This window comes from Sylvia atricapilla, chromosome Z (genome assembly GCF_009819655.1).
Source record: "Sylvia atricapilla isolate bSylAtr1 chromosome Z, bSylAtr1.pri, whole genome shotgun sequence".
Classification (NCBI taxonomy): Eukaryota; Metazoa; Chordata; class Aves; order Passeriformes; family Sylviidae; genus Sylvia; species Sylvia atricapilla.
The window spans coordinates 20,815,166-21,103,523 of NC_089174.1; the positions used below are offsets into that span (position 1 = coordinate 20,815,166).

The 288,358-nt window shown below is 39.7% G+C and overlaps 1 long non-coding RNA gene across 1 annotated transcript; it reads right to left on the reverse strand.

The window, feature by feature from the left end:
• Positions 1-236,522: 236,522 nt before the first annotated feature.
• Positions 236,523-237,855, reverse strand: LOC136374122 (uncharacterized). Its single transcript, XR_010745833.1, has 3 exons — positions 237,588-237,855; positions 236,754-236,841; positions 236,523-236,650 (listed from the first exon to the last, which is right to left on the reverse strand). It is a non-coding gene; the product is annotated as an uncharacterized lncRNA (long non-coding RNA).
• Between the last annotated feature and the right edge of the window lie 50,503 nt (positions 237,856-288,358).

Consider the following 288,358-nt stretch of genomic DNA (forward strand, 5'->3'; position numbering starts at 1 on the left):
ACATGTCAGACTTGATTTGTTAGTTCTTCCTTCCCAATTGTCTCTATTTTTCTAGGGAAATATTTTCCAAAATATTTTTTTTTCAGTCACAAGGACAAAAGCTTATGTTTGAAACATTACTGGTTTCACAGTATGAAGAAATTTATTTCATGTGACAACTACACCATAAGAGATAAATAGTAATTTTACTCTGTTTCTGATTAGAGGTGGAAGCACACAGATCAAGGATTGTAATTTCTTTAAAAATGCTAGGTCAACAGGCTGTGATTCCCCAAGCATACTTCTAATTAAATTTTAAATAGAAGGAACTATCAGAGTTTTTCTATTTGAATGAGAATTCTCTTTGCCAGCCAAAGTATTTGCAGCAAGTTAGGTATGATTTTACTGAACTTGTTGTTTTTTATGCAGTATTTTATTTTTATCTTTCCCTAGTTCATGGCTACAAAAAGATACTTGTGCCAAAAAGAGGAAAAAAAATCCAGAGGTCCATGCCATGACAGGTTTTTGGAGTTTCTGTGTGTGAAGAAACAGTTCTGCATAGACTGTTTTACATTTTTATTTAAGTTCTTGATTTCCAATTAGTAGAAAGTTGTTACAACTTGTCAGGTGAGAAAGTAATGAATAAATATTGAGTGTTAATTAAATAAATATTATGGTTTTGTAATGTGTCCTTTCCATCTGTTCTTGATTGTTCTTCATTGTACAAATAGATTTTCTCTTTCCTATTGGACATTACTTTTAGTCCTCCCAGTTTCTGTTTTCAGTCCTCCTAATTCACATGAGATTTACTGTTTCACCTGAAAGAATATTCTGTCCTGCCCGAATTTCCAAAGACCTCTTTCATTTTTTGGCTTTAGAGGGTGGAATCACATCTCATCTGCTATTTAAAAGTTTCCTTTTCACAGCCTTCCTTACTATGTTTCCTTGCAGACTCTCCTCTTGAAATTACCCTTTTGCATCTTCACTGCCCCTTCTCATAATTTTGTTAATGAAATTAAAATGCAGCTTATTTCCCTTCCTTCATGTATTGTTTGACCAAGTTTCTCCTGACTAGAATGCGTTGCTTGTGGAAGAAGTTTAGCAGACAAACTATTTTCTGGCAGTTTTTTTTTCCTCTTTGTCTTCTTAGGTGGAGGCTGCTCATGTTTTTAAAATAATTTTTATGAGGTATACAACTCCCAGTATTTATGGCTTCTTCTGCTATAAGCATTCATCAGTACAACACTTGTGAGCATCCCAGTGCTGAATCTACCTGCAACTTGCAACAGCAAAGTGAAGATAAAACGAGTTTAGAGATGTCAGGCTACTTATTCTGTAGAATACATGTGGTGTGAAAAGGTGAAAAGCCTAGGGTCTCCTAAAATCACTAGAGGTAACTGAAGAGGGAAAGGTGATCATTTTTTGAGAGGGAGGAAGGAGAACAACCTGACAGCAGTGAAGTGGGGGAGCAACCTTCCAGAACAGGTTGGAGCTGGTTGTTTTGCACCCAACGACAGCTGATTGTGCTGTGCCAACTGGCTGCAACCCTGACATCAGGTGAAGCTCATTTCTGTCAGACTTTCTGACTCTGAGTGGTTCCAGCAATGTAGCTACTGGTGATGGACCAAAGAGACAGAGAGAGATGGCATCTGCTCCATTATTCTGCTCTGAGCAGCTTAGGCCAAATTTTTTAATTAACGAAGCATTAAGTACAATCTGGGTACCCCTGGCTGTTTGCTGTGCAGGGAGATTATTCAAATTGCCAGGCACACTCACACAGAGTGAAACCACTGGAATTGTTGCCTCATGTCCATGCAAATGAAGAAGGGACACTACCAACAAAAGAACTTAGATCAGGAAGTGATTTCTGTGGAGGAAGAGGAGGGAAACAGCATATAGGGAATGGAAATCCTCCTGAAGTCAGCTTAGAAACACCACATTACTTTCAAGAGAGCAGTGGGTTAAACATCAAAAATACAAAAAATTATTTAGACATAAATATTTCCTACGATCCAGCTAGATTTGATCTCATCTGAGAACACGAAGAGAATACATTAAATTGACAGCTTGCCTTTCATCCAGGGGCAAATTGGCTTTTGGAAGATAGTGAGATATCAACAGCTTTTCACAATGTTGTCCCAGACAGCAGACTGAGTGAAAACCCTCTCCAATGAAAGGATTCTGGTCTCAATCCAAGTCCCACCCATTATCCTCTGCAGAGTGAGTCAGAGCTTCCCAAACATGCATGATGTTATGTCAACACTTTCTTGAAAGGAAAAGTGTCCTCTACCCTGGAGATAGATAAAAATGGATTAAAATATTTATTTAAATAAATAGATTTATCTCTTGTTGTAGATAAATATAATTTCAAATACATATTGAGCTTGATTTTCTAAAACACGAGAGTCCAAATAAAACCTCAAGTTTAGGAAGCAGGTTCCTGGCATGATGAAGGAGAAAGGAGAGGAGCAGAGCTGCTAAGAAGTCCTTACTGGGAGCAAGTTCCTGGCTTTCTCAGCTCTAGAAGCTTCCTCATCCCTTCTTCCTCATCCCTCCAGCATCACTGAGCAACCTGTTCCAATATTATTTCAGTATACAACTAATGTAAGTAACTTGAAGTTTCATTCCTTTCTCGCAATAAAGCTGAAAGTAAACTGTAATTCCACTGTAAGTAAATGAAGGATGGCATGTGAGGCCTCCCTTGAAAAATGCTGGTGAGAAAAAAGTGCAGAATTTTGTAGCAAAAGCAATAGCAAAAGCAGTAACAATTGTTCAGCTTAATGCATTTCTTCTACTCACCTTCATTTCCAACAGGAATATTCAATTCCAATGGAGAGATGTGCTTTGGGAAGGCCGGCAGATCCTCAGGTCTTCCCTGTACACCTCCTGAGAAATGTGCCAGAAAAAGTGACTATCTTAGTGGCAGACAGACAATCAGAATTTTCAAAGGCAGAAAGCACCAGCTTCTCCTGAAAACTGAAGCATATAATGATCTATTTTTCTTAGAAAATGTTACCGTCAAAGCCTATGCATGAGTGTATAAGTATCCATATAATATGCCTCACACACGCACAGGTGTCTGTATATGTATAAATGCAATACCTAAATAGGTTTTAAATACTATCCTTCATTTGTTTGTGCCTTCTTTCTTACCCCTGTCGAAGTGCCGTTAAATGACACAGAAAATAATGTAATGAAGCTTTTAAAATCTTTCTATTTAGCACTCTAGGAAATTCAGAAAGACTGAAAAAGCCAATGTAATTTACAAATGTTTCTTCTGCTAATGTCGTTATTCACATTCAGGCATCTGCTTGATATAATATCTATTAAGCTTGGGAAACATACAGAAAATACTTTTAATGTAGTTGACTGGCTGACCACAGAGCACTACCGCTATTTTGTAATAAACATCAAGACAATGAGTACTAAAGACTAAATGAGTATTAAAGACATATGCTGTCTGAAAAATATACACAGAATCATAGAACCATAGAAGCACAGTTTGGGTTAGAAGAGACCTTTAAAGATCAGCTAACCCAAACACCATGCTGTGGGCAGGGATGCCTTTCACTAGATTGTGTTGCTCAAGGCCCATCCAAACTAGCCTTGAATATTTCCAACAGTGGTGAAACCATGACTTCTCTGGACAACATGTTCGAGTGCCCTCACCATTCTCATTCCCAAAAATTTCTGCATTATATCCAGCTTAAATCTACACTCTTTCACTTTAAAATCACTGCATCTTGTCCTGTCACTACATGCCCTGCAAAAAATCTTTCTCCATCTTTCTTTCTTTCCCTGTAATATATTGAAAGGCTGCAGCACATTCTTCCCGAACTCCTCTCGTGTCTAGGATGAGCAACACCAGTTCTCTCAGCCCATCTTCATCAGAGAAGGGCTGCAGCCTTCTGATGATTTTGGTGGCTGTTCTGTGGTCCTGCTGTAATAGATCCAGGTCTGCCTGTGCTGGAGTTCTTTAGGAACACCACTTGTCACTGGCCTCCACTCAGACATTGAGACATGAACTTCCACCCTCGGGATGTGGCCATCCAGCCAGCTTCTCATCCATTTATCCATCCATCCATCAGTCATATCCATGCCTCTCCAATGCAGAGGCAAGAATTTTGTGTCCTTTCTACCCTTTTTCAAAAATGGGTGTGATATTCCCTTTCCCCCAGCCACTGGGAACTTTTTTTGACTGACATAATTTCGCAAATTTGACAGAAAGTGGAATGGCAACTACAGGGTATCATGGACTCATGTATATTCATGTTCCCAGGTGGCCTCACAGCTGGTTTCCTGAGGATACTGTCTTCTCTGATGAGACTTATTTTCCAAGAAAGAATCATCTCAGTTAAGCCACTGTATTTCAAGTTTTCCTCAGGAGACTTTTTAAGCATCTTAAAGGTAATAAATATATTTTCTGATGCTGTGCTTCCTCACATCTTATATGATAAAGATAAAAAGAGAGTATCTAAGGAAATTCCTGGAATTATTTTTATGAAACACTGCCTCTCTATTTTTTTATCACAAATATTCTTATGTATTTCTTTGGACAATTTAGTTCTTGTAATGCTCTAAAGGTGGGTACAGTACAGTCATGCCTAATAATTTTATGGCAGTGAACTGATTAATTCATCATATCTATGTCAGTTTTTAAAGATTAGGCACTCTGTACCTAACTCTTATGGTATTTCATAATTTTACAATTGCTTCAGAGATGCTTTACAATTGTTTCAGAGATGCAGTCAGTAAAAAAAAAACCAACAAAACTTTATGTGTAACCATGGACCTGTGTGTAGATTCATGGAATCATAGAATTATTTAGGTTGGAAAATACTCTTGGGATCATCAAGTCCAACTATTAACCCAGCACTGGCAAGGCCAGGGCCTGTTCTATTGCTTCACCACTCTTTCAGTGGAGAATCTTTTCCTGATATTTAACCTAAACCCCCCCAGCCACAGATTGAGGTTATTTCCTCTTGTCCTATTACTTGCTGCTTGGAAAAGGAGTATATAAATTTGGGGGACTTACACTCGCCATATTTAAACAGTATACACTTACACATGATCTTTTATAAAATATGAAATTTGCAGCAGTAATTTTCTGGATATCTTCCCAAGTTTTAGAAGTGAATAAAACTTATGCATTTTTCTCCTTGTCGATGAGAGCATTTTACAGTCAGAATTTCCACATAACGGATACCAGTCTGTCTAATGGCACATAATCTATGTGTTTCCTTCCCATGACTCTTTTATCCAACTAAGTCAGCACTTTCTAGTCTGTCCTGAAAATATGATTTCACTCTTTTCCAGAAGGAACAAGTCAGTGCTTCTTCTACCACCTGCACCATGATCTGTCGCTGTGTAAAATTATCTGAAATCACACCCGTTCTCCTAAGGCAGCTCCACTGCCAGTAGCCACACTTGACAAGCTTTGGCTAAACTTACCCAGGAGGTTGTGCTCTCAGTGAGCTGAAGGCATGAAAAATGTAATTGATAAAACATGAGTCAAGGGTGCTTCACCCCAATGTGCGTAGAACCTGGTGAGATCACCTGGCACCTTCCTGCATAAATACATCAAACGCATGTGCTGAACAGGTTTGATTAGATAAATCCATTGCACAATGATGATATTTGCTGGAGCTGAAAGAGGAATGAAAGGCTGGATTGCAGAACGGATGGATTAAAAAACGTGACAAGTTGGGTTTCCATCCTTGCTTCAAGGATGTGGTGAAAACCTGGAATATTTAAATGATGCTCAAAATTACCTTCAGATGAAGCCACTAGCAGAATTCAGAGTGTGGTACCACCTTTCTAATAGCTTCAGGATTTTGCTGGATATTTCCAGCTTGTGATTACTCCCTGATATCCCAGCATATGGTTTGATGAATTATTTGAATTATCTTCAAAGCCCTTATAATTAGCTCAGTTTTTTCTGTCTCTGCAAATTTTTGGCAAGTTTTGTCTTGTAAATCAATCCCTTCTTCTCCTCCAGCAAAGTATAAGGCAAAAACTGTGGAACATATAAAAATCCGGTGAGAACAAAGCACTCCCTTTTCAACACATGACATAGAAAGTGACTGTAGATAATAAATTTATTCAAGCATGCAGTAGTGACTATAAATTTCATTCATCATAAATGCTAATAGCTGTTATTATCACTGGAATTAACCTTTATTTTTGCAACTCTAAGCAAAATTGCAATGATCAGTGTGTTTTTTCCTTATGACAATATTTTTTTCATTTTCCCCTCAAATTTTTTATCTCCTGCATTTGACCCATCAGGCTTGAATGGCAGGAAGGACCTTGCTGTGGTCTGTGACTCATTCCAGCTCTTCCCCAGACACTCCCTGGGTGTGTTTTTTGTTTTGTTTGTTTTTCATTAGGAGCAGCTCTTCTGCAATCTGAGGCTGTATAGCGCTGTAAAACGATGTGGCATCACCTGCGTGCCAGGGGAAGAGACCATTGTGATTAATAGCTTCAAGAGGAAAATGTGACAGTCTTTGACAGGAGTTCCACTCATGAGAGTTCCTGGTACAATTTTGACATGCTAAAATGCTTTTAAAGGAGTCCATCCAGAGGCTCTGAGAAGTGCTACTCCTACAAACTGAAGATGCCATGCTTCTGTGATTGGTAATTATTTGATGGAAAAAGCTGTCCTTTGAAGAATCTCGTGTGCATGAGAGTCACTCAGGCTGAAGTTTCTGCAGAATCAGCTCAATTTTGTCATGGTGAGGTAGCTTTCAGATACAGAATATCCCTCCACATTTCTGGAGTTTTGTTTCCCCAGCCTTTGCTTTCACAGGCAGACTTCTTGAGACAAAGGTTGACTCTTTCTGATAGCATTTTGGAGCTCAGCTTGTGTGGGCAGGCTAATTTGTTAGATGGTTAATTTCTTAGCATAAACCCCAAAGTTTACTCCTTGAGAAAAAACCTAAGAAATAATTACATGCTTCAGTATTTTTTCTGGTCCTCAGGGTCAGTATTTCTTATCTATTATAGCTGAGAGGTTAATTAAGTCCACAGACATTTCAAGTGGCTTCAGTGATCCAAAATGGAACTAAATAGTCTACACATACTTCTGGGAACTCACCTAGTTTCCTAAGAAGGAACAATGTGAAGTGAATAAAGTAATGAGAACAGGAAAACAAAGAAAAATGCCCAGCTCCAGAGTAGCTTGACATTTCAACATGAAATTACAGACTTGCTTTTTCTTCACTGCGTGTTCTCTGCTTCAGAGCCAGAGGAAAATGTGTACTTAATCTGCAAAATGTCAAGAGAAATATTACATTACGGTAAGAAAATGAGAAAAACCCTCCTCCTGGGACCACAGAAGACTCAGATGGCACTTGTTGTAAGATAATAAGTTCTTACATTTGACTTCCTACATGCAACAAAGTAAGTGTTCAGTACAGTGATGGCTATTTGGTACAGAAAGCAGCTTTTGCTACATGGAAGGCAGTGAATGGCCAGTCACTTGACCAATAAACAAAAAGAAAACTCAACCCTTCAGGTGAAAATACTGTTTCAAGTCTAGAGATCAGGCACTTATTTCTGTCATTGCATAGCTATTAAAATTCAAAGCTTTCTCAGCCAACTGAGAAGTGAAGCATGAGCCAGAAGGGTTCCTAAAAATCTCCATAAATTGCAAGAGTATTAGTTTTATATTGCCAATAATAATGATCATTAACATAAGTCATCTAAATTTTGTGTTCATAGGAATTCATAATAAAAAATCAGCTTTGGTGAAAGCATGGTAAATGTATTCCTAAATTTTTTCATGATGGTAAACAAAATTCAGCCCATATAAAATGGCCCAAACACCAGCACTACTTGAACATCCTTTGGGATCACCAGTCAGGTATGGGCACAAGTTTATTCACCATATCTGTTAACAGAAATCATGTCTCAACCTTAAATGATAGCTGTGCAGAAACACTCTGATGTCAACAACTTGCAGACCAGCCTGGGAGATGAAAAGGTTTTTCATGGATTATTTATGTATTATCCCAACAGCACCTTCATCATCTTAGGGCAATCAAGATACTCCAATCTCAAACTTACATCTTCCTTGATACATCAGTTGTATCTGGTTGGGTAATTTATTCTCCACCATAGAGCCTTGACTCAGGGCAAGAGACGTCAGCACATGTGTAATCTTGAGCAGGCTCTATGTCCCATTGATTTCAGCAGGTGATTCATAAACCTGTGGAATTACAGCTGTAGTCTGGCTCTGTTGGTGTTTGCAAGTGAATGATCCCACGCAGTTCAAATCCCATTACATCCCGCATCAGCTGGCTATGAGCATTCCATGCTTTTAAAATACTGAGTAGTGGAACCTTTGGGGACCATGCATTTACAGCTTGTGGGGCTTTGGGGAAGGAGGGGAATGCTAAACTGAAAGTCAACCAGGCTGTTCACAAAGCCCTTCAACAGTTTTTAAATTACTTTTGTGCTCCCTTCCTAGTCTAGTCACTCTTTGTCTTTTTATTTTTGCTTTTGTATTTTGTGTTTGGATTTTGTTTGTTTTTTTAAAGTGAAGATAGTAATTAATTGTTGATTTTTTTCTGTTTGAAAATACAGCTGGACTGTTGCCTTTGCTGGGTAAACTTCCTTTTGGAAGTTCCCTGAGTCCATGTGTTTGCAGGATCCTTTTCTGCCCTAGATCTTCTTCCCACAGGCTTTGGCAGACAACCTAAGCACAGCCTGCCCATGTACCCAGGTAGGCATTTGGCAGGATAACAGTTTAACAGCACACACTATTTCTGCTGGGTTTAGCAGGCTCTTCCCACCTGCTTTTTGCTGTCAAAGCAGAGCTGCAGGAGAAGAGACCACGAGATGGCAGTACTGCATTAGCAACTGGATGTAAACCCAGCATTTTTCAAAATCAATTTCTAGAGAAACAGGTTTTCCCACTGGCACTGTCAGAGCTCTTTGTAACTTCAGTCTGCCCTTAGCCTGCTTGGCAAATCTATATCCCCAAGATTATGGAGTGAGGTGGTTAATGGCTTAAATTCTTCGGCTAAGAAAATATTGTTGCTTGTTTTAGTACAGTATGTACCAGTGTGAAGGATGGCACGATGTTTTGAAGCACCACAGAAAGCCTGTAACTAGGAGATATGATTTCTCCTTGTCTTCTGTCTTGAGGGTGGAAGTGTTCAGAAGAAGAACAGTACAAAAATACCGAATTTCACTGCAGAGCAGCAGAGGAACAAGTTGTTTTCAAATATTTTTAGAGAACTGTTCTTCCTTGGCAAGTGGATGATCTTCAGTGTCAGCACAGCTGAACTAATTACTGAGGGGAAAATACCGTGTTAATGTAGCTAAATTGTTCTCAGTCTTTTAAGACTGAGGAACTTGGTAATTTCTGCATAATGTTCAGTCCTGCCTGGCAAAATGGGTGTAAGGCTGACCCAGAAGGCAGTAGGATATTGTCTGAGCAATAATGCTGAGCTTTAAATATCTGAGGGATTGGATCTTTCCTCTGCCCCTTCACTTGGTAGTGGCTCTAAGGAGAAATGCCTTTTGTGAATGAAGTAGCCATAGTGACTTGTGGAACATCAGTGTAGGAGCACCTTGTCTTCCCAAAAATTGTGCCTCTGAACTGTTCCCTTCCTTCCTCCAGGTGAGACAAAACAGCCTTCAGCTTGGTCATTTTGAATTATGACCATATTCCATGTTGATGTGGCACCTTCAGCCAACCTCTGTAATTTCTGGTGCTCAACAGCCTTCTGTCTGTGAAAGCAGAGAGAGAAATAGCTCATTCTTTCAGATATGAAGAAGCAAGTGTGCTGTGCAATGCAAGGAAAAAAAAGGTGAAATGGAAATAAATGAGGAATTATCAAAATGGGCAGAAGCTACCACCTACGCCGAAAGGAAACCCTGCCATTAAATCCTGGAGATTAATGCACAATGATACGATGTAATATGACCTAGCAAACAGAAGACTAAAGCACTCAATGAAGGTAGTTTTCCTTTCCTCAGTAAAAAGAGACAGGAGGAGGGAAAAAATAGTGGTTTTTGTCTGCTTGATATTTAACAAGTAACAGACACCTGTCCTCATCTTTTCTTCTCAGGAGGATGCAAAGCAACCATTTCACTGTTTGCTCTGGAGATATTCCACCAGCTGAGGAACAGTCAGCACTAAAACACACAAGAGATTCCTGTCAGATCCATCACTTCATCCTCAGCATGGTTAAAGGCTAATTGAGAGAAATACATTCCTACACAATGGCTAATATGAACGGATTCATACATGTGTGTGTTTGTTTACAGAAATACATGTACATTCATTTTGTTATTATATTTTGCCTGGAGAAATATGCTGAAGTAACCAAACTTGTGCTGGGAACAGTAACACCAGCTGTTGAAGGACACAGAATTTTACACTCTGTCACACAAATGTTTTGTTTACTGTAGTTTAAGAAATGCCGTGAGGGAGAAATCAAGCAAGACTGAGGGACAAGTTTTATCTTTGCAGGTTCCCCTCCACTTGCGCTTGGAAATCTCCAGCATCTGAAGATTTGTTTGAACCCATCTAGATAGTGGTTTTCTGTCTTGTACTGAACCTTTAATATTAATTTCCTCTGCAAGGTTATTGGTACACAAAGAAAGGAAAAAAAAATCCTAACATGCCTTTGAAATCCTTCCACCAGCCGGGCTCTGTCTAGTTTTCATCTGAAGGAATATGAACTGATTTAAATCTTGCAGCAATAGCCACAGAGCTGTGTTAGCCCTCCTAACACCACATGGAGGAGAGCGTCATGTGCTAGCATTCCCTAATTGCCCATTTTCTGTTGATTGCCAAATCCTCTAGCTGGTGCCTTCCCCTCTTTTCTGGCAATGATAAGTGGTTCCTGCTGTCTTTGCTCGCCCTGGTCACCACGTGTTGGTCTTGCACCTCAGGAGATGCGTCCTCCATCAAAGCCAAAGTCCATTTCCAAGTGCAATTCAATTGTGCCTCAGAAAATGACAATGTAAAATGCAAGGGAACAACATTACCTTGGAGGAAATTGTGTATTCAGCAAGTCCTCCTCACACAGCTTCTACAAAGCATTACTTCTCCAGGGCATCACAGCTGGACTTGGTAGCAGCTGTGACCTCCTTCCTCTGCAGGACATTACATTTTTAGAACTGGTTGCCTTTGCATTGTTTCCTGGTCCTACATTTTCAAATATTGAACTCTTTAAACTGAAAACACATGGCTATGTCTAATTATGATTTCTAATTCCTGCTGAGATAGCCTGAAGCTGATGTTTAAATGAACTTCCTCACTGTGGAGAAAAAGCAATTAGCAGGTAATGATAGGGCTGGACATTATAATGTCCTTCTTTTGCTGTTGTCTAAGTCACTTCCAAACTGCTACTACCACCACGAATAATAAAAAAACCCAACAGATGCCCCAAATAAAAGGACGATACTTGCATATTGATTAGTCAATAGAGAAAAAGAAGAACAATTTTCAAGCCATTAAAAAAATATATATATTTGTGATTGAAAATTGCTGTCTGCCAAATATCGTTCCATGATTCACCATGGAAGTTCTCAATATTTTCTCTTCCCTTCTACCAGTACCTATCCCCCAAGCAAAATTCCTTCATGGAGCTATGCCTTGGCTTTCTTCAGCCATGTCAAAAGATGATACAACTAATGTATAAATCTTTGCAGTGCATTTTGCTTCTAGGAAAAGCTTTCAGGAAAGCACACATGCTTGCTCCACACATACTCAAAACTCAGCACATGTATCATGATTGTTATGAATGAGAAGAAGACAATTAAAAATAACAGAATTTATTTAACAAATTGAAAAGACAATTTAAAAAGAACAATAAAAATCCAATTAAAAAGCCACAATAAAATTAGACAACATCGATCGAATGTTGGGTGGGCAGAGTGATGGTAACAATGGTACTGTCCAACCTCAACCACACGCCCTATGTCCTGGTGTAAGGGTTTTTATACGGTTTATTTGTCCTGAGGCTAAGTCCATTGAAAGTCCAAATATTGATGTATCTCTTTATTTCCAAGCGAGGTATCGTCAGAGGTTCCCGTAAGTGTGAGAAGACTTGATAGTCTTCCCGGATCTCATCTTTGGGGTGCTGATTTGGTCATCCTCCAGGATCCTCTATCAAGATTGGCATCAGATGTCGAGCAGCTGTGAAGTGGAGGCCCATCCTAGATGAGTGGGCCATCTCCAGTCCGGCCATGTCATTTCTGTTGCAAATTTTGTGGTTTCGCAGCTTGCACCACAGTTCTTGGAATCTCGGAGATGCCCTGGAGTAGCTTTTTAATAGACCAAATCTTTGATACATGAATTTATACATTACATTTACCACAATGATGAATTGCCTTGATTTGGCTCCAGAATTAAATTACAGCCATCAGCACACACCCTGCCAAGAACAGGGTATGAAAGAAACTCTGTTTAGCCTAATCATCCTGCTTTAGCTGTAGTCATGATTTTGTGTCCTTTGCAGAGATATTTTCTTCTAAAAGCGTTCTGCTAATGTTGTTAATGTAAATATTTTAAAAATACTTACAGTAGTTGTTTTGTTGACTTGCAGGGCTTTCATCTCTCTCTTTGTAGGTTATTACAGCTGATTGGAACCAAAGTGATGAAAAACATTTCACTGTGAAAGGCTGATTGATGAGCCCAAATGATGTCCCCAAATGTTTAGTCTTAAGCAGCCTCTACCAAATCTCAGAGCTGGCTCCAACATGACTGCGCAGGGATTCTTGATGAGCCTAATTGCAGAACTGGGAAACATGGTGGTTCATACATAGTCCAGGTGATCCTGATCTCAGCTTTAAAAAAAAAAGAATCTGAATAATTTATTGTCAGCCCAATTAGTGCTTAAATCAAAGTTTTCCTTAAGGTGCAGGATGAAAGAACCCTGATTAGCTGGAAATGTAGTGGTGGGTTTTGTTTTATGTGTGTGTGGTTGTGTTTTTTTGGTTTTGGGATTCTTTTTTTTTTTTTTTTTTTTTTTTTTTGTGAGTTCCAGTACTCTTCAATAGAGTTCAAATCAATTATTGCTAAGAAAGTTTCCTGCTAGGACCCTCTTGAGTAGAAAAGATTTTAAAAGACATCTTTGGATTGCATTCTTCCACTCTCTTCTATTGTTTTATTTATGGAATGCAGCAGCTAGGTCAGTATTGGAGAAATGTCATGTTGCAGGAATATGTTCTTTTCCTAGTGTGGCAAACTCTTCTGAAAGGCACTGGTTTCATAAAATTGTTCTCCATCTGAACTAAAATCTGAAAAAAATGTTTAAAGGGTAATTTAACAATGAAATATTGGCAGACTTTAGTGCACAACTGTGAATGGAAATAAAAAGACATTTTTCTGGTTTTGCTCCCTAGTTTTGCTGTCTCTATACAGACAAAGACTTTTAAACCTTTACTTTGGTACATGTGTCCAACACACATATTTTCAGTTTGGGATTTACCCATTCATATAACCAGAGTATAACCAGGGACAAATCAGCATGATTTCCCTGGGACGGATTTTGCTCTCTTTCAGCCCTTCTGCAGCTGAAACAAGGACTCAGCAGCATCATAATTATTCCAGCGCTCAGCACAGTTCAAGAAACTAATGAGGAAACTTGAGTAGTGGAAAGATGAAACATAAGACAATGCCACAGTTCAAAAACTGTCTGAGAGGCAGAAAATAGGGCAAGAAGCTCTAATTGGTGTCAAATCACAGACAAAAGCAGTGGCTGTCTGTAAAACTGCAGTCTTAGTCTCTTAGACCTGTAATAAAGCTTTTGTCAGTGTAACATTTTGCAACAAAGCAAGCCCCAGACAATACAGAAGATGGGAATCGCGGAACTGCTCCAGCCATGCTGCCTCCTGTCAGGCGCACCAACCTCAGCAGAGCTTCCAGATGCTGAAGGCCTTGGTGGCATCAAATGACAACTCTTGAACCTTGTTTTGTTTTTTTTTCGTATCAGATGCCCAGCATTCTGTGCTGCTGAGACCTCTGAAAGGCCCTTGCCAGGGCATCTGGAAGCACAGATTTAACTAATGCATGACCAAATGTGGCTCCAAAATTCTTGGCAAGGTCCTGGCTTCTGCTGAAATCATGTTTTTTTCAGATATCCGGCATTTTATGTGTCTTCTGTCTTTCTGACCCTTCAGACTGACTGATTTTCAATATATATGGTTACCAACTTTTTGTTTCACAGAGTTCCAGGTTGTAGGCAGGTACTGGTGTAATATTGTGGCAGATAAAAATAAACCAAAAAGACATTAAATGGCAGGTGACTTCTGTGAAAAAATATATTCCCTGAAAAGGATATTTTACACTTTTTCAACAGGCTTTTCAAAAGAAATTTTTACATATTAGCAAAGAAGATTTTGCCTAACTTTCACTGGAAAAAGGATGAGTGAGAGGCAGGAGAGCATTTCTGTATGGGCACCATCTGTTTTATTATTAAGCAAGACTACAGATCAGTTTCAGAATTTTGTGATTTATTTTTGACTCTTTATTTTCAGGTTGAAAAAGAGAGACAGCAGGAGAAGCAGGTGCCTATTTAAGGTGGAAATCAGGCTACCGCCACATATCTAATTAGAAACACAGTGCTATCTGTTTGCTGCAGCTACAATACATTTTTCCGTGAACTGTCTAGCCAACATCCCAGCAGTGAGCAAACGACAGCCAGTTTCATTTTGTGTGGCAATCGAAACCATTGAGTTTCAAAGAGCGATTGAAGTTTAATAAAGCGTTTCATTGCTAACCACCAAACGGTGTCAGATTTCCACTGGCAGGTTAAGGCAAAGAAACCTCCTGCCTTTTTTTTTTTTTTTTCCCCAGGACCAACTTAATCAGGGATGTGTCATCAAGAGCCAGCGTTTTTTTTTTTTTTTTTGTTTCAGCTTTGCTGTCACTCCAGAAGTAGCTGGGAATGGCAGGCTGAGTACTGGTGAAGTGAGTGTTTATTCAAATTCTGCATATCCTGGAAGCATCAGGTCAGGCTTCCCAAGACACTGCCATAAACTGAACCTCTTTTGTGAGGGAGTGTTGGAAATTAGTTGTGCACAATGCCAGGAAAGCCAAAGCTGTGGAGGTGACAAGTGCAAGGCCAAATGGTAGAGTTGATCCACTGTCAGGGGAGGCTCTCCATGGAAGCACTGCCCCATTCACAGCCTACCGGCTTTAGGATGGTTTCAGGCAGGGAAAGCAGGGCTAACTTGGAGCCTTATTCACACTTTAAACCCACTTTTTACTACACCATGTGCTCTTAGCACCCCACAGGTTTCTCTCATTAACTCTCTTCAGCACTGCAAATCAGGCTTCCAGGTCTGGGAGGACAGGTCCTCAAACCCGGGCTCACATTACACAGTGAGAGCTTTATTTCATGTAAGTTTACGTGCCCCAAGTCCTCAGCAAAGGGACAAAGCCGTGTTTGTGTATGGAGCTGTTTACAAACAATTCAAACAAAGCTTGAACAGCCGGGCTTGCAAAGCACAAAGGCTTCAGTTCTATACTGATGAAAAATGAAAAAAAAGCCTCAAATCATCCTTGTCTCCACCAAAATAAGTCATCCCCAGAAGCTAATTCAGAGGCTGGGAAAGCTAAGGTCCACTTCAAAGTTGATTCTGGCGTTGCCCAGTGCGTAAATCTTATGAAACATACTGGAAAAAGTCAAGATATGACTCATTCACACAAATCCATCAAGATATTGTGGGAATCTGCTGCTTTAACCCTTTGGGCTAAAAGACTTTCCAAAGAAATTCCATTGAAAGCAAGTCACAAGGGATTGCTTTGGTCCTCCATGTTTTGTTCTTCTTTTCTTTTCTTTATTTCCTTCTTTCTTTCTTGCATTTTCTTCATTGCTTCTGGTCTTGATTTTACTTGGTTTTTTCTTTCTTGACGTTTTGCTTTTCTGCTTGCTCTTTCTCACTTTTATTCATTTTTTCTCTCTCCTCCTCTATTTTGTTCTTCTTTCCTTCCTCCCTTCCTTGAGCCTCAGTGCAATATGAACAAAGAATGGAATCAAGGTTTGGATGCTGATCTGAGGGTGTGGTGTGACTTGGTGGGGGAGCTGAGGCAAATAAAATCAGTGCAGAAATGCACAATGAACAGCAGTGATGGACCAGGAAAATTTAAACATGCCTTGCACCAGACAAAGGATGGAAAAGAGTAGCAACGAAGTGACAATTTCAGCATTATTCTCCTACCTTCTTATATCTTACTCGAGCCAACTGACTGGGAGTTTGTTGTCACAAAATCAAGCTGTAAATGCAAATAATAATTTTTCCTGTCTCCTATCTCTACCACCAGTTCTATGTCACTTACTCTTATTTTTTACCCCTGCAATCCTTCTGTGTTTCTTCACCCCAAAGAAATGCATTTTAAGGACATCAAAGCAATGAAATCTGATAAAAGTGCACTATGAGGTGTCTTCAGCTTTTATGGGGACTGACAAAAAAATATTGATGGAAAGTGACTGAGAGGAAAATTTAACTTTCAAATCTCTTTTCTGGTCCCCAGACAATGTGCTTTCCACAGAAAACAGTATTTTTCCCTGAGAATTTAAGTTTTAGAAGAAAAGACAATTCTGATGACAGCTGAATAGGAGCCATTTTATATTACTTTCCCTCTACCAAAAAGCACGAAAACAGTGTTTTCTGGATATTGTGGCCTGGAACTGGAACTAGGATTCCATTGAAAATGTGAATGCCAAGGAAACCCAAATTCTTGTGAATATTTCTGTAGGCACATTTCAGAACAACATCTTTCATTTATTGGATTTTTGAGAAATTGAACAAGCAAGCATCAAGAAATAAATTCCAACTCCCAAATATTTTTATTAAGATTTTTTTTCAACGATTTTGATATGCTATTGGGAATTTTCTTTTGCGGAATGAAACATGGAGCATCAGACATCTCAATTTCTGTGGTAACCCTTACCTCTGAAATTATGAAAGTCATTGTTATGCCTGTGGGCATGACATCTCTAATATCTGATTTACAGAGAAGTGAAGGCTGGCATCTCACTGGTTCTGCTTTACACTCTGAACCCAATAGGATGAAAAGTCAATTAGTTTTCTGCTCCTGTAAACAAACAACTCTTGCATCACCAGCTTGGTGTACTAATTTGCATTTTTGCTGCATACAGCTGGAGATTGTAACACATTAGGGCTAAATTAATTACTAACTGTAATTAATTTGTCTGAGGGTTAAGGCCCTCCTTCCTGGCATTGGGAGTGACTCCCTCTTCAACTGGAATCTGTCCTCGAAGTCCCAGACCCCTTTCTCACATCAGCACCAAGCCAGCACTGCCTCTTCTCTAACCCCTCTTACCTCCTTGCATCACAAAGACTCAAAATCTCTTTAGGATGAGGTTGAATTCTACTAGAACACTTGGATAATGCCACCGAGAAATGCCTGGAGATTATTTTTTTTCCCCCTCAGCACAAATCAAGAACCTCTTTCACCTTCTTCTTTCTCACCCAGTTGACAAAGTTTTAGAGGGAGAATTTCCCAGAGGAGTTTCTGTGTAATCTGTGATGATGTTTCTTCCTCTCACTTTTGGAACAGAGACTATAGAAGGAGTTTTCTCAGTCTGCCTCTCTCCAAGTACTGCCCAAAGGCTCTGGTTTGAAGGGAGCCCCACTGCCAGCTTATGGTTGGTCTGCAAATACAATGACAGATTTTGCAGACATATTTCAGTCTCTTCCAAAATCTCTGCCTCTTCAAAGACAGTAGGAACCATCCTGCCAGGTTTACTGTGACTCAAACTACCAGACTTGCATTATGAATATGCATGCAAAGCACTGTTGTTGTTCAACTCACACCAATGCTAACAAAATGCTGTCAATGAAATGTTTTGTTGCTGGTGAAGGTAGTAGGAGAAGAGAAAAAGATCTTGGGTTGCTGAACAACTCTTTAATTTACTCAGTTCAAAAGAGTCATCTATGAAATGAACAGATTTTCCATTTTTTCAAGTGGAATTTTTCAGAAATTAAATTATGCATACCGGTAGATGGCTGGTTTAAAAACATAGACTGAAAGAGAACCACGACCCTCTGCAGAAATTAAATCACATGAAAGCTCAACTGCTGAACCATTTGCAAAAGAAAATTGTCATCCTAGGCTGAGAACTTGGACATGAACTTTCTGTGGTTGTAGAGCTCATTAGTGGCAGTCTGGTTCCCAAAATGTCATTATAGGCATAAGGCTATATGAATTGCATTTTGTCTTAACCAGACAATAAAAAATTAATAAAAATTACATCAACTAATAGTAGCAGAGGTTTTTGTCCCTTTTTATCATTGTTAGGAAAGTTTCTTCACCACTAGAAATCTGGTATCTTTTAATAATTTTCATTTTTGTCCATCTGCTGGAAAGACAATATGCCTAATGCCTTTCTGATGTTCCAACAGCTAAATGTACTCAAATTTAGGGGCATCTTTGCTAGCATTAATTTTCCTTTCTAACAATTGTCTAACATTATATATTAGGGCAAAGTCATGATGTAAAAGTACAATCTCCACCCCTCTCAGGCTCATATTTGCAACACATAACCAATGCTACTTCTGCCAGATTTGACTTTTCTTCAACCTCTTTGGGCTGAAAGATTGTTTCTGATAATCTGAAAAAGATAGGCATGATGATACAAAAATTTTCTATGCTGCTACCTCAAATGAGAGTTGCAGACAATATCTGCTCCATTGCTTCTCATTTTATATGACAGGTAGTTAAGAACTCATTATTTGCATGGTGTACTGTGGTCACTTAAAAGGGGGGTTCATAATTGGAATTTACCTTTACTATTACACCCTACTTTGTGACAGAAGACAGCTCTTCACTTAAGCTTCACCTGCAAATGAACACGAGTTTGTATTGTTAAGACAACAGTTTTGGTGGGTTTTTTTTGTTTGTTTGTTTGTTTTTTTGTTTTGTTTTTCTGTTTTTTAGCAATATTACCCAGATATTCCCAGCAGGCTGGAAATTTCTCTCTCTCTCTCTAAAGAGAGAAATTTCAGGGAATGACTGGAGAAACTCACAGAAGATGGCACATGGCTGGTTTCTAAATATGGTACCTGAGATTTGAAATTCAGCCTAGGCAGTTCCTAATCTGCTGACCCTGACACACTGGAAAAGCAGAGCATCCACAGAGTTTTGCAGTGGCTCTGATATTCTTTGTTCACACTGCTGACCAGTGAAGGAGGCAAAGTTTCATTTAGGGAAATTCTCCCTTCCAACTACTTCCATGCATAATTATTCTTCTGAAGCTGCTTTTCTTTGGGATCTGGTTTACACTTCTGATTCTGGAGAATTTAACAGTATAATATGGCCAGAAAAAAACCCCACTCCAATTATAGAATTTCTTCTTTCTTCTGCAGTTATGTGTCAGAAGTGAGATTTTTCCTTTTGAGTTATAGCCATTGAATCTATTTTGAGCTAAGAGCATTACTACACGAGGTTTTGAAAGTGAACAGAATGCATCACAGTGAGCCAGGTCCTGTCTGTTCCTACAGAAAGCACAAGGAAAACATTGACTGGATTGCATTATCTTAAAGCAACATAAGACTGTGGCTAATTGTTTTGAGATATCAGTTCCATGGTATCACACAGTAGAACTTAATGATTCCCATGAGCACAGTACCTTGTAACTATGGAAAGAGCTGGAGACATGACAGGTGACACGCTGTCCTTTGCTGCACTAGGTGTGGAAATAATTACTTTGCCACGCAGAGGACAAACCAGAAATTGTGCAAGAGCAATTAACTAAATGCTGCCTTCAGAAGAATCTGTAGACACACCCTGCCCTCTGTAATGAGATCAAAGAGCTCCAGAAATATGTTTGCCAGGCAGGGCCTCTCCAGAGCATTTTCCTCAGATCACCTGGAATGTGAGTGACATGGCAGAGATGTAGTCTTTGCTGGCATTTCCAAGCTCGCATCTGGGATGTCATGCAGGTCATATTCGTGTCTTTAGAGAAATTAATTAAGCAGCATAAGGAAGCAAGACGAGCAACCTGTTGTTACTCAGTGGATTCAGAACCAAGCAGAACAGCACTTTGTGTTATCTGAATAATCCCGCCTGTCACTTCATTTTTCCCTTTAGTGTCTTTCAAATTTAGTTTGCATTTATTGACCTGTCTTTGTCTGTTTGTTTTAAATTACAAAAGCATTTATAAAATCCTTGACTAATCAGACATTCTTTGTGTCTCAAGACACAGCTGAATCCTTTTCAAAGATTCCCAGCTATTTGCAAATATACAGGTCTGTATCGTGTAAATTTTTATAGGTGCTTCAAATGTAAAGGAATCAGCTTCTCATGTGCAACAGTCACAAAACACACAAAAACCCCACTTCTAGTAGGACAATGTGAATAAAATCCTCCTAAGATTTTACAAGATTTTAGTTAAATATATACTTTATTCCTCTGCAGATTTTATCATTACATGGTGAAAACACTAAGCGCATTATTAAAAGACAATGAGGGTAGTAGTAGGCTTTTCTAATAATTCTAAGGAAAAACAATTGTAATCATCGTTTTAGGCTCTAGGTGTCTATAATCAACCTCACATGATACCCTGGACAGTGATGGTTCTGTTGTGTTGTATCCTTTGGTTACAATTAACAGAGAACTCATAGAGACATAGATGGGTAGGCAAAAATATCATCTTGTGCTACAAGTTCAGGGTTTAATTTTGAGGATATACTATACGAGATTGAAATAACATTAAAAAAAACCATAAACCAACATTATTTTAAAAATGAACCTAATGTTATTAGCACTGGATAAGTTTGACTAAGGGTCCTTTAAACTCAGTTACAGATTCCACTCCTTTACAGTGTCAGCCACAACTCTCTAAATACCTCGGGCCACCCAGGGCTCTCAATTTCCAGTGCATGGGTTAGAATTTTCCTTTCTCATCAGGCACATGCAGCTCTGTTTTCCCTTTGGCTGACACAAATTTAAGTGTTTACAGAAAATCTCCTTCCTGCTTAAAAAAAAAAAAAAAAAAAAGAGAGAGAGAGAGAAAGAGGGGAACTTTTTAACAAAACAAAAATTAATTCCAATCTACACTCCCAAGCTCATTTCCATAGCAGGTCATGTTCATCTGCTGCAAACTGCCTTCTTTTGCCATCAGGAGTGGTCAATAGCATCCTTTTCTTACCTGTCACTCTTATTTTCTTAATTTTCCTTTCACATGTCCACAGATGCATCCAGACTGTTCCAGTCTTAGCCTTTTCCCTCCTCCACAGGTGTGGAATAGTCTCACATTGCAAGCTTCTGGTTCCCTTTCCTAGTGGGAATAGGTGGTGCTGTTGAAGTGCCCATGGACCGAAAATAAATTGAGTGGCAAAATTCTCTAAATTCTCTGTAATTCTCTCTTGCTTTGACAAAACCATAAATGGAAAATGCTATCAGATTTTCTCCTCTGTCTCTGTCTCTAGGAGGGAGATTCTTACCTTCTTAAAATATTCTTGCACAAATGTCAGCAAATTGAGATTTATTTACAATCAATCAGCAACTTCCCATTTAGTACAAAGTGGCTCAACTGCCCATGACATTCAAAGAACTAATTATTTCAGGAGTGAATCATAAGTATTAACCTAACTAACTGCCTTATCAAAGTGTAAATTGGCCAAAGTCACTTTAAAATAATAATGATTACCAAAGCAGATCATCACACTGACATTAGAAAGGGAAAGTGACACTGACAGAAATCGTGTACCCTCCAAAAAAATCGAGTGACTTTTGATGGTGTGCTGATATGAAATGGGACTCAAGATTCTTTAGGACAGACTCATAGAAACAACACAGTTATTAGTATATAATAATGTGACCATGACTCTGGCCTCATCTCCTGTTAGCAAAGTGACACGACTCTCTTGCCAATAAAAAATTATTCGTGTTTTAATTTTAACATTTTTCAACAATCATAGAAGAAAAAGGAAGGCGTGAAATCTTATTTTTGTGCATTCTGTATGAGTGGATCTTAGGTCCTCATAATAAACTGAATTTCTTGTACAGATTTGAAATGAAGATGTTTGTGTTTCCGCGGGCTTTGTTACTTGTTCATAATAAGGTTATCTTATTTTTATTAGAGATACCAAATCCCTGCAAATTTTGACAGAACAAGAGCTTTTGAATACTCCTTATGATTTCACCATGTTTTTATAATAGTGTATCAAAATTCTGCACTCTTCTAAATTAAAACCTTAGTGCCTGCTGATGTCTCATTCAGTGAAGCCTTTACTATGAGGAATGAAAGTGTTCATGACTTACACTCACTGACAGTGTCCTGAATTAGGGAGGATTTTTGTTGTTTTAAGATGTGTGAGATACGGAACTAAGGGCAACAATACACAGATGTTAAACATAGCCTGCAAAAATGTCTATTAACTGAGCTTTGAGTAAAATTAGGAAGACAGCTGTGATCAAAAGTTACTCTGCAACTCATCTTTCCCATTCATATTCCTGCCTTCATTATATTCCATCCTTTGATGTGTGTGGAAACATTTTCCAGCAGATTAAGCAAGATTTGGCTTAAAATCAATGCAATTTAACATGGGGAGCAAAGTGAATTGAGGTGAACCAATATGAGAAGGCTTTGATGAAATTTAAATATGAAGTAAGTAGCTTGAACATTGATCAATCCCTTCTGTTTTGGAGAAAAATAATGAATAAATAAGAATTTTATAAAAGAGAGACAACTAAAACCAAACAAAAACCCCACAACCAAATGAAACTAAAACAGACTTCCCATGAAAAACAACCCAAGCACAGTGGAAAAGATCAAAAACCATCCCTGAGACCAGAGCTAATTTGGGTAATGAGATCAAATTTTAGCCCTTTAACATAGAAGAAAATGACCTTTACTTGTGTAAAGCACTACCTACAGGTGCTACTTGCCCTACATTTACTTTAATCTTCACCTTAATTAGTGCAGATCACTAGAAGAAGGTAAAATTTGTTCTTTGATTTTCAAAAACATCTAACAAAATTGTTAAAGGATCATGCCTTTTTGCAAGCAAATAAGGCTCCCTCGTTTCCTTGCTCTGATTTTCAATTCTTCCAGGGTCAAGAAAGCCACACAGAGTGGTCAGATGCTTAGAGTGGAGTAAAGAGAACAGCTGTGTTAATGAAAAACAAATGGGATACCTTCAATCTGTCAGAGAATTTGATATATATATGTAAGATACGGGCAGGGAAGTTGCTCAAAACTCAGTAATTGCCTTAGGTTTTCTGCTGCCACTAAGAGCAGCATTTCCAAGCATTCTTATGACTGACATGGCCTTTGCAAGGGCTCAGGACAACAATTACAACTCTGACAGTTTCCTGCCAGGTTTTTAATTCAGGTCAAATGAGATTGTAATTTTTTTTTTAATCTGTATTTCCTCCAAAGACAGATAACATTTTTACCAAAGAAACAAGAGATAGAAAGGAGAGAAACTGCAAAAATATACCACACAAGAAATTTCATGTTAGGTTATTTATTAAAAGATACTGGCCATAGCAGTTTAAAAAGAATTTGTTGTTTTTAGCAATTCCAAGTGCTAAGGAATGTGCAGAAAAAGACAGGGTAGTATGGAAATAAAATCTGAAACTTTTCTGACAGCTTAGTCCCTAAGTACCCAAGGAATTTCTGCCTCAAATATCTGCAATCTTGGTCAATCTTCAAGTTTTTACCAGATTTCATGATATATCATCAGACTCACAGAACTTCCTCAGGAAAGTTCTACCTTTCTTTACTTTTTTCTTTAATATGTTTATATTTAGCTACAGCTAAAATTTGAAACATAAAGTTCCTTGGAGATTTTTCCACCTTTCAAGAGTCATCCACATTCCAGAACATATCCAGTAATATTACCAGGTTACATTGCTAAAAATCTTAATTTCTGAAAGTCAAATTTATCTGAAACTCAAGGGCATAAACCCATGCATGTTAATTTAGACAGGGAAAAATTGTGTCTATGTTAAGTTTTATAATCAAAGAATTATGAAAATATCAGTTCACCTGAGTTCTAATACTTTTCTAGCAACAAATAGAAATACAATACAAAGATTTGGGTTATTTTTCAGCTGTATGGAAATGCATGAATGTGTCTTCCACCATACTCACTGCATCAAATAGTTTAATCCTTTTGTTCCCATCTCAAATATAAAAATTTTCAGTTGAACTTTACCCTGTGTTTTGGAAAGTGATCTGTCCTCAGGTGGAAATTCCAGGTGATGGAGATTACAGCTGGTTGGGAAAAAAAGGATCCCTTAGAAGAAATCTCAAATGAAATATCTGAGTCCAGATTTCTTCAGCTGAGATTGAGAACTGCAAGTCTGAAATTACTGTATAGGAGAAAGTTTCAACCAATCTTAAAAACAACAGCATGGAGATTGGGTGTTAAGCACCTAATTTTTAACTGATTTTTTTCCAAAGGAAGACTAATATTAGACATACCTTTAAAGAAAGTTCAGATGTGGGGAAAGGAATGAACATTTTCCAAATGTCTTTCCACAAAATTATCAATCACTGCAAAAAGGAAAACTCTCACTGAAGAAAACCTTGTTTTCTGTAAAAAAAAAATAACCCAAACAACAACTCCCCCCCTGCTTTGACAGGTTGTTTTAGTAGGTAATTATTCTCACTTATAATTTACATTTAAATTTAATTTTTCTATCACCAGCTACCAGACAATCATTCCTCTATTTGCTTCAGAGTCAGGCAACTTCTTCTATCAGGCTCTGTAGGTGCTGTTTCACATTGTAATCAAGTCATATTTAAGGTTCTTTTGTTTTAGCAACTGCAGTTCTAAGTCCAGTCATTTACTAGAGAAAAATAATGAAAAAAAACCAATTCTTCTCTTTAAAGGAGATAAATGTGGTTTTGAGAATTTTAGTCAAGGAATCAGTGAACAATTCACTGAGGTTCTATTGGCACCAATTCCCTACCATTTATGTAGATAATTATCTTCACTTTTAAACCAAGTACCTCTCTGTGTAGAGAATGTAATAATGTAATTCTTAATCTGCACTTAAAATATCTGTTTACACAGTCACCAGAATGATGGTACCATGCTTAGAAGATGAACTAAACCTTTAATTATCCTTAATAAAACAAGAATCTGTTTAAAGAAGACCTCTTGTGGTGTCTCACTGTGCTTTGGAATGAAACAAAAGAGAAAAAGATAATTTTTTTTAAGTAAGTTTGACAGGAAAAACATGTTCAGCAAAGAAGTGCCTCTTATTCACAATGAAAGAGTTTAAATTGTGAACAGACTGTTACTAGTATTTACAGGTTTCATTTTCTGATGTTTCTCATTCTTCTATAAATATTAAAGGTGTCTCCTTTAAATACTATTTCAAACTGGTTGTAAGAAAAGCTTTGTCTCTTGCAACTCATGAGTTAAGGAAAAAACATTTAATTAAACTGTTTCTGGTCTGTTTTTCTTTTTAACTCCTGCTGGGATTACAGAGGAGATAAAAAGTAGAATTCCTTCCTGCAGCATCATTTGTATGCTTTATAGAAATAAAGAACTATACTTGCATAGAACAGGGATACCAAAATTTTTTTGCTTGGCTTGTGTATGCAGCTTTGCCTTCCTGGTTAAATTGTATTTATTTTGATCCATTTTTCTTGATTTTGCTCTTCTGATTTGCTTCTCCTTCCATCCCACTGTGGGTGGGTGGGGTTAGGAGTAAGAAGAGGGCTGGTGAGTTGTTGGTTACTCATGTACGTGATGAGAGAGCTCATGGATATTGCTTTGCCATCCTCTGACTCTGCAATTGGCCTTGTCATTCTTTGTGAGCCCACATAAGAAGCAAACTCCATTAATAACTCAGATTTAACAGCCTAAGTCCTCTCCCTGTGGGATGCTGAGACACCTGACCATGTCAAATTCCTGCTACTCACTCTGACCTGGGCAGGCAGAGGAAACAGCCCTGAGCTGTTTATCTCCTGCACCATGCCATTTGCACAGAGCTGGTCAGAACTGCATCACCAAACAAACGTGGACTGGTTTGTTTCATGGCAGGGTAATCACAAATCTAATTTACCTGGAATCAGAATGTGGAGGGAACTGTGGTGGGCAAGAAAGTTTGCCCTGAAACAATGAAGAAGAAAATGTGTATTGCCTAAGGTTCACAGGAAAACTGAGGTGCAAGTAAGAGAAATAGTTCAGTGCAGGGTGTAAAAGTGTCCAATGGCAGTGCTAGAAGAACAGCTGTGCACACCAAGGACATTGCTTTTCTAAGACATTTTCTGCTCTCTCATATTACCTCACTGTCTTGTTGAAATTCAGCTTGCCCCTTGGGACTCAGAGAGAGCTTGCCTAGGGTAAAGCACTCCAAATGCTAAGAGCATGATCTCTCACTGCGACAGTACCCAGGGAAGCACTAAGGATCAAAATCCCATTTCTTCCCCTTGTGCAACGTCTGTTACATGCCTTTCCCCCTCATCTCTTGTCTGGCTGCTGAAAGTGATGATATCCCACAAACCTAGTATTGCTTTGCTGAATTTGCAGATTCCTGGGTTTGCCTGGGGTGGTGTGTTTTTTTTTTTTTTTTTTTTTTTTTTTTTGTTTTTTTTTTTTTTTTGGTTTGGTTTGGTTTGGTTTTGGTTTTGTGTTTTGTGGTTTTTTTGGGTTTTTTTGTTGTCTCATTTGACTTCTAGCTTTGGAACACTACTAGAAGCCTCACAGCCTGTTTTCTGGAGGACTCTGTTTGAACACATCTCTGGTGTCCCTCCCTCAATTCTTTTAAAGGGCAGCTCATGATAAGGCTGCAATGCCTTCTGCCTCTGGTAGTCTCACCAGTTCTGGAAATGCACTTGTCCTTTCTCATGAGATGATTCAGTATGGGTAATAGATCAGACTCTGTCCTTTCTTACCTTATGCCTAAAAGAATTCCTTGCTCAGCTGCTGAGTGCTGTATTCCTCTATATTTCTCTATATTTTTTTTCCCGGGAGCTAAACCATTCTGATACCATTCCAATTACCTGTGCCCTGGAAGAATTAATGTGTAGAATAGCAAATAATCATTGGTCAATGGAAACTCCTAACAGGGAAGGTAAAAGCTAATTTCTTGTGAATTCATGGCAAGGCAAAGAACAAAAATGACCTGGAAGTCTGGCCAAGTGGCTGCAAATAGATGAAGTCTTGCAGGTTTTGAAGTCACTTTAGATTTTGTTTATCTCTTCTTTCTAGCCTTTTGATTTGGTTTTAATTTTTTTTGCTATTGATTTTTAAAAACTTATTATTTTTATTAATTATACACGAATTCACGCATTATACTTACCTATTCACTTTTCTGAATCAAGAAAAATCTTTAAGAAAAGAAAGATTCTTCCCTTCCCTTCCCTTCCCTTCCCTTCCCTTCCCTTCCCTTCCCTTCCCTTCCCTTCCCTTCCCTTCCCTTCCCTTCCCTTCCCTTCCCTTCCCTTCCCTTCCCTTCCCTTCCCTTCCCTTCCCTTCCCTTCCCTTCCCTTCCCTTCCCATTTCTCAACTGCAGCAAAAAACTTTGGGTTTTTTTCTTATTATTTTTTTTACTTTTCATTCACTTTCTTCCCTCTTCACTTTTCCCTTTTCTGTATTTTGTGTGTAATAGATCCCCAGAAAGCCCAGCATATTTTACAATAACTGCTAATAAGTACATATTTTTGTAAAGACAGAACAAAAGGGATTAGTATTGATTGTAAACTTCAAAACACTGGTGATGATTTTTCCTGTATTTACTTACTCTGATACTTGCCTCCAAAGAGAAATTAGTAGATGGAGTAGGAATGAGCAAGAAGTAAGACAATTTTCTCCCAACTGCAAAAAGACTTGTTGTCAACACATTTAAATTCTGTCCATGCTTGTATACCTTAGAGCAGACATGAATTACTTTATTTTTTTGCTTCGTAAGCAAAAAATATGTACCAAGGTAAATCATGAATGACAGTGGCTAAACGGGTTTAAATCAAGTGAAAAAAACATAATGGATATGAATAAACAAAGCTTTTATATGCTAGGGGAAGCTGGGGAATGGAAGAGCCATCCAAAATAAAAGCAGCTATGCTATGGTTTGAGCCATAATGAACTGCATGGCATTTTTCAGCATCATGTCAGTTCTTCCTCTGAAATTCCTCTCCTGCTTCCAGGCCATTACAGCTGTGGCATACTGTAAACCTTCTAAAAAGAAGAAAATACAGGAAAAAGTGGAAAATTAGAACATGCTGCACAGCATGTTTTAAGACTGGCACAGCCCTAATCCACTTGCTGGGCTCAAACTGGTGTCAGAGAAAGTTGATCCAAGTGAAGTTTTTGCAGAGCTGATGTAGGCACACAGAACCAGGTGATGTGGAATCCTGGGGGAGCCCCACCCACAAATAACAGAATAGAGACGCTGCAGAAAATCTTAGCTGCTGGTCAGAATATGACACAGCTCCTATTGTTGCTCAGGATTTTGTAGCCCACAGCTTAAAACCCACACAAACACACTGTAAATTTCATAGGTGGTGTGATGATATCCAAGAGCTGAGCATCCTTGTGAGACCCTAACACAACTCACCCCCAAACACTGGGCTAAAAATGTTGGCTTGCAGCCTACAGAAATGAAATGCTAACAACTTGACTTGAAATTGCATGCTGTGTCAGTAACATGGTTGAGAAGAAAACACAGTTTATCAAATTCCAGATGCCAAGAAAAAGAAATGCCTCCGAAAGAGACATAATAGATAGGGCAAGCATGCGCCCAAGCAAATTCTGTGATAATGATGCCTGAAAAATCTCCAGCTGTTTATGTGAAGCATGCTGAGGGCTGAAAAACCTTCATGAAAGGCCAGATAAAGTGCTTCACAGAGCACTTGATATTCCCTAAACCAGGCTGTTAGCAAGACCTTGCTTGAAATTATGAGGGTTCCTAAACTACTCTAGATCTGTTCACCTCAGGGAGGTTTCATTTTAGGTAAAAAGCAATACAAATATTCTCAACAATCCTCAGTAATCTTTTTGGACTTTCCAAGCCTTCTGCATAAAGTGTTGTGGTGGTGGGTTTTTTTTTGTGTGTGTGTGTGGTTTTTTTTTTTTTTTTTAACCTGTGTGGGGAAAAAAATATAGAAAGAAGAGCTCATGCAAAAAATGGCCGAAAGATACAGCTCAGTTGATGGACATTAAGCTCTTACAAGGAGCAGCACTGGCAGAATTCCTACAGCTGCAAGGGACCACTGTGTGTGATTTAATCTGGATCATGATAAACTGGTTTTACTTTGGAGTGATGGAGAAGTTTCATGTGCCAGGGTAGCCTAAGGGCTGTGGTGCTTGAAAGAGGGGAAAAAAGAAAAAAAATATCAACTGCATAGAGAGGCCCATGACAGGTTTGGAGCTTGCAAAGTTTTTTGTTCAAGAGTTTGTGTTCTGCACAGACCTAGAGACAAAAACTGAGTCTGTCTTAAAGACACCTTTCCATCTTCAGAAGTCTGGGTGCATCCAGCTTGAAAGTCATGCAGGAGTACACATTAACCTGGGTGCATTAGACTACACTGTGAACAAAAGGCATGCTGTAAATCCTGTGCTCTGTTTTAACACAGCTAATTTAGTCTTAGCGCTGGTTTGGCTGAGGCTATGGAGAAGTTTATAAATAGGCATAACCATTCCCCCAAGAGTTAATAAAAAAAATTAATAAAAAAATTAAAAAAAGAAGAAAAATAGTGTGCATTTATGTACATATATTTGTATTTCTATTTAGTAATACATATATCTACAGTTACATTCCTGAGCCTTCCTGTTCTTGACCCATTGTTTGTTCTTCAAACCATCTTCTGGGAAGATGAAAAAATAAACTTCCCCTGAAAAATTATAGACAGCTTAAGAAATATATTTGTATCCTGAAAAAAATTCTCATGCTTTCCAAAGTTTCATTGATGAACACAGAAAATTTACACTTTGTGCTTTGAGGTTACAGCTGCCTTGACTGATTTTTTCACACTACATACACAGAAAGCATATATATTTTTGTTCAATAAATTATTTGGTCTTAAAAGTATTCCAAAAGATATCCTTTGTTGCTTTTAGGGACATGAAAGAACCACATTTAGTCAGATTGAGAGGTAAGCAAAGAAAAAGAAGGATAGTTTATTATGATTTGGGGTTTAAATAGGATTTGGGATTTGATCAAGGATTGGGAGATGAGAGGAACAACTCTCTGACCCCAGTGGTCAATTTAGCAGTCCATCACAGAGAAAAATATGAAAATAATCTACTTTGTTTATGTTAAATGTGTGAGAAACTCCAGTCCAAAATTTGTAAAGATCAGAAGGCTAAAGAATCAGGGTGATATCTCACCCTTTTTGCATCAGGAAAAAAGAAAAAGGAAAAAAGCAAAATGAACAATGTTCGGTCTTGTGGAGGGACCATTGGAGTGAACATTCGTGTTTGTCTGCATCTGAATCATCACTCCATAGTTTGTCCATTTGCTGCCTTTTATTTGGTCACAGTCTCCAGCTTTCAAAATGACAGGGTTATCAGAATTCTGCAGCACCCTACGGTGCTTGATGGCGTACAAAGCTTTTGCGAATTGACTGTGCGGGGTTTCACCCTGCATTCCCTGTTTTTCTTTTGAAGAACTCAGGGTTTTTTTGTGGTTTTGTTGGTTTTTTGGTTTTTTTTGAAGAACCCAGGCCTCAGTGGCACAACACAGGGTCTTCAGTAAATGAAACCAAGCAGCATAGCTGACTTCCTTTAAAACTGAACGACCAAACCGCTGTGCCATGCCGGCCACAGAAGGAGAATCCATGACTAAATTGAAAGGTTCCTGGGAGAACTTCGGAAATGCCATGACGGCAGCCCTCAGTTCAACCAATTGGGCTGACCCTCATGACCTTCCAAAACTTGCCACTCAGATCCATCCCTCCAAGTAACAATGGCCTGTCTTCTCCTTCCTGAAATGTCAGTAAAGATGGTGGGTCCTTGCATTGGCTTCTGACTATTTTTGGGCTGTAAAAATTTTTTAAAGAATTTTGCCACTTGCAATAGCTCATGGCTGGGCAGATGACAAGCTACCTGCCCTGAAAAATTTTCCAGAGCCATTTGGCAGAGAAACACTACTTGTAAAGCTCCAGTCAAATTTCTCTCGTAGTACCGAGAGTATGAATTTTATGAATCTGCACCCACCAGTTGCAAGCACTGTTGCCTGCATTTAATTATCAATCAAGCCACGAGCTCAAACAAAGTGATCGTCTTTTGCAGTTAAAATGGAGCAATTAGCTCAAACAACAATTGCTGTCTTTTGCAGCTGATGGGGCAGGAAGACCCAGTCCAAGATGTGTAAGGGATTGGACCATTCATCATTCCATCAGCCAATGATACCTGTAGAATGCAAATGAATCACAAAAAACAATCTTTCAGATTCACAATGAGGATCAGCCAATCTGTGGGAAGCATGGTGGTTGACGGCACACCAGCCAGCAACATCCCCATGCTGTCCACCACGGCATTAACTTTTTGGAGGCCTTGTAACAACCTCCATTTCCCAGACTTCTTTTCAATGCAGGAAACAGGAGTGTTCCAGGGACTGGTAGAAGGCTTCATATGATCCTGGTCCAGCAGCTCCTGAACCAAGTCGTGAAGGGTGACTCATTTGTCTTGAGAGATAGTCATTTCGAGAGGCCAAGCAGCAACGGAGAGAATCGAATGTCCACTCCAGAGACAGACAGGGTTCAGATCGTCTCAGAACAGCCTTTGGTCAGGACAGCAGTCCACTGAACTTGAGGCAGCCCGGTAGTTTCAGAGCAGCCGCCTCCTCGCCACTGGCTCTCTGTCCTGTGAACAGGAGACTCAAGAACTACAAATTGATCAATTGATGCCTCTAGGGAGGCGCCGGCGTCCCCGTGGCCATGTCCCCGCCGGCGCCAAAGGCGCACGCCGCGGGGCCGGCAACCACCGCAGCCCCGCGTTCCCTGGGAAGCGGCGGGGTCGGACTCGCCGGCTCCGGGGCGCTCCAGCCACAGCCAAACCCGTGCTCGCCGGCAGCGCAGGAGCGCTAGCCAAAGCACCCGGCTACCACCTCGCCTCCAGCCGCCACACGCGGAGGCGGCGGCACACAGAGCGGGCTCGGCCCGGGCCCTCCTCCCTCCGGCGCGGGGCGGGAACGGGAACGGAGCGCCGGGAGGGGCGCGGCTTGCGGGGCCGGCAGCGCCCCTCGCCACCGCCAGGGGCTCGGCAGGCAGCGGGAGGGTGAGAAGCCGCGGGTAGGGCAGCCGGGGACGTGGGGCCGCCCTAGTCCCCCCCGCCGCCAGCCGTGTCACAGACCGCACGGGGCGGCACCGGCGCAGCGGAGGAAGGGCCCGGCACCGCGGCCGGCAGCGCCCCGCGCGGGGCGGAACGCACTGCCCGTCCCTCGGGTCCCCCGCCAGCCGCGCAGGCACGGAGGCACCGAGGAAGGCCTGGCCGCGCCGGCGGGAACTCGGTGGCAGCCCCCCCATCGGGAAGACTCAGCTCCGCAGCCTCCCCCAGCGCCGGGAGAGCGCACAGGGGCGGAGAGCCGCCCCCGCTCCTCCGCCTCCTGGGCGCAGGCACGGCCGGGATGGGTGGGCCCGGCCCGGCCGCCGCGGCCGGCTCCCCGGAAGCCCGCGGGGGCAGCAGCGTGCTGGGCGCGGGTGCAGCCGGCGTTGCCGCCGCCGCTGGCTCTGCGGGACCCCCAGGCCCCCGGCCACCCGCCCATCGGCTGGGACCGGCTGGCCGGGGACCCCTTCCTCCCCCCCGGGGAACCGAGGTCGCTGCCAGGGACAGAAATAGCCTCCAGGGCAGCGTCCCGCGGAAAGAGGGAAGGCTCCGCCTCACAGTACGACTCGGAGCCCGTTTCAGCCGCTGAGAGGGGCGCTTCTTCTCCCCCCCCCAGCCTCCGAGTTGGAAGACCAGGAGAGACCCGGGCTCCCACGGGAGCTACCGAGCTCTCATAACTACTTAAAATATCACAGCATTGTTTCCTGAGCTCCTCTAACTCCACCAGGTCTGCGTGGTAACCTGCAACAAAAGCCCGGATGAGGAAGGCGCCAAACTGGCCCCAGGCATTCCGTGAACTGGCTTTCGAGACGTCAGGGGAAAAACCGTAGTGCTTCCCACAAAACAAACGCCTAATCATCCTCAGAAACAAACCTTCTGCTCCAGCCAGACTTGCCAAAGGTTCAGGACCAAAGCATCAGCCTCAGAAAATTTAAGAGGCATCATTTTTTTGCAAAATGCTACCTACAAATCCCTGTTCCCTCAAAACAGGCTCATCGACTCCACACACTGCAATCCCCACAGTCAGAGGTCACCAGATGTCGCTGTTAGAGACACGAAAGAACCACACTCACTCAGGTTGAGGGGTGAGCAAAGAAAAAGGACAGTTTATTATGATTTGGGATTTGATCAAAGATTGGGAGATGAGAGGAACACCTCTCTGATCCCAGTGGTGAATTCAGCAGTCCATCAGAGAGAAAAATACGAAAATAATCTACTTTGTTTATGTTAAATGTGTGAGAAACTCCAGTCCAAGAATTGTAAAGATCAGAAGGCTAAAGAATCAGGGTGACAATCCTTATCATCCCACAATATACTTTAGAATACCAAAGTGCCCTACTGTGACTGCTGTTAGGTGCACAAAAGAACGAAGGAGGCAGCAGGAGGTCAAGCAGGAAAACTCTCTATTTTTCTGACTCCATGTATATACAATTTTACAAACAGGCCAAGATTGGCTGTACAGGTAGGTACCTTTTAGACCTCGTTGGTAAATGTCACCAATGTGAAAAATGATATTCACTTTTTAAGTTAATGTTAAGAAATATTACATAAAAGATCTGACAATTAGGAGATTAAAAAAAGCAAAATACGGCTGCCCGGGTAACTTGGCATTCAGCCAAATCCACACCCTGCTATTTCAGAGACTTTCTTTAAATACCCTTTCTATTGTATCAGTCTGTTGAATATTCATATTTTTCCATAAACTAGTTTCCATATTCCCGGGACTGTTTTGCTTGGCCCCTCCTTGGGTCCGCCTTTTTAGAGCTGCGTGTTTCTTGGCTGTGTCTTCATTATCACCTCCAGATTGAGCCTTGGTCTGTGCTTTCTTCAAATGGCAGATGCTGATAGTTGGTGTATCAATAGCAGATTCTTCTTTACATGTTCACTGGATGTTATCGCAGCCAAACAGACAGTTTAAGCACTCTATATCACCACTACCACTATGCCTAATTTTCTTTACTGACAGCAGAAATAAAAACTTATATCCTTACTACGAAGTTATTAATCATATAGCACACATCTTGTGAAAAGCCAACTTGATAACAGGCATTTATAAAAACCAACAATCATCCTCCTCCCAGAGGAGAGGAATGTAAACATGAGATTATTTTCTAAAAACATACATAGTTTACTTGAAGCTGCGTGAGAACAAAATACAAACAGTGAAAAGCAGGCGAACTTGAGGCAACACCCTACCAGATTTTTTTTTAAATTATCATGGTCTAACATAAACACAAAAGTTGTGTATTATAGTATTTCTATGCACAGAGGAACAAGTGGGTAATATTTAGCTACGCAAATAAGTGATTTCAATTAAATAGGCTACCATGTCTCTTCTCTTTATATTTATGTATGTATATATACATATTTATATACATAAATACAACCACACACGTATAAATATACATACATATATATGCATATATATGTACACACATACACACAGATACACACACATATATGCAGGCACACATACATACATACATACATACATACATATATATATATATATACACATTTAAAAAAAACCCCAACCCTCCCAGTGGAATAAAATAAAATAAGTAGGTATTTTTTGTAACTATTTAGGTTCTCCACAGTGTGGTGGTGAAGGATTCACCTTCATGCTCTAGTTCTTGCTAGCAAAGAAAATGATTTACCGCAGCTGTACTATTGAAGAGCTCCCATGTCTGCAGAAACGAATCTGAAATTTCACAGGAAAAGCCTTCTTTTGCAATGCTGCACCACTTTTATTTTGGTTATAGCTGAAAAATCCAAGAACTGTGGCCCTAGCAAGAAAATAGCTGCCCATATCCCTGTAGGAGCCTCTCAGATCAAAGCTCACTATCACTTGAAAGGCAAAATTAAGTTGACTTTTTCTTCCTTCAGATGGACTCTGCCTTGCCTGTTCTTGCCAGGGGCATGGCGAGGCTTCACTCAGCTTGGCTCATGTTCTTCACGGTTGCACTCACTCAACAAAAAAAGCCATCACAAACCATTATACTGGCTGAATCACTCCTTGGCTGAATGTTGGCATGTCTCCTTGAGCAGGTGCTGACAGACCTGAACTCATTCTGCCTTCCTTCCTCCTCATTCCTGCCTCGGTGAAAGCCATGTCCAGTCTAGGCACTATTTTATACCATTGTTTTTTTATTTTTATTTTTTTTTAATTTTTCTATAGATAATAGGCACTGCGTGCAGGTTTTGGCAGGGAAATCTTATAAGGTTGAAATGTACTCCAGGCAGTGGACAAAGCCAGTTGTCACACAGTTGGGACATCATCTGAGCTTAAACTAAGACCTCTGTCCTGGTGCTTCTAATGATGGGAATTCCTCATAACCACTCTGGAGCTTCACAGCTCCTGCAGTTTCTCTCAACTTTGTGTATCACACAAACCATAGTGAAAATCTCATTAGGTCAGGCTTTCTTCAAAGCTGTGTGGCATCCAAAAGTGCCCTGAAAGCTGCTACGGCTATGTGGTTTTGAATTCTCAGGAAACAGTGTCTCCTTGTCAGCTCCCACTGTTACATTTTTTAGCTCTGCCTGCTGGAGACACTTTTGACAAGGGTATTTTGTTTTGCAGGTGGCACACAGGCTGTCATAAAAGCAAACCCAAATGCTTGCAGCCTGTAGGTGTAAAGAGGAACCATTAAATTGGTGTGGTAATACCTCATAAGAGAGTCCTTGGCTGTCCCCTGAGCATGCTGGTGTGTGGTGAGGGGAGGCAAAGGCACCTATGTATTAAACAGAGTGACAGTCCTCCCTTTTGTGTTATTTAGTTGATGTCTCTCATAATTTATTTCTTTGTTTTCTCCCTGTCCTACTGAAAAATAGTAGAAAATACAAACCAGAAGGAAAAGAAGCTTGTTCCCTTATTTGACCATCCACAGCATGCGTTCAGTTTTGAATTAAAGGAATACTTTTTATATCCAAGAGCAAGTGGGAAAACCATTGGTTTTCAAACAGCTTGAAGGTGGCAGTTTATCTCTGACTCCAGGAACTAGACTTCTTGAAAACACTTTAAAATATTCTCCGTTTAAACTGCAGTATCTGTCAGGTGATTTGGTTATGGCCCTTCTACAACTTGAACATTGAGCAGTTTCATACATGACAGCTACACAGTGGAAATTACTCATCTCCAAATACATTTAAAGCCACTAGTCTGTTGCTGTCACACAATGCTTCCTCATGCTGCAGAGGAAAAACCCCTAAAACTTGTATTTTTTGCAAAATTCAAGAATTTATGTAAGGGAATATGCGTTAATACACAGGTGCATGGGATGAAATTCAGATCCCTTTTGTCAATACTTCTTTGCGGGAGGTAAAGCATGAGTGTTAGAGGCAACAAGCTTTTTCTCATCCCAGAACAAGGCAGGTGTTTCACTGGACGCCACTGGAAAAGGTTTTCCTCTCTGCCTTGACTCAGTTTTTGGTCCAGCAGCAGATTCTGCAGCACGTATTTCCCAGAGGGGAGACATGGCCCCAAGTGTGGAGATGGGCTCATGCAAACACTCTCAAGAGTGTCACAGGAAATTCACAGGGGCAAGGACTCCATGTTGAGCCAGTTCAGGTTTGTGCTGGAGCTCATAAGCTCAGATTGACCCAAGCTGTGCAGTTAGCTGAGAAATCTGCAGAAAATGGGAAAAAACTGCTGCCTTTTTTCCCAGCAATATCACTGTAAATCGTTGCTGGAAGTTCACTTATAGTACGTGTCTGGCTGTTCCTGTGAAAGAAAAGGTCTTTTCTAAATATAGGTGAAAATAGAGGACAGATGCTCCTCCTGCTTTCCTCAGTGCGCCCTACAGTCCTGGCACTAAAGCACGTTGTGTGGGTCTACCCTGTGTGGGAGGCAGAGGATGTTGGCTAGTGCTGTTTTCAAAGCAGACTCCATTTGCACTCCACAGACCCCTGCCTTGATGTACTCCAGAATTTGACCCTGGCTGGCTTCTCTTTGTATTCTGCACTCTGCAGATGCTCGTGTTGCATTTATAGAAATAGGAAAAGTATCAAGAGGAGAAGCAGCAGAAATTAGGGTCTCAGAGAAACACATTATGTTGATAAGCATGATTTTTTGCCTTTTTTAAAATTAATGTATTCAAACATACTTATACATAAATTCCCTCAGACACACAATATGTAGTTATTTATCTCTGTGGGTCACTGTGACTAGGGAAGTGACTTTCATATATCTCCCTTGATTAAACACAGACAATTTTGCCTCTAATATGCTGAAAAAAACAGGAAAACACAATGAAATACTGTACTTTTTAGAAAAAAAAGTACCATTTCTAAATGACAAATTTTTCGTCTTTGCATATATATACTAGAAAAAAGAGTGAGGATTGTCAAAGTTTTTAATCCAAAGTTTTGAAAGGACTATCAGAAATGCTCCACATGAGATACTGGACAGTTTTTCCTGCACAAAATTTCTCCAGCCTTCCATAAAAAAACCCTGTGGATTTTCACGAGCTTCACTTCTCTGAAAGATATTCCAGTATTTGTTTAAAAAGTGTTTATTTTTTTTTGTTATGTTTTTTCCCCCTAAATTGTGTTTTCACTGCCTATTTATTCATCACTTCCATGTTTTTAAAATCTCATATTAAGATAAATTCTCACAAATATATGATTGTCAGAGATTTAAGAGGCTGTTTTTAATGCTGAAGACACAGGAGAAATCATCCAGGATGATTTTAGGATGTCAGTCAGGCACATCATCCTGTTTTGACTGTAGCAGCCTATTTTTGTGAAAGGGCTCATGGGGAGCTCTCTCATGCCAGACATGCTGTTTGATGTGCATGATGCCCAGAACATGGTTTGTACATTTTGAATATTTTGATTATGAGTCCCTAGGCATGGTACCAATGGCACAAGTGATGCTTGGATGTGTCTGGGCCATTCCAAGTGCTCCTACATTCACCAGGGTCCACGCAGTGTCACAAAAATAAAATCTCAATAAACTGACAATTCCAAGATAAAGAACATGCTCGCCAAATGAGTAAATTTTTCTTTTTCTTTTATTGTGTGAACATCCTTCTGCAATATTCTTTAGGTTTTGAAACTGTTGCGACTCACTGAGTTGGTTTTCTTATGGGATGACTTTTTCAAAGCCCTGTGTGAGGCACTGCCAGTACTCTAGGAGGCAGGAGGAGACTCTGTCCCCTATTTTCACTTCTGTTTAGGAAAGATCTTGTCTTCCACAGGAGCAGCCAGTCAAGCTATAAGTGAACTTCCAGCAATGATTATAGTGATACAATTGAATACTTCATATTATAATAAAATAGTCTGTGTAAACATGATTAAATGATCTCATATCATGTTGTTACTGATCAGCATATTTGGTTGCTGTAATTTTTTTACTATTATCACTGATTATTTTAAAAGATGCTAACGCATGAAGATAACTACAGAGCCGTGCTTCCTTCACAGCTATTCCAAGATCCTACCTCAGTACCTCATTCAGTAAAAGTCTTGTGTTCATGTTTCACCAATAATTGCATGTTATTTATTGTGTCTTAGGATCACCTCTGAAGACATATCCCTAGAAATAATCTATACTTGATGACTAGAGTGTACCTTAAATCAAAATAAAACAGGGCGTTTATAAAAAAACCCAAACCCTTTTTTAAAAAACAGTACATGGGATGGTTCTGTGCTTTGTGTGGAGGGAGCCCCACTCTGCTCTGACACAAGGAGCCATGGCCTCTGTTTGCACAGGTGGTTCCTCTTCTCATCATGAATGTGTCTGAATGATTTGACTTTCCCACCAGTGGATGAAGCTCTTAGTCACCAACCCAAACAAAATGGGAAGCAGCAGTCTGACATTTTTGAAGAGAAAACAGAGGGGTTAATCTGCAGATTGGAGATAAATCCTTCTGCCAAGGTTTTCATTTTGCTTAGGTTCTGCTCTTTGGTTTGCTGTCAGTGCCTCATCTTCTCTCTTGCCCACTCTTAAGAAGAGATAATATGTACTATTATGCTCATATAAATTAAACCAGCATGAGGATGAGCACTCCACAGGATTAGCCTTGGGAAAGTATGACTAAAGCCTGGCTTTACTCCGAAAGCTTGAAGTGATCTCACTACCTCAGAGATACCGGCTTGTACCTGTTACATGCCTGCAGCACAGGCTGCGTAGCTGTCTGTTTCTGAGCTGTAATATGCCACACTGGGTTAAATGGGCATTTAACCCATTGTGGATTAAATAAAGGCTGTGCAGGATCTGTCAGAAATGGTAGTTTTTATATAATACAGATAAATATGTTCACATGCACAGAAAAGGGAGAGACTAGAGTGTTGAGAATGTTTCTAGCATCTCAGCCTGTATGGAGGGACCAAGGATCTTCAACAGGCAGGGCTTGGGGGATGTCTGAGTGGTCTGGATGGCATTTTGTGACTAACGTCGCTAATCAGCTCTGTGGCCTCTCTGAAATGATCAGATACCATGTGTGCACTTACTGTGACAACACCAACATGCCTGATAAGAAATCAGGCCATCAAAAGATACTGAGTAGCAGAATTTAAGTGAAATCCCTGATGTTTTAAGGATTCTTATAAATGCAGTTGCATCTGTCCCTTCTTCTCCAAGAGGATTCTTGGTCAAAGAGCCACATTCATGAACACTCTTTCCTTTCTTTCTCCTCTGAAAGTCCCCTTCCGCACAGACTGCTGCCCTTGGAGCATGCTTGTGTTCCTTTCCATACAGAGTTTAATCCGCTTTTCGACTGTGATCAAGAGCTGTCATCAAAATGATGTTTCCTTCTTTCATGCTGGATTCAGGGTCATGTTTACTGCTCTGAATTTGGGCTCAGTAATGTACCAGAGTGCGGTGGTGCCTGTGTCGCCAGTCCGGCCAGCCCTGGCACCACAGCAACACAGTGGTCTTGGCTTGCCAGGAGCGAAAGGTGGCTGTAGCAGGAGAAATGAAAGGAGGGACTCTCCAGGGGTAAATCCAAGCGAGTTTATTGGTGCTCCGGACGTGGAGTCCTCACCTCGGGACACCAGCCTCAGAGAGACCCCGAGGGTCTCTGTGCAGCAATTTTTAACAGGGGGTGTTACACAGGGGAGGGTTCAACCAGGGACCAGTGGGGTACAGCAAGGGGGTGGCTCTTAACACAAAAGACAGGTGAGACAACCATACAGGGAACAATGGAAGGGGGAAGCCTGGATCCTGTCCAATCACTCGACGCCTTCCCTGGAAATTTCTGGATGCAGGGAGAGGCCCCAGAGTGACAGACAGGACCAGGAGGTTATATAACCAATGACTGACATATAACTGAGACCGGGATAAAACCATATAGGGAGGAACATGGGGGGGGTTACAGAACGAACCAATACAGGAAATCATATGCAACAAATCATGAAGAGAAAACATGAATAAAACACACCACCACACCAGAGAAAGCTTTGCTAAGTGAGAAATTCAGTTCATGCGGTCACGTGGTTGGCTCTGCCAACTCAAGAGCGCAGCAGCAGCCTTCATTTAGACTGTGCAAAAACTGCCCTTCCAGTTTTTTTCTCCATAGCAGAAAAAAGAAAAGACCTTAAGCCAAAGACTGGATAAATCAGGTGTTCACAGCAGGGCTTCAAAGCTGTCTGAGGTTCTTTGGAGAGAGAACGCAGGTAGGCTTAAGAGGAATGAAAAAATTAGCACAAATGGCAGCAGAGAAAAACCTATGTTCTATGCCCATGCCGAGGTTGTGACTGTGGAACCTGATCTGAAGAGCTGACAGTATTTTGGAGGACGCCAGCAAGAACAGATACCATTCATTCAGAGGGGACTGTAGCAATCCCAGAGCTGTAAAGGCCTGAATGCAGGGTCCAGTGGCAGAAGTGGGGCTAGGAGTTTTCTCACTGAGAAGGAATGCATGATACCTCATCACAGTGCCATGCAAGACTTTGCTCCCTCTCTCTGCATCACTCTAATCTTCTGCTCAAAGAAAAGAAGGGTGGTGCTTTTTAAGCACCTCCCTTCTCCACTGTCTTGTACATCCTACCTTATATTGCTATTACTTGCCTGTTCTTTCCATGGAAATCTTACCATTTACTCTGGGACTGGCTTTTACCAGCTGAAAAAATGCCCAAGCTACCACATTCTTGCTTTTAGAACGCACAACTGAAGAACAGATTTAATCCATGTGAAAAATAAGACACATTTAAATATGGACTTTGCAAGGCAGCTCTGTTCAAGTCCAGGAATTTTTCACATGGCTTCTTGTTCAGCATGCAAAGAATAGGATCTTCCCATGCCTGTCTCTCACGGGTATTGGGGAAGTACAAGACAAGCTGTTGGTCAATCTTTGCACCCTTCACTGTCCAGAGAAGGGAATTCCATGGAACCTTGAGCCTCATAGAGGCTGAAAGGTGTGTTTGATGAGCTGCCACAGTTCTTGGTATCTGTGGCCTTTTAAGCTTACTCTAAACTCGTAACTCTTTACCTCCCAGTACACAGTTTCTTCCAGTCCGGAAAAAATGTAGAAGTCAATTAATCACTTTCATGATAAGCTGTGAAAAACAAGTTTTAGCTGGAACTCATTGTCCATCCTCAAGCCCTTTACTTTTCATAACTTCCTGAATTTCTTAAAAGCATGCATTCTTTAAACAGAGCACACACCAGCTAAATAAGTGGAAGAATTCTTCCATTTAATTTCCTCATGATGTTCTGGGGTGACAAACTCACCCTTCTGACGCTTAAGGCCACTGCAAGCCAGGACTGTGCCAAGAAAAAAGGATAAAAGAAAGGCTGGTAGAAGGCAAAGTCATGTCTCAGGAAGGAGAATGTCCTCATGCATTTATAGTTCCCATGAATTAGCATGTTTCCACTCTCCCTTCCCTCCCTGACTGAACTCAGGTGCCTTAGACTCCGAAATGTTTTTTTTGTCACAGGTTATGAAAACTCATTAAATTTGAAATTTGGGTTGAAATCCTGACCTCATCAGATTATTATTTCTTTTTCCCTTTTTTTTTTTTTTTTTTTTTTTTTTTTTTTTTTTTTTTTTACTGTTATGATCCTGGGCATGTCCTGTAATTTTCACAATTTTCACTTCTTATATCATGGCCATGAGATTTTCAGGATGCATTAATACAGAAGTTTTGCATTGCTTCTTTGTCTCTGATTTTAGTGTGTACATTAAAATACACTGCCACAAAAGTGACAACTGTACTCTACTTTCTTTCCTGACTTGCTAATTTTCCAGCTTTCTTTCATCTGAGACAGCATGAGGTTTTGGCAGAAAACAACCATCTGTCAAACAGAAATAGCTTAGTCCAGCAATCTGATCTCCTTCACAAAATCTCCAACAAAAAGCTTTGCAGTAAAACTGAAGTTTTGTTTAGAAAAAACTCTCATCTTAAACACTTAATTTTAAACTTTAAGAAAATAGGTTCCTGGCCAGAAGAGGGCATTTGACTTCAAGACTTGGGCTTGTGGCTGTGGGTTCATCATCTTGAAATTAATAAAACCAAAGAAAGCAACAAACCAACCAAGAAACAAACAAACTCATTCTACATTACTAAAAATTCATACCATTAATTGTTTCCTACTATACTGTAACAAATGTTTAAACCTTTCAGTCAAATCTCACCCCAAAGCTAGCAGAGGCTGAGAACATGACAATGAAATGAAGAGTTATTGATTCATCTTTCCCTGAATTACTCACTTTCTACTTCCTAGCACCAAGATAAGCAGGAGCTTTACTCAGACAACATTCAAGGAAAAGAACCACCTACAAATGGTCTGTTTTTTCCCAAGGTCCAGGGAGTTACTTGATGGTCTGAGCTGGTGCAGTTACTTCTTTTTATTTCCTTTGTTGTCTGTTAAAACCTTTGAAGTAGTGAGCACACAGGGGTTTCATGTAATATTAAGGCATACTTTGGGGGGTATTCACACCCTTGTAGTAGTGTCTTATCCTTCTAAATCATTACAGCAATTAATAACAAGTACAAGACCCCAGCTGTGTAAATGTGGCATTCCACAGTGTTCACAGTGAGCAGAGGAAGAACACACTCACTGAAACTTGTGGACTTTTAAGGTCTTAATTTAAAGCAATGGAAGCTACCAAACAAGGGAAATACTCCATTGTGGCAGACGGGTCAAGAGTGTGGGTAAATTGCAGATTTAGGTGAAATAACAAACCCATGATTTGGGTGAAACAACAAATCCTGGTGCTCCCAAAACTTTATGTTTCATGATGTCCCATCAGCTTTCCTGTTCTGCTTCTTCCTTGAAGACACTGAAATTCTCAGCTTTGTTACCTTTTTAAGGAAAAAAAAAAAAATCACTTCCCTGGTTTTCAATGCCAGTAAGTATACCAGCATGACAAGAAATTTGAAACTTGGTTCTGATTTGGGTCCTATTGATGCAAACAAAACATAAAAATATTTGTAATCTCCTCCAAAATTTAACATACTCTTTGCTCAACTTCGATGAACTGTTACTGTCCCAGATAAAATTTGTAACAGTAAAAACAAATAAATCTGCTCTCACTTCCTTCAGATGCATATTTTTAATTTGAAGTTTTTATGAATACTTAGGACTTAATTGTCCTTGACCACAGCAAAGCCTCCAGTTTTATGCCATTCCCAGAAGAAATTCCAGCTTTGAATATGCTAGGATGTCCTGCATGGCTTAAAAAGAGTCAGGTTGGCTGCAACTCAGTCAGTGACAGCAAAAAGTAGATCAAGCCTAAATCAGACCCAGGAGAGCAAAAGGGGGAATATGAAGGTATCGGTAACATAAGAGTTTAGGGTCAGGTTTCTTGCAAAAATTTGTTTTCCAAATGGGTTTCAGACAAGCTGGGTTACCTTTCCAGGTGATATCTGAAGCAGAGAAAAGAAGTTGTAATTTTAGCATTTTGTAACAGATACATATTTTTCTCTTGGGTTTTCTATAGATACACACATGTGACTGTGAATAATTGGAATTAAATGTTAGACATATTTTAGCATTGGAAAAAACAGAACAGTAATGAATGCACCAGCCCATTGAGGAAATCAACACTTTGGTTTCTGCATGCCACAGAGAATTCCCTGACACCATGGACCGACTTTGCCAAGTGCAGCTGAGTATGTGGAACTGGCAACTGAAACAACTTGACCTAAAGCATGACAGACAATTCTGCAAATAAGGAAACCCAGTCACAGGAGATGATGAGGATGATGATGAGGATGATGGCAGGGCACTTTAAGCACTCCATCAATGTGGTATTTTCAGCTGGAGCTGGCATGCCTTCCCCAGAAAAAAAGCACTTGTTCAGTCACCAACGACCGGAGAATGAGGTGGAGTCATCTGGAGAAATCTCTGTGGTTTGCCTCCTGCAAGGAGCCAAAGTTCATGCAAAAAATAGTCTTTGCTCTGGCCTAGGTTCTACTATCTCAGCGCTTTCTTTAGTAAAATGAACAGTACAAGCATCTGGAAACTTGTGGTGCCCCTTGGAAAAACAGGGAAGTCAGCTCTTTAGCAGATAAAGCAATATGCTGGTTACTCAGGACAAACAGTATTTGGGGAATGCCTTTTTAATAATTGTGGGGAAACAGATTCCCCTTGCACACCACAGTACTGCTTCAGCCCTTGGCCATCATTTTCCTTATCAAGTATTTCACACGTAATTATGGGTGTGGTGTGGAAGCTCCACCACAGAGTATTACCAGAGGTATCAGCTATGCCTTCACATCCGTCACTGATTTTGATATCACAGCAGTGCTGCACTGCCATGCACCTTACAGTAATTACATAAAAGCCTGAAGACACCACATAAAATAATAATATAAAGCAGCCTATGTCCTAAAATGGTCATCAATTACTGTATCATGGAAGAACTAGGAAGAAAACAAGAAACAGAGAAGAGGCTAGTAAAAAAATAAAGTAAAAAAGCTTTTATAAAAGCGGTGATATATGACTCTTTGAAACTTTGAAAAAAGTGGTAAAGCACAATGGATATGATAGGCATGTCCAAAATCATAAGGGGTAAGGAAAAAGATATCATCATACAGAGGTAGTATTTTTCCTGTGCATTTCATAAAGGTGCCTGGATGTTCAACAAATCTACTGAGAAATAAGAAATTTTTGTTGATTTAATTTCTAACCTTTTGGGCTTTATATACACTAGTAGTACTTTGTGTCAAAAACTTCTGATAACTGTACTTGATAAACTGAAGGAGACTGACCATGCAGTATAAATAAGCAGGGACATACCTAATTTTCCTTTCTTTAGTTACCTACACTTTGATAAAGATGAAGGAGAAAGAAAGCTCTCTCTTCCTGAGAAAGAGTAGCCCAGGAATGCTGAAATAAGTGAAAATGGGCTAGGAGGTAGTAGAGAAAGTGTTTTACCATTGACTTTCTATTTAATCTTCCCAAAAATTTCCCTTTTTAATGAATTGCAGAAGCGTAGGAAAAAACCTGTACTTTCTGCAAAGACTTGATATGTTTCTGTACTCTCACACCCTCCAAAGAAGCTCCTCATGGGCTACGTAACTGGTCTGAGGGGTTCTCTGCTCTCAGGTCCATAGGAGAAAATGTCCACCGGCATGGTTGAACACTGAGGACGTGAAATTGTACTCCCTGACAACCACAACCACTCGAACTCCAACACTGAGAGACCCACTGCATCCTCAGAGGGAGTTGAGGGGCTGAAAAAATGGATGGATACACTAGAAAGGCCATATTCAGTTTTGTGATGTCTGTTCTCTCAGCTGCTTTCTAGGTGGTGTCCTGGTATCTTCCAGATACCACCATTCTCTTCTCACTGACTTGGTGGGTCCCTTTCATTTTGCATGCAGCAGGCTGGGTGTTTATAGAACACGGCATGCCAAGTCCATTTCTTTGTGTTTATAAGAGGTATAAACAGCCATTAAAGGCCTCTCAAAAACCACAAGTGATTCAGAGTAACCTCTTCAGTCAAGAAGGTTTCTGCCTCTCACTCTATGAATTACCTATTTTGAAGCAATGTCTTTCAGCTGAAGGTGTCTGTCAACCTGCCAGCAAGGCTGGACTGAAGTGTCTAGATGGAGCTACAGTCAAAGTACAAGTTTCAGTGAGGTTCCAGGTGATTTGGGGCATGTCTTTTCTCCTAAGAAAACTCTTGGGTACATTACTGGGACCAAACAGCTGAAAGGAAATGCAGTGTGTTACACATAAAGAATGGATGGAAAAGTTACACTCTTTATTTCCACTGAGGCATTCAGTATCCCCCCTCAGCAGACATCAGGTGTGAAATGTGAGATTCTGGTGCACAGATGCAATCTTGACTGAACCTCAAAGAAGAAAGGAGCAAGAGAAACAATTATATTAAAATTCCACAAATGTATTGAGTGGCAGACATACCCAGCTCAAAATATCTCCACTTACAGTCATTCAATTCAGAAGGGAAAAAAAAACCCAAACCAAAACCAAACAAAAACAACAAAACCCTTAAAAAAACCAAAAAACCAAAACAACAACAACAACAACAACAACAACAAAAAAACCCCAAAAAACCCCAACAAGAACAACAAGAATAGCAACAAACTTATCTAGGTTTAATTTACATGTTTTGAGTCATGGTGCTTTTAGAGCTTGGCCATGTCTGTATGTGATTGAGCTAAACAAGCATTTACGTACTTTTGCAAATAATTAAATGGAACTCTGTAAATGTAAATGGTCAAGGAGTGTTTTCAAACTGTAGATACATATTTCCAAAACACATGGCCATTTTCAGCTTTCCTCAATGTATTTAAGTTCATTAACAGCTCCTTTTTATTTCTTCCTTTGCCATCTGGGCTTTACATAGACAGAATATTTGCATGTGTATGAAAGTGTTATTAATTCTTAATATTTAACACAAATTCTGATGAGTTACTGCTCAGTGTAGGTGGTGTACTTTCTAGTATAATCCATTTAACACAGAGTGGTTGCATTGACCTTACCAAAACTGGATACACAATTGTTTTAAATAGATGCATAAATTATTAAGTTTGTGTTCTCCACTTTTCCGCTGCTAAACCAAGACTTCTAAAACACAGGTATTCATGACTGAAAATTTTCTCTGGACAGTAAACTGCAAATCTAATGGGTAAAAGCACTTGCTGTTGTCAAGTCAGATTGCAGAGTCATGAGGATAACAAATAAGATAAGTACCAAATATAATATGTGGCCTATTATTTTTTGCCCAAAATTATTTTAGGGACTCATGAGGGAAAACATGCCAGTAGTTTTTTCAAAATCCTTCATGAGTTGGAGAGACAGGGTAGGAACATCCAACACCCTGCAAACAAAAGCTATTATTGTTTATGCATGGTCTATACAATTCTGGGAGCTGACACAAGATTCAGTTCCTGTGTCTACAAACATATTTGCACAAATTAGTGAAAACTGAATGGGTTGACAAGAGTCCTGAAAAGATTTTTTTTTCCTTCCTCTTACTGCAGCTGCAAAATTTGGTGTCAATTTATAAGTAGTAAAGAAATTATATGCTGAATTTTGTAAATCACATACCCCTGCCTTCCTCCCTAGTCACTAACTGTCCACAAAAAAAAAAAAAAAAAAAAAAAAAAACCAACAAAAAAAACCCACAAAAAAACCCAACCCAACCATATAAAAAAATAAAGTCTCCCATTATCAGATTGTTTGTGATTTTCTAGTATACACTTCTGTAGATTTTTCAATTTAGAAAAAATCTGAGAGCTTTCAGATGCCTGTCAGTATTTATTCTCATTAAAAACAACGGAAGTTCCCACCCAATAATATGTAGCTTATTTACCTATCATTTTGGCATTAGATCTCTAAGATCTAACCCATAGAAATTTAAGACAATGATGATTTACCCCAGCTGAAGTTCTGGCTCACTTCATCTTTTTTTGATTCCAAGCCATTTGTTGACTTTGCACACACTCACAAGAAAAGTTCAAGCTGCACATCCAGCATTAATGGAAAACGCAAAGATTCTTTTTTTTTTGACAATGCTGGAATTTCAGGAAAACCTGCTAACCACTTCTTCTTTACAGTCTCTCGAGGAGAAAACATGTGGAGGGCCCTTACAAATGATAAAGCATTTTTAGATAATCCTGTTGTACAGTTTGACAAAATATCAGAAATATTTTTGATCTCACACAATCTCCTTTGGGCATTTGGAGTCGAAGAAATACAAGGTGGCTTCTTTGGATTTCTTTCTTTCTTTTTTTCTTCCTTCCTTCCTTCCTTCCTTCCTTCCTTCCTTCCTTCATTCCTTTTTTCCTTCCTTCCTTCCTTCCTTCCTTCCTTCCTTCCTTCCTTCCTTCCTTCCTTCCTTCCTTCCTTCCTTCCTTCCTTCCTTCCTTTCTCTTCAGTTGAGCTTTTGCCCTTGTCCTTTTTGAAGGCACAGACAACTAATTTAGGATGAATTTAAGTTCCCACCCAAAAAATTAATTTAAATTCAGATCCCAGTTTTAACAGGGCTGTTTAGACGCGTGGTGGAAGATGTTAAAAATGGGCCAGGAGACCTGCTCCTTTTTGAAAGGCCTTTATTAAATTCAGCTCTTTCAAGGAGTTGTCCCGCCACCGCTGCTCCCGCTCGGGTTGCAGCTGAGGAGGAGGTTCAAGACGCATCTGCTGCTCACTAGTGCTGCTGCAGTCGGGATTCCTGCCTCACAGGAGTCCCCAGGAACTCACTTGGCTTGTGTGGTCTGAGGGTGTCACCTTTGCTCAGTGTTTTTCATGGTCATGGCAAGGAGGCAGAATCTGTCCACAGGTAGCTGGATGTTCTGTTTATGCTGTAGTGTCTTTCTTTGGTCTGGATTTTATGTTGGGTCGTTGTTTTAGGAGCGTTTTGACAGTGATTGCACTTCCACTTGGAGCTGAGCATCATGAGAGTCCTTGGATTTCCCTGTTAGGCAGTATCAGCAGTTTGATGAGCAGGCGGGGAGCAGTGGAGGCCTAGCCCGATGGAAGGTAAAAGGAATCTGGGGTTTTGGGGAATGTTAACTTGGAATATGGCTTGAGGGTACAAATCTTGGCACAAACAGTTTGAACTAACAGCATAACCTTTCTAACATACAACAGACAGTGCACAACTGGGAATTCTTTAAATTCTATTCATTTCAGTCCCCCCTCTATTTCTTTGATCGGGCTTTTGCCCGTATCAATTTGCTGTTTCTGGTTCATGAGAGTATATCTTTCTTAATTTCTGGTACTGGTTATAAATTCTTTTTGCCTCGCTTAGTTCTTCAGTTCATGGTTCTAATCTCATTATATTTGGGGGCCTTTGGATGTTTATTTCAGGAGTTTGGAGACTTGCTTGAACAGTGGCAGTTATAATTCGAATTAGACAAGGGAGTATGCAGGGGAGGAGTAGGAGGCTGGCAAAGGCACTTATTACAATAAACACTGTTTTCTTCCACCAGGCCCCTTTAAGAGGCCAGAAGTTGTCCCACCAGTCTACAGAAATCAAGGGCTTCCATTCTTGGGTACCTACATATGTGATTTTTCATATTTCTTTTGAAATATTTTTGATTACCTCACTCTTATCATCAATCTCTAGACAACATTCAGACAAATTGAATTTTCCACAAATGCCACCTTAGTTGGCCAATAAGTAATCAACTGCTAATCTGATTTGGTAAACTACGGCTCTTGTTTGCGCCAATTGGTCACTGATATGTTCAAGACCGAGGGCTGTTCTATTTGATATTATTTCTATTACTGCCTGCAGTCTGATAATTCTGTTTAACATATAGATAGGAGTTTGGTACCCCAATGACCCATCTTGTGCCCAAGTTGCTGGTCCATATGTTTTTATTATTTCTTCAGGGGTCCATATTTTACCTTTCCAGGTTTGAGCACTACCCATATCAATTACGATTTTTCTTTTTCGGTCATTTCTCTTTAGGTTGTCATGTAGAGGTATACCTGGATGATTTTCTGACTCTCGTGGGAGTAAAAAGAAAGCTGGTTTAATGATTCCTATAGTGCAACTGCCTGCCCAATCCCCTGGGAGATGGGTGTAAGCTTTGTCTCCACAAATCCAAAAAAGGTGTTTAGGGGCCTTTCATGATGTGTCTTGTGTGTTAAAGGGGTGTTCCCAACATTTGGATATTTCCCTGATTCCCCAAAAAGGGTTGATCCCTTGGTCAGCACATTCATGTAAACCATAACCTTCATTATAAGTGCACCCTGATTCCTTTTTTCAATGGACCACAATATATCAGGTACCCTGGGGATCCATTCTTGTTGTAACTCTTTTATTACTAAGTATCTTTTGCAAGCCATGTTTCCTATGAATGTTTGGTATCTTTTGCTTGCTCTTTTTCTACACTCCTCCCCGATTAGTTTGGATTTTAACTCCCATTGTTCTCTTCTTCTCTCCTCCTTACTAGGGGGTTCCTGTTTCATTAATTTCCATCTTAAGATGTCTAAGGGGGCTAAGCTTGTCCCTTCCCAAGGCCACACATCTGACATTTGTGTGTTTCCACATATCCAGCAATTTGTTATATTCAATTCATGACTGATTTTCTCTATTAAGTCAATAAATAAGTTTTTACCAAGGAGTTCATCTATTTCATTCTTTTTTATTATTAGTGGTTTTTCTTTTATTAAATCTGCGACTCCATCTAGGTTGTCTAACTTTTCAAAGCAAAACCATTCTCTTATAGGGCACACTCCAATTAGGTGCTGCTTAAATGTTGCAGCATTTCTTGCAATCCAGTATTGTTTTCCATCCTCTTGACAAGTGGATACCTGGGTTATATCAAAACACGTGGGATTCACATGAGTGTGAACTCTTATAAGAGATTGCAGATTTTCCCCGTCATAGATGGGATAGCATTTAGAGCATGCCCCTTCAGTGGATTTGCTCATCAATGGGACTGTTATTAGTCCTCCCAAGAGTCCAGTATGAACCATTTTCTTGATCTCACCTGGTCTTCCCTCTTGGGTTGGGGAGTTATCTGGCTGGACTTATGGAGTTCTTTTCAGTGTATTCCCACTTCTTTTTGGTTTTTGATTAGTCCATTTGGGGTATGCCCTATGAGAGATCTGTAATGGTATTTTAACTTTTAATGGTAGTACTCTAGTATTATCACTTTATAACAACTTTTTATAACAACTTAACACTTTATGATAACTTATTATAACAACTTCTAAGGAATACTTTTATATTAATACTTTGTGACAGCTTGTGATAGCAATTTAGAAGGATTTTTAACATCGGTATTTTCTTGTTCTTAATTGGTTTTCCGTTGTCTCTTAAAGGTTATTTTGTGTCCGGATTTCAAATAGTGGTCCCCTTGGAGGGAGTCCTTGCTGGTGTAACAAAGTTTGAGTTTAGCAAGTCACTGGGAGGTGGCAATGGTCCTTTTACTCGAGATATGTGTGTCCAGCCCTTTTCTTGGGTCCTCACTGCAGTGTGGGTTGTAAGCAGGACCTGGAATGGACCTTCGAATTTGGGGGTTAGTGGGGCAGTGTTCCAAGATTTAATTAGAACCCAGTCTCCTGGCTTTATTTGATGTACATCTGTGTCTAAGGGGGAGGTTTGAGGAAGATACCCTCTTCTTTTAAGATCAGCCAAAGTTTTTCCAATTGTTTTTATATATTCTTGAGTAGCCGCCTCTCCTTCTAGATAATCTCTGGTTCTATAAGGAGTTAGTAAGAAAGGGAGTCCGAACATCATCTCATATGGAGAAGCCCCTACGTTGGACCCTGGTCAGATTCGGATTCTTAAAAGGGCTAGGGGCAGACATTTCAGCCAGTTCATTCCAGTTTCTGTTATTAACTTAGTTAATATATTTTTTAGGGTTTTATTCATCCTCTCAACTCTCCCTGAGCTTTGAGGATGCCAGGGTGGATGTAACCACCATCTAATTACCAAGGCTTTAACAACATCATGCAGAACTTGAGCTACAAAATGGGAGCCCCCATTGTCCCTATTAGGCGGTGTCAGCAGTTTGATGAGCAGGCGGGGAGCAGTGGAGGCCTAGCCCGATGGAAGGTAAAAGGAATCTGGGGTTTTGGGGAATGTACAGCTTGGAATATGGCTTGAGGGTACAAATCTTGGCACAAACAGTTTGAATTAACAGCATAACCTTTCTAACATACAACAGACAGTGCACAACTGGCACAAATAGTTTGAACTAACAGCATAACCTTTCTAACATACAACAGACAGTGCACAACTGGAAATTCTTTAAATTATGTTCATTTCAGAAGAAACATGCCTTGACCCATAGAACATTCTTTAGGGATTACACAGGACTGCAGGAAAAATTGGTGGGATCAATCTCTAGGCATGGAAATACAAAAACACTAACCTAAAGTCAGCAATAAATCCCAGCCCACTGTTTGCCCAAGCAGTGTCACAGAGAAGAACCATACTGTTTTATCGGCGATTGATGGAGAGACGGGAAGACTGATTCATGATCAGAATTCGATTTTACTGAGGTTTTCCAAGTCTTATATACCATTTCAGTGAGGTTAATAATTTCTACTACAATAATTAAGTTAGAAGATCATACAAGCAACTCATGCATTATACAACATCTTTATCGTAGGGGGTTGATTGAACCTTTTCCTTTAAACAGGTTTTAATCCTATCTTCTCATAAGCTCAAAGTTCTGTTTGTCCTTGCCACAACATCCTAGTCACCAGACTAGTTATGCTAATTAAGTCTGTCTTACTCTCAGACTTGTGTATTCTCACACTGTTTGGCACAGCTGATGCCAACTTTAGAACCCTCATGTGCTGTAAGCTCCCTTTTAGGCTTTAAGAGCTCCTGTTAGCTGTGGGGTGGGAGCTCTACAATGAACATGGGGAACCGCAGGGACACAGTCAGTGTCTGCTGCAGAACCTCTGGGGTGTGCAGCCCCAAGCCGGGCAAAGGAGGTGACAACAAGGACCCGGGCAAAGGAGTAGAGAGAGGCTCTCAATATGAGGTTCCAACAGGAGGCTCACCCCACTTGAAGGGGTCAGCAACAGAGAGCACTGGGCACAGAGGTATGTCGGTTTTTAAGTGGGGTGGAACAAGGGGTGGTACAGTACAGCACCAATGGCAACACAGTGCGTGGGGAACACAAGGGGTGGTACAAAGGGTCACTGCCAATAGGAAGATACGAAGGGGAGGGTACAAAGTTAAGGAGCCAACTGGGTACTGAGGAACACTGAATCTGCCAGAACAGGGGGAAAGAACTAACTTGAACTGGCAAGTGAGGGTTTGGGACAACTTGGGATTGACGTCAAGGAACCTGGAAGAATGGGCAGGGTTAACTTGATGGACACGAGGAAGGGTGGGAACAATCTCAAGGGCTGAACCAATTACATGGAATAAGAGGGGAAATCAGGGATGCACTGCAACGCCCATGGATACTGAAACTGCATAATCTGAAAACTTCCCAGTCTTTTGTCTCTGTCTTCAAAGGTAGGAAAGTTCTGTTGCCCTTTTATTTAACTGGGGTAGAACTGCAAAAAAAATTGTCTAGGGGACAGAAATTGTTTCTACCAGCTGACTTTCCTTGAGTGTTTTCAGTACTTTTTTTTATGTTAAAGAAAAGGTATTCACCTCTTTTACTCACCATTTAAATCTGAAGGGTCATATTTATTCTTAATGTTTTTCAATTCTAAACTGGTCTAGCTTTCAGAAAGAGCAGCACCACTACTTGCTAGTAGTGCTAAATATTTGGATGCCAGCACCATGTATTTCTCACATTATGATCTTAGACAGTGAGCATAGGGGTTAATGAAGGTACAGTCAATGAAGAATTCAGGTGAAAATGGGGAAATAAGCACAGTGAGAATTAATGTAGCAAAGCAGAATATAGAAGCATTGCCCCGCCAATGTACACATCTCCTGATGGTTGGGTAAGCTGTATATGAGTATGCAGCTTTCTACCACTAATAATTTTGTGGCAGAAATAATAAATAGTTTTGAATGAAATGTCTTATACTCTGTGTCAAACCAACAAGACCTGAATCCCCAGTCAAGCAACACTAAGCAGCAGATTTTGGCGTTATTGTTCCTCCTATGCTTTGAATGTGTCCTCGAGACTACTGAGTGTGAAGTGACATGAAAAACTTCAGAATAGTAAGGCCTCATTTCTGCCAAAATTATTTAACCTGTATTACACGTTGACTGCTCCAGAGGTTTGTCCTACCTTTTATCAATGAGTAAAAAACTTGATGCTTTGGTCCCCATATAAATCTCAGTTTTATTTGATTTATTTCTTTTATTTAGTTGTCTCCCAGTTCCCTGAAGAGAAAACTGATGCCTAATTCCTGAAAATGGCAGGAGGGAATACATTGCTTCTACATTTTTTTATTACTCTAGCATATGAGTGTGGAATAGAAGTTTAGATGGACAAGAAAACTGCAATCCTACATAAGTATTCTGTTCTGTTATGTTCACGGCAGATACAGAATGTGCAGGGTGTGTTCTGGTGCTCTGACATCTATTTTTTAATTAAAGCAAGATATAAATTATGGAGCCAGCAAGGTGGGTGTGAAACAAAAGTGCATCTAATTATAAATTTGTTCTTCTCTTAACCTGTTATTTAGATAAATCTGACGAGACCACACTGAGTGTTTTCCTTACTTTATCCCTTCCTAATTTAGTCTTTGAACAGGAAGGCATGTTGGTAACTCACTTAATTGAGTTGGACACTATGTTTACTTGTTCAGTTTAAAGCACGAGAGCTTAAATTGTGCTCTTCTATTCAAAAAAGTAAGAAGATCAGTGGAGGAATTAAAGTTGACAGACAAATGCCAGGGTGAATAAGAAAGAGCCACAGAGGTTATTTAGGGTCCAGAACTTCAGTAGAAATTCTGATTTTTTTCTTTTATTTATTTATTTATTTTAAATTAGAAATTTGAAAAATAAGTACTAAAAATTCTGGACATGTCTGTATTTCCAGGTTTCCAAACCTCCTGTTGCAGGGAAAGACAAGTGTCTGTCTTTACCCTGAGGGTGCCTGAGGAATTTCTGAGCAGTTACTTCTTAATCCTGCTTTGCAACAGGAGCCTGTGATACAAGAACTGATCAAAAGGTTTTCATGTAGTAAAGAAATTACAGGGTTGGTAACAGGTTTGGGAGCTTATGGTGACTTGATACCAGTTAGAATAGGCAGCATTTTCCCTAAGTAAGTTGCAGTTCAGACTGCCAAAACACACTGGGAGGTAAATAACTTACCTTCTTTCAGGAGCTGCAAACATACATACTGAAAGAAACTACATAATTATATGAAAACTCCCCAGCAAGGCAGTCCCACAGGAATGGAGCATCACAAAACCTTTCTTAAGGTACACAATTGTTTTTACAAAAGCAGTTTGTTGTTTCATGGAAGGGATCAGAACCAGAGCCAATCAATCAAACAAACAAACCACCCCTAAATTAAGTAAAATTTTACATCTATTACTTTGGGCAAAAGAACCAGGAACAAAGTGCCTACATGCATTAAATGTAAAATTTTTCCTTGGGAAAAAAATATTACATCGAAAACTGAATGTTTACTATGAAATACTTGTTTTTTGGCAAAACCTTCTATCTGATTTAGCCAGTAAACCAAAAAGACTGTAAAGCCAGGAGATTTGAACCAATGACTTCCAAACATTTTGCCATTAAAATGCTAGAAGAATGGAAAGAGAAAAACAAGAAAGTTCAGGCTTAGTATCAACTTCTACACTATTTTGGGCCTCAGTTTTTTCTCTGAGTCTGAAAAAAGTTGACTAAGTTTGCTGTGCATAAGGTGCATTTTTTTTTTCTTTTTTTCTTTTCTCAGTTTGTCTTCTAGTTGTCTTAACTTTCCATGTAGCTTAGCATTTTCTACATTTTTGGTAGCTGTGCATTTTTAAGTTTCTGGAAATTTGTCTCAAAACAAAAAAAACCCCTCTCTGTCACTCTCAAGAAAGAACTGAAAAATAATAGAGATAACTTTCTACAGGCCAAATGTAGAAATTAGTGTCTTTGGCTAATAAATTTCTTGAAATAAAGATAGTGATCAAAAATTTATTTCTCATTTTCAATGATCTGGTTCACTTAGGAGGCCTACACTGGTTGCAGAGAGAATTTTGTCACGGGAAATTTAATGGGGGCTTCCCAAGTGATTTTCATAAGAAATACGATGCTTGGATTCTCAATGAATTTGAGTTTTCTATTTGTTTCATCCAAATCTTTTGTCTCTCCTCTGTCCCAGATGCTAAACCATGGCCAAGAGTGTGAGGGATTCTGTTGCAAACCATGAAGGTGACACAGGCTGAAGTGCAAAATCAGCCCTGGGAAGGGAAGGAAACTAAGAAGGTGGTAAGAACTAGCAAAAAACCCTGTGTTTCAGGTGTCAATCTTATTTATTTTGTAAAAACACACTTTTTGTCCTGAGTATCAGGTGAATCTTTCAACACTATAAGTCTCCCACCTGGGCAAGCACCTACTTAAAATGGTGAATACAGTTTGGATGACCTGTAGCACTAAATATACTAATATTCTGGGCTGGGTCTATGTTAGTATTTAAAGAAAATAATAAAAAAAAAAAACCCTTCAAACAACATAAGGTTAGAAAGAGCAATCACCCCAAAAGAACTATGACAAATCAGATGATCCAGATGATCAGATGATTTAGCTTAACAGACACTGGCTCTACAAGCCTAGCTCAAAGCAAACAAGTCCCTGAACGTGGTAAGGATAGGTGAGAATCAAACCCAGAGAGAGGACCTCAGCCAAGTCCTTTGAAGCACAGAAATGCTCTATGCCCAGTGAGATAGGCAGAGTTGAGACTCTTCACCAAACATGTTTGTAAGTACAGGAAATTTGAAAGCCCTATAAAAGGAGCTGTTGGACAATAAACTGGGGTTGTTGCTGCATGAACTCCATGCATTAATGTTACATCCCTGTCTCTAACACCACAGCAACAATGCTGTTCTGGGGTTGAATAAATATTTTATATTCATTTTATAATATATTTTATTTCTGTCCCTGAATATATAGGGTGAAGTGACTGCACAGCTTTTCCAAAGGTTTCATTGCAATCTCAAATAAATAAACAAAACAAACTTAAACAAACAAACAAACAAACCCCCCAAACCTTAGCGCCTCTACAAGCATATTGATTTTTTTGTGCAGTTGTTTCTCATAGAGCTGCACTCTGGCTAATATTAAATACTGAACCTGAAATTAGCATGTCTTAATTTCCAGGGGTTTGAAGCCCTTACTATTTTCATGCTGCTTCACAACACTTTGCAGTGGCAGGGAAATGCCCTTATTTTATAGGCTGAGCCCAGAGACATCAAAACCTCAGGATCACTGTAGTACAGAACAATTGAAGTTGCAAAGGACCTCAGGAAGCTCTACTCTCTGCTCAACTAGCTCAGGTTGTTCCAAGACCACATAAGCTTTGAGCATCCAGCCCAAGGATGAATGATCCATAGCTTCTCCTGTCTCCTGCTCCAGAGTGCGAACATATCATGGTGCAAAAGCTGTTCTTTTCATCAGCTCAGAATTTCTGGTTTTGAAACTTGTGCCTTTTCCCCGCTCCCTGCTTTTGCTTTAAAGCTCTCAGAAGAAGCATGCTCCATGTGTTGGTTTTCTCCTGGACAGAGTTAATTTCCTTCACAGTGTCTGGAGTGTGGCTGTGTCTTGTGTCTGTGCTGTAAGCAGTGTTGACAACACAAGGATATGTCGGTCATGGAAGCTCAGTGTTTGCACAACAAGGCTTTGCTGCTCCTCACAAGGACCTGGGAGGGGACACAGCCAGGACAGCTGACCCAGATGACCCAGGGAATGTTCCAGACCATACAGGATTTGGCTCCAGCACACAGAGCTGGGGCAGAAGGAAGAGGGTGATATTTGGAGTGATGGCCTTTGTCTCACCAAGCCTCCTGTGATGGAGCCTGGCTTTCCTGGGCATGGCTGAACACCTGCCTGCCCACAGAGAACAGGGAATGAATTCCACGTCTTGCTCTGCTTGGTGTGCAGCTTTTGCTTTTCCTATTAAACCGTCTTTGTTTTGACCAGGAAGATTTTTTACTTTTACCCTTCCAATTCTCTCTCCCATCCCACTGTCAAAGAGTGAGTGGCTGCATGGTGCTGGTTTCCTGGATGGGTTTAATCCACAACACTCCATATTCTCCATACCCACTCACCTCACGGCTGAAGAATTTCTTAAGACCCTCTCAAGATCCTCTCACTTTAGGCTGAATAAAGGCCATATAGATAATTTGTGCAATACAGAGAATTTATGGAATAACAGGAAATTTGATCTGCACTTATTCTATCACAAGAACTGTGATAGAACACACATTTTCTCAATTCTTCTTCAGAGTAAGAGAAAAAAGTAGGGGTGTAACAGGGAGTTTCAGAGCAAATAAAGGGTGGCATGAGGGGCCACCATATTTGATTATCCCGTACAGCTCCACATCAGTGGATGCTGAAGATGCTAAAAGATAATGCCATGGGTTGAGGGAGAGGTAGGACAGGTTTGCAGAAGGCAAATTTGTTAAGTATTACAAAAGATAAGTAATGCACTTTCAGTCTAGGACTATCCTCAAGTGGAAACTGTTGGAGACCAGAAAAAGATTATAGGACAATACCATTCCTCTAGTAAGACCTTTTGGGCCTTTGCCAGGAGCAAATTACTGGGCTCGATCGACCTTGGTTCTGTACAGCTAGACCTTGTGGTTCTGTACAGCTAGATCTTCAGCACTTTATGGGAAGAAGAAATATCCATGATTGAAAAATAACAATGTAGGCGTTGTGACAAGTATGTGGGGACAAAGAGATATAGTTCCTTACAGTGATATGACTTCATCAATATTCAGAACTTAGGGTCTGGAAAAGCCCATGGTCTGAGGTTCATTTGCATTATAATTTTATTCCTTTTTTCTACATGCTGTTGCTATGTATTTGCATGATAAAGTTTCCTATCTTGGAGCCACAGTAGTGACACATCTCCAGGTAAAGCAAAATTTCCATCATGCTTAATTCAAAGACAGGTCTTAACGCAGCAGGTTTTGCAGTTTTGTAGCCCTGTCAGTTCCTCTAATGTCAAATGTTAAAAAAAAGTTGTTCAACTCACTGGTATGAAAAACATCCAAGAGCACCATATGTTCAAAGAGAAACAACCCTAACCCATTCATTTTGACAAATTGCCAATACAGAAAGTCTACAAAAAGCAGCAAATAACACATCCTGACACAAGCCCAGTTTAATATCTGATACTCCAGTTTCTTCTGAATGGGTGGTAAAAAAATCTTCATGTTTTATGCATTCAAAAATATTTCAGAAAAGTCACTCCTTGTTAGTAAAGATGTAAAAAGTGTGAAGCTGACACAACCCATACCTTCTATCATGATATTAGAGAATATGATATAAAAGAGGCCATCATATCTTAAACTGATCATTATTGCTATCATACAATTAATGGTGATTCAATTCAAAAGGATTGACTAAAAAGCACTTAAAAATTATTTTTATAGTGCCTCAAATAAGACTTTACCCATCCGTGGGACTTTTTCAATTTCTTTTAAAAGTTTAAAACTTTTAAATTCAATACAAATATTGTACTAGCAGAACTTTGGTTTAATTGCTTGCAAGTATGACTACAGTTCTTAGTAAAAATATTTGGATGTATCTTCAGAAGATCTAGACCCATATTTTTTCCCAAGTGTAACCAATTGGAATCTGTTTCCTATAGATCGGTGCATCCTGGTAAGAAAATCATAACCTCCCATTTCCAATCTGATGTATCTGAATCTTGTGCCATTATTCTTGTTAAGCTGGTGCAACTTTTTTACCCCTCCAGTTCTAGTCATCCTCAATTCTGAAAAGGAGAGAAATGTAAGTTGGAAGAGTCCAGATAAATTAAAGCCAAAGCAAAATTGAATCTGGTAATTTGGAGGCCATTTTAAGCTGCAGCAAAGCTATTCAGCAGGTTCATGCTGGATTATTCCTGCTGAAACAGGATGAGATACTGCTTCAAGGGAAGTAAAAGGAAAGACCAGTAGATGTTTTGATGCAATATTATTTAGCATAAGTTGGTCAGCATAGCATTTTTCTCAGTCACCAGAATTTGGGCAGCAACATTCCCTACAATAAAAGAGAACTGTAAAACAGAGCCCCTACAGGATGGGAACACAAATGTGTTTTCTAGAACAAAAAGCTCAGTGTTATTTCTGCCCAAAATGAAACACAAAGAATATATGTGGAACTTGCTTCAAAACTCAATTCTATGCTCAAAATGAAAGCCAGGTTCTTCTTCACCAAAAATATTTATGTATGGAAAAAATCTTCATCACAGCACCTGAAAGACACATTTATGGATCAGAATAAGTTACATAATTTACTATGGAACTCTATGGGAAACATCTGCCTTACCTTTTTTTTTTCCCACTTCCTTTGTCAACCAGATTAGTTCCAGAAAATGAAGGGAACTCCTCCTCTTCATCGAGTGATATATCCCATTCTTCACCCAAGAGGATGGCTCAGCCGGCTTTAACACCTATCTCTTGCAGCCCTCACCTGGGCTGAATCACAGCACAGGTACATCAGTAAAGCAGAGAGTTGTCCCAGGGACCAGCTGCTGAGGTTAGCTGTTCACCTTCCAGCATAATTTTTCTGATAGAACTGAAAACAGAATTTCCTGGAGAGCAAGGCTTGAAGTGGGATATGAAATGAGAAAGGAGTTCATTTAACCTGGAACTTTGGCACTGCTTTCCCTTCCCCCATTCATCTCAATATATGTATTCTCTTGTGCTCCAAAACGAACCAACTAAATAGTATTGGGCAGTGCCTGACCATGCATAAATTTGTTTTGTTTCATGATTTTGCTATGCAGGCTACTCACCCATTTACACCTTTTCTGCCGCATCTGTATTTCTCTTGCTTTCTGTTTCACTGCTATCCATTTGAAAGTGATTAGAATATTAGCTAGCAATATTTAAACATAAAAGGTACAGGGAGCCACTAGGGACATATCAGCTGGTGAAAAATCAGCTTAATCACACCAATTTAATAGAAGTGCTGCCAAATTCACCTCTGTGGAGCATCTGGCCACATGAATTTGGGCTAACAACATTCATCTATTGACTGACCCTGACACTGATTATGTAAAACTGACAAGCCGCACTGAACAGCTTTGCTATGAGTTGTCACAAATCACCCTATCTGGGTCCCACTGTTCTTGACACTAACAATTCACCTGGCTTTTTACCAAATCAATGTTTATTTGCAGCAATCTAATATAAGGTTAATTGCATACTCTTGGAAACAGGGCTGGCGTTTTCCTCTCTGCTGGGATTTGGCAAGGAAGGTTCCATCCTCAGTTGCCTGTGTACCCCTTGCCAGCTGCTTTCCTATAAGCAAATTCCCACCCATGCTACATTCCTGCTTTTCTTTGCTCTCCCCCTCTCTCTCCTTTTTAAATTTAGGCATAATAGTGTGGTTGAGGAAGCTCAGAGGGCTATAATGTTGCCACATCCAAGGATGAGGGTAGATTTTCACTTATTGCCTGCTCCAGGAGTGGCATGAAGCAGCACACTGCACAAAATAGCCTGCTGTGGGGGAGGAAAGGGAGAGTTTTGGGATAAAATCGTCACCATTTCAAATTCGAGATCTTGCCAAAAATCCTAGTGCAACTGACTATGTGGGCACCCACAGCTGGAGGGGTGATGAAGGATCCTGATTTATCAAAAGCTGCCTTAATTACAGCAGAACAAATCTTGCAGGAGGTGAGCCAGCAAGTATTGCAAAGCTTTAATTCAATTTTGGATACTTTGATTTCTTTGGATGAAAGGCAGTGCATAGGGATCCTGGTATTAAGCAGTTTGCTGATATCTGTCAGAAACGTGGAGCCCAGAACTGGGAGAAAGCCCAGTATTGGCAAAACTTGGTGAACAGCTACACATTCCTAAAGATGTCAATGAGCAGTGGAATGATCCCTTGTCCCTAGCACACATGACAGTGGGTGGCCAATGGCAACCAAGCAAATAATCTGACTTGTTCCAGGTGCTCTGTCAAGGCAGTCAAAGTATGAGCAGGAGTCTTTGTCCTAAATAGTCTTGAGCATCCCTGTAACCCCATAGCAACTGGAGGCCAGACAGAAAGGTTTGTTGCTCTGCCCTTGGGATTTTTTAACCTCCTGAAAATTAGTAACTTTAGATTTGATTAAGAGAAGACAATCTAAAAATACAGTATACCAACCCCCAAAGAATTAGCCCATCGTATTATGAAACTGAAAAAATAGAAGTGAGGTGAGATGAAAATTGCAGAAGGAAGATCCATGAAATTATAAGTACATGTTAGATTTAAAAAAATAATGTCAGTTTTGAGGCTTTAGACAAGGTAGACATTCCTTTCATAGAACCCAGCACTTGCTTGTTGAGAACCATGCCTTTATCCTGTCAAACATCGCTCCCTGCTTTGGAAGATGTCCTGTGTGATGAATTGTGATGTATTCAGGTGTTCCCAGGTGGTGTTTCTCACTTAGCTTTGACTGAGGCAGTGTTTCCTGCATGTGTGACTCTATATCAGGCCTACAAGAGGAGATTCTGAACAAAAGGCAATGAAAACCAGAAGAGAAACACCTTGTGCACATTCCCTTTCAGTGTGAACACTGAAAGTCTGACACTTTAAACATTGAGTTGGACTAGATAATCCTGATGTGTCCCTTCCAACTCAGAATATTTTGTGATTCTGCGATTCTGTATGAAATATGCTTCTAACTTTTGGGCATCACTGTTCTTAGAATGAACTAATTTTTCAGACAAAGTGACTTATAACTCATTAATGTCGAATTTTTCCATCACTTTGCCTTTTGGACTGCAGCTTAGCAATTAGTTTGCAGTAGTTATCTTTATTCTTAGAAAGACACAATTCTCTTCAAAGTGCTGTTCTTGCCTGTGGCACATGACAACAAGAAAACACTACACGTAATGACCCTCTGGTAACCATCTTTCTCATGATAATTCCGAGGTACTTTTTGAACAAAAGAGAAGAGAAATTGCCATTAGTGTTGCATCTTCAAACATCTGGACTAATTAAATTCACAATGCTTTTGATTTTAAGTATTGATTTTAATCAGAGAGAGGCTTGGAGAGCCAAGTGTTTTCCAGGCTTCTAAATTCCCACCATCACCCCATCACTTACAGTTTCATCATGTCAGAGCTCTCTTTCTCTGTTGGTGTGATATGGAAGGACAGTGCATAAAATGTCCCACAGCAGGCTAGCCTAGAGGAGAATCTAAGCCTATATTCTGCAATGGAAAGGGCTGGACTGTGGCTTCAAAGAGAAAATGCTTCCCCTGGAGGAATAAAGCAAAATTGGAATTGGGTGAGCCTCAAAGGAACTGCAAGCTCACAAGCCATTGCTTATGTTTGCATTTGGAATTGAAATTGAGTCTGGTGGCTCAGATCCTCACCACAGACTGTGAATGGTACCAGCTACAGAGAGGCTTGAGGGAAGAAGATACAAAATTTTTGCAGAAATTAATGTGCATGATAATATGACTGTAAACCTATTTGCATTTTATTTGCTGTTTGTTTTTCTAATGTAACAAAATCTCCTTCCTACCCTTTCATGTGTCCTCTTGAATTATTCCTTTTGGCGGTTGCTTTCCCCTTGTCATTCTTACACATCTCTTTCTCCTTTTTTATTTTTCTCTTAAATTTCACTTTAAACTAGTTCCTACTTGGGAGGTCCTGCATCCCTGAAGGAAGTGAGGCCTGTCCCAAGTCTTGAATATTCTTTTCCCACTTCCAGTGACAGGCTAGTGAGAACAAAAGCTGAAAAGCTTGTTTTCCATTGTGGTTACATATTCCCTCAAGGATGTTACCCAAGCAGTGCAAGGCAGAAACAACAAGGGTCAAATCGGCTGGCAAGAAAATCTGCCTCACTAGTTTGACCCAATCTGGAAAAATTTTGTGGGTAGTGGTGCTCAGTGGAAGCTCCAGGCACAAAAATCTGGTGATCTTTGGCTCTCTGCACCTGTCTGGACTACTTTTCTGAGGCAATTATTCATGACTACATTGCACACAAACATAAAGTCTCCTGCAATGCTCTTAGAAGAGTTCCCCCCACCAGTTTCTCCGAGTGTTTCCTAAATGGTTTGTTTAGTTTATGAATTTTGGAAAATCAGTTCTTTCTCAGCTGACTCAGCTGAGTGGTAGAATTTTCTCCTACAGATTGAGTTGCACCTCACAAAATCTCTAAGAAAACTGGTGGTACAGAAAGATCTCACTGAAAGAACATGTTTATCCCATGACCCTTGCAAGATCAGTTTGAATAAAATTGATTGGTTTTTTGTCTTTTTTTTTTTTTTCCCCTAAAATTCAATTAACCTTTGGATCAGACACTGAAGACACAACAATGCAAATGACAGCAGTGTCTTTGAAGGGATAAAACAGCATAAATGTGACCCAAGTTGTGAGCACATTCAGAGCAGGAGAGTGCCAGCAACAAGGAGACATTTGGACCGGACAGAAGCAAAAGATACGTAATACAAAGCAGCAAAAAAATTAGGTTATGGACTTAAATTATTAAATCATATGGAATAGGGAGACATGAACAGTGCAACCTCATTCCCATGAATCCAAGAAACAACCTGAGACCAAACATTGCCTCTGTTTGAGCAACTTATTTTCACATCAAAAATTCACAGATTTTGATAGCCAGCCTTGCTGGACATTTCACTTGAAGTACCCTCATGATAGCAAAAAATGCATAATGCCAAATGTAGGTAAATTGCAGAACCACAAATTTATCTCTGGAATGCCTGTGACATGTGCTGCAGCTCCAATGAGAGCCCTCAGTTCTGGTTACAGAGTTATTTTGGACAGGTGAAAATAGTGTGTAATCCCAAGGGAATCCACTGGGCAGGAGAGTTGTGGCCTCTAGATCTCAAGAGGTTGATTCTCACATCACTGCAAGCCCCTCCAAAGCCTGAAGGGTGGAGTGATTTCCATATTTGGGTCAGTCAGCAATTTCATTTTTCCTGTCTCACTGTGTTTTTACACAGTGTCTTGTGGTTTGTGAAGGCAGCACTGCCAGCAGAAAGTCTGATTCTTCTTTTCTGTGTGCATTTCCACTTGAAGAAAAGCTGCAAATTCTCCTGGACTCTCATGCATTTTCCTTTCTACACTAGGCAACATAATTATAGTTTTCTCTTACTTTTTGTAATGAACAGCTTTTTACTCTTGCTCCTCAACAAGTACATGAAGAATACTAGCTAAATTATCCTTTCTTGAGATTTACTTGCATTAGCTCTTGTCCTGTAACATACTTTGGGTTTTCACTTGTCCAAGTGGATCCCAGGTTTTCCACCACCATGTCTTTCCAGCTGCCCCTGTCACTCACATGACATAGCCAGTATTATTTTGGGCTAAAAGGACTTTGTTAATGCTATGAAGAGCAAATAGAATAGACAAACCCCTGATAAGCAACATGTTCCAGATCATATGCATGTGATCAGGGTTGTAGGGTTGAAAACCGTTTGCAGGATGAACAACCATCATAGCACTGCATGATTTCTGTGTGCCATTTGCAGCAGCTGTGGGACAGTGAGCTGGAGATGTGTCTTTTAGCAACCTTTGTAAAGTCAGGAAAAGTGAGGAAGAGCTTAATACATCCTCTAAGAGAGTTGTTAAATTATTTTTGTTGGGTTGAAACAAGAACCTGCTTGGTGCAGTACCACTGTCAGGTGGAACAGCCAAGAATAGAATCTGAGGAAAGAAGAGGGTACAAGAGCAGGGCATAAGACTGGAATATTTCCTGTGCTGGGGACACTGCCTGTTCTTAAGATGTGCATCTGTCACATACACAGCTATCTGAACATTTTGTAGCATGTCTCGGTCATGGCAATTAATTTTGAGTTTTTTACAGGAAAAGAAAACTGATAAACAAAATGAGGCATCTGGTGGATGTGTCATTATTCACACCTTATTACAGAGGCCCGTTCTGGTCCCCTCTAAATTTATTCAGATTACAAAAAACCCACCCAAACAAACAAACAAACAAAACCTCCAAAGTTTCATTTTCCTTATAAAAAGAAAGCCACTAGGTCAAGACAGCCACACACTTTCAGAGATGAGGCTAATCTGCTCTCAGCTTGCAGGATTTTACATGGCAAGGGAATTGGGTCAAAATAGTGCAATGTGGAAAACTCCTTCCCCACATTCTTACTCTGTTGCCAGCATGATGAGACAGGAACCACACTTGTAAGCAAATCTGGGAGCAAATCTGTGTGCAAATCATATGGGCTTTTATTAACTTCAGGGGAGCACCTCTTTTCAGGTTTAAGCTCACTACTGAAGCTCATCTAGCATACCAGCTTTGGCTAATTAAGGAATTTAAGTTAATTTAGCTTGGGTAAAATTTAAGGTTTAAAGAATAAAGGGAATGCACAACAGAGACTGACCATAATTAAATGCTTCCATGGCTTCAGATGGGATTATTCTTTAATTTGAGGTAGGAATGCGGAATTAATAGGAGGCTTGTGAACATGCTCTAAACTCCAATGCTGTGCTCTCCCTGTTGAACCTCCTTCTGCTTTCAAATGCTTCTCCAAACCCGCTACATAAATTCAAACCTGTTCTACGTCAGGGGGTGAAAATCAGCCCAAGGCATGTGCTGTCTCCAGTAAAGTTTTAATGAATCAGAAGAGAAGATATTTTTGTTTGAAAATTGGTGTCACATCCAGTCTGCATGGTCGGTCTGTTCCAGCATGGTTGGAACATTCCAGCTCAGAGGGAACACCAAGGAAAATGGAATAAGAAACTTAAAAATTGGGCCCTGAGCAATCTGGGGAGGAACAGTTTCTTTGTGTGGTTTTGTCCTATGGGATTTTATTGTAAGGTGACTCCACTGGGATTTCACAAGCAGTGATTGCTGCCTGTATTCCTTGAATTTTTCCAATCTTCAAAATAGAATTACTCAAAGCATAGTTAATAGAAGTAATAATTCCAAAGCTGTAGTCATGTCAGAAGTAGTCTAGGTCTTCTATCTACAATACTTTGTTCTCTTCATGTGCTGCAAGTTTCAAGCCCTTTGTCTCCAGTATCTTTGAAGCCTTCATTTGCCTAACCTATTCATGAGGAAATGATAGGGAAAACCTTGACTTTGTTGTAATAAAACCAGATTCTGCCAAAAATTTTCAACCTGAGGCCTGATGTGATTCCCAGTCATGCCAAAAAATGATAAGTTGGCCCAAGCATCTTTTCATCAAGTTATTTTACACATATTTTAGAGCATATTTTGCAACATTTCTGTACTGTCTCTGTTTTCACATCGGTACAGCTGAATGAACTTCCAGCATTCTAACTTATCCTTTTTTGTCAGCCTAAAGGCAAGAACATGAAGTCAGCAATGGATAACTTGCCTGGTGTCTTGGGACAAATTACCTGGCTTCTAATTCTCTCTGTGCGGAGAATGGATTTCCAAAGCACTGCTGAGAACCAGGCTTCTAAAGCAGCAGTTTCCACTTTTATGTTTTTATCACATGTCTCTGTGGGTTTGTTTATTCTTGTTCAGGCCTCACCTGCCAGTTCTAAACAGGAAAATCTGCACTTCCATTCTGAGGCTGACATCATTAATGTCTGCTACTCTATTTTTTTGTTATTATGGGTTCCTATAAGTCTTCTGTATAGGACTTCCTAGGCTTATCAAGCAATGCTGAGAAGGAAATTTTGGATTCAGAAGTTTGAGAGCTATGACCTTCGGCTATATGATTTAACACTGCTATTAGTTTTTGAAAGTCAGAGACGTCTATTTCTTTATTTTTTCACAATGGATTATTCCTTCCGCTTTATCCATCAGTTTGCTAAGCTGGAAAGAAAGCACTGAAAACCCGAAGAAAGTAAAAATGTCACATCATCACAGCATTAAGTTCCATTAAGTTCTTAATTACGTCATTATTCTTAAGTTCTTAATTACATCAAATAATTAAAGTTCTTTTGCCATTCTCCTTTACTTCTCATCATTAATTTTCAAAACACTTTATAAAGGAGGTTAGATCTTTATATCTATATCTTTATATCATAGAACTGACATGTAGCAAAAATAAGTTCAAATTCCATTTTGTCCACTGCATTCTAACTAATCTTCTTGAAACATATTTTTCTATATTTTAAAATTATTTCCCTTGCTGGGAAATCGGACCTGAGCTAATCTTCAATTCTGAAAAAAAGTCGTGTAGATCCTCTCAAAAATGAATACTAGGATATGCATCTTGATGCTTGTTTCAGTTGAAAATTTATGATTTTGATCTATTTATGGCTATGAAGATTTGAGGAAAACAAAGCTGTAAATATTAAATAAACTTTAATGGGTCAACAAGTGGTTGCTATATCCTGCTTGTACTTTTGCTTTGCAAATCGTTTTTTCGGTAGATATGTCTGTATCCAGGATTACTTCTGGAGCTGAAATCACTGTATAAAAGTTCACATCTCCTATGACAAAACCATAATATATATATATTATTGAAAAAAATGGAAACCCTGAGGTAGAATGAGGGAGAGCATTCCAGTGGTGCCAGTTCCCAGCTGTTCAGGGGAAATGTCAATGTACATGTGGCTTTTCGTACATTTTTTATCCTGGTTGTACCCACTAGCAAGCAGCAGCAGGATTTGGTTGCTTTTGCTTTCTGTTCCTTAACCCTTCTCACATCGCCCCTGTAGATAGCCTTGAACCTGCTGTTCCTCCCAGCAGCAGATACTTCTCACAACAGGCAAAGGAAAAACCTTTTTTAATTCATAATTCATCCTTGCTTTTACCCAAGCACAGGGAAGTTCACAATGCCACTTCCTGACAGAGCTAAGAATATTCATTTTTCAGCTGTAAATGTAAATAAACACTGGATAATCACAAATTAGCTTTTCCCTTGCTGGAAAGTAAATGCACAAGTTTCTCCATAGATCTGTGGGAGCAGATGGCTCCTCTCTCAATCTCATGGAAACCTCCACACTCCACCAAAATAATGCAGAACCTGCAGAAGATCTAACTGAAGAATCCCAGAGAATAGCATTTTTATTTCCTCTTAGGTCCTTCACCAAAACTTTGTAATTAATATGGGAGTCACTTTTGCACACAAGGAAGGAAAAGGGAGTTCTGCTGGTTGTCTTGATCTCATGGAAATTGATTGCTGTGCCAGAAGATAGTACAAGGGTTCTGCTAGCCAGGTTTTAAAAATCAAATGCCTGTCTTGTGTTTCTTTCAGAGTAGTCAAGGCATTGTGAAGTAAAACCTAAATTACGGTACAACTTGCAAAGATGCAGCACAAAGGGTAACTGAAAGGTGCAGTTGTCTCAGAGAGAAAAAACTTTTGATACAGGAACATGTGAAACTGATAATAATTTTGACAAGCTGCTGCAATTCTGCAGCAAAGCTGCAAATTCTTCAGAACCAAATATTTCTTCAAATGTTTTTGATTATTTGAAAGATATGGACAATGTAAATTCTTTAGAGGATCACACAATCAAATATTGACTGGGGGTTTAGATTTGAAGCACAGAAAAGAAGAAAGATTTTTGAACTAACTGCTGTTTTGAAGCAATATTTCAATCAGATTTTAATTTCCATCTCAGGAAAAGTGAAAGCTGCAAGCAAATACACTATTATTTTTTAATTAAAAAAATAAGAGTGAATTATAAATAAAAAAATAGTAATAAAGAGCAGCCAAAAGTTAAGTCTTATAGATTTTCAGTAACACTTAATTTTATTATCTTCGCTTAATACATTTGCCTGGTTTGCTAAGATATTTTGTACAGAGGGAATAAAAAATGAATTAACTCTATCTCTGTTTCCTGCAATGTAATTATTGATATTAGCATTCATATTTGTCCTGTTGTTTTTCCTAATTGAATGTGATGCATATCCAGATTGTATCTTACGCAGTCAATCATGAATCATAAATCATAAATATAGACAGTATTTCATAATTCTCTTTAAATGACTCATTTTTAAATGCCATATAATGGATCATCCTTTTTTTTGAAGAAAGTCAGAAAGTCAGGCCTAGGAAATTGAGAACATGCCTTAAGAATATATGCTGGAACCCAGATCTTAAATTAAGAATGTATGTTAAAAATACATGTATAGGAATATGTGTAAAAAATACATACCTTAGGAATATATGCAAAATTTTAATACTTCTATCTGTGCATATAAACAGAATACTCTTTTTACTCTGATACATCTGCAGCTTGCATGAACACATGTATTTTCACCATTTTGTGAAAATATTGTAACAGCACCATTTTTTTCAAAAGAATTGATATCCCAAAGGGACATAATTTATCTCTGGGTTACATATCTCCTGTTCATGGCATTTTTCTGCATGCCAAAATGATTGGAAACGGGCTTTTCAGTTGACTTATTTTTTTACTTGTCATTACAGTTCAATGAAATCCTAAATGCAATGCAAAGAAAAGAGAAGAAAATATCTGGGTGGTGCAAAGGAGGTAACCATGGTCTGAAAATCTGCAGAAGTCTTCAGAAAGCATTTATGTTGACCAAACACAATCACAGAAGAAAAAGAACAATGCTTAAATATGTACATTAAAAGTTCATGACATTAATTTTGTGTGTCCATATGGATAATAATGATATGGCCATAGTGATGTCCATATTTTAGCTGCTCAGGATCACAAACAGAGCAAAATATTGCCACTGCCATGTGATGCTGATGGGAGACAAATACTCTGACATGTTTTAAAAATAAATTTACAGATATATCTTCTCTCGATTTTTAAAATTAAATTTTTTATTGTGTATATTGGATAGGAATGAGCAAAACATTGGCAGTTAAAAGAGTAAAGACTTAGAATGTGGCATAAGTGATGTATTTGTTCCTGCCATCCTGTAATTGAAAAGCATATTGAAATAATTTGAGGATTTAAACACAAAAAGTACACTCAAAATCAGTATGCAAAATGCATTCACAGACTATGTGGCATTACAGCTGGACATATATATATATATATATATATATATATATATATATATATATATATATATATATATGAGATACAGGTATAGATATAGATATAGATATAGATATAGATATAGATATAGATATAGATATAGATATAGATATAGATATAGATATAGATGTGTGTATGTGTATATGTGTATGTGTCTATGTGTATGTATATATATATGTGTGTGTGTATATATGTATATGTATGTGTGTATGTATTTCTAAAATGAACTTTACAGCATTTCTGGATATATGTGCAAAAAAAGGATCTTGCATGGTGAGCAGGATTTGGTATTAAAAAACCCAAAAAGCCCGACATGTTCGTAAAAAGCCTGAGAAGTCCAAGCTTTAATTCAAGATATGTGCTGTGATGTAAGGGAAACAACAAGGAAATCAGCCTTGGGGTCAGCTAATTGCTTACCTCAGTATTTTTATTACTGAGTGGATTTGAAAGTGTGTGTTACTTACAGATTTTTTGAAAAAGAAGAAATCACACCGCCCCCCCCCCCACAAAAGCCCCCAACCCCAAACCTCAAAAAACCTCAAAATTACATTCTAAAAGAAATTTCTACATTCAAATATTTAGGACCACATATTTGATTAAAAAGAGCCCACAAAAAGCCAACAAAAACCACCAACAAAAAGAAGCAAACTTCAACAACCCAGAAAATGCTGGTGTATCCTATTTTATTCTCTGCTGTTCTAGCACAAAAAGCAATCAAGGGTAATGGGACTGACGTATGTCAAATTTTATGTCTGCAAAAATGTTTCCGCAAATATTTTTTTCTTATTTTTCCACCCACAATGCCCTTATATGATGATACCAGAGAAGGCTAACTTCTAATGGTTACTTAATCAATTTTTACTCCCTTTTATGTTTTTGTGTATGAATACCGTCATCTTTGGTTTCAATGCAAAATAGTTTTCTACTGATTTTACAGTCATAACTATTTAAGATTGCATTAGTTCTCTAAATGCTTTAGATGGAATTAAGAAGGCGCAGAGATTATTTAAGAGATAGAATCTTGTCTCATTCTTCAGTAACATTTTAAACATGAGTGCAGTTAAAATGAAGTTGTGAACGTCTGAAAGTAGCCAATTTTCATTACTATTTTTATACAGCACACTGTAATATTCTGCAATGGAATATGTTTCTCCCAACTCCAAGAGGACTGAAAAAAGAAAGGGATTTTAGCAAGTAGCCATCCAGCTGGGGACTGTGCCATTTCATCTGGGCAGGCAATATTTTCCTACTTGTTATGCATACCCTGACAACCATTATTGTACAAGATTTATTTTGCTACTTTAAAAATCAAGAGAAGGTGATATTTCATTGCAAGCATGCAAAGATAATACGAAACTGCAAATATTCAGAAAAGAAATACATAAGCCAAGGGTGCATAAGGAAAAACAAATAAATAAATCAACATCTATTCAGGCCAAAAACCTCAAAGTCCTTTTTTTGCTTCTATCTTTCTCCTTATCTATCCTCACAGCAGGTGGACATAACCTAAAATTTTAAATCATGACAATCAAAGCAGGATAATAATTATTAATATTTCTTTACTAATAATCACTATTAGTTATTAGTGTTATTATTTTGAAAGCTTTTAAACAACTCCAAGATGTTGATAATTCTGGGAAGTGTGGGCATTACATTGTTGCTAAACACTCACAGATTATGTGCTATTATTCTAAAAGCTCTGAAGGGATTAAAGAATTCACAACTGCAATTTAATATATATTTGATTTTGTTTTTTGGTTGGGGGTGTTTTGTTTGTTTTTAATATGAAAAAATGAAGTATAAACTCCTGAAAACTGACCTGCTAATATTCAGTTTATGGCTAGGAACTGACTAGTTAGAGGGATGTAAATATGCTGAAGAATAAAGTCATGGTGAACATTTGCTTCATCATTTGGATCTCAGGTAACTCCCTCAACTTGTTAATTAATACATTTCCTGCTGGGTCTGAAGCCAACCTGCATTTGATACAGATGCACATTTTTCTGTGCTTTGGCTGTGCTCAACAAAATCTTTTTTCACCCTGGCTTTGCATCAGAGTTGCAGGAGCCCATCTGGCACTGCCTGAAAGCTTCGAGCTGGTTCTGAATGTCATGAAAGGGTCTGGTTGTTCATACAATGCTCTTAATTAATTTTGAAAAATGAAATATATGACAGCAGTCATTCAATAATGGCAGCTTGACATTAACTAGCAAAATATCTATTCAATTTCAGACTATGAGTGGTCACAAAAGACCTCAACTCCTGGACTTCATCTTGCAGTTTTCAGACAAATGTTACACATGTGAACACAACACAAGAGAACTGCTTGAGCACTGTTGTGGTTTTGGTTTTTTTTCTTCTGAAAGAGAATTCAGTTTCTCTCAATGTTTCCTTTTTAAGTTAAATGAAGTTAAATGAAGTCTCCAAATTTTTTTCTAATTAATTCACTCAGTCTAGGGTGAAGACCAGTCGAAGGTTGGACTTCATGACCTTAGAGGACTTTTTCAAACTAAATGTTTCTGTGATATAATGATAATAATAATAATAATAATAATAATAATAATAATACAACAATAATAATAATAATAATAACAATAATACCAACAACAACAACCATAATGTAATAACATAGTGAAGATATTTACTGTTGAACTTGGGAATAGAACATCATCTCTCTGCAGGAATCATGCCTACAATACATAGCAGTAAGAAAACCTCTCTTTTGCTTGCCTTTTCTGTGCTACCACCTAGCCAGGTCTTCAGAAGGTGTGCTGGCTGCCACTCTCACAGGCAGGGTTTTTTCTGCAACATCTCTGCTTTCTCTGATAGCTGACATCACCAGAAGGTGTGACATTTCAGGCCACCAGCAAGAAAATTCTCAGCAAATCTCAAAAAATTGAGATTTATCATAAACGATTGCATAAACAGCCTCTTAGAAATTTCTGTTCATTATCCCAGAAATCGTGTCAGGATGCAAAGAACAGCAGCAGCTAAACCATGAGATTTGACATTCATGCCTGGGTCCCTGCATCAGCCCCAGTGTAGTCTGTGATGCTCTGGGAAAGGGGAATGGGAGGCAGCAAAGGAAACTGAAGGGCAGGTTTCTCTTGGCAAGGCTGCCCAGTGGAGATTTGGCCTGAAGATGCCTCAGCAGATGCAGGAGAACGTTCTGGGACCTCCAGTGGAGGTTTTGGTGACTCACCCACATCTCAGCACCTTCAGCAGTGCCCCGGTGCTGACTCAGCCCTGACTCAGAGGGCAGAGACGCCTCTCTGAGTCACCACCACCACCACATGTTTTCCTTTGAGTTCCCCAAACAGGATATGCCCCGTGTGTGCCTATTTCTCCCCTGGAAAATCTGGTATCAGACCTCAGCTGGAGTGGCATACCTATTTAGAGAGGGCTTTTTCCTCAAGTAACCTTGCTCAGTAAAGAATTCTCTCTGGAGAAGAAGCTAGGTTGAGATCTTTCTATTACACAGAGGAAATGCATGTGCAACTCTGTTATAGGACTAGTTTATTCTCAACTAAAAGTTTAGAATGAAAATTTGCTTTTCTACAGGAAAGAAAAAAAAATCTGTACAGAACTCCAGAGGAATGATGGTAAGAATATGGTTCTTTTGATGCCACCATCCATCTGGAGTAATATTTGTGAGGTCCCGTTTATCAGACTGTTTCTACAACTCAAAATACATGATAGAGGTGACCATGATTTTTCTGTCTCTGCTTACAAACAATTGTATTTCATCACACTTGAGAGACAATTATTACTTATCTGAAATCACAGCCTTGCAGATTGTCCATAAATTTAATCTGTCAGTTTTCAAAGGATTGTGTGTGCAGACAACTTGAGTTGTGCACACATCCACACATACATTCACAGTCCAAAATTAGACTCATACACACACATATTTATATATATAATATGAAAAAAGCAGTGAACATAGAAGCAAATTTACTGTTACTTTAAATGAGAACCTATAGAATTAAAAGAGGCTAAATACATAAATGTAAAATGAGTATAAAGGTGAGAGAGAGTGTTTATAGTTACACATATTTATGTATGTATGAAGTTCAAAGGAAGAGCAAAGAGCCAAATAACATCACTGACCTGTAATCCAAAATACTCAAACTCGTTCATTTAGTTATTCCAAAGCAAGAGTTAGTAGTATTCAGAGTTGTAATTGGAAAGGCCTAATCCGTGGAAGGTAATAACAGTTTATAAATAACTTGAAGTAGACTTATAAACATTATGTGAAATAACTTCAGGTTGTACAGGTCAGGAGGAAAAAAACAACTTCCTAATCTGAAGACCAAAAGAATGTGAAAGAAATTATTTGTAAGAATGAAATAAAGAAGCCTCATGCCTGTATGAAAGACAAAAGCAAGGATTCAGTCCTTCTGCAGGTCTTCAGAATGTTAGACAAAGTCAATATATATGAAGAAACCCTTGGAGCTACACAAGGCTGACTCAGTTTTCACACTGACAGTTGCAAGCTCTTGGCCCAGGGCTGCTCTGATTCATCCCCAGACATTTATTTTTATCCTCATAAATAACCCAGCTGAACAACAACAAGTAAAACCTGGAGAGTAGAAGCTGTAAGTGGTGTTGCCATTCACACAACAGAGCAGAAAACACCCCCAAAATTTGCACCTCCAGTTTTCTCTGTGTAGCAGAGCACCACTCTGAGCTGCTGGATGGGTTTTTGGCTCCATTTTAGCCACAGAGCAGTGACCCTGCCTGCCTCCTCCTCCGTGCCTTCACTGCCCTGTGGATCCTGCCTGGAAGATTGGAGAGTTCCAGCTATTCCCAGGATTGAGCCTGAGTGCCAGTGGACCTGGAGAGAGACTGCAAATGAAGCCCTTTCCAGTGCAGAAGTGGGAAAACCCAGGGCAGGAAATCTTGAGACTAGGAAGGGAAGGGCACAACTCTTGTGCATGGAGAAACCTTGTGGGAAAGCAGAGGGGAGTGAAGATCAGTGCTTGACACCGTGCTGGCTGCTCCTAGGCACCACCAGCAATCAGTTCCTGAAGCCCTCATGGGCCGAAACTGTTTTACTGAGCCATTTCCAAAGAAAATTGGATGGCATAGGAAGTGACTCTGCAGCTCTCTTCCCTCTGAATCAGTGCTGGAGCTGTTAGGTACCTCACAGTGGGACCTGCCACAGAAGATGTTAAATCATTTGTGGTCAATTAGCAACCATGTGCCTTTTCCAGCCTGCGGCTCTGGCTTGGCTGCAGGAGCTGTCATTCTTACACTTAGTGCTTCCCCTAAAGACTTGATGCATTTTCTGTCTCATTTCTCTGTCCTGAAGCCTTCGCTGCCCCAGGACTCCAGCCCTAGATGTAAATGAAAGGGGTGTAGTAATGATTTATGCTAGAAACACATACCCTGCTGCAAGCACAGCTACACTCAAGAGAAATTTAGAGTTGCTTCGCAATACAAGCATTTCTCTTTGCTATTCCACAGCTATTGAAGTAGGATAGGAGATAGGCATGGATTTTCTTTCCCACATATCACTGAATGAATGAGACAGTTTTGAAGTTAGTGCAGCTCCAACGCCTTGTGGATGGAGAGCAGAGAAGGAATCCCACATAAATCACTGGCCCTGAGCTCGGGTTTGGAGCCCATCCCAGGTCTGATTCAGAACATGTGAGAGTCTTCTGCAGGTTGCCTAATCCCTGAACATTTCAGAGCCCTGAATAGGTAAAACATAGCAGGTAGAGGAGTAGAAAAGCTGTGATGAGGTCTTTTAAAGGAATATCAGGGTTGTATAATGAAAATAATAGTCAGTAGATGTTGCAGTAATTATTCACTATTGCAACACCATGGTTTCCTTGGACTAGAACAAATTGACATATTTTTAACACTCACCTCTAAGTTTTATTTACAGCATAGCATATGCAAGAGGCAAGAGCTGCAGTTTAAGTCCTCCAAACAAGGGACTGAAGCCTTTAAATCTATCAGGCATGTCTGATGCACAGCCGTGGCTTGAGCAAGGTGCTCTTTCTTTCTAATTAATCATATGAATTATATATTCTTTATATCTTAAATGCTGTGGCAAATTTGGATTGACAATAAAGCCTTTGGGACTGTAATGACTTGGATTCAGTAAATATTCTTGTGCTCAGAATGATAGGCAGGGAAAAACAGAAAAAAACAAAAGTGGCTATGCACCCAAGTAATAGTTTAAAGAGAGACTACCATCTGGAGCTGAAGTATAGCATCACTGTGTCTTAAAGAAAGAGTGAGACAAAAGTGAGGTCATTTTTTTTCTTGTTCATTGCCTTCACTAATACAAATATGGCATGAATTTAAAATCAGCAGGTGATTTTATCACTAGACTCAGGATGTTGCCTTCAGCTTGCCTTAAAATAGCTATGTCTAAATGAAAAAAATGACAAGAGTGTAATATAAATGATGAAAATAATGATAAGAATGATAAAGAGAATGAGAATAACAATACTATTGTTATTATTATTAATAATAATAATATTCTATCTGTAAAATAGCAATTCTATTCCAACTATATAAAATCACTGAACATTCATTCATTCAATTAATTAATGCTGAATATCAAAAAATATACTTCTTTCAGGTTGGAGTCTGCTACACCCTGAACTGTCACATTCTGTTCTAATGAAATTTTGCATCTGTAGTAGTATTTTGCATTTTGTGGCTTAAAAACCATCACAACAAACACATCACAGTTTACCATACTACACAGGATAAATGAGCCACCATTTTTATCATCTCATAATCAAGAGGATTCTTTTTAAAGAAAAAAGTCCCCACTGTAAATTTCCAAAAAAAAAAAAAAAAAAAGAGAAAGTCTCTCCTGGTATTTGCAGCTACAATTGTTTATAATTAAAGAGTGACACAGTTTCCCTTTATATTGCTTTAGAAACTCAAGTCTTCACCCCACAAATTCAAATCCCCCTTCCAAGGATTCTGCTTATCAAGCAGCATCTTACAAATACTTTTATTCCTTGCCCTGTTCTGAAGACCTTTCCAGATCTCCATTATTTGTATGGTTAGAAAATTTCTCTTAAAATTCCTGTCTAAACTCATACACGACCAATTTACTACTATCTGATGTGCTGCCAGTATTAGTTTAAGCTTGTTTTCCCCCTCTCTTGATGTCTAGCCAGCTTCAACATATTTACAAAAAGCTACTGCATTGCCTTTTTTTAGCACACTGAACCAAGACACACTTTCTAATTTGTTCTCTAATGCAGAGACTGTGCTTTTATCATCATCTGAGTAACCCTACCCCACATTCACTGCAGTTCAAGATCACAATCTTTTTCAAAGGGAACAACAACAGAAGATAAGCAGTTCAGAGCAGTAAAGTTATTGACACATAGCACAGATTGCTCTCTCAATTTTATATCAAATGATAAGGCTCCATTTATAAATAATTAGTTGAATGGCTTTGCTCTCTTTACACTACTCAAGGTAGCCTTTAGGAAGAGGTTTTACCTAATTTTTTAATTTATATTTTTCTTTTATTATTATCTAGGCTTGAATGGGAATACCTATCAACTCCTTACTTTGACAATTGATACAAATAAAAATGTTTGTAATCCAATCCCTTTCATTACTTTCATTTGACAGGAACAGCTCTTCCCTGTCTCTGAAAGTAAAAGATCCTTTGTCTTTGGTCAGAAAATCCACCAGCATTTCTGCTAGCTTAGATCTCTCCCACAATGACAAGGAAAAATTTTAAAAAGGAAGCAAAAATCCAAAACCAAAACATCACAAAAAAACCCAAAAATCTTTACAGCAATTTGATGATAAAAGACAGCTTGTGATGGCCTGAAGATTTTGCAGAGCACATAAGACGCTGCTAAGGTTTCCAGAATTCAAATCACAGGCTTATTTTCAGAAATGTCTGTCTCTCACCTCTTCTTTCCTCTGTCTTTCCTCTGCTGTTTTTAGAGCACGGGTGAAGTCCAAAGTCCAAAGTTTCAACATCAGCAGGTGTTCCAGGTGTGAATTTTCTCCTGCCTGGGTCCGATTCCTGTTATCTCTGCAAGGTTTGATGGACATCAAAAAGGCAAGGTCTGTGAAATATGAAATGTGCAGCAGTAAGGAGCAGGAAAAAGGAATTACCTTGGAAATTTTCATAATTTGTTTGAGATGGACTTCTCTGAAGATGCCACTATCTTCATCTCCATTTTCCTCAAATCAGCCATGGACTAGCTCTCCCTGCCTTTAAAAATCAACTCTGCCTCAGGCTCAGATTAGAGCTCAGTTGTTTGCCTTTTAAAATTATTTTTAATTAAAAAAATAAATATTTTAGCAAATTACCAATACTCAATACCATTCCATAAAATCGATTATCAGAAAATTTCACAAATACTCAGAGAAAATTGAACAGGAACCATGGTCCACTGGATTTAGCAAGGAAGGCCTGGTAGGTGAGGAAAAGTTGTTTTCAGAAAGAACAATTGCGCCAATGAATCCTAATCTTTTGTTTCAAAATAAATCTTATTTCTCTCTCTTCTTAAAAGGAAGCAGTTATTTAGTTTAATTTTTGTCTTCCAGTAGAAATTATTACAAAAAACCCCTTTTTTTTTGCCTTTGTGTTACTTATAAATTGCCTCCAAGGGTCAATCTGTTCTTTAAACTATGTTTTGCACAAGGGAAGTATTGGAATGAAGACCCATGAACCTGATAGGCAAATACTTAAATAAAAAATCTGCAGAGATTTTCCCCTTTGGGCATCACTTCAACTCTCTGACAGTTTTGTGGGGACATCTTTGCTGGTAGGTGTCTGAATAAATAATACTCGTTTCAATTGATATTTCCAGAAAAGGTGCAGAAATACTGCTTGGCTCATACACTGAAACATAAAACAAAGGGAATTTATTGAATTAATTTATGCCTTTTCCCTCTAGGAAATAAATTGGTTTTACCTGGTGAATATAGCAAGAGCCTGGAACAAGATTAGGTGGGAGTAGAGTTAGAGCAGTATTTTGTTCTTAAGAACTGGCTGAAAAAAGAATGTAGGTGAACAGAAGCCACAAGAAGGAGACAGTGGACAGGGTTAAAATCAAATATTTGTGTTTCTATTGAAATGGAGACATTGTGAAATAAACCTGATGGCCACTTCCTTGAAGATGCCTTGTTTTTTGAGCAGTAGGTTGGGAAATGCTGGCTAGGGGAGTGTAGCACAGCCACAAACCCCAGCACTTGAGTCCTCAACAAGACAAATTTATAAACTGACAAGTCATGGATTTTCTGATGAGTCAGCCCCAAGAACCTGTGAGTGCCAGACACCCTCCTCAGTGGATGAGGCTGGCAAGAGCTGTCCTTTGGTCTGTTCTACCCTTACTTTTTTCCAATATTAACTGCAAAATAGCTTTAGAACAGCTGAACTCTGTGGGTTATGCAGCTCACAGTCAAGAAAATTATATCTTTTTATCACACAGAAGAAAAATTGATGGCACACAATATACAGCTTTCACAGGCTGATGCTGTGAAATTCATGGCACCTCTTGCTGCACATCATCCATCATACTGCAGCACTTTTAATAGAGAGAGAAGAAAATACAAAGGGACTAAGCAATTACTTGGAGTTAAATACAAATTCAGAACCAAAGACTTCTTCTTTTCACTCCCTCTTCACAATGTTCTTATCCAGTCGACAATACCTTCAAAACACCACCATACCTAGGAAAGTAAACGAAACATTCACTCGGCTGTGAACAAGAAGCCAACACCCACAAGGACTGGGAACTCAAGACAACTGGCTTGAAACCCAAACTGCATAATTTGCTTGGAGCTAAAAACTTACGTCCCTTACCAGCTGTGGCCCTTTCCGCTCCTGCCTGTTTTTATCACCTTTTTTGGTGTTCTTTTTGGACAACTGGAGAAGACAATCAGCTTCCTGGAGGCTCCAGGCCAAAACACTGGGCCAGAGACAGGGTGCTCTGTGTGGAGATTTTGAGGGCTTCTGGTGTCAAGTGCCTGATTCTGGTTTTAGAGCAATGAGTCTCTTTACTGAGCATCAAGCGAGATATTTTCTGTCTCTGCAGAACCAGATAATTTCTCCCTCAGGTTCTTACATCAGCTGAATATCAGAGTGTCCTGACAAAGTTTATTCCTACCTTCATAACAGGTGGAGGAATACAGGAGTACATCAGGGCTGTACAATTAGTGGAAATCTCTACCCACACATAATATATTAATCCATTCACTTTGGTACTGAATCCTTAATTCTGTTGACATAAGTGGTTTAGTCAGGTGGAACACTCTTCATGCAACTGTGTTAACACAAGGAGTATAAGACTCTTTTCAGAGAGGAATTTCATACATTTTTATTTAGTCAGGGGTTCTGAATTTTGTCTTTTCTCTTTCTTGGGAAAAAGTAATAATGCATGAACATTAATGCCATACAGGACTTCACAGGTAATTTTTGTGGGTACACGAACCCCTAAATACTCTGTTACCTTTTGAACAGAGAGGATAAGTTGTTCATGATTTTTATCCTCTCTCCCTGTTTTTATGCATTTTAAAATATATTTTTTATCCTTCTAATCTGACTGTTGCACTCAAGATCACTGTGCTCTGTGGGGCAGAGATTCTATTTATACTGTCGGTGCCTAAATCTAAGTTTTGCTTTTTCTGTTGCACAATGCTTCCATCAATGTACCTGACACAGCTGTGCTTTTGTTGAAGAATGTGTTGCAATCCCTTTTCAGCCCCACTTTAACAGCAGCAGGACACTCCTGAGCTGCTTGTGCACAGCTGGCTCTCTGCCCAAGGCATGTCCTAGGGTTTTTGTTCCAGAATGTTTTGCTTTGCTCTCTTTTCTGCTCAAGGTGCCTTTGAGTGATTGTGTTCACCTATTTCCTTTCTCAAATCTTTGTGTCCTTCAGTCTGAGAGCAGCCTGATGGATCTTCTTGGATAGTCCCTCTTCCCTTCTACCAGATTTTGTCAAGGCTGTATGAGATAAATAAGCCAAAAAGTCCTTTTTTCCTTTAGGAATTAAGGGAGAAAAGACTAAACACCATGGAATTCCTTTTGGACAGTCTGCCCCAGCATCTTATCTCACATGGTCACTGGCACAATGCTACTCTGAGAAGAGAGAAAAAGTCTGAAGAGAGCAATGATGGGTAGTCAGATCACAAAAACAAAGATCTTATTCATCTCCATTAGTCAAGCAATCATTGCGGAACTTCCCCTAAAGATGGAACCTTTTATTCACTGTTCTATTTTTAAAATGCAGAATTTGTGAATTGTGTGTATTCTTTTATTATTGTGTTTATTCTTTTGGTTTATTTTTTGTTGTGATTTTTTTTTTATCTTGGTGTAGTGGTTTGAAAGCAAAATGAATGAGAGTCTCCAAGTCAGAAATACAATTTAATGAGAAGAAAAGGGAAAAAAGGTAAAATCAAATAAATGCAATAATACAAAAGACCACTGACAGAGTCAGAAGACAACCTGAGCAGGGTGATGGAAGCAGTCCAGGTGAGATGGTCTTCCTGAAGCAGTGATCCCATAGAAAGGTCTGGTAGCTCTGGTCATCTGGGAATCCAGTGGGTAAGGGCTGCCTGTACTGCCCCAAATCCCAGCTTATATCCAGGTGAGAATGCTTGGCTCCTCCCCCTGGGCACAGCATCTCACAATGGGATGATGAGTCCTACAGGGGGTCCTTGAAGGCCCATTAAAGAGAGATAGCTCCCAGAGGGAGTTATCTATGAGTCATGGGCAAGGCATTGATGGGCCACTAACAGAAGGCACCCCAGAGGGAGGGGGCCTGGGAAGAGCACTGCTCCAACAATTGGATTCATCAGTTCATGAAGATGGTGATAGAACACATCCTATACTACAACCCAGGACACTTGGGAAGATAAATTAAGTACAATTTTGCCCTCTGTATCCTGTATTTGGTGTCTTCCACCCTTATTAGAGCCATTTCATAATCTACTTTCAATGTGCCACTTTTTGAAATAGAAAAGGTAATACTCAGCAAATTTTTAAATTTTGGTAATGACACACATCTATTCTCTATCTGCTCTGAAATACAATAGGAATTGAGTTGCTGCTTTCAAATCTGCTCTTCATCTATTCAAAATACCATTTTCATTTATGCAGACCCTCTTCTACCCTACTGTTTGCATTTCTTTAACATGTGCTGCCCTGGGGAAAAATTACATTTGCTTATCACAATGCCTTAATTATCTTGTTGGCAGTTATTTTCTCTTGAGCAATCTATAGATTTAATAAGAAGAGTTTGCCTTCAGGTTCCAATACATTTCAAAAATTCATCTGAGTTACCTCTGATAGGAAGGCACACATTCTTCAGAAAATTTTTCAGCTTTTTCTGTAAAACAAGTAAACATTTATTTTACAACCAGTGTTTTTTTAGAGGAATGAGGAAAGACAACAGTGTTTAACAAGCTGACGAAACACTGACTGAAGTCACATTATGCTCATTAAAATACCTGCCTGTCCCAAAACATTGGCTGTTGGGACCAAATAGTACCAGAGCTCCCATCTGAAAGTCAGTGAATGGGGAGAGAGGAACCTCAGTGCCAATGAATAGCAGTGGACTTAATTAAAAGCTTCCCCTTCTGATGGAAAAAATTAGAGTTTAACTAAACATAAATCCTCAAGGGAAAGTCTCCAATTTAAATTAGTGGCAAAAAATAGTCCTGGCACTTTTTCATCCCTAAAGGAAAAGTTTCAATTGTTTTGAGCTTGTTGGTCTTCCTTTTTAGTTTCTAACCTTGGCAATTTACAAGACATAATCTTTGCCAAAATGTTAATACTTTGAAACTAAAATATTTCCTGAAGTAAGGCCTCCTTTTCAGGATTGTTCTACTTGTATTTGTTCTTTCCCTCTTTGCCTTTCCCTCTGCTTCAGAATTTTTAGTTTCTGAATTTTTGTCTGGGTAAGACACTTCCACTTCAAAGGCATGAAATCACAGAGAAAGAGGATTATCTAAAACAGCAGGACTTTTTCTTGAAGTTCTACAAGTACTGAAAATATCTCCAATATCTCAGATATTCAGTGTTGGTACTATTTTTGTTTGAAATTAATTTGTTTTTCATGGAACATACTGAACTAAACCCCCTTAGCACTGAGTCTGGCAAACTGAAGATGGTGTGAATGATTAACAGCTTTAGAAGCTTCCCAGTCCATGGCTCTGCTAGACTGAAAAGAAAAAGAACAAGAACAAAACCAAACACAAAAACCCAGCAGCAGTTTAAATGCTACACAAAAGCTAAAATCGGGATTAAATATAATTATTCATTTTAAACGAAGGGGAAAATCTTTCTGAGAATGCACTGAATAATCCTCTCTATCAGGACTTCTGCAGTAGCTCTGGATCTTTCACTGATTATTCTTGTTAGATCAACTTGCTTAAAGCTTCATTTGCATTGCAAGAAGAAAGAAGTGAGTTGCATCCTGTAGTTCAAGGGCACAGGTGTTCTCCATTTGGCACAATCATCCTTTCCCAGTGAATTAGTACTTTGTGCAGCCTTGAACATTGGGATGAACAACCAGGTATGAACATGAGAAGGAAATCTCAAACCTGACCAATGGCAGTATCCATAATTAAGCAGTCAGCTTACTTTTTATCCATAAAGTCCTTCTGCTGTCTGCTAGTTGAGGTTTCTGTTCTCCTGTGTGGAATCAAGTAGCAAGGGAAAAGGCTTCCACTGTGGTGTGTGGAACTGGTGGTAGCCAGCCCCAAATTCTCCTGCATTTTCCTCTCCAAGAGGGAAGCTTCAGATTAGCAAAATTCCACTTGGGTTTCTTCCTCAGCAAAACTTCAAAAAAAAATTAAAACCACTAGACAGGAAAACTGAAATTAACCACTCCAGCCATTTGGAGGAACATCTGTAATATCAAAAGGATGTGTGAATTATCATAGATAGAATCACTGGTTGAGTATGTTGTTCCTCTTATTTTTATTTCAAAATTTTGGAATTTTTTTGAGTAGCTGATAAAGCGGACTAGAGGTTATGTTTCAAATATGCAGCTATGAAATACTAGGAGCTTTTGCAACAGTTTCTAAACATGAAAATTAAGAAAACAGAGCTTCTTAATATTGACTGGGAAAAAATAATTATTCCTTGCAAACAGTAGTTTTCACTTATGGTGGTTTTCTCTTGGCTGATTCAGGCCAAAGACATTTATTCAGTGGCTATCCAAAATTATCTGTGGATTTATTTCTCTTTAGAATTAATTTTGTGGTGTTTTTTTTTTTTAATGTCATTTTCCTGGTAGTTTAATCACTGGAAATTATTCTTCCTCAAAGATGTTCTAGAGGGAAGGTTACATTTATTAAGTGTGTATTATGTGGCTACATGGCTACAGAGTCTAATGCTCAAGAAAATTTGTCAGCCTTAAACTTTGGTGGAAAAACTTGATATCTTCTAGCACAATGTAGAAAATTTGATAGCAAGAAGAGAAATTGAGTTGTTCCAATTTATCTGGTTCATGCTGAAAGGTGGCTCAGGCAATGGTAGTAGGAATTCCATGAGTAATTTCACTGGAAAGAGGACACTGCCCCAGTAAAATGACTGCAAGAAAAATCAAACTCACCTCTCAGAGACAGAGACACTGGGATGAATAATGGTGTCAGGAAATGAGCCTTATTTAGCAAGTCCAAAAAGAGAAAGGAAGGAGGGTATCTTTTCTTTTGATTTGTTTTTGCCTTTTGAGGGAGAGAGAACAAATCTCTGGATGAAGATACAGCTATTTCCAGCTCAGAAACTTAACTGTTGTGGATATTTTGACATCAAAGCCTGATGACCTCCTGTCACCTTGAGGATCATGTACACCAAACTGGTGAAAGAAGAGAAACCTGATTCTTCAATTAACCACCTAAAGAAACGGATGATAAAAGAACTTGCAAGGCATAGATGCTTTTTTTTCATGGAACAACTTGTAGAACTTGCCTACATATTTTTTGTTGAATCAGTTGCCTTGGAGATTGAAGAAATGCTGCTGATTATGCCTTTTCCTATTGAATAAATGTATTTAAATCCAAAGGATTATGTACATATTATGTTATATTGCATTATGGTTGTTTATATAGCGGAAATATTTCAGATGAAGAGAAAGATTAATGAATAGGACGTTTATTTATTTCATTGAGTTATGTTGAAAAACTGAAGTTTCTGTAACTTTTGTCTTTGTGCTTTTTTAAGTGAGTCTGCCACTCTAAAATGTTCAGGAGGATGTCAGGAGATCTCCTTTGTGACCCTGAATGACACAAATCTGTTCCTAACCAAAGACTACCAGGCACTTCAGATATTAGCTCTTCAACATCACCCATGCCCACAGCATGGCCAAAGCCTTCAACTTTTCAGGCATCGTTTTTTGAAGACCAAATGCCTTTGAGACATAATTAATGCAGAAAAGGAAAAAGTAGAAATAAAACATAGCTATGGAAATTCAGGAGTATCTAACCAAAACCTGTTTCTGTTGCTGTCGTAACACAATTGTTTTGCTTTCTTACAAATTTAAGTGTTTTCAGTAAAACTCATAAGCCTGATGCTGATAATAAATCACCCAAGAATGCACAGCTGCACCAGGAGAAAATAAATACACAGTTTATTTTTGTAGCTGGTACTTGTTCCTAAACTCTTTCAAGAAATCACTCAACTTTCTGAGCCAGCAGAATTTACCAGGTTCTGCAGTAATTACAGGGCAGAGAAAAAAAGGAAGCTGCCTTTTTTCTCAAGGTAAAGACAACAGGACATGCTCTGAGCACCTTGGCTTCAACATGATAATATTCAAGACTTTATCAGCCCATAACACATTTTATCATAAAAGGGAAAAAAAAAAAGGTGATGAAGCTGAACCTGTGAAATGGTCTCCATTATTTCCTAATTATGTGGTGGTTGATTCTAGGAACACTTCTATGGGCATACAGTTACCTAGATTGAATTTCAGGAAGATCCTGACCAAGATTTGACTTTAACCCAGGCCACCACATCAATCAAGGAAGAATTCTCCATGTAGGTCTGGACTTTCAATGGTTCATTTTCACTGATACCAGGAATTTTGGCCAAATTGGGTTGTTGCTCTCCTGGTGACAAAACAAGCCTTTCCTAAGAGTGTGGCATGTTAATTCACAGTCAGTTCAGGCACATGATTTCTGAAGTTCTTGAAAATGTACGTAATTATGTAGCTAATTTTGCTCCTCTGAGTTCCTTTTTCATGCACATAATTTCCATATTGCTATAAAATTTGTTAAAATGACACATCATACATTTCTTATTTTTATTGAAACCCATATTGAAACCCTCTATAAAGCTGAAGGCAAGAAATTATTCTGAATTTTGGAACAAACTGCACTTTTGGAAATGGCCATTTATCCAGGTAGCTTTGTAGAAAACTTAGATGGACTGTAGTTTAATTATGTCTTATGTATGTCTTGCTTAACCCTGAATGGAAACAATTGTGGTTTGATCAAGCATTTACTTCCAAAACCCTTGACCTGGTTCCCTGTAATAGGAATTAACTCTGAAAGCAGCATAAATTAGTATTTAATGCTAAAATAATATTTAATTTTACCTGTAAGGGAGCTTTAACTGGTATCATTATAATGAGAGGAACGATCATAACTCACAGCAGCTTTACTAGATGCTGATAAATTCAGCTTGAGCAGTTCAAAGCTCCTGCAAAAGCTGGGCTGGGAGGTGGTAGGGGAGGAAGTGTGGAAGGAAAGGTAAAAAAATGGAGAAGGTATCCTTCACATACTTTCCTCAAACCTAATCTACCTGTTTGCCTTAGGCTATCACTCTTTTGACTTCAGGGATTCTAAGTACTGGTTAGTAGTATTTTCAGAAGCAAAAATGAAAGGGTACTTCTCTCAGAAAGGTACTTCTCTTCATCTCTATCTGTTCTGAGGACATCTTTTTTTATGTTTGTGTGCTTGAACTCCTGTGAAGAATCCCTCACATGAAAGGGTTCTGGCAGGGAGAATATGGAAGTTTTCTCAATGTCCTGGGATCCCTGGACTGTCTCCTGTGCTGGATATAGCTGCTCTCCATGTCTGATATAAGCACACTCCGCCACCTGTTGAACAGAAGGAATACAAAGGGAAAAGGCTCCAGCTGAACTGTTTGCAACTCTGTCCTTCAAACTGAAAAGAAACCACCTCCAGCTTTTCTGTAAATCCATCTCTCAGGAAAAAACTTATGACAAATCCTCCCATTTATCTGAGAGCTCTGTAAAGAGCTGAGAGCTTTCACAAAACTGTTGTGAAACAGGTCTCATCATGACACAGATCTGTACATTTCCAGATTATCCTGTGCTTGTACTGGAGTGGAATCAGACATTAAGGACTCAGTCAGCAAGTTTACTTGGACTCCATGGGAAACTTGTCACGACAAGACAAGCCATTATCAATCATTATTAGAGAAAGGACACTGCCTTCCATCCCTGGGTAGGATTTTTTTTTTGTTAACTCCTCCTTGCTGGTATTCTTAGTAACAGCATTTAAACCAACTGTGAGCAAGCACCATCACAGAGAGCAAGGACCAGATAATACACACTTTTAAACTGGATTAGTGTCTCTGTACTTGGAGTTTCTCCAAATGGCACTGGCTGAAACAGCAGAGAATAACCACTTGAGGAGCCAGTGATCGGCTTTCCTGCAAAATGAAAAGCAATACTTTTGTCTTCCTTTGTCGTCTCTCTTGTTCCTCCTTTGAAAGTGACAGGAAGTGTGCTCTTACTTTTAGTGAAATCAGCAATGTGCTTTTGTTATGGGTGGTGAAGGATTTTATATGTGTAATTCCTGTGTTTTTTATTAAACCCTAACACAGTCCCTGAAAGCTATCTAACATCTTGATTATCAGCTGCTAATAAGTAGTAAAATATATTGGTCATTGGGTCCTTTGTAGCATTATAAGTATCATAACCCTATTTTAGAAAAATTTACCCAGCACAGCCTGAAGTTTCCCTGATCCCCTGGCAGTTAAGGCAGGGAACGATGTGTCTGTCTGGTGTGAACCAACTCAAAACCTCTGTGATATGCAGGAGCCTCCATATCCCATTTATTCCAGGCACAGTGCACCTGTTACCTGGTGAAATTTTGGTTTTAATGTGAACAGACAGCAATGTGGCACAATGACAGACCTTTCTGTTTGTCAGCAGCTAACATCTTTAGACCAGGCTCTAGTCCACATCATAATGGGAGAAGGCAAAAATTCCTTACATTTTGTATCAAATCTGAGCCATTATTTTTGTTCTGAGAATGCCCACAATAAAATCCATGCAAAGAATATTTGAAAAATAGCTTTGAATTTAAAGTATTTTCAGTTCAAAGCAAAAATATCGAATGTGGTATAATTTTAATTTTTCTAAACAAGGAGGGTTACAGTACTAAGTTTTGCTGGAACTACTGCCTTTGAAAGAGAAGACGTTTTCTTCTAATGAGAGCACTAATTGGCAGCAGCACTGTTCATGTAGCAAAAGTTACTGAACAAAAAAAGCTTCATGTCTTTTCTTAGTGACAATGTCAAGAGTAGATCTAAACAATCAGTTCAAATGGTCCTAAATTTCTAAAATTAGAAGTGACTTTCTTCTTGAAATAGGTCTTTTTTCTTCTCTCTGTTTCTATAGATTCAGAGTACATCCCAACTCAATAAACTTCTTAAAAATTCTCGATTTTTATGATTTCTTTTTTTTTTTTAATTCCATAAGGATGTAAACGTTTAAGGTAAATACTTCACAATTTTTGTTTGCGCAATCAGCTTTTTGGAGCAGGGGCTTTAGTCTATTTTAGCCTGTATGTGTTTTTGTGTATTTTAGCCTATTCTAGCAGGATGGATACGGGTGTGTGATGGGGCCTCCTGAATATTACAGCAATATTAGCAAACACTATTATAGATATAAGAGAATTGTGTACAGGGAAGTAAGCATGTCTTGCAAAGACTTTGGATATTCAAAGGAAGAGGGACAATCAGGGGACAAGACAGAGCCACCCATGCTGTGGCAGGCCCTGATTAGGGATGGAGTTTCTGTTTCTCCAGTTTGGGTGTCTTCTAGCCTAACTTAAATCCAGCATTTGTGGGAAGTTCAGAGCCAAATGCAATTACATCTTTTCCATGTCACCCTTTAAATTTTTGAGAACAATAAGAGGGTTTTCTTTCCAAGAGTCCATGGTGCTCTCTCGTTGGCACAGTTTCCTGGCTTTCTGACCTGGAGGTATGGTGAAATGCTATTTAGCCTACTTTGTGGATGTTTATTAATAGAGATGATTTATTTTATGATTTATTATTTATGTTTTATTTTACATAAATAATTTATCAGATATTTATCAAATGATAATTTGTAACAGTGTTAATCTTAACCACCAGTGTCATCTTAACCACCTTTCAATTACCTCTGTGCTTTTATGAGGTAAGGCCTCTGAGTTTGGAGTTCTAATGGGCCGCCCAGGTGGTTTTCCACTTTGGTGTTAATCTTCACATGTGCTGTCCAAAACGAGTAGGTTTCTTTGTATGAGAAGAGAACTGTACTTCATGTTCTCAGATTTAATTTATAGATCACCATTATAGAGAATTTCAGGTGATCCCATGGATCTCAGACAGGTAACAGTGTGGACACAAGGCAAAGGTCTTTTCCCTTCTGGTGTATACAGGTTTTATTCTCCAAAGGCTCACAAATATTAACTCAAACTAGATTTGATTGCAGTTTTTATGTCTCTGAGAAGGCTTCAGTCCTAAGTAAATGTGTGCCCGTGTTCTTCAGGATCTACAAGGATGCTCAGCTCGCAACAGATGAAGAAAGAGACACTTGGAGTTTGTGACATCCACAAAACTCCTGGGGGGGAGGGTATCAGAAAAAGAGTTTAATTCTTGTTTAGGTTTATGAGTTCTTTGCAGACCTTTAAATGCAGTCTCCCTTTTGGTTTGTTCACAATATACTGCTGTGGGGCAAGGCATTCAACTTTTCATTCCTACCTATTCCTAGATAACATTAAATTACTTATTTTTCAATGGTAGTCTTGTCACAGTTTCATTGTTACTAGAGCTGGCTCAGGGGGAAAAAAGGTGGCAAACCTTGCTGAAGTGAAAAGTTAAACATTTAAAAAATTATTTTCTTTCTCTATCACGATTGCTTTGTTATAATGAACTAGTAGAGAAAGAATTATTATGGAAACATTTTAGTCTTTCTTTTTTAAAATAGATATCTCCTTCTTTGCTCTTCCACAGAAGGGTAACAGGTTTATCTTATAGGATCATATCTATCAGATGCATGCTCTGATGGGAAAAAAAGCAATTGCAAAAGGGAAAAAATATTCCTCCCCTCATTTTTGCAAGAGGAAGATATCCCTCTTCATGAGCATCTGAACAGAGTGGCTTCCAGATATTCAGTGAAAGAATAAAAATCTCCTTTGCCTGTTTTATGGGAAAAAAAAAGAAGTTTAGCAGTTTCTTTTCTTCTCTGTGCACAACAGAGACAACCTTCATCATCTGTTCTGCCCATCAATCTAGGGGAGGATTTCCCTGCTTCCTGCATAGGTTAAAATTTTTTCCAGGCCTTCTCTTTTAATCTGTGCTACAGGAACAGAGCTTTTCCAAATAGCAGCCCGTATATAAAAGCCTCCTTATCAAGAAAGGAAAAAGACAAGTGAAAGGCAGAATTCTGCTTAAACGTAGAAAAAACCCACCTTGTCCTTTTTCATGATGGATTAATATATACATGTGTATCTAAAGGAGAAATGTGATGTGGGAGGTAAAAAAGAAAATCCCTTCTGATCTTCATTGCAACACTTTTAGTGAGGAACTTCTGTCTTGAGGGAATGCAGTTTTTGAAAATTTTTCTACCTTGTGGATGCAGAAAATAAAATGTTAGCTTTACTCAGGCTGGAGAGAAGACTTCAGCACAGAGGTCAGGCAGGAAACTTGGAAACTTCCTAAATCTCCTACTCTTCTGTGGAGACAAGGAAGGATAAAATCCCACTCTCAATTGGTAAGAACAAGAGAAACATAGAGGACAAAAATAACGAAAGTGAAGCTGAAATTGTCTTTAAACACATTGGAGAAGTCTATTAAAAAGCTTCCATATTTGTCACATCCCAGTTTCCATGTATTTTTGTTGCTTGATAACAGGCATCTTTTACCTTTCATGTTTTATTTTTTCTTCTTTATCCACTACTTGTCAGTTATTTTTAACTGTGACACAGAATCCCATCAGTGAATATCTGTCATGTAGTTCGTCTCAGAAATAAACACTCTTTTACCATCCCAACTTATCCAAAAATAGGTCAATATTTGATTTGTAGTCAGAAGTACCAGTGTGTGGATATGTCTTTTGAAAAGTCTCCTTATCTCCCAGGGGTGCAGACACACCTGAGGTCATTGTAAGGAAAGGCAGAATCATGGAGAGAATGAGGGGAAAAATAAAGAAAATGGGACACAACACCAGAGGAAAAACCCTCATCTCAAAAATTGTCAAATGTTCTTTGCAAATGACTTCACATGGCAAACCTAGGTTAAAAAAAGTAAAAAGAAAATGCATTTTAAATTTGCATTGTGGAAACTAAATGTCTCTATGGGAAAGGCTACTTGCCTGAAATGCCTTCTCTGCCTCCTGCCAGATTAAAAAAAAAAAAAAAAAGGTCAGCTTTCAGCAGCAGCACTTTCATGTGTTCTGGTCCTTCTAAAGCTTTTTCTGAGTTGCTGTGAAGGCAAGTCTGGAAAAATAATTTCGTTTGGTTGGAAAAAATGCTTCTCCTAAACTCAGAGATTACCAGTTGTAAAAATGTATTTTAAAAAGCTTTTCCTAAACAGCTGGTGAATAAAAATGCCTTTGCTGTTCGTTTGCTTTACCTTTTCAAACATATGTCATCATTTGTTATGAACCTTCATGTTTCCTGCAACTCACAGTCTGCAGAGAGCAGCACCAAGCTATGACTTGGGGCAGGCAGAGGGATTTGCTCAATTCTGATGAACATAGTATAAACCAAATATTGTTTCATGGTGCCTGTGATTTGACTGAAAAATCAGTCAGTGGAAACTGGTTTGTTCTTCCTTAATGTTACCATGGATGTCTTGCTAAGCATTTTCGTTGCCAACAGCCAAACAGCCGAATTTATGGACTGTATGTTTTACACAGTTTGTTATTAAAGCAATAGCACTGGATATCTCCCACTGTTGCATGTGATAAAGTAGGATGAACCAGGGTCAGGCTGCACAGGACCATGTCTAGTAGGATTTTGAATATCTCTGAGGATGGAGCTTCCACAACCTTTTTGGGCAGCTTGGTCCTGTAGCTGACCAACCTACAAACACAAACAGGAGCTTGGAAATCTTTCAGGAATCATTGGCAAGAAGCAGGCAGTGATGACAATGTCAATTCAGAGTCTTCTCCAGGGTTTCTTACATCAATAAGAGCCAAGCTGTCAGTAGTCTGACTCACCACTCAATGTAAAAAATGCCATTTCTCCTTGTATAATCTCCATTTCCTCCATACTGCTGAATGCAGAAAGTGCATGCATTAAAATTCTACATGTAAGTTAGAACATCCAGGTAAAAATGTCAGACTCCCAACCCTTAATTTCAGCTACCTTCTCCTTCAACACAGTCACTGCACAAGCCTTTGGAGCTGTGTATTTCTTTCTGAAAAAACCCAAAGGTACACATGAAAGTGTTGAAAGAAAAGATAAATAATGGGGGAAATGTTTCAAGGATGCAGATTTTTTCAACAAGTTCTTAAGCACTGTTGAATTATTAGCACCTCCTAGAGAATTTGGGATTTAATTTTTAGTCTTTGTCTCCCTGGCAACAAAAGTTTAGTGTAGCAGTACTGTTAAAACATTATGTATTTTATTTCCCCCATGCCTTAACAAGAGACATAAACTAGAAAGAATCATGCTGAAATAATGACTTCACTGCAAATAATTTCAAAACAATTTCGTTTGAATCTCTAGACTCACTCAGCTTTCAGTAAATTTTACAAGAAATTTCACATTGCAAAAAAGTGATAATTATGTGTATGGTATACGTATGAAACCTAACAAAAGAGGATTAGGAGATATAAAATTCTTACAAAAGAATACATTTGGGAGTTGATATTTGTCTTCTAGAAAAAGAAACCAAAGCAAAAACCAAACCACATTGGAATGAAGTAGCAGAGCTGTAGTTAAGAGGATCTGGGTTAGGATTTCCAATTATAACTTTTACAGCAACACTGAAATCAGTCTGCTTTGCTGAGTTCCACTTGCTGGCCATCTGTTGTTTTGCCTGTTAAAATGCCTTTCTGGAATTTTTTCAGACTTACTCTTACATACAAGCCCTGAAAAAGCCAGCTATCTTCCCTATATTTGCAGAGAACTGCACAGAAAGGTGCAGATGTGACTGGTCATTACGTAAAAGGAATGTGGAAGCTAGAAGTGTAATAATACTGTTAAACTCCCTGGAAAACTGTAGAGTTACAGATGGGCTTTTTTTCTGTTTGTTTGGTTGGGTTTTTTTGTTTTGATTTTTTTGATATACAGAATTAACTGGTCACAAAATCATAACATGCTTCCCATGCACAAACCTGGTTCTGTAAAAATTATATTATTATTATATTCAGGGACCTGTGGAGGCCCAAGCACAACTCCAGTTTTCAGGAGTTTTGATTATTCTTACTTGATGTATCTCTCTTTCAGTTTTTATTTAAACATTTATGAGCCCTTGCCTCTACAAGATCAACTTAGCCTCAAATATTTTATGTATGTTGTTACCATGTTAGCCTCCTTCTTTGTTAATATGAACATGTGTACTACAGAGATCTATTTTGGAAGAGGAAAGGTCAGTCCTGGCCAAAAATCAAATCTCAAGAGTTTTGTTTGATTCCTGAAGTATTATTAATGACAAAAAGAAAGAATGGAATCTGTCTCCAGTCATCACATCTGGAGTTCTCTGTTTACCTTCCTCTTCAGTATCACTCTGTGTCAGGCACATGTAAAATATTAGGTATTCTCACATGTTTGGTGTCCTCATTGGTTCCCACAACCACTAAGGAATTAAGCAGAGATTAATATTGACTTTTCCAGACGTGTTTTACACACAAATCACACCCAGTGCTCTGACAAACTTCACTTTTTAGATTTATACTCAGAGCTTCACCACAGTCTCACTGAAGCCAAGGTATCTCAAACCTTGTTTCTTTCCCATTTCAGCAGCTTTTCAGCAGTTGTAGTGAGATATTCTTGGCCACTCAGATTTCCTTACAAAAAGGCTACAGTGTGGTGTCAGCATAACTCACAGCTACAAATTTTAGCTGGGAAGATGGATATCTAAAGATTAAGTCTAAAATCTGGTCTCCCAAGTGGTTTGTGAGTTAATGGTGCCTGCTTTGCCTACTGTCTGCCTTCTCTCATCAGTGTGGCCTCTGCACTCAGCCCTGCTAAATGAGAGTTGGTTTCTCTTGCACAAAACAAGAGAGAGACTGCAGAACTCTCAAAATCTGATCTATTTTCTATTCACAAGTTCCCTAAGAGTTACTAGACTACCCATCCAGCCTCTGATGGGTATAAAGCTTCCAACAGTTCCTGCAAGACCTGTCTGTGCTGTACTGGCAGGTGGTGGATTATGAGGGGATGGGTGACGATCACTTTTTCAGAATATATCCTCCTTGAGCTGTCATGATTAAGTAAGAAATTGTGTTTTAATAACTACAGAGTGAAGAAATTATCCGGAACATGGGGATGGAAAGGGGTCTGATAAGTTCTGGAGCCAGCCTTTTCTGCCGTAAAAGCAGCAAATCTGTGCCCCAGAATGTTCCCAGCTGAAAAAGAAAGGAGATGATGGAGCCTGTATGGTACACGACAGACATAAAATCCATACATGACTCCAGTTTCTTTTCAGCTAGAAGGATTCAAATGAAATCCATGTACTTTAGCCTTCAAAACAGGGAAAACCACCACACACTTAATCTGTGAAACCTCTTGCTCCAGTGCACTTGCTCTGACAACAGGTTCAAAAGGAGAGTCCTTACATTAATCAAAGCAAAACCTGTTAAAGGACTGTTGAATTCAGATAAACAGCATCTGGCTCAGGGGTATCCCTGAACTCCAGTTTCAAAGCCCAGCTGTTTTGGGATGTCCCATACTCCTTCTGCTCTGTATTCTTCTCTTGGCACCTGCTGCTGATCACTGCAAACCAGAAGATTTCATGGCTGAAACTCATGACTAATTTACGTCCTTATGAAACTTTCTGAAATCACAACACTTGGACCAGGCTGGAAATTCTTCAGGCTCTGTGGAGAAAATCTGTCAGCATCCTAGGATCATGAATAATAATACTTGCTGCCTAATTGCTGCGAATGGCCTGGCTGTTTTTCTGCCAAAAACTTGTCAAGGTGAATTATTATGTATGAGGAATATAATCTTGTCCTGGTTTTGTCCGGGATAGGGCAAGATGCTGTGAGATTTTGAAACCAATTTAGTGTAGATCTAGTGTAGATGAACACAGCCAAATTAATCTCAAAGGATGGATATAGATGAAGATTATTTTTATCAGCAGCTAATAATATTTTATGCCATATCCTAAGAGAAAAAAAAACAAAACACAACAAACCAACATTGCACAATCTTTATTTTCCAACAAATCTAGCCAAGTAATTTTCTTATCTATAATGTTGCATTTACTGGCTTGATTGATTGTTCATGTTCTTTGCCTCAATAAATACATTCAAAAATATGTATAAAACATGTTACGATATCCAGGTTTTGATAAGATTCAACAGGTTGCTATGGAAATGCAGAGATTCAGCTGAAAAAGATTTGGGTTTCTTTATTTGCGGATGATTTTTTTTTTCTCTGCCATCATTCATACTGCACTTGGGGAAGCTTATATTTCTTATTTGAATGGGTCAGGCTTTGAGAAAAGCTTTGTGAGTCTCTGATAATTCTGAATCAACTTTCCTTTAAAAATCTTAGCCCTGTTAATACTTCATTCTCTGTAACACCTCATTTTCTGTGTAGAAATGCTGTGCAGATCTCATGGATGTATCTGCTCTTTCTCAGATTCAACATACTTTTTAGTCACAAATTACTTGAGGACTAAAAAATTCTTTTTTCCACATTTATCTACTTTTGCAGAAGAGGAAGTTCCAAATGTTCCCAGATTTGAATCTTCACAAGACTTAAAAAGAAATCCACCTAAATCATGTTTATCACCACTTCTCTAAAAGTTGCCAACTGCAACTGAAATGAACAGAATACTTAACAAAATTTCACAATTATGTTGTATTCTCCCTGCCATTTGCCCTGCCTTCACATTGTTTGGATTCCTGATGCTTACATTCTCTTCCTGCCAGTTGAAGAGGCATCTTCTGTGAAGCCAGGAGCTTCACAGCACCTTGCAGGTCAAGGTAAAAACATGGGAAGGATAACAGAAAAGAGAATCCTTCAGTGAGCCCACAAAAAAGAAAAATAGACATATAAACAATAGCTGCCATATGGCATTACAGTGCTTGCTAATGTAGTATTGTGTTTCCACTAAGGGAGAAAACAGAAATATTTAGGTCAGCTCTACAGGAGCAAAATTTCCATCAGCCTTACCCCGAGGATAAATAATGAAACAAACTAAGACTAAACTCACAGGTTAGCAACTGCTGCACGTGATTGTTGTTGAACTGAAAGAAGCCTTTGAGAAAAGATCTGTTTCCAGGCCTGCTATGAAACTCTGTCATTTAAGAAATAATTGTTTCCATGTTTGGAGTTTGAAAGTTTGAGGCTCAGCACAGATGTTACAGCTGAGGGAGAGAAGCAGAAATTGCATCAAGGCTTGCTGTGAGGATTCCTCTGAGCTGCGCACTGTGTTGGGGATTCTCCGTCCAAGGTTCTTCCATGCCTTTCTCTTTCCATCCGCTTTCTCTTCCATCTCCTGCCTTCCACCTCTCTTTTTCCAGGCCCATGGTACCCAGCTGTAGCAGGAAAAAGAACTCTGTGGCTTCAGAGATGGTATCAAAGATCACAGGAGGTGTTTTCCCCCACTCTAAACAACAACCCAAACTGCTGACAGGCCATGGGGAGGAGCCTGAGGTACCCCACAGCTTTTTTGCCTCAGTCCCCTATGGCAACCTCTCCTCCCAACCCTCCTGAGTGGGTGGAGAGCAGGATGGACACTGGGAGAGCAAAGGGTCTGCCACTGAAAGGAAAGATCCTGCTCAGGACCAGCAGAGGAACCTGGACATGCTCAGCTCTGTGGGACTCAATGAGATGCATCCCAGAGTGCCTGTTCATTTGGATTTTTTTCAAGCGGGTGTTTCACAATTTAGATTTGTTTTTCCTTTTCCTTTTCCTTTTCCTTTTCCTTTTCCTTTTCCTTTTCCTTTTCCTTTTCCTTTTCCTTTTCCTTTTCCTTTTCCTTTTCCTTTTCCTTTTCCTTTTCCTTTTCCTATTTCTTTTTCTTTTCCTTTTTCTTTTTCTTCCCCCTGTTGGGGAAGATGAATCAAGGAAACCTTATAAATATGATTGCTTAGCAAAAGATTCTGAAAATATGAAACTTATAAGCGAAATAGAAATGAAAGCTTACTTTGAGTTGTAGGATACTGAGTCTTAGTTACTATATAACCTGAAAGCAATAGCCTAGCTAGCTGAAGGAGAATCTCTTTTGATTGAACAATACTTTTCTGCTGGCTAAAGGATCCAAAGGTCAATGTAGCAAAACAGAAGTCTAATTAGTAGTTTTTAGAGTTTAAAATATAACAGTATGGTAATGTAGTAGTCCTTATAGGCTGTATGTAGATTCTATAAGATTTTGTGTCTTGTATTGGTTGGTCACTGTAAATTAGAATATTCATCACAAAAGGAGATATAATGTATTGTAACAAGGACCTCGATCTCTTTCCCTTCCTCTTCCCCCTACTCTTGCTCTCTCTTTCTCTCTTCCCCCTGCCACTTTGCTCTCTCACTCCCTTCTCTCTCAGCTCTCAGTCTCCTGTTCTTTCTCCCTCTCTCTTTGGGACTTCCCTTCAGCTGAGGCTGGTGGCTGAAGGCAAGGCCTTTTTACCCACGACTCTTGCAATAAAACCACATGTTCTAGAATATCTTAGGTCAGCAGAATTCCTTGTCCCAGTCATCCATGGATTCTCGTACACCCCTCACAGAAGTTACTCTAAATTTAGCCACGCTTCAGCTGAAGAAAAAGATTCCAATAGTAGTGAGCAGCACCTTTGAAGAGAGATGTGGGAAAATTTTGTATACTTTTACTGCACGAGAATTCATTCATTCCAGCTAAAACTCACTGCATTCAGCAGCTTGTATCTCTCTTCTATTTGTGGAAAGGGAGTTGCTAAACCACCAGTTTTCACCTGGAAGTCAAAAACTTTTAGAAAACATCATGGTCAGGTCTTAGGCTTCACAGCCCATCCTGTTCTCTTCTGCTTATGGTTGCTATGTGTGAGCAGAATTTGAAAGTTACATTTAAAATTCAAAGAACCAAGAGAAAAAAAAATCAAGAACTCAGGGTCTTTCAAGTGAGAAACAGAAATGTTTTGAGGAACGGTGAAAAAGAATAATTTATTCAATCCTTATAAATGCCTCTTTTTTTTTAGTATTTCTAAATCATCCATAAATCAATGTATGGAATGGAGAGACATGATTTAAAAACTAATTTGAAAATTAGAAAAAATTAAGAATTATTTAGATCCAGAAGGTGCCAAGAAGTAAATTTATTATATGGAAATTACAGCTGTGGCCTGAAGTGAAGTTCTAGCAAAACAGTTTTTCCATAATTTTATTTGACTATAGTTGCACATTGTAGCACTATATAGAGCTGCTGCCCTTCGTTAAGTTTTAAGTTGTCATATCAACTCCAATGGGAACTCCCACGCTAATTTTCTACTGAAAACTAGAGTAGATCAAAAGTTTATGTTAAGATATTGTCCTGTCTAAATTTGTTTTAAAGGAGAAGTATTGAACCCTTGAAACAAATTCAATTTTCACTTCATCCTACTAAACTTTGGCAAAATAAAAATCTGTAATTCTTTATTCTCAGTATTTTTCCTTATTAAGAGTCTATTTTCAGGGGAAGTATTCAATATGACTAAGGAGGAGAAACTTCAGTATTCCTACTTTTCTACTTTTCCCAAGCTTTTGGAAATTGAATGAGATTTAAATTGTCAGCTCATAAAGAATGTTTATCTGCATTTATAACTGTTCAATAATCTAGCTGATGGATATTTCACTGCATTTTATATTCTGCTTTCATCTGTCTTCTGCAGTCCTATAGGTAAGACTATATGCTCTCATTGCTATCTCTGAACACACAAAAAATAATCCTCTTTTTATTGGCTTGTAGATTTGCATAAATATTAATCTTTATTCCTCCAAAGTCATGAAAAAATTGATCTTCTGAGTATGAAATAAATCAGGTTTTCTGCAGGCTGTCCAAGCTATTTATGAAGTTTGCACCCACTCATGTTATGGGTAGCCTCATCAACCTCATCAGTATGGCAAGTTTTAAAAGGTTGATAAGTTAACACTTATTACATGTTTAGTTGAAATACATTCCAGAAGAACCTTCTAAGTTTGTGGGGTTTTTTTGAGAAAAAACCCATGCTTGGTGTATTTTTACTACTCTTTTGCTTCAAACCATTGTCTTGGAATGCAAATGCCTGTTCAGCTGAAAGAAAAACCCCTAAACTAAAAACCTTTTAATTGTATAGGCCATCAGAATTATGTAGCAGAAAAGAAATGCATATATTTGGAAACCCAACTTGAAGCCACATCTGACTCAAATCCAATGAGTAAGAGCTGAACTTCAAAGAAAGACACACAAGGGAATAAACAATCCTCTTATCAACCTTTATTATACTTCTAAGATGTTCCAACACAGAGAATCTGGAAATAGAGGGCATCTGACAGATTTTGTTGCCACTGAGGTCAAAGCAAAGTGTTGCAATAACTTCAGTGAGCTTTTTAGTAATTCTTATCTCCCAGAGCATATGATTTCATAGCAAAAATCTCTGAAAAAAGGGGAGGTGGCTTTTGAAAGTACAAGCAAGAAGCCAGAATTAACACTGGTGCTTTTATTTTAGTTTCTAAATGCAGCTCCAAATATTCCACCTTCATGATGATAAAAGACAATAATAATTGTTGATATGGATTATTGACCAATTAATCTGCTCTACCTTGCACTCAGAAAAATTAAACGTTATAAATCCAGTGTAGATCTTTTCTGCCCACAGTTGCTGTATACAAAAACAGACCAGTCCTTCTAATGAATCTGATTTAATTGAATTTTTTGTTTATTTCTTTTATAAACTTTATCCTTCCTTCCTTCCTTCCTTCCTTCCTTCCTTCCTTCCTTCCTTCCTTCCTTCCTTCCTTCCTTCCTTCCTTCCTTCCTTCCTTCCTTCCTTCCTTCCTCCCTCCCTCCCTCTCTCCCTCCCTCCCTCCCTCCTTGATGAAAGATATTATTATGAAGATCTGAGGATTATTATGAGAATATATAGATCCTGTAGTTCAGCAAAAATAAAGGAAAAAATAAAACGAGGTGGTTATGTGTGGATATGTCTTTAATAGTTCTTGGCAACTCTTTATTCTTGGCAATATGATAGTCCAAACCTTGGATTTTTCCTTCAGAGAAAAAAACCAAGGCTTTTTAAAATAAAATAATAAAATTAAATATATTTAATTAAATATATTTTTAATATATTGTCTTTAGGAAAGTGCAACCAGTTGGTATAATTAGAGAAATAATTGCCCAAATATCTAAAAATCATGTACTCTTAAAAGAGCCTTCAAATTTCTATAGTATTTTTTTCCTTCTTCTTTCATATTAATAATTCCTTTTAAAGATGTGCAAGGTAAAATTCTGTATCTGTTGAGGTAATCCATGGAAGCTAAACATGACTCAGTGATATTTTTACTTCTCAGGTGTCCTCAATACGAACAATTTTAGAAGGGAATTGAAAAAGCATGGTGAAATCTGTTTTTCATTTCATCAAGTTGAATATTCACACAACAGTATTATAGTTTTTAACTATTATCTGAACAGTGCTTATCTATTTTTTGCTACAACTGCTAAAATATTCCCAGAAGGATTTTTCTTCTTTTTCTTAATATTTTTTCAATTTTCATATTCCCAAGAGAATATGATCTATTCATCAAAAATAGTTTTTCTTCTATCTTATCCTATTTTTTTTTCCAATTAAAACATGGCTTATTTTCAGAAAATATATTAGGAACTGATTAAAAAAAAATTCTTCAAATCATGTCTATTTTTGTCTTCTCTGGTCTCCTGGATATCCGATGCATCCTGACAATTTGGAAAAGTCCATATTTTACTTCTGTGCTTTGCCCATGTTCCATCAGTTTCTTTTTATTCTTGGCACCTCCTCAATGTTACCATGACACATCTGAATTTTATAAAGATTTTATTCTGTGATCTGTGCTTCAGGCTTGAGTCATCTTCTGGAGGAATTAAAGAATATCCTATTCTGGCAGTGCCTTAGTGCCCTTCTGCTTCTTGTCCTGTTGAAGATGGTTAAGGGAGCCAACACTGAGACTTCATATTTTTTTGAGATCAGAGTGAATTCTTTCAGCAAACCCAAAGATTTTATGTTGATCCTCCCTGCATAAGATCAGTGTTTAGGGGGCCCTGCTACAAACTGATAAATTCCCCATTAGGCTACAGAGGCATCATTAGAGTCCTTGAAGATAAAATAACTAGGATTATAATGAAAGTTATAACATTATTGTCATTATAGTTGGTATAAACACCTGAATCTGAAAGGAAGCCAAATAAAAACACCCAGTTACTCTGGATGCAAACGTCAAGCAGCTGAGGTGACTAAAACTGAGACAAGAAAAGCAGCAACCAGGGGTCCACATTTTTCACAAACATCTGGGGCAGGCAATGTGGGTAAAAATAATTTCACCATATCCAGAAAGCCTTGAGGCCATCAGGAAGAATTATCTATAGGAACAGATTTGGGTGAGTGCAAATCTTTCACTTCAGTGCCTTTGAATTTTTTTTTGGCACCAAAGACACTTTCTAATTAAACAGTAACATTAAGCTTGTTACTTAAAACAGTTTTAATAAGAAAAAGTATTGTTAAAGACATCTGAAGAAATGAAACTTTTGAGGGTTTGGCCAAGAAGTGTGGGTCAGCCTTGGATGAATGGGAAGGCACATCCAGGCTCAGCTGCAGGCTAAACTGGAAACAAAAATCCTTCTTCAGCATCATAAAAATTTTTCTCAATTTTGACTTCAAGAACTTGTCCCTCTCTTAACTCCTCTAACATGAAAACACAAAATTCCTGCTCTGGGGCAGTGTCTTTCCAGACTGAGGGTGGAAAATAGAGGACAAGAAAGGCAGGTATGGAATGTGTGTGTGCTCCAGAGGTGACAGATTAACAGCTCTAATTTCTAGACTGGCTCTTAAAAGTGGAGCCACAAAGGAGAAAAAAAAAGTTTTTCTCAGTAGTGTAATAAAACAAACAAACAAACAAACAAACACCCCCCCCCCCCCAAAAAACAAAACAAAACAAAAAAAAACCAAAGAAAAACCCAAACCAAACCAAAACAAAAAAAGCCCAGTATGGAAAAGAGTTGTTTTAGCATACTAAAAATTTATTTAACTCCTTTATTCAGGTTTCAAAAAAAACCCCCAAAACAAACTCCCTCAGAATAAGAAAACACATGGTTTCCAATGAAAGAAATTATTTCCCTGAAGCCCAAATTAATCCCTTCAATCAACTTAGAATCGCATTTTTGAAAGTATTTATGTAGCATGGGGACAGTTGATGTCTCCAAAGAAATACAAAATTACTGGCATATCTTGTTTTCTTATTGATGATGGGAAAAAAAGCTAAAATAGCAAACAAAAATTAAGAATGTCTATGGAAAAAATTCTTATGAGTTCTAGCAGCTCAGAGACCTCACACATTGCAGGGAACGAAAGTGTAATATCAGAATTAAAATTAACATGTTAAAAAAGATACCCGCATTTCTTTCTAATCCAGTCCAATCAAGTTCAATCAAACCAACACAGGAAAAGTTAAGTCTAAGATCAACATAATTTAATACATAATATATTAAACTACAGTATATTAATATATTCAAATATATTCATATAGCAAATATGTTATAACATATAAAGCAAAATGTTTAATTATATTAATATAATCTGTTACATAAGTATGTAATATATTGTGTATTATGTCACAAATAATATATAATAGAAAATTTAAATATATAAAACATATATTGTAATGCATACTGAAATTCAAAAAGAAGCCTAAACCATCTTCCAAACCTAATACTTATATTTTATTGATTATATGAAATTATTTCTGTATTTGTTAAACATACAAATTATATAAAGTTGTTATAGATTTATGTAATATATGCAAACTGATTATTATACTATTATATAATAATAAACTAAAAAGCTACAGTTCCTTCATAGAGGAGTTGAGAGATGAACATGACTGAAATTTGGGGGCTGAAAGTTTTGGTCTAGAACAGCCTTGTATTCCTCAAAAACTGCCAGCTCCAAAACCACCCCTGCAGAAGGGGAGTGACAAATATGAATGGGCTCCAGAGCTCTGCCAAAAAACTGGGACCTCAGAAGGAAGACAAACCACCAAGCAGCCACCAAACTCAACCTTTTATTGGTACCACTATGGTACCACTATAGTACCACTAGATGGTAATCATTCTCTAACTTTCCCCAGGTGGTGTTTGGTTGTGGGCTTTTTTTTTTTTTTCCCTGTCAGATGCTTTGTCAACCTGCCCTGGCACAAAAATGTTTATACTGAGTAAACTTAAACAAGTACTTAGGGAGTGCAAGCAAGTGAATTATTTATTATTTTTTAGTAATGAATTTTATTTTTCTTTTCTTTTGTTGGACTTCATCCTCGTGACAATTCACACAAGAGGAGTTAGAGGAACACATCCACCACCTCTGTTTCACCTGCTTGGAACAGAGATCACCAGCCAGGAAGAGAAATGTTTTTATAGTCAGCCAATGAAGTTATTGAGGAGTTATCACTCAGGTGGTTTAGACTACACTGCCTAGCTTGTGCTTTTTTGGTTGATCTAGAAACAGGTGGAATCTGTTTATTTTTATATTCTTTAAGGGGAGGTGCTGTTTGAAATTAACTGCAAGTTGCATTAATGCATTCAGCTTCTCTAGCTATAATGATTTGACTTGGAAGGCAGCTCTTTAAAGCCTCTCACCAAGAGCAGCACAAGGAAAAACTCTGTGTTTCTCAGAGATTACAGAAGTCTGTTTCCATTCCCAGAGTGTTTCTGCAGAACTTCACAAGAGCAGAAGAGCATTTGTCCACAAAATGATAGAGTGCACATTTTCTGCAAAATGCTAAGCTGAGCTTCAGTAGCTCTTTTATCTTCTTGTAGCTGTAGTTTTGGTCTTTCTCTTCCCCATGCCCAGCAGTGATGCAGGAGTGATTTTTAACCTGTGCTTTGCTTCCTTTCATTAACGGGAAACCCTGCAGTCAGACAGTAACTTTCTTCAGAAATATATGTTCCTCATGACAGACTCAACAGAAGGAGTTAATCTGTCAGGTATTCTGGCAATAAAAATACAGGTTTATTACATCTTCATTGCATTTTCAGCTCTGTCACTGTCATCTGAGCTTTAGCAAGGAAAAAAGGAAAGTAACTTAGGTAGAAAATTTTGTTTCAGCACTGTTACAGCCTCCCAGTCCTGAGGACTGTACAGTCAACCACACTTCAATCTGCTTCAATTTTTTTTTCTTTTAAATACAGTTGCTCAGTGGAAGCATTTTTTTAATTCCTGAGAGCCAGTGTCACAGCTTACACAGTATTTCTCTTGATCTCACTTGTTTACCCAACTGATTACTCCCTCCTGAATAATCAGCTTTTCCCAACAGATCTGCAAATCAATTTATGAAGCAAAGATTACTTCCAGTGTCCTAGCATAACCAGGCATATGGGAGGCATGCAAACAGGAATAGATTTTTTTTACCTGCTTCTGATGGGAGAGAAAATGAGTATTAAAACCATTCATTTGTTATATCAAGAAGTAGCTGTCAATTAACAAGGGGTTTTGCAAATAACTTTTACCAGAAGAGGTTTTTCATGTTTCATGAAGAGTATGATAAACTATCAGAAATGCAATTTTTCTGTGAGGTGTCGAGGACACCATCACAGATCCCTTATTAACCAACTGAAATCATTATTTGGACTCCTTTGCAGGGCATATACACCTCATCTCATCCTTCTCATGGAGGAAAAAATAAATAAAAATTAAACTGAAACAAATCAATATAAGGTGACACCATCTAAACAGTTCTTTAGAAATTGAAAGACAAAATATTTCTTTCTCTGTGCTTGCAAGCCTCAGCTGATTTCCAACTGTCTAATAACATGCAGGCTGTAGCTAGACTTTTTCCTGCAGCTGTATTACATATGGAAAATGTTTTTTTGGACTTTTTTTTCTGACACCTAAGAAGTGCAACCACTTACTTTTGGAGGTAACATTTGTCACATTTGATTGCTCCCTCCAGCTTCATAAAATTTTAAGTACTGTGCATCTGCAAAACTTTCTTCTCTACTCATCAAATTGGCTGAAATTGGCTGGTGGGTCCTGAAAGTCATAAGGCTGTAAGCTGACCCACAGTAAGATAGACAGACAGATGCAGTTGCACACTGCAATTTTTCCACTGGCTTCGGGATGAAATGCTGAGGTAAGGTAGCAGTTAGAGAGAACATTACAAGTGACCCCCATTTTTTAGTTTTGAGCTTAACTAACACCCCAGCATAACAGAGAACTGCATGGCTGTGGTGGCTTGGAGCTGGCTGCTGAGCAGGTGTAAACATTTACTCGGCATACGGGGCCAGGTTTTGGTGAAAATGTAGCCCAGATGATGCAGAGTCAGATACAATAAACTGCAATTGATGCAAGGCAAGGAAAATTCCTCACAAAAAATTTTCCTTACAAGAAGAGAAGAACAAGAAGGAAGTTAGAAATTTCTCCTGGATAGGACAGCTATGCCTACATCTCTGTGTTAAACCACAGCTGGTCTCCTTCTGTTTCTCTAAGCTGTGATTACCAGCATACCTCAGCTTCTACAAAAAGCATATTCATCTGGGCAGGTAAGTATTTTAAGCTCTGAATTCAATGCAAGTCACTCCAGAATCTAACTAAGCAACTTCTTGAATACCTATGGAAACTACAGGATTTAGAAAAAGATGATATATAAGATTCTGCAATTTGGGATTAATTTTAGAGATCATTAAAAAAATTAGAGAACTATTTATTACTTAAAATGGGGTTTGGGATAAGCTATACTTCAAAGCAGCCACGTTATTTTCTGCATCAGTAGGAGCTAAATTCATTCATTTGGCATTAATTTGACCTGTGGGTTGCAAGCTCCCATCGAGTAAATTTGCATCAAACCCAGCAGAAAGAGCAAAAACTATGATATCTGCTACTGCTCAGAATCCTCTCTTGGTTCCTTTTCCACCGATAAGCTATGGCTAAGGAAAATGGAATTATACACAGAAAAGAGGAATTATGTAATTATTTTCTAATTCTTTAGTCCATGTTTCCTTTGTGTGAAGATTCACTGATGTACTCCAGAATTACAAATTCAGTGCATTTTATGGATTTCTGAAAGTTTTTGTTAAAAGACAAAATATCAAAGTGCCCAGAGGAAGGCCTTGGTCACTTACCACTTGCATTTCTTGAGGATAAATAGTACTGCTGGGTGATCCAGGGCTTCCAACATGGAAACAGTTTATATGTTGTGCTTCGTCAGGGAGCTGAGTGCATGCCAGAAACAAATAATCTGTACTTATCTGATGTGTAACTCCTCCAATGGATAACCTGATACAGCTCAAAAAAAATTAATAACATGGACCACACAGACTTTAAGAAGTCTGTCTGTACTCTTTCTTCCTCTGAACAAAGGTGGGATATCTCACCTCAGTATGTTTCAGCCCCGTGCCAAAATGTTTTACTTGGCCATGTTTGCCCTAAACATCTTAGGGTTGTCACCTGTGGGTCTTACTGAGAATATTCTCTCAGTGCTCACTTAGGTTGCTCATTATTACTGGTATGGAATGTCTAATCTGACCACAGCCAGGATTAGAGGCCAAACAGCCTGGAAAAGGTACATTTTTAAAATCTACTACTGCCAGAGCAATATCAATTCCAAACTCCAGTCTACAGCCTACAACAAAAAATTGTAAGAGATCTGATATGTGTAATCCAGTAAAAAAGAAGATTGAGAGGTGATTTGGACCACCTCTCAATCTTCTTTTGTGGAAGAGGATATTACTTCTATTTATCTTCTACTTTATTCAGAAACTGGCCAAGGTCTAATTTTATCTGACTTCTGTGTTGCTGCTACAACCCATACAAATGTATGTGAGTCAGGTCTGTATTCTGTTCACACACATTTGTTTACTAATCTCCCAAGTTTTCCTGAAGCATCTTTTTGGTTTAGGCACTTTTGACACCATTAGATTTTAATTTTGTGTCAGGAAACATAAGGACTACTGGAGGACTTCATGAAGCCTGATGACCTGAGTGATAATGTAATATACTGGTACAAAAAAGAACTTAGATTCAGTGTTTGATATGCCCTGGGCCATGGTGGCTTGCCTTGGACATGTGACATAACCCCTCTTTGTCTTCATTCTCCTTGCATTTTCTTGTTTAACTGCTTAAGAACATTGCAAATATGCTCTTTTTAGTAGCTGTGACAGTTTAAAATAGAAAAAAAGAACATAAGAGAAACCCACAACAAAACAAGTCCACAAAGTCTGCAAAACGGATGATGTCTTTCATTTGCCGGCTTCCATCACTGGAAGCAAATAAATGAATTTTCAGCCACAGAAATCTTATGCCTTCCATGTGTAGACAGTATAAATGATGTCACTTGCCTGCACTGAAAGAGATCAAGATACGAAGTCTCACATAAAACTCTTCTGGAATACTTTTCCTGAACACCATAAAATGGTTGGGAAAATATTTTTTTGTGGAAATAGTGAACTTGATAGAAAGGACCAGACCCTCAATGGGCCTTACCCTCACCCTAAAATTTTAACTGTAACTGGGTTCAAGATATTTACCCAGAGCTTCTTCATCAGGCCTCCCTGTACTGCTGGACGCATGTGGATGTGTTTGCATAACACTGTTCCAGTCTCTCTGAGGGAATATTCTGAACTAACTGCATTGACTTGTCCTAACAGAGCCCCTTAAAAACTCCAGGAAAGGTTACCTGAAGAGTCACTACAGAGTATTTCAGCTAGGCAGAATTTCTTCCTGTTAGAGGCGCTTTCTTTTTTGCAAAGTTTTTATTTTCAGACTCTTGACCTTGTTGGAATTACATCTTTAAATGTCATATTTATAAGCTTGATTTTTATGGAAAAAACAGAACTTCTCTGTGGATTAAGCTTTCAATTTAAAGAATCACCACACTAGAAGAGAAGCCTAAAAACTGAAGTAAACGCCTTTTATTATTGTTAAAATGCAAGAACAGGGGTGATAGAAGTTCTGTGGGCTGTGCGCTGGTTCTTTGTGCATGGAAGGGAGGAGACAACAAAAAGGAAATGAAAAGTCATCTTTTTTTTTATTCTGGTCATATCTACTGTATCATGTCCTGAGTATTTTGTGGATATCCAACCTAGCCCATACTCCAAAGAGCCGTAGTGTCTCAGTAGAATAGGGTCTTGTAATTTTGTGATTTTTCCCTGTGGAGTGCTCATCCCTTATTTTTCCTAATGGGATTTGCCCTGCAGCAGAGGTTGGTTTGTTTTGAAGGAATGAATTTCCTTTATTGCAACCTAAGAAGAAACTGAATTTATTACTTTATGCTTTCCCTGCTACATTTCCTTAATCCATTTATAATATTCTCTAAATGCAATTCTGTGAGGGTGAATTTCTACATTTGTATCCCATTAAGATGAACCATCACCACAGGGGTAAATGAAGCTCTGGGGGGGCACCATGATTTTCTACTCACTTTGATATAACACATAATATTGTCTTCCTGAACAGCTGGGCTGCTCAGGATGGTCTGTGCAGAACCTGAGCAGAAGGGCTCAAAATTCTCAGTGCTTGCATCTGTGTCCATAAAAGGGTGATTCATAACTGACTATTTTATCTCATTTTTGCTGTCACACCAGATACTTATTTTCATCTGGCATCATTCTTGGCTGTCATTGCAGCAACTGGGGCAGACTTCTGTTGCAAATTTAAGTCTGGTCAACTCATGTCCCACCCTCCCTGGAATTCCCATGTCCTTAAAACTCTCAATAAAACTCTACTACATTTATCCCTGGCTTTCTCTCTCCAACCCTACTTTTTTCCTTGTGGCTTAAGGGCCCTCTGCTTTTCTTCAAAATGTATGGGCAACCATCAAAGACAAAATTCCAATATACAAAACTTAAACAATTTTTGCTGCAGAATTTCAATGCTTCAGTTCTTATTTGGTTCTGGAGCTCTTCCTCGCTTTGTCCTTCTTTCAAACACTGACCTGTCAACAGCAGGAGTGAAGGTCCTTGCTCTTATCTTTGGGCTGCACTACTCCCTGTCTCAGCTCTGGGAGTTTCAAACAGCCCGGTTACATCCCATCTTCCGAGCACCGCCACAAGAACAAACAGAGCCTCTGGGTCACAAAGGCCAAGGTGAGGTTTGTACTCTACTTCCCAGTCCTGGAAGGGCTTTTGATTTAATTTTTGCTGTAACTCTTTCAAAAGGAGGGATGGAATTGGGAGTGGCTGTGGCTGTAGATCTCAGCCTGAATCCAACCCTCTGTACAGAACTAGAAAATGATTCCCTTGATATTTTGGATTTTCTTCTGTACTCCCTTCCTATTCAGAGGTGTGTATTTTAGGAATGTAGGAATTTAGGAATGCCTTGGTGGCAGCCAGGCAGGCAGCATTTTTGTGTTTCCCCAGTCAAACTAATCTGGCTCAAAACGTCCTGCCTGGATCTGTGTTTCACGTGTACACCCAAATGTCCTCAGAACATGCTGAGGACTTACCACTCCATCATAGAATAAAGTTTTTTAACTGAAAGATTTGAAGAAAAAATATTTTCCACATGTTTTTTTCTTCCTCACCACAGGGACCTCTACAATCTTCCCAGTGTGCATCCTTTCCTTTGTCTCTGCACTGCAAAATGAAGCCAGAATAGTCAGATGCTCTTCAGTAAACGGTTTGTTGTTTTTTATTTTTGAGTTGGGTTTGGGGGTTTTTGTTTTGGTTGGGATATTTTTTTTCTATGAAATGCGTTCCTCTTTTACCTAAATCTGTTAACCGTTAATCACTGACAAACACTTCCAAGATATGCCTCCATTCCTTTTTTATTCACCACAGGTTTGAGCTCCTCCAGAGTATTCTTTTACCTCTCTGAAAGGTATGGATATGGGAATTGTGGCCAGCTCCAGAGCCTGGTGGAGATGAGAAATCACACACTTGCATATCTTAGTGGAATCCTAAACTTTTTGTTTGTTTGTTTTGTTTGTTTGTTTTTGTTTTATTTTGCATTCAGGGAGATAGAGCCTGGCCCACCCACAGATAATTTTTCAGCTTGTCTCTTGAAGAATGCAAATTCTTTTTGCCTGAAAAACAGGTGAAAATGTGAAATGAAAGATGTTGAGTGAAGGACTTTTCTGGAGACTCCAGGCAACACAGGAGCTTGTATGTGCTTTTTTCCACTCTCTTTGCCACCTGAGGCAACACTCACAGTGCCTTGCAGTGGCTGCTGTGGCCCCATACTGCTTTTCCCGATGTTTTCTCTTTTTATTTAGGGTTATTGTTTAAATTTTATGTGGGGTTTGTGTCATGAGTACAAATGTGGGGGAAAAAAGCAGCCATATGTGTGCCAGGAATGTATGCAAGAATTTATGAGCCTTCAACCATCCATTCACTTCTGTTATTTTTGGGATATGTGGAGGCAGTCAGTTCTAAAACACAGCAAGTGATACTCTTACTTCCGAGAGAAATAAAGAGAAATTGAACAAAGAGAATATGGAGCTACACATAATTTTTCTACTCTTGGCATTCCTCAAGCCACAAAGGTGAATTCAGGCTCCTCTGCAGTCTAGAGGCATTGCTTCAAGCTCACATGAGAGGCCAGTGAACTTGGTGTGTACTTCACACCCTGAAGGGCAGCCCCCAGCATAAAGTGCTCTATTCCACTCACAAAATTCACAACATTCAGGGTCTAACACTGCATTGGTGGAATCCAGATCAGTAGGTTGGGACTTTGCAGCATAGGAAGGTAGGGGACAGCAAAATTCCAGCTGTGCTCAGAAGGAAAGGTACCGTTCTGTTAAATGAGGAGAGGTCAGGATTTGTTTCCTAATAGAGCACAAAATAGAGGGGTGTGAGACCAGTGTGAGTTACTGTAACGGGCAGTCTGTCAAATCTCCACACTGGCTCAAATTATATTTCAAAAAGAAGACTTTAATTAATTTTCAAAGCAATCTAAGATCTTAACGTTCATTTCCAGTTCTTTCACTTCCAAATAAATCAATGATTGATTGAGACTCTAAATCCTAACCCCAGCACAGAAAATGAGCAAGCAAAGGGTTTATTCCTTTTTCTCATATCCAAAGCAGACTGCCTATATCCCATCAGCTACAGCTCAGCTTACGAAGCTCTGGAAAACTCCATCTAACACAAAACACAAAACAGAGCCTCAATCGTTATTTCTTACAATGGCAAAATTCAGTTTCTAGACTTTTATCCCTTTTCTTTTCTTTTTGGATTTGTTTATGTTCATAACATTCCACTGTTTCAGAAATAGTCATGAATTGTCATGCCCCAAAACCATGCCTGTGGCAGATTCCAGCCACAGAACATGAATGTCCACTTCTTCAAGTGTTGTGATTTCTCAGGAATGCTGCTCTTGTACTGGTCAGTGATGGCTGTAGGGGAAGAAAATAAAAAAAGAGAAAGACAAATTACAACCCAGAAGGACCCAAGCCTGGAAAAGCTAAATCTTTCATTCTTTCAAGCAAACTTCCTTCCATAATGTTGACTTGTGTTGACTTGTGCAATAGCCACCCAGATGGTCCTCAAATATTTTTGAACAAACCATACTTGGTTATGATGAAGCTGTTGCTAAAAAGAAAAAAAAAAAGAAAAGAAAAAAAAAGTGATAGAATTTATTCTCCTGGGATACAGTGCTAATTATTTCTGCTCATATGGATATCACAAAAACATATTTCATGTTAAAAATACATTTTGGGTACAAGACATGGTTATAGCTAAAAAAGCATAATGTAGGAGGAAGGAAACATGAGTGCATTGGCTAGTGTGAGAACATCATCTGTCACAGGACTCACAGCTTAGCCAAGATATTTGTGCCAGCTATTCTGCTTCTTTAAAATCAATAAAGGAAGAAAATAGATTGTGGGTTTGTCTCAGAGTTGTTATCTTTCATATGTTAGCAATTTAAGGGATTCTTTACTTTTCTTCTTCTTTTTAGGGAATGGAGAGGGAAGGGGTGCTAGAGCGTGGAGAAGGAAGCACTGTTCTCCAGACCAGCTCAGACCCCTGGAATCCATCCCAACAATATGAGTTTGGATCAGTGGGTGACTTTTCAAAAAGTACAGCCTTGACAGAATTTGGCAGGAACAAAATGCATTCATCAGAGAACTTCTGGAACACGTTGCCATTCCATCCTTGGTGCCTAAGCCCCATCACAGTGAAATGCCAAATAATGGCAGCATGTTCAACTAAGATTGGCTTATGGCATTTGGGAACATTGTGGACATCGTGGTCAAGAGCATGCCTTTGCATCCTCATGGTCACTGAAGGAATTTCACACTAAATTACAATATTGGGTTTTTTTTTAATTATTTTGTGAACACTAAAGGAAAGTACATCTAAGTTCCTTAGGGGCCAATAAAGTGTTCAGAGCATGATTGTCTTCAAGCACAAGTCACTTAAATGATTTTAAAACGATCAGTTGATAATAATGACTTCCTGAGGAGGAGCCTATATTTTCTGAAATTTCACATCTCTAGGCAAGGTAAAATTTTCATAAGTTTGTTGGGAAAGTTGATCTAGGAAATACAGGTCTCTGCATCAAATAAGTGTTCAGCTTGCTCAAATATAACATCCGCAAAAAGCACCTAACCAACAGAATATAGTGAATAATAAGATATGTGGAATGTTACTATCATTCTGACAAACAAACCACTGAAGTTTAGTAACCATTTCCAAAGAACAGAATTAGTTTTTGGGCAGTTAACAGAGATATTCTGTTTCATACATAAAATGAGAATAATTTTTTTCACTGATGTAGATAATCTGTTCTGTAAAACAATGAGATCATTAAAGATCTAATTATCCCTTTATCTGCATAAACTAGAATTCAAACCCTATGCATCTCCCTGATCCCTGCTGCATCACAGCCTCATGGATTTGTTGCCACAGTGCTACTGCATACCAAAAGAAAGAATTTCACAATTTTAAGTGAACGAGGAAAATCTTAATGAGGGTTTTGTTCAAGTATTTGAAACTATTTGGACTCTGATGCGAGGAGAGATGTGGAGCTGCAGGTCCTGCTTTCTTCGACTTATTAACCCATACATAGTAATGGCAAAAAACAACATTCTGTGTAAAACCGACAGACCATTCTTTGCTTACATTGCATATCTTTTGGAAATACCCGTAATATTATACATGGGGACAAAATGTTGCAGTTTTGGGGAAAAAAAAAAGCTCCAAGGCCACAGTAGGTGTGGCCTACTTTTGAACAAACAGCCTGATATTTAAAGCTTTTGAACTTTTGATACCAGGTAGAGTAAGTTTGCTATTATATTCACTTCCTATTATGTCGTGAGACTGATCTGCTTATTTAAGCCCATATAGCAAGAGAGAACAAAACTTGTATTATTAGTTTTTCAATTTGTAGTCATCTGATTTCACCAGTGGCTGGGTATTTTGGTTTGGGGATTTTTTGTTTGTTTCTTTGTGGATTTTTGTTGGTTGGTTGGTTGGTTTGGGTGGTTTTGTTTTTATTTGGTTTTGGTGGGGTTTTTGTTGTTGTTTTTATTGTTCTTGTTTGGTTTTGTTTTGGTGGTTGTTGTTGTTTTTTTGGTGTGGCATGAGATTTCTTTGGAGGACTGTGAAAGGGGGTTTGTTATTATGTTTTCTCTAATTACCAGCAACTTCCTTAACACTATTTTAAAATGTCATACAATGTTTATTTGCCTGGGTTGAAAGAGATGTTTTTTTCTTTACTGGGGGATGAAACAGCTGCCCAGTTGTCAAAATGCTGTCTCCCTGGAAAGTGCTGAAAGTTTCATGTCTCAGAAAGCTGATAGTCTGATGCCCTTCAGCAGCCTTCTTTGTGTGCTGATGCTGCCTCTTGTCTTGAAGACAAAGATTCTTGAAGATCTTTGCATTCTAACACAGTCCATTATAAATCAAATTAATATTTGTTGCAAGCTTAACAAATGGCTCCCTTCCCCTTTTCCTTTCCCTTTTCCTTTCCCCCTTGCTTTAGTGGGAGTGAATTCAGAACATATGTAGACCAGAACAGTTTTTATCCTCTCTTCACTGACAGATAACTCCATATCTTCAAAGATATTTGGAGTATCAAACCCCTCCTCTCAAAACAACAAAACAAACAAACAAAAACACAAAGAAAACAAACAAACACAAAACCCCCCCAAAAAAATCCCCCACAAAGCCCAAAAACATAAAACAAAAAACCCACCAGGAATCTAGTTGACAAAGAAATCTATATTTAGATTTAAATATAGATACAAATATTGATTTCATATATTTTTATATACATATATATTACTCTGAAATCTAACACAGTCAATTTCAGTGAACAATTAAGATGCTGGAAGATGTCAGGAGGGCAACAGAAATAAAATGAGGAATGAATTACCAGCAGTGGGAAAAAATAGGCATTGGGCTAAGAGACATCCAAAGCAATGATTTGGACCTATAGAACCAGGAAGTAAATTCTCTTTCACTTGGGATTAGGATTACTTAAATATTAAAACCATTTTTTTGTTTGGATGCAGCTGTATTATCACTCAGGAGCAAAAAAGGGTTTTGTGGTAGTCCTCCTAACTCGTGGTGGCTGTTAATGAGGTAATATTTTATCTGGATCAGCTCTGGCTTTCAAGAACACGCAAGACTTTTCTCCCTCCTATCTTTAAATTTGAAAAATAATGCAAACATTCCTAAAATAAATTGGGGAATATTTAAATATAGAATTAACGAGTCAACAACTTTTGTGGCTGTTTTTGCACAGTATGAAGAAAATAAGAGTTGGAAAGAATTTTTTCCTTTTTTTTACACATGAATATTGACTGCATTTATTTTTCTAGTCTTTTCTGTCCTTCTCTCTGCTGATTAGGTGTACCACTGTGCTCATAGTCGGGAATGTTTTCATCATATTTGGGTGGATAGAGAAATTAAGATGCCTTGTTCATTGCCTGTTGTGTTAGTTTAGTATTTTTATCAGATAAATAGTCTCTGAAAATCAGTTATATTAAGCAACACTAAGAGAGGAGACAGATACATCAAAAAAAGAAGAGGAAAAGTACAAAGGTACCAAAATTTGCAAGTTCTGCAAAATGTAATTGAAAATTTCATTATATACTTTCACTATATGCTTTCATTATATACTATCATTTTCTCACATTTACTTCTCTGATTTGTTCTACAAAATTTGGCTTCAGTTAAAACATGGGATTATCAGTGGGGAAACTAAATAAAAAAAGAAACCAGGTATATTTGAAAACACCAGTGCACAAAGCACAAGGAAATCTCAGTAAAATGGATGAAAGCCATAAAATTTTGTGTCCTGCTTGTGTCTTCTGTTCAAGAGCACATTATGGCTCTGTGTTCCTGGTTTTGCTGACTTTGATTTAAGTCAGATTGCACTTATGTCAACCACCCTGATTTATGCTCATGACGTTACTTGGGAGTAGTCTTGCTTGTATCAGTGATTGTTCCAATGATCATTTGAATTATAGCAGGCAGATAAAGATATCCCTGAAGATATCTTTCTTCCAACTGGGTCTGTAAGGAGCAACTCACAGGTCTTGGGAATTGTATTAGAGAAATAAAGTAATTCACATGTGCCTCTCACTGATTAAGGGCCTGGCTTTTGGATTTTAAAGGAATTTGGCCTATTTCGTTAGCTTGCATAGCATAACAATTCCAGATTTATAACAGTAACGATAAAAATACATTTTGACCATTAAAAAAAAGTTAGTATAAAATCTGTGGACATATCCTAGCTACTTGTGGGAATAAAACATTATCTGTAGTTTAAGGGAAAGATCCACCTTTTTGAAAATAGAGCCAAGAATGATCTCCCTAAGATTCCAAAGCTGTGTCATCAATCCACCCCTTCAAGATACAAAACTTGTGCTGGCACTGCAGCCCTGGGTGGATTTCCAGGGATAGTTTGGTATCCCTTTTGATGGAATGATGGCTGTGATGTTCCTGTGGAAAAAAAGGCAGAAAAACGCCAGGAAAAATGCAAATCTCCATCAGACAGCCAAAGACTGATCCTGAAAGTCAGAGAAGGACTTAGTTTAATAATTTTATTGCTTTCTATAGCATCAGAAGGGCTTGAAGGTGGCTACTTGATGCAAACAAAAGTCAGGATATTTGGGGAATCTTACAATAGTTTAATAAAGGGCTCTCCCCAGGTTTGTGCTGTGTCACAGTTGTCAGCTCTGGTTCTTTGGCCCTCAGAGCATAGACAGGGCCTATACAAACCTTGAATTAACTAGGAATGATGTCTGCACACACTGAAAACTTAATACTTCTGCAGAATAACACCAGGTAGGCTGAGCTGCAGCCAAGATTACAATAGGAATGTGTTTACTTGGTTTGTCTGCACCTGCCAGACTTAAAAGACAGTTTTCTCTCCACCAGTTTGGTCAGTTTTAATGGCTCTGTAAAACTACTGAAAGTTTAACAGTCATGAGAGGCATCTGTCACTCATGTTGAGTTTGTTCCTGAAATGACCAGAGCTTCTGTGTGGGGTAGTGGTGAATATATACATAAAATTTATTCCAAAGCTTTAAATGCAGGTAGGTTTCTCTAAAACTTTATCAGCATTACTTGCCACTTGTGCTTCCTCTATTATTCGGCTCTGTGTTCTGTGGACTGTACTTTCATTTTGGTTGGAAAATAAGGCTTGTGGTTAAGGTGGTTAAATTAAAAGACATGAAGAACCAGTTTACTTCCCACAATCACCATTCACTGGCTTGGTGGATATCCAAGTTCCTCTAAACTCATTTATCCCATGCTGTAGTGGAGGGGATTGTTTATCTTCATGTTACAAAGGAAGGCTGTCTTTCATCTCCAATATCACTGCCTTTGTAACACAAAATAACTGCAATTTCCTTTCCAGGGGCTTTTACCAATAGTGTATAAATCCGTGCCCTTGTGATGGCTTTAGAGGCTCACCCTTTGTCTGACCTGCAGAGAGGAGGAATCTGTGGTAGTCCTGCAAAGGGATCTCTTCACTCACAATCAATAGTCCATTAAATTTTTGATTCTGAGGTCCCCTGTTGAGTCATCAATGATAACTGCAAAAGGCAGCTATTTCACATTTATTTTACAACTACTATAACAGCATTTTACTGTTACCTGTCCACATCTTTTTTCTCCTGCCATCCCTTCATTTGTAGGGATATTTTTGGTTTGTTGTCCTGGGAACAAACACATCTCCTTTACACATCTCCTAGTGGTTTTGTTTGTTTGTTTGTGTGTTTGTTTTTGTGTGTGTGTTTGTTTGTTTGTTTCTTTTAAGAAAATTTGTTTTCTTTTTTAAAAGCACTGTTAAGGTCATGTCAAGCTGCTATCTTGTACTTGTTATTTCACAAAATACAATCTCTGGGCCATACAAAATAGTCTAAAAGCTTTCTGCTAGCTGGAAAATTGGAACATTCTGAGGTTTTTTTCCAAAACCACTCTACTAATGGTGCTGTTAGGTCTAGAAAATAATATCCATTTCCCTTTGCAAGAATCTGTGCTTACATAGAAGCCTTCTTCACTGTTTTTTTTTCTTCTTCTTTGTTGTTTTGTTGGGTTTATTTTTTACCCCAGAGGAAAGCCAGTGCTTCTGGGAGTTTTGCAGTGAGACCTCCTTGTACTCCTTGAACAATCCAGCAGAGATTCTATGATGAGCGTGAATACTCACCAAAAAACATGCCAGGTTCATTTATTACTTTGAGATTTTAATGGCATAAAGTCTCTCTCCTTTTGAGATGATTGTAAAATGTTTATAAAAAATATTAACTCCACATTGAGAAAGACAGGAGTGGTAAATTTTTTTGCTTACATGTATGACAAATTCTACAGGAATAGTTCTCTTCCTTCTCTTTCTCCCTTTAAAGGTGAAATAAACAAACGTGAATAGGAATTACCTCATCATCTGACATTTGGAGGTGGACACTGTTTCACAAGAGCAGACATTCCCTGTGCCAGATTGTGAACTCAGTTTTATGAAACAAGAGCACAGGGACTGCACAGGTCAATGAGTCAGGAGAGTTGTTCTGGACTGGTTGGAACAGTCACAAACAGCAGTGCCACATGCTGCCTTTGTGAAGATTTGGGCATCCCCTCACAAATAGCACTTTAAGTGGATACCCCACACCTGATGACCCAGCCACTCTTTCTCTCTCTCCTTCTGAAAAGACAGATTATGTCACTGATCTACTGAGTCCCTCTGCTGAAGCTGACAGTGCACACTCTTTGGATTAAGGGAGCTCAGAATCAGTCCTCCCTCGCTCACCCCTTAAATGCCTGAACCCAGCTGAAGTGTTTGGGATGTTGGTTTTGGCTTGTTTTTATTTTTCTTCAGTGTTCAGCCTAGAGTGAGAGTCAATGTTGCAGGTGTGATGGACAAACACACTTCAGCAAGAGAAAGAAACAGAAAAAAAGTGACTCACTGGCTGCTCCACAGCCTTGGATGTTGAAGGGGAAGGGAAAGAAGGCAAATACGTCCTTTTTCTGAAAAAAGAAATAAATGGCATACAAGATTCATCCATTCTGTGCAGGCAAGGTAAGGCCAGAATCAATATTGCCATTAGGCAACACAACCAGAAGTTCCTCATGGAACCGTGTTAGTTGAGGACTGATAATGTATTATGTTATGGGTCATTGGTCAGAGACAGACAAACTACACTAACTCAATGACAGTCATCAGCAAACAGCAATGAGTTTATTATGGCTCCCCTTTTTATAGGGGGTTTGAATTTCCCAGGCTTAGATAACTGTTTGGTTGGGATCTCTCCCTCTGCCTAGATCTCTGGCCAGTGAAGTTTCTGCATCTAGGCTTCAACAGGGTTGGCTGAGGTCTGTGAGTTCAAATCTATCCTATCATTGTTCACCCAGGGACTTGTTCTACTTCTTTTCTAGAATGAACCAGGCTAGCCAATTTCGGTTTGTTTTATGGCCAGATTTATCTTGTCCAGTTACAGACCAGCTGTACTGTGACAGTAATGTCAAAATGTACATGAAACTTGTGAACACACCAGTGTGCTGAAACCTGGTTTATTGTGACAGACTCTGTACCTTGTTATATCCTTGGGCTTCCAACAGTAGGAAAAAGAGCTCTGCAACATTTCCCCCTCCTCTCCTGCAGTATTCAAAATTTTCCCTTCACTGTGATTTATTCTGTCAAAAAATCTCCCTATGTGGGTCCAGTTATTTTATGGTGATAGAGCTGTGAGGAAAGAAAACAGCATCATCAGCCTTCAGCAGGGCATCAGAGAGGAAACAAGAACCAAATACATTGTAAATATGTTGTGGAACTATTTGAACACTCCAGTGGTACTGAGGTCGGTATCTCTATCACATTTCTTCTATACCAGCACCAGTCTGAAGTGCAGCCTACCCACTTCTGCTTCCAAGCCCTCCTCACAGCTCAGGTGAGATGTATTTTGTGCTGCAGGGGCTTTGGCTGACTGACATTTAGATAAGAATTGGAAACAGCTTCAATAAGGCATTTAGAAAGTACTTAGCCCTTCACATGAGGAGAAGAAATTGGGGTATTTTTGTAGGAGAGGATGCAAAGCTCACTATAGTAACTCATTCTCTCACAGAAGCTTAGGTCTGACTAACCCCACAAACTTTATTTGAATTTTATTTTTTTCCTTAGAGTGAGATTTCTTTCACACAATGAGAGCCTTAGATGGGTGTTGCAACTCTTCTCGTCCTTTTCCAGCAGGATTAAGTGTTCTCTTAATACAAAACTCAAACTGAGGCCAAAAACAAATGAGAGGAACACCACCCCTATGAGCTACCCATGATGCAACATTTCCATTCGTTGTGTTGTGATCTCAGAAATCCCTTTCTTTCAAATACAGAAGGTCTCTCAGTGGTGATCTTTCTTCAGTAGACAGATGCCTAATCCACTGACCTTGTTAGGGGTGAAGAAAGCTTCTCTGAAGCTAAATCTCATAACTGATCTTGAGTTCAGCCAATGGGCAACGACTTGGCTATATATTGGTCATTGTTTTAAATTTGCTATGGCAAACAATTTGACTGTAGTTGGGAAAAAAGACACTCTCTAGAATTTTCCATTTTCTTGTTCTACAAACCTTTTCTAAGAGCCCAGCCTAAAGCCCGGTGAAACCCAGAGATTATTTCTGAGAGAAGGACAGATCACCCTAAGTTTAGGCAGGTTTCTGCCCTGGGCAGGTTGAATTTTAGGATCACTCTGCTCACCTCACCCGTGCAAAGGATTCGAGGATGAGGCAAGGCTGAGGGGCAGTTCCTGACCAGCATCACACCATGGAATACACTGACCCAAGCTCTGGGAAGAAGAGGTTCTGCTGCTGTGGCACTCACCCACATATCACATTCTGCCAGCTTCCTGAACTAGCCCTTCATCCCTGCTCAGCACTGGGTGTTGCAATTGCATCTGTCATTTGTTCTTTCTGCTAATTAGCATTGGTTTACTTCAGGTCTAATGACCTTTCCCAAGCTGTTGCAACCAGTAGTAGAAAACTCATTAAACCTAGTAATCATTTTTACCACACACAGATTTATACACGCACACTGGTGTGCCTTCATGCAATAAAGCTGTCTGTTGCTGTTTGAATTAGTTAATCCTTTTGTTTTTCTTTTATTATCATGTAGATAGAAACTACCATGTTATCTTCTCTCTGATTAAATTCAACCCATGATTAAAACATGAAACTAAGGGCAGAAACCATGAAACTATTGCATTCTGACAATAGAAAGCCAGATGTTGGCTTCTTTTCTTGTTTTGAAAATGGAGCAATGGTTTCAAGTAACTCTCAAAGGATGTAATATTTTAGAGGAAGACCTTTTTCCATCAAAATATTTCATTTTTGAAACCAAAATATATTAAGGAAACAGACAGTAATTTCAGTAAAACCTTCCGGAAATGTGTCTTTTGTTAAGGTTCATGGAAACAGCTTCTCTTCAAGAACACAATTCTTTTTTCTGTTGTTTTATGCTTAATTTTATAAGTATATATTTGTATGTATTTTTACAGTGTAATGTTATAAAGAGAGTACAGCAATTAAAAAAAACTATTTAATGAAATCAAGCAAAATAAAGTTATCTGATGAGATTTCAGAAAAAATTAAAACCTCAATCCAAATGCAGTTTCTCTGATTCTTCATTTGAAGAAATGTGCTGTGCTTTAAAAACATATTAAAGCCTCAGGGCTAGGTCCTGGAGAGCTTCCAGAGAAACTGGATGCTGTTCTTAAATTTGTTTCTTCCTCCTATACCTGAATGTTGTTTCACAGGACACACATTGCTCTGAGCCCTGTAAATATTTGACGAGAAATAGCACAACTTTTCAGAAAACCACACCCCTAGACAAAAAGCTATTTCCTAGATATCCATTACTCTTGTGTTCAAGCAGGATATTGAACAGTTTTAAGACTCAGCATTTTATCTTCTTCCCCCTACAAAACAGCAAAGAATTCTTATAGTACAGGATTGCAAAATAGAGGTTTTTTTGTTTCTATGTGAACTCTGAATAATTCTACAAATTGGGGGAGTCATAGTATTCTGAATACACTTGTATTATGTTGAGGGATTATAGTAGACATGTTCCAAAAGTTCAAACAAATGTACATGTCAAGCCTCAGAGCTCTAGGAAAATAGATTTTATTATATATGCCACCAAATATTTAATCAGTAAGGCAATATAAACACATACCTTATTTTCTCAAATTTGCACTGCAGCATTGGCTCCTTCTTTAGAGAAGTGCAAATAGAAATCCTGTTTGTCCCTTAACAAAATGTCATCATTCACGGGAGAAACCATTCAGAGCAACTGCTAAAAATACATGAGACATCCACCTCCCAGCCACATGTCATGGCCTGATTTTCTCTCTCCAGCAGAATTATGCACCTGCTGACCCCTGTTTTCACAAAAATCCTGTGTGTCTGTTTCAGACCCCAAGCCAAAGCAATCTGGAAGCTGAACCTAGAGACTTGGCCCAGCTTCCTTTAGTCTCCTCTGCCCTTAAGCTGTAACCATCTAAGTGAAGAAAAAGGAATAATTTCCCAGGTTTCAAGACCTCAGGAACATGGACCTGCTATATGGAGGCTGCAGTTTCATCAGCGACACCAAAACCTGCAAAGAAGTCCCAGTAGATCTTTCAAAGAAACACAACTCAACCTGGAGAGTAAAAGGGCTACTGAAAATGTTGATCCTGACCCAGACTTAGCTTCTGCCTCCACTGAGTGCCCTTTGCCACTCCACAGCACCACCCACACACAGCCTTGAAAGGTGAAATGCTTTTATGAAGCTCAAAGGATGAGGGAGAATAAAACCAGGATTTTTTTGAAGGGGTAAAATGTTCAGTTGGGATTTAACTAGTTACTTTTGTCCCAGGGCATGGCACACATGAGAAAGTTAAAGAAACAACAGTCAGTGGGCTTTGCATGTCATCTTTTTTGTTTCATGTGAAAATCTGCTCCTATTTCTACATGCTGGAAGCACCAGACCCCCTATCCTCTTCCATAAACAGAAAACAAATCTGTCACCCAGACAGCTGCTACAAAACACACATGTTGCTTGTTCCTGGTGACAGAGACATCAGCTTCAGGCTTGAACCTTATGAATTCTTCATCGCTGCTGCTGCAAATTCTTCATGGGGTTATTTTATCCTAATGGCCAGTTAGAAAACAGTAACATTTATACTTGTGGATCATGTATTGGGTTTATGAATGGAAATAGGTTACTAAGCAGAATTAGGTTTATTTACAAAGGAACTGTAGTGCTTAGGACACATTGCTTTTCCTTAAAATGTTTAGATCACCTGTTGATTTGTTGTTTGGTTTTACTTTTAGTATTGGCTTAAACATTAGGATGCTGCTATATCCTGGTAAGGAAAAAAGCAATGACAGAATAAACGTACTGAAACTTTTAACTGCTCTTGAATGTAAGTTAAAGAGAGCCCTGGTGAGATGGGCTGCTCCATCTATGAAGAAAAACTTGTAAAAGGTGGAGAACCAGACTTGTTACTGGGACCTGGTGTGTTTAACAGGATGATGTTTACCCATGCTGACTGTGGATCCCAGCAGGTGGATGCACACAGCAGCTTCCAGCAGGCAGCTGGCACTTCCAATAAATATTTTGCAGCAGTGCATGAATAGAGAGATGACCAGAAGAATGCACTGCACGTGCTGTGCCGAGATCTGATTTAACTCTCTGAGGCCAAGGGAAGTTCCACAGAGCCTGCTGAGGACAGGCAGGGCATGAAACAGCTTCTGAATTCTTGACTCAGAGGAAAGCCTAGGACACAAACTGTGGAAAGGTCACTTCTGAAAACGGATTTCCTCATTATGTCTCTCACTTTTTTTGTTGGTCAGCCTGCTGCAAGCTCTTCCTGTAATCTCAGTAAAGATTCTTCCTCCACTGCAGGCCTCAGGTGATGCTGTCACCCTGGTGCCTGGCCAGCCCCCACTGGCAGGAATACCCACTGACAGGCTGCACTCAGCAGATCAGGGCTGTGAGGGAAGGTGATGCACTAACAGCACTTGTACAGTGTCCCAAAATGTCCCAAAATTAGCAGCCCAGCTGTGGTTTCCATGTTAAGGCCATCTCCATGACAGAGCTGGACTACGGAAGGAGCTGCTCTATAAATCTGAACAGCATCAGCAAGGAAAAATGCTAAATGTGTATAAATCAAGAAACAGAGGCACCTCTGTGCCTTTTTGAATTGTCCATTTGCTTATTCTATAAAGGATCTCTGTGATCCCTGACAAACACACTAAACAGGTATGCATTTTGGGACTGGAGTTCCTGCCCTGTGAATGTTTGGGTATAAATCTCATATAATTGAGAAACTGGTTACATTTTTGCCTAATCCTGCACTACCTTCTTTTATTTGTGCAAGTAAAAGGAAGAATTCAGATCTGAATTAATCTCACCACTCCGCTCCTCTGAGAAAAGCTTTCCCCTTTTCTCACTAAAACCACAGCCTCTGCACAGTCTTCAGGGCTGCTCTCTAGCACAGTCAAGCTCAAGGCTTCCAGGGCAATTTGTGTTACAGGAACTACATGCCAAGGAATTCCATCTGTGAGGAACTGAAGCAGGCAGCGGCCAAGAAGGCGTTCTGCAAGGGAGGGATTGTAACCAGGACCAAAAATGTGCTTTTGACAGAGCCTTCTTCTCCTGCTTATGCTGTAACAGGAGCTGTGGGTGTGCTCCAGACTTCCTCTAAGCACAATTGCTCCGTGCTCCCTTCTGACACAATTTTTTTCTGCAGAGCTGAACAGGTTTCATTTTGGCAGGTGAAAATGGGCTCCAGGTTCTCGTGGATGAGTACAGAGACAGCAGCAGGGCATTAGGGGTGTCACTGAGACTTGCACTCAAGACTGAATGCTGACCTCCTGTTCAGCTCCTGAGTGACAGTGGCCTCAGCCCTGTTCCTTTCTGGTCTTTTTGAACCCTCTTTTGTCATTATCCAAACTGTGTTTTAGCTCTGCTGTTGTTGAATTCTAAATTCAGACTTGACTGGTCAGCAGAATAGGGGGTGAAGTGCTTTGTGATAAAAGAGAAGCTCCAAGAATCAGTGAATTTAAGTCAGTGATAAGGGTAACTTTGTTCCCCTCATACAGACTGTGAATAAAACATTCTCAGACATCTCTCACCATCAAAGATAACATCCCTGAAGAAACTGGCCTGCAAATTAAGGCTGAGGAGTAAAACACAGCGACTGTGGAGAGCCTTGTAGTCCAAGGGACAGCGCACAATTTTTCTCATGGAAGCAAACTTGAGGAATACATGTAACTTGTAACTCGAAGAAACGATTTCTCTTTCCTCTCTTTCAAAGTGCACAGTAAAACCACTATGATCACAACACAGATTTTTTTGGCTGTATTTCAGATGCTTGCTTTTTTTTCTCAGAAAGTCATCAGATCATGGCAATGATATATTTTAAAAGTCTGTTTTGATTAACATGCTCACAGTATGCCTCCATTGTTAGTCAAAGAAAGGAAAGAGATTTCTGTATACCACTTATAGGTAGGCTGTGGGTTTTTGTCAGCACCACCAGAGTTATTTTCAGACCACAGCCACCAAGCCTAGTGCATCATCATTTTAGACAGACCCTCTAAACCCACAAAAAGTGGCGAAACATCAGGTTACAAATTCCATGGAGTTTCACCAGCTGAAGATCTCACGCAAATTCTACATGTATTGCAGCCTGTTTTTCTGTCTAAGATAGGCTACAGCTTGAAATAATCTTGCCAAAACTGTCAAGTGATGAAATCTGAATATTTTGACCATGACGACTGGATTACTAAAAAACATATTCTCACTTTCTAATAGTTTCTTGAATTTCATTATCTTAAATATATGCTGCAGGGAGTAATACTGCATTACTAATGGAAGTTACATGAGGAACAATTTCTTTAGGACCCTCTTCATTTCATATTTCTAATATTCAAAATAGATATTGTTTTAATCTGTTGGAGACTCCATCTTCTGCTTTTTAATAGTAAACCTTGTGTTATTTTTGGTGGGACCAAAAATCAAATAAACAAAATTCTTCTCAATTTGATATTATAACTTAATCTTCTAAATCTTTGGGGGAAAAAGAGAAACAAAAAGAGAAAGAAAAACGGTTATGAAGCAAACACTAAAAGTCTCCATATGGGAGCAATGATGCTGGAAAAGGACATTGTTTTACCTATCAATCACTCTTGTTAAACACAACAGAAATGTTGGCTCTGTGTAACAGAAAACTAACAGTTGCTTAGCTCATCACTCCATATTTTCCTAGTATACAATAAATACACTAGTTTGCCCTTCCAAATTTCTAGATCTTTAGTAATGCATACACCGGAATGAAGGAGGAGCCATGTATTCAATGCCTGCTCTACCTGGTCAGTAAGGTTGTTGGAAGCATGGTTTTTCCAACAGTCTTAAATGTTTTTACCTTCTAAATTTAGGTTTTAAAAGCAGAAGTTTTCAATTTCATGGCTTAATTCACTTGTAAATCAGGTAGACATTCTATCTATTCTGACCAATTGGACCATGTAACTACAGGCTCATTTGAGTCAGCTCAATATGTACCCTCAATTGAATATTTTTCACTATCAATGAACATTTCCTCAAGGCTAACACTCATCTCAAGCTGTGAATTTACTTCCCAGGAGTGATATTTTCCAAGCCAGAAGTATAATTATAGCTGCAGAATTCAGTGGTCCTACATTCATCTTGTATAGAGAAGTGGAGGAAGAATTTGGCCAAAGCTTGCTGGCTAATTATTATTTCAGTTAGGTTTGGATGATTGTTGTGACTGTTGTTATTTTTGTATTTTTAATTTGTTTGTCTTTATTTTGGGAGGGTTTTTTGTTTAGTTTTTTGGGTTTTTTGGTAGTTTGTGGGGGTTTGTTTTGTTTTGTTTGTTTGTTTTTGTTTTTAAATTTAATCTTGACATTACATAGAATATTGTTGTAGCCTCCAGAGACAATATTAACAGTTACCTTCACAGCTTAAAGCCTCAAAAGACTGTGACTTGATTTGAAATGTCTGCAGATATCCAAATGCCATCTGCTAACCACCAGTCATTACCACTAATAACTTAATATTGTTGGGAAAATTTCCTGGTTATCTGGGTATTTTACTAAGGAGCTTGATACAAAAACTTATGTCTGACTTAGCCCAGATTCTCTCAATAAGCTACAACAATATTTCTGCTCATTCTCCTTTGGAGGCTCAGATGGAAAAAATTAGCTGGTTTTGGAAAGCAGATGCTTGGGGAATGTTGTGTGAGCTTGTTTGTGGGGTGAATGTGTTTTTTGTTTCTTTTTTTCACTGATGTATAAGCAAATAGGAATATTGCAGTGTCTGCTGGAGGAAAGCTGACAATTCTTTTAATAATACACAGTTATGACTATATGTAGAGTTGATTTGAGGGTGTGTATCCAATTTTTTTCCTTTTTTCCCTTTTTCTACATTGATTTTCTTATTTGTATTTTTCTTCTGAAAATTCAGATGTGAATATATGCAAAAAGACAAGGCAAAGAGTATTTATATCAGACAAAAGAAATAACAAAATAAAGTTTGCTTTCACTTGACACATATCACATATCCAAAAGAAAGAAAATGCCATAAAAAGAAAATCACAAGCTGTGGAATGCAGAGACCCATTTTCATGTTGGCTCATTTTGGAGGCTCCATTGCAACGACCAGGGCTCTGATTACTTTTGTTTATATATGCCTTCTCCTCTGTAAACAGCCATTTTATTGCTGTTTGCAATAACAGATTTGATCAAATAATGATAATAGCAGCTGGCCAGGTTTACATAAAATGTCATATACATTCACAGAAAACAAGGCAGTTCACTGTGACATTGTATTAATGAGCATGTTAAAAATCAGAATAATTTCAATGAAAAATCTCTGCTTTTCATCTTGACTTTTCTTGTGTAAATTGTCTGTGTATGTCTTGATTTTAAAGAAGGCACCATGTATCAAAAGTATTTGTATCATAATTTCAAGTGAAGCGATAAAACATTATAAAATTGTGTAAGAAGATTTTTAATTCTTTACTAAGGCCTTTCTTTTCTGAAGCAATCAAGATCCAAAATACAATCCCAGCATTTTGTATTTTGGAAAGATAGCAACGAGCACATTAAAGTACAGCTAAATTTTGCCTCAAATATTAAAAAACCCTTAAAATGTGTATTATGTTTTGGAGTTTATTCCATATATTTCGCCTTCAACTCAATTACAATTCAATTTCCCTTCAATTACATTTTTTTAGATGAATTTACTAACAAAAAAGAAAAACAAGATTTTTAAAGGTGAGTGCATACTGAAGTTCATTAACTGAATGCCTGAAATGGAAACAAAATACCTGAATAAGCTGATGTATTCAGATAGAAAACCCTTTGTCCAAAATCTCACAGCCATAAAACTCCCTTGCAAATTTTGCTGAAACACTTCAAAACTCCACACAGCACAACAGCTTTGGCTCCCACTAAAAAACTTGAATGTTTTCAAACGTTTGTGTATCATGCTTTATACCATTTTCAAGAGATTACAGTGATGGGCAGATTTCTTTTCACTCCCTAAGTGAATGGGTTACAGCTTTGTGACAAAACTACAATCATTGGTTTGAAAGGACATGGAAGAAGCAGCTTTATCAATAGAATGAAATATAGGATGAGCCTTTTGGCCATTTACTTTTACTCCCTTTAGTTATTTAAAGCTGACTCTTTTGGTTATAGGCTGTTAGGAAAACAATTCTACATTTCAAGTAGTCAGATTAAAAAAAAATGTCGGGAAGAAAGGAACAGAGAAACCAACAAAAGTGTTGGTTAAAAATACATTAATTTTAAGTCTTAAAAAATATGAAAAATTCACAAAAAGATATATTACTTACTCCACATCTTGTTACAAAGACAGCATTTCCATCAGACAACAGTTCAGGGGTGATTCAGAGCAGCTTCAGTTTGAAGAAGCATTTCAAAAGCTGCGTTGCATCTCTTCAGCTGCAAATCTCATACAAACTTGCCCTGTTTTGTTGGGGGGTTTTTGTTTGTTTGTTTGTTTGTTTTTAATGAAACATGAAATATGCAAGTAGCCTCTCTCTACTGAGAAACACTTTGAAGAAAGTTCTGCATACACCTTCTTTCCCACCTGATCACCTTGCCCGTATATAAAATGAGTTGGTTTTTTGTGTTTCCACAAAACTACAAACATGACCAAACTGGTCTGCAAAGATTTAATCTTTGAGGAAGGTGAGAAACAACAGAAGAACAAAGTCCTGTTGAGGGAACACCAGGACAGACACCAACTCACGTGCACATGGATCACCTGCTCTCTAACCAAAGGGGGAGTGGGCTCCTGGGGACATTGTGCATCCTGAGCTGTCACAGGCAAACCCCCTAAATTGCAGGAAAAAAGAAAGAAAGAAAGAAAGAAAGAAAGAAAGAAAGAAAGAAAGAAAGAAAGAAAGAAAGAAAGAAAGAAAGAAAGAAAGAAAGAAAGAAAGAAAGAAAGGAAGAAAGGAAGAAAGAAAGAAAGAAAGAAAGAAAGAAAGAAAGAAAGAAAGAAAGAAAGAAAGAAAGAAAGAAAGAAAGAAAGAGAGAAAAGAAAGAAAGAAAAGAAAGAAAGAAAGAAAGAAAAGGGGAAAAAATAAAAAAAAAAAGAAAAGAAGCTGCAGACACCAAATGCAGATGGCTGCAGGTCCCACAGGGCAAAACAATTTGCATGCCTTTGAACAAGATGGAGCAGAAATAGTAGCAAAGTAGAAGTGGCTTATAGAAACATGTGTCTTTTTTTTTTTTTTTTTTTTTTTTTTTTTTTGAATACAGGTCTGGAAGCAGAAGGAACAAGAAGGGAAGGAATGAAGGAAGGAAGGAAGGAAGGAAGGAAGGAAGGAAGGAAGGAAGGAAGGAAGGAAGGAAGGAAGGAAGAAAGGAAAGAAGGAAGAAAGGAAAGTAGGAAGAAAGGAAGGAAGACAAATAAGCAAAGGATGAAGAAAGCATGGGTGCAGGCTTTTTTCCAGAAAGGGCTGGATGGTGAAGCAAAATCAGCAGGTTTATAGCACATTTTTGGATAATGCTCCTAGGAATAAGCGCAGAAGATTGACCAGTTCAGTTCCTACACAGATATGAACCTGATTTAGGTTCATTTTGTCCCACACAGATATGAACACATCATTCTCTCTATCTGTTCCTGTGTTTTCCACATGCTGAACAACAGCTTCAACACCTCATTTCCTCAACACTGCTCGAAACCCTTTCAGCCTTCTTACCAAAACTAAATGAGGAAAATGAATGTGTAACTGGAGAGTTGTATTTTGAGGCAGGCAGCAGAGGGAAATGTCCCTCACCATAGCAGGGGGATTGGTCATTAATGTCCCTTCTGTCCAAACCATTCTATGGTTCTGTGAAAGAAGGAAGCAAACTGGTAAAAGAAAAACAAATAATTACCCTTTAAAAACCAAAAGCACAAATGTCACACACTCACATTTTAATAACTGAATGACAATTCTTTTAGGAATAATATATGTTTGTGATTTTCATGCCTAACTGGTAAAAAAAACAAAGACTTTTTTTACCCCACTCAAATTTATTTACAGGTCATGAACATTAGTGATATCATCAGCAGGCATTACACACTGGGATTTCCTCAAGGAAGAGAGAATACACAACATTTCCTCAGAGCTGCAATTAGTTTCACTTGGTACACAGCTAAACTTTACTGGAAAAGAAATTCACCATCTATCCCTTAAAAGTGTCTTGTTTTTTAGAGGAGGCATTATTTGATTTTGCATTTCTTTATCCATGAGGAAATTTTAGTCATTGTCAGGAGAATGGGAATAAATATTTTCCTTAGGAAATACTTGAATACACCAGCAAGTTACCATGTATTGAGGATGATTTGAGAATCTAAACTAACAGATGTTAACACTGGAGAAGACCTAAAGAATGGATGCTGAGCACTAAACATGCCACTTGACATGAGAGGAAGATAATCTTGATTCAGATTTTCCTGTAGGGAATTTTTAGAAGTTCTCCATCATGTAACTCCATGTTCTCTTAATTCAATTACTTATTGTAATGTTCTCTCTAAAACTGTTAATAAAAAGCACAGATGTGAATCTTTATGTAAGATGACATCTGTAAACTGGAAATATTGACATTTTTACATTTCAGAAGTGACAATGGGGAAAAAAAGCTGAACCTGTCCTTCCATATCTATCAACACATATGAAACATGCATTTAATACCATTTTATTATTTTTTGACTTGTTGTTTTACTAGTGTTACACTAGCAGGTGTGGCCCAGAAAAAAAATGAAACACAGAAAGTTGTTGGCCTCGGCAAGCAGTGATTTTGTGTTAACAATGATGAGATTAACAGCAAGAGAATCAGAGGTGGAGCTTTTTGAAAGCTTGTCAGATTTTTATTTCACGTAAGCAAAACAACGCGTGGGTGGCAAAAAAACCATCCCTTGCTATGGGCAAACTTGCGAAATTCACCTCTGGATTTAGAGATCAGTTACTGGCACTTTTTTTTGTTGTATCTGTAGTATTGTGATTGACTAAAGAAGAGCAAGAGGCTGATAACCTGTTTGTGGATAAAGGATCCACTTGTGGCTAAATCGACAAGGAGATCCCAGGATATTACAAACTGGCTTCCACTGAGTGCCTACAAGCTAACCAGCTCTCCCACAGCTCAACTCCCCAGATTCTGTCACAACATTGGGAAGGTCATGACATCACTGGTGTTCATGATATCATTAACGCTTGTTTAATTAAACAGAACCAATCTTACCCTTAGACTCTACCGTACTTCAATTAATTTTTGTAATTCACAAAAGGGAGTGCTGGATGTATTTGCTAATGCTGTGTTCCCTCAATAGAAATACTGACGGTTTCCCAAACTGTTAACAGTGATTCATGGGATTGACATAGCTAGTTATAAACTTAACCAGATTTCTCTAAAGCCAGCGCCTTAACATTTGTTTGAAGCTGGACATAAGGGTCTGTGGTTATTTCTATTTCTTCTGAAATTATTGACCCAACATTAATCCATTTTCTCTGTAGATTTGCTAGAGGTTTGATATCTTTAGTTCAGTTGTAAATGCAGCTGGTTCCTGAGGGCTCCCCACACTTAAGTTATTCAATGGAACTCAGCAGCAACATTTGTGGGTCTTAACTTTGGCAAAAATGGTTCCTGGGACATCTTAATAATAAGCCAAATGATTTTATAAAAAGCCAAGAAACTAGTGGTTATGGTACACTGCAGCAAGACAGTGTTAAAAGACTGACATTGACCCAAACACCTCTTAAAAAAAAAATGTGCCCCCCAAACCCCAAACTACCTGCAGTGGCAGCTATTCCATGCAGACCTGCAACTTGAGGCTTCATCTCAGCTGTCACTACTCTCCACTCAGTATTGAATAGTTGATAAAATGGGGATGCATCTACCAGTGCACTCACAGTAGCAGCTCAGTTTCTCTCCTTTACTCTTGTATCTGTGTTTCCTTGGGTGCAGCACAGGTACCAGGAAAAAGCAAACTCATCCAGGCCTGGTTTCTAGGCTGCAGAACCAGTTTATTCAAATTAGAGCCACCACAGTGCCCATCAACAGCCCTGCACATAACAGACCCGAATTACCTTACACGTGGCACTTCTGTGTAGAATTTGCCCAGGCTGTTCCATGTTCAATACAGCAAAATGCTAATCAACACATTTAATTAATTAGCATCTATACATAGGGCCTGAAGCCTTAATTAACATTCCTCTCTGATTAAATTGTTACTGACAATTCCAAGTCTCAGGTGAAACTGAGTGTCGGAAGTTTTAGTGCTTGATCTTCCACCCCCCTGTCTCCCAGGACTTCAAAGTGAACACGAGGTCAATTTCTCAAATCCAGTGGAGCTTTGCCATGCCCTTTTTCTTTCCTGGCATTATGTCCTGCAGCAAAAATCATACACTTAAAACTTTTGCCTGTTTCCCAGTCCCTTGCTATCACCATGTGACTGTGAGTTAGTTTCATAAAAGATTTAAGATCCTAGACTATTACTTTTCAAAGATAAAATGTCACTGGATTTGTATCTGTTCTGTTTCACAAACAAAGATAAGGAAAGAAAGCCTTATACCAACTTGAGGAAACAATATTCACTGTAACTTTTTGCTATCCTGTCTGTAAAAGTCATTTTCCTTTTCTTAAAAATGCCATTACTGTGTCATACAATTTGTATCTCCTGTTGTATTTTTGTAACCTATCTCCCAAATGGTTTGACCTCTGAGAAGGCAACTAGCTATAAATCCACCTAAATCTGTATTTCTAACAGCCTGTTTTCTCAAAATCAACATGGCTTTACACAGCCAGAAATGAAACAAACCTTTTAAATTACAACAGAAAATCGCATTGTATGCAGTATACCACCTCTTGCTAAAACCTGGACATTACTTTCTTAAAAGCAGGTTAGATATAATCCTGCCCAGCCACCTCATGTTCTAAAAATTGTGTCCAAGTGTTGGATGAACTGGAAAATTACCAGGCTGAGGTGATTTATAGTGATGAAAGAGGTCTTCACTCCTTTGTTATCAGACAAACTTCTTTCTATCTAAAAGAGCATGAGGCTTGATAGGTCACCTCAAGCTCTAAAGTCCAAGTGATTAATTTGTTTTGTTGCATAATCACCTCCTCCAAAGGGACCAGCTTAGGATAAAACTCAACATATTTGGTCCCTGACATCAAACTATCAGACATGCTGAAGTAACAGAAACATTCAGAGTTTTCTCACTTTTATGAGGCCATATACAATACAAAAGTCTAATTTCAGCTATGCAAGCTGAAAAGAATACCAGTACTAAAGTTTTATTTTCTAAAAAATAAAACCCAAAAGCATATCTTTATCATTTAGATAAAATGTATGATAAGAAATATGATTGGGTGCTCACAGGGAATTAGTTACAGATATGCAAAGGTTTTTGTACAATAATGTGTGTTGACTTAGTAAATGATATATCATAGAAAGAAAACAAATTTGGTATAGATATTAATTTCTGCTGATTTGCAACTTGGTGATATTGAGATTTTGATTGTAGTCTTCGAAACTGTAAAAGGAAATGTTTCAAGATCTTGTAAATTTGCATAAGGTGTGGAAGCAAATTTCCTCAACTTTGCTTATCTCTATCTCTAACTGAATTGTCATTCACCTTTCAGCTCATCTGTGTTCTACATGCTTCTTTTTCATCTTTTTATAGGTCTTTACAGGTATCCAAGCTTAATAAATTTCGTCAGCTTGCAATGGCATCTCCGTACGGAAAGGAAAACAAGTGTGTAGGTTTAGTAATTAGTAAATTGCATCAGAGAGGGGGAAAGTAGCAACTTATTGCAAAAGCTGGCTGACAAACAAGACCATACCTCCCTCTTGATATGGTGTCAATGCAACTTACAATTGGAAAATAAATCAAGGGTTTATTTTCTCAGAAAGTGTTTCACTTGTCTTTTTTTGGTTTGTTTGGGTGGGGTTTTGTTTGTTTGTTTGTTTGTTTTTGTTTGGTTTTTTGATTTTGTTTTTGTTTGTTTGGTTTGGCTTGGTTGGTTTGGTTTTTCTGTTCTGTTTTGTTTATTTTCTGAAAGAGAAAGGATTTTAAAACCCCAAGAACTTCTAGGAAAGGCAAGAGACTGAGTATGTTTTGTACACTAGTTTAAATCTTCCTGAGGGATAAAAATAGCCTGCAAGCAAGCACTCTCCTCCACCCTTGTCTGGACCATGAGGAGCACTTTCCACTGCTCACCTCCTGATTATGCTCTAGAATAAAAAATACTGTTTAGGAAGCAAATGTGGCAAAGGCGAGAGGATGTAAAGTAGTTTCCTGAGGCAGGAGGGACAATGTGTGAAACAGATGGATGGTTTCTCATCACCAGGAAATTCTAATGCTGTTTTGTGGTCTACATTTGGCAAAGGATTGTGGTGTGAGGTGCAGATGGAGCATACATACCCCGTTTTTCATCTGTGGCCTGCCACACAGCCAGAAGCTACTGCTGCCACACTGCAAACAAAGACAAACCTGGATGCTGCTGCCTCCTTCATAGAGACCAGAGATGTTTGACGTTTGATATGAAAAAAAATGCTGGGCTAAAGAGAGTCAAATGAGTTTTCCTCAGTTGGTTTGAGCTGGTTTACCTCTTGTTTACAAGAGGGCTCTGCAGCTCTGCCTGCTCTGTTTGGATAATACCCATCTATCAAGCATTCGTTACTGATATTTTAGTACAGTTAGAGCTATTTGTCATGATTATCCACCAATTTCTAGAGCAGAACGCAGTGGAACACCTCTTACAGTAAATATTTCTTTAAGAGGCTTGGGGTGCAAACCTAGACCTGTTTGACACGTTCAGGTTAAGCCTCTGTGTTTGTGAGGTTGATAGATGAGTCCTCAAAGAAGGGCACAGATCCCTACCCCTCCTTTAGAAGCACTGCCTACATGATTGATAATTGAGTCAGTGTTATGCTAAAGAGTTGCCGTAGCTACAGACCTTGGCTCAGAGAGGCTCATCCATCATTGACCAGGAGCATTTTGCTATCTATCTGTGGGTGTTTGAATGCAAAATACTCCTGCTTCATTGCCCTGGTTAATTCTGACTGCAGCCAAGGGCAGGCAATACTTGTTATAGCCAGAAATTGATTTATGCTTGCCTAACAGAGAGTCACAGCTGGGTTAGGGCAGTGCTGGAAAACTTCCTAATGAGAAAGCACCTAAAAAGCAGTGTCTAGAAGACACAGGAAGCATCAGCAGTTAAAGCAGGTGAAATCAACAGAAGAATTCTCCAGCCACTTGTGGCTGAGAACAAACTTTAAAGAAAGAGAAATATGGTCAGGTTCCTTCTGTAGCAGTGTTCAAGTCACAGCACATTATGATAAAGTGGGTGGCACACCTGTCCATAGTGTGGGGACTGGAACTGGATGATCTCTGTGGCTCCTTCCAACTCAAGGTGTTCTTATGATTCCATGATAAGACCACATATTCTTCATCCTCCTGTCTTGCTGTGGGGGATGATGTCCCAGTGCACAGCTGACAAACATCAGGTAGCCTTATGCTATGACACAGTCACCGTGGGCAAGGTGGATACCCTCAAGGATAATGAAAAGGAAAAAACCAAGCTCTGATCCTCTGTTCTGTATCTTCCCTGCTGAGGTTGGTGGTTAAAGGCTACACATTTTCTATGAAATGACCACTGGGCTAAGGGATTTTTTTTTTTTTTGTCTGTCTGGAACATTTATCTGTCCTGCTGCCATTCATTGGTAAGCACCTTGGTTTGACAGGAGCAGGCACTGATGAGATGCTGAAACAAATCCACAAATGCCTTCTTAGCAGAGTAAATATTTCTTTTGGACACCGTGATGCAGCAATAGGATGGGTCCCACCTGTGACACCATCCTTGCCTGTACATGGACAAGTATGAGTTTAATCCAAATAATCCAACCCTTTGACAGGAACTCAGTCTTTTCAAATTCACACAGTGTGTGAAAATGAGGACATTTATGTGCCAGGTCAACCAATCCAGAGTTTTCTGGAAGTCCCCAGGTTCCAGCCCTGAAAAGTTAATTTCCTTTTGCCCCTTAAGTCTCTCTTCCATGTTGCAACATGACCTGCATGCATATTCCCTCTGTTTTACCCTTTTATTTCTCTGTTCCTTTGCCATATATCTCAGATATTCCCCAGTTTATTACCAGGAAACCAACAGGTGTTAGACAGATGGCAATTTGCCTGGTATTAATTGCTGGGAAATTGCTCACTCAGAGATCTTATCCCTTCATATTCTATTCGTTATACTAATTGGCATTCTTGATAGGTGATAAGGGAAGAATAATAATTAGATATAGAATGAACATTCTGACTGATGCAATTCACACAGCAAATATCTGAGCATCAGCAATCACAACTGCTCAGGGGCTGGCAAGGAGCTCTGCATAGAGATTGGTGCATCGCGTTCAGAGAGACAGAATGGTGGTGAATTATTGTCTACCTTCCCAGAGCTTGGATATCCATGAAAGGCATAGATTTGGAAGGTGCTCATTAATCCATTCTCCAGCAGCTTTGGGAGAGGAAAGCCTCCAAAGGCCTTGAAGAAAATAAGCAGGCCATTCCTGGAGGCAGGGGCCAAGCTTTTAGCAGCATGAGATCACAGCTCCCAGCACTTTTCTCTGGAGAGGAGCAGCCCCTGACATGCCCTGGGTGCTGTTTTGGTGCTGGCTCTGCAAGGGCTCTGCTGGGGCCAGCCCCTGGAACCTTCTCTGGGCTGTGTCTGGCAATCCTCAGTGGTGTTTCCACCAGCAGTGACCAATTTCATAATCCCTGGTGCACATCTGCTCTCCTCACACGAGTCATCATGGGAGACTCCAGCCAGACAGGGCAACAGAAAAGGAACAGATGGGGCTGTTCAAGAAAAGGAATGTTTCCCAACAAGAGTCATCAGAAATATTTAATCAGCAAAGATTAATATCTTTAATTTGTTATGGAAAAAACCCCCCAGATAAATATTATTGTGCTGGGTAACTGTTTCAGACTTGTCTGTTGTGATTAATGAGTGATGAATACATATCTGGAGCTAGGCTGGCCTGACAAGAGAAGGTTCCTGAGTGCTGACCATTGGGAATTTTATGAAAATGGAAGTAGCAGGTATTTAAAGGTAACAACAACGTGAAAGTGGAATAGCCTCCAGGTCTGCAGGCTGAGAGATCTGCCTCAGGTGTGCTCATTCACACTTGCAAATCAGTGTCCTTTTTGTATATTCACACCTCTTTTGTTTTGACTTATTGTGACTTGTTCACTGGGCAGTATTGCTGCCAGCAGCATCAACCCCCCAAAACCCCAAGCCCGTTGTGTGGGGGCTTCAGTAAAACACCAGTCCACATCCAGAAATACTCTCCAAAGAAGTCTGGGAGCATGCCTCAGCTCCTTTAAAACCAGAAATATATGGTGTTATACACATCCTTTGTTCCCATCAAAGCAGCTGACATGGTGCAAGCTAGATATCAAATATTAGAACATGTTTACAAACAAATTACAAAGGAATAACAACAACAACAACAAAAAAAATCAATCTGAATGAAATACATCACCATTTGAAAACAAATGAAAGGACAAAGTTCTTCTAGCTATTGATCTCCAGAGAAACCACTTAGGGATGATAACAACCCTTCACCTTCTTCCTTTGCGTGGTTTTTTTCCTTTCCCCTCTTTGCAGTCCTGAATCTGATGGGAGGAGCTGGTCTGAGTTCTATAGTCATAGGCTCACTGCCAAAACAAGCAAGCAGCATGTTCACAAGATGTTATAATCAGCTGCAACAAGCAACCAATTTTTCTTTCAACAATTGGACCTAACAGAGGGTGAGGATATGACTTACTTTGTTCCCCCTTATTTGCTTTTAGTGTCCTTTTTTAGCTCCTTTGTTTTGCTTCCACAGAAATATATTCCATGCACTGCTAAAAAGTGAATATTGTTTGGGTTTTTTTTTTTTTTTTAAATTGATTTACGTATAAGGACAATTTAGGTAAAAATGCCTATACTTCTTGAGACCACATACAGACCACATTCTGAGACCACTACAAAAACGTCTGCTAGGATCTGACCTGTGCAGAAGTCCTTATGAGATGAGGACTTTTCTGCTTGCTAAATCCTAACTTTAGGTCATATTTCATGTAGAAGCCTCTGGAGGACTCATTCAGTCTCAAAGGTGATGACAGAAGTCACATGGGTACTACTGAAAAACAAAAGAAATAGAAAACAAAACTAAAGTTTGAAGAGAAATTAGTAGTCCATCAGATAATTAAGTCCTAAACCTGTGTGTGGTCCTGTGCTATGGAATAGCCCAACGTCTGATCTTTGTTATCTTAAAAGATTTAAAATGAAGACAGGCAGAAGAGAAATTCACAGTGAACCATATAGATGTGGAGATATGCAGTTCCTTTCAGGGGAAATAAATCCATTTGCTTAACTTCCTGTGACCAATCTCCATTTGGTCTCAGGAATTTTTACCTTATTCTTGCACATACCCAGAATTCAACCTCACACCTTCTGTGGAGATCCATCTAAATTGGACAGGAACCACTGACAGAAATACTGAGCTTTGCATCCCCTCAGTGGTATTGGGAGCACTCTGCTGCATCTGAAGTTTCTGATGTGAGTGCTTTTCCACCTTTTTTTGTGGGTCCCTTAATCCCATCCTTCATAACAGTTTTATTTTGCCTGATCAACATGAACATTTCAGCCAAATGTTTGTGCTTGGTCTTTCTGAATTCCATCTTTTCATGAAAAAGAAGACCACAGGAAAGAGAAAACCTTTTTATCCAGGTTTTTGCTGCTCAGGACGTGGCCCCCTGTGCCAGGATATGAGTGGCATGGCTTGCTTTCCCAGTGAACTCAAGGAAAGTCAGTTTTTTCCCTTCCTGCCCATTCTTTATCTTTATAAATACCCATATTTATTCTTTGCTTGGACAAGAGCCACTGATCTCTTCTGTGTACAATAGTGTGAGGACTAGATTTTATTCCAGACCTCAAGTAACACAAAAACCTAAACATTAAGAGTGCCCAAGGCCTTACAGAGTGAAGATTTATATATAACCCTATATTTACTATTTCATACAAGTGCTTCAGAGTTGGTTTCTTCTCCAGCTCAGTTCAGTCTTTAACTTAAACAGAGTTTCCAAAGAGTCCAGCTCCTGGCCTAATGCTAGTCCAGGGGAAATGAGATGATCACAGTGGTAATAATTTGTATGTTGGGCTTTAAGTCAGATGTGGTTGTTCTATTCTCAGTTTATATGTCCATATGGACTTTCAAAGAGGAGAAAGAATGTGGTAACAATTTGCTTGAAAAAGCCACTGATTTCTTAGAAGGTTTAAGGGGATTGTTGAACTTTCATTTAAATAAAAAAAAAAAAAAATGCCAACCAGTGTTGTATTAATCACCTCTGACTGGATGTTGTACTGTTGATGTGGCCAGGCACATGGTTGTATTGCCAGGTCCAGTTTTCTTTCAATTCCCTTTTGATTGCATAAGTCATGACCCATCCTCCCTCCAGCCTGTGCTGGCAGCAGCAGGCTTTTCAGGGAAATCCTCCCTTCTGTTTGACCTGAGGATTGTGACATGGAAATTCTTTTGCCAAATGAATAATCACACAACCCTCACCCATCCTGTGCCCAGTGTCAGAGTGCAGGTGCTGGGGAGGATAAGCCAGGATGTGGGATGGGGCTGAGACAGTGCAAGGAGATCCAGATTTATTCCTCTTCCCTCTCACGTTCCACAGGGAGGAGTTCATCTGCTTTTAAAGGAGAAGGGGCTTGGTCCTGCATAGCCATGATTTGCCAGACTCAATTCTTTGTAGTGACGATGTGGTTCAAGTACAGTGTGATGTACTTGTGTTGGTTTTTTCAACACAAAAGATTGCTATGTTGCTCCACTTTAGTCTCTGAATCACAGAATATTCTGAGTTGGAAATTGAAAGGGGCCCAGAAAGATCATCAAGTCCAATTCTCAAGTGAATGGCCCACACCATGCTGTGACCAACTCAGGCAAATCTGAAAACCAAGAATAACTGAACAATCAAGATGCAGAAATTTACTCCTTTACACTCTCTTGATTTTCAGCTATGAAAACACATTAAACTGACAGAACTGACCAAAATTCTTTTTTGTTTTCCTGATCAAGAAATTTAATAAAATGGCAATTCTGATTTGTTTTCCTCCTCCCAAAATTTACTTGTTCCCATATCTTCTGTGTTCTCTTTCCATATGCACTCCTGCTGATCAGCTTTACATTCACAAGCAGGCATGGAAGATTTTGCAAGGTCTAAATCTGCAAGAAGTTTAACAATATTTTAAAAAGATCCTAATCACACACCACTTTTCACCTTTTTGTGGATAATCATTGTTTCTTGAAGTATTTCACCCTCAGTCTTTGAAACTATTTCATATCTGGAAGTAATTTCCTCATTTTGTAATTATGTTCCCAGAGGAATTCTTGAGAATCTATCAAAATTCATAATTATTTTTTTCTTTTATTTGAATATCCTTAATAATAAAGCTCAGGAAGTAATTTTTGAATATATTCAGTATCTCTTTGGCACACAGATTTTCTAAGGAACAGAAATTGCTGCTCTGCAAAGATCTCTGCTGACTACTGTGGTTATTTGCTACCATATTGATGAGATAAATATACAAGCACATTCAGACAACATTAAAATGATACTGAAAAAATGTAGTGATAATTTTGCCCCACGTTGTGGTTTCACTGACATCTGCACAATTTGCTAAACAGCTGCACTGGGGTCCTCTTAAATGAGAGGGGGTTTTCCCACTTTAGTGGAGCTTAAGTTACAAACCCAAAAATCAGATTTCCTGTGAAGAAACACCTAAAATGACTTTGAGAATTCTTCCTTTTAGTATCAGGAGCACAGCTCTGACCCAACAAGCACCAGCAGTCAGAGAAGCTCATTAGGGCAGGCAATTAAAGCAAAACATTTTGCTTTCCATGCATGAAACAAAATCACATCCATGGATTTAGTACTTTAAAGTACTAAAAATAGCAGTGCCTTTATGTTTGCTTTTTGGTGGATAGCATAATGTTCTAATTTGGTCAGGAAAGAACCAATATATTAAATGAAAATCCACAGAATATGAAGGAGAATGGATCAAAACCATGCTACTTTTAAAGCTCATTTATGGATGCATAAAAACATATATGTTTTATGCATATGCATCATAAAAATGTCCCTCCTCCACTCTTTGGCTTAGTTTTCCATACCTTGGTCTCAAAGTCTTTGAAGTTTTGTCCAGATTAAAGCACATGTGAGAATAAACAGATCTAGTGTTACAAGAACCTTGGATGCTGGATTGTTTCATTAAAAAAAAATATAAACATTAGGGGCTTCAACCCTTGACCAAATCACTGATCCATTGCAAGATAAACCCATTTCAGCTAATCTAGCTGTTCTCTGAGCTTTGATGTTTTTTTCTTTTCTTTCAAATAAAAAAAAAAAATGGAAGAATATATTTTCTTCTACATATCAACTGAGAAAGAAGATGATTGCACCTGTCTCTAAGCTTCATGGACAGCTCCTTTTTCTGATTGAATCCTATAGTTTAAAGAAATTGACTACTAGCCCCTTGAATGGCCCGTCTTCCAAAACCTTTTCTTCTCTTGTAGAGGTTACTAAATCTGACAGAACAATATAACATAGAAGAAATGAGGTTAATGCTGATAACTTACAGGCAGTAAAGACACTGAACTAAAACCCGGTAAAAAAAGATTTTTCCGCCCCCACTCCCTGACAGTCTCTGACAAAATCCTATCAAGAAATCAGTTGCAAATCTCTTGAATACTACCTTAGATTTAGTTCAGTATTTTAGCTGAGTAGTTGCAGCCTAGAATTAGATTTTGTACCTTGCACCTAATTTATTTTATGTTTTCCACTGGTGACATGTAACTGATCATGTGGGAATGACTCAAATGAGTATTTCTTTAGTGGATCAAATTACTACCCATTTTCATTCCGTTTACAAATTTCAGTGGAAGTTGTGAAAGGTATTAATTTTGGAGGAAACCGGGGGATTCTTTTAAGGTTTTGCAGAACAGCTGTACCTTTGCACTAGCAGCAGGAGATGGAGCTCAGGACAAGGCTTCATGTGACAGCAAACCAACTGCTGCCACTTTCTATGAAAGTGTGCAAGTGCTTCTAGGTTTTTTCACGTTATCATTAGTGGCTACTGCCTCCTTCATTAAAATATCAAGACTGTTTTAGAATTAAAGAGGAGCCAAAAATTTAGCAAAATTCTTTCAACAGTGGACTAAACTCAGAACCTGTCCTTTAAACCAAGTAGATCAGGAGTCATCCTCAGTTTGGAGACACCAACAACTCAGAATATTGCTTTGATCCCAAAACACAGGAAACAAAGGTGGGAGGAAGTGTTTTGCTCTTGTACTTCTTGTTTCCTAGCCTGCCCAGGACTAGGAAGTGTGGTAAGAGGCATAGTAACAACAGATGCTTTAATGAGTCTGCAAAAGATACTCCCTCCTTTCAGGAGTTTTCCCCTTCATCTCTTGACTATTTATGTATTTGGCAAGTTATTCCATCTCTCCACAGGCCCATTAGACTTTGTATACTGAGATTCGTCACACTCACGGAATTATCTGATGAAATAAACTCTACATGCTGAAATGCAGGGAGAAGAGTCTTCTAGGTTGAGGCTTAGATCATGACAAAAGGAAAACATATTTATTGGCAAGGATCAAGTGGCTGTGACATCAGAAAGGAATGAAGCATTGTAGCTGTCAAGTTTTGTGCTGTTTACCATAATGATATTCTCTGGACAGACACTTAGCTTTATTGAAATCTCTGGCACAATTTATCAAGTGACCACAATCTAAATGTATTTTCTTATTGATGCAGTGACATGCAGAATTCACAGCTAATGCCTATGATTTCTTCTATGGGTGGATCTGGAAGTTTCTAAGGCTTTTCCAAACTACAATTAATTTTTCCCATTGCAATAATCCCAATCCTCCCAAACACAAACAGTTTTGCACATAATTAATTTCAAGCCCTGGAGTTTACAGGCATCTCACTGTGCATGAAGTGAAGCACAAATGTAACTGTGGGGCTGGACCTGGGCCACTGATTCTTTGCCTAAAAGTCTCTGACTTGTTGCAGAGGAGCCCAGAGCAAAACCACTTTGGCCAAAGCACAAATATTTTGGCTGGGAATGTTTGCTGGATGTCCCCCAGCCTCCTCCTGCTGCCCTCTGCACTGCAGCCTGGACTGAGGGACTTCTAGGTATGTCCTGCGAGGAAGGAGTGAGGGGGCATTAGTGTTGGTGGTATCACTCCTGAATATTTGGAGAGCAAAGTCCTGATAGAAAAGTGGCAGGATTAGGGGAAAGCAAACAATCAGTAAATTATGGCAGTATGACCAAGGAAAAAAGCAGTTATGTTTTAATAGCTTATTTTATTTGCTTAATCAAACCCTTGATTTTGGCCAAAAATCTCAAAAACAAACATAATCCCCACCCCACCCACCTACCCCTAAAAAAAAAAAAAAAATAGCACCTAGAAATTAAATTTCTCTGTCTGGGGGCATGATTTTGATGCTGTTTCTTTAAACAGAAGGGAAACAGCAATAAAACCACCCATTTTGTTAAAACACTGTGCTCAGTCTGAAAACTAAAACAAGACCATAGCTCAAAACTCCATTTGAGCATGATTTTCTAGGCCTTTTCTAGGCCTGTTTGTTAGTTAGTACTGTTTTCACTCCAGTTATTTACCTCGTGTAATCAGATAATCACAGTATTTCATAAGAACAGTAAACAAGACTTAGGCCCCACCTAATCCAGACAGGTGATGTCAGTGGATGTGGTAATCTCAGGCCATCATCCACCATTCATCTGAATATTCAATTACCTGAGCCTACTACTTTGTCAGCTGGGTTTGTGCAACACATCTCAAAACCTACTTGGAAAACAGAATCCATATGTGATTGAGGGCTGGAGTGTGGAAAATTGGGGATTTGGAAGGTGGATGGGCATGCTTGCAGAAGGAGGAAGGAAGCAAAGGATAAATGTCGGAGAGGGTGAAAGGGTGGCTGTGCTTGTGTTTGGGTTCCAGGAAAAGTTTAGAGGTTTCTCTCTATCAGGCAAGTCAGGCAAAGATTTCTGCCAAGGGTACCACCACTCTGAAAGGCAAGTGGTCACGCTGTTGTCTCATATTCAGCAATGACAGCAATCTCACTAGGAGAAATTCCAATTAATCCAGTCCTCTCTTATTTGTTATTTCTTAAAAGTTAGGCAGTTTACATGGCCAGGGAAGCCCACATTGCATCTGCTTAAATATAGCTTATGACTCCTCCCCACCCTATTTTTTTTTTTTTTTTTTTAGCTAAGGACAGCAATGATGTTATTTTATGTTCTTTTATAAGAAAGTCTACATGGTAGAGCACAAGTCTAAGGCCAATCCTGAATCCTTCTGCTGTGTAGTTGTAGGGCATAACAGGTCCAGCCAAAGAAGTAGAATGCAAATGAGAAAACAGTGTGAACAGTTCTGGGATTTTTAAGTGAGGTAGAGAAAGCAGCAGGAGAAATTGTGGGTATCAGACTGATGACTATTTTTAAGCACCAAATTATATGAAGAATAAGGAATAATAGTAATAATTTGGATAAATTGAGTGATTTACTTCACCATAGTAATGGGCAGAAGGAACAGCACTAGTAATGTCATTATGTCTATAACTTACCTGCTTTTCATTGCTGTAGAGGAGACTTGAAAATGAGCAACGACTCCTAAATTTTTTCAGGTTTGGGGCAGTCCTCCCAAAGTTAATGGAAATAGAAACTGTGCATTAATTAATGCTTCAGCTCTCAGGGACCAGACCTCTGGTCTTCCTGCACTGCACAGCTATGAGAAATTTGCAAAAAGGCACTAAGACACTTGCCAGAAAGCAGTGATTTCCCAATGTGCTCAGCATTACAGCCTGGGAGTTGCATGTCCCTGGTCCATTATCAAAGCTTTAGCTCTAGGGTTTGCTTTGCATGGAAATTCTCAAATGAAGAAAGCCTGAACTACTACCCAGCAATAAATCATGTTAGGTTTATACATTTTAGATGATTAATAGCCAAAAAAGAATTTTATTCCAGACAAAACTGTAATGATTTCTGTTTTACAGTCACTGATAAAGCTGACTTGAATCTTCTGGCAAAGGAATATTTCTTAGCACTTCTCTACAGGAAACATGATAAACCCCCAAACATTCCACCTAATTTCCAGCAGACACAAAAAATGCTAGGTTTTCCCAACACTGGAATGATCAGCTGTAAAGAAATTATTGGCTCCACTGAAGGCTGCCAGTGCAAGGATGAGATAGTCATCTGCCTTCCCACTTTGGGCACTGTTTGTAGGGAGGCCATCCCTCCTTTCCCTGTGTTGAACAAGGGGGTTGTTCCAGATCACTCACAGATCCAAGACTGCCAGGACACCAGCATGTCTGTGAGTAGGTCAGCTCATCCTGAAACATTTTTAAACTTGGTAGGACGCTGCTCTCCCTGGAAATCTCAGGTCTGTATCAAACATCTTGTGAGAGCAGGAGGATGGAAAATATTTGAGACCGGTTTGAGAAATCCAACAAGGTATCCTGATAAGAGGATCTACTGCTTTGATGCAGGACATTCTTAACATGTGAAATCTAGTAGATGCCTATTTATGTTGAAATTATTTGATTGTCTTGCAACTGGCTTTAGTGCCTTACAAAACACAGTAGATAGGTCTTGTCTCAGCCACAAAAATGAATGTAGGCTCAGCTGAGACAACAATGCGTATTTTCAAATGTTTATTAATGTTTCAAAGAGTTCAAACCTGGGCTTTCTGTCAGTCATTACCTCTGCAGCTGTACCTTTCAAAATTGTAAAGCTTGGTAGAAGTAGCAAAAGCAAAAAAAAAAAAAAAAAAAAAACCACCAGAGAAATATGGCAACAGTGTCTGGATTTTATTTGCCACAACTAGTGTTATTTCTTCACCTTTGGTCATAATTTTACTCTTCTAAACAGGTGAAATTCACACAAGAAAACAGACCCACATCCAGATTGTCAACAGATATTGTAAACTGTCATTCATCATTTTTTAAATAATAAATAGTTACATAAAAATATAACTGTCATGATACATTGATATTTGATTTTTTTCTCCCTAACCTAACAAATATTTTGTGTATTTTTTGTGACATTCTATTCAAACCGCCTCTAGAAAAAAAAAAGGGGGGAGGGGAAAGGCCACAAGAGAATAATTCTACTAAACAAGATGCTACTGAAATTAATAACAACAATAATAGTTATGCATTCCACAGTTATGATTGTTATGCCTACATTGCTAAGTCTTGACATTTTCAGAGAGGAGGAGTGTGACGGACGGTCACACGTGTGGCTGTTCTTAGGAGCACAAAAGGACGATGCAGGCCAGCAGGAGGTCAAGTAGGAAAGTTTTTACTTTATTTTTTTGACTCTCTCTATATACAAATTTATAGACAGGTTAAGATTGGCTACACAGGTAGCCACTTCTTTGACTTCACTGGTGAACATCACTATTAATTATCTTTCTCCTCTCAAAGGAGAAGTACGTTAACAAAGACAATTTTTTAAAAACATACATAGTTTACTTAAAACTGCGTGAGAACAAAATACAAACAATAAAAAACAAACAAACTTAAAACAACAGAGGAGGAATGCAGATGAAATTTCTGGTGGGGCAGAGAAGAATCTGGCACTGAAAGCATCTGGACTAACCTGAAATCTGAAGACAAGTTGTTTAAAAACAGGAAAGGAAAGGCTTTTTGCACAAAGAGCCCTCAGAAACAGATTCAGAAATGAGCTGCAAGCAGCACAATTTCTGCTGTTTTCAGAGAGATGTAGAGCATTTAAAATATGGTTCTGGGATCCTGTAAATTTCAGAGAGTCAGCATGTGCCTGAGGAAGGAACTGAGGTATGTGACAATCTCAGGCCGTCATCCACAACCCCATAGTCCCACCAGACCCATGTTCAGGTGGGTTTTGAATGAGAATTTCAATGGATGGAGGCTCCACAGCCTCTCTGGAGAAGCTGTTCCTGTGTCCAGCTGGGTGGTCAGGTGTTTTGCACTTGTGTGGAATTTTCTGTTTAACAGTTTGTGTCCACTGTTTGTTGTCTTTCCCTGGACACCACTGAGAAGGGTCTGACTCTGCTTTGCACACTCCCAGCGCCTACTTTCACATGTGATTACATGTGTAAGTTTACATTTTCTCCCCTACCAAGACACAAAACCCCTTGTTACTGCTCCTTCAACAAACCCCCATCAAAGGAGCAATATCTGAAGCTTTCTTGAGTACACTCAGTGAATGAACACTTGCAGGAACAGATGGTTTTTATCATCCTGCTTCTGGCAGGCTTTCACAGTGGGGGTTTTATCTCACGCACATGCTGGAATACCCCTGTGGATTGGTTTGTGTGGGCACAGTCAGCTGCCAATTCAAACAGTGTGCAGCAGAAATGCAGAGGTCTTTTTCCTAGGAATGATGAGGAACGTTCTGTGGCAGTCCATCTGGCAAGATGTTTTCACTCACAGAGTTCACCAAAAATTAAAAAGTCATGTAATCATATGGTGAGAACAAAGGTGATCCAGGTACTTTAAAGTGCAGTTCTGGCAGAGGATATGGTTTTAATAAAGAGATTTTGTTTTGTCCAACCATCTTTTTCCTTTTTTCTTTCTCTTTTCTCCATTTTTTAAGTTCATCTAGTTTTTCTTCTCCACACAAAAAAAGAAGAAAATACAGTTAATCAAATGTTTCCCCTTTCTTTCTCTGTCTCACTAATTTTTATTGGTTGGGGTTTTTTTGTTGTTGTTTGTTTTGGTTTGGTTTTGGTTTGGTTTTGCTTGTTTTTTCCTAGTAGGTCTTTCACATAGAAAACTCGACTCAGATCTATGAAAAACTGAGTTTATGGAGAATAACAGTGAACAGCTCAGCTGTAACAGGTGGCCTCCTGATTTTTCCTTCCAGAAGAAGGATCAGCTCTATCTAAGAACACATAATTAGTTCTTTAGACTGATCTTCAAGGTCTCCAATACCAGAGAAATTACTGATTATTCTTGTATTTAGTACAAAGGTTTTTTTGGTAGCAGCAAAACTGATGCTTGGCTCTGTGCACACAGTCACCCTGGCCATTTTTGCAAGAGGTCCTGCCTGGTCCCACAGCTCTTCTCTGATCCTTCTTTGGTCTGCATGAGCAGATCATGCATACTGCCTCAAAAAAAACTTGATGGTACTATTATTTTTACCTCTTTAGTCCTGCAGTACAAGTGTGTAAAATTACAGTTGATAAAATTCTAGCTTGAGGCTGTGGTTAATGGTTTGCATGAAAGATTGAATGCAGTGTTAAAGAACAAGATACTGCATGAATATTTTCACACCATTCCAGGGGGTCACACCTTCCTCCTTCTCCAGGCTCAACCCCAGGTTTCCCATAGAAATCTCAAGCATCAAATTTACCAAAATAAATAGTTCAATAGAGTGGTAGAGCACCAAATCTCTGACTAACTGTGCTAAACAACCAATATCTCTCAAAAACTAGACACCCCCCAAATTTGAATTTCTCCTTTCTTTTAATTTGCTGCAAATTTTATTTGCCTGTGTCAACTTCTTTATATTCCTTTTGCCTGCTGGAAGCCAAGCACAGCAGCACTAACAACTGTTTCTCTCTTCAGCTAGGATGTGCAAACTCTGCTTTGTCTTGGTCCTCATGAAGATGCTTTGAGCTCTTTATGAAATAAACAGTCAAAATATCTGGATTTAAACCATCAGCACACAAAATTTCAGCATCAGAAACCACTCTTACCCAGAAGGATCCTCACTGAATAACTCTCACATTTCCAGTCTGTAGTGGTTTGAAAGCAAAACGAGTGAGAGGCTCCAAGTCAGAAATACAATTTAATGAGAAGAAAAGGAATAAAAGGTAAAATCAAATAAATGCAATAATACAAAAGACCACTGACAGAGTCAGAAGACAACCTGAGCAGGGTGATGGAAGCAGTCCAGGTGAGATGGTCTTCCTGAAACAGTGATCCCATAGAAAGGTCTGGTAGCTCTGGTCATCTGGGAATCCAGTGGGTGAGGGCTGCTTCTACTGCTCCAAATCCCAGCTTATATCCAGGTGAGAATGCTTGGCTCCTCCCCCTGGGCACAGCATCTCACTGTGGGATGATGAGTCCTACAGGGGGTCCTTGAAGGCCCATTAAAGAGAGGTAGCTCCTGGAGGGAGTTATCTATGAGTCATGGGCAAGGCATTGATGGGCCACTAACAGAAGGCACCCCAGAGGCAGGGGGGCCTGGGAAGAGCACTGCTCCAACAATTGGATTCATCAGTTCATGAAGATGGTGATAGAATACTTTGTGCACACCCTGTACTACAACCCAGGACACTGTCAATTATCAGTTGAAAGCACCAACTGTGGCCTTGTTTATGGGTACCAATGGTAGTCTGCAGGTAACAAATATATAAATTAAAACTGGAAGTACCTCAAGCTTTAATTGCTGCTTCTGCTTTTATATCTACATTATGCAAAACACATCCAACACATGGCATTTGCAGGTCACAGCCAAACGGGGCTCAGTTTAAAGCAAGCACATATTTCTTTACAACTGACCGCTTTTAACACAGTTGAACAATAGATTGGGATTTTTCTTTGTTAGTTAATGGGTTTATTGAAAACATATTTACAGAGCTTAAAAAATCCCCAAAAGCCAAACCAACCAGCCAAAAACCAAAAAAACCCCACCCAAACCCAAAAACTACCAACAACCCCCCCAAAAAATCCCAAAACAAAAAACAAATCCAAGAGATAATTTTCTTACCTGAGACTTTGCAGAAGATATGACGATAAAAATCACATCTTTCACAAACATTTAAAAAACCCAAACACTCATGGGATTAATCTCTTCAGTAAGGTATTTTCTGTTATATGGAACAAAATGGCATATATTAGAGGAGTAATCATGGCTAAACAGAGATCTTCTTGTAGAATCAAGTGTCCCAATATTCTCACTTTATGCTGATAGGCTTATTATTAAGAATAATAGTCATTATTATAGTGCAGATAGTGGTGTACATGGTTCCTGGTTCAGATTTAAGAACATACATCTTCCAAGAAAAATTAACAGATCTGTTGCTTCAACATGTCCCTTTTTTCCATTCTTTTCCAACAATGAAAATTTTGCATCTTATTTTAAAAAAGCAATAACTTATGAGATTTTTCAGAAGCATTATTTTCTGTTTTTTCCGAATACTCAGAGCAGTTAATACATCCCAGACAAGGATCAATTAGAGCAGAAATACGCGATTTCTGATTGTTTACCTTGTCCTAGTGACAATTTTTAGATGCAAGGACTTGCACCAAAGTACTCGGTGAAGAGGGAAAACACTATTCTGGGTGCACTAATTATGCAGGGCAAATGCAAAACATACTGCTTCTGCACAAGCAAGCAAGAACTTCAGGAAGAATTTTTCAGGATTCTTCAGGATGATCTGAAGCAGTGATAGAAATACAGGACAATTTCTGAAGGGTTTCAGAGATCAAAAGTTTCTAGCAGAGATTAGAACATTCTAGCAAACACTCAAAGTTGAGCAGGACTTTAGTTTTGATGAAAAATTTTAGTGCCAATATAGCAGAATGACTGAAATCCAAACAGTTCATGATATCTGGACACTGTATTTAAAATAGCACTAGAAATTGTCTAAAGTTGGGCATTTAGCTTATTTCTGCTTTGAAACTCCTGCTTTTTTCCTTTGTAGGTGACACTTCTATAGAATTTATAGTAAAAAAGGGAAAAAAATACTTGATTCATAAATAAAAGCTAGGTGTTGGTAAAAGATTAACAAAAAGTCAATCAATATCTTTATAAATGAGACAGAACAAATTTAAGCAGCAATAATCCAGTTACCTGAGAAATTCAAAGTTCTTAATGAAATAGAAGAAAAAAGTTTATTCCTTTACTTTAAGAATAGGATATATTTTGCCTAGGTTTAGTCATTCTTGTTATTGTTGGAACAAGAAATTTTCCCTTTCTCAGTGCCTCTACAACACCATCATTGGTCCACAGATATCCAATCCTGCAGTCGTGGTCGTAGGCGTAGGAGCTTAAATTGGCACTGGAATAGAGGCAGCCAGAAAGTCAGAAATAAACCCAAATGAAACATGGGCACTCTTGAGCATTCATCAAGTGCTATAGTTTTCCACAGGTCTTTCAAATTTGTTGAAGTGATTTTTTTGACCATGTGTCTTTCCTTCCTCTCTACAGTTGTGCAGTGTCATCCCTTCCCGCTCCCAATGTATCTCTCTTTTACTTTGGCTAAGAAAAGCTTTTTTGGACCTCAAAATGAAACTATTTTGTGTCTCAGGGCTGGAAAGAACCCAGCCATCATCAGCATCTGAAGTCCCCACAGCACTGTAGACTATAATAGGCAACATTGACATTAATAATCTTACACAGAAGAGCAAATACCAGTTTGGGTTCCTTTTTTTCCACAGCATGGTGGTTAATGTACACTTTAAAGAAAATTTTTGGTGGATTTATGTTTGAGAAATTAAAGAAAGTTTTGACCAATGTCTGCCTGTGTCTTTGCAGAGCAGAGAATATGGTTGTATGACTTAGTAGGACACTAACTCTGGTTCCACCCTTCAAAATCAAGTCTTTCCAAGCTTTCCTATTATATTTTTCTTATTAGTTTTATTGTTTTAATAGAAAAATTGAAGGCAGTAATAAAAGTAACTTCCCTGTGATGTTTCATATTTGCTCTACTACTTTAAAATTCAATTGATGAGGTGCTACTGAAACTTACCCAGTAACTTGGCTTGGACCTCAGATGCTTAAAATTTAACTTTAAGTTTTGTGTCTATCACTGAGGGTTTTTTCAACAGCCAGGCAATTTTTGGGTTTAGTATCTTAATAAACAAGATGCACTTCAAATTAATCTCACAGTTTTTTACAGTGTGGGAGAAATGGAGCGGGGAGGACTCACTTCAGTTTGATGTAATATTTTGAGTCAACACAAAACATTTTTTGTTGTTTTGCCAAAACAAAATCATATTCAGATGTGAGTCAAGCCAAGCCAGAACCTCCAGCCAGAACTATTTTATACTGGCTGTTACACTGAAAAAAAATTCATTAATCACTCAGAGGTATGCTGCTATACCACAGAATGAGTGGCCATTTGTTTTTGTGCTTTTTTGGGTACAGTGGGAGAGCTTTTGTTTGTTTGTTTATCTTTGTTTATGTAAGCATGATGTTATTGATATCTGCCAAAACCAGAGGCATCAGGATCACAGGATGCTGCCAAAAAGGTTTTTCTACATTCTGCCCTTCATTTCTTATTCCACCTAAATTAACAAAGGAAATGTTCTTCAAGGTATTTGCAGTTGTAGTTCAGGGCTCCTGCTTGTCTATGCTTGACACTCAAATGTTTAACCCAAATTCTCAACCACTTCTGAGTATTTCTGAAGTTTTACAGTGTTGCAGAAATTACACTTAAAAACCTCAAAATTTTTTTCCAGTATTTATTTTCTGGCCTCAGAGCAGCACTGGTCATTTCCACTGCTGTGAAGTGATTTTAACTCCATAGTTCTAGGATTTTATGCCTGTTTTTCACAGGGGCAACAGATGATACTGAATGCGCAGTTGTGGAAAATCACATCTGGTAAATTCTGCATCATCTCCATAAAAGATGAACACAGAAAACTAAGTAATGAACACTGATTTTTGGGTTAGCAGACTTGAAAGAGCTGAGTCACATTCTGATTTCTGGTATGACAATGTGAAATAAAAGAGATCGCACAGCCTTAAAACAGTATCATGGCATTTATGGCAGATAAGATTCACAATTCTTTGTGGTGAAGTTAGCATCCAGGGGAAAATTCAGGCTTAATTCACCATCTCACCACAACTTCAAACACCACTGGAATCAAACTCAATTAGAAATGGAAAACAATGTCTTTAATGAATATTCATGCAATTTGTTAAACTACTGCAACATTGCTTTACATAAGTTTTACATTCATTTAGATTGCACTCATTCTCTTGAAAATTTTTCCTTGCCTTTTCAGACCTGATTTCGTGTTCTGGAATCCGATGCAAGAATAAGACATCCCAAAAATCAGAAATCAATGAAACCTGAGAAGTTACCTTTTCCATCTGTAAGCCTCAACTAAGAGCTGCAATGGTATCTCCCCAGTGAGGACAGTCTGATATGGTCAGCTGAGAGACGAGGTTTAAAGACTTTATAATTGTCATAGCTTGCTTTCTTTTTTGACTAATCTAGAGATTGAACATTATAGTTGATTAAAAACTGAAATGTAAAGAATTAAAAGCTTGATGGATGTAATACTCTCTGCAATTACTGAGTGATGAAAAAAAAAGAAAACTAAGAAAAGCCAGAAATTTAGATTAGGTAAAAACATCTAAGACAGCACACATTCACCATTCCTTTGGATGATCATACAATTAGCTTTCTGTGTGTTGGAGTCCATGATATCCCCTTGGATGGCCTGGGACCTGAGGAAAGGAGTTTGAGCCCTGGACAGGGGGGTGTGGAGCCGGTCCAGGGGGCTCTGAGACCTTGGCACAGAGCCCAGGAAAACACCGGGTTTGATTTTAATCCACGGGAAAAGCTTCCAACCTTGCAAAAGTAATTACAAACCTCCAGGATGTGAAAATTGTAATTTAGCACAGTAGATGATATAGAATTTAAAAGTTATAGAATTTTTAGAATAGAGGTAAATGAGGACAAGATGGTGGACAAGACTGGGTGGTACCTTATGTACTTCTCCTTCTTCCTCGTCCTCCAATTTTTGGGGCGGTGATGGCACAAAGTAGTTAGAGTGGATTGGATCGAAGTGGAATGTCACTTCTGGTGTGGGCACTGGGCATTGGCACAAAATAGTAAATAACTAGTACGTAATTATCTGTATAAATGTTAGGGGACATCCCATCTGTGGGGCAGTCGCCTCGTGTCCCAGCTGCTGTCCGGACCTCGGCTGGGAGCAGAGAAAATTTTGAGATATCGAATAATATACAACACTAGAAACCTGAAAACAGACCTTGAGGACTCTGCTTTTTTACACGGACGTGACTCAGGGCTTTTTAGAGGGCCAAGGACTTTAAACCACCTAAAGCTCAGGTGAGGAAACCCCCCTGACATCTGTGGATTTTGGGCTGGGTTTTGTTTGTTTGTTTGTCTGTTTTTGGATTTTTTTGTTTGTTTGTTTGTTTGGGGGTTTTATTATTGGTTTGGGGGTTTTATTTTGGTTTGGGGCTTTTGGTTGGTTGGTTGGTTCATTCCGTTGTGGCTTTTATTATCAGCTCTTGACTTTCCACAAAACGTCTCCACATGTATGTGTGCTTTCCACCCCACTCCATGATTTTTCTGGACAACTATTTCCTTGTACTTTTCCTGATCCTTATACTTGCATTTATCATTCCATCATATTTCCAAAGCTTTAGTTTCCTGTAGGATGGTTGCTTTGTTGTCTGATAAAACATTTCTGGAGCCTGATGGTGACTCTGTCGTAGTAGAGAGAACTCTGTTGGTAACTTAAAATGCAGGGACAACTTTTCAGTGGGATGGATCTGTAATGACTCTCACTTTAGGAGCCTGCAAACACCAGTTGCTTTCCCCAAAGAGTGGGAAAAATGTCCAAGAGACAGATCTGAAGCCTTTTAGATGTCAAGCATTGTTCCCTGTCTCTTTTTAGCTTTTCACATTCTTGTTTCCCAGCACCACTTCCCTCCAGCATCCACACATATTGCAGTGGGTTTTGCTCACACCAACAAGAAATTTTAAAATTGGGCTTTGACACAGAGACACAACTTGACTTCTTGTCACTTACAGATGTTACCCATGCCTTTTTCCTTTTTGGGAAAATCAGATTAATCCTATTGCTTATTAGATGGTGCTCACCTTCCCAGTCTCATGTGTCCCTCTTCCTCAGAGCTTTCAGTATCAAATGTCCTCTGCCCCCAGTCCCGTCTGCAGTTTGGTTCTCCTCCACTCATACTACCAGGATCTGTGCCTCCTTTCCTCTTTTGGCTAAGGTTGGTGGACAAAGGGGCACATCTGTGATTGGGATCCTTTCGGGAGAAACACTGCAGCAAAAAGAAATGCTGCTTCTTGAAGCTCCCCTCATCTCTTCCTTCTGGTTCATTAGGTTAATGGTAAGAAAAGTGAAGGGATGTGAAAGCTTCCAGCTCCATCTCCAGCATCGGGATATGAAAAAAACCAGGCTTGGCAACTCATTGCAATGTATTTTTTTTTCCACGAGAGGCTGAAATCCTTGGGACTTCAGCTTTACTTGTTGCCACCGCATGGTTTTCAGTTTCATAAAAAAACCCCTTCCTGTGGAGTTCCTGAGAGGTGGTGTTAGTGTAGCAAACACATAATAATAAAATTATTCTATGCAGGTGCTTTATTGAAAAGGGCTCTGGAAGTCAGGGGTACAGAATACAGACCCAAATCTGACTCTTACTGTGGATTCGAAAAAGACTCCCCTTTATACCCCCCCATTACACAACACTATGTTAATTATTAAACTCCCATTGTCCACTATATACACCCAAGCATGAATTTTGGTAAATATAGTTTCTTATTACTCTTGTTTAAGATAATAATCATATTCAATTACCAAACAACCATGACAATTAACAACCACATAACTACGCAGGTGCAGATTCACCTGATCTAGTAAAGGCCCAACCTTTATTTTTGTGGCCTATGTGTTAACTACCAGCTACAAAATCACACTTACCCCTTTCTCCTGATTTATTACCCAAGCAAAGTCATACTGGATTTGTTTAAGACAATAGCATGAAAATATCATCTTGGTTACAGTAAGCTAACATTCTGTTCCCAAGCAAGTGCTGTCCCAAAATAATTTTAACCCTATGCTATCAGTGGCAATGTTGTTTCTGCTGTTCTTCCACACTTTACCCAGGGGAAGCAAACTGATATTCACCAGCTTGCTTTAGCTGCTGCAAGGAAGACAAGATCAATCATCCTGATGTGTATTTTGCCATGTTGTAGCTCAACTAAATTCCTCAAATGTAGTTTTCCCAATTAAAGAAATGCCATGGTGTCCACACATCAGATAGACAAAGGGATATGAGGTTCTCCTATCATCACCAGTCTCTAGACCTCAGGAACGGTCCAGGAAGAGAAGATTTTATCACCATACGTTACCAATTCCATAATCAGAAGGCTTCATTTGAAGAAGGCTGTTTTAAATCTGTCTCCTTTCCAGAGCAATCATTTTTGAGCAAAATAAAACCAAACCCAACAGAGAGCCCAGACAAAAAACAAACAAACCAAACCACAACAGCAACATCAAACCCAAAAAATCCCACCAACTAACCAATGAACCAACAAACCACCCACCCCCCACTAAAAAAAAACCCCAAAACAACAAAAACAAAGCAAAACAAACCCAAAAAAACACCCACCAAAAAAACCCACCCAAAACCATTATCTCACTTGGTTTTGAGTCAGACTCTCCAGAGTCCTCAGGGAGCAGAAGAGCAAACAAGACTATGTTCAGAATGTTCCCTTTCATGAGCTGGACTCAAATGCATGCACCAGTGCAAATAAAAACACGCTCAAACATATTGAAAGGCAAACCTATAACCTGAAAGCCAGGACACTGACTGGGGCTACAAGGGAGCCAGAAAAAAGCAGGAGACTCCTGCTATGATGCAGAGACCAGGAGGAGCAGAGCTTTGACCCTCACCACTGGATTAAGGTGGAAAATTGTAAGAAAACAAACCAACTGACTCCATTGCAAATTTTTGGGCTGACTCAAAAATATTTTTCTTTGTGCAGGGAAAGCTAACCAGGCATGTTCTCTGTCTGGGTATTTCAGTATTCCACACAATTGACTTTCAGTCAGCTCGTTCAGCTCTCACCCATCTCTGGAGAGGTTTCTAGGTCATGCTGGAAATCTATGTGAAATGGCAGTGGAAGTTTCAGACAGGTTGAAAGAGCTGGTTTTGGCTTGCACTAGCTAAGGATATTTCATGGCTCAACAGGAAGGAAGAAGATGTGATACATGATGTTCACAGTTTAGTCTCCACAGTCATAGCAGTTGAATAAATCTTTAAGTAGCTTCCCTTCCGCCACTTAATTTGCTTTCATTTTAATTTTATGAATTATCAGTAAGTGATAATTAATTTTAAGAGGGGTTTTGCTTTCCTCAGGATCATGGCATGCATGCAAACACAGAAAATGGACTGCAACAGCCCTCCTGAATACGACATGGTTTGTTATGGAAAAGCAATTAACAAGAAGCAATGAAATCTAATTTCTTTAATCCATGCTATGATGAAAACTCCCCTGATGTGTACTTGTGTTTCTAGAAGCACTCAGCGCTGCCACTAATCCTTTGCATTCTTTAGAGAATGCTCATTGATTTAACTACCATCAAATGTAATTGTGTTGTCCATAAGTGTGTTTGCCATGCACTTACACTAAATTTCTTCCAGTATTTTGAGGCCATATTCTTCCAGTAATTTCTTCTGAATATAGAAGGATAAGAAGAGATCAGTTAAAGCCATGTTTCTCCTAGATACAGCAGCCTCCTAGATACCTTTGACCTCACTTTCTGCTGCACAGGTTTCATACTCACATGGAGGCAGATCAAAATAAACCACTCTTCAGATCTTGTAGGCCCCATATCTAAATTTAAAAATAAACATAATTGCACTAAAGGGTTAAGGATTTGTAATGTCAATCTAAATTCTGCTTAATTAGACGAAAACTAGAATTTGGTAATGTGTATCTGCCATCTAGTTTGCTTATGCCTGTTAGAGTAGAACGAATTAAAGTATCATAGAACGGTTTGGTTTGGAAACAACCTTAAAGATCCTCCTTTGCCAAGGGACACCTTCCAGTAGATCAGGCTGATCAGGGCCCCATTCAAACTGGCCTGGAACACTACCAGGGATGGGGCAACCTCAACTTCTCTGGGCAATCTGTTCCAGTGCCTCACTGCCCTCACAGTATAGAAACTCTTCCTAACATCTAATCTAAACCCTCTCTCTTTTGGTTTTAAACCATTTTGTCTCATTCTGACACTATCTGCCTTGTAAAATGTCCCTCTCCCTCCTCTTTATAAGCCCTCTTCTGGAGGATACTGGAAAGCTGCAATGAGGTCTCCCTGAAGCCTTCTCTTCTCCAGGTTGAACCCCAACTGTCTCAGCCTGTTCTCATGGAAGAGGGGCTCCAGCCCTTTGGCTCATGCCCAACTTTATATCCACCAGCAGGACCCCCAAATTCTTCTCCACAGGGTTGCTCTCAATGAATTCTTCTCCCTTTCTCACGTCTGGGATTGTCGTGATCCGGGTGCAGCACTTTGCGCTTAAAGTTGAACTTCCTGTTGTTCTTGTTCACGGCTTCTATCTTGCAACCAAATGAGGAATAAATTTTGAGGGCCACCTCAATGTAAGAGTGAGAAAAATAATTTCTTTTTCTTTCTAAATTAAGAGCCAAAGATGCCTGGATTTCAAAAAGGCTGTAATCCTAACACTCTTTGTAAGAAGGTTAAGAAAGAGCTGCCCTCAGCAGACTGAAAACCCTTCTTCAGCAGCTCACCCCAAAACAACCTCCCCAGGTTGTCGTGCAATTCCCTCACTATCAGCAACTCAGGAACAACTGGAATTGAATTCCAGCCTCTTGATAAGAGGAGAATAGAGTCCTACTCTCGCCATGGTCTATCCTGAGAAATGAGAACCTGTTGCTACTATTGTTTACCTGACCACATAAATAGTGTAACTAGATTTCTTTGGGGCTATTTTGCACCTGCAATGGACAACCATGCCTCTCTGAGCATTGAAGGCAAATAATCTCTCAGACGTTGTGCATAGTGGATAATTGCAATATTGAAACCAAATCCAGAGATCCAGGGTTCCATGAAGTGATCATCCAAGGAGGAATTGTGTGTTCTTTGTCTTGCAGTGCTGGCTGCAAAGTACATTTTCTGTGACTTTTAGGATGAATCAACCATCATGTTCAACCACTGACACATCCAGCAGGGAAACCCTACTGGACCAGTGCTCATGTGAAGACATCTCTTCAAGTCTACTGCACAGTGTCTTGGACAAAGGATTCCTACATGGGGTAAAATATTTAGAAATCCAACCACACATTTTTACATATCACAACATGCTCCACATAAATGTTGCAGCTCTGGAGCCTGTTCTTGTATTCTTTTCTAAAAACAGAGTAGGTGCTGCCTGTAAGATGAGGGTCCTCCAGTTGGAACTGAAATCCATTTAAATCTGAGTCTTCATGGCTCTTCCACAAGCTCCTTGGGATGTCAAGATGATGTGTAGTTTCAAGGCAACTGAAACATGTTTACTACTTTATGGCATGATGTACCTGTTTTGCAGGTTAATAAATTATTTTAATAATTGTCCCAGCTACTTCCCTGTACATTAAAGGAAGGAGTAAAGCTTATTGTTTTAATGAAGTCCATCATCATGTAAAGACAGCTATGGCCCTATTTCCATGTGGACATAACAGTCTGCTTTTTAGCATAGAGTCATCCTATGCTGCTTGTTCTGACATAAATATGTCCTTCCCACATTAAAATGTCATTTCAATCTCACAAAAGGGTCAAAAGAAAGCAAAATTATCTGTAAACCCAGAAATACTGAAATGTTGTTGTGTACCAACCCATCTTCTTTATCGGCATAGTAAAAACTAATGAGAAAATAGCACAAATTATTCTGGTATTTCAATCCTTCTAACAGCAGCTTTTTGCTTTGCAATTATTGACCTGCCCAGCTGTCACCAACACAAATTTTTAAGTTTTTCAAAATGCCATTTAGATTTCACATCCATCCCTCTCCCATCTAGACTTTTCAAAAATGCTCTAAAGTAAAGCAATATTTTGCCAAAATGGGAACCATATGATTTTCTCTGAAATGCAACCAGTAAAAATTTCAGGGATGGTGTATATGGTCAGTGAAACAGCAAACAAGAAGAAGGAGGAATGTGTGAACATGAAAATAAAAAAAACTGCAGAAAAGAGAAAAGATAAGGACTGTGCTGGTGTACTTGTTTGTCCTTTGCCAAGCAGAACCAGGAGGATGCAGGCACAATTCAAGCAAGTAGCCTGGGAAGACCCTCTACATTCCTGGCCATGTAGTTTTCTCGTGCCTTCATAATAACTTTGTGGAACAGAGACTGCTGGGACATCACAACAAGTCACAACATCTTTGAGCAACCTGTAATTTGCAACATTATAATGGTAATGCAGCTGTATGATGAAAAACCTTTGTGGACCCACTGGTAAGAACTGATTCATTGCTGAAGTAAGGCATTTCCTTTAAAGTTTAGATCAGGAAAATGATGTGTAGGTAACTGCTTCACTCAACAGGAATAAGAAGTGAAACTGTTGCTGCAGAGAAATTCGATTGCCGAGTTACTGCCCAAAGCCTTTCATTCAGCAAATAAATACCAAATTATTTGCCCTTTACTATTAAGCTCAGTATTCATTTAGAAGTAATTAACTGTCCCCACAGAACTGAAAAAATTAGAGTGGGGAGCAAGTTGTCAGATGGGCCTAAAATTGTAAACTGACCTAACTGCCAGGAAGGTGCCTGTTTACACCTATGTTTTACATAAAAGGAAAGAAAGCTAATTCAAAGTGTCTGTTTTCAGAAACGCAGTTTAACTGCACATTCTGGCCTGACTGCAGCTCCTGTGAGGCACCCCAATAATACCTCCAACTCTGAAGACTTCAGCCAAACTTTCACAGCACTGGGATTTTCAATTTTGTGTACAAAGGTGTACACAAAAATTAAATTCAGAAAAAAAAATAACCCAACCAAAAATATATAACACTACATGAAGTTTAAAATTGTTCAGGGCCCAAAGCATGCAAAAAGAAACACGTCTGTAAGATCTGATTTGTATCTCATTCAGCTCCCACTTTGCCTGAGGATGCAGTGAGAATTATGAACCTTGATGTTTCATTAAAAGATCAGCAGCAGTATCAACTGGCTGCACTGGAGAGCAAATGAAAGCTGAGATATTCCACGATGCTGAGATAAGAGCACAACTCTCCTGCGTGCCATGAGCAGTTGTGCTCCACAGCCTCTTCCACCAGGAGAAAAGGAATTTTTGCAGTGGAAACGCAGTGCCTGATCAACACTTGACACTAATGATGCCTTAGGATTTTAGCTTTTATATTTTTCACATATTTCTAATCCTGTAATTCTTTAGTGTAAAACTCTGAAACTCCATATAGAGTGTCAGCTACTGCGTTCCCATTTTGGTCAGACAGAACAACTCCTCTCTAGGCCTGGGAATCAAAGACACACCACTGTCCCAGGCCCTGAGAAATGTAAACAGAAGTGAGTTGTGGGGGAGCAACCCTGGGGTAAATGACTTCATTACTTGAAGCTGTAATTGGAACATTAACCCCCAACATGCAAATAGACCAAACTTATTAAAGTGTGAAAACCCATGACCCATTGTCCATTTTGGGTGTAGTCCCTGGGGGGGAGCGGTTTCTACCCAAAATATACCTGAAGATCCTTCAACAAATATAACTGCTTTTTACTCCTTAATTTTGTCTGGCCTCTGTTTTAAGGTAGACCACACAAGGCATCACTAACACCCCTCTGGGGCACACTGAAGGTTACACAGCAATCTGAATTCTCAGTTTCTGCCATTCTGGTGAGCAGGGGAGGGGAAGAAGAGCTGCTCCAACAGAAGAGGAGACCTCGAAGGAAGTGGAGCTGTGGCTGGATGATCCACATGTTGAGAAGCCAAAGCTGTCCTGCAGGAGTCCTTCCAGCTGGCACCAGATAAAGCAACCCTGTAGCTATTCTGATTTTCACTGGAGGGGTGGCTCTGAGCCAGGTGCTGGGTCTGAAGAGGCCTGAACCCAACAAGCTGAGTATCAAGCCTGTCATGCTAAAGAGGAAAGTAAAGCAAAGGTGCTTATCCAAGTTTAACTCAGAATATTGGGCCATAAAATGAGCTCTGTATAGCACTTAGCTAAAACAGAATACCTGAGGGATTATAAATCTTTTCCCTTGAATTGCAGCATGTTGGCATGGACAGCAAATACTGCTGTGGAAGAGTTATTTCATTGCACGACAATTGAAGTGAATGTTGTGGAAGCATTTACACATGTTTCTTTTCATGTTACCATTCCATTTGCTTTGATAAGATGCAGGCAAAATAGCTTTCATAATTAAAAATCTCTTTTCACTCGTATTTTATATAAGCCCTGTAAAAGTGAAACTACAATATGTTTCACTCCGATCAATCTCTCTTATATATGGGTGTGGATAGAACTACACAGAAATACCTGGTTTACTGTTCTGGGTTTTCAGCATAGTATTTCTGAAATTATTTCTGAAAATATTTAGGCTGATATCTTGCCACCATTTTCTATCAGATTAATTTATTTTTTTTAACACACATACACATGTACAAGTATGTTAGCATAAATATACTTAAATATATAAAATTGCCTGAAATTCCAGTATCAGTTTAGAATAAAATTAAAATACACAAGATGCTTTTTTTTGTTTACCTATATCAGGGTTTACTACAAGAAACAATAAGAATCATAATATATTTTTAGGACTTAGCCATTACTAGAATTAGTACATATATTTATTTTGGGCTTTTAGGAACTTATTTAATACCTTACTTACTAATAAAACTGTGAATTTTATAAATTTTTTGATGAATGTCAAAATGGGCTCAGGAATTTGCTGAGAGCCTCTGTCCTTCCGGCTGGATTGATCTGAAATTTATCTCAAATAATTTAATCACACTATAAATAGAACTAGTCAAACTTCTTCGGAATAGTTTTCCTGATGGCAGACAGCTTTTTTTTGTTGTTGTTTTTTTTTTTTCCTTTTTTTAAGAGAAAAGGTTTTCATAAATGTATTTACATTTTTTTTAAAATGAAGATAGGGAGTGATTTGGTTAGCAAAAAGTATGTTGGAAGGAAAAAATTCAAACATACTTGCTTTCATCTCCATTCTTCATGCTGAAGAGATGATCCTCTCCCATCTAATTCTAATCACAATGTGAAGCACAGGTACAGCCTTCAGGCTTCTGTTCATTCCCAAAGCCCACGAAAACCCTCCAAAAACTAAATACACCAAAAGGACCTTTGCACCTCGTCCTCCTCTTTCATCAGGCCACAGATTAGAATAAAAAAGTATAATTACTTTTTAGTTTTAACCTAAAAGTCAGCTGGTACTTTGCACACAGAAGATCATCCTGTGGGGAAAGTTTTCTTCTGAGGGAAAAGAAATCTTTGTGGGGTACAAACAAAATCCAGTTCTTCAACTCTGCTGGTGTATGATTTCTCATAGAGGTGGTAGCAAACCCTTTCTCTGCTTCTCAAATATACAGAATGCATTTTTCAGTGACCCATTTTTCAGCTTCTGGGCTCCCAGGGAGACACAAAAAATATCAGTCAGTATTACAGAACTGATTTTTCTTTTTAATTTTCCTCATAAGAAAAGATTACATGGTCAGTATTCCTCATTAATGCATTATTTCACACTGTTTAGAAATTTATCTTCTCTCTAACAATGAGCTCAAGACAACAAATTAATATAGGCAACAGGACTTTGCATAATCCAGAAAATTAGGGTAAAATGAAAAAAAAAAAATTCCACCCAAACCAATACAAAATAAAACAAAAACCTGCTGCATAGCTATTCTGAACATAAAAAAAATATGTAAATTTAAAGATGAAAGAATATGACTTATGACTAACTGAGGTTTGAGAACCAGACTTTTCAGGTAAAAAACCCCAACAACTTCATTATAAAATTCTTCTGCAATTAGGCATAAATAAGTAAATAAATGGTAATTTTGAAACTGCCAAAACTCCAGAATACTCAGTAGGTCATGGATCATAATTTTTCTCTTGTTGCCATCAACATTCTACTAGAGAAACAGATGTTAAAGACATCATAACTTGTCAAGTACTGCTTGTTTGAGAGAAGGAAAATGTCCTCACCTATATTTGGCTTTTATTTGGAGGTACAACTTCTCATTGAGAGCTGGCAAACTGAATGTCCTAAAATCATTCCTGCAAAATCCATACATGTCAGATCTCAAGAAAAATACAGTAAGAGAGTTTCCTTAACTTTTGAGGCTTGGTGGCACTTGGAAGTGAAACACCGAACCCAGCATCTGAACTTAACCTAATGTCTTGTCTGAACACAGTGTGGAAGGTAAACACATCCTTGAAACCCATAATTTATACAGTAATTTAGCCTTTCTTTTTCTCCTGTGAGAAGGACACTTAAGTCAGCCTCCATTTTAACAAATACACTGATAATTTTTAATTTTTCCAAAGATGGGGTGTGTTCAGTGCCTGATCTGCAAGATATTAATTCCAGCACTTTTCCATCCTTCTTCACCTGTCCTTCCTGAGGTCATGTGGTATTTCTGCTTCCCTACCAAAGCAGGAATTTCACAAAAATGAGATCAAAAACCTTTGTAGAGGAAGAGGCGTCTATAAAAATTGTGAAAAAAGTGGCCTGAATGTGATGGGATCTGTGGAGCTTGATGGAATGTAGAGTTCAGTCAAGAAGAGAAAAATGGAAGGATGGAGCAACCCAGGCTTAAATCCCATGAAGCAGTCTAATACAAAACATCTAAGAACCAATTTGCTTGCCTGTTAAGATAATTCATCCCTAGACTAAAGTGTTATAAAAATTATATCTTATTTTTTAAAACGATATTAAGGACAAAGCCCCATTTCTAAAGATTGGTTGGAGGGTTTTTTAAATAAAATTAATTTTCCTCTGCTCAAAGAGCATATAAAAATAGTGCTCCATAAATAGTTTCCTTTCTAGTTCAGTGTTCAAAGTAAAAAAGAACAGAAAACCAAAGATCAGCTTGATCCAAATTTAAAAAAAAAAAAAAAATTATCCTTCCTTGAAATTAATACTTGCCAAAAAACATTCTTTACTTAATAAACATTTTGTTAAATGCCAGGAAATAAAAACTTACATTTGACAAATCTAGCCTCCCTTTCTTAGAAGTTAAAAAAACCCACTTTATTTCCTGTAACAAAATCTTCCTGCAAACCTGGAAAGTTTTATCATGGAATTATCAAATGAAACATTTTGATCTTCTTGATGAACCTTCCTCCCACACAAACCCTCCACTCAAACCGTTCACTCAGTTGCATCCAGTTTCATAAATGTTATTACTGGGAAATTATAGTTTTGGAGAGTAAGAAAGAAGGTATGGGAAGGAAGCAATTAATAACAGAAATATTTACATAGTTTACAATATTTTATGAACTCAACTAGTGATATTTTGCACTGCCCATGAATGCTAGCAACTTACGAGAAAATGAATATTAAGATAATTCTCCAAAGTCTCTTGAAGTCAACCTAAAGATTCCAAATGATTTTCACTAAGCACTGGATCAGGCTCTCTGGCATCTGGAGTTGGAAAGATTCATTGTTCTTATTGCCAGTTCTGACAAAAGTTATTTGAATCAAATGAATCAAATGTTGTACATCCAAGTGGACAGCAAATAACTGATCAGGAGAAAAAAACAATGGAAAGGATAGATTTTCATTTAAATTGTATTGCTTAAGTTGTCTTCACAAATTTATATCATTCTTCATTTTCCCAACTCGGCATTTATATTTGTTCAAAAGGTGAGTGCATCCACTCACTATTTGAGAATTTTGAAAGAATCAGACACAGACTGGGTTTTTTTAAAATATTTAGAAATTTGCAAATCCAAAGACATTACAAGCTACCCCAACTCTATTTTTTCAAAGTAGTTTTTCTCTCTTTATTTCCTGTAACACTGTCATGATGACAAACATAAGTCTGTCACAATCTCTGCAAAAGCTCAGAACAAGACCATGGGACTGAACCGCAGAAGAGAAAACAGTTCAATGCTACCTGATCTCCAGTGCATCATTAGCAGTTTTCTCACTATTTGAAGAATAAAAAGACTGTTTTTGTTTATATTAAACACACTGAGCCCTGTGAAGAACAGGTAGCAGGCGTCTGCTTTAATTTTGAGGACAACAAAACTGAGTTTCTGCAGTGCAAAAGATCTCAGTGCACTTTGGGAGTGAAGACAAAACTTGGACTTCACTCATGTCCACAGGCATGTGAAACTCCCCAACTTGTGATCACACCAAGGATGCACATGCTGCCCATCAAAGCCAGCAACACTTTGAGAAGTGTCACTGCACCAATTCTACATTCTTTCCCAGCATCTCACAGGACTGCTCTGAGTAGCCAAACGGGAAATGTGAAAGATTTAAGCAAAAGCTCAGAAATTTCAAAAGAAACCAAACAAGACACTATCCACAAGCATGTGATGCTGCGGATTAAGGGCATCAGACAGCATGGGGACTTCTTTCTGCTGTTGCACACACCTCAGATAAAGAAAGGGAGAGAAAAATTTCAAAACATTTGGTAGCAGCACCCCCATTTCCTCCACTGCATTCTTTTACCAAAGGGATTTAAACAGCATTATAAGCTATCCAATGTTTTGGGGATGTCTGGGTGCTGCCCTGAGACAGAGAGAAGGGTCACACTCGGAAGGCTGCAGAGCTCTTTCCTTGGTGTCCTGGGTCCTCTGCTCATAGTTTTGCTTACTGTCAGCCCATTGAAAGTTGCTCCCAAAGGCTGAGTGAGCACTGTTCCAAGCTCACTTGGGGAAGTGTTGGGAAGTCACTGAAGGTGGACAACATGGGCAGAGCTGCCACCTGACCCACAGCAAAAACATGGGGTCAGTTTCTCCCATGGCAGAGAGCTGCTGAGCTGTTTGCCCCAGCCATGTGTAGTTTGTTTACTCCCAAAAGTAGTACTTGTGTATTCCCCTCGAGGCTGCAGATGCTCCTTCCATCTCCCAAGGCCTGTATTCAATGGAATGTTTGCTTATCTTTCACACCTTGAAGGATTAAATGTGCTCCAAGGCACTTGAGCCTCTACGTGCCTTCTTCCCAGAGCACTCTCAGCATGGCTGTTTATGGAGCCAGCGAAACTTAGCTTCCTCACCGCCATCGTCCTCTTACCTCGTGGTGGGCTGGTGGAATGCCAGGAATACCTGAACTGGAAATTGGAGCTGGGACAGGCGGCATGGCCTGAGTGAGCAGTGTGGGCTTGGATTCCTACCAGGAGGTGGAGCAGTGCCGGCACCCAAAAACAGAAATCACAGCCAAGTTATGTCTGTGCCGGCAGCCAGAGGAAAAGTGGGAAAGCAGTTGTCTCCCTGGCTCCCAGTTTTCCCTGGCTGCATCAAGAGGAGAAGGGCTGAGACCCACTGTTTGAACTGAGTGGAGCTGTAGTCCTCTCCTATTGTACTGTGGGAGCTGGCTTTGCATATTTGGTGGGAAAATGCCAGTTTTCCCTCACCACTGTGTGCTGCTGAGGAGCCTCTCAGGAGGGAACCCTACAACCATGTCAGCACCTGCTGGACAGGAAAATGCTCTTAATTACAGGCTCTAGGGGCTGTCACTAAGTCACCCAAAGAAACAGAAGGAGGGAGCATATCAGAAAACCAGGGTGCACTGGGGAAAAAATCCAGACTTGGACAGGATTAGGGGCAGGTTTAGCAGCAGGGTTGGTGAATCACTGTACAATTTCCATTCCAAAGCATGTTTAAAAATTAGATAAAGTTTGCTAGTCGCACACATGCCAGTAGCTTTTCAGTGCAGTGAAGTGGGAAAGTAGCAGCTTCACAAGCACCAACAAAATACAGCCAACCAGAGAACTGACCCAGTCCCCCTTTCTCATGTAGAAACCTGTCAAGCAAGAAGCCTCTGTGCCATCACAAAGGCTGCCCTGAACTGGCACCTGGAGAAGCACCATGGTACTGAGTTAGTGAAAAACTAACTTAGGGTTATTATGTCCTGCTGTCATGGCACAAGGAAAAGATTTCCTAGTCAGAAGTGACAGAGCTGCAGAGCTGTAGCAGAGGAAGTTCACTCAGAACTGAATCCTCAGTCTGGATTCATACACCTGCTAGTTCCTTTTTTTTTTTTTTAACCAGCTCTTTAGACTGTGAGGGAGAGAAGGCAGAGTAGAGGGGAGGAGAGGTCAAAGATCCCAGCAATAGTGAGTCACCAACGTCTGATACTTATCTAGCACAGAGCATGAATGTAATTACTGCAGAGGCAATAGCTGCTGTGAAACAGCATGAGACAGTGTGCTTTTCATCGAGCTCAGCAGTGTGAGCAGTAAAGGCTCAGCTGGGGAATATGGTTATACACTAACCTGCTGCCTCCTCTTTCTATATGCTGCAGAGGACAAGAAGCACAGCCTGGCACCCACAGGAGAGTTGGATGTGTGCATGTCTTTCTGCTCATCTGCCTCCCAAAATCCTGACAGGCTGTCATGGCAAGCCTCAAAACAACCAAACAAAACCAACCAACCAAAGAAGCAACAAAACAAAATAAAAAACCTGTTCATAATCCAGTCCAATTTAATAACCAAGAATTAAGGTACTTCTCTTTTCATTTGACCTGACCTGCTCAGAATCCAGTTGTTCTTGTCCTGAAAGCAGATGCCATCAACCAGTGCCAGCACAGTTTTCTGATGAGCCTGCTGCTCTTTCTCCCAAGGCTGGCAGGCTGACACTATTGGGAGACATATGGTAACATGAACACCACTGAAAGAGCTTTTGTGGCGCCCAGGTGTACAAACCTCACACACATACATATCCTCAAGAAATAGAAACACTGCTTTCTGTCAGCACTGGTTAACACTGTTGCCTAGAGCCTCGTTTTCAAATAAACAGAGCATTTGTTTTTGTAGCTGGAGGTGTAAAGTGAGCCACAAAAGGATCAGGCGTAAGACTCCCTTTCTTGCAGGGTCACAAAATATCTGTGCTCTTTGTGAGTTTGGCAGCAGATGCCGACATGGTGACTATTAAATAGAGAGATCAAAGAATATTGCACAAACGCATGACACCCTCAAGAGAAAACAGGAGAAAGCCCCCCTACCTCCCTTCTGCTTCACTCGCATCTGTCTGCCGGACCAAATAGGCATCCAGCCCCTGACAATGCCTGTGTCAGCATCCTTCTTTAAATTATGAGCACCACCTCCCCTCCAGTCAATGCCAAGACGTGTCAACTTTAGAAATAAAACTGTTCTGTGAAAGAACTTGCTGTTTTATTACTTCTTTGCCTGCTGTGACAAAATTTCCCTTCCTATTTACACAGTTTCTCATAAGCAGGTCAAGGTGAGGTGGTGCCCGCTCCAGTTTCTCTGCTCTCTGCACTTTTCACATTCTGGACCTCAAGATATGTCTCCAATATTAATCAGTGTATTAACCCAAGTATCACTCTCTGAAAAGTTATGCAGTAAGGAAAGTGATGTCTGAGAGGGAACACCTGGATGCAGACAAAATGGATACTGCACAAGTACACTTAACCAGCTCTTCCCAATTCTGTCCTATATCCACAGCAATAAGAACCAAGAATTTATCCTTTTGATCCTTGTGTTCAGGTAACTCAAGTGTCTCCTGAGGCTTCTCCTAAGTTAACTAAGCCTAGGTTAACTACATTAACTTGCCTTTAGCAATTCTTTTCAAGCTGAAATAACTCCAGATGTTCAAACCAGGCACAGAATTTATTTAGAGTGTGATCCAAGGGCTGATACTTTCAAAATGCTCTTAGATTTGTATTAGTACCCTATAAAGAGAAAAACTCATTCATCAGCTTCTTAGAAATCCATGCTATAATGTAGGATATATATGCTGATTGTATTAAGACATTAAATTTTTTAGCAAGCTCCAAAGAGATCTCCAGGATCCTCTTCCCTTGCCAAGAGCCTCACCCAGCCATTTCTGCATGAGGCATATAACTTCTATGTGAGCTATACTGTATGTTGTTTTAAAAGATACTGATCTTGATTTAAAGATTGGAGAATTCCCCCGTGCCTCTAAGGTAAGTTATTCTAATAGTCAATTATGTTTTCCAAAAAGGAAAAAAAAAAAAAAAAAAAAAAAAAAAAAAAAAAAAAAAAAAAAAAAAAAGGAAAAAAAATCCAGTGATAAAACACATACAAAACCAAACCAAACTGAACAAAAACAAAACCACTTTATTACTTTTCTAAATCTGTCTAGCTTCAGCTTTCAAGTGTTGCTTTGCACTCTGCCATTTACTGGTTTAAGACCATTTTGTGTTGGAAATCTCTTACCATGTAGGTACTTGCATGATATAATTACGTCAGCTCTTCATGTTTCTGGATGAAGGTTTAGCTCATTAAATTTTCTCACTGTATTTCAGATTTTTTCCCAGCCTCAAATAGTTCCTGAAACTGTTTCATGCACCCACTCAGATTTTCCAAAATTCACTGGGCTGTAGGATTAGGAACAGTATTCTAGCACTACTCTTGTTTTACGGTCCTAATCCCACCTCCCCATGTCCATTGGATGCAAAGATCATGTTTTCTCTCTTGATTACAACATCACTCTGGGAACACTTGTTCACATGTGTTACCTGCCATATCTCAGCTCTGTCAGGAGTCAATAATTTCCAGATTCCAGCAGTGCCTGTTAAAATTCCACACATCACTTTCCCATTTAACTTTCTGGCTGTGTTTTATTTGGCTATGTGGAAAGATTCTCTGATTGTGAGAGTCTGTCAACCTGAAGAAGTCACATGGATCTCCACAGTATAATTCTCGTAATTCTTGTCACCTGAAGGTTATTGAGGGAGTTATTTTGCTTTTAGTGTGTTGTTATTGTTTTTATCTAACAACATTAATCAGCGACATCTGTTTTCTGTTAAATATGTATTTCCTTGTCATGCTTATTATTAGCACTTGTAAACAAGGAACAGACCAGAATGCAAGTTGAAGGAAAAGTTAAATATTTAATAAAAGCCTTCTATTAATTTTTCTTTTTTCCTTTGTTCGTTTGTTTGTTTGTTTGTTTCCCTTAATGAATTTTTTGATGGTTGTTGTCGGTAAAATAAAACTATTTTACCAGTTATTGTCACATGCTATGTCTCTGGGAAGTTCAAAATTTTGGTCAGGCTAGAAACAATAAGCTGATTTGGATAAGATATAAGAAAGAAGAAATGATCTTCTTTATTTTCTTACCACAACAGGACTGAGTACCAAATTGAGTATATTTGTGAGCATGTGAAAGTTTGATTGAAAAACAGTTATAATCCTTCTTACCAATTCTAATGCCACATGTCTAAAACCTCTAAACCTCTTTTTAGCCTATGTCTGAGCTTTATACAAAGATGTGGTGTTTAGCATGAATGTGAAAGGTTTTCTTTTCCTAAGGAAGTTCTAGCATGGATTGACAGGTCGGCTGATGAGTAAGAGTGTTGTCTGCACCTCTGGAAACACAATCTTAAATCAAAAGTCGCAGCTGACTCGTCCTTGTCCTTTCCCAGCTGGCAAGGAGCTAACATCACCTTGTAAGTCAGAAGTTTGGGCTGAGCCCCCTGGGGCCAGGCCTGACCAGGCCTTGGGAGGGCCCTGCCTGTGGGAGGGTGGCTGGGGCCAGCAGTGTCCCCTCAGCTGTCATCCATCAGCGTTCCTGAGCAGCTCCTTCTCCCCCTTCCTCCCACCAATCACCACCTGCAGCCTTGAAGTTTCAAGAATCAGCTGGAGAGGAGGAAAAAAGACTCTGGGCAAAGACATTAATCCTTTTCCCTCCTCCATGGAAGACAGAGTGATTTGAAATATAGAGAGACAGCATTGAGACAAAGTCAGTGAAAAAACTGAGAAAGACCATTGGAAGATGGGATAGAGGAAGTGGACATTTTTAACTGGACTTCTCTAGATGTGAAGTATGGGGAAAGGGACTGTTTTTGTAATACCCTAATGCTGCTTGGGAGGAGGCAAGTTCTAGCCAACGGGTTGTGTGTATTTATATACACAAGATTTAATTGAGAATTTTGAATAGAATATGTCCCTGGCTCCTCAGAAAAAATAAGGAGGTCTCTATTTCTTTTGAGATAGAGGTGATTTTAGAGATAGAAGAGAATCCCTGTTTTGTACTTAAAATGATACCCCAAACATGCAGAGGCCCATAAGCAGCTTTTGAAATTGTTATATGGGTAGAACTGCACAGAATCTGCAAAATTCCTGGCTGTTGAAGATTTGTGAGAGCCAGACCTTTCCTTGTGGCGTGTCTCCATGAACTCCAGAGAGGCTTCTCTCCCAAAGTGATGCAGGATTGTGTTTAAATGGTGGCAACTGACTGAAAATCATAGTTGTCTCTCTGTGGTGAGGGGAAAGTGAACATTTTGGGGTAGGGGCGAAGGGGTTGGAAGGTCTCATTTTTTTTTCTCTCTTTCTCTCTTTTCTTAGTGTATATTAATAAAATCTATTTGTTTTTACTTTTAAGTTGTGCCTGTTTCACCTTTTTCTCCCAAAATCCTATCTCCCAGTTGGTAAACGAAATTTGGTGAACATGAAACTGTGACATTAGATTTAATGAAAATAAGAGTTCTAGCACACACTCTCATTGCTTTTGATTTCGAAGTTAAGATTGAACTCAACCATAACAGAGCTTTAATGAAACACTGAAGCCCCTCTGCCACCTGGAATTGTGCTCCATGAAAAGTAATAGGAGAACATTGCATTTCACAAAATTTCAGTTCACAAAATTTCATTTCAATTTCACAAAACTCAGCACTGCTTATCATCCAATGCCACTGACCTTCGCAGGGACATATGCTACAATGATTTCAGAACTTTTATCCTCAAAATCTCCCCCAACTTCAAGAATTTAGTTCTCACCCAGATGGGAACAGCAGAACATATTTGAAACCCCAGATTTAAGGCATCTGAAGAGATAGATACTCAACATCCTTGAGGTAAAAACAAAGCAAAATGGAGTCACTTTGTTTTTTGCACTTATCTTCTGGTTTTAATGCCTCCATTTCCACAGAATTGTTAAATCAAAAATTGCTTTCCAACTTCCCACTGCAAGAGCTGGTGAAGACACGTGCCCACTCAATGAACACCTTTCCTGCTTTTTAGTGCCCAGAAATTTCCATCCCAGAACTCCTGTGCAAAAGCCCTCTCATGGAAGAGAGAGAAATGCCTGTTAGAGTGATCTGAAACTTCAGCATCCACTCTCACTGGACTCCCAAAATAATGTTCTCCTGGCTGAAGTTCTAGGAGCCTGGACAGAAATCATTGCAGAAATCAGAGGAGCAGTGCTAAGTGATTGCAAAAATCTGTGTGGCAAGAAGAAGAGCTGATCACAGCAAAGCAGTCCCTACCCTTTGCCAAAACATGTTGGGTGCTGAGTCTCAGTACCATTTCTGCCCATTTTTATCATTGAAACCGTTCTTCTGGAGCTCAGAAATATTTGTTGGGTTGCTGGCTTGGAAACCAGAACAGTTATGAACTCTGTGTAACTTTATCTGCAAAATGACCACATAAGGAAAATGCCCGTATGATGACCAACATTGACCTTTCTTCATGGAGTTGTTTCTCAGAGTGGTCAAGTATATCAAAATAGGAAGTAACTTTTGGACCTTCTGCACAAAACCCTAAGAAATAAATTGCTTGGCATCCTTGGAAACATGAATCTCAATGGAACTTGGCAGGAAAGTAGAGGAATGATGTTGTTCTATCTATACATGCAAAAAATACCTCTTCTGCAAATATGTTTCATAAAATTAAATCATGGTATAACTTTAGCAGTTTCTTTTTGTGTTGATTAGAGAAGAAATTTCATTTGCAGGCATGTGGAATTTTGAAACATTCCAGACCATCAAGGCTTCAGTCTCAATAAATACACATAATGTCTCCAGCACCATTTACAATATGTGAGATAAAGCAGGTATTTTAAAATAGTCACCTTGAAATGAAAATTTTAAGTGGGATATAAAATGTGAAGCTCTACTGAGTAGGGACTTGGAAACCAAGTTTATTCAAATATTTATAAAATTGGAAGCAATAAATTCTATCTTCTCTCTCCTTCTAACAAAGTGATTAAAGGAAGAAAGAAGCCTCCCATGAAATAATACTTTCAAGGTTGTTTTTCAAGGTTCACTCAGTCTTTCAGAAATGAAAAGCTTTGCAATACACAAAGAATTTTTCTGGGGCTGTCTCTGGAACAGCAGACAATCAGAATGGTTCAACTATCCAATACAAATTTCTGTGAGGTACTGTGAAAAATGAGGTTCACTTTTTTATAAAAATTTGTAAGTTTAATAAAAAAAAGAAAAATAGACAATTAGGAGACAGAAAAGCAAAAGTTTCCAGCTGGGGTGCCTCACCAGAAAGCACACCCACTCCTTCAAAATCCTTCTTTTAAGGATTAACCTTTTACATATGCATTTTTCAAACTTTTCTTTGAGTCCAGATGTTCCCTTGGCTTTTGGCCCCTCTTCCTTTGAAACTTGCCCCATTGTACCAAATTAACATTTTATTAGATAAGGCCCTTGTTGGCACCTGGTAGTCTTTCTGATACCAAGAAGTCAACGAATTATTTCTTGTAGCTTTTTGTTCCACCACTGTCTCAATCTGAATCAATTCAGGAATGTAGGAGGATTCTCTCTCTGTATCTTCTGGTTTGGTCGGTTTAGATATTACAAAGAGAAAAACCTAGTCTTTTTGCTGTTAACACTCTGTTACAATCAGAAAATACATTCATCATCTTTCTAAACTCTATTAATAAATCATAACACAGTACAATCTTCTCACATTATACATATAGTATTCATTTTAATATTTGAAGAAAGACAACTATATATTATGCATTTATAACAGGTACAAAGCAGAATAAATAGGACTGACAGAGATACTATCAACTTTACACACTTTATGATGTTATGTGTCCTTTTTCTTACATATTTTGTGTGAAAAAGAATATTATACTAAAACTAAGCACATGTTCACACTTACCCAAAATTCTTCATGGATGCAGTTGAATTATGGCTAATTCCATCAGGACTGTACTCACTATTCACGTATCTCTCTTGTTTCAGCAATTTCTCTTTATGACTCTTCTTTGTCAATAAAAAGTGAGGCCCCAGGACCTAATTTGATTCTTGGAACAGCAAATAGCCATCCCATCCCAATAATTCAAAATATCATGCCGTCAAAACCATTTCCTTTTTTTTCCTGAACTCTTAAGAGGTTCCTCAATGGCTGTCAAGGCAGAAAAAACCTCTTAAACGACTCAACACCACAGCATGTGCGGACATCTGAGCATGGAGGTTACTCATGCATGATGCTATGTAAACATGGTGTATGTTGAAGGATCATTGGCAGCCTCCCAGGCAGATGGAACAAGGGATGAAACACCAAAAGCCAGGCACCTTCCAGTTCATCCAGAATGTTGGGGATTGAGTTTCTTTCTTTTTTACTTACAGAATTTTTTCCCCATAAGTTGCTGGAAAACTAACTACTGGGTACTTACGGATACTTAAAAAAAACCCCAAAAACAAAAACAAAAGAAGTGGCTAAGGTGGGGAGAGGAGTGTAGCATCTGGCTACACCTTTTTTTTTTCCTTTTTTTTTTTTTTTTTTTTCCCTCTGGGAGTTTCTCTCCGAGGGGGAAGAATCCGCAGGTTTTTGGGGCAGGCAAAGGACGGGGCTCGGGGCAGCGGCTCTCGCTCTCGGCACGGGAAGGAGGAGGGTCAAGTTCCTCGCTGCGGGGAGAATTCACCGGCAGCCCCGGAGCCCAGCCCTAGGCCCTACCCCCGTGTGCCCGTGTGCCCGGGAATCCCGAGCCGCCCTTTTCCTGCCCTGCCGGGAGCCGGGCCGCCGCTGTCCCGCCCCCGCCGCTTCTCCGGCGCTGCCCCGGGCCTTTGCTCCGCTGTGGGCCGCAGCCCCTGCCCTGCCGGGACACGGCCACAGCTCCGCCAGCGCCGAGGGCCCGCTGACACATCTCATCCGCCAGCCGGCATCGCTGCTCATTGCTGCCCCTCCGGCTCCTCAGAGCCCTGCAGAGGGATCGCACTGCCCCAGGCTTTGTGAGGGAAAGCCTCTCCTCCGTCCCTTCTTCTGTCTGCCGAGACGGCCGTCACCAGCTTCCTGCTTTGTTTGTTGTTAATGCCAGAGTTATTGCTGTTTGTTTGCCTTGTGACACATAACAGTAAAGAACTGTTATCCCTATTCCCATATCTTTGCCTGAGAGCCCCTTCATTTCAAAATTGTAGTAATTCATACAGTTTACCTTCTTCATTCCAAGGGAAGCTCCTACCTTCCCTAGCAGACACTTTTCTTTCAAACCAAGACACAGAAATACCTTCTGTGATATATGGTATGAAATAATTCATGCTTAATGTGGTATATATGGTATAAAATCATCATATGGTATAAGTATATGGTATCAAGTCATTCATGATTAAGAATTACAAGTTTTAAGGAATTGTGCCACCTCTGCCAGTAACAGGGGAAGAGGCCTATTTGCAATAGAAAGAAGCGTGGCACCAAGAGGAGACTTCTCTGAAGATAAGCCTGGCAACGCCGCAGTGATCAGCACCTGATATGTATCAAATCTAGTGGTCAAGGGCGTGCATACCAATACCAGGTTCTTCTAAATCGAATCAAGCTCTCATCCCTTTCCGGAAAACCCTTCAACAGACCAGCAGCCCAGCAGTGAGGAAAAGAGGCTACATGAATATGCAAGAAGAATAAGAGGAACAAAAATAATGAGGCAATCTCTGTCCAGTAGAAAAACTCTATAAAAATGGACCCTGTGAAGGCAGAATTCGTGAACAGGGGAGGATTTGGTGCAATAGAGGCTGAATCTAAGGTTCACCCACTGCTGGCCCTGGGCTGGGCACTGATCTTTGCTTGGGGCTTTTTCAGACTTTTACATTTCAATTTTTCAATAAATTCCTTTACTGTTAAAATTGGCTAATCATTTATTACACCTTCTTTTCCTGCTATCATTTCTTATCAAAGAATGTATGCCTTTAACTTAGACGGATGTGAAGGCAGCCCTTTGATTTGCTCCTGTGAAATAACCCTCATCCTGGTGCACGTTTTTGGTGGAACAAGATTGAGATGAAGCCATGAATAAAAACACTGGCCACATTTGGCTCAAATTAATTTTATTTTAAGACATAGCTTCAGCATGTTGATGCAAACAGATATCTGATGTAAAACAAGAGGATGGGTCTTGTATGAAGATTAGGGTAGATGGAAGGGAAGATGGAACTACTTGTGTTTGAGGAAGAGCTTTTTGAACAGGTGATCCTTGAGATAAAATGGTTTCGATCATCATCCACTCCTTCTGCCAGAGAATTTGACAATTATGCTGTGGCCTGTGCCAGACCAAAGAAGCCAAAAGAGTCCAAAGATGAATGCAGCCCAAAGTTTCCCAGAGAACAGATATCAAAAGGATTTTTAAGGTGAACTGTGTTGCAGTTAACTAGTATGGCTGACTTGCAAAGTACAAAAGAGAGAAATCCGCATAGTTTCTTGCAGCTGTCCATCCAAATAGTTTGCAAAACCATGATTTTACTCCAACATTCATCCATAACTTTACAGTCCCATAAATCAATCACCAAGGCTCATTAATAGCAGTGAGAATATGGCGGGTATTTATGCAAGCTGCACTAAAAATTAGTATTTTCCCCATGTTGCATTTGAAGCCATAGACACAGCTATGCAAACTTTTCACCAAGAAAAATTTTTGCCTTAAAAATATTTTGAAGGTGTGAACATTCTTTCTAAAGTTTAAAGATTTCAAATGGGATATGACCATGAAAATATAATAGAACTGAAAATATTTGGGGGAAAAAGAGTGGATGGTATCAGAATTTTTTTTTTTTTTTGTAATTTAAATCATATTTGTATTGTGTTTTTTCTTTATTTACACACACATATAATGTTTGTGCACATAAATTAACACATGCATACATTAATATTTTTATATTAATATATGTGTATTTGTGTGTTTATGCATACCTACATGTATACATATACACATCGTACATACATACTTTCATTAAATCATAGCATGAACTATTTTATGGAAAATTATTTTAATTGTTTTATCCTGATTTTTGAATAATTGAAAACATTCCAACACTTTTTATTTTTTAAAATAAAAGCATAAGAAATGCAAAGTGTGGTGAAAGTTCGGTGACGAATGCACAAACAATTAAATCTGGTCATGCTTTTATTGCAGCTCTCATGACATACACAGGATTATGTGTATTATCATTTATATACATCATTTGCACCCAATAAAACTTAGGAGTATTTATTATTTCACATAGCAATAGCTCTGTGTTGTCTTACAGCCAGCATGTCAGCATTCTGCTTTTACTAGAGGTTTTCCTCAAAATCTACCAACAGCTGAAGTCCTTTAACCCCAAAACACGCAGAGAGTGTTTAGTTTCAGGTGAAGGAAACACGAAGGCAGGAAGTCATAGAGCTCAGATGGTAATATTTCCCTGATCCATCCAAATACCCAAACAGCCACATGTTGTGCAAGAAATGGGAATACCTCAGTAATTATTAGAAATACTTAGGTTCAAGGACTTTGTTTCAGCTGAGGCACTGCTGGAACCAGCTTCAGTATATTTTGAAAAGCATTAAAGAGGAGAAAAAGAAGCACAGAAAAGAAAAAAAAAAAATAGACCTCAGTCTGCGGAAGAAAAAAAATGGGACGTTACTCCATGATCAACATGATCAAAGTGAGCCATTTATTGCAAAAACATAGTCTCTTTTATACAGTTTTTAGCCTTAATCACATGTTACATGCTACTTCATGATTGCTTATACCTTAAAAGCATGCGTTAGCTCTTTGGCTCTTATTGGTTGATTGTTCTAGCACACCCAGCAGATTACACAGCCCTTTTTCTAGATGTCATCCAGTTTCTCACATCCTAGAGTTGTGAGCCATGTCTTGTTCTTCTTCGTACATGATGACTTCTGCATCTTGTTCTGCTTCATATGTGACTTCTACATCTTTTGTTCTTCCTTATATGTGACTTTTGCTTCCCTTGAAATGCTTACAGACTTATTCTCCCAAATAAGCTGGATTGCTCACATGCCCCCATTCTTGGAAGAACTCATCCTCCACAAATCCCCTTTCTCTTTTTTGTGCAATCCAGGCTTGTTTTACAGCACTTTTGGCAGCTTAACCACCCATTTTAATATACATGGTAATACTACAAGAATTATTACAAATACAGTCATGATCACAACTCCGATTTTTACAAATTCAAGTAGCTAAACCAGTAATACCTAAATTTGTTAGCCATTAGGTGAACGGATATATATTGACTGTTAGCTTTTTCATGTTTTTCTTTAGCTGACTTAAGCTTTTGTGAATGGATTCAGAAGGAAAGATTCAAACAACACATTCCCTACACATTCTTTACATCTACGGTGTTGTGATAGCAACAGGAAGTCTATCATGGCACAGTTTTGTAAAACTCCATGTCTAATACTGTCTGCATTGGTGATCAATTTACTTAAATTTTTGGAGGTCAGATTTAGAGGTCAATGGTCAATTCACCAAAATTTGGAGGTCAGGTAAATAACTGTATTAGCAGCTTTAGGTCATCATTGGTAATCACACACAATGTGTGTACCCACTGAATATCTCTTGCCAGTTTTTGGACATCACTGAGTGTACAAATTTCAGTTTTCAATTCTAATTTCTGTGGTTTGACTCTGCTTCCAGAAATCTAGTCAAGGTACTTCTATGGTTCTTGCTTCTGAAGTTTTCTGGGGCTATTTTTAGACCACTGGTCTCTAGTGTCTCAGTTAACTCTTTAAGTATTGCTAGATTTTGTGACCAGCAATTAAGATATCATCCATGTAATGATATGTAAGTAATTGTGGATATTTTTGCCCATTCAATTCCAATGCCCATGCTGCATACACCTAATACATTGTGGGAGAGTTTTGCATTCCTTGCAGTAAAACTACCCAGTGATATAGTTTTGCAGGTTCAGCCTTATTGATTGATGGTACAGAGAAGGCAAATCTTTAGCATCATCTTTGCTCAAGGGTAGAGTGAAAAAAACCCAATCTTTCAAATCAATTATTAACAATTCCCAATTTTCAGAAATCAGTGTAGGTGACAGCAATCCTGGCTTGTAGAGCACCGATTTCTTCTATTACTGCATTAATTGCTCTTAGATCTTGTAACAATCTCCACTTTCTATACTTTTTTGGAATTGTAAAACTTGGAGTATTCTATGCACTAGTTGAAAGAACAGTATGACCTGCTGATAATTGTTCTGCAACTAGCTCTTTAACTTTGAGCAGCTTTTGTTCAGAAAAGTAAAAAATTATAAAATTAGACCTCACACCATTCAAGTACTGAAACTTCAGCTTAGTTCTAAATATAAAAGTCATTATGTTGCACAGAAATGGGATCTTTTTGAGCATGAATTTAAACATAGGCAGAGCTGCCTGTTTCGCTTAGGATGATAAACCACAAACATCTAATTTAAAAACTTTTTTTCTCTGTGGATTTAAATAATAAATATGGGATGCATACCTGGTTCCTACAACCTTTCATTTGGTCTCAGATTATTGCCTATTACCTGCATAGATATCAAACCTGGACTAGCACACTTAATTTAAGGAATGAAATTTTCCCAGGGATTTTCATGGAAACCAAATGTGTGGCATATGTGTGAGGGATCCTTATTAGAGTGCTAATGGAAATTTGCTTTTAAGCTGCCATTGTTTCACTCATACTAAGAAAAGACAGTTGCCTTGTCTCTTTGGCATTATTTAATTATTTGCTTCAGAAATATAATTTCAGAAATATAGTTCAGTGTGCTTCAGAAATAAAATTTCTCAAAAGCAGAAACAAACTTCTAACAGCAGAAAAATCTATTTGGTCCAGTGGCATTTACCATGTTCTTTATGAAACGAAATCTCTAATCGTTATACCAGTGCCTGTAATAAAGCAGGTGAACTTTATCTTCCTGTGCTTGGCCATTGATTCAAATTAATTTTTCAGATTTTTTTTTCAGGTGGATTGAAAAGGTTTGTTGCCACATCTCAAGTCAGAGTAAAATAACTGGTGCAGAGATACTTTCTGTGCTGGTTTTACATTAATTGACATTTGGTGAGAAGGGAAAAAGCCACCCACACAAATTATTTTTCTAAGGGAGGCTACTAGCAGTTTCCTCTGCACCTGACAAAACTGATCAGTGGCTGGTTTAAATATTGACAGCCTGTCAAACCAATTAAGGAGCTGAATACACCTCTATGAGATTCACATTTTAAGACAAACAGGCCCAGGAAAAGTCCCTTCTTCTTCTGGCCTATGAACTGGTAACAGGCTGGCCCATAACCCCCTGTGTGGCAAGGTGAGCCCTGCCGAGGGGCCAGACCCCTTCCCAGGGTGCCAGCAGGGGCCCATCCAGGCCAGGCCCTAGCAGCTGTTCACATGTCACCGTCTGGCTGGTTCCCTCCCTGGCAGCGCAGCTGGGCAGACCTGCAGCTGGAATTAAATGCGGTACAGGGCTGAGACCCTGAGATCCTGTCACAGCCCCAGAGTGACCTGAATCCATCACCATGACCACTTCGACCATCATGACCACTGCAGGCCTGGGTGAGATGTCAGCTCTTTCATTGCACAGATGGAACTTGCATGACATTGATCCTCTCTCAAGTGAGAGAAAAGGACAGAGTGAAGACATGCAGAGCGATAACATGAAGGCATGAAGGTCAGTGAAGGAGGAGTCAAGTCTCAGATGTGAGGAGAATGAGAAGATGCCTTAGTCTTAGGCTGAAATTCTTTTGTAAGGCCATGGTGATGGGCTGTGATACACTAGAATATCCCTTTAATTCGTGAAGACAGTATGGGGAGATAAAGTGAAGAAAGCAAATGTTGAAGTAGCTGTGATTGCATGAGAAGCTTGAACAGAGAGAGAGAAAAGTGATGAAGACTCTTTGCCCCCAGGGAAAGAAAAAGATGACCTTTTTTCCTGGAGATGATCTCAGAGATAGATGAAGAGAACTTTGTTTTGTACAGCTGATCCTTAAAATAACACCCCATAAATTGACATGGGCCATGAACGCAGCTGTGGGAAGGCTGCAAGAGATTGGAGGGATGTCTCAATTGCAGATTTCAATTCATGAGAATTGAAGCCATGAGAGAACTGTTTTCTTGTGGAGAAGTCTCCATGGCATGGCGAAAGAGATTCCTCTCCCTAAGGGAATTGATTGAAGAAAGACTGTTTTAGAGTTGATGAACTGACCTAAGTCTCAGGTTTTGTTCCTATACATTGTCAGTGGGAAAGAAGAGAAGCTTGTGGGGGGAGGAAAAGTGTTTTGAAGGTTTTATTCTGATTCTTAATTTTTTTTTCTTTCAGTTCTGTTTTTCCTTATACCCTTTAAAGTTTGAGTCCGCTTTGCTCTTCTCCTAATTCTATCTCACAGCAGAAAAAGAGTAAACAATTCTAGTGGGTGCATTGGTGTTTAGCCAACATTAGACCCACCACATTAATTGGTGTGTTGACTGGGATGACTTAAATTGGTGAACTAAAACCACTACACTAAATTGATGTTTCTGTCTCGTTCAAACCTGAAACTGCCATACTTTCATTTTATTTATTCCAGCTTGGGCAAAGAATAACTAGATACAATCCCCCCAAATAAACATTTATCCATGAATTTCTTAATGCATTAATACTAACAATTTCTATTCCATTTCAATAACATTTATTTACTAAAAATAACTGAATACTGAAATAAAAAGAACAAAACTAATTGCGGTAGATCATCTCAATTTTACAACAAAGAGGGGGAGATCCAGAGATTTTATCCAAAATCCATTGTCTGTATTTTTTACTTTTCATATTTTTATTTTAATAGGTATTTATGTCCTAGATTGTTTGCATTTGATTTTATTGAACATCCAGTTTTATGTTCTAAAAGAACATCCGATTTACATGCTTCCTTACCTTAGGACATGTATGCATCTGCTACTAAAAATACCATCTTTTGGCAAGGTAATTTTTGTGTTCAAAAACTGTAGGTGGTTTTATTTGTGTTTTGACATAGAGAAAGCACTGGGAGAGGAGCTTTTCTAGTTCTGTTTCTATCCAATGAAAAGAAATGGGTTGAAATTTTACAGATTAGGCAGAGACAGAAGCCCTTAATTAATATCCTTACTGCATCATGTTTTATTATAAATTGGATCTCAGCAGCTGCCTAACACCATATCAGCACCAAGAGTTAAAATCTTTGGTGTGGAAAGGCCACAGACATATTGGGCTAATAAATTCCTATCCAAGACAGAAATGTTAGTTTTCTACATGAAAACTAGAATGTGTAAGATCCTATTTTCTGGATTATCTCTTGTCCCTTTATAACAAGTATTATATTAAATTTTCATATCTTCCAAAATAGGGCAGATCCCTTGGAAGATGTTGATTGGCTTCAGATAACTCTGTCAGCATATCTGCAAATGCTTTGGAAGCTGGTCTTGACTAAAAATATGGAGGGGCCTGTTGACACATTTAAACTATACAGATGACATTCTTCCACCACCTGGGTACAGCCCCTCAGCCTTTGACTGGAGCCATTTCAGACTATTAAACTTTATATTTTTGAAGTGCTTGGTCCATGTTGCCTTCCAGAGTCTTTTGACCACCTCACTCAGGAACTGATAGTTTTTTGTTTGTTTGTTGTTTGTTTGTTTGTTTTTGTTTTGTTTTTTTTTTTTCTCATCGGAAAAAGAGCAAAAGGACTGGAAGCAGCACATACAAATCTCATCTCAAAATAATCTGAAGGGTCTAAATGAGAATTTATTGGATGAAAGGTCCACAAGATTAAATTTCAATCTAAAAAACCCCCAAACTTCCTAACAAATAATGTGACAAATAATGGAGTAACACACCACTGCTTGGAAGAAACCAAGGAAATGACTGAATTGCAAACTTGGGTTTGTCAAGCAGAAATCATTGTAGATAATGAAATTTCTTTCGATGATTAAATAATGGCACTTGTGCATTGGAGAGAAATAATAGTTATAAAATATCTTGTACCCAAAGGATGCTACTGACATAATTTCATGTGATTATTTTTGATGTTCTCCAGGACTGGAACACGAATGATGAAATGGGTAAAACAGGTTGGGAAGAGCGCCTGAACATCCATTATGCACAGTTTATTTTCAGAATTATTGGAAGCATGACAAAACATTCTTCAGGTGGCCACCTCATCCTTGATGCTGTCTAATGTCTTCAGAAATGAAGGTGGAAGAGTATGAAGTTTATAAAATCTGAGGGTGACAAAACAGGAATGAAATGAAGCAACCTTGAAAAACAATGTAGACAATATTCTGAAATGGTCCAATGAGTGCAAATGTGATACTTGTAAGGGCAAGGTGAGGAGCAAACTTGCTACACACCAAGGCTGGCTCATTTGAAAAGCTGGACACAAACAGGAATTGTCAGAGCTTTGGGTAAAAAAAGGCACTGAGAGATTTGAGTGTGACTTGATTCCACAAGACGTTGAAAGTAACATGCCCTCTGTTTTACCCATCACGTACCTAACCAGTATGTGTTTCAAAAAATATGTGTATAAGAGTTAAAAATGCAGAAGAGGGCAATGGAATTGGAGAAAGAAGAAAAAAATCATAACCTGAAAAATAAACCTATAGGGAAAGAGTCAAAAACCGACATAGTTTAGTCTGAAAAAAGACATTAAAAGAGGGAATTATGGGAAAGCATACATGAGGATCCTCTTTCAGGAAACAAGGAGAATGCATCTCATAGGTAATGTATGCAGTCTCCGTCCCCTGAGGTCTTAAAAACCAGATTAAACAAATAACTTTATGAAATGACACAGTTATGGATGATTTGACTTTGATGTAGGGGTTGGACTACTTTACATCTAGAAGTGCTTTCCAGACCTATTTTTTAATGACTATATGAAGTATTCGAGCACTATCTGAGAGAAATAGTGGATTTCCTACAAAGTCATCCTTATTCTATAAAAGCTGATGAAAATCTGTAACTGGAAGAATTAATGTACTTGTAATGATTTTTGTATGTGAAATCAGTGAGGGGAAAGTATGCACTTCAAATCAGAGTTGTATCTTCCATGTGCTTCAACACTGAGCCTTTCACTAAATAGTTTTCTAGAAGGATACAAGTCGTCCTGGAAAAAAATTCTGTAGAATTTACTGACTCTAAATCTAATCTGAGTTAGTCTTCATTGCCTGCACTAATTCATGTGTTTTCACTCCATCCCTCTAATGTAATTTCAGACTCAAGGTTGTACCAATCCCCCAAAGCTATTAATCAGTTCCCAACTGCACTTATTCCATGCCAAACCAAACCAATACTATGTACCTACAATACCTTCTCAAACCCTACCTCTTCCATCTTATAAAAGATTTTGACAAAGAAATTAATGGAGACTTCTCTTCAAACATCTTCTCAAGCTTTAAAAAAGCTGCAGGGAAATCTGTGCAAAACCTTTCCAAACCTGTAGAAATAGCTGTTTCCATGCAATTAAAAAAAATATTAAATAATCTTCCAGCTGTAATATTGCTAAGATTTATAGGTGAAAATGAACATTCAATAACAGCATCTACTAATAAATTTGTAACAAGGAAGTAAAATTAATATCAAGTAAAAAAAAAATCCTGTTAGATATTGAAATGTCCTCAGGAATTTCTTTAGAAACCAGTTTTCACTTTATATGTACAAAACTTTGTGTCTCTTTTAATGGGTTTAAATGTCACTTTGAGTTGTGTGAAATGTTAGTTGATAATTTTTATGTGGATCTGAGGAAACAGAAGAAAATGTTAAAAGCTCTACATGTCAAAAAAGCAATACCTTCATGGAAATACTGGGAAAAAAATTAAGTTCAGTGCAAGGCTCATCCCATATACTTTCATAGTTGAAGGTATTTTACTTCAGTAGATAAATGAAAAGCAACCTGGAAAACTGAAAAATGAGAGGTCAATGGACCAATTATCATAATCTTGCAATATCAGAGGTAAGGGAAGTTGCAAAATAATACTCCTGATTTTTTAGGAGCAGAATTCTCTATATGTGCATGACACAGAGGAGAAGTTTTATTTTCCATATCCTTGCCATCTGTAGAACTGAAACATGTAAGAAAGCAACTTGCTAATCATCACAGTACAAATTGTGAAATTAATACTTGATAAGTTATAATAAATATTAATGGAAATAAACCAAAATAAAACCAGATCCTTAACACTAATTTTTCTCCAAAAGGGCAGAACCTATCTCAGCTGAAGCCCACATACAATTCCTATTTTCTTACACAATTCCTTGAAAAAGATCCATAAAATGAAGCATAATATCTTACCAAATTAGTTTTGCCAGTCACATCTGTGGCTAACTTCAAACTGTTCTTAATCCTTCATGATGTATTTAGAGATGGAAACAGAAGAATACCTCCTTTGGACAAAACTACTATAAGAATGATATGAGAAGTATAATCTTCATGACACTGGGTAGTTTTACAGGAAAATTAATTTCAATTTACAAGGTTGCACCAGGGCATGAAAACATGTAACCCTCTGCCATATTTTATGAGAAATTGTAGATAGAGAGGCAGACAGGCAGAGAGACACTTTGCTGTTAGTTGTGAAAAGCGTAGCCATTACCACCAACCCACTACATCATTTTCACCTTTGCCAGGTAGACATTGCTCCATTTATGTTTGGAAAATTGCTACCACACTAACAATATGACAACACAACAACACCCTGTTACAGACAGCCACACCTAGCAGGGTTTTAGTCTAGCCACCACCACCAGATGTGACAATGACAATCTGTTTACAACAGGACTCTTAATAATATCCTGTTTGGGGATGGATTTTTTTGTTAACACCAAAAGTTACACTGGCAGTTATTTTATTTCACATGTGCCAGCTTGAGTAAATCTAATGTGAGTGGTTTTTATTGACTTTAACCAAAATCCCATTTGGTTATTCACAAACATTTTGTGGAACACCATCATCTGGTGCATGTTCAGATCATTCAAAGCAGCAGAGCTTTAGTTAGCAGAAATTCCTCGTTTTGCACTCAGGCTTTGGAATCAGCTGAACAATTCATAGGAGTGAAGCCGGATATCTGCTCTCTGTCAGTCACACATTTGAGAGAGGGAACAACTATAAATTAATCTATCCAGAATTTTATGTAAATTATGATTCCTCAATTCTCCAACCATTTCAGAAGGCAACATGTCACTAATATATGATTTCTTTCATTTTCTTTGTCTTTCTCCCTAACAATATACATTTTTCTTCCAATTGGAAACCATAATCTGGCTTGTGGGAGACCTGCCCTTGCTAGCAGGCAGATATGGTGGGGCTCCTGGTGGTCTGGTGTTACATACAGAAAAATAATCTAGTCAGAGATCAAACCTCACTTCAGCTGAAGACTTATTTTTCTCATTTACAAAGCATTCCTCCACAGCATTTAAAATCTTTTCAGATGCTTTCTCTGTTGTCACCAGAAGGTAGGATTGGTATGTGCATAAACCACAGTGCACACTTGAGGGAAGTTTTTACTAGACCAGCTCAGATAGGTGAAACCAGAACACCACAAAGGCAAAGGTTTGAGAATTTGGCCTTTATACCATCTACTTTAAATATTTGCTGCTAATTTATATTAAATAATTTCAAATCTTGGCTTTAGCCCTATACTCTTGAAGCTGCAGCATGCTATCTCATTTATTCCACAGAAAGAACTTGTGGCTAGAGAACTTTCCAGTGCTTTCAGATCACATTCTCAAATGTATGCTATAATCTAATGAAACTGATGCCCAGCTAAGTGATTCTTAACTCTTGTCTACAAAGATGTCTAAAAATGCATACGTGACTGCTATTACCACCAGAAATTCCTAACAAGTGACAGAATATCACCCAGTATTGCAGTTAGGGAGTTTGCTGCCAAAGCTTTCAAAATTTTGTATCAGTACACAAGTGTATGTCCAGAAATAAATATATTTATGTATGAATATGCACAGGACTGACTAACTGGGAATGTGGAATGTGTATGCAAACTTGGAGATAGGACTGGTCTCCTGTAGCTCTGCTCTGTAAACTACAGAGGCGGATTTATTCCCTAACTCTAAACAGGAGGATTTAGTAGACAGTGGGAAAGTTGACTTGACTTTATACTCTCTCTCTCTCTCTCTCTTTATATATATATATACACACATATATACATATATATATATATATATATATATACACACATATATACACACACACACACATAAATATATATATATATATATATATATATACATACACACAGTACCTTTCACTCTAAAGCAGGTTTCTCAATCTTAATTTAACGTCCCCACCCATGGCAGGACAAATAACACAGGACTTGTCCCTTGCAAGGTTTCTGCTGATAGCAGGGCTGACTGGTGTCCCAGAGTGGAGAAGATTGATGCCTTATTCCTGCATAAAAGCTCAGCAAAGGGAAGAGTGGCTCAAGTGGTTGCTTTAAGCATGAACAAGAGCCTGGGCTCTGGTCTCCTCAATCTTCCCACAGGCTGGGCCAAACTATCCTTCTTTCTTTATTTGATGACTTAATTCCCAAGGTGAAATTTCCAGCTTCTCAACTCCATCAATACCTTGGACTTATACTAGTGCAAGGAGGAGCAGCGTATGCATCTCTCCTGCCTCTCTCCACCCAGACCCACCCTCCAACTGCAGTGGAAAGCTGGGCTTCCATTCAAACCTTTGTCCACTTGTTGATATTGACTAAGAAGGGAGTGAACTGTCTCCTCTTCCAAGCAGCTGTAAGCCTTAATTGGGGTCAGTGAGCAATAATTCACATAGTTTCCCTGTTTAAATTGCAGAAATAATTCAGCCATTCCATCCAATAGCAAGCAGGGCAAGGGCGAGAGAAAGGCTTCTAAACAAATCACAGTGCAGTGCAAGAAAGATTTTTTTGAGACCTGTTTGAAAAGAGTGCTAATAACCACACATTCAAAAATGTGTTGACATCACTCACAGCAATGGGCAGTGGCCCAAGGTTTACCCCAGAGACAGCAGCTTGTTCCAATCAAAAGCAGAACAGCAGTGCAGAAAACAATGAAAAACATTCCCTCCTGTAGGATACAGATCCAAGCTGACTTATGAGCCATAACCACTGTGCAGGGATATTTGCTGTGAGAGGAACTCTTGTGCAGTGACCTTCAGGGAAGACATTTTGTGCAGTGAACAAAGCAGAACAAAATGCCGTTGTGAGTAGGTCTAACAGGGTTTATCTTGCTTGCAAATCTCTGTTTCACTAGCAGGCTGACTCCAGGCCCGCTGCACGTGCTATACAGATAGCCCGCAAAATATTTTTTGTGTAGCGATTTTCTTTTATTTCCCCTGTATTTTTAAAACATGGACCATGATGGAGCCATTTAATTTGAAGGCATAACTGTGCAAAATGCATACTGAAAGGTAAACATTCACTCAAGTCCTGGAAAAACATGTGTGGGTACACCTCACGTTCATCTGCTGAGTGAACTCTCTCTGTGTCTCACATTTCAGTGTATCACATAAAATAATAATCCATTTTTATCTGGAAAAAATGAACTGTGTTTAAAACCTCAGACATTAAAAATGGATCACTGTAAATGGTGAAGACCCCTAAAGTTCATCAGAAGATACAGAAGGATAAAGGTTTAAAAAAACACCCCAATTGGAGGTGTTTTGAAACAAAAATGACATTTTGATTTGTAATGAGGGGATGGGAAGAGACAGACATGCTTATTGACTACTTGAGATGCCAGAACTGCATAAATAATGGGAATTGAAGAAATTCTTGTGTGGGCAATTCAAAGTCATGAGTCTGTTTTCCTGTTCTAAAAATCCCACTGAAGAAAGTTTTCTTTCTATTTTTATTTTTCTGCCTCTTCTACACAAAGTGTTGTAAAAAGCAATAGTGAGAATAAGGGTTCTAAATTTTTTTGGGAAGGGAAGTTCCGGGAAGGGAAGTTCCGGGAAGTTCCGGGAAGTTCCGGGAAGTTCCGGGAAGGGAAGGGAAGGGAAGGGAAGGGAAGGGAAGGGAAGGGAAGGGAAGGGAAGGGAAGGGAAGGGAAGGGAAGGGAAGGGAAGGGAAGGGAAGGGAAAAAAAGAAACATCTGAAGACATTGCAACAGAAAAATTTCATCTGGGTACCTTCTTCTTCTTCTGTTGAATCTCTGTGTTGTTCATGGACCTTTTAGTCCACTAAAGATGATGAACCAGCATCTACTGGTTATACATATTTATCAGTATCTGTGTTGTTGTCTTTGCCAGTTAATAATGGCATTATCGTGAACAACATGCTCATCTATGTGACTAAAATAAATCCTCATTGTGACACTTGTCTTGGCTTCTTAGGGACATAATTTGAGGTTATCAAAGATATTTCTGTGGAAACAGTTAAGGTGGAACCCCTCCACAGCAGTAGGAGTGTAAACCAAAGTCACTGGGTGGACAGTTGCAGAGGGAGGTGAATGAAGTTGCCAATTCCCTGTCAGCAGCTTGGCAAAGGAGCATTCTCCTTGGAGAGCAACCAGTCCAGGGCTTGTGACGCATAGGAATGATCTCTGTGTTGGAAAATCCTGAGGCACAAATGTTTGAGGGCTGACAAGTGACTAGGCAGAGCTGTAATTATTAATTTATCTGCTTTTCTGCCATCTCCCTAGCAGATACCACTTTCTGTTGGCACAAAAATTGTGTGTGTTTTCCTGCTTTTTGATTAAACCAAGGAGGCAGACTACTGTGTGTGAGAGGAAAAAATCCCCAAACACACAGACAAAACAAACACACAAATAAAAATCCAAACCATTCCTCAGTTTATCAGGGAGAAGCAAGCACATCCCTGACTGTTTGCCAGGAGCTGAGTGTGACAGCACAGCCACCTCTCAGAACATCCATGGATTTTCCAGGATCAGGAAAGCAGTCAGTGACCTAGGCAGGAGATAGAAACACCCAGCAAAGGGGTCCAGACCAGGGCTTCATGAAGGAAGATGACATGCCAGTGAAGGGGAACTTGGTCTGGTTTCTCAAGTTGTATAGTACAAGCCACAGGATTGTGGTCCAGTTGGTAAATGTGTGAGTGATACTGGGTGTGGACCAACATCAATGTTTTACTTAGCTTGAGAGGGATTTCCCTGACTCCTAGAAATAGCTATGGCCCTTTATTGCAAAACAATAAAACACAGCTCAGCGTGTGCTGAGACCACAGGTTGAGTCAGTCAGATGCCAGTGAGGAAACTCACCCTAAAATGAAATACAGCCATCCACTCTTCCCTCAGCAGCATCACCGAGGGCTAAACTGGTCACAGAGCAGACAAAAAGCTTTTGGATGTATCTGAAGCAAAACAAAACAAAAAAGAAAGACACCTGAAATCTCCCAAAGGAAGCACTGAAATTGAGCTACTTCCAAAAAAAAAAAAAAAAAAAAAAAAAAGGCAAACATTTAACTGAAAGGAAAAAAAAGAAATAGACGCAGTAAAATACTTTTTACGTTTAGAAACATCGATTTGGAACAGAACATCCTGTTTCCCATTATTGAGTCAAAACATTTAGTTTCTCAGATGAGGATGCTGAAGAAGGTAAAAGCTCTACAAATCCTTAACATTTCTGTTACAATTAAATGTGATCTTTTTCTTTCAGCATGATTTTTGGCCAAAAATACAAATTGGATCATTTGTTAGTCTTCTGTAAGGGGTTCAGTACAGATATGGAAAAGTCTGATGCTGTTACAGTGTTCATACTACCTTACCTAGACTGTGATGGTCATTCACAAAAAAAGTTCTTAGAATAGCCATTTTCTTCAAGTTCTGTTTCCTCCACTTCATTTTTTTAATTACAAGTTTTGCTATTCCAGGGTCCTCAAAGTGTTATTTGAATGTGTTAGTAGGCAAAAAAGAATTTAATTTGATAAATGAAAGTTAGAACAAATTCAGCTAATTTGGAGGTATCAGGATGAAATGTTCCCATATTTATCAATCCAGCCTACAAAATAAAAAGTCTGTCTGTCATCCTGAAAACCATTGGTCTTCTCTCCCTTTCAAAGCTGTGAGGTAAAGAAAGCAGGAGTTTACTCATCTACATATTATGCTAAAAAACGGTTTGAATCAGGTTTGTCTGCTAAAATAATTGTAGAAATACTCCCTTCATTAGCAGAGTATTATGCGTTTTACTAAAGAGATTGTAGCCAAGTGCTGTAGCCACAACATCATGTAAGTAAATCACTACACATTAATCTGACAGACCTTTGTTTCTTGTACATGTTTCTTATGCAGCCTTATAGTGAGCAATAAGTATTTTATTTAGAGCAGTTCCTGACCTGCACCTGTCTAGCATCCTAATAAACCTGAAACTGTATTTTACTTGCCCAGTAAATTAGGAATTTTATGTAGATTTTATTCTTCTGGAATGTATGTCCATTTTTTCTAATTTTTGCATTGTAATATATACAACAAAATATGCATCCAAACAGAAAGAAAAAAATGAGCTTAATTAAGCTTAATGATACAGGTCATTGTGAAATTAAACTAGGACCTATGAAATTAACTAAAACTATACAGTCTTGGTTTTCCATAACAATGCTTTGCAAGATAAAATATTGCCTGTGCAGAGAATCACTGTCCTTCAGGGCAAATCATATGAAGACAGTTATTTGAATTAGTTGAACTTTGGATATGTCAGAGAGACATCATTGTGTTTTGTTTTTTTTTTTTTTTTCTGTGCAAGGTGATGTACAGTTTTCTGGGAATATTGGATAGCTGATGATCAAACTTAATGGATCAAATGGATTAAATGGATTTAATGATGGTGAAAAAGATGACGTAGTATTGCACATTTTAATATTACACTCCTTTTCACTGAGAATGGCATAGTTTAATAGTTGGCTTTCATCCAGACTTTGCTGAGCTACAACATGAAGAACAAAACAAAAAGTGAAAAGAAGCAATTACAATTCGGGTTAGAACGTCAGGAAAGCACAAAGAGACAAGAGAGACTGGAAAATTTTGGGAAATGTAAAACAACTCCCTTTCATGCAGACCTTTACCTGAACCATTCCTTCTTGAAGAGTGAGTCTGCTGGAAGTAATATGTACTGGATGTGGAGTTTGCATTTAATCTCCACTCATCAGAATATCAAATTACCTGAAATAAGTGGTAACAACTCTCCTGGTTGAGGAGAGTGTTGCCAGATCTCCACTCAGGTCATCTAATTGTCCCTGGGTTAGGGTTTTGCAGAGTGGCTTTGGGGGAGCCTGTCTTCCTGCTGTAACAAACTGCACCCTCATCCTGCATAAGCTGTATCATGCTCCTGACAAGTTCAGAACAGGTGCTGTCCTGTGGAATGGGGCCAGTTCTAGCAGGGGATTGCTGGAAATGAACATTGCTCTGCATCTAGAGGAGCTGATTTATCTTCAGATCAAGGCGAACACTGCAAAAGCATTTGCTTGGCTTGTGCTGATTAAATCTGACAAGTTTATCTGCATTGCTGCAGTTTAATCCATGATAGTGTTTGCATTTCAAAGGGAAAGATGGGCTGGAAGAAGAAGGAAGGAACTGATTCAGCACAGCACTCAAGCAGCTGCAATTATACTGATCACAGACATTGGGTTAGGCTTGTACCAAGTATTTTGCTGATGGGAATGAAAGATTCACAAGTATCCTTTTATTGTAGAGAAGAGCTTTCCACTTGCATCTCCTGGACCAGATGAGTAAGGAAAATTGCGTGCTGATGTAGTCTCATGTACTGAAGCGCAGGCCTTCAGCTGACAACAACTGCCATACAGCAATTGTACCAATAAACTGAATAAAGAGCAGTTTATAATGGTGAAAACCCACCCATAACTTCAATAAAGTCTTTGGCTATCAAAATTTCTACTGCGAGAAACACACAAAAACATAAAGGTGAAAGATAGCAGGCAGAGAAAGATCCAAGCAGATGATAACTATGTGGCAGGACGCCCAAACCGAACATTCTCTCTGCATCATAGCAATGTGTGGAGAGATTCCTATACTAAAACACTTTGCAGACATTGCAGTGAAAAGTGAGATACAAACCCCAGTGATTTTGGTAGGCAATATGGTACCAAATTTGGGAATTGCCTCTAAGAGACACAGGTTAGAAGGTCATCTGTCTCTTTGGAGCTCTGTGAGCTTGGCTACCATCTTTTATTTCTACACTTAGAATGGGAAGCATCTTCTTTTCTTGCCTTACATGGAATTTTTGGCATGAGGAATTTTCCTATGTGTGACATTTAGTGTCTTGATTGGTGTGGGAAAAGAAAACTTCAGCTCATGATCGCTGAAGTCCTTAGAGTAATTTTCTGGTCCCTAATATTTTAATGATTGCCTTTAGCTTGTGAATGCTTTTCTTAGACAAATCAGCACAGCAGCTTCACAAGCTGGGGGATCTCTTCTTAAATCCCACTTTACAAATTAACAGTCATTGTAATTGCCCCTAAAATCATGAGCACTGGACCATCTGTGAATAAAGGCCATAAACTGCACCCCTGCCAGCTTCCCTGCAGCCTGTGATGCTAAGAAAACAGAAAAGGCAGAGGCAAAACCATGAAGGAGCCATATGACAATTTCTATTATTGATTTTTAATTATTTCACTTATTAATTATTTTACAGCTGATTCTGGCATCATTGTGAGATATCTGTAGCTATTTCCATCTTTTCAAGACAAAACAGCTTATGTGTAAGTGTAATGGGTGTTTATCCACTTTCACTTCAGTGAAGTAAAACAAAATTGGAATTAAGGCTATTATTAAAGAAATTTATTATTAATGAAATAGGTAATCATGTTTTCCTTTTTTAATAAGTAATTGAAGATTAATATATATAATGGAGTTGAAACATTTAAAAAATAGATAAGAGAGATCCACCCCCCCCCCCCCCTTTTTTTTTAACAAGTAAAAGCTAAACTCAAGATTTGGAATAGCAGAATCAGCATCAGAGGCACAATGACGAATTACAGGATTGGTTCATCATCTGTAGGAATGCACAAATTAGGGTTCTCATCTTTTCATCTTTGCAGTACCTTTGCAGTCATTAACATGCATTATCTACCAAGAGAGATCTCACAATCAGGTTGAGACTCTGGCTTCAGTTAGATTGATTCACCAGGCACCAAATGCCTCATGGTGCTTGCCTAAATAAATGATTTCCACAAATTTATGTGATAAAAGAATAACGTATTTGTGGCCAAAATCCATGTAGTCCACTAAGGGCCTGAGTCATAATTACTTCAAAAGGACATGAGAGCCTCAGAGTGCCTTACTGTGCCATTTTATCATCTTTAGGTCTGCAATTCCTTCGCTACCTTTACCAGTACTGAAAATACACTGCTGACCTTGTTATCCTGGCTTTGTAAATGCTGGATCATAAACAGGGAGATGGAAATACTACAACAGCTTCATTGTACTCATTGTAATAAACGAAGCCTGTCTAGATAGGAACAGGAAAAATTAGTACCTGAACTCATTTCAGAGAGTTCAACTTTTTATATTTACTACATCTCACCCTAAAAGTATCATCTCTATTAAAAATAAGAACCTGCTAGACTTTGGTGTATTAATGAGACATATCCCATGCACACATTTACCCACAACCATACATATGTGTCTGACCAAGGATTGCAGCATGATTAACCTTATTTATACAGATTGAGTGCTAAGGACCAAAAAACTGGATTGTCTTAATTTGAAGGGAACAAAAACTTGCCCAATCTGGCAATCTTCTGTCAAACTAGGAAATGCTGACATTCTGGAGTGAGAACTGGAATTGCATCTGACAGCCAGGCACCACCAAACCTTTCCTTGTGCCATAACACATTTCACAAGCATTTGAAGACTGTGGCCGCCTATCTCTATGACATCTTCACCCCCTCAGTTTCAAAGCAGAAGCAAGGCCAGAGAAGCCAAATTTATCAATTTCAGTGCTGATTTCTCTCTGTGCAGTACCTATCAGTCCACTGCACTGTAACTTGCCTCCAGCTGGCATTGCAGTGCAGGAATATGAACACACACATGCCTCAGTTCTTTGCTGAACAGGGCTTGAGCCAGGACCAAAGTCTCATAAATGGGAATTTTTCTGTCCAGTTCCTCTTGCCAGCACCAAGACAACCCTGCTTCAATTTGTTACAATATATTTGGCTGCTTTCATTCCCCTGGTGCCTCCAATAGAGACAGAAACAGGAAATAACTGATTAGAAAGCACCATGGAGAAGAGCCCTTCTTTCCGCTGGGATACAATAATCTAGAGGATCATTGCTTCTGTTGGAGAGGTTCTGAGCCTTCATTTGGCCCACACACCTTCAGTAGCTGATCATTCCCTTTACACAAACTGCTGGCATGAAACAAAGTGTGGCACTCACCTCAGTGCTGTAGCATTACTTACGTGAAAAGTCAAAGCTACAGAGAGGAGGAGACAAGGAAGCGTCAGCTGTTGAAAGAACAAGGCATAATACGTTAGTGAAGGTGTTGTCCTATAAATGTTAAAGACCTCTAGCAAGGCAAACCACCACAGGTGGGCTGCAGACCTTGCCATGGTGGTCTGAACAGTTTCCTCCCTTGATATAAAATTTGACATCTATGGGCCAAGCTGAAAAAACAAGCCATGTCTTTCATGGTGCATGGCCCTTTGTCAGTGAAAAGGAAAGCCACAGAAATGTTGTGCTGGGATGGGTGGTCGTATGAATTCCAGTGTGCTGAGGTCATCTGTTGGAGCTGCAGCAGGAGGGCATCACCTGCACAGTGGTGGTCCAATCCCACAGAGGTACCACCACCTGATCCTAGTGCCCTCACACCAGCTGATTCACTGAACAGAAGTGTCTCTAGGGGCAAAGTAAACAGAGAGCAAAGCAGTCCAATACAACAAAAACAAAAACAAAAACAAAAACAAAAAAAAAAAAAAAGAAAAAAAGAAAAAGACTATCACAAGGTGAGAAACAAGAGAAAGAAATTAAGTAGTTCCCCCATTTCTATTTCAAGTCTTGAGTTTACAGTGATGTCATGCAAAAACAGACTGAAAACAGAAAGTTTTGAACTTTTTTAAAAGCTAGTAGTCACAAGGAGTAGTCTGCCCCAGTAATTCAGGTAATGTACAGACTGAGATATTCATCACCCAATGTGTACAGTAAATTTCAGAGGAGAAGTGAAGTTTCAAGAGTAAAATGTGTGTATCATGGACCTGTTGTCACTGTTGAGCCTCACAGAGAGGCTCTTTACCCCTGTGTCTCTGTCCCTGACATCTGTCTGAGAGAAAGTTCAAGCTGTTTTGGAAGAGATTCTCCATTAAAATGGCATTTCCAGGTGTGTGAAAATCAGGAGACAGTCTGTTACCTTGCCTGACATTGTTATGTGATTAACTGTGTGAAATCATCAAGGTTTGAAAGGCCTCCTTTTAGAAACAAATTCTATTTCCATCGTGAGTACATAAATCTCTGTTTATTTATTTATTTATTTGTCCCAGATGTTTCTTTTGGGAGGCTTTCCTCCTCATATATTTTGTTATGCTCCAGGAAAACCTGAATTTGAGAGCCCCTACCTACCAAGGGAGCCAAACAGATGGAGGTCATGCAGTCACACCCAGGCATGGCAGAAAGAGCTGGGTTTTTTTGCAGCAGAGCTCTCCTGGCTCTTTCCCCATCCTTGCAGAGCTGAGGCCACAGAATAATCACCATCATCACCCCTCCCTGCTGTTCTTCCTCTGTCTCTCCTCCTCCAACCCTGCACCCTGGCTCAGGCAGAGAGGATCCAGGGCATGTGTTTCAGTCCTGTTTCTCCAGATCTTTGTTAACCTCTGTGTTTCACTTGGAGGAAAAAAAAATTAAATTCCTTTGTGAAAACTCTAGGAAATGCTCAGCACTCACTGAGTCCCTCGCAGTAGCTGGTTTTTTTTTCTCCCTGAAGGGACTTGTGATGCTGCTATGACTTTTCTGTAAGCTGGAAGCAAATGCTTATCACTATTCCTAGAAGGAAAAAAAAAATCCTTAGTAGATTTAGGAGGTTTTAAGAAATAATTTTCCAGAAATAATTTTCCCTTTTCAGCTGATTAACAATGATGCGAAGCTGGAAACCACAGCCCAAGCTGTCCTAGGGCCCACTTCAGGCCTGGAAGGCCTCTGTGTAGCAGGTGGGCACCTGCAGTGATTGTTGTTTATCTATGTATTTTTTAAAAGTACTTGTAAATACAATCTCCTTGGACCCCATCCTGAGATGGGAAAGGATTAGTCTTGTTCATCTTTGCCATTTCACACGTCAATCAATCTTATGTATCCTGTCACCACCTTCTTTCCACAGGCCACGTCTTCCCTATTCTCTCTTCCATCCCTGAAGGGAAATAAAAATGTACCATCCTTTTATTTTTGCCTGACTGCAGTAAAACGGCCCTGAAAGTGGCTGAAAGCCCCTTCACCCTAGTGTACAAGAGCTCTCAGGGAAATGCAGAAAGTGTCTGGATGAAGCCATTAGCCAAGGAACACAGTGTGCAGGAATCAATAGGTCTGTGCCTCAATCATGATGAGCACAATTTGCCTCAAAGGAACCATAGAAATTCCTTCTCATTGTCAGTGGTTTTGAGGGTTTTAGTTCTTGGGTGGTGCATTTTTTTTGTTTTGTTTTGCTTTCAGTTTTGGGTTTCTTTTTGTTTCTTATTTGTTTGTTTCTTTAAGTTTGTTTTTAATTAATTTTTTGGTTCTTTGGTTGATTTTCAGTGGCTTTTTGTTCATTTTTAAAGTTATTTTGGGGGAAGTTGTTTTTTTCATGGGGGTTTTTAAAGTAATTTTTTGGGGTTTTTTTGTTTCTTTGGGATTTTTTTGGTTTGTTTTTGTTTTGGTTTGTTTTTTGTGGGGGGGGGTGTTTGATTTGGGCCTTGAGGTTGTTTTTTTTTTTTTCTGGTTTTTTTTTTTTGTTTGGGGCTTGATTTTTTTCTTGTTTGTTTTGTTTTTGTTTGTTGTTATTGTTGTTGGGTTTGGATTTTTTTTTAACCCCGGGTTCAACTCTCCATTTCACTGTGATTTGCTGACAATGGTGCTCTGTTACTGCACCTGCCTACTCTTGTGAAACCCAGGCTGTGCAAGTATGGTGTGATGGCAGTAAATGGAATAGCACAAGCCCTGGGGGCAGTTTCAAAGCAGAAACTTGTTGCAGCAAATGTAGGGACATGACCAAATTTCTGCCTGGTTTTATTCTCTTGTTTGTTGCTCTCTGGAAATTCATTGTCAGAGGACAGAGCTGACATGTCAAACACGGGCTATCAGCAACATGGGAGGGTGTGAAAGTTCAAAGTCTGGTTCAAAACTGACTGAAGTCTCCATATGACATATGACTGGGTATTGTAATGTTGGGTCTATAATATGCAGCACTGCATTTATTTCTGAAACTAACAGAAACCCTTTGCTAGAGGTTGAAAATTCACATCTCCTGAACATTTGGGGAAAGATTTAGCAGAGCTAAAACTTGAGGCAAGCACACATAAAATCTGATAACTTGCTATTTATTACTTCTGGTCAGTATTCAAAGAGACAATAACAAACAGTTTCAGAATAAAACAATGAATGCCAGTAAAAAACCATAAATATTATTAAAACAGTAAATAAATATTTAGAAGGCTGCAAGGAATTCCAAGACACAAAGAAGCAGTAAAGCACTGGAGTTGCTGAAGTCCCTCATCAGACTGCTCTGATCAGTTGCTCTGAACTTCAAATGATCATCTTCATATTCTGCCATATGCAAATAAACTGTCCTCTGATTTTTGGTCAGAATGCAGAACACTAAGCCTCTGATTATTTTCTTTCTCCACCCTTTTTCCTTTCTTTTTTTTTTTTTTTTTTCAAAGTGAAGAGATGGAAAGAGAGTAATCGGTGGGAGCAGCGTGATGCTCTGCTGTACTTTACAGTTATCTCTTTGCCCTCCATCCCAGCCCTGAAGAACGAGACTTCGCAGGTTACCTCCCTTTAATAATATCACTTCTTCCTCCTACCTGCCAGGAACAACTTCGCTTTTCTACCAGAGGATGCTCACAGCCATCTTGACAAGTTCTTGGAGGAAGAAGAAACACATGGGGAACCAAAGTGCAGCTCCTGAGCTGCAAAGAGGCAGTAGATGGGGGACATTCAGGATATTATCATGTGTATTCTCCCCTGTGCATCCACTACTGGCCATTGTGAGATGCAGAATGTCAGGTAGAAGGATCTTTTTCCAGTTCCAGTACAATCAACTTATCCAGCACTGACTGGAAGAGCTGCTCAACCTTCAACCTCTGCCTCCTCCCTCCTAGTTCTGCTGGTGCAGCTGTTTGGAGGGAAGGATGAATGTTGTTTTTTGGTAACTGGGTTCACACTTTCATATTACCAGGTCTCATTGCTGGATTTTCCCTATTACTTTCTAGCCATGTTGCTGCCTTCTTTCCACAAAAATCAGTATGATTTCCACAAGATACTGCTCTTTTTTGCATCCTCTAGAGGCTGCAGATTACGGTTGCTGGTCAAGAAGTATGGGTGAAAACCTAGTAAAGGTTAAATTCATGTCTGTACTTGATGCTGCAAGAAAAGCCAGCACAAGTCTCAACCCCAACCACTGAGAAATGTCACCAATTTAATATTTTGGGGATGTTCTAACAACTGACCTCAGGACATTAATATCAGACCAAGTGGAGTGTCTCCTGACACTTCAGACAGCCCTGCCATCAGCCCCAGAGAGTTCAGTCCAGGCTATGACTTTGCCCAGGTTGTCCCAAAGATTTTCTGGAAGGCAGCTGCTTCACTGACTTTATAGAGGGACTGAGGGCAAAAAGAGAGAAAGTCTATATACTTTAGGTTTACTCTATATCTTTGAAAGCGATCTTCAGGATATCTTATTTTGGCATTGTGTTTGCTTTTTATGAGGTCACTTGAAAAATAGCTGTTGCAGGAGAATGAAATTCCTTCTGATTAATCTTGTGCAGAGATAATAAGTGAAGACAAGGAGGTAGAAACAAACCAGAAGGGAAGAGCACCTTCAGAAGTGATTACCTCTCCTCCAGCTTTTGATGAGTTTCACACTCCATATGGAAGGTGTCTGTATCGCTACAGAGCATAACAGAACAGGGAGGGAATTGAAATAACGCCCTTAGTAAAAGGATGTTGCATCAGCAACTTGATTTCAACTGGCCTGTTAGCAACTCCAGTTTTAGTTTGAAACAGAAATGTTTAGTGGTTTTAGGAGCAAAATCTGATTCACTAGAAGCTTGGGCAGTTTGCAGATTCCCTCCTTAATCTCTTCCATGCAGAGAATGACCATGCTGTCACAGGGGCTGTTCATCACACACACTGGCTATCCAACTAAACCAGTTAATGATGAAGGAGACTTTCAGCACAGTGGGTAAGTGGAAAGGGTTTGTGTCCCTTTTTTTCCTTCACAGGTTCTTCACGGAGTGGTTTTAATAAGCACCAATCACAGCACAATAAATAAGAAACTGTTACCTATAGATGCAACCCAGGTTAATGTTTTTTCTTCACACTTTTAGCTGTGGCTGTCTCTCTCAAGGCATATCTAAAACCCTTTATAACCTCCTGGATAGGAAAAGAGCATGACCCAACCATCCTACTTGCATCTGAAATCTCAAACACACTGAGGAGTATGGGGTGCAAGCTTTCCTCCTACTTACAGTTACCACGGTTGCTGATCTCTGTGGCTAAAGGCAGAGAGTTCAGGGGCAAAAGATCTGTGGGCTCTCTGCCTACCACAGGCTCTCATTCTCCACCTGACACTATAAACTTCCTGTTCCTCAATTTTTACATTTGTCCCTGTAGTTCAGCATCATTACCACCAAACTTTTGAGATCCCTGGATAAAAGCTTCCATCAAAGGGCACAATTATGTTATTAAACAGTAACTGCACTGTGTAAATTATTATTAATAACAATAATACTAATATTTATCTCTTGCAAAAGAGGTTCACTTTAAAACAACATTTTTTATCTGCTAGATGTAATTACTAAACATCCTACATGCCCTCATTCCCCCAGACTGACCTTCCTCCTGCAATTATGCAATCCAGTTCCAGGCATATATCCCCCTTGAGGGGATGGTGGAGCAGAGGGAGTCAAACCACTGCATGGAATAAGAACAGAATTATCTTTAGAAATCCTGTTGACAATAACAGGACCACAGGTGTCCCATGTTTGCTTGTCATCAACCCATCTGGACAAAAACTGAGAACTTCAGCCCAGAGGTCCAGAATACTTAGTGCTAAACATATATGAAGCAAACATGGAAGTAGCCACAGAGCCAGGCTGTTATGTATTCTTGCCTCATTTTCTTGATAAAATAGGATATTGTAGCTCCCTCAGCTTTCCACAGCTCATCAGATCAGAGGTTCTTGCTTTCTTTACTCCCAGTCACAGCCTGTCCTTGCTGTGCTGCAGGTGTGAGCTGTAAGTTCTGTTTGGGGCAGTCTGCAGAAGAAGCATGGTTGGGGATCAATCCCATCCTGGAACCTGTTTGGAATAAGGAAACCCAAACAAAACAGGTTTAAGTGCTGCACTTTCCTACACAGAAAAGTCTTTTTCAATAAACAGGGATGAGGAATGTCCTAATCACTGTTTAGCATTTTTTATTTATGAAGGTATCACAATCCTCCATGCTCACACCAATGACCCAGGCAAAGTTTGTGTCATGAGCTCAGAGCCCCCAAGAATTTTTGTTCTTTGCTTATTTGCAAACAAAAAGCAACCTGGATTTACTGTCTGTTCTTTGTCTCTACAAGACGCAGAGACTTCTTGGTTGGTCTTGTGCTTTGAAAATAAAAGGCGAAACACAGAAGTCTGAGAAGACTGAGTATATTCCCTGATCATCAGTATAAGGGTGGCTCTTCCATAAGTGAGTAGTGACAAGAAGATCTAAAGCAGTTGTGTAAAAATCTCTAGTCTGTACTGTGTGGGTCACCTCAAGGACATCTGTCTAGAACAAGAAATGCCAAATGTTTCTCTAAGGTCACAGCTCACCTCTTTGGCCTCAGAGGAAGCAGCTACTTGAGAGTCACAGAATCATAAAAAATAGTTAATGTTGGAAAAGTCCTCTAAGCTCATTGACTCCACTAACCCAGTGCTATCATGCTCATTGTTAGACCATGTCCTCAGATGCCATGTCCACCACTGCCCTGGGAAGCCTGTTGTAATGTTAATACACCCTTTCAATAAGGTCATTTTCCCTAATATCCAATCTAAATCTGCCCTAGTGCAGCTTGAGGCCATTTCCTCTCATCCTGTCACTTGTTGCCTCAAAGAGACAAACTCCAACCTGGCTAGTCCCTCCTGTCAGGGAGTTGTGCAGAGCCAGAAGGTCTCCTCTGAGCCTCCTTTTCTCAAGGATGAGGCACTTTCCCAACTCCCTCAGCTGCTCCTGGGGCTACAGACCCTTCCCCAGCTCAGGTGACAGATCTAATCCTGGTGAGCACTTCTGGTAAGACAAATGAGTATTTTCCAGTTTAACATATTCATCCCATGTTTGAACAGGAAGCAAAGAAGGGAAATAATTTGTCTGTAGTGTCACAGACTGGAGAAGACTGTGACTTCAAGGGCAAAATTCAGGGAGGTGAAGATCAGGATGTGAAACACAGCATTTGATTGCACTGAGGTACTCTGCCTTCCAGCTATGTTGCACTCCCAGCCAAGGCATGAGAAAGAAAATACAAATTGGGCTATTGTTCTATTCTCTCTCTGATAGATAAATCAGAGGTGAAGTGAGCAGTATACTAAATCAATTACAAGACCAAAAGTTATCCTTTCATGTGCAAAGGTATGTTTTATGCAGAAGAGCCAGAATGGAGGCTGGGACACATTAAAGCCTGTATGGTGTAATCTCTGCTTTATTAAGAAAAGAAGAAGAAGATGAAAGGAAAAGAAAGAACATTTTTATTTCTTTCATTTTTTGCTTCCCTGATTTGAAAGCAGAGAGGTGGATAAACATCACAGCTGATCAAATCTCAAAGAATAACACTTGTCAAACTTGATGATTTTGTGATTTCATTACTATTAGTTTCTTTTCCCTTCCCTCAGAGAAAGAGCAGTCTTAACAACATATCTTTACTCTCTAGGATAAATATCCACATTTTAATATTAGATAGAGGCAGGTCCTAAACCTTGCTTTTGCAGTTTTTGCATAGTAACTCTTGCTGCATACTCCCTGGAAAAACAGGATGGCATTACTCTGACAGCAGCAATCAGGAGCTCGTGCCAAGGAGATGGGAGTTGGCATTTCTTAGAGAGCTCTACAACACGCTTGAGGAAAGGAGGTTTACCCTAGAAATGGATTTTATTTACACTGGCTCAGAGAGAAAGGCACCGCCAGGGACATACAAACATGGCAGTTTTTTTGCCTAAAAATTCCTTCTACAGATTGAACGTAAAACAAGAATAAAGTGCATGCACAAGTAACACGATATGCAAGAGAAGAAGAAAAAAATGCAATAGTTATGGCAATCAGAACAAAACACCAGGCTATGGTTCACTGAGGATAGAGCCAGCATTGTTCCTGCAAGCAGCAGGCCCTCCTCATGCCCTCACCCACTTGCTCCCACCCCAGGTTGCCCCACACTGGCCACCAGCCAAGACAACAGAAAACAATGACACAAAGGTTTTGTTTTCAGAAGAAACAAGTTTGTGTTTGGCTGGCCATGTAAGCACATAAACAGCTGGAATGGCATCCTTTGGCAGTGGTGCCAAATTTAAACTGTGCACGGAATTGCACAGGCTCCCAGAGAGGAGCTCTGGGAAGGATTAGCAGAAACTCTGCAGTGCCTTGTGTTGTGAGGGGGCTGGTTTGGTCACTGGTATCCAGGCTGCCAAAGCAGATGCTGTTTCCATGCTGAGGGAAGGAATCATTGGAGGTTTACACATGGACAGTTTCCATCATGTGTCTACAGCATGGGAAGGGAGATGACCTTCCTGATACTCCTGTGGAGGTACGAGTGTGTTTTCCCATCACACTCCACATTCAGTGGGAAAGACATAAGATTATAAGACGAGTTAATGGAGAGTGAGTCAGGGAGAAGGGCTCAGAGCTCCTTCAAGCACAGCATGCTGGATGTTTGCTCAGGCAATCTGGACACACAGAATATGTGCTCCACATCTTTTGCTCATTTAAGTCCTTTGGCTCTTGTTTCAAGTCCAGCAGAAACTACTTTGAGACCCTAAGTCCAAGCTGTGCCCAACCTGAGCTCACACCAAACCCCAGTCCCTCTGCAGATTTAGCACTCACAAGCTCTACTCCTGTACCAAGGCTGAGACCCAGCAGGGTAGGAATTGCCTCTCCCTTTCCTGAGTATCATCCTGAATTGGTGAGGTCAATTCACTTCTTCCCATCCAGGATTCAGGATTCAATTACCCATCCCATCTGATGGACCCTGCCAACACTCAGCTCATCAGAGTCCAGCTCATCCCAATCTCTGAAGTGCTGAATGCCATTCTGGGTGGAAGTGGGACAGGAAGTCTGAAATCATACCTCACTATCCATTTGGGAGTTGGGGTATTATGAAAACTGATTTGTAATGAAAAGTAATTTGCTTCACTTTTGTCACCCTAGAACTTCCTGTCTGGCTGTGCCTATGTGTTAATGTGTCGTACATCAAACTGATATTATACCCCTCCCTGCTCTCCCACAAAGCAGTGAGGAAGTTGAAGAAAATGGATGAAAAAGTGAAAACTCTGTCCCTGGATGGTTAAAACCAAAGCAATATATGAACCCACTGCAATTGGTTGTAGATTACTGCTATCATTTGATGTCTGCAGAGTTAGGTTTGTTCTGTTGTACTGGTTTTGGTTGTTCTCTTAGTCATTCTTCTAAAAGATTTTGCCCAACAACTAAAAACATGGGGAAATTTTCACAGGAGTTCTGTGCCCAGTTCTCTTTGTTGCCTTGCAAAAACATTTATAATCCCGCTTGTTTTTCTCATTTTACCTCTCCTGTAGACTTTTACTAGCAAGTCTACATGGAGTTATTCTCAGTGGGACTGGTTTTCATTGAAAAAATAATGGAAATCAGTATACATCCATTAATAGTAAAACTGAGAGGATTTCCTGCAGCACCATACCACTATGAAGCCTTTGTGACTTTTTTAATTTCTGGTATTTGAATTCTGCTCTATGAGAATGCATGAAGCTGCGGCACAGAGTAGGTAGAGCAAATTGAGAGAGAAAGGATTAAGAAGCCTGAGAAAAAAAATTAATGTTGAGATGTAGCTAATTCTTTGTAATAATGATGTTTGTGATTTTAAATTGCCAAATGTTTTAATGGATATTTTTTCCAATTTATTACCGATGAGAAACGTACTCAAAATGAATAAAGGAGAGCAGAAACTGGTGGATTTGTAACAATGGATAGACAAGGTTCTCTAATAGAGGCAGCTGATTTCAGCTTTATTCACACCGTTATCGCAGCACTTCTCAGTTTACACCTGAAGGTCTTTAGATTCTGACAGAGATTTGTGCAGTTGAGTGTCAATGAGGAAACAGTGCTGAAAATCTTGCCAATGTCAAGAGAGACAATAATGACTGCTTTCCCATCAAGCCAGCTATCTCATCCTACAAGGCAATCTTCAGGCATTGTTTCCCTTTTGTATATCCATGGATTGATAGTGATTGTTCTCAACCAACTTTTTCTACTTAATGAGTTCCAAGACTGTTGTCTAACCAGCTTGTATTTCTCCAGATCCTCCTTCTTGCCCCTCTTGCAAACAAGAGGGATGTTTTCTTCCAGTCTCCATAAACCTAGCCGAGTTTCCAAGACCTATTGAAGATAACTGCCAGTGATCTCACATTTACAATGGCCAGCTCCCTCAGCACCCCTGGGTGTGTCCCTCTAGGATATGAGATTCATGTACTGGGATATCAGAGTATGCATATTAGATTTAGATTTTAGGACTTTTTTAAATTTTTCTGATACATGAAATTTTCAAGCTAGACTGTGTCTGCAGAAGCTGCTGTAATATTTGACTAAGTAAAAACAGAACTGCTTTAATGACACTGACCTTTCAATATACTGAGTCACCATGACTCTTGTGTCAGCCTCAGATACATCCTTTCCAAGTAACTTCCCTGGAATGATGGTGTCAGATGAGGAAAGAGAAATGGGCCAAAAGCTATTGGAAAAAAATCTTGCTATTGTGTAAACAGATGTGTTTGGATAAATGAGGTGTGTGGGTACCAAAGCAGAAAAAGAGAGGAGAGGAGAGGAGAGGAGAGGAGAGGAGAGGAGAGGAGAGGAGAGGAGAGGAGAGGAGAGGAGAGGAGAGGAGAGGAGAGGAGAGGAGAGGAGAGGAGAGGAGAGGAGAGGAGAGGAGAGGAGAGGAGAGGAGAGGAGAGGAGAGGAGAGGAGAGGAGAGGAGAGGAGAGGAGAGGAGAGGAGAGGAGAGGAGAGGAGAGGAGAGGAGAGGGAGAGGAGAGGAGAGGAGAGGAGAGGAGAGGAGAGGAGAGGAGAGGAGAGGAGAGGAGAGGAGAGGAGAGGAGAGGAGAGGAGAGGAGAGGAGAGGAGAGGAGAGGAGAGGAGAGGGAAAGAAGGAAGTAAGGAAGAAAGAAAGAAAGGAAGAGAGAAAGAAAGAGAGAGAGAGAAAAAAGAAAGAGTGTTGCATGGTCTTACAGGGAAAATGTGAATTTCTAATTCTTCCCCGATATTTTCTTTTCATAATCACTGTCTCTGATAACAGAGTCCCACAGGTTTTGAGGGATCTCCTGCTATCACATTCAACTCTGAGACTTCCAGAGTGTCCCAGGGAGACAGGAGCTGGGATTTCAAAAGAACCAGTTGCCATACATTCCAGCTGGGCTGCAGCCAGGATTTCAAAATCAAACTGAGCAGCACAAAGAATAATTCCTAAAAATGAGAAAATGTGGGTGCCTCTTTGGGGGCTTTAAGAAAAGTTGAGCTCTTTTGACACAAATCCAGTATTTAATTACAAAACACCTCATGGAATCAGCTGTCTGCTTAACTCCTTTGGGTTCCTCAGAAGAAAGAGAGAAAATGTTTTAAATTATACACTTCAGTTTGCAAGTCATTGACTTTGTACATTTCTGGGGAGGAGTAGAAGGGTTTGTTTCTTGCTATGGCAAAGAGTCAGATAAAGTTTCAGGACACTGCTAATAGATTTCACAAGTTTTTCATGGTTACCAACCTCCATCAGGTCTGTCCCACATCATCCTGCACTAAAAGCATCCCTAAGCAGCTGCACTTTGAGTGTTTCTCTCAAATTAACCTGGTCCCAGTAGGTCAAAGCACATAGATTCAAATACTGCTGTGATTATAATTTTCCTAAGCTAGCTACAGTTTACGGGTATTAAACTTTTTTCAAGACATGGTTATAACTAAAATAGCCCAGCACTAGAAGGAAATTGGAAACAAAGATCCACCCAGCTGGGAGCAGTCTGATTGCTTCCTAAAATAAAGACCAAAGCAAGAATAAGAGAATTTCCTCAGTTTTTCTCAGACAGATTTCCAAATCACTATTCCAGGACTCACTAGTTCAGTAACAGTAGATATACAGTTATAACAGCAGTTTCTTAGTATCCATGCTAATAAAAAAGGATTCTTTTATCAGATGTATTCTGAATTTTCTGAGTTTGTTAAGCCCTCTAACATCCTACAGAGGAAAAATTATTGCAATTTGTATTTTGTGAAAATGGAAACTTATTCGAAGTGCTAACCCAAAGGATAGTTAAGAGCCTGAAGTACATGTAGAGACTAAGTAGGGCGGGACACTTTGACAAAGGTTAATGTTGGGTAGAAGTGATAGACACCTATAAAACAGTGAACGATGCAATGAAGCTGAGAGGGTAAGGACTTCATCTGTAACACAGTGGAGGGGTTGTGAGACACGCAGTAATTCCAGGCAGCCCACAAAGTGTATAAGGCAGCAATTGTAAAATAAAGATTGAAACAGAGAAAGAAGCATGATTTCATCTATCTCCTGCAAGGCAGGAAGTGTGGAATCCATCACCACATAGTGCAGCAGAGACTCATAGGATAAAAGGCTTCCAAAAGGATTTTTACACGTGCATAGATGTTAGTACCAGAGTTGGTCTGGAGATTTCTAGATCTGTTATACTTCCAGACCTGGAAGATTACTGCATGTGGGAGGGAAAGGACCACGCAGCATATTCACAGAAAAAAGTAAATGCTGTATGAGACAGACCTTCTGTCTGATCCAGCTGAGTAAGCCTGGGAAAGGGAGCAGACACCAAATGGTAATAAGCATTGGCAGCAGCAAGTTTCTCTTCTATAATTCATATTTCCTCAGCATGGCAGTCCCCAGGCCTGGAGGTGCAGTAATTCTATCAGAACCAGGTTCTATCAGAACCACCATCACCAGTGTGTAAGCTGCTCTCCTTCTGTTCTGTGTTTGCCTCCACTTTGTGCCACACTGAAAAGGTCCACACTAAAAGGTTGTGGAGAAGGGGGATTTTTGCCCTGTTTGTGCTTTATTTTGCTTTATTGTTTCCTCTGAGGTCTGACATGGACAGATAACTGGTGTGGAGGAAAAAACCCCGATGTCTCCCTGCCAGGTTTAAATGTTGGGATTGCTCTCAGGGGGCTGATCCAAAACTCAGCAAAGTCAACAGCAAAAAACTCCTTCACTTTCAGGGGGCTAGTGATGAGTTTACTAGACAGGAGATCCTAGAGGACGTATGCCACAGACAGATGGACAGGGGAGCATGAGATGATTAGTAAGAATGTTTCAGTTTCCCTGTTAAGCAATGGCTCAATAAAAGCAGTTTTCACAAATATTTCACAATAACCGGTGGATGTTACACTGGTGATTACACATTCAAAACAGTTCCTCAGGCATCAGCAGCTGAAACTATTTGGCCGAGTGAATGGAGCTACAAACCAAAACAAACAGACCCTGGCTTCAAGCAGCAGCAACAATCTTGCCATTAATTCATACTTTTTTGTAATAAAGCAAGACCAAGAAACCCCAGAAAATCCATGTGAAGGCACCTGCAAGCTTCATCAGCAAATATGCTTCCAGACTGTGATTGCAGGGCAGGGCTTTCCCTGTGCGATTGAATAGTGCAAGTGCAGATAAACCACTGGTTTCCATTTACAGGGGTCAGGTATGGGGTGATGCAGGGTTATGATCCCTTATTTGGGCCCACAGACTTTAAACGCCAAGAGATATTTGGGGTACTTCTTGCTTTTTAGAGATAGCAGGTAGAGGAGGCTGTGTCAGAGGCACTCTGGATGAGTGCAGGGATGCTTAAGACATGTCCAAGCTGAAGAGATGGTCGCTGGCATCCAGCACTTGTCAAGAACCAACCCTCACTGCTGGTCCTCACTTCCTGTCTTTAGACGTCTTTAGCATCCCAAAATGGTCAGCAAAGGTTTGGGACTGGGGGCTGCAGCCCCTTCATTCTTAGATGTTACATCTGGAGGTGTCCAGAACTCAAGTATCTACTCTCTCAACTGTTCACTCTCAAAAAAAAACCCAATATGAAATAAATTTCATCTCTCTCAGACAAATTATGTTTGAGGGTTTTTTGTTTGGTTGAGTTTTGGGGTGTTGTGGGGTTTGTTTTTTTTTTTTTTTTTTCATCTTTTCTTTTTTTAGAGCCCAGGACTTGTGAAATTTTCCAGTAAAATTGCTGTTGGGTAGCAAAAAGATTTGTTACCAGAGGGAGTTGAGTTTTTTCTCTTCTCTTCTCTTCTCTTCTCTCTCTTCTCTTCTTCTCTTCTCTTCTCTTCTCTTCTCGTCTCTTTCTCTTCTCTTCTCTCTCTTTCTCTTCTCTTCTCTTCTCTTCTCTTCTTCTCCCTTTTCTTCCCCTTCTCTTCTCTTCTCATTCTTCTTCTCTTCTCTTCTCTTCTCTTCCGTCTTTCATTCCTCTCTTCTCTTCTTCCTATCTCTTGCTCTTCTCTTCTCTTCTCTTCCCTCCTTCTCTTCTCTTCCTTCCCTTCCCTTCCCTTCCCTTCCCTTCCCTTCCTTTGCCCTTCCCTTCCCTCCCTTCCCTTCCTTCCCTTCCTTCCCTTCCCTTCCCTTCCCTTTCCTTTCCTTCCCTTCCCTTCCCTTCCCTTCCCTTCCCTTCCCTTCCCTGTCCCTTCCCTTCCCTTCCCTTCCTTCCCTTCCCGTCCTTCCCTTCCCTTCCCTTCCCTTCCCCTTCCCTTCCCTTCCCTTCCCTTCCTTCCCTTCCCTTCCCTTCCCTTCCCTTCCCTTCCCTTCCCTTCCCTTCCCTTCCCTTCCCTTCCCTTCCCTTCCCTTCCCTTCCCTTCCCTTCCCTTCCCTTCCCTTCCCTTCCCTTCCCTTCCCTTCCCTTCCCTTCCCTTCCCTTCCCTTCCCTTCCCTTCCCTTCCCGTCCCGTCCCGTCCCGTCCCGTCCCGTCCCGTCCCGTCCCGTCCCGTCCCGTCCCGTCCCGTCTTTTATTTTATTTTTATGAAGTATTCATGTTTATTTCTATGCCCTAGGGGGAAGCTCAAGCCATTTGGCTGTTTAAGATAGCCATGGTCAAACTGAACAGTGCTGCATCTGTGATGGGGGAAAGAGGCATCTATTTACAGTACTGGGGATGTAAACTTGGCAATATGCTTTTTATTTTTATTTTTAACCTGGAAGGGAGCTAATTATGGCTGCAAACATTTCTCCATTTAGACTGTGGGTCTTTCCAGTAATTATGGCCCAAACCCAAGTCCTACTGACGTCAATGGGATTCTGTCCACTGACTTCAATGGGAGCTAGAACAGGCCTAGCCTTGAGGAACACAGCCAAAGCAAGGGAAAGCCTTCTGCTTTGCCACCCAAGGAAAAACACTATGAACTTACAGGATCTTAACAAACACTCTGAACTATTCCTTCTCCTCCCACCTGCTGCTTTGGGATAACTTTGTGGTCTATTGACTCCCCTTCAAATTCTCTTACTGCTCCCATGAATGCCCCTCACCTGTAACACTTCCCACTCCTCAAAGGCTGTTACAAAACCCTTGAATACAAAACCCCTAGAGCTGTGGTAAAATTGGACAGGATGCTGTCTGCCCTTCTGTGGCATCTGTGCCTCTGCTGCCTTGTCTTTCCTTTCCAGCTTTTTACTCTGAAAAGTTTCTGAGGCCAAGATTAAAAAAAAAAAAAATAATTAAAATAACCCACTGCTTACCATCTCATTTTCTAGTGTTTATAATTTTTCACAAGTGTTTGCTCGGCTCACAAGAGATAAAGCTTACAGGCACTTGGTGCCTAAGCTGGTTTCTTTGTTGACATGGGGTGAGTTTTCCTAAGAGCCTCAGCAGGGAGGAAGGATCTGCAGCAGGGCAAGGCAAGCTAGGCGGGGTAATAGAAGTCATTCACTTTCCTCTCACCAGTCAGCAGCCCAGCCCAATTAGCTTTGGGACACAGCACTAATTACCCTGGGTGAGGTGCCATACCAGTGTGCATCACTGTATGCTGCTCTGTGAGCAACATCTTGCTGAGACCTCTAACACAGGCTGCCAGGAGAGGTGAGCCTTGGCTCTGGAGGCAAAGGGGTTAATGGGAAGTCTGATCCATAGGCCTGACATCTCAGTGGAGCTGAGGATTTGAGATATGAAGGAAATGTAGAAGGGGTGAGAGAGAAGAGAAAGGCTAGATACAGGAGAGAGTTGAAGCAACCTTGGTTTTTGTAGGAATTGTGTGTCCTGCCTGTTGCGTCTTCCTGATGCAGGAAATGGGGCTTGAGGTGAGAAGATTCCTTTTGGTAAGACTAATTTGAAGACCTTGGCAGAGCTTTGGGGCGCCATCAAGGCCTTCCAGATGGCTGCTGCCTCCTAGCTCCATGCACCACTTTCCAGACACAGCAATTAGCCTCCTGACACCATCAAACCAAGCACACTGGTAAGTCCAGCCAAAGCCAGATAGAGGCCCATCCTGTTGTCCTGAGGACTCTGCTGGTCTTCAAACTTGCTGAGAAGAGAACTTCTGTAAAGAAAAGCCATTTCCAGAAAGTGACAAAGTGGTGTTCCAGATTTCTCTTTTAAAACTCTTTACAGCATTGATATAAGCCTGGGAAATCTGCAGTCTGTGATAAGCCCATACAAGCCTTATCACATTGGAAAGGCTTCGAAGTAGAACCATCTGCTGATCATGAGACGGGCAGTAATAAAAGTACCTGCATCATTCCACCAAAAAATTTAGCAAAAGATAATCCAACAATGAGAAAAAATGTATTATTCTAAGTTTGTTTTTTCTTTCTTCTTTATGTGCCTGAGAAAGTCATTGTCTCATGAGAAACAAACACACCAATCTGAAAGCAAGTAGAGAAAAAAAAAACCAAAACATTTATTGGACCCATTGAATCTTTTGCCACTGAAGAGCAGCTGAGAAGTTCAACTGCACAGACAGTGAAATGTGGGACAGATGAAATTCTCTAAGAGATTGTGGAGGCTGGGAGTCAGGAAGGTCAAGGTGAAGGTGGAACTGAACCTGGAAAGAGGGAGAGAGTAACAGGACATTCTACAGCTTCATTGAACAGAAAAGGAAGTGTTTTCCCCCACTCTAAACAACACCCCAAACTGCTGACAGGCCATGGGGAGGAGCCTGAGGTACCCCACAGCTTTTTTGCCTCAGTCCCCTATGGCAGCCTCTCCTCCCAACCCTCCTGGTGGGTGGAGAGCAGGATGGACACTGGGAGAGCAAAGGGTCGGCCACTGAAAGGAAAGATCCTGCTCAGGACCAGCAGAGGAACCTGGACATGCTCAGCTCTGTGGGACGTGGTGGGATGGAGCCCAGAGTCCTGAGAGAATTGGCTGCTGGAGTTGCCAAGCCACTGCCCATGATACTGGAAAAGTCCTGGCAGTCACATGTTACGTGACAATCATAGGCAGGGAGACAGAGATCATGATTTGAATCCTCTTGATCATGAGACAAACAGCAGCAATTTATTGTTGGATACCTTTTTATATGGGGAGTTCAAAACTCATGGATCTAGGCATTGGTTGGTAGGAGTCTTAGCCCTGCCCAGCTTCCTGAGCAGCGATATATCCGCTCTCTGGACTGGCTATGATTGGCTGAGGTCTCTGCTCGAGCTCTCTTATTCTACATAGGGACTTCAGGAACAAGTCCAGCTGGACTGGACTTACTATGACCAGATGTATTTTATCTAGTTAAAGACCAGCTGTGGCAGTCAGGTGAGATCCCATGTGATTCAAAGGAGGGAAATATCGCACCTATCTTCAAAAAGGGTGGAAAGGAAGGCCCTGGGAATACCCAGCTCTCAACCTGTGGAGCATAGGGAGATATCATATTCATCATCTGGGAAATCAGGTGGCAGGGATTTAATGATGGTTCTGTGTAAGGCTGGGTACAGCTTGGACCATTTGAGAAGTTATGGTGTCCAACTCTGCAAACACACTGGTAGAAAATGCTTTCCAAAGAAGGCAGCACAAATCAGTGGACATGCCTCAGAGAATAGTCTACTTATTGTGTGGTGCTCAGGAGAGCTGGTTGCAGGCCAGAGCAACAAGAGAACACACACACACACAAACAACAACAACAACAACAACAATAAAAAAACAAAACCCAAAACTAAACAAAACAAACCAAACAACAAAAAAAACGCAAACAAAACCCCACAACCAATCAACCAAAAACAAACAAAAAAAGCACACAAAAATTTTACAATATTAGACTTATTTATTGACTTAAAACACTGCAAAATATTTGGCTGCCAACAAAGTGGTGTCTTCTAAGAGAGAAACATACCACTGAGAATCACCTTGCTCAGTCTGTATAAGTCATGAACATCTCCTGGAATTTTTCATCCCTCTGTAGTAGCAAGATTGAAACCAGAATTCTAAAGGGACTACAGCTTGTATGTCTGACACAGAGGGGCTGCAGAAGCTGCACCTTTATAAAGTGGGCAATTTGAAAATAGTCAAGTATGTAGCCAAAATTCTCTGGTTGTCCACCTTGAGTAAATCCATTAGTCAGCCAAGTCTGCTGTAATTTTCCCCATATTCTTGTTCTGCTTTGGATTTACACCTGCTCAGCAGAGATCAGAATCTGGCCCTGGGTAGCCGTCAGTAAAGGCTCATGTGCTCATTTGTTGTTTCGTTGTGAACAAACTACTTGCAGAGTGAAGGCCAGGATATATTTTCAATTATGCCATAATATACCTGAATACCACTGCCTGCGTAGGCTAAAGAGTAACTCAGATCAAACTTTGGAGGAAAGTCCCAGAGGTATTTTAGGATAGGCCTGTTCTTTGTTGGCTTTCATGGAAAGCAGTAGTCAGGCTCAGGGTGGGAACAGTAAACAAACATATACAAATCCACCATTGCTTCTCCAGTTCAGAGACTGTCCGTGGAATCCCAAACATCTGGAGCTCATTACCATGCTGGCTTAATTGAAATAATTGTTTAATTAACTTCCTTTTCACTTTCTCTTTCTCTCATCCCTTCTGTTTTCCTCATTACCCAATTCCTGGGCGCTGAACTCAGTTTGAAAAACCCCCTCCAGAACTGAACTTCATTCAGGGGAATTTAGGAAAATATAGGAAAATATTACTATTCAGCCTTAAACAAACATTCTCAGTGCTTTTAGCATATCATCAGCAGCAAGCTTCTACTCCTCACAGAAACTAAAACTGTATTTTTTTTTTCCCATTGACTGCTCACAAGTTATGAAGCAAGCAAGTAAAGAAAGACACATTTATTTGGCTTATGAATCCTTATAGTGTGTATATGTGGGTGTATATACATATATATTCCTTATACTTATGGGAACTACCAAACTTGAATCCATGGTAAAGCTAGGTTCCCTCTTGGCTGGGAGCTGAGAGTGCAGGTCTGAAGCCTTGTATCAGCATTTGTTAAGGAACAGAACATTTTCCTATAGAGGATATTGGAAGCCACTCTCAGAAAAGCAGAAACACGATAATCCTGCCCAGAGGTGAAATCTGGAACAGTCCAAAACGCCACGCTAGCACTACCAGAGCTCCAAAAAATACGTGTCTCAGAAACACCAAATGGAGCATAACAATTTTTTTCTTTCTTTTTGGCTGTACTTCAATTAAAAAAGGAAGGGAATGAGGATAAAATCTTTTTTGCTGCATTATGACAGATGCAACAGCTGTAAGGGCGTGATGACACAGCTTCTGTCTGGAGCAGCAGGCCAGAGCAGAGCAAAACCTCAGCAATGTAAACAGAGACCTGGTGAAAACCATTTAGCTCCACAGTCACAGCAAAGCCAAGCCTCAAACTGCAGCACTTTTTGGAGTTTTCATTTCCATCTGTCACAATGGCAGATGGATGGTGTCTGTCTGTACCTTTGGGATCATCTGCTGGCTCAGGAGCCCCAGCTGCCACACAGAAGGGTCCAAGAGCCAAATATGATCGTGTCTGTGCAGATCCATGCCTCAACACTACCATATCCTGACATTCAGTAGAGATTAAATGCCTGAAATGGAAAAAATGACAGATCTCAGAATTCTCTGCATCATCCTCCAGGCATGTTGGTTTTTCAATGTAGAAATTGGGCACCCAGAGTAAAATGCAAATGGATTGTTGCTGCTTGCCATATACTTTTGGGTGGAGATAAAGCATTTTAGAGTTGCCACTCTGAATCAAGCTCCCTCAACACAGGCAGGGTGTTGAGACCTGGCCCAGGGCCAGATCTTTGGTGAAGGAATAGCACCTAGCACTCAACTTCTTCCTGGAGAGATCCATTCTCTCTGCTGCTTCCTGGAGATCAACACTGTCTAACCACCCTTCATCCTGCAGAGAAGACAAATTGTTTTTCAGACCAGGGAAGTTTTCCAGTATCAAGCCTCAGAGCTGCCCTCAAAACATGATATTTTTGGTTGCCAGAAGGGGTATTAACTATAACAGTTAGTATTGTCATATGATGAAATATATCCTTCAGGATAGACCAAGACTGAATACTTAAGCAAAGTCTGTTTATAGTGAGGAATTAAAGCCCAACCCCTGAGGAGAAAAATTGCAATGTAAACAAGCATGGAAATGTCATCCAGTCACCACAATCTGGCTTATAAGAGAGCAGACAAAAAATTGTCCTTTATCTTGTTAAGTTTCTCTCCTGATGGCCTTATTTTGGGCCTACTGTATCTATAGATATTACTATAATCAGAGTTAGTTATTATTACTTTAATTCTGGGAAAGAATATGAAAGAATTTGGACAAATCCCAAGGAAGTAAAATGCCTGGGTTGCAGACTTGGTGGAAGTTCCCTCAGCAGGAATCAAGACAATTAAATTGACAGGTGGACAGTCACCTGATGGTTTCTCTTTGATTAAACAGAACAAATAGGCTGAGAAGCGGAAGTTCTTCTGTGGCCTGAGGCCTTCACTTCACACATTCCAGCTTCTCCAATAGTCACATATCCAGGGTGATGTCCCGTTCAAAGGTCTGCATGGCATCTCTTACAGGGATAAGCCAGCTAATTCTTCAGCTGACCAAATAAAGCAAGTAGCAGGTGTGGAAAAATATGACTGGAGTGGAAAGGGCATGCAGAAATTGATGCTTTCTCTCCAATCAGATTGTTTGGAGATATTGTTGTAAGATGATATTTGTGAGCACCATTGCAAAGAAAAATGGGAGGTATTTCTTCTGCAACACCTCAAAGTAAACTGCTGAACTCTTTGCTGGTAAGTGGTGTAGATATTAAAGATGGAATGTCTAGGGATTAAAAAAGAGGAGAAAAAAAAAAAAAAGGCAAAAAATCCCAGATAAGTCCAGGTTAAAAAAAATCAGGGATGAAACAGCACCATAAGCACAGCTACTTGTTTAATATAAATAGATAGTTACTTTATTTGGAAAAAATAAATCACTGGTAAAGTTGCCTGCCAAATGATAACCTGCTTCTTTCATGCTCTCCTAGGCTCACAGGCAGGATATCACGCTAGACACAGACCCCTGGTGTGCTCTATGTGCTGCCAATTTGAGTTTGTTTTTAGGTCCACAATGAAATCAAACAATTGGCTTGGTAACTGGACCCACAACTTCCATAGGCAGCAAGCAATTGTATGCTATACCTTAACTGTGAAGAAAAAAAAACCAGTCGATTTTCAATCTCAATTTTCAGCAGTTATGCCTTAGCATCCTTGATGAAGTAAATATGAATACTTGCATTTAACACATTAACAGATGTAGTTCCTGAGGAAGTTAAGTTTCGCTCTTGTGGGCATAGTGGTAACATTGCAGATCTGACCTGTGATCCTGTGCCCATTTACAGAGCAAACTTTATTCAGAAGCATCAGAGAACTACTTTTACATTAAGCATAATGATATTTCATTCATTCTTTGAAAAGAAGTTGCTAAGTTAAACACCTCAGTGTGTGTCTTCATCTCAGATTAAGCACATTGATAACTTCGATATTTGAGAAAATACACCTCTGCTGATATGTTAATAAAACTTCAGTGCAGCAAGGCACACATGCATCTGGTGAGTTATAGAACATGATTACTGTCTCTTGATCTTCAGCGGAGTCATAATTTCTTCCACCCAGACTTTTGCTGTTGGCCCCTTTCCCTTCCTGGGTGTAACACTAAGACTCTTGTTACTTTACATCAAAACTCTTTAAAACAAACATTATTTCCCTTTTTATATCTGTTAAGTATTACAGAGCTCTGTTCCTAATTAGGGGCCTTAGTCACTGTTATCATCTTAGGTAAGTAAATAATAATGCTATTACAATGATGGGCCAATAAATTATATGTATTCAAAATAAATGTCTGAGGCCCTGAAATGCGGGTGTTTCCCAAAGTAGTGGAATTCTTGGCTGTGAGGGTGTTTCCAGAGAGAGTTCTGGTGCATCACTGCCTCGAAATATCTTACTGCTCAGGACTCCTCATTTGGACTTTGGATGCATTTACAATTCAGCTGACAGATAAAATATTATGCTTCAGGGTGCTCATTTTGTTTTCTGAGTTTGGTTGGGGTTTTTTTTGCTTTGTTTTGTTTTTGTTTTTCTTGGTTGTTTTGTTATTTGATGGAGCAGTTTTTTGGTTGTTATGGTTTCTTTTTTTTTTTTAACTATATTTTCTCAGTGTACTTAAATTTTTCTTTTTTCTTTCTTTTCCCTCCTTTCAGGAATTTGGAAACACTGCTTTGCAAGTTTCCACTCATCCTGGAAATCTCTTACTGGAAATCATTAAAAAACCCATACATATTAGCATGTGCAAAATGGTATTTTAAATCCACTCCACAAAAGGTATCTGGGTAAAATAATTTCCTTTTCAGAAGTTTGGAAGAACCAATTGCTTTTGGAAATGTCTGGATTTACTCATGCAAAATTACAGGCTGAAATATTGTTCAGCAATATATATAGCAGGAATCCATTTTAAAAACAAACATATAAAGAAACAACAAACTGCAAGTCTGTGTACTTATAAACAACATGCTTTTCATGGAAATTACTGATATTTTGTCAAGAAAGTAAGGACACCTACTTTTTTTTTTATGGAAATTGGAAATGCTTCCATCTAAAATGGCATAAAAGCCCAACATTGCTCCACAGGTCAGTGGGAGTAGCAATTTAGGATACTTATGTTCTTATTTTGGGTAATTTTCTACACTCTTCATCTAACTTGTATCCTCCTGATGTACCACAGGCAATGAATGACTGTTGTGGTGTTCAAGAACCATTAGAAAACTGGGAAAAAAGGCATTTAGATATAGTCTGGCTAAAGGGTCAAGACAAACAAAAAGTAGAGACACAGAGACTTGTGATCCTGTAAGAACTTTAAGAACTTCCCCTCCTCTCAGAGTGTGAAATGGGACCCAATGCTAAATGTCATCGGGGCTTTACATTTCTGACAACTTTGCTCACTGGAGTTGGAGCTGCTGAGTGCAATTGAGCAAATGAGACTTAGAATGATACCAAATGTTGACAGATTAATGCAATGACAGTCACACAGAGTCTGTGCAAATTCATTTTATGTCCCTGTCTGTATGTCTGATTTGCTCAAAGCCTTTGTCCCCCAAGCTTTGCTCTTCTGGTTGTAGTTTTTCCATAGATGTGCAGGGGAGTTTCAGAAAGCTCTGAAAAAATAGTTACTAACTTTGGAAAAGTTGTATCTCACAGAGATCTTCTGTGTGTATGACAGAGACGAATCTTGCCTTGCCATTATACAGAAAGATTTATCCTTGGGCATACAACACTGCAACTCCAAATTAATTTCTAGCTCTACATTCACGTTCCCAGTATATTTCTAAGTTGTTTGAAATCCAGACCTGTCAGAGCAGAGATATACCCCAGATCCTTTAATTCAGGCAAGTAAAGTTGTAAATCTGTGAATTTATTCTTACTGTGATAGGACACTACAAAAAAAATGTTTGTCAACTCATACTTTTCTTTCTCTCTTAAAGTTAAGCTTATGCCATAAAATTTCAATTTAAGATTTCATTTTTTTTTCATATTTTATGTGAGTACACCAGACATGCTTTATGGCTCAAAACTCTCCCAATCCCTAGCTGATGCTACATTCTCCCCATGACAAAAGCTGGTCTTTTTTCACCAGAAAGATGGCGTTGCATGGGACCATCTTAGCTATAAAACTTCTATTCCAGATGTCTTTCCACCCACAGTTAGACAAAAGTAGGATGTCCTGAGCTAGCAGTGGTGATAGCTTGATTTCCTGATTTGGTTTGGACCTGATACCCAGACCAACCTCTCTTTAGTCCTGTGAAATGTTCATATGAGAACGGGTGGTAGCAGCTTCTGCAACAGTGTCAGTGATGCAAATCAAATGCACTAGTGGTACTTAGATACTGAGATTATTGTACAGTCTTTTAAGGCTGAATGTATTAATTTCTCTCTGAACCCATCTTGCCAAATTGTGACTGTCAGTACTGACATAGCAGATGTATGTCAAAAATTCTGTTAATCACTGTAAAAGTTTCCCTGCTCCTCTTCCCTAGCACTAATTTTTTACAATCAGCTTTGAACTAGCACCACATACATTGATACAAACTCTGGCAGGCAAACCTTCTCCTAGGCAGCTGTTGCAATATCTCAGTTGGATAGCACTCAATGTAATGCTCTCCTTAGCTTTCCTACCTTTCCCTGCTATTGCTATAACTCTCTCCTCCTAGGTTAATCCTTCCTTTACGTTTGCATTTGAGCATATTCCTCTTTTCCCAGAGAATGGTGAACCTGTTGGTGTCACTCAGGAAAGTTGTTTAATTTTCCACAATCCTTAGACACCGAGGCTGAAACCTGAGTGTCTCTCTCCATTCCCAACACAGACGAGGAAGGATTTTGCAGCTCTTGGCCTCATCATTCATCAACAACCTGGGCAAAACACTTTCAAGGAGGAGACCACGTGCCAGAGGAGCAAAAGACAAGTAGCCCAGAATATTAAAACCATTTGGGACAGAATTGACACTTTTATTATTTCCTTGAACAACTTCTTGTGCATGGCAGTCTGTATATGGGGTTGGGCATTGTGATACCTTTACAATGCAAACAATAACAGTTGCTTTTCCTGATGAAAGAAATTTAAACACAGTCTGATTCCTCCAATTAGATTTTAAAACTGGATAATTCAAATTATTTACCTTCTGGCATCACAAGGTAATTTAAATTCTTTACACTGTCTTGCCAACACCGGAAATTAAAATACCAAACACCTAGCAATAATGAGACAGTTTAACATAAACAGGACTGTGAATTTTTAAGAGAATTAGGAAAGGGTTTCACATTCAGATTCTGCAGAGGAAGCTGCCATGGTGAGCAGTGATAAAACACTAAGGAAAAAGGGCTGTACTAGAGAGAGAATTCCCTCCTTTCTCCAGAGGCTGCTCTCTGAAAGATATTGGTGCCTACTTTTAGTCTCAAAGTGCCAGTAACATTTTCAGGCAGCAAAAATCATTTAAGACCTACTGTTTATACAAAGAGTAATATTAAGGAAAAAAAAGCCCAACCAAACAAAAATTGTAGTCATGACAGTGAACAATCAAGGTGGTGAAAAGCTACAGAGATGAGACGATGAGAGGCTAGATCTCCTGACAAGCAATACAGAGTAGTTTGCAAGTTCTTACCATTTTTTTTGTCCTCTACCCAGAAACTGGGTAGAGTAAAGCAGTCTCACCCACATTGTCAGCTACTCACACTGATTGCTATTGTGTGCTGGCCTTTTTGGTTTAACAGCACAGAAGGTGACTCCTTTGCTCCATTTAGGGAGCAATCCAGAGCTGTCTCCTCCAGCCAACAAAGCCAAGCTGTCAAAGGCAGTCTGTGTCCCATATGGCTTGATCTGGACACCACTGGACACATTGTGGGTTTTGTGGAGAGGAAGAGGGAGTAGAAGGCTTGGTTAAGCTTTCTGTAATTACTTTATTTTGATACGCCTCTTCACTTCCTGTCTTGGAATGGGAATGGAAAGAAAACTTATTAAAAAAATAAGAAATTCTCAGAGGTGAGTTGCCACAAGAGAAAGGCTGGTTCTGCTGTTATTTCAGTCTTGGATACCAAGGAGGAAAAGCTGCAGCTCTGTTTGCCACTTGGTATCAGAATGTGTCCAAGGCCAGAGAACATTGGGAAAAAGCAACGCTTGAACATCACTAAGTTCACTGCAGTGGTGTTGAAGATGATGGACTATCAGCCCAACATCCTACAGACGTGAACTAATAGAGATCACTCAATCATTTACCCGTTGGTCTCTTAAAATGCCTTTGTTCCAAGCAAAAACCCAAGGGGACTCATTGGACAGAGAATCACTGTAACTCTATCAGCCTCATAGAAAAATGAAAAGTATCAGCATGTGGGACAGAGAATAATTATATGGAGACAAATTAGGGAAGTCACAGTGAGGGGTGGTGTGTGACAGAACGTGAGACCTGATCTCACACAGGGCAGCAGCATCATCTGTTTGACTAAAAAAGTCAGCTAGCACTGTGATCTTGCCACCTTTTCAACATTGGGCCATCACTGCTGTTTAACAGACAATGCTGCTGTTTAATGCTGTCTCTGTGCCTGTCCTCTGTGTTTTTCCTTCCTCCTTAAAGCATATTAAAATCATATTCTTCTGTAATATGTATGGGACAGAAGTTGCCTGTGTATACATGACAAACCGTCTTTGGTTCTCCTGAACAGAACTTTATTCTGGCTAGTCTGTTACCAAAACAGTGGTTTATTTCTTTCTTCACAGGGAGGTAAACCTTGATTTCATCTTCTGTGAGCTCTCAGTAACCCCTGCACCATGTATTCTCCACTCTTCATCCTCAGAGCCTCAAGTTAAGTCTTGGATGCCAGCAGCCCTAAAGAGCAGCCCTTGCTACTCCCTGGAGAGCAGAGAACCTCCAGCATTGCCATATCACCCTGAAATCAGTCTGTGCAGCAGGCAAGGTTCATGGGGGAAATAAAATAAGTTTTAGCCTGCTACAGGACAAACTTAAGAAACTAATACTAGCCATAACACACCCTTTTTTTTTTTTTTTTAAATCTGCCTGTGCCTGGACTTATTCCTAGCCTCCTCTCCCGTTTCCTTGGGGAAGGGCTGGTGAGACACATTTGCAGTTTGTTAGCATGGGGACCTCGTTCCTGAGATAAGGCTCGTCCCTCTGGCAGCGTTTTCTCATGCTGAAACTGTTTACCGGGGGCAAAATCTCTTTGCAGACAGATTTCTCTCCTCCAGCGTTCCACTCTGTAACAAGCAGCTCCACGGGGGTTTCCCATAGCCCAGACCCTTATTGGCTCATTTTGGGTAACACCTTGGTGAGAGGGATGCTGAAGGAAATTCTCATGCTGTGTTTGCTTGTGGAATGCAATTTCATGCTGGGTGGCCAAGGCTGCTACCACCCTGACAGTCAGCAGACGAGCCAGTTACAGGCTGTAGATGAGTTTCTGTTTGGCAGAGTTGGAGCAGAACAGGAGCTGAAGTGTATCCGAGGTGGCATGTGGCATTTTCTACAGCCCATGGCTCTGAAACCACTCCAGCAGTGACACTGAACCCACGATTTCTGTAAGGAATTGTAATAAGACCAACCTGCCTCGTGGTGCTTTTAATTTGTCTCTCTCTGGTCATATAAAAAACGGAGATTAATCATGTTTAACACCCCTTTGCAGGTCAGAACAGTAAGTCTCTGTGAGGAAAACACAATTACCTTGTCCTGGAGTGTCAAGGAGTGGAATTCTGTCTTGTCTCCTGTCATCTCAGTAGTGACTTGAAAGGTTTCACTGGCCTTCTGGAGCTAAGTGCAGCTGAAAATGTTTTAAATAAATACTGCCTTCCTCTCAGTCACCTGCTCTGACATGAGTGTGAGGAAGGAAGAAGTGCATAAAGAGTGAAGAGACCGTCTTTGATGAGATTTCTCTTGTCTTACCTAACTTCTTTCAAAACAAAACTTCCTTGAAGCATCACACATCTGCTCATGCCTTTGTGGAGCAGGTTTTTGCTCGGGACGTGAATGAGATGCAGGTCACATGCTCCTCTTGTCACCAGTGCTGACCCTAGGAATGGAGTCCTTATACTTAAAAAAACCCCAGTAAATGATAGAGACAAACCTGTTGTGCAAGAGCAAAATTGCACCCTCTGCCTCCAGTGCATTTCCCTGTGGTCCAGGTGAGCTTGCAGTGAGAGATTTGGAGACATAAACCACCTCCTTTCTGCCAGTGTTTCAGTAGCTTTGCTTGTGACCAGGGAAAGGAAATGACCACCACTTTCTTTTGGGGAACTCCCTAACAGAGCTCCTCAGGGTGTAGGGTCTCTGAGAAATGGCTGAGTTCCAAGTGCAAGCCAGAAAGTTATCTTCAGCAAATTATCATTGCAGGCTTTGTTGTATGACCAAAGTAAAAAATTATATCCTCTGTAAGCTTACAATCACCTCTATAAAAACAGTGCACAATTCTTGGGAAGGTCTTTATTAAGAGAGATGCTATGCCACTGTTTGGAGATTGGCCCATATTTTCAAAGTGCTAACAAAAGAAGTGCTTCCGGAAGCGTGAGGTGCCTGGGAACCAGCTTTCATGAGAAATAAGTTGCATCTGGAAGAATGTCCAAAGAAAGCCCACAAAACATTGTTTTGTCAATCAATGTAACGCAGTGTTGTCACAAGCTCTCTGCCCAAGACCTGCCTCTCCAAGGCAGTCCAAAAAATTCCAGGGAAATCATCTACTTTGACTACTAGTCCTGCAAAACTGTGGTTACCACACCACCCAGGTTGGGGAAACACAGGTATAACCCCCTTCCACTCTGGGACAGATGGCAGGGAAGAGTCTGGGCATGGCAGGTGGGCAGCTGGAGATTGTAGTGAATTTTTTTTATAGCCACCCATCCTTTAAAGAGACATGCTGTTGCTTTAGATTTTTAACTCCTGAAATGCTCCAGCTGAGGCTTTTTGGAGAGAAAAAAACCAAAACCAAAACCAAAACCAAACCAAAAAAACCCACCAAAAAACAAACAAAGAAACAAAACACACACACAAAAAAAAAAAAAAAAAAAAAAAAAAAAAAAAAAAAAAAAAAAACCCACAAAAAAAGCCCCCCGAAAAACCCAAAACAACAACAACAAAGCCCACCAGCCAAATTAAGCATACAGATTTATTGGCTTTTATCCTCACTCTGGAATTGCAACAGTGTTGCCACTTTTAGTATCTCAGTAATCATAGTTAACACAAGGGGAACAAACAGCAATGCCTTGTTGGGATGTGAGATATGGGGACCTATTTGTACTGCAGGCCTGATGCACCATCTCTACTTACTAATTAAAGAAAAATATAAATACTATTTCACAAATATGGGTTTGGATATGGAATCATATGCAGCCAATTTCCTTAGGTGCACTGAGAGGCAAGACTTCCTGCTCTAAGAGACAGTGGTCCCTCACATTATAAATCAAGTACTGAAGAGGCTGGCAGCATTTGCCTTGCATCACAAAAGTATTTTTTGAGGACCACCAAAATTTTGTGGCTTTCCAGGGTGTTATGTGAATGTGATCACCCAGGAGAATTCTGTTCCATATCACTGCTGTGATATAAATTCTACTTCCAGCTCCTTCAAACAGAACATTTTCCACATTTTGTAAGAAATATTACATTTTTTTACCATTTTTTTGGTCTTTTGAGATGCCTCTACCTAGCTGCTTCATGTGGCTGGATGACCTTAGTGTCATGAAGAAGTCAATGGAGTTTAGTGAATGATGCCTGCTATGAGACAACATTTCTGGCCAGATTTATTTCTCCTACATTCCTATTTCCCTGCCCTGACAACAGGAACTTTGGTAGTTGGTTGGAAATATCTGAAGCCAGAGTTGGTACATCACTTATCTCCTTTCAACATAAAGGTTGAACATAAATGAAACACAGTTTTGTCATAGGGTTTTTGTGAAGGTGGTTAGATCTTGCTTTTATACATTTTGAAACAAGCCACTTTAAAAATGCATCCACTAGATCCTTGAAAGGTCATCAGACATGAGACAGAAGGAATCATACAGGTGATCAGGCTGTTAAGATACTTTAAAAATGTGGGAAGTCTTTGGAGGAAGATAGTAACACCTAATTGTCACTGCAAACTTCATTTTCCCCCTCAGATATCACAGTTTTAGTCCTTAACGAAAAAGAGAACACTAGCAGCCTTAGAGAGAAAAAGAAGTTTTCTTGCAGAGCACCGGTCCATGTTTTTACAAGATGTAAGTGTAATCTGAAAGCATGCTTCAGCCACAGAATTATTTTTTAATCCAAGGATCCTGAGTGCAATTTTTAGCTTGTTACCCTTAGTCACTGCAGAAGGCACTAATGCGTTTCACTTGCAGTGCATCAGCACTCCAATCTGCACCACACTCCTTCAAAAAAGCAAAAGAGAGTGAATCCTCACAGCATGGCAGGGTCTGCTTACATTGCTCTGGATAACACATCTTTCTTCCATTTCACTGCTGAGAGGCAAGGTTTATTGTGACAGCAACACTGTTTATCTAACCAGGATTATGCTGAAGCAAGTTTAATTGTATTAGTGTTGAAACATCAGTGCTGGGAGTGATGCAATGTGTTTATCATCAATACTGAGGTTGCTATATTTTATGCTTTCAGCTGGAACTGGAGCAGCAACTGAATGCTGAGACATACGGAACATATTTTAGGTTTTATGTTCACGTCTCTCAAGGAGGATTAGAGCACTTGCAAAGATTCTTTATGTTCTGCACTGCGGGCAGCAACAGTTTGTGTGTAACTGATTGACATTCCTTCCCCCATCTCCGCATTTAAACCTGAATCTGAATATTTGGGAATACTTTGGAGGCTTGACAGCTACTCCTAGCTTATAAACATTGCTCCATATCTGAGTTATAAAAGTATACTTGATGTATACTGCCCCTCATCTGTGATTATCAATGGGTGTTAGATATGCTGAGGTGAAACCATGCGAAGAATCTGGATTTTATATTTGCTTCCTAGGGATTCCTTAATTAGCTACAGCCTTCACTGCTGAAGAGCTGCAAGCTCAGGAAGACAAAATCTCTTTTTCACTCCCTCTTTTTGCCATGCTTAGAAAACTTCAAATCTTTATTGTCCCTCAATTTGATCAGTGCACCGTTTTTGCTGAAACCATCAGAAGATACGAGGTGTCCAGCTCCTGATGATTTCCACCAATATGAGCCCTCACTTCCTGTTCAGGCATTTGGAAACCTCCTGCTTTATTAATGGCACCTTTTTTTTATTTTTTTTTTCTGTGAGCTCTGTTCCAATCTTCCTCATTATTTAAGAGAATTACTCTTGCAAATTAATATGCTTACAAACCTGAAGCATAGACTTTCAAGTCACACATGTGCAGTGGGATATGTCTTCCACACACATCTTTTCAAATGGGTCCCACTACCTAATAATCATGGACCATTTTGAAATTACACGTCACTGATGTCATTCAACCTACATTTTCCCTAGTGGCAAGATATTAAAGTCTCAACCAGCCTGAGAAAGAAATGATGCATTATGGACTTAAATACAAACAGCAGGAGAAGTATTGTCCATGTATACCATCATACCTACCTAGAATAGCTTTACTATCCTTTCACAACAATGATTTGAACTTGAACCATTGAAATTATCTTCCATTCTCTCTCCTTGAATGTTAGTTTCACTGGAAGCTGTGCTCTTTGAATGAGACCTCAAGGCTCCAGGGTGAGAGTAGGGAAGACTGAAGCAATACCACTGGTGCAGTGGGTTCAGTCCCTTTAGAGGACAATGGTTCAGCCACCTCCTTTGTCATCTCTGCACATACAATGAATGTATTTCTGGGCTGTATATCTTACTGTGGTGCTAATTACTTTACTCAGCTTTGGGATATGTTAATGAAATATTATGGGACTATTAGAAGTCAGACACATATGTTCTCTTGTTTTGTTTTGTTGTTGTGCTTTGTGCTGTAAACTCAAGGAAGCTTCGCGCATCCAGTTTTTCTTCAAGTGAAACCTCACACAACCTGGTCTCATTCACTTCCAGAGATGGGGCATCCACAGCTTCTCTCTTGTGATCCCTCCTAACCATCATAGTAAAGAATTTCTTCCTATTATAGAACCTATCTACTCACACGTTAAAGCTATGACCCCTTGTTCTATCACTGCATACCCTCATGAAAAGCCTCTCACCAACTCTCTTGCAGGTATTGGAAGATATTGGAAGGTGCCTTAAGGTCTCCCTGCAGCCTTCTCTTCTCCAGGCTGAGCAGCCCCAGCTGTCCCAGCCTGGCTCCATAGCAGAGGTGCTCCATCCCTCTGATGGCCTTCATCTGGACCTGCTCCAATAGCTCCAGCCATGGTGGCTGTCACAATTCTCCTCCTTAGCTTTCATCTGTCTTAGCACACTTTCCAAGAAGATCTACTCCAGACATGAGACTGACCGTGCCATAGCTCCCTGGGTTCTCCTTATTTTGCTTTTTAAATAATGAGGGATTTGCTTCCTCTTTTCCAGTTGGTGAGAAGTTCACCAGCCTGACATGGTTTCTTAAACATGATGGATAGTGGCTTAGCCCCTTCATGTGCCAGTTTCCTAAGGACCTATGAACACATCTCATCAGCTCCAATGGACTTCCAATCATCCTCAGGTTCCTTAAATAGTATCAAACCTGATCTTCTCCTGCAGTGGATGGATCTTCATTCTCCCTGCTCCTGCCTTTTCCTTCTGAGACTCAAGCGGTGTGATTGAAACACTTCCTGGTGAAGAGTGAGGAAAAAAAAGTTCAGTTAATACCTCAGGCTTTTTCATGTCCCAAATAACCAGCTCTCCCATTACTATCTGATGAGGGCCCAAGTTTTCCCAAGTCTTTCCTTTATCACTGATAAAACTTTCTTTGTTGCTTTTGAAGTCTTTGGGCAGCTTTCTTAACCTGATCCCTGGCATCTCAGACAACTTCTCCGTGCCCCTCCCAGGCTACCTGTCTTTGTTTCCACCCTCTGTAGACTCCATTTCTGTGTTGGAGTTTGTCCTTGTTCATCCACACAGCTCTCCTGAGATTTTTGCCTGCCTTCCTCTTCATAGGGCTGCATTGCTCCTGAGCTCCAAGTAGATCCTTGAAGATCAACCAGTTTTCTTGCGCTGGTCTTCCCTGCAGGACTTTATCCCATGAGACTCTACCAAACAGATCCCTGAAGAGGCCAAAAGCTGCTCTCCTGAAGTCCAGGGCAGTGAGTTTGCTGCAGACCCTCTGCACTGCCCTAATGAATTTGAAGTCCAGCCTCTCACAGAATCATAGAATTTCATGGTCTCTGCAGCCAATGCTTCTCTTGAGCTTCACGCTCCCCACTGGCCTCACCCTGACCAAGGTCCAGCATAGCAGCTCTCCTCCTTTCCTCTGCCAGTTGGCGAAGAAAGTTGTCATCAGCACATTCCAGGAAGCTCCTGGTTCACTTATGTCCTACTGTGTTGCCCATCCAACAGACGGTGGTTGGAGCTCTCCATGAATGTGAACATGAGGCCCCTGCCTTTAGTCCAGAGTGGGCCTCATCTGCTGGTTCCTGGTGGGGTGGCCTGTGGCAGACACCCACTGCAGTGTCACACCCACTGCCCCTCACCCTCCTTTCATCTTGACCCATCAGCTCTGAGTCGGCTCCTCATCCATCCCCTCTCCAGCTGGTCACTGACATAGAGGGAGAGACACCCTCCTTGTCCCTCTATCCCACCTGTCCTTCCTAAAGATCCTTTATCCTTCCACTCAAACAGTCCAGTCATATGATGCCAGTAAGATTATAGCCTGCACTCTCTAACTCCAGTTTTTGTTCCCTGTGCTGTGTCTGTTTACACAGAGGCATTTATTTCAGTTTGGCTCCCTGTGGAATGCTTTCAGCCACTCAATGTAATCTCTGTACACAATGGTTTGTTTGGTTCTGGCCCCCCTCAATTACCTTGGTCTTACGGTTCCTTCCCCCTCGGTGTGTCTCTACTGGCTTCAGGCCAATGCCCTTACCTGCCCTTTGCCAGGTCAGAAACCGTCCACAAGTGACGAGAGTGCGTTACCATCCTTCCACCATCCTGTGTTCTCCTTCGTCCCCGTCTTTCCATATCGCCTCTTCCCTGCCCGGAACCTCGCCGTGCCGGTAGCCCTTCTCAAAAACGGCACTTGGACGCGGTTTTTGAGATCCCCTCTTTCCCGCGCAGTCTGTCTTTCCCGGCCCCACGCCTGCCCGTGCCCCCCGCCCACCTCCCGCCTCCCTGCCGCGGCTGCCGCCGCTCCGGCCCGCGCCCGCACGGAGGGGAGGCCCGGCGGGGCCGGTCAGCCTGCCAGAGGGTCTGTGCCCTGCAGCCGTGTCCTACGGGACCGTGGGGCACAGGCGGCGTGGTGGAGCTGAGCACCTCCGAGAGAGGCTGAGCCCTGTCGTGTGCTGTGAGTTTCCACCACTGCTGCTTTCACTGTTCCTAGCTTCACAATCACCATCGTAAAGCCAACAGACTACCTACAACACCAGTAGTAAAGCCGAGACCAAACATTAAGAACTGTACCCTTTGTGAAGAGGAGATCAAAGAGCTGCACCCCTTCTGGTCAGAAGATCGCAAACCAAAGGAGAATGAACTACTAGCTCATGAGGTTAAAATGTATTCACTTAATTAATATAATTTCTATTACCTTATCTCTGTAAATCCCAAATGCCTTTCTATTGCTTGTTAATTCAACTTAATATTATTCATCTTAGTTTTATAAGTTGTCCATCACACATTTTAACCTATTTATAAATGAAGGAGCTGTGGAATGCTTTCAGCCACTCAATGTAATCTCTATAACAATGGTTTGGTCGGTTCTGCCCTCACCCTCCTGGTGGCCTTGGCCTTGTGGTTTCCTTCTTCCTTGGGTATTTCTATTGGCTTCAGGTCAATGCCCTTACCTGCCCTTTGCCCCACCAGACCCTCTGCTTAAGGGGAGATGGAGCTGGGGTTTGCTCTCTTGCCCCTCTCGCCTCTCTCTTCACCTTCTCCTCCCACCCCGGCTCAGTGTTGGGGGGAGGAAATAAAAGGACTCTTGTGCTTAACCAAAGAGATTTGTCTCCTCTGTTTCCCTGCCGGTGCCTACAACTCCCTGGACATGATGAACACTGTTGCAACATGAAGTAACAGCTCCCCATGAAATGGGGACTACTGGAATTCTTTTGTGCTGCTCTTCAGGTGCTCTCCTACTATCCTGCAATGCTTCTCCAGTCTCTGGACATCCAGCACATCAAACTGACAGGAGTCTGATGGATTTAGGTTCCCCTCTCCCAGTAATCTTAGTTTAAAGCCATTTTCTCCAGCTTGGCTGGAGAATATTTCACTCTGGTACTTCCCTCCATGCAGGCAAAGCCTCCAGTCTCAAGGGCTTTTTCTGGAAGCATATGGTTAAAGTAGGGAAAGAGAGAAATTTAGGATTTAAGGATAACAAATTGTTCTTATGTCCCTTATAGAAGGGGTAGAAAACCAAACATACACTTTAGCATAAGAGCCAGTCAGAATATTTTCCTGGTAGAAATGTACAGCTTTGGCAGCTGAAGTTTTGAAACTGGAAGCACCTTATCAGAAAGTCAGAATATTTCAACAGAAAAATATTACTCATAGATTTCACAATCTATTTACCTCCTCCAATAATCTTCCCTGCTCAAGGCTACAGGGTCAGGGTATATCATTGTCATTCCTTCTATCAATGTCATCCCTTTTTTTACAAAGGTGGTTTTTAAAAATAGCTTCACTATTTCTCAAATAGATTGCAAATTGCAGTGGAGTGACAAGAGGACAAGCTTTTCCTGAGTTTTATTTTAGCTGTGAAGTTCTTTGTTTCACATCTCTCTTCTTTTTGTTGCATTCAACTATAGCTGGAGATAGCCACTGAGAAAAAGCAGAAGCTGCAGACTCATCCTCAAGTCTGAAAAGTGATGGAAGTTATTACTTCTGCTCTAATAAAAGATCCACATGAATCCTTCTTCTCACAAATCCAGCCTGAAAGAACAGCAGGTCAGATACTGGTTTATCCTGCAGAAGAGCAGAGGCGCATGGACCCCAAGTTCAGAGTCCCATTCCTTCCCTCTCTTTTACAGATCTCTTTTCACCACTAAATGTCAAGTTCTACAAAAGCCACAAACTTCCAAGCTATATGTAGCATAAAGCAGCTGTTTGTCCCAAAATCCCACTGAGCTGACTACAGCAACACACAAATTGCAAGTTTTACCTAGTAGCAGATAAAGCCACCAAGTAATTTCTGGCTTTGAGCTATGAGAGTCAGTGGGGTTCATTCTTGCAGCTGCCTGCACTTGATTCAGTTCTATTTTTGAGTGCTGTTATAATTTTTGGGGCCCTTGGTTTGGAATTGCCTGGGGTGAGAAAAGGCTAAGGAAAACAGTGCTTACTTCACCATTGTGACTTTAGCTTTACAGCTAAACATCCATCTACCTTCTACCTGACTTATCTTGTTTATGACCTCAAAATTATGCACATAAAATGCCCTCGTTAAGCACAGGATGGGGTCAGCACAGAGTGTCAGTTACTATGTAGTTGCATACCCTTTCTTTTTTTCCCCTGTACTGTATATTAAGTTGTACAAGATCCTAAATATCATTGAAATAAGATCACAAAAGCTTCCACATTTTTTCCAATATTGGAAGATGTCTAAGCAACAGAAACCTCTCAATATGAAAAGGCTTTAGACCACCATTAACAACCTGATGTTTGATTGTAGATTCCCATTTACCTCGTTAATATTTTGACTTACAAGTGAAGGGTGGCTCTAAACAGCCCAGCAGGGATAATAGGGAAGATATCCCAGTTTATCTGAGGATCAGTGTATTTGAGCTGATCACATCACAGTCTTCAAAGCCACATAGATTGAAAAGGCTAGATTCTGAAGCAGAAATGCCCCAACTCTTTTTGTTGCTATTTGTGAACCAGAAAATTCTTATGAGCTCTGACATTTCCAAATATTAGAACAGGAAATCTAGAATTGTCAAATGGTCCACTTTTACCGCTATTCAGATATTTCTGATGAATAGGTTTTGATGAAGAAACCTCTGTTAGTAAGACCAAGCACCCCTCTGTAACTGACCTTCTCTTCTTACACGTGAAAAGCTCCAAGGACATTCAGAACCCCTCCAGGACTTCCATCACATTTGCTTCAGGACAGGCACAAAGGCCTTCTAGACAGACCTGAGGAGCTGAAGGTATATCTCAATCTTGCACTACTCAGCCTCCTGCTCAGTTTTTTTGCACTCTGGGTTATGTGATGCTTAAAAAGATAAAGAAGCAGCAATGGGAAAACATTTCTATGGCTGAGTGTGGCTTTTGTTCCAAAAATAGACTAAGCAGCTTGATGCCACAGGCATGCAAATGAGGAAGGGCTCAGTTTGTTTTCGATATTGAGAAATACACTTGTTGCAATTTCACCTGTCACCCCCACCAAGACAAAACTGTCCACAAGGGTAAAGTCTAGTGAGTCAATAATTTGTGTACTGGAGTGGCAAATCCTTCTTATGTGCACTACAATGTTGGAAAGGCCAAGTCAATCTGGCAAGGTGACTGCTTTTGTTTGGGTGCTGCACTTCTACCAGTGTTTTTCAGTGTGCTGGAGGTATAGCTCAGAAATTTTTACTACCCTAGACAGTCACCAAGTGGTGCTAAGATGAGCCTGACACCCTACAAGAAGAAACACAAGCTGTGGACAAGCTGCTTCTCTTTTTTGTCGCTTGGTCACAAGAAGAACAGAAAAGTATTTCTTGTCAATTTTGTATGAACAGGCCCTTGCTTCGCCACTATTTACACCACCTTATTTCCCACAGCGGTTTTAAAGAAAAAGAATGGACTCTTCCTGGTGTGGGGACTGTCTGGCATTGAGAATTGCTACAGTATGGGTTTTTGGTCTTACATGACCTCTGAGGAGATGTACATGTATGGCATTCTACATAAGCACAGCTGGAAGGAGTCATGCGGACCCTAGAGCAAGTCCTGCTTGTTTGGCAGCAAGAACCTGCACCTGCTCCACTTAACGCATTTTAGACAGGGCTGTTAGGCATGTTATTGCTTTGCTGTGAGCAAAGGATGCAGAATCTGAGCAAAAGAGGGAAATCAATTTATTTATCTGTGGTTGCACAGCAAAGCTGCAGTAAAGCCAGAACACTCTTGTCTGAGTTCATACTTTGATAATTTTCCCACAGGACCATCCTTCCCCAGCAAACAGCTTCCAGAGAGCTCACACCATGGACACAAGAATATTTATCACTAGAGAGGATAATCAAACACTCACAGAAAACCTGAATCCCAGACTTGATTACAAGGAAAACCAAGAGCTCTTATGAATGCTTGCATGAATGGTGAATATCTCACATTGCATTATCATAGCATACACTGGATAGCTTTTCCCTAAAGGAAAGCTTGTGGCCACACAGGGATTTGAGATGGGAAATGGCAAAAACTCTGGCCCATTACTTATTTTTTTGGCTCTCTAGTGCTTGACTAAACTCACTAGCCCAAAAATAAATGGACACAAGCCCACCCAGCAATGCCCTTAGCCCATCATCCCTCTGTGGAGCCTACAGCTGGACAAATCTATAGGTACAAAGGGTACAGCAAGTCAAAGAGCACAGCAGAAGATGTGTAATAACGTCTCATATTTCTTTATGCAGGGGCAAAGAATCAAGTGAGTTCTGAGATGCAGGTTCCTTGGAGATGCAGGACATTGAAGTGAAGGGGCTGGCAGGATGTTTTCTTTGTGGAACAAGCTTCCAGTGAAGAAATAGGTCTCATCAACCTGGAAACAAGGTCATGGTTTTGAGGCATATTAGTTGAGAATATCAGTGCAAGCACGGACATGCAAGGGAAAGTAACAGTTCAGGACAGATACAAGGGCTTACTCCTGCTGAAGTTTATTAATAAAGTCACTGTATGGCTAGGCCTGTTTACAGCAGCCAGAAATCCAGTTTCAGAGTTCCAGGCAAATTTCTAAGTGGGAGAAGGCGTCAAAAAACAGCAAAAACAACAACAACAAAAAAACAAAAACCACAAAAAAACCCCAAACAAACACAACAACAAAACACATAAAACCCCCAAAACCAAACCAACAAATATAAAACAACACCCAAAAAAACCACCAAAAAGCAACACAAAAAAACCCCACCAAAAACGGATCACAAAATGACACAATACAGCACATTTCCTCTAAATGCTTCAATGTGGAAAGACTGACAAAAGTTTCCACAAGGTGTTAGTAAGTCTCTCAGTGAATAACCAATTTAGCAGAAGCAAAATTAAAACATGCCAGGGGCAACCAACAGGTTTTTAATTGTTTGGGCTTTGTTGTTTTTTTCTTCCTTTTAATTCCACCCACTCATTTCACTCTGTATTAGGCAATTCGTTATCTAATTTAAAGCAGGCACTATATGTTAGAGTCTCCTCACTTTGCACATTACATGTTTAAACCATCTCCTTTGTGTAACTTTTTTTTTTTTTTTTTTTTTTTTGGTCTGTATTGCTTTGGCTGCAAGAGTATAAATCCTTTGCCTCTGACTTCCAGAAAATCTATATCCTGGTTTCTGCTTGAAGCCTGTTGAAGCAGCTGCTCCTCTGACTGCATAAGCAAGAGGGTAGAAGGCCTCAGAATCACAGATAACTTTGGATGAAACATGTGAAAATGTTTTAGGCACAATTTTCAAATAATCAAAGAAAGTCTAAGTTCTCAAATTACTTACCTTGAAATTACATGAAAATACACCTATGTATTCTACAGAACAAACTACTACTTCTGGAAACCTGTGGATGTTTCCTCTGGACTAAAAGAGCAGCTGCAAACAGAGAGTGAACTGGAAGGTCATGAAAATCAAATTCCCTCCACTTGCTCTCTCTTTTAGAACTACTTCCACTTATGGCAGGGATCCAAGGTAGGTGTAACCCACGTGGCACCTGGTCCAGCTCTCACGAAGATATTGAGAGCTTTCCACTGACTTTTATAGGCATTGGATCCAGCTGCAGGTTAAAATATCCTTCCATGTGTTTCCTTTCACACATGCACAGTAATTCCCTCCCCTGTAGCTTGCTTCAGTAAGAGTTTTGGGGAGGTGTGGTTTTTTTTTTTTTTTTTTTTTGGTGTTTTTTTTTGGGGGGGGGTTTGTTTTGTTTTGTTTTTTAAATCCAGGTTCTCTTGTATGCAGTTATTACCCCGAGCCTAGAGCAAGGCTTTGAAAATCTCCACTTCTGGGGTTTTATAGTTGCTGTTAGGTACGATATGTCTGATTTTTATCTTGGAACTCTTATTAAATCCTGTGCTATTAGAAATCCTGATTTCAGGGAGGTGGGAGTTCTCTTGCCCCAAGCCAAGCTGAAAATTGTAGGTACTACATGGTGCTGCTCCCAGGAGATGCCCCTGACGCTAAAGTAAGGCCTGAGACTTATATCTTATCTTGCCCCTGGCTTCTACAAAGCATTCTCTGCTGAACCCTAATGAGATCCTTCCTTACACAGAAATTAGCCATGCTGGTTGGTCTATTTAGGCTTGCATTTATAGAGTGTGACAGAACTGGGATAATGATGATAATTGGGTTTGACATGGGTTTCTGCATGAGCAGAAAATGTACAGAAGAAAGGTGTGTCCTCTGATGAGTTTCATCTTGAGTTTATCTAGAGACAAGGAAACTGCTGCTAAGATTTCCTCTGCCTTATGACCAGCAGGACCTGCTGCAAGTTTGCAATACCTCTCCTCACAAAGTGATCTGAATTAAGAGCATAATTGTTTAGGTGTCTGTAGCTACAACTTAGAAACCCAGACACTAAGAAAAAAAAATCAAGTTATTCAAATGAGATGGGGGAGTCATGAGCAGTTTTTCTAGAATATCTGGGAGATGCCAGGCACCTGAGAGGTCAAGCCTTACCTCCACATCAGAGGGCATTTTCCAGCTTCTTCCCTGGCACCATCTGCAGGACCACGCTGGAAGCAGCTCTGCCTGCATCCAGGTAAACCAAACAACCTCAACCAGAGAGAGAAATAAAACCAGTGAAATGCACGTTGATCACCCATGTTTAACAGCCTGCCTGATCTTTCAAAGGATGAGATTCTGTGTAGCTTTATGGGAATGCTGCAAGCTCTGCTCCATTGCAAAGTTCTCATGCTGAAAAATTATTTTAGGTCCCTCCTAAAACAATTCTCTTCTAAAAAGTGAGCTGGCAGCTTTAAAACATAGGAATTTATTTTTTTTTTTTTTGGTGGTGAGTGGGAAAGGCTCTGAAATTAGTTGAAGACTTTGAAGATTGAAGACTTTGCTTTGACTGAAGACATTAAGACATCTTTAGAGGGTCCTCCAGCTGTGTCTTCTGGGTGTCTGCTCTGTGAACTCTGCCCTAGAGTTTCAGCCTGTTTTCCAGGCTGAACTACTGACATATCATACAGCAAAGCTTTAATGCTATGAAGTTGCCAGGTGGTATTGCTTTAGTGACAGTGAAACCACTAACAAATTCAGTTTGCAATTAATGAGTGCTTTCTTAGCCCAAAACATTTTCTTTTTGCAAGAATAATTCCTCACTTCCTGCCCCAGTCCCCTCAATCCCCAGGACTTTCTAGAATAAAATGTGACATTCTTGGAAAAGCTAACATTGACACTTGAACATTTTTAAACAAAATTTGGGAAGTTTGGTTTAAGCTTTTTTTTTTCAACTCAGCCACTTCTGAAGCAAAAAATGTTGATTTGAAAGGGTACACAATAACAAAACTATTTTGTTCAGCATCAGAGTATTCAAACTAACCCAAATCAATGCACTGCTTTTTACCCCCATTGCTTCTTCAAATAATTTATAATCTGGTTCAGCTGGAACTTGATTTTATCCTTGATAATTTTGTCAACTCATTAAAGTGAATAAAATCCTTGATATCAGTCACCTTTTCATTACAGACTGGCATTGAGAATTGTCGTCTCCACCTTCCTCCCCACCAGTCCCAGTCGAGCTGTTGGACCCCAGCAGCCTAGAGAAAAAGCAAATACTCCAATATTAATAGACCAAACATTCAAAAAAGAACATGGCCTACACATAGCAGTCATCATACCCCCAAAACAGAACTGGTACACTTGTGTGTACATCTCTCTCTGTAATTTTTATTTTTTCTGTGATTATATTCTAGCTCAGTGTCATCTTCCAGAGTGGCCCCTGACTTTTTGTGCCTCAGCCACACACCCCAGATGGGTGGAAGAAGGGCATAAAATATGATAGGAGAGAATCAAGGATGGAAGGCAAATCATCAGCCTTAGGCAGAGGCATAGCTCCACCCAAGGTGGGATCACTTAGAAAGGAAAGCAGGAGAAGCTTTGGGAATTGCAAGCAGAAAATAACGTGTGTGCATCATGCAGAAAAAATGCGGCCATGAAAAAAATGAAGGAGGACAGAGCAAAGCCCCCAAAGACCTGTTTGGAAAGGTCAGATGGATCCAGAGCAACCCCGTGCCAGTGTCTTGCTGAGGAAGCACAGAGGAGGGCTGCCAGGTTACACCCCTGGAGTAAGAGGAGCAGAGTGAAGAGAGCCAGAGAGGCAGAGAGAGAGAGGAAAACCGAGAGCAAGGTGCCAAGAGCTTTGTAAATCAGCAAGCCTCAGTGGAGTTACGTCAGTGGAGAGACCAACCTAGCAGCTTACTAAAGACACAAGTCTCAGAATAGCAAGCCCTGCCTCAGACACCAAACTGAGCAAGCCTGCAAAGAAGGACAAATCACTCAAGGGGGTGAAATCCCTCTGCAAAACATCTCTGACTAGTCAGATAGGTCCAGACTTTTCCTGCCCAAATCCTCAACATTTTACCTTAAAAATTGTCTTCCATCCCAAACCCCCTAGGTACTGAGGTATACCAGAGCCACCAGGCTCCAGGGGAGAGCTGGGCATGGCACAAGGCTGAGCTTTTGTGGAGCAACATAAACACTTCTCATTGCACACCATCTCATTTCTTTGCCCCTGTGGGCCTTCCAGACACACGTGAATGTGCAAACTATTCTGATGCAAAAGGATGCCATTTTCTAGCCCAAAGATGTGCCACAGCCCTCCACTTTCAGTTCTGAATATGGGAGGGAAAGGACAAAGAGTTTGAGGAACTAAATACTTCTGGTTTTAGTTACTTAAAGAAGCTTTTTCCACTGTTTGTCTATCTGTTTCAAAATTGTGTTTCTCTTCTCCTTCCCAGCTCCAGTTTTAAAATCTGGGTTAACAAGAACTTCCAAAGCCCAGTATACACCTCCAGGTGGACAAAAGATATTGAAAATTGCTACAGGTTCTACAGCTTCATCACCCTTGGTGCATTTCTGCTTAACAGGAATTATCAGCTTCAGTATGGATCTGTTGGAGCAAGTTCAAAGGCTGACCATGAGGATGATCATAGGGCTGGAACACCTCTCCTGTGAGGAATGACAGAGAGAATTGAGGTTGTTGGAAAAGACAAGGCTCCAGAGACACATCAGAGCATCCTTCGGTAGCTAAAGGGGGCCTACAAGAAAGATGAGGACAATTTTTTAGCAGACCCTGTTGTGATAGAGAAATAATAGTTTTAAAGTGAAGAAGGGTTGATTTAGATTGTTTATAAGAGGGAAGATTTTTGCAATAAAGGCAGTGGAGCTCTGTCACACATTTCCCAGAGAAGTGGTAGATGCCCTACCCCTGGAAACATTTGAGGTGATGTTGGATAGGGCTTTAAGGCCCCCTCCAACTAAAACTATTCTATGATGACAACAGCCCTTTTGAGGCTTCCTCTCTGTCTCCCAGGTGAGAGCTCCCAGTCATGTCCTGCTGAGTAGGGGAATGGTTTCCCACTAAGCTGTTTGATAAACCCTGTAATTAGTAAAAGTAATCTTTTTAATCCAACACATTCTCCTCCTATCTTTCATTTCCTTCATTTTTTCCACATCCCTCACACAACTCTTGGGAGAAATCTCTCTTGAGGATACTAAAGGAAATGTACGACTATTTTTCCCTCTCTTCTTCTTCCTCAAATCCTGCTCAACTGGGCCCTTACCCACCACTGAATTAAGCACTTGACCTCATTCTTTGAGAACAGCAACTCACAGGTTTTGAAATCATAAGTGTCTACATAAGCCTTTGCTGACTCTAGGACCATAATGTGTTACTCTCCCCCCATTTATTTAATTCCTGCAAAAATTGGCAGTCACAGGGACCAGTTGTGCTGTGCATTTTCTGTTGCTCTTGACTGGGAAAGGAAAATATAACTCATGTTCATGAAAAATGGAGCCTGGAAGATGAGCTTCTGTAGGAATCATATCTGTGCTAGGCATTTTTTACAAAGGCTCAGTCTTTTCTCTGATTGAAACAAGCACACATCTTTCTCTGTAATCATCTGCTGATGGTTTCAGTTGGTTTTGGAGTGGCTGTCAAGGGGGAAATGGTCATGGGGTAGCCAGATGAGAGAGCTGTGTGGTATGAAATGGTAAAATTCAGACCCAGTGATGTTATTGATTGGTTCTGTGGTTAACAACACAGCCTCCAAGAGAGTACTCTGCTCCTCTTTGCACACAGGCAGCACTTCTAAATATTGTGTTAACTCCAGTGTGACTTTTGCCTTCAGATTAGACCAAGTGCCAGCTGAAAAGATATTTACAAAATGCCACTCACCATTGCACTGGTATGAAATCTCTGCTTTACAGACAACTAAGACACAGATTTGCAAAATCAGCAAAGGAGGATAAATCAGAATAAACTGGTCACCATTTCATATTGAAAAGGCAGAACAAATTAATGACTGGCATTGCCAAGTAGCTGATTCCAAGTACTCCAGAGAGGTCTCTTTCTTCTCAAACTGCAGTGCCCTTGGCCAAAAATTTTAATGGATTCAAAAGGAAATAGACAAATTTGTAAGGAATAAGTTCATCAGCGGCTATTAGCCCTACTAAACTGACAGTGACTTTGGAGATGCCTTAAAGCCAACAGAACACAAGGCATGGTTGGAAAGGGCTGATTTTAGAATTGTTTCATGGGAGTTTTCGCAAAGTTCCTGGTACTGACAGCTTCAGGACACAAATACCCAATCTGCAAAAAGCCTCTGATCTGACTCAGCATAGCATTGGTTATGTAAAAAAAGTCCATCAGGATAATGATATACACCAGATCCTTTTATCCAGACATGAAATATCTAAGAATATGCCAAAAATCAAGCAAAGTGCTCCCCACATAACCTGTTTAGGCTGATTCATCTCTCCCATCTCCTGTATGCACTGGGAATTAAGGCACAAAGACCACCTGTAAACAGATTTTGTTCCCAGATAGCCATCATATATTAAATTAGTTTAATATTAGTTGTCTCCTCCTGAGACACTCCCCTGTGTCCCAGCTGCTAAGAGTGTAATTTCACCAGAGGATGCAACATTTACCCTTTACATGTACTAAAACAATCTTGGGAGAGTTCTTTTGCTAAAATAAAAGATTTCACTAAAGCTTCAGGGAAAGTTCAGCTTTCCCTTTTGTTCTATTTGGCTTCTTGAGAGAGAAAGAAAAATGTATTTCCTCTCTGCCATCTTTCTTCCCCTCTCCTCCAAGTTTTTCTGACATAAAGTTATGATTCATGGCAGCAGAAAGCCGCTTGTTTCAAGCATTCTTGTATTTGCTGGACTCACACTGGCTCAGAACACCAGGGTACACTGTCCCCTTCAAGTCTGCAATTTATCTCGTAGACAGACACCAGGTATTTTGCAGGGATCCTCATTAAGGGGCAGGAATTTGCACTCAGATATTCTTAGAATATTCTGAGTTTGCACTTGAGATATTCTCATCCTGTCATTCAAGCAGTGATGAGTGGAGACAAGTTATACCCATGCTCAGGTGCCCCATGTCAGGGCACAGAACATTGTGCTCCCTTTAATGTGTCTTTATGGCTTGTGTAAATGTCTCCCTGTTGGTAAAACAATCACACCTCCAGCTACCGTGGCTCACTGAACACAAAACTTTGTGTAAGTCACGTAATTATATATGTCTTCAGAAAATCCTGTTGGCTTATCCAAACACAGAGAGACATCCAGTCACTTTCTTGTGACAGAAGTGGTTTCCAGTGATCGCTGAAAGGAAGTTAAATAACCACTGCATTCCCTGGGTTCCCTGGGTACTTTTTTCATTCCTGCTGCTTGTCATGATTTCTATGAGCTTTGCCTGCCTAAAAGTGCATGGAAATGCCATCAACTAAACCTGGGGTGACTCTCACACAATAGGCAGGTGAAAAGAAGTGGAAAATCTTTCTACAAAGGAAGTATTTCTTCAGGTGAACAGGCAGATTCACAAGCACCTGCATGTATGCACATCAGATCATTTCTCACTCCACCTTTCTTTCCTTCAAGCCTCTGAAGGAAGCTCGTGCAAATAGAAATTCTGAAATCCCAGGAAATGCCAAATAGTTATTTGCTCCTTCTTCCCCCTCTAGATGGTTGTCCAAACACCTATATAAATGCAAAGCCTATTACAGAAAATGTGGCAGATGGCTATATTTCAGATTTCTCAAGCCACAATACTCTACCAAGGCTGTTCTGGGCAACCCACCCACCCTTAGCCCACCCACCCTTAGAAGTGGTAAGTAATCTAAGTAATCTACTTAAACATAAGTATACAAGAATTTTGAGAAACTGAAGCTGCCCCTTTTTTTTTTTTTTTTTTCCTTTCCTTCTCCAGAATGTAGTTGCATTTTTTGGACAGAAATTTCTGAAGTTTTTCATCTTCTTTCTTATTACCAGCTCCATGTTTCAAATATAGCTGTAACAATCTCTAAGGCTGAAATAGTGAGTAAGGAACTCAGGTTAAAGGCTAGGGAAAAGGTACTTTGCACCTGTCTGAAAAGTTTTCAACAGATAATCTCTCAGTTTAATGCTGCTTGAACATGAGTCATGCAGTTCTTTGATGCATGTCAATTTCTATCAGAGAACTAAAATTATTCAAAGAGCAACACAGTATTTTTCTTTTTCAAACTTTATCTTTTCTCATCTTCATTTGCTGTGTCTTGATCACCTTGATTTGTTTTGAAATGCCATAATATGAGGTATTTGACAGCTTTGACAAAACAAGGCATTTTGATAATTAAAAAAACAAGGCACAATTCAGTTTGAAAATAGATGCTTCCATAAAACAACAAGCTTAAAAATCATATTAAAATTTCCCATGTGATAGAAATCATATTTTCTGTCATGCTATCAGCTACTGTTTTCCCTGCCAATATTTTCCACCCATTTTAGATGTATTCTGGGCAGGAATTCTACTTTTAATTTTCATTTTCACATTCCCTTTTTTTCTTCTCATTCCCTTTCCTCCTTGTAGTAACATGTACATGGTTGGAGGACAAGTCCACAGTAAAATGAGGGTTCAGATTATCTGTCTGGCCTGTGATGCCATTTGCCTTTTTCAGGGAATTTTCTGGGTGCCCAGTGCCCACAAGTCAGTTCTTCTGTGTTCAACCAGCAGCATCCAGGTTGCCGAAAAATCTTCTCTTTATTGCTGCTCAGGGGGATCACTGTGGTCATCTCCTTCACCTGTTACTTCCTTATTTTCACCATTTCCTTCTTTCCTTGCAGAAAGGAAAGGAGCCATGTTGAGATCCAAAATGAAAGTCCCAAGAAAAGGGTACCTGAAGCTTGCTTCACTATTCATGGCCATGATTTTTCTGAGTGATTAGGCAGAGAATATCTTGGATGGATATCATCACATCCAAAGGATAGTGAAGGACTGCTTGGGAGCAGTGGTGGTGTGTGTTTCCCAGAACCCAAATCCACGCATGAGGCTGGTGAAGAAAAGAGGCAACACAGACAGGATGAGAAGAAAACAGTTCTTCTCCATGGACTATTGCTTCACTGCCATGCTGTGACATGGAATCTCCAATATTTTTTCTTCAGATCCCCTCAAATGAGACCTGAACACTGAAACTGTTTGATCAGGAGAAAATACTTTGAAGAAGTTCACATGAGGAGCTGTTCTGAGATCAAGAATGCCAGCGAGAGCAACAGTACCAGGCAGAGCCCTAAATCAAGTGCTTCTCTGTTTGATTTATGGACCCCAGGCAAGCACCAGGTAAGCCAGAGGGAAGTCAGAAGCATGGATTTGTCAGCACCAGCCACTCTCCATGGGTGTCCCTGAGGGCAGAGTGGGATGCTCATGAGGTGGCACAAAGCCCTTGTACCCAGGGCAAGTTCTCCTGGGTACCTTTGTGGTGACTTTCCATTGCCCTAGGCAGAATTTTAAGATCAAGTGGCCAAAGTTTACATCTCCCCTCCACAAACTGAGGGCTGCAAACAGCCAGCAGCACAAATAGCACTAAGGGAACAACCAGCAGAATAACAAATGGATTATTCTCCTGACTTCACTTGGAAATAAGCAGCCAAAAAGCACAAAGTGGGCAAGGATTTGTTTCTTTTGCCCTGCCTCCAAGCAGCGATGCTTGTTCTGTGTGGAGTCCAAGAACAGGTAGACAAACTGGCAGCCCCTTGTCCCGGCTGGCACCCAAAATCAGATTCATTCCATGCCATCCATCCACAACAAGTCAAATGAACGGGGGACAGGTTTCTTCCGCAACTCACTCCTCTTTTTGCATCAATATATGCATGACACGTATTTTTCTGTAAGAATGACTCACACCAGGGATTTCCCACTGGTGTGACTGTTCCTGGACACAGGTCTGAGATGATGGGTGCCAACAGCATGGGCATGGACACTGCCACCTGTCTTGTCCTGGTTTCTGTGGCCTCAGAAATATATGACATGATGACAATCATCTCTTTCATTAGGAGGTCTGACACAAGCACGAAGTCTGAAGGTCAGATTTTGCCCACAAAGCAGACAGGAAAGGTGGCACATGTTCAGTCACATCACAACCTACAGAGGAGATGTGACTTTCACCTTGTCACCACTTCACTGGAGTGACAAGCTAAGTCTTAAAAGGCCTTCACAGAGAGGAACAAGCACAAATACATCTAACTGGAACTTTGAAGGACAACATGGCCAGAAAAAACCCCAACTTTTGAATGATTGAGGGTTATTTAAATATTATAATTATGCCTCCCTAAATATGATAATAAGTTTAATTAAGTACATACCACCATGTATATGATTATATTCCTCACCTTTCCAACTGGATCATGCTATATGTAAGAAGGAGGAGGAGGAATAAGTTGGGCTATGTATAAGGAGTGTAGGAATTTTACCTAGTTTGGAGGAAAACCCTGAAAGACCAAAAAGTTGACAGGCTACTCTTCTCTCCTTCTTCCCAAGTGAGGGCACCTTCTTCTTAAGCTTCTGGGAATGGTTGTTATGACATATTATTAAATAATATGATTTTTATTATTTGAGCTCTATCACAGCTAGTTAATTTACCAATGACAATTCTGAATCTCTTTCTTCAATAGACAGCATTACTTGTGAATCTGTGATCATACAGGTTCTTGTTGAATATAATCAGACTTCTGGTGATAAATTTATTATCAGAAACTAAGCCCAGCAGCAACCAGTCCTCTGGTCTCTGAGGACGAGCTGGAGAGCAAAGGGGTTGATTTTCTGCCACATTTCTACACCTTTAATGTAGTTTTCTCATTACCAGCTGGAGGGAGGGACACAGTGAGAACAGCCCCATATTCTGACTTCTGACACATAGTTCTCACAGCTCCAAAGGAAAGCTTACGGAGCATTAGCCACTCAGTCGGGCACTCACACTTTTTGCCCTAGGCATCATGTTTCCAGCATACCGGGACAAAATATGTCATGCTCAAGACTGGCAGGCAACCCAGTGCCACAGCCTAGATTTTCTTTCCTGTGAAACACAGTGAGAGGTCAGGTAGCCCAATTCTGACAAGAGTTTCATATCCTCCATCAGTGCTGGCATCTGCCACTGCCTTTGACAAAATAAAAGGCCTTGCCCTTCACAGTGAAAAAGGCACATCTACAGACAAGTCCTGTTTGTCACCAGGGCTTTTTTTGAACTGAATCCTCAAACTCGAGCCAGGATGTGTGTTCAGTGTGCTCCAAGTTTTGGCAATCTCTTATCTCTCCTAGTGGGCTCAGCACTTGTATGTCTGTGCCCTGAGCTGATCTTTGGCAATGTCTGCTCCTAAATGCATTTCCTGAGCTGTCTTGCCTAGTATCTTCACCTTTCTGTGCCCATAACCCCCACTGGAACTGCTGTACCTGGCTGGAGCACCATCACCAAACCCCAATGACTGCTTGATGGAATATGTTTGGGAGTGGAATTTGTTAAATCTTCTGTCCATCTGAATGCACTGAGAGCCTCTCCAGCTGAGTTGAGTCAGTAGGGATGTAGGCAAGGGCTCTCCTGAACATGTGAAATTTATGATTCAGGATCGTGTCCCACCTGGAAGTGGAGCAGCTTGTCACAGTTTGAAAGGAAGCTGACAGGGTCTGTCCGGGAGCCTACAACTGTAGCAGCTGAAGTGGAGCCACCTCTCATGATACTGGGCTAAATGGATTTATTTCAGCCTCCTCTCACTCCATTCATATCTCTACTTCTTGCCCTGAAGAGGTCAACTGTGCCCCAGAGTCTGTTTCTCTACTGTGTGCAGCTGCCTAGCTTGGAAAATTGTGTTTTGCTGTGTTCTGCAGGATCTTTCTTATACGATTTCTTGATTCTTCCAGCCTCTGTAGGAAAGGCTTCTTACTTTTCCCTCATTACAATGCCTTCTTCATGACACTAACAACTTCATGCCTAACAACCTCTCAAAAACCAGTCAGGGAATACTCACTGCTCTTGCCTTCTGGAGAGGCACTCAGTTGAAAAGTGGTGCTACCTAAGTGTGCTCCCTGCAAAATGCCACCTGCTCAACTGCAGAGGATGGTGACACTCACAAGAGCTTGCCCAAACACTTGTATTTCAGCAGCTGGAATTCCAGAGAACTGACATTTCATCCAGTGAAGGAAGATGTCAGGCAGCTGTGACAAAAAGGAAAACCCAAGGCTCAAAGTAACTCTACTGAAACAAGAAGAAAATGTGAGAGCAGGGAAATGGTAGATTCAGTTTTGGACTTTTCAATCCAAGTGGGAGATTTCAGCTCCATCCTTGCCTCTCAGGCAGCAAGGACGCTGCTGGTTCAAGCAACAAAATCGATAAAATTGAAAGTACCCTCCAGACAACATAACAGATTTTGTACAGATGATGCTGCACAGTTTGGCCACAGCCAGAGACTGTGCCCAGACTGTCTTATGCAGTGTTTTAACCACAACACAACCCTCCTCTCTGATTTAAACCACTTGTCTGTTCCTTTCAACACCCTGACAAAGCTGGAAATCTCTAGCAGTGCATATACTGTGCAATGGTTTTAATACAAAAAATTGCATATAGATATGACTGAGTTATTTCCAACCAATCAAGATAATAAGTAAGGATAAAAGCAAAAAGCAAAGAAAGTTAAATCTGAAAGTGTAGGTTTGAATTGGACTGTTTGGAGAGTCTTAGCCTGACTTGGAGGGAGCAGGGCAAAGCCCTTCTCACAGCTTATCTGCAGAGCTATTCTTGGCTTCTCTATCTCAGGTTTTAGTTTAAATATCTGCAATTATTTACCTATAGCATGTACCAGTTTTTGTTTTTTTTTCTCCACTCTTTGAACAATGACTAATTGCCTCATGCAAAGGCAAATATTTAAGTATGTATGCAGGAAAGCTTTTCCCTCCCAGACAGATAGCAAGCAACACTGTAAAAAACGTGGTGTTCATACATGGGATTTCGTGTGTTTTGCTTAATTGCTAAGCTCTGTGAGGTTTAAAAAGTACCAGAGTTCTCATGTCAAGGTTTTAAAGCACAGACTGACAGCCTGAGGTGGCCTTTTCAATACAAGATGCATGCAAACTTCCCTCTGGGTATGCAGTTCAAACAGAGCCTGAAAGGAGAAATTGAAATAAGAATAGATTTATGTAAAAATGAAAAGAGGAACTGACTAATCAGTCAAATTTCACAATTTTCTTCAGCACAGAGAAAACACAAAATTATTTGCAACACTTGCTGTTTAAATAAGCTTGCTGTTCAAAATTACTGTATAAAGATATTTTAAAAATATATATTTTTTTTTTTTAGAAAAGGGTGAAGCTTTCCAAGATACCTTGCCTTACACTTTAGTCTTTTGACAAACCAGTCACAGTGCTTTTTCTCAGCAATACTGCCCAGGGTTTTGGAAAGAAAGCCTAAGACAAAAGCTCAGGATGAAATGATTATTGTACTTAGTACTGTAAAAATTTAGGCATTTGCTTAATCCTAAATGAAGAACAATCTCCCCACTATTTGTTGGCAATTCACTAAAATGTAGTTTATGTCTCAGTTTTTCTGCATCACAGGCAATAGCATGCATGAGGTCTCTTCTGTAATCAAGTCTTTTATCCATGCAATATGGGGGCAGACAGAAAATTTGTGTATGCTAAATGGCATCATCAAAAATGCTATCTTTAAGTAATAGAAATAAAATTTCTATTTTAAAGGGAAAAAAGAAAAGTGATCTTAAATTGGCACAGGCAAAAGCACATAATCCACGTGTAAGCCTGATCACCTGACTTCTGGAGAAGCAAGGCTTATCGACAACACTTTCTCAGTTTTTCCATAAAGAGGATTCCAAAGAGTTTGCAAACTCATTAGCCTGAAATCGCCTATTTTACCACAGAAAAATTTATATTGGTCATCCAGGCACCAGTCCTCCTCTTCCAGACGTCGACTTTTGTTTTCATTTTGTGTTTCGTTGTCTGAGATAAGTGACATCAAGATGGTAATATAAACCTGCTGAACAGCCATGTCTTGCTGTTGGCTGTAAGTGATGCAAAAAACCCCACACCCCTCCCCCCCAAAAAAAGAAAAAGAAAAAAAAAAAAAACCGCAAAAAGCCCACCAAAACAAAACAAAGAAAAACCACAACAAACACCCTAGTTTATGCTACTGATTCAGTATCTGTCAGCACAGGGACTTTTTATTTTCAATTAGAAATAAACTTTTGTTTTCATTTAAAACATTTGAGTCTGCAAGGGAAACAAATAGTTATTGCCTTTTACATGTAGCACAGAACTTGTTTTTTTCCAAAATGTACATGAGCTTTTAACAGTCAGGACCTTGATCACATGGCTGAATGTTTGGCCCAAAGGTTGATGTACTTTCCTTTAAGCACTTTCCAGTGCTGTTCGTACAAAGACCCGAGCCTCAAAGATAAAATACAGATGTTTAAATGCTTGCTAGCTTGGAAAGCTTCCCCTTCACCCACTTTTATACCTCCAAGGAATCTGGACAATACACATGTACAAGATGACTTGCACTTCTTCCACTAATGTTGGAAATTATTGCTGCAATCACAGATATCTGAAATTATTTTTGCAAACAGGAGACCACAAACATAAATTTTCCTGCCCTTGTTGGCTTAGCACTGAAGGATCCTACCAAGATAAACCATATCTGTTGAAGCAGAACACAAGGCATGGTGGTCTGCAAAATATCCAGTGCTTGAGAGAACACCTCACTTGCCTGTTCCACACGTGAGGTGATATAATCTTTAACAGCACATTCACAGGTCAGGGCCCTTTGTACTGAAATATGGGAAAAAGCATAGCTGAGGTAATCTAGTCCCAGGGCAAACCCTCCATATATTAAATATATATATTTTATATATAAATATATGAATATATATATTAAATAAAAGATACCCTTTAATATGAAAAATCACTGTCTGCTTCTCACTACAGGTGGTCACAGCCCTGTCCCTGACATTCCCAACAACAGATATTAGGCAGGGCTTATCCCTCAGGGAGACCCCAAAATGATTTGTCCAGGTGAGTTCCTTGTTCACTTTCCATGGGGCATAATGATGCTGTTCATTCTTGCAATGTGAATTCACCTTGATACTTTTTAAGCCCATCACTAAAAGTGTCTCCTAACACAGCTCAGTCCCTGTCAAGTGCAGGTGTATAATTATTCTTTCAGGATGTTGTGGTCCTGTACTTCACTCCTGCTGAAATTAACAACAATTTTCTTGCTGACTTCAGTAGATAACTGGCCAGTAGATAATATGCAATATCTAAGGATTTGGAAGATGAAAACTACTCAGAAAAAGCACAGAATTCAAGCTTGCCCAGCCTGAATATAATTTTTATACCATATTCACTGCCACTGTATGCCACTGCCCACTCCAACACTGTGCGTTGGTCACAAAAAGACACTGATGTACATAGCATCAACTTTTTCAGGAAGTCAGGACCACAGTAGGAGCCTAGAGAAGGGTTTTCATTGCTCCTCAAATGCTGACTCTTCTCTGCAAATACAGGCCACACCCAATAAGATCCAGACCATAGTCTGTGCTCAACAGCAATCTAGAAAAACAGCCTGAGAAGTCCGGAGGAGTGTTGAGTAGGGAAACTGCTGCCATGTTGCATTCAGGACCCGAAGGATTTGCCTGAAAATAAGCTACAGCAGCAGCTGAAGCCCTTGGCAAATGTGAATGCATCCTGTCTTCCCCCTCCTCCTTTGTCCAGTTAAGATTGCCCTGGTGGTCCCTTCTCCATTCACATTTGGCTCTGGAGATTATCTTTACTCCTGAAAGTCTTAATGATCTTTTCTCCTGTTCGTGGCAGGCAACACTATGAATGCAACAAGTCTCTTCCCTCTCCCCAGCTTCTCTCAGGAAGCTCATGGAATACGTGTCATTTGCCAAGTCCCTGCCTGGAAAACTTCAACCAAATATAGACCAAATATAGAAAGTCTGGACAAGAACTGTACTTTTTTTTTTTTTTTTTTTTTTTCTCTCTGCTGCCTAATTTTAAGTTTGTCTGCAGCTGCTGGAGATACAGACAGGGAGCCTTGAAAGAGTGACCACTTATTTTTTGACTAGATTGCAAGCCAGGCTCACCACAAAACCATTTTTTATGGTTTTACAAAAAGCATGTGGCAAACCTTAGAAAAGCTACTTGCTCATCCTGCTAATGACCACTGTCTTCTGGAGATTTTTCCCTTTTCTCTCTTTCTTGTATTCTTCACAGAGATTTTTCTGCCACTTCCCAGAGCAGAGTCACACTCTCATCAGCTACACAGCATGCTGAAGAAATTTTCCCTGCTGGTTCTGAAGTATTTGTTTTCACAGAGCAGTGTCTCCCAGAGGTGAGATTTAAAACACACTTTTATTGGAAAATTGCACTTTACCCACAAAAACCACTGAGAGCTGGTAAAGCTATGCCTAGGAAAAATTACTTTTATGGATGCATCAAAATTTAATCTGTAGAACTGGAAAACTAATTAAAAAAAAAAAAAAAAAAAAGAGAGAGAGAGAGAGAGGAAAAAACCTCCTAGATTTCATGTATAATTAAAAACAATTAAAAACCTCCAGGCTGTTGCTTTGTTGATAGGAAGTGAGGGACATCCATGGTATTGACCAGTTTCAGATCTAAATTGTGGCAGAATTTCTCTGTAATATAATGGCTATAATATAATGATTGAATGTCACTCACAGCCTTTGGCTTGAATCAGATCACTTGCCCAATTTCTGCTCATTTCAATTCCTGCTAACCCTTGTTATTCCTGGTAGAAGAAGGGAATACAGGTGACCTTGCCCCTGATAAGCAACCACTGTGTTAATTACCCAACACAGCCTTGCCCCTGATGAGTCACAGCTATATCCAATAAAGATAAGTGCGATAAAAGAGTGTGGGTTAGGTGCTGAGAGATCATCATGGAGGAGGAACCTTGAGAATCATGAAGAAGAAGGATCCTGAGGAAAGAGAATCACTGCTTGAGGTCAGTTGGGGTCTGCAGTTAAGAGCCTATTTTTGGAACCTGCAATCCTAGTCTAGCTAGGTAAAAGCCTGCATTCAGACTCTGCAAACTAATTATGCAGTCAGAGGCTGGAAAGGAAACCTACAGTAGAGCCTGTCGCAGCCAGAGGCAGTAAATAGTTGGAGCCAGGATGGCTGAGCTGTAAAGAGGAATAAACCAGGACCCTTGTCATGCTGTGATGAACCAGAAGTTGGTGTCTACGCTAATTTCTACTGTTTAGCAAGAGGGCTGCTGCAACAATTCCCCACCTGGCCAGCTGCAAACTGAAACACTGTTTTTACACTAGTGACTGTCATTTTTCTTGGCATGGCAGTTATGTCTCTTCCATCTTCTGCTCAGGTCCCTATCCCTTGAAAATAACCCATTTAACAACAGCACACATCAAAGATCCTTCAAACTTTCCTGTGAGGCATCGAATGGCAAAATGCCCACCTGGATGGGGCATGGTCAGTATATATGCAAGTAGGGATACCTTTTGCAGGAGAGATGCCTGCTCCTGGAGCTCTGGGTTCCCCATGATGAATACGAGCCAAGTGGAGCTTATTTAGACCAAAAGCAGAGTTCTGTTTTAGAAATGCACTGCACAAGGCAAGATGAAGTGCCACGAAGAGTTTGCAAGAGTGTGGGGGGCTCTGTGGTGGTGGATGGGTGTTTAAAAGATTATTCTTACATCCTGAGTAGAATTCCTTGTCAGAAACCAAGCACAAAGATTTGTTTTCAAAGCAAGAAATTTGTTCAGTAGTTTTTCTTTAGTGCCACTCCAACCCAAAGAACAAAAGGTCTGTGTCGTGGGGTTTTGCCTCATCAGGATGAACACATTTCATCCATTGTCATTTTAAGGGTGGCTCTATATGACATTGGAGTCAAGTAGAGGAAAATTCAGTAAAATCATGATCATTTGTGGGTATAACTCGAGTCAGCCTCCAAGAACAAAGCCTAAGTCACAAAGGAAGCATAAACAGTGCATTTAGAAAGGGCTGAGAGCACACTTTAAGTTCTTTTTTTGTATCAGGATTTTCACTAAACAAATTAAAGGAAGAAAGTCTTTCAAGTGCTTGAGGAAACAGGAAAATTTACTACAACAATCTTTTTAAAAAATAGGTATTCAGATTGCTTTTCCAACTCTTTACTCTTCACATTTCTTTTTGGGTGGAAGAAAGATTAAAGGAACACCTGAGGGTAACAGTGATAGAAGCTATCAGGGGAGAAACAACCAAGTTCGAATTGAAGTAAAGAATGCAATTGGGATGAGTAGATTAAAACTTTGTGTTGTTCATGAAGAACGTCATTGTTCTGGCTTAGAAAGATAGGTGTTTGCAAGGGAGAGCAGGAACCTCTTTTGGAATCGAGAATGAAAACTCCCTCCCTCAGAATTATTACAATTTTGAAATGAAGGGGCTCTCAGGCAAAGATATGAGGGTAGGAGTAACAGTTCTTTACTGTTATGTGTCACAAGGCAAACCAACAGCAATAACTCTGGCATTAACAACACACAAAGCAGGAAGCTGGTGACGGCCGTCTCGGCAGACAGAAGAAGGGACGGAGGAGAGGCTTTCCCTCACAAAGCCTGGGGCAGTGCGATCCCTCTGCAGGGCTCTGAGGAGCCGGAGGGGCAGCAATGAGCAGCGATGCCGGCTGGCGGATGAGATGTGTCAGCGGGCCCTCGGCGCTGGCGGAGCTGTGGCCGTGTCCCGGCAGGGCAGGGGCTGCGGCCCACAGCGGAGCAAAGGCCCGGGGCAGCGCCGGAGAAGCGGCGGGGGCGGGACAGCGGCGGCCCGGCTCCCGGCAGGGCAGGAAAAGGGCGGCTCGGGATTCCCGGGCACACGGGCACACGGGGGTAGGGCCTAGGGCTGGGCTCCGGGGCTGCCGGTGAATTCTCCCCGCAGTGAGGAACTTGACCCTCCTCCTTCCCGTGCCGAGAGCGAGAGCCGCTGCCCCGAGCCCCGTCCTTTGCCTGCCCCAAAAACCTGCGGATTCTTCCCCCTCGGAGAGAAACTCCCAGAGGGAAAAAAAAAAAAGAAAAAAAAAAAGGTGTAGCCAGATGCTACACTCCTCTCCCCACCTTAGCCACTTCTTTTGTATTTTTTTAAGTACCCATAAGCACCCAGTAGTTAGTTTTCCAGCAACTTATGGGGAAAAATTATGTAAGTAAAAAGAAAGAAAATCAACCCCAAACAATCATTTTTCAAGGTTGTGCGAGAAATGCTGATAATCCTGTACTGAAGGAAGCAACCCATGCTTCAGACTGCTCTGCACCAGTAGGACACTGAAAATGTTCCACCAAAAACACACAAAAAAGAAAGATATTCTGGTTTTGACAATGTAGCTTCTGAGAGACAGTTTTCCAGTCCCAGTCCAAGAACCATTTCTGCCAGGCTGGGAAGAGAACAGGAGGTTGAAGGCACCTGCTGAATGAGCTGATGCTGCCCTGGAGATTTGTAAGCCACAAGTGAAGATGCCAAGAGGGACAGGTGTTTTGGGAAAGGTACCTCAGTTTGTGGTAGATGCTCTTGTTTGGGAACTATCTTCAGCTCCTCTGGGAAGCATTTACAGCTGACTTCCTCTCAGATTATACCACATAATTTTTATCACTCCGGAAAAGAGAGAGAGCAAGTGAAAAAAGATGCATTATTAAAGCTGATGTGGTAGGAGAAGCAGCCTATGCAGAGACATTTTGTTCTGTTCCCCCAGTTCCCTGGAAGACCATTTGTCTGCTGTTATTTACCTTAGGAACATTCCTGTGCTCCCTAAAATCAGTCAATTTGTATTTATTATTCAGAGCTTAGCACAGTATCTATCGACTGTGTTGTTTTTACGTTTAACTAAAGAGATAAATAAAAGGCTGCAAAATGTGTATATTTTGAAATTTAGTTGCCCACAAAATGTACACAACCAGACAGAAACCTGGGCCAGTTTACCACTGGTGTTTTGAAAGGTAGTACTTTCAGCCATTGTAAGCTGTATCACAGACTTCTTTTTAATGAGTGAAGATAGAAAATAAAGCATTTTCATTGTATTCATTTGAATAGTATGTTTCCATGGGGGAAAAAAAAAAGGTTTTTTGGGACATTTTGTTTTTAAGTGGCTCAAATGAAACTGAAAACACAAAATTACACTGGATTCTCCCATCTTTAATTACCCATAAAAACTTACTTGTTCTGAACCTAAAGGTCTAAAAATTTCCCTAGGGAACCTACAAACACTGGACTTGATTTTAGCCTTAGATACACACAGTCTTGAGAGTCTATGCTTATGAGTAACATTCTGGTAATTTTGGTCAGACTGCTCAAAAACCCATCAAAGGCAGCAGAGGTCATTGTTTTCTGAGAGTTCAGGTTAGAAATTACCAATACACCCAGGAGAAAAATAAAGGGGACTAAAAACTGTTAAGATTAGCTATATCACAATGGATGTGTCCATCAGAAAAGGATCCAAACCAGAGGTAAATGTTAGAGGAAAAAAAAAAAAAGAGTACATTTTTTTCCTGCTTACAGAGACTTGGAATCAACCAGGGTATGCAGTGTTATGTGTTATTGGATACCAAGACTCCTGTTATAAACATTGTCAATGTCTCTCTGCTTTAATCTCAGCAAGATGATGGGTGGTAGCAATTATACAGGATGATTTTTTTAAAGTGCTGTAGTAGGCCTAAGCTAATCCACGATCTCTTTCTTGCTCCAGCCATGTGGAACTCGTCCTTGAGTCGTATATTACAAGACCACAACTCATTTATCTTTCCACTTTTCAAGGAACTCTGACACAGGGAGACACAAGTGTTTTTCCTGCAGAAACATCTAGCTCAAATCCAAAGCTGGGTGGGAGATTTGAGGAAGACAACAGAGCACTCCTTATTACTGATCCACATAACATCAGGAAAGGGGGTTATTTATATTGCCCTGTGACTAGAATCTCAGGTTGTCTCAGTCCAGGATTAGTGATGGTGAAAGCAGCACAGAAGGACACAAAATGCCATTTGGTTGACTGTCCATTTTACGTTTAGAAGGCTTTCGTTAAAGGGAAAATTCCTCAGAGGGAGAGTGCAGAGTGCACTTAGTAAGATCAGGTCTCAGCAGAGCACCCTGGGGTACACTGGGGTGATGACAATCCGCTGCCTTTGAGGAGCTACACTTTGTAAATGCTGCTGCATGAGCCTCAGAGGCAGGAATCGAGGCTTACACCCTCCTCCCTTCAGATGCTTGGAGCAGCTCTTCTGCAGCACAGCTTGCAAGAACCCAGCTCCAGAGCTGTGGAGGGAGTGGATGGATCTCTGTGTGGTAGGTGGGGTCCTTGGTTCCAAGCCATCTATCTCTTTGGCCTGTTCCAGCTCTCCCCACACCTGTCTGAGCAAAGGAGAGGTGCCAAGCTCACAGCCAGGGCACTGTGCTGGCTCCTCGGCAAGGTCTCAGCAGTGGAAACAGGGCTCTGCAGGACCAGTGTCCTGTGACCCAGCCTCAAGCCAGCAGGATTTGTCTCAGCCTTTCTCAGCCTCCTGCCGGGCTCTAAGAAAGCTGCGCTGACTGGCAAAGACCTCTCCCTCTCATCTCCATCTCCTCCTGTCTGTTGGGAAAGCTGATGAACAAAACCAAAGGCACAACCTGGCACTTCGGTTATAAGTTAGGATAAAGAGTTCTGACAATTTAGTTTATGGAGAAGCCAGTGTTTTTGGGGGAAGGTGGGATAAATAGAGAAAGATGTTCTGGAGGAGCTCTCACCACCCTCATCCCAACTTTATTCTTCCCTCATTTCTGCCCCATTTGCAAAGCCTTTTATATTCATGAATCCTTGCCTGTTAGCTGATAGAAGGCCTATAGGAGGGCAAAGAACTCTTCTTATTGGAAAAAAAGGAACCCATGGAAATATCTGCCTGATCCAGAGATGGGGAAGGGCCCTGACAGTTGTCCAGGTCCTTGTTGATAGCTCTTCCCCCAACTCCACTCTCCTCAGACTGCTGAAATAAATTAACTGCCCAAAGCCTGGAACTTCCCCAAAAATCCAATAAACCAGAAAGAAATAGAAAAAAGAAAAATGAAGGAAGGGAAAAATAATATGTTGTTGCTGGAAAATCTCTCTTTAATATTTCCCTCTTTTCAAGCAACTTTTCCTAATTTTACCTACTTTCAGACATCTTTTTTTATCTTGCAAGCTTGATTGAGTGTTTTCTTCTATCCACATTTATTTGTGGGGTTTTGTCTTTTAATTATATTTTGGTGGTTTGCACCTGTGCCTCACCATGAGTCTTTTTCTTGTCTTTGCCCTGACAAATATCTCTTTTTTAGCACTGAAATGTTTACAGTGCTGCTAAGCAGCAGAACTGAGAGCAGCACAGGTGGGATGATGTTCAAAAGGTAATTTCTTATCACCTATGATGGGTCCATCAGAGGTCCTGACAACAAATTTTTCCTGCACTCCTTAGAATTCAACTGAATATCAAAATCAAAAGATTGGATTTTGCTCTGAATACTTCATGTTGTATCTCTTTGACATCTTCTGATTTTTCCTAAGCTTGCTTTATTTGACAGTAGAGAAATGTATCACCAGCAAAACCCTTCTTAAAATACGTAGCTTCACTTAGGGGGAAAAATATTCCTAAACAAGACAAAGCTTGAGACGTGTTTAAAGTTAAGCACATGTCTCTGAGACCAGAGCTTTCATTTTGGAAGGTTTTGGATATCTATGTGAGAAGAGTGTAAAGAAGTACAGACAAAGTGAAAGACATCCAGTCTTGATTTACAGATGCTCAGAATCTGGCACCCTGCTAAAAAGCTCTGTGTTTTGAAACTTTTACCTTCAAGGTGCCTTTGGAGCTTAAATCTCTTCCACAAGAGTATTGGAGAAAAAAAAATGTAATATCTTACTTTTATTCATCTCCTTTAAAGAGTTTACTGCCCCATTGCAAATGAAGATTCCCTTCATGGACACTGCTCTCTATTAAAGGGAAAAGGCTGTTTTTTCCATTTAATTTTTTAATTATTTCTTTACCTTGACTCTGTCATGAGTATGGATGCTGCTCTGTGGGGCAGACCCAATAACCTGGAGGGACATATCTGTCTGTAATTACTCAATGCAGTACTCAGACACCATGGCACTAAACCTCAATGTGTCACTTGAAACCTCATCCATGGGTAGTTTAACCCAACAAATAAATAAAGTGTAACAGAATGCCTGAACTTTGATGACACCTAATGTTTCCAGCTGAGAGAAGGCAGGTGGTACTACTTCCTCTCAGCTGGACAGGTACTCAATAGCTATATTGAGCTAGCTGGAAATCCCATCTCCGGCTTTTGTGAATTCTTCAGGCAGGTCCTGAAGAATAACTGACACAACATTCCCCTGTCTGAGTCAGTCTAATTGTACTGACAACGGTAGATTAATGTCTGCAAAAATGCTGAGCTGTCCACTTAAAAACTTTCTGGGAAGTGAACAAGAATCCACAGAAACTATTTCTTCCAAGAAAGAAATTAGGCTATTTGATTCTGTATTAAAAACTCTAATTTTCCTGTTTGCAGTATTACTTAAACCATGTTTCTAAAAGAAGTCAGATTCACTAATACAGGCCTAGCAATGAAATTTTTTAGCATTTTTTCACCTCATAGGCTCACAGAGTGGTTTGGGTTGGGAACAATCCTAAAGAATCTTGCTCCAACTCTAACATGGGCATGGACATTTTCCACTAGACCAAGATGCTCAGAGCTCCAGCCTGGCCTTGGACACTTCCAGAGATGGGGCAGCCACAGCTTCTCTGGGCAACCTGTGCCAGGGCCTCACCATCTACACAGTAAAAAATTTCTTCCCAAAAGCTAACCTAAACCTACTCGTTTTTTAGTACAAATCTCCTTGTCCTGTAAGGACGTGCCCTTGTAAAGAGGGCAGTTCTCCCAGCCTGTGTTCATAGGAGACGTGCTCATTTTTACCCTTCACTTCCTAATAATATGTGTGTTGTTTAGTGACACACAGATACTTCAGCTCTTTTAGTTTTTGTGTGTTTCTATCTCTCCATTCTGGATGATTCTCCAGATATGAAATTAATTCCTTCCTTCCTTCCTTCCTTCCTTCCTTCCTTCCTTCCTTCCTTCCTTCCTTCCTTCTTCCTCCTTCCTTCCTTCCTTCCTTCCTTCCTTCCTTCCTTCCTTCCTTCCTTCCTTCCTTCCTTCCTTCCTTCCTTCCTTCCTTCCGTCCTTCCTTCCTTTCTTCCTTCCTTCCTTCCTTCCTTCCTTCCTTCCTTCCTTCCTTCCTTCCTTCCTTCCTTCCTTCCTTCCTTCCTTCCTTCCTTCCTTCCTTCCTTCCTTCCTTCCTTCCTTCCTTCCTTCCTTCCTTCCTTCCTTCCTTCCTTCCTTCCTTCCTTCCTTCCTTCCTTCCTTCCTTCCTTCCTTCTTCTCTTTCTCCCTTCCTTCCTCCCTCCCCTCCCCTCTCCTCCCCTCTCTCTCCCTCTCTCCCTTTCTCTCTCTCCCTCTCTCCCTTTCTCTCTCTCTTTCCTATTACAGGATGACAAAAACTAAAGGAATTTAAAAGTTCTGATGTCAACCTGAAAGTCTCTTAGCCTCACTTGGGTGGAACACGGCCCTTCTGACTCATTGAAAAAATATTCAGAACATTTGTAACAGGCCTGCAAAATGTCAGAGAAAGTCACTCTGGTGATAGCAGCAGGAGTTTAACTTCTAAGGGAAAGATGAGGACAGAGAGAGTGCACCAAACAAACACAGATCAATTTCTATTTAATTTACTGGAGCTCAGAATAGTTTGGAGAGACTTCCCCTTTTATACTTGTTCAATTTCATGCACCTCTGCCCTTCCTTTTAGTTTTGTTTTTTTTAATCTGGGACTACATGTAGATTATTTTGCCCCTTGCTCCATATCCATGGTAGGGCCTGTGAAAAACACAGCTGCATCTCCAGAAATACCCTTCCATAGTTCTGTCCTCATGACTGTTTTCCAGGATGGCAATTTTGGCTTGCAGTGCCCATTTGTGTCCCATGGGAGCCAGTTCATAAAATCCTCACTGCTCCAATGGAAAGCACAATTGTAGTGCTGGAGGCAGATGGGTATCAGAGGTTGGATGTGGTGTAGCCATTTACATCCCTCTTTAAGGTTATGGATGGGTTGTCCAAATCACATCTCTTGCCCCAAAAGCTTTTTTCCTCACGAGCACAACTGAGGTCACCCTTTCTAAGCACAGCTTTGCCAGTAAACATCACAGGGAACACTCAGATACACCAACAAATTTTGCCTTTGCTGCCAAAAGTTCTGGCAGGGTTTTGCTGCCATTGCTTAATTCCCAGATTAAGGAATCTGATGAAAAATATGCACACAGAATAAGATATTTAGTTAGTGTAAAAAGAATAACTGCTGAGACTCCAATCCATCCAGCAGTCGTCCTGCTCTTCTAAAGCTAGAAATTACCCTGTGCTGGAGTTCATTGAGAGCAAGAATTTTCTTTCTTGATTTATTTTAGTGGCATAAAAAGGGCCCTGTGGACATAAAGTACCTTTCTTTTCCTAATATAAAGGCACTCTGAGATAAAATGACTGCAGGATATGTACAATGTTGTCCCCACTCTAATAACTCCAGGCTGTGTAGGAGCAGGCAGGTGTCTTCTTTCTCTGTTGGAGGAGCAATACTGATATGCCTCTGAGTTGGACATTATTTTTTGTGTGTGTGTTTTTTATAGTGTTTATGCCAGTTTTAAGACATTTCCTTTTCCCTATGTTGTGGTGTTCCAGTTCTCCCAGGGTGGGGATTGGTTCTTGATGTGAAACCAGCTTGCTGTGAGCAAATCTCAGATCTCTTCTGGCTCAGTACCTGTGGCTGAACCTGCCTGTTCCACAGCGATCTCATGGCTACAGTGTGATTTTATCCTGTCACAGCAGCTGGTTTTATTTGGGATTAGTTTGCAGAAGTGCTGTTTAATCCATGTGAGTGGAGGATCAGTTCAGGCCATGGCAACCCCTGCTGGTTCAGGAAGAGATTGAGATTCTATTGAGAAACTATTCTTTTAACAAGGATGCTGAAACAAGAACTACATTTACATCCCTTTATTATTTTTTAAAATTATTTTTTAAAATTTCCTCTCCAAATAAATGCCTCACTCTATCTATTGCCACTGAATGCCAGAAGCTGGTGCCTTTTCAAATCTTTCTTTTGAAAGCAGAGACATCAACTGCTGTACAGATCCCAAACACAGAAATCTCTCAGAGATTCCTTTTGTCAACACAATGACAGAAGAAATTATCTTATTACTTTGCAAAGTACACCTACAACTTGACCCCACAGAAGAGCAATGAAAATGTACCTTTTCAACCTAGGAGCAAGATTTAATATTTCAACTCAATTTTCATCATGCAGAAAAGCAAAAGGCATGGGTGAAAATGTATGGATTATCCAAGAAATATACAGGCTAGGAAGATGAGTTTCCATAGTTACCACCCCCCTGTTCTCATCTTCCTGTCCTACTAACCAAATTAACACCCTATCAACTGCAGCAGTAGATTTATGTGCAGAAGTCTGCTGTAACTTCCTACCATAACTCGGCAGAAATAAAAACCCATTCCAGGCTCAGTCTTCAGTTGTGGTTTCCTCAGCTCACCTCAGCCTGTTCCTCCAATGTACAGTTTGTAGTAACACAACCAGTTCCCATGCAGGAGGAGATTAAGTATGCAAAGGCTTGTCTTGACTGCTAAAAAACATGCTTAAAAAAAAAAAAAACCAACAATAGGGAGAAAGAGAGAGAGAAGGAGGGAAAGAAAGAGAGACAGAGAAGACAAGAAGGCAAGAAAGAATGAAAGAAGGAAAAAAGGAAGGAAGGAAGAATGAAAGAAGGAAAAAAGAAGGAAAGAAAGGAAAGGAGGGAAGGAAAAGAAGGAAAAGAAAGAAAGAAGGAAGGAAAGAAAGAAGGAAGGAAGGAAGGAAGGAAGGAAGGAAGGAAGGAAGGAAGGAAGGAAGGAAGGAAGGAAGGAAGGAAGGAAGGAAGAAAGGAAGAAAGAAAGGAAGAAAGAAAGGAAGAAAGAAAGGAAGGAAGAAAGGAAGGAAGGAAGGAAGGAAGGAAGGAAGGAAGGAAGAAAGAAAGAAAGAAAGAAAGAAGAAAGAAAGAAAGAAAGAAAGAAAGAAAGAAAGAAAGAAAGAAAGAAAGAAAGAAAGAAAGAAAGAAAGAAAGAAAGAAAGAAAGAAAGAAAGGAAGAAAGGAAAGGAAGAAAGGAAAGGAAGAAAGGAAAGGAAGAAAGAAAGGAAGAAAGAAGGAAGAAAGAAAGGAAGAAAGAAAGAAAGAAAGAAAGAAAGAAAGAAAGAAAGGAAGAAAGGAAGAAAGGAAGAAAGGAAGAAAGAAAGAAAGGAAGAAAGGAAGAAAGAAAGAAAGAAAGAAAGAAAGAAAGAAAGAAAGAAAGAAAGAAAGAAAGAAAGAAAGAAAGAGCCTAAAATCTGACTAAAACTTGGTGAAAGTCACTTCAAAGATCATGTCATTCCAACCCTCCTGCTGAGGGCAGGGGCACCTTCCTCTAGACTGAGTGGCTCAGAGCCCCATTCAGCCTGGCCTGGGACATTTCCAAGGATGGGGAATTCACTGGGAATGTGACAACAACCTGTGCTTCAGAAGCCTCACAGCAAAGAATTTTTCCTTGGTATTTAATCTAAACCCATTCTTTTTCAGCTGCCTACGATTTCCACTCCCTCCTGAGAATTCCACTCTCCTAAGCAATGAGTTTGTGCCAAACTCCATTTTGATTCAGTGACATTTGAGGGAAGACATTAAAATTAAAATTATTCAGAAACAATAGAGACCTGCCCTAACCACAGTATAACATTAGAGTCACAGTCAAGTGAGAATGAGAATTTAGCTCAGAAGGCCTCTTGTTTTTCTTAGGTGAATAGATTAACGAAAATAAACAGTGCGAGTATACTTGCTGTGCTGGTAAATGTCACTACCTGGTTTAAATTATTAGTGGTAATCCAATCAGTATTACCATGCCTGACAGATGTCTCAAATCTACTCAGTTTAGCAGCCCTGAAATGTCACTGCTGATTTCACAATAGCCTTGTCTCACCTTGAACCTAGGCAGACAGACAAAAGTGTGTGTCCTGACAAAGGATAATATGAGATGAAAAAATTATTAGGCAGCATGAGCAAAATCTTTCATCTTAATGACATAAAAAGTACTGTCTATTTCATAAATACTTGTAAAGAAGGAGTCACCCATAAAAACTCTTCAACGCTGGGAAAATGCTGAACTACATTTGAAATCAGAGTATGATCTTGAACTGATAAGGTGAAATTTCCCCTGGAATACTTTGAACCTGAGCTTCCTCTCATATACTTTGCAGGCAATAAAGATATTTAGGTTTAGAGTTATGATAGTGTGAAAATTACATGAAGGATAATGTATTAAAAAAGGGAATAATTTATTTCCAGATAGGCCACCCACTTAATTTCTGAATTTGTCTTAATCACAAGAAAAAAGCAAGCGGATTTAATGCTATGCTGCCTTCTCACATTGTAGAAAGTCTAAGCAAAGCCATTATTGCTCTGTTAATCAGGCAGTTTACCAATCTTTATGCTTGGAATTACCAAAAAAACCCCTCTGTGTTCAAATAAAGAAAATAAACACTTATTACATATTTTATCTGGTGTTTAACACTTTGGTAGATCATCAGCCTGTGTAATTGTTGTGGAATTCCACCATACTGTGGAATCTACCATGTCAGAATTTTGACAACACAAAAAATTGCTAAAACAATAAAGGAAAAGGGGAAAAAAAGAACCAAACAGAAAGAAAGGAAAAAAAAAAAAAAAAAAAAAAAAAAAAAGAAGCTTCCTGAAAATATGCACCCTCTGATTTGTAGGGCATAATTCAGATCTGTGTGCTTTGACCAAAGTTTGCTCTGTGTAGACAAGAAATTATTTTCATCAGGTTGCAGATTCTAGAGAGACATCAACTGCTCTACAGATCCCAAACACAGAAATAAAAAACAGCTCTCTTGTCAGCACCAGTTCCTGATGAGATCCCTGGCATGAGATGCCCAAGTATCACTGTGAGCCTGGAAAATGATCTGAGCACCAAAACACTCCAACCAGGCAGCGCAGGCAATGCACGGCAGCAAGAAATTAAATATTTTTACAGAGACATGAAGTTCCAAGAAATTATATGATTTAAGGCCACAGGGGAAACCTGTAAACATATCAGGAATCAATCAAAGGTGTGCGTGAAGGACATTAAGTAGGAAAAATCTATAAATAGTAAAACAAGAACCTTGGGTACCATAAGGAATTGGACAGTTTCAGGGCACTGAGAGACCTCAAAAACCTCTAGAATGCTTAGTTTTATTTTAAAAAGGAAATGGAATGGTCAGAGCTTCCTTTACTGGAGCTCTCTTAAGGGCAGAAAGCAAGGAGGTGGCAGTGCTCGTTATCTTCTTCGTGTGATTTGTCCTGACAATCCCCTTGAAAGGGCTTGCTGGGCTTCCTAGTTCTTAGGCAGGCAGAGGAGAAAGAAAGAGAGGAGGGAAAGGCCAATATTTGCAAGTATTTCCTATTACTTTTTCCTTTCACCACTAAATCTTCCACATTTTGAATTAATTCAGTTTCTTTGGCATCCTGGTCAAAACCCACTGTGTTTCAAGGAAAATTCATGTCAAACCCATGCCAAAATTTCATGCCAAAATTTTACATTTCAGTGTGTTTGGTACAAATTAGACTAGACTGAGTTGGCCCAACAGATTACCAATAAAAAGAAACTTAAAACATTATGCACTTACAGATTTCCAGTCCACAGGGAATTAAAGCCAGATGATTTTCATATGTGTTTGCTGAGTTATTTCAGTAGAAATTATTTAAAGAAGAATTTAATTTACACTATGAATTGAAAACACATCTTCAAATGCACATTAGTGTGTCAGTATAGGGAAATTCTTTTAATTCATGCTTCCTTTGTGAGGATGTTCAGAATTTGCTCCTAAATAAAAACATCGATCTGAGGAGATTTCTTCTTTAATACAGCTTTGACTACAATTGAAGGGATACCTCCTGCCCACTTCTGGCAGTCTTTAACACACACTTGTGTCAGTTTCTCAGTCCTGGATTCTCGGGCACAGTGGAATCAGCGTCACCCTTGCCTGAGGATTCAGCCCACCTCGAGTACAAATGACAATTTAAATTATAATTTAACTCCTGCATTCACTGCACATTTCACATCCTTGAAAAGACCAGAAAGGTATTTCCGGCAGCTGAAAGGCTTTGTCTCAAGGTGGATATCCAGGCTTTGCTCAGTAACAGCAAGATGATCAAGCAAGTGGCCAAATGCCTTGCAAAAGAAGGTTATGCCATTCCCACCCAGCTAACCCCACTCATAGAATTTTTTTTACTCTTTTCTACTCCCTCATTCCTTTATTTGTACCACAAATTTATCTCTCAGACTTACAAACACTCTTAAAATCCCCCCTGTATCCTGGCATGCTGTGTTGCCTGGAAAAGTTCTCTTTTTCTGACAGTTTAAACTAGATCAAATATTTTGTTAGTGGAGGACACGAGGATGAGGTTGTTGGTACTTCTTATTCCCCATTTCTTTCCTCATGTTTTTCCAGCACATCAGTTGTCTCTCTACACTAATATGTCTACTTTTGGCACTTAAGCTGCTCTGTGCAACTCGCCTTTTATTGAACTGTTCCTTTGCTTCCACTGCTGTCATTCTCTGAGCTGTTCCCATCTCCTTGTGCAACAAAAGGCCTGCAAAGCTATCAAGGCACAATTTCTGAGCTAGAAGGAAATCTTTGTGTAATTCCCCATAGGGAATACCACTTCTCTGTTGAATTCCACTATGCAGAAGGAAAGCAACACTACAGAGCTGGTCCATCATCTCAGAAGTCCTGTTGCTCCTCTTGCCTTGACTTCTCACTGGCAAACATCCCAGGAGAATAAATCAGTACATTCTGCACAGTCCATGGTGGATGTCACCCACTCTGCATGAGCAGGGATTGGGCACCTCCCAAAGCCACAGAAAAAATCCTTGGATACATTCAGGGAAGAAGCAGCTGTGGCAGGTTTAGGCACTATTTCTCTGAAGTTCTGCCCATCCCAGTGCCCTGATCAAGAGACATTTCGTCACAGAGAAGGAGTAATGTGTGTCAACACAATGATCCCACACTGTCTCTGCCTGTGTGACCTCACCCACAGCAAGTACAAGAACACCACATTTTAGATAGATAAGCCCGATACAGAGAGTACTGTCCCTGAGTTGGCTGTGAAAGGAGAATCAGGAATAAAGCTTATAGAATAAGAGATAATATCTCATCTGGTCTAGAGCTTGGTGGTACAAAGTCATCCTGTCAAAGCAGTTTGTTCCACCTCAATCCAGAAGAGTGAGTTTATACAAAAGAGCAAGGAGGCTGTTTCTTCTGGGATTACACTCTTTCTAAAAATGCTCTTGGAAATTCAAAGCTGAATCTATGGTATAGCTATGCCACAGCCTTACTGAAAATAAACATCTTTTCATACAGGGCTTGAGGCCCAGATATAATTTTTGCCTCCACTGATAAAATACATGGTACAATAATAAGTGCAAAAGTCCCCCAGAGCCCTAACCAGCTCTCTGGACATTTGCAAATGCCATCAGACAATTCCTTGGCATAGGCTAAGCTGTGAAACTGTTGGTGTAAATGATACAAGAAAGGCAGAAAAAAAATGTTATGGAGCAAGGTACTGTGGTTGAAAAAGTCATTACCCACAGCCTGTTGTTTGCCATTGCAAACAATTATACCTCCATCAGTGCTTCAAATCATAGTGGATTGTCTATCAAAAATATATGCAGTTTGATTTGCTCAGCCTTGCTCAATTACAAGTTGCAGTACTGAACTGCAGCAAATTTTGCAACCTGTCTTTTTGCAGTTGTGATGGCTCCTCCTGGACTTAAGGCTCTATGAATGTTTGAAACACTCAGGAAGGTAATGGAATAATAAAAATAAAAGAGTTCTGCATACTCCTTTGCTGGAAGAAATCTAAATCATCACAAATGCATATTACATTGGGAGATTTGCAATTATAAGAGCTTCAGCAGGCCACAGCAGTGAAAGAAATTTGGCCTATAAGGAAAATGAGATTAAAAAAATTGCTACAATTGCTGAAATGACATTTTTGGACTAGTCAGTTCTATGTATATAAAACATATTGCTCCTAGTAACAGAAAAGCAAACATCCTCCAGAGACTCCAAGTGTAATTTGGGTGGGATTTTTAAAAACTACTTAAGGTACTCTGCAAATTAATTTCCACTCACTTCCAGGTGTGTTTAATTTCCACACTTATGTCCAACCCTCCTTTCTCAGACTGCAATTTGCCGTCCAAAAGAGCAGAGTCTTCAGCACAACACTGAAACTAATTTTGAAGGAGGATTTCAATATGAGAAAATTTAGGCAGCTTGCATATTTTGAAAATTCCAGTAAGACAATATTCATCAGCTAAATATCTCCACCAATATCACCAACAAAAAGAATGGAGTGGCAAATTCGTGAGCTCAAAGTGGTGTTGTTTCACAGAAAATTTTGGCTTATTTTTCAGTAAAGTGATTTTCAACCTGACTTGTAACACTGGTGTTAACATTGTAACCATAGAGATGCAAATATTCAGTTCATGTCGCCCCCAAGAAATTTTGCATATCAAATGGCAAGATGAATTTGCACTCAGAATAAGGGGATTTTGCACAGATTGCAGAAACTACATTTCAGCAACACTTCTAACACCATTACTTCTGAAATTTTGGATACAGACATACCATACTTTCTTTGTATACGGCAGAAAAGTTTCTCAGTCAGGAAAGTTTCATGACAAATTTTTAGGGGCAGACAAACAGACAAAGGAGGCCAGGATGAAAAATATGCATTGAAAACCAACTTCTCAGTGCAAATGTCGATGCTTGGAAGCTATAGAAGCAGATAAAATAACGTGCAAGCTAAAGCTATATCTGACATTGAAATTTTGGAAGAAAATGCCTCTGACAACAATGAGGCAATATTTTTAAATAAAACATAAATTGCAGGAACATTTTTCAACCTTATTTCCTCACCATGTTTAGGAGAAAGACCATAAAATTAGCAGCTAGAGTCTATAACCACCAGACTGCACTGAGAAGACGAAAGGTTTTGGCATTCTTCACACGAAGGATGTTCCCTGATACTATTAAATGTGAGAACTAAAAGTAAGTAAGCAATGGAATCTCTCTGGCTTTCACAAGAATTTTTACTTTTACACAGAATAAAATAGTCCTGTATTTTAGAGCTTTTCTGGGTAACCATCTTCCCAAAAGAAGAAAATATTTTACACAAGCAAGAATGGTATAATGAAGACTGATCCCACCTGCCACATTTTCTTAGTGTGAAAGAGGAAAGGAATATTAAATCAGCAACAATAAAACCCAAACAAACAAGCAAAAAACCCCCACTTGCCATAATGTTTTTCTTACATGTTAAATTGATGAAACTAAAACTCTTCATCTTTGACTTTATGTATTTTGTATTTTTTAGCAGATTTATGTATTTTTTCAAACTGCCCATTTTTCAACTGTATTAATTAAATTTTCATTTCCCTGTGATTCTGCTAAGGAAGACAGAAAGAATAGAGAGGTATGGAAAAAAAGTAAAAGTTACCCATTTCTTTCTTCCTGCTTGAAGCCACAGAAAATTTCATTGAAGTGATCTGCTGATACAAAACCCACATCTTTTACCACTTTTAAAAGAAAAATACATGTTTTCTGTGCAATATGCCTGCTTTAGTCTTCATTCTGGATGCTATTTCAAGACTGTAGAACACTGGCTCTTCCCCCTCCCCAGAACCTATTGCTGCCTGTCGCAGGAGTGTGAGCTGAGGGTCAGAGAGTGCAGTTTGATAGAGTTTGGTCAGAGGAGGGTAAGAATGCTTGGGCAAGCCTGTCCCAAAGCTGCTAAGGGTTACCAAGGGTTTTGGACATCAGACGAAGGGCTGCTGGTGGAATATCGTTGCTTTAACAATTGATAGATGTTATCAAGGCAAGGAGAGAAACACGTTGTTCTCTCCTGGTAACATCACGCTTGGCAGCCTTCAGAGCACTGACCAAGTTCTCCTGAGCATACACCTGTGCCAGCCCAGCACCTCATGGCCCTCTAAAAACCTTCTTCTCACAGCTTCTCTGAGGTGAAGTAGGTTTACCTTTGTAGGTTTTGTTTTGTATGGGTGGCTTCTCAGAAAAACAAGCTGCAGCACTGGGAGTAGAAACTGTGAAATCAGATCAGGGTAGGATGAATACAGGGTTTGTGTTGTGCCTCATCCAAATACCTCAAGTCAAGTTCAGTCTATACAGTTATCTTCAAAACAGGAGTCAGGTTAGAGCCGCCCCTAGCAGACTTTTCTGTGAGTCATTTTGCATTTGTTATTCAAAGTTTCTGCTTTGGCAAGCAGCCTCTCAAGAATAAATGAAAACAATGAATTAGAGGGTTTTTTTTAATTGCAAGGTTAGTATAGCCATTTATAAGTGCTCTTGAGCCACAATCACTTTTCAGCTTTACTAAGGTCAAGGAAATGGCTTACATTTAAAAGCAGCAGTTCTGAAGGGAAGACCTGGATAACGCCTGGATTTCTGTTCTTGTTTGATGTGTGCTGGGACTTGAGTCTCCATGAACTGCTCTGAAAGCAGTGAATAACTTTTGATTTTTGCATTTATATAAAAAAACCAAGAAATTACTTGTAGATATCACAAGACAATCTGGACTAAGGAGTCGCCTGTGTCAGCCCTTAACAAAATGCCCTCCCCAGAGGGAAGTGTAAAGGCTTTATGAATGTGGGATGAGGGAAGTAGGAAAAATCACATATGTGAAACATTTCTGTGCCTCTCACTGCAGACTCAACCTGATCTCTTGCTACAGCTCCTTTTCTACAAATAACTCTGCACCTCTACATCCACTAGAATTCTGTGAGATGCAGGAAAATAGATCCAAAACACCATTGGGGTGCAAGGTCAGATTCCTTTAAATGGTTCTGCATCCCGGAAAAAGTTCCCAAGACACGAAATCATTTATATTGTAAAACTTTGGCAAAGGAGCATGAAACACAGGAAGGAAGAAAAACAATGATAGCAACAACACACACATCAAAAAAACCCACCAAATCCAAAACAAAACAAAACAAGACAAAACAAAACCAACCAAAGAAACCCCATAAGACAAGGCAAATTACAATAATAATAGTAAGTATCCATTGTATAGGAATGGCAAGGATAACATCCACTTTTTATGAAAGTAGTTAAACATGCACAAAAATACACAAACTTGAATATCTGTCATTCCTGACAAAGTTTTTAAGAAACATAATCTATTTTGTCCTCATTATTATGGGAACACAAATGGGGAGGAGATTAGTTACCATCTGATTTTCTCTCTAAGTCATGTTAGGAAAATAAAAGTGATCATAATGCACACAGAACTAGAAATATTGCAAGCAAATAAATCATATTGTAAAAGAAATATGAATATGCAACATTTAGGTTATTCAAAATCTGCTCAAAAATATTTTATCAGGTAATCTGTACTGACACTATTCAACATAGTTCTTACTACAAAAAATCCAAAAATTAAGGGAATTATTTGGAACTGGACATTAAAATTCACTGTAAACCAAAAATTTTAAGAAGTATTTCCCATGGTGCTATTGAACACAATAATAAAGACATCTGTTTGTTCAGCATTAGATAACAAATTGTGGTTTAGAAAATGCTTGCAAAACCAAAGTACTTTCAATCCAGCTTGTCACATATCTTACCAAAATCACATTGAGCTATAGAGGATATTCTTGCTCCAGAAGTGCCACTTCATTTTTGTAAAGCAGATTTATTAAAAAATCTCTCCTTTCTTCCCATTGAAATAGAAATGAACACTGAAGAAAACTCCAGGTGAGAGAGTTTGACCTCATCTGAGATTCTTGAAATGCAGGACAAAGCCATCAGCAAACCTCTCATCGACATCAGCAGAGGTGGGACTTCTCCCTCATCTGAATTTGTGGCTTGGCCTCTGAGTGAGAAGTTGATAAACTGATGTTTCACCCACTGTAACCCACATTTCCAGTCTTCCTCTAGGTCTGCTAAACTTCTGTGTTCGTGTGGTGCATTACAGGACACCAACAGCTTTAAAACAATTTTATGCTGTGTTAATCAGTAGTGAGTTACTATCCTTTGGCATGGCCTTCAAGTGTGTTAGTATTTCTGGGAAAAAAAAACACAAGGAAAGGATGCCTATCTCCTGTAATTTGTCATCATATTATGTTCAGTAGGGAAGGCTGCAAGTCTCCTATGGTCACAGAACCACACAAGATTTTGGGGGAATGGGGATTGAGGCAGCTTCCCTTTCAGAGCACATGTGTGATTAAATTATTAAAAGTTATGTGTCTCCTTAGCAGAGATTGGAATGGGTGGATACCTCAATTAACATCACAGGTCAGGTATGAGTAAAAGCAGACTTTTCACTGAATAGGTTTAAGATGTGTCATACAGCCCTGGCAGCTTCCTGGCTCAATGAGATGTGATGTTCTCAAGATAAAGGTTCTCTAAATCAAGGACAAAGGGAGAAATAGAGAGGTCTTTGCCTCGGAATTCACACAACACTCCGCTGCCATGTTCTTTCCTCCGTGAAAGCAAACTGAAAGCCCAGAAAGCAAAAAACTGGAGAAATCCTTACTTCTTATTCTTTCTATTTGCTTTCAAATGCCCTGCTTTCAGTCTCAGTTGCACCAACACCAACCTGGAGTTATCAGCCCAGGCTGGTACTGTTCTCAGCCTGACCAACCAGCCATGAATGTCTGACTATTTGTTCCTTAGTGATATCCCATTCTATTAGTATAATACAGGCAAACTTCTCTAATATTTACCTTGTTATCACCTATGTACATCTCTTGACTTCTTTGTTTGCCTTCCTCCCAGCAAATTTGTATAGTGTTCCTGTGGCTCCCAGCCCTTTCCCTGCTGAAGGAACACCATGCTCAAGGAGTGAGCCTGCACCAGGATCTCCACTAGTCCCAGCTGATCTCCACAAATCTCAGTGGGGGCTCCTCACCCCCCTTCTCCACAGCCCTGAGATAACACTGCCTGTGTGATTTTTAAGTCCCAAACATATTTGAACCACAGAGGTCTCGCTCCACCACATTTTTTTTTTTAATAATACCCTATTGGTTGGGTGGCACAAAGCCCTCTGGGCTAGCAGTGAAGCACCACGGGAATGGGGAGAGATAAATCTGCTGTGTCCCAACTGTGCTATCTACCAGGAACATTCCCTATTGTGCACCACTCCACACCCAGCCTCCCTCTCAAAAGTAGCTAGCTGGGTTTTTTAGAGCCCATGAGTGTGTTTACATTACATTTATATTAGTTACCAAGGGCCTGGGACCCAGTAAAAAGATAACCAGGTTATCTGGTGGAGAGTTGTTAAACAAAATGTATGGCTATAAGGAGGCTGTAACTGGTTCATGATTCATCATGGCAATTTTTCATTTTTTCAAGTGTTTTGGGATTCTAGTCCTCAAGAATCATGACATTTCCCTGCCAGCTGCACTGTGTCAACACCCTCATTCTGACAGAGGGTAAGCTTCAGGTGGAGCTGGTAGGGGAGAAGTGTGGATTTACAATAGCTGCAGACAAAACCCAAAGCAACTAATTCTCAGCTACATACAATTTAAAACATGATGTAAAACTAAGAAATGAAATGAAATGCTAGTTCTTCACATTCATGTTGGAAAGTATAAGTGGATCATCCGCATTCATTTGAAATACTGAATCATCTAATTTCAAGTTGAGAAAGGAAGTATTTAAAAAAAGCTCTAAATTCAAATAGTCTTTGAGATCATTGAAATACATACTTGAGATGGATGATCTAATTAAGGAAAACTTAAGATAAAATCTTTTCAGTTTGAAGATTAGATGATGATCTGAAAAAACTTTATACAGGCTTTAAAACGTGCTTCAAAATTAGCATTTATTTTCAGCTGGGGGTTCTGTCTATATATTCTTGGAATGTGGTCATTTACTGGCAAAGGTTTTGGCAAAAGAGAAGTAACTCTTATTACACAAACTATTTTGCTGCATCAGGGAAATCAGACAACAAAGCTGAATGCATGATTTTTGCTGCTAGTTAGAGCTGACTTGTCACATGCTCAGTGTTCAACAGTTGCTAGCAGAACCCCAGGCACTTCTGAGAGGAAAATACTTGCTTTCTATAAGGGAGGATGAATGTTTCTGTCAACTGTTATTTTCTTCTTTGATGGTCTGGTTCAACTGCTCCCACTGAGGGAGGAAGCAGCTTATTTTGATAAAGCACAATCCTGCAATGATCTCCATGTGTTACTGGTCAGGAAAAGCTCATAAGCATGCACCTTAGTGCTTGTTTTAATGAATTCTTTCCTAAATCAAAGCCTTCAGGAATGAGGGAGCAGGGAGTTGTTGATCACTTCTTCAAACCCAACTGGCTGGGCATGGGCTGAGCAAAGCCTCAAAGCACACGTGCAGCTCCAAGCCTGTTCAACAGTGGATTTTTATATCCTGAAAGGCTCAAGCAGGGTAGACTTGCAGAAAAAAGGATGGACTTGATCCGACATTAATGGTCAGGAATATAAATAAGTGGACTGATGAATCATAGTCAGGTGTCTAAGTGGTGCCTTGTGGCATTGCTTTTAATTGCATTGCATTTGTAATTTTGCCATTTTTATCTGGCACAGATGCACCACAAAGAATCCTGAGATAGGGCCACCTGTTATTTCAACAAAGTATTCAGACTCCAGATTAAGACAAATGAAGATTCACATCCACAGAAGACTCAGCTCTGTCCCCGTGCACTGTCTCATAGGAAATATTCGCATCTCCCTCTTTCATCCTCTCACAGCAATTTAACCCATGTCTCTTCAAATTCAGCCAAATTCAGCTTGGTGCCCTTTGCACCAAGGCAAAAGCAATATTTTGTGGCCCATGGTTGGGCAAAAGAACAGCTCTTCTGCTTCACATTTTCTATGTAATGCAGTTCTGTGGGAGCCAGGCACTTTCTAAAGAAAAAAAAATTAAATAAAACAAACAAAAAGAATCTGGTTTTTCTTTTGGTTTTCAGTTCATAAAGAAAGACAACACACCTTGAAAAGGAATTAATACTAAGTAGCAACTAAAAAAAATAAATTCTTGCTCACAGTTAATTTCATTATAAGGAAAATGCTTAGAAATATGGGCAGCTATGAATTTGCAGATGTACTCAATATATATGGTGAACTAGAGTCTTGAAATATCCATTGGTTATGGATTCATAAAGGCATTTTAATATATATTTTTATTAGTACTTCCTCAGGTCCTTTCATGTCTACTAGAAACCATTAGATTTGGTGTCACTTAAGTTTTCTGTGATGTTCTGTTAAATTCCCAGGCAAATAAATCTGTTTTTCTGATGTTTGTAAAGTTGTGTTTTAGACCAGAGATCTCAGAGTTCTGTCTTCAATAAAAGCGGTAGAAGTAGAACTACTAATTTAGTTTCTTTAAAAGGCATGTATTTTCATGCACATTAAATCCATCTGTTTCTGAAATGTAAGTCTTTCGTCAGTGTGTAATTTGATAAAACCCAAAAGAAAGCCTTGGAGTTCCAAACTTGAAGCAGAAAGGGAGAGGAAGTTAATGCCACCAAGAGCATAACATGGCCAGGATCTTCACCAAAAAATCATTTAAAAAATGGCATTGTATTTTTAGAATGTAAAAACACTAGCAAAGCACTCAAGGGATCTTGCCACAAATCCTCCATAGATTTTTAAACTTCTAGGAAAAGGAGAAAATTTTCCCATGGGTCTGTAGTCTGGACACTGTTGCTGCAGTCCAAAGGAGGCATGGATCTATATTAATGAAATATTCAGCTCTGTATCAAGTCTGCTGTGTTTCTATGATATGCTGAGGTTACTTGTAATATTTTTAGATTCATCTTTATTTCAAGGGAGCTTTTATTTCAACACTTAAAAAAACCATGATTCTAGAAAAGGTTTTGGATTTCAATGGCAGCTTTATACAGGCAGGGGCATCACCAAAGTGGCTGCAGTTAGCTCCATATATCACTTCCATGCTTTTGACTGATATGCCTTTTAACAAGTTTGTGTGAAACACTCAACCCTGATTAATTTGGCCCTTTTTTTTTTGAGAGAGAGAGACAAACACCACTACCCCAAAACCCTTTGAGAGAACATGGAAATCATTAACTATGACCACAATGAGAGTAGGCAGGGCTGTATTACAGATCTACTGTTGCCATAAATTATTCCACAGATGCAAACAGCTAAAACCCCAAATAGTGATTTATAATTAAAATATAGAAGGATTGATCTGACTTCATAGACATCTTTTTTGCTGTTTTCAATAGGAAGTGGAAGATCTCTACACAAACTAGAAAATCTTCAAAGCGCACTGAGCAGGAGCCTTTAGTTCACAATTTACATTACTTGGAAGATTTGCTGTGGTTTCATAATGTTTCTATATATATGGAGCCACAACATGATTTTCATAGCACACTTTTTCTTCATAGCTGGGTTAAAAGCAAAATCAAGGAACTGTCCTGTATTTGCTTCACACACACAATTTTCTGTGTAAATCCAAATAATAACCCTCAAGTTTCCTTCAAGTGGCTTATTTTTTCCTCTTCTGTGCAAAAAAAAATATGCTAGGAGATGCTTAGATGCATCTGGGGACATGTATGGTAGGAGATCACAGTGTTAGCCCTTGGCATTCTGATCTTTGGTTCACATGTGCAAATTGAAATTCTTTTGTTTTCCTTACTTGTCCTTTTTGCAGGGAAAGGCTCATCTTGCTCCAGAGAGTCTTTTAAAGTTTCTGCAACTCTCCCAGTGGGGTCCCTGAGAAGGGATTCCCCTATTCCCATCATGGATTCCTAGAACCTTTTGCTCACCTCTGAGCACTCGCGGGTCAGGTACATTGGCAGGAACAAACAGGGGATGAGATTGGATCTTGATGGGCCTGGATTTGCTTTGGCATGAAACCCTTGTAACGTTGTTGAAACCTCTTGAACACAAAGGAAACTGACAAAGGAAATTCCTATATGTGCCTCACAGGAAGGATCTAAAGTTAAAGTTCTGCCCCCATAATTTTATCAGTGGGGCTGGGAACACTGGAGGGGACTTTTTGCCTAAAGAGTCATATCAGAAGAAATTCCTTGGATAAATACCAATTAAAAAAAGAGTGGACTTCACAGGTACAAGATCACATCGCCCCCTGAATGAGGATTAACTCTCCTGACCCATGCTTTTTTACCCCAGCACTCTTGTTAACACCCTGAAGGGGCTGGCAGATTTAATATCAGTAACATTTTGGATAAAGACAAGTGCTTGCTGTAAATAAGATTCAGGTAACTTGGGTTATGTTACACTCTGGTATTTTTTGCAAGGAAAGCACAGAAGTAAAAAACAGCTCTCTCTGAAAATTCTTTAATGGCAGAGATTTTGATCTGTCTTTTAAGTGTAAAAGGGTGGTATTGCTGCAGGTGTTTGTCATTAGCCACTTCAACACATTTCTCACAATATTTGCCACACAAACTGCCCCAGGTTGCAGCCTGGACAGAATAAGGGACTGCCCCAACATCTTTATTATCTTCACGTTACACTGGGTACCTCAGACAGGTCTGCAAAGTAACGAGTGTTGGTTTTCCATGCAATGCCAGCAAATGAAGTAAGAAAGATCACACACATGCATAGCAAAGGTAGAGGTTGTAAAATGGGCAAACAATCCATTTTATAATTCTCTTATTGTCTAATGAAAATCTTATTGTACATTGCATGTGTCCATTTCAGTTTAAATTTGTTTTTGTCTCACCATTGTCTTATGTCGATAGACTGATCTCTGGAATAAGAGTAGAAGAGATTATTTAAAACTATTTTTCTCATGAAAGCATGTCAGTTTCTATCCTTCTTTTGCAAATCAGAAGAGAAGATGATTGAATGTAGAAAGTAAGGAAAAGATATCATACAGCAAGGTAATATCTAAGAGCAAATTTCCTGCTTTCTTTTCCCCTTTCTGAATGAGACAGACAACACAAGAAAATCACATCTACCAACATTATTATGTCAAAAATTTCCTAGGGCAAACAGATTTTGAAGATTCCATTCCAAATGTCTTTCTTCAGCTGAGATGGTTGTACTGCAAAATCTTAATGGGAAGATGCCACTAAAAGGAAAATAGTCCAAAAAATTTGCAGACAGGGAAATTTCAAATAATGTGAAATTAATGGCACCATTATACATATTGTAAAATATATCTGATACCCTCAAGAAGTGTGGAAGATTTCTCTATAATTTTTGCAGATAATTCCTTGTACAATGAACACTTATTAAATGTGCATTCACAGCTATAACAAAAAGTCAATTATTTAACTTATGCAGACAGACAAATATCTCGAAGAATGGCATTTTATAATATGCTGCTTGTGAAAATATTTGAAGATAAATGGCACAATGCTCTAAGGAACACCGAGAGGATCAGACCAGCAATAAGGATATAACATAGAAAAACGGCTCCTGTCTGTGGGAATGTCACAACTGGCACTTGGAGCTTGCTGTCTCTCATTTTTGCATGAAGAACAATGTCTTTATGATGACTCTTTTCCCCTTATCCTCTCCCACCAGTCCTTAGACAGGTGATGAAACAGACCTTCCTCCTATTTTCTCCACCCAGCTGAGAGATCGCAATTTCTGACAAGAAATGATGGGTCAGAGAGTAAAGGCTTCATCCTTCCTCCAGGTATTCTGCCCATCTTTGCAAGTTCTCTGGTGCAAGGACCATCTTGATTGCCCTTTCTGTATTATTGTAGTATCCTAAACACTTTGATCTTCCCTTCAGACTCTCACAACCACCGTAACTCTGATTACATTGCCCTAATTATCTTGAAACAAATCACTTGTCCTTCTACTTTCATTCTCAGCAGGAAAAAAAAAGAAAAAAAAAAGGAAAAAAAAAAGAGAAAAGAGAAAAGAGAAAAGAAGGAAGAAAGAAGAAGAAAGAAAAAGAAAGAGAGAAAGAGAGAAAGAGAGAAAGAGAGAAAGAGAGAAAAAGAGAAAGAGAGAAAGGAAGGAAGGAAGGAAGGAAGGAAGGAAGGAAGGAAGGAAGGAAGGAAGGAAAGAAAGAAAAGAAAGAAAAGAAAGAAAAGAAAGAAAAGAAAGAAAAGAAAGAAAAGAAAGAAAAGAAAGAAAAGAAAGAAAAGAAAGAAAAGAAAGAAAAGAAAGAAAAAAAATGCAGGCCTGACAAGTATTCTATTTCATACAGACTCTAATCAGAGTTGGCTCTAGTTTTTAAAATATGTAAATACAGAGATTTGCTTGCATTTCATATCTTTTCCTACCTCTGACAGAACAAACTTTTTTCCCAATGCATGAAATAATTCAAACCCTATGGTACCTTTTTCTCTTTGCCAGAAACATAAACCCATCCAGTTCCTTCAAGAAGGAAAAAAAAATAGCCAACCAACAACAACAACAAAAACAAGAAAAAAATATCTCTAGCACAGATAAAAACTAAATCAGACTGTGAGTCTTTATCTACTGAGCATTTCTGATCATCTGGGGTTCCTGCTTTTAACCATTGTTTTCTCTGTGCACACAAATTTTTTGCAAAGCTTTTTCCACATCACTTTCACAATGTGAGAGCACATGGATGTTTTTTCTTAGAACTGCCAGCAAATCTGAGTGCCAGGAAGTTACAACTCCAATGCTCCCTCCACACATATAAAATCTCCTCTTTGGCAAACACATCTTAGGAGGACAGGCAGATTCAAACACAGAACAGCCATTGCTGCAAGTAGGGATGATTCCCAGGGAAAAGCTTCTTTTCACAATGCCACAAGCATCCTCTGTGAGCAAGTGGGATCACAGATCAGACGTGGAGAACCTCATAGAAGAGAAAAAGCTTTACATCAGAGAAAACATCACCCTTGGGACTGAAATGTGGATATGGGAATGCTTTTCAAGGGAGGGATTTACAGCACTGTGTTTATGAGAAAGCGTTCTGTTGCTTTGAAAGGATTCTGCCTTAAAAAACAACCAAGGCAAGTTCACATTCAGCAACTTTACTTACCCTTCCAGTTCTGTAACAAAAAAATCTCATGAATGAGCCATTTCATGGAGGATTTTTGATACTCACTTCCTCAGGAGCAGAGCATCCAAGCATGTCCATGTCCACACATATTCATGGATCCCACCTGCCAGCACCTGGGGACTTCATCTTCCCTCTAAGTGCTGTCCTTGCAGAGGGAAGTGTCACATCTCCAAGGCAGGGACTGTTTTTAATCCACATTTCCATAGGCCCTAATGTATTACAAATTTTCATTGTCAGATAACTTTGCTATTGCATAATTCAAAAATGTCCAAGACTTTGATTGTAAAGAAGAGCAAACTTACTTGAAAAGTATAATTTTCTGGCAGCTGACAGAAAATTATAGGTTGGAGAGGTACCAGGTGTTGAAACACAGTTTTCTTCCCATCTTGAGCCCCCTATCAATCAACTGCTGATAAAAATAATTGCTCACCAAGACAATCCATGGTTATTAGAACTGAAGGGTGCCTTCAGAGGAACAAATTTATATTGCCTTCAGAGGAACACTGGGAGGATAACAACACTGAAGATCATGCTGTATTCAGAATCATAATGAAGAGGTCCTTGGAGATATCTGAGAAAGACAGAGGGGGATCCAGTGTGCTAGACATTCTGCATGAAATCAAAGGAGGAGCAGATTGCCACAGTGAAACAGAGAGGCTTCCTTTTCTCTCTGCTCCTTCCCAGGCTGCATGCTGCCCACCTGAACTGGGAAACATGGGGAAGCATCTCCCCAAAGGAGAAGCACTGCAGAGTTGTTTCCCTGAGCAAAGCTCAGCTCTCAGAGCCTCCTGCCCTGCAAAGGCAGCTCTAGGACAAAAGGAAAGAAAATCAGAACTGAAAAATCCTTGTGATAGGTGACACACTCAATCACAAAACACTTTCTCTGGTTCTGTGGTTACATATGTGTTCTCCCCCCACCATCGCTCTGCCAGATTAAAAAAAAAATCTAATTGAGAGATGGCAGAGGCTTTAGACTAAGCCAGGTCAAGCAAAGATGATATAGTCTCTGATTTAAACCTTGAATTGTTTACAGGAAACATTAAAGGCAAGAAGAAGAAAGAGGGGGAAAAAAAGGAAAACAAATGACCAGCAGAATCAAAGGAGGTCTGAGGGAACCTCAAACACTGTACATCACCCTCACATCCTTCTTTTTATTTAAGGAATCCACAAAATAAGTACCATCTATTCAATTATTGCTCTCTAAACCAAAAACTCAGGGTCTGAGTAATTTTTTTATTTCATTTCTGAATGCTTCAATGGCACAGGTTCTCTTTTGTACCAAGACACAATAAACTAAGACCTAGACAGGGCAACAGGATCTGAGGTGCACCCACATTTTGGCTGAAGTAAGATTATGCCATGCACTGCTCCAACCCAGCTGCACACAATGGAGGTGCTGATCTCTATGGATTTCACAGCACACATTTCTTGCAAAAGCAGGGCTCTGAGACTTGATCACTTTTTTTTTTTTTGATTTATCAGGGAACAGTATGACACTTCCAATCCTTACAAAATTTCTGCCTGCAATTAATACGCATTTACAGACTCATTCAAGAAGTTAGTGCTTCCTGATCTTGTATATAAATTTTTCCTACTATCACTTCTCAACAAAACATTTTATATTACCCTTTGTTACATTTCATATTGCTCATGTTATACAAGAACATTGCTGCCAAGTCACTAAGAGGTTTGGACTTTGGCCTTTTATAGTGGAAGGAGAAAACAAAAAAGTTTCATTTCATTTTAAAGAATCAAACAACAGGAGAAGGAAGAGACGAGAAAGATTTCATAATGTAAAATGACATCAGCAATTACTGAAACCTCCTATTTCTTGAAAGGGAATAACTGTGCAGAAGTTAGGTCCTACAAACAGGTCTTCTTGCAAAAAATCGACAAAATGAGAAAAGTTCTCTGAACATAACACTTATTTTTCCTTATCCAGCACAAAAACATGGTAATATGTTGGCTTGACACTTCTAAATGACCAACACCATCCTGACTTATCATAGTTCAAATGCACCTGACAGTCCTAATATTTTCAGAGCCCCCAAGCTAGATTGTGTGAAAGTGGTGCAAAAGTGTAATTGTTTTCCAAATAGTTTCTTGATCAGAAAATACTTGGAACAAGAGATTCCTGCAAGCCTTAGGGAGAAAATGTGGGCCCGTGGAACCAGGGATTTCTCAAAACCTTAGAGAAAAGAATGTGGACCCATTTAACCAAGGATTCCTGGAAGCGTTAGGGAGTAAATGTGGGCCATTTGCAACCAGCGATTCCTGGAAGCCTTGGGGAGAAGACGTGGGCCCATGGAACTGGCACCAACATCTAACGAAGAGGGGCATTTCCCGCAGTGCTGCAGAAAACATACCCACACCAGTCAAAGGCAATGAGGCAAGAATTCACTCCTGGCCTTGTGTTTGGCAGCCAGGAAAGGGCTCCACAGCTGACTCAACCACAGGACATGGCAGGGGATGTCAGGAGCCTTGCTCTTCCAGATTCTCCCTTTTGGCATAAGCACAGGGCTGAGCTTTTGCTGTGGGTGGTTTTGCATGTACAAAGTCAGGCCAGGGAGGAATGTGAGAGAGATTCAGTCTTCACTGTCATGGTCTTGGCAGCAGGCCAGCCCTTCCTGCTCAGTGTTGCACTTCACCAAGGCTGGTCCAGCCTGCTGTGTTGTTTAAAAATAACAGTGCCAGGGTGAAGCTGGTGGCACCCAGCAGTGTTTGTCTCTGCTCCATCTTCTCGTCCATCAGCATCCTCAATATGCATTGTGCTTATGTGGAGCAGTTGGTGATAATTCAGCATGAAGAAGCCAAAGCTGAAGGGATGAAATAAGACCTATGTGCATTTTGAGTTGTGCTCTTCCTATTCAGGAAAGAATCAGTGTGAACATCTGTTTAAAGTACTGATCAAGATTTGAAAAATATTTTCCCTACAGATTCCACAAATACCCTCCAGATGAGGACTTTAGGAATTTAGCTGCCTTCATTTTCAGGGAGAAAAGGTAATTTGGTGTGTTTGTGTAAACCCCTTGCCAGTAAAAGAAAAAAAATACTGAGAAAAATGTACTTTTTCTTTGGGATAAGAATTACTTTTGTATTAAACATTTTTTATATTTCCATCTAAAAAAGGCAGTGTAGGAGTGAAAGAAATCTGGTGTGAACCAGCAGAATGAAGACAGCTAAAGTAAAAAGGTATTTTTGGCAGATTAAGAATATGCAGAAATTAGGTGTCCAATAATTTTTGACTGCTAGTATTTTAACTTTATGGCTGTTTTGTTCAAACAGAAATGCTTTGGTACCTCTCTCACTACCCCCATTTCCATCATAAGGCCATTTCCAAAGTCAGTTAAGCTATTTGAGCCATTGTTTAATTTAGAGGACTTCCCTCTAATGAAGAGCAGGAGCTCTGGCAAATGATGCAGACCTGAGCCAAAGAGTATGGAGGGATAAAAAAAAATGATCCACCTCTTACAGTAACAACCTCAGTTTGAATGGATCCAGGCAATATTATTATAAAGTGTAATGTTTCTCTCAGCCTCTGCAAGGACCATCAGTGACAGAACAGCAGCAGCTGGGCAATCCACCCTGCTCTCACCCTACAGAGCTAAACTCTGGGAAAAATGGGCAAATGGAAGAGAAGGGAAGTACTAAATTATGGTCATAAACCAAGATATTAAGAAAACAAATCAGAACTTAACTCTGTCACCATCACTTTACTGAAGGGGAAGCCTTTCCTCCTTAGCCCAGACCTGTTTGCTGAAGCACAAAAATGCACTTGGATGAAATAAAGGCATTATATTTGTAAACATCTAGCTCTGGAAAAAAACCCAAACATCAACTAAAATAAAATTTTTAAAAATCTTGGTTTTGATGAGGAGTACAGGGAAAGCAGAAAAAAACCATAAGCAGGAGTTTATATTTCACTTTCAAGCCTCCTCTTATTTGACTGAGCTTTTTCCTGTCCCTTTCAGCATCACTGTCACATTTATCATTTTATTCAACTATATCTAAAGCCCTTTAAAAGAATAAGGAGAGTGAGGAAGTCAATGTGGTTAAAGAGAAAAATCAAGAATTCAAAAAGCTGGAATTGTTTCCTGGAGAAGAATGTAAATGGCAAATTAACTGTGGCACAAAAGGCAGAAACACAGGCAGAGAAGAGGACTAATCATCAAAAGGTCTCAAATGATTTATTACATCCTCTTTCTGTGTGATGAGGTGCAGAAAGCTCAGCAGAGTCAGTAGGTCTGACTGACAGCCAGGGAGAGCTGAGCTCAGGGGAGAGCATGGAGGGTAAATGAGGGTCCCGTGCACCACCATGGACTGATGAAAACCAGGGTGTTTACCTCAAGAAAATAATATTTTTTCTGGGAAAGAAGGAAGCAGTGAAAGGGGCACTCACCAGAGCATCTTTCCAAGACTGAAGTTTCTGTGAAAAAATTTACAACACAGGCTGATGAAGTTAACAGGCAGTGGGCATTCACCAAGAAATACAAAGGACAAACAGCTGAATTATAACCAGCATATGTAACCTCTCAACTTCAAACACTTTTGGTACTGGAGGACTGAAGGTTGACATTTTTTTTATTTAAAATTTTTAAGATTATAGGAAACAACAGGCCTGTTAGGCTAACAACACCAAAACACAGAGACTGCATTAAAGCACAGAATCAGAGGGCACCTGGATAAATAAAATCTAATTGAGAAGTGTTAGCATGACTTCTGTAAAGAAAAGCCTCTTACAGGCCTTTGAAGAGATGAACAAACATTTGCATAAGGGTCTTTCACATGATATCATCTGCTTGGATTTCTTACAGCTCCTGACAAATCCCTTTACCTGAGGCCTCTAAGCAACCACGGCACAGATGAGATAGTCTTGACAGGTATGGATATTCCATAAAAAGGAAGAGGAAGAACTGAGATAATGCACAGTTCCTGTGAAGCTCACCTGTGCTCTTCCACACCTCCATAACTGACCTAGAAAACAGGAGGTGAGCAAGCAGGTAAAGTTTTCTGGCAGATACAGAGCTCCTCATGGCAGTAAGAATAGCAGTGAAGCATCACAGTGAGACCTGGGGGCAGTGACTGGTGGTTTTGTGAAAATGTCAGCTTAGTGTTTGGCAGCAGCCAAAAAAACAAGTGAAATGTTGAGAGCTGCTAGGAAAAAAATAAATGCAAAGCCAAACAAATGAACTGGCTATGTTGCTGTGTAAATCTGTGGCTTGTCCATACCTTACTGGTATATGCATTTTGTAGTTGTGTTTGAACTTTGTTGGCTGGGCAGCTGCAGTACTCTTCTGTACCTCTCTGAACAGACCTGCTGGAATTGTGGGTGTACAACAAATTTTCCATTAAAAAGGTAAAGTAGCAACTCCTTCTAGTGCTATACACAAGACTTCTAAAATCAGAAAGGTGTAAATAATATTTGTTGATCCTTTTTTAATCAGAAATGTAAAGAAATATAACTATTTTTTTGCCTGATTCAAATAAAAAAATGGGAGAGGGAAAAGGAAAATAATAATGATCTTAAGAAAACTAAAAATGCTTAAAACAGTGTTGTTCGATGGAAAAAAAAATCTTTTGTCAGATGGTTCTTATATCAACAATGCTATGCATTCTGAACATAACTGCAAATACTGCAGAACTAATCTTCTGTAGAGATGCCAGAAAATCAGAGAGAGAAACAGGCCAAGAAAAGCAACACAAGGTTGTCATCAGCTTTCAGATTCTCAATCAGAACCTTGAGATATGATTACAATGTCACTGATACAACTTCACAGCAACGGAAAAAAGCACCATGAAGATGTATCACTGAGGAATATCTCCTAAGGACATACAGTGTGAATTTTGCTGCTCTCACTGCATTTAAAAATGGATTGTGGAAGCACTAGAAAACATGAGAGTTGTCCATCATCTCATGACTTTGTGAAGCTGACCTCAGGAATGTTAAGATTTGGGAGCTGGCAGCTACATTTGAAAAAAATTTATAGAAAAAATGCCAATGCTAAAGCATCTCTCTTGTTTTCTTCTTACTGGAAGGTAAGGAAATCTGAAGGAAATTTGTAAGATAATAATAAAAAATAGCTTAGCTACTAGTATTGTCTAAAAATTGAAATAATTCTTAATTTATCTAATGGCATACCATTAAAAAGGTTGGCAATAAAGTAGTAAGTTTACTTTTTTAAGAGAATTGCACAGGTGAAAAGAGCTGCATTCTTCAGTGGAGAGCCTATTCTCTAAACGCTACACCCACTTCCTTGGAAGGTTTAAGCCTGGATGGCTGTCAAAGACCATGTGGGATCTTGTGCCAGAAAACTGTGGTTCTGTGGTTGGTTTAACTTTCTCTTTGCTCCTCAGCCTTCACAAACCTGATTCCAAATGGAGTATAGGTACCTAGCTTTCACGTTTACTTATAGGCTTTTGCTTTACTATAATTTAAAGCTATTCCCAGGTGGACCAAGCACAGACTTTCTCAGTGCCTCCACCCACACTGTCTTTGCCTTTAAGGGGTCATCTGGATTTCTGCCTCTCTCTACTCATAACCTCAGCTGACAAAACTTCTGGACGATTAAATTTGTGGCTGCCTTTGCATCCAAGGAATTTTGCAATCAGTGTGGAGGAAACAATTTCATGCAATTTTATTACATGAAAATACAGGGTCCAGGATGATCCTGTGATGATCATGGAGTTGCTGTTTCTTTCAGAAGCAGAAAGTGAACGTCCCAAAGAAGCAAGGAGTAGTGATTCACTTTGAGTAATGCTGACTCACTTTCAATGTACTTTCCATGTACACATGCACATGCTGAGAGAGTAAGCAAGAATAAACAACTGATCTCAGGAAAGTTCAAACTAAATATTGTTGTAACCTTTTACTATATCCAGAGAAAAAAATCAGTCTCCTTTTTATGGAGAGAGACTGTTTGGCAGGGCAGCCAAAAACAGTTGGTTTTGTTTTTACAGGAGTTTCAAGTCCAGGGATAACTGCTAAAGACAAGTTTTTAGGGTGTGTGGTGCAGGCCACAAAATTGCAAGTACTTAAAGCTTGGAGTACATGTAAACAAAGGCTTGCAAATGCTGCAGGGTCTCAGCATGCACATCTGTCTTGGGGAGTGGGACAAACCTGAGCACAATGGCAAAGGCTGACAGCAGCATCTGCAAACCTTCGGGAACACTGGAGGTACTTAACAGACCGAATTCCCCAGGCTGGTTCTGCTCTAACCATCGTACAAAAGATGTTCTCAGTGAAACCTTCCCCATCCTTGAGGTGCAGGTACTGGGATGGAGGAGCATTAGACGATGCCCTAGTTATTTCTGTTTCCCCTTGCTGGTGTCTAGATCTGTCCTAGCCAGTGCTCTGCTCAGCTCCACTTGTTACTCATCCATATCTATTGCAGCCTTGTCAGTCATTTTCTACATCTTTTTCTTCAGTCCTCGGTAATTTTACACCAAGACACACACACACACTGCTGGTTGGGTACCCACTTCATGGTCACAATAGTGACACTGCTCTCTGTGCTGCACAAAGTCTTGCTGTCCCAACACAAAGCATTCCTTTGAAATACCTTCTGGGCCTGGGAGACATCTTTGGCCAGCTCACCTGACTTGTGGGACCTCTGTGCTGTGGCT